The sequence below is a fragment of the Carcharhinus amblyrhynchos genome, chromosome 8 (genome assembly GCF_965287045.1).
Source record: "Carcharhinus amblyrhynchos chromosome 8, sCarAmb.v2.hapA, whole genome shotgun sequence".
In the NCBI taxonomy this organism is placed as follows: domain Eukaryota; kingdom Metazoa; phylum Chordata; class Chondrichthyes; order Carcharhiniformes; family Carcharhinidae; genus Carcharhinus; species Carcharhinus amblyrhynchos.
The window spans coordinates 48478385-48722177 of record NC_137331.1 but is presented as its reverse complement, the minus strand read 5'-3'; the positions used below and the strand labels follow the sequence as shown (position 1 = coordinate 48722177).

The 243793-nt window shown below is 41.2% G+C and overlaps 3 protein-coding genes and 1 non-coding gene across 8 annotated transcripts in view; 1 reads left to right on the top strand and 3 right to left on the bottom strand.

Moving 5' to 3' along the window:
• Positions 1–1123: 1123 nt before the first annotated feature.
• On the bottom strand, positions 1124–166988 carry pag1 (phosphoprotein membrane anchor with glycosphingolipid microdomains 1). 5 transcript variants are annotated; one of them, XM_080194042.1, is made up of 8 exons: positions 166914–166988; positions 120917–120990; positions 101306–101428; positions 45008–45219; positions 35784–35835; positions 34098–34191; positions 33152–33678; positions 1124–7080 (listed from the first exon to the last, which is right to left on the bottom strand). In XM_080194042.1, exons 4-8 carry the CDS (start codon positions 45154–45156, stop codon positions 6712–6714), a joined length of 1191 nt encoding a protein of 396 aa, XP_080050168.1. In that variant the 5' UTR covers positions 45157–45219; positions 101306–101428; positions 120917–120990; positions 166914–166988; the 3' UTR covers positions 1124–6711. The 5 variants fall into 5 exon arrangements, with proteins under 5 accessions (XP_080050168.1, XP_080050166.1, XP_080050167.1 ...); XM_080194040.1 differs by having other exon boundaries at positions 166751–166965; XM_080194041.1 differs by lacking the exon at positions 101306–101428 and having other exon boundaries at positions 166751–166965.
• Positions 135217–135411, bottom strand: LOC145347155 (U2 spliceosomal RNA). Its single transcript, XR_013887804.1, has one exon. It is a non-coding gene; the product is annotated as a U2 spliceosomal RNA (small nuclear RNA).
• A 245-nt stretch (positions 166989–167233) lies between the features above and the next one.
• Positions 167234–196172, top strand: mrpl53 (mitochondrial ribosomal protein L53). The gene is made up of 3 exons (XM_080194037.1): positions 167234–167347; positions 186437–186549; positions 192420–196172. Exons 1-3 carry the CDS (start codon positions 167256–167258, stop codon positions 192545–192547), a joined length of 333 nt encoding a protein of 110 aa, XP_080050163.1. The 5' UTR covers positions 167234–167255; the 3' UTR covers positions 192548–196172.
• Positions 196173–243111: 46939 nt separating this feature from the next.
• The window catches only part of zbtb14 (zinc finger and BTB domain containing 14), a 4373-nt gene continuing 3691 nt past the window's right edge, over positions 243112–243793 (bottom strand). The window contains exon 2 of the mRNA XM_080194036.1: positions 243112–243793. This exon is cut by the window's right edge and continues 2127 nt beyond it. The gene's annotated coding sequence lies outside the window, so the exon portion shown is untranslated.

Sequence of the window (243793 nt, the reverse complement as noted above, 5' to 3'; positions counted from 1 at the left end):
ACACACACCTGCTACCATCTAAAAAGGATAAGGGCAGCAGATACATGGGAACATCACCACTTAGAAGTTCCCCTCCAATTCACTCACCATCCTGACTTGGAAAATATAATGCTGTTCCTTCACTGTCACTGGGTCAAATCCTGGAACTCCCTCCTTACCAGCACTGTGGCTGTATCTACACCACATGGACTGCAGAGGTTCAAGGCAGCAGCTCACCACCACCTTCTCAAGGGAAATTAGGGATGAGCAATAAATGCTGGCCTGGCCAGCGATGCCCACATCCTGTAAATAGATTTTATAGATACCGTATGCATTCAGATAGAGTGCCCTTAACTTTGTCTTTTAACATCATTCCACATTCTAAACATAGTTGGTGTTTACATTTTTTTCACCTGCCTTTTAATTTTTCTTGCTACACTTCTACTTCCTGTTATTAACTCACTTCCTTCCAAACGAAACTCTCAGGTTTCCATTCCCCCTGACAAAACCTGTTTAAACCCTCCCAACTGCATCGACAAATCTCCCTTCAAGGATATTAGTCCCGATCCTGTTACGATGCAATCCGTCCACCTTGTATAGATCTAACCTGGCCCAGAACTAGTTCCAATGCCTCAGAAATCTGATGCACTATTCTACTAATGTGTAAGTAAATGCAGGCGGTAGTGTGGGCCAGACATTGTTAAAAACTTGATCTTTCTTTGATGTGTTTTCTTTTCAAAAACAAGCTTTACCCTTGTATGTCACAGGGCCATATCAAGAAAAGATTTAAAGAAAGAGTCCACAGGATCATCTCTGCTGCAATGGTTAGAACAATTTGATCAATTGCTCAGAAGTGAGTAGAGGATCTGTCATCGGTTTGGCCACCGAGATGTACTCTGGCTCATAGGGAACTGGCATTATCATGAGTATATACTATTGCTTAGTGATTTAATGAAGGTGCATCACTTTTGTGAAACTTCATTCAAGTTGTTACGTTAGTATTATCCAGAATAGCGACAAAGGCACTAATGGAGCAGATAGGGGGTCTTCCATTACTTTCTTGGCGTCAATATGAAAAGTTTTGCAGTTAAGTGAAAATATCACATCAAATGAGGATTGAAAGGACTTCATCTATGCAACAAAATAAACCTAAACAATTCATCTTTATTTAACAACATTGTCAATTATTCACAAATTTGCACATAATCCATCAATTTCCACATATTTAAACATCAAGAAACCATGATAATAGACCAGATGCAGACAACCAGGTGGGAAATAAGAGAAAAGACCGAGTAAATGAGGAAATAGTTGCCATGTGACATCATTGATTCCTGCTTGAATGAAATAAAAACAAAATCTGATTGGTCAAATTATTTCTATACTAAAGGATCATAGCACAGTCTTATTACTACAGTTATTTGACAAACAAAATAAATCAATCGGACCTCTGACAGCATATCTAAACCAATACATATCAGCTGTATATTTACATCGTTGAGGAAGTGGGGTTAGTATTTGGCAGTAGTTTCCTCCCCAAATTTAGAAAATCAATATGATCAATTCTAAACCTATTGGCAACAGAGGCCAGATTTCAGAAAACTGAACTACAGGCTGGAGATTTCGGGCTCTGCCGCAGAAGAATTAGCTACGGGCCAGCCAAAAGTCACTGACTTTCGGAAGGATCAGATGATCCAGATGGCAAACGGCCCTGGAAAACCCTGCCCATAGACCTTGTGATGAAGAGCTTCAGCATCAAGAGTAATACCCACATTTAAAGCAGAATGAAAATTGTTTCCTGGTTTATATTTCCCAAAAGTCAACATGGTGTAAAACACATGAAAGTATGTCAGATCATTTGCATCACCAATTTGAAAATGATGCAGAATTGAGCCTCTTCTGCTGTAGGCTGAAAAATAACGTTGACAAACATCTTTTGGTTAAAACGATTCCATTTTACTACATAAATTTACTGAATTTGTTAAGCATTTAAAATAAAACAAAACTTTTTTTTAACAATAGGTTTAAAATTTATCCTATTGTTATTCAGCAAAATCAACTGTAAGCGAATATCATCTTGCAATTTAAAAAAGTACAAAAGAGCTTTCAAAAGTGAATACAAAAGTTGTTGAATTTCATGTAGTAAGTACCATATTTTCTTATTATTAAGACAAATTATTAAGATAAATAACAGATTGATAAATGTTGCAGTACAAACGATTAATGATTAATTGGAAATAGGCTTATGGAATATGGAAGTTTTGCATCAAGTTCTCTTAATAAAAGTATAGCATTAGATGAGTTCCAGTTCATTAGCACTTCCGCTGTTTCAACATACATTTTTTAAATGTATTTCTAACAAATCATTTACTCACTGTAAGCAACTTGCCATGGTTCTTTCACTGATATACAATTTCCTGCACTGGAAAGACATAGGCCAGATCTCCAGCCATTCACATCAGCAGGATTCTCTGGTCCTGTCAGCAACATATCCCCATCCTTGGGTTTGCCGGCAGCGAGAGGTGATTTTGTTGTGAAATCTCATTGGCAGCAGTGAGACCAGAGAATCCCGCCACCAGCAAACAGCAGGTTGCCTTCCACCACCGAGAAACAGGCGGCTGAGGCGCCAGAGAATCTTGCCCATTGTTTCAATGTCAGCAGTAGAGAAAGGACTCTGTTAAAATTATTGACACACTAACTCTCCATGTGGCACATTACTGTGCATTATATATTGTCAGCATTCATACTTGAACTACAATTACAAGACATACTTTTTCAAAAAACATGAAAAAGGCCTAATTGGCTAAACGTGTTATCAATGCTTACTGAAAACTTGTAAATAAAAAAAAATTATGATACAGATCTGAAACAACTTGCAATTCTATATATGGCACTGATATTGAGGGTCATGTTTTTCTTGAGATCTATTTGTGCATAGCAAGTACCAACTTGATTTATTGTAGGCAGTTTATTTCATTGCTTTGTTAGTTTTGCCAAGGGACAGGATGAATGTAGACTTTGTTGTCTAGACCTTACCATTTTAAGTGTATGAATAACCAAACATTGCTTCAGAACCATCAGGAAAATGCTAAAATTGATTAAGGAAGTCTCAACAAAGCACTTAGAAAACTACTGTATCAGAGTCAATGGCCAGAATTTTACTGTCCCGCCCGCCTCGGGAATTGGAGCAGGTGAGGGGTGGGCCAAGGAAACTGTTTCGGGACGAGTGAGGCCATAAAATTCCACCCAATATAGTTTTATGAAAAGGAAATAGTATTTGACAAATATATTGGAGTTTTACATCATATTGAGCAAGATGAGAGGTCACAGGACACTAGGTTACTTCAGCAGCTTTTGAAAGCTTGTGATTTCAAATAAATCTGTTGGACTACAATCTGGTGCTCTGTGACCTCTCACCTTGTCCACCCCTAACATCAGCATCTCCACATCATGATCATAATGAATGGCAAAGCTCGAGGTGGCATATTGTCCATTCCTGTTCCTCATTATGCTTATCAGATGCATTTCTGTTGCCACCACAAAAAAAAATTATTTGATGACTGACATTTGGGAATTTGAATTAGTAGCAAACTAGTAGTTAAGATGCTGCTGCTGGATTTTTAATGGTATCGGAAGAGTAACAAAAAAAATTAGCTTCCAGATTCTGAAATCCATTGTTCCTTTCCTTGGCATGATCACAAGGATGAGGATGATCATTTGGCTCATCATAATTCGTCAGTCTGGAGAAACTCTAAAGCTTATGTATTGTAGAAAGCAATTATTATTTGAATATTTCTGAGATTTTTGCCTTGAGAGTCTATTCCACATATTGAAACTGAATTTCCTGATAGCAGTCAATGATCTGCTACTTGCCCTATTACCGTGATTTAAAGTAATGTTCTGCATCTTTTGCTTCTATGCCTTAACCAGAGCACTATAATGTTTAATCATTATTTCCTTTGACTTGTATTTTACTGTTTTGCATAGTCAACATTTGCTGTTTGCTGTTCTGCATTAGTCAGGAATTCTTGGTGTCAGAGATACAAAAAGTCTTCCAAGACTTTACATCTTTATCCCTTAGTTGTTTCAACATAATTCATGGTGTATACATGCAAACTATTTCGCCTTCCAATCTGAAGCATTTGTTGACATTAAGTTTCATCAGCCATTGTCCAGTCTATTTACATATTTTACCTGCCATGGATTGTAACTTCTGCATTTCTTTTTTCAATTTCTGTAAACTTGACCACATTGTATTGAGTTTCTGAATTCAGAATTCCATCCCTTTTCAGATATAACTCCTTTTAAATGAGACTCTTTGTTTCCTACTCTTAAGCTTTCTCAAACATTCTCAGGGTTTATTCTAACTCCCCACAATTTTGTCATTAAGGAATACAAGTTTATTACAAGCCTTCTGGAAGTCAAGGCACACCAATGCCTTAGGACTAACTGCAGTCCACATGGGTTATAACTTCCTCAAAGAAGTAGAGCAGATTGGCTAGATAGGATCTTTTCTTTCTAACTTCATGTTGATTACTGTAAACACATTTACTGTGGATGATCCGGTATTTCACAAAAATTTAAGGCTATCTTGATGTTTTATAGATTCTGCAAATTCTTAAAAACTGTTTGTATTAATTTTTTTACATTATGGTAGAAGAACAGGATAAGAAAAGGACAACTAATTTTCTCCTGTATTTATACGGGCCTGAACGTTCCGGTTGTTCATACTCGCGGGATCTTCTGCCCTGCCGACGGCACACCCCTGCCACGGGGTGGACTCAATGGACAATCTCATTGACAGCAGCAAGACAGAAGATCCTGCCACTGGCCAGTGGCAGACCATCTCCTGCTGCCAAGGAACATGCCATAGGGAGGCTAGCAAGACTCCCCCATAGTCTAATATATTATGGACTAGTTAGCTTGTGAAATTTCCAGGGGTAACACACCATAGAAATTCCCTTTAAAAGGACGAGGATAATCAAGTAGAACTTCAGACTATCAACTTAACAAATGCTTTTAAAGTCCTTGTTGATCATTTCCATGATTGCAGAAATCTATTAACTGTTGATTTCTAAGCAGTCTTTTATCTCTGCCTAATCTTGGATCTCCTGAGTGAAGGTTTTGCAAAGTTCTTCTCTATTGCAAAGGTAATCAAATGAAATAGTGAAACATTCACCTACATTACTTGAACCTGGCAAGTTGCTTTCCAAAGATGATAATTCCATAGTTCCAGCAGGACATTTTGATGCTAGATTCTGGAAATGAGATTTTGATCCTTTTTGGTTCACTAATGTTAAAGGACAGGAATTAGAAAACAATGGAAGCAATTAATTGAGATCTAGTACCTACCCAACAGCTTTAAAAACTAAAAGAATGTGGTTCACGATGCAAAACACATGTTCATAATAAAAACGAGGACCTAAAAATCATTTGGAATTATTAGGCCTTAACTTGGAAGCTTAGAGGACTAACATCTTCCTATATCTAAGAAAGCAAAACCCTTATTTAACAAACAATTTACTTGAAGAATGAATCTGGAGAAATTGCACCAGATTTGACTTGAGAATAACTGACACATTTCCATGCTTATTTTTAACTGCCTGCTCTGTTTGTCAACAGATCAGCTCTAATTATCTATTTAGGCCTGAAGAATTTGTAATACTAAACATATTGCTCCAGTACTTCCTTTACATCAATATCCAAAGAGCAGCTTTCCTTCAGATAGATTTAAGAACAGTTAATCTAGTAGCTCTTCAGCGAAGTCCGGAATTAATAGGTAGACAAATTTCTGGTGCAGAATTGGAAGAAAATTACAGGATTATAAAAGAGAATTTTGTTTTCTTCCAAGTCATCACAAATGTTCTGTGTTGAATAAACATGCCCTGGAGATTTTGTGCTTTTCTATTTTTTGAGTTGCAGGTGTAGTTCTGAAGTTTCATTGCTGGTGCACATATGGGTTGGGTGAAGACATCTCTTTATACATTCTTATGACCATCCTTTGGAAAGTAGAAATAAAGTTTACACTCAACGGAAGGTAACAAATCCTTCACGATGGTTTTCCTGTTAGCGTAACATCAAGATACTGGTACCAATGAGGAAAATTAACTGAGGGCTGATTCAAACAGTCTAAAGTTTAAAACAGAAAAATCTCACAATAAGAAACATCATTGTGGTTAGGCCCTGTTGAATTAAGTACCTACTTTGAATTTATTGGAACATTGAAAACTTTAAATTATTATTTGCCTATTTACACAAGTATTCAATTACGTATGATTATTGTCCCACATAGCAATTAACTAATGCATCTCCACCAAAACAGAAATGCTTCTTTTGTTGTGCACTCAGAATTCTTTAATTTCTGAAAATAAAACCACCTTCTAGTTCCCCAAATAAAATATAAGTGCTCCATTCACTCCACTGCATTCTGTAAATAACACTGCGGCAGTAGTTGCACCTATTTATTATGCAATCTTGTCTGTTACTTTGTGCATAAAAGCAGGCTCCTGGAGAAAAAAGCCACCAATAAACTTGTTCTATTCAGACACCCAAGAATTAGTTTTCCCTCCCTAAAAGCCTGATTCTATGGAGTTAAAATATTCATAATGGATCAGAAAATATTTCCTCCTTACATTCTGTTTACAAGGTGTCTTCTATAAGAAATGCCAAGCAAATAATTTTAAAGTAAAAGCCTAGAATTTGTGTCTCAGATGTGCTAAGTGATGTCCACAGTTAAACAGGATTATTCACAGTTTGTTTCTGTTGCAATTCCCGGATGCTTTCGTAATGGTTCTCGCCTTTTACACACAGAGATTGGTTTCCATTAGATTCAGTTTCCTGCTCTGGAGATTCCTCTTTTAGAGCTCTGATGGGCTCATATCCTGGATCAATGTCCTCTCCCGCATCATTTACAGATTCATCCTTATGTGCAACTCTGGGTTCTCTTTCATATTCAGCTACAGACGCATAAAGGTGACTGGCTGTAGATGGACGTCTTTGAGGAGTCACCTCATCAATGCTGGCGTATCCACCTTCCTGTTCTGCCTCTGCTTGAGACCATTGTTTTGCTGGTTTATTCACAGTAGAGTACATGGCTGCAATCTAGAAATAAACAATTATCCAGTATTAGAGTTCCAGATCGTCAAATAAGTCACACCAAAACACTTTCTTTTACTGATTCTGGACCCACTGTATTACAAGTTCAAAATTGATGCTAACTGACCGAATATAAATATCTGTGAACTCCAAAATCATACATAGTATTCTTCCATTTGATTTGTACTATTGTACTGCAAATTTCAGGAACACTTAGCTTATCTGATAACCAAGAGGATAAATGTACCATCCATTGTACCAAGTAAAGATCTGTGCCGAGGGGTTTTGAAATGCAATGACTATATGTTCTTCCTGGCTTGGCACAGTCATGTGACCTCTGCTGTGAATGAATGTTTGGGGACAACCATGATGCATTCAATTCAATAACAACAGTACACTAGGAAGACTATAGTTTTTAAACTCATAACACGTCGAGATCAGAGCTACAAAAAAATTCATTAGCATGTTTAAAAAATTCAAGCATATCATTTGGATACATGATTGAATCAACTCTGCAATCTAAAAGAAAATCAATAAAGACATAGCTTACAAATGACTTATTTTCCATTTAAACATTTTCTGTTTATCATTAGTATTTTTTTCAAACCAAACTTTTTATTGAGATGTAGTGTTGCTCTATAGGTTTGATGTAATATAATAATGGATTTTGCACTAGTGGGTGAATTCAATGTACAAACTATGCTCGCAAAGTACAAGGGCTGAGCATGTTATTGTTAAAATAGGAATAAAGTATGTAAAAAAGGAAGTGGTAACTAGAGAAGCATTTACCTCTATGTCTACACTTCACAAGTAAAGTCCACTTTTCTCATATTAGAAATGGGTAATATTGAAAACATTAATCCAGTGGAAATAGAACTTGTAAATATAAATCAGATATAATTTGGATTTTGGAATAAAGTACATAAAATTTCTTGCACTCTTCATGACCATTGAAGATCTCAAAGCACTTTACAGCCAGTTAAGTACTTCTGAAGTGTTTTGAAGTCATTGTTGTGACGTAGCAGACAATTTGTTCACAGCAAACTCTATTAACAGTCAATTGATTGTATCAGATAACCTGTTTTTACAATGTTGATTGAGATAAATATTGGCCAGGGCATGTCGGGTAACTCTCCTGCACTATAGTACCGTAAGATCTTTTATATCCACCTAAGCAGGCAGTTGGGTCCTTAGTTTCATCAGAAAGATGGCACCTCCAATAGTCCACTGGAGCATCTATCTTGACTTTTATGCTCAAGAGTGGGATGTGATCACAGGGTTGAACACAGCCACAAACCTCCTGTTGTACTATGGATCCAAGCATCATCCATATGGCAATGACCTCTCCACACTTTGCAAAGTGGCTGACATTACACATTGAAAAATCTCAGAACCCAAGGAAGTGCCAATGGCAAGCGGTTTAAATCGAGTCTGCTAAAAGGGGGTGAGAAGTTTATACAGCAATCTGGATTTCTTGTCCAGTCTGAGTTGCCAGAACTGTTAGCATTAAGCTTGGAAAACACTGTTTTTGGAGAGTTTGGTCAGGCTGTTGTCCACTGAGGTTACTGGGTGGAATTCTCTTGGCACAGGTCAACATAGACCTGGTTGGGTTCAGAACTGAGACTGAGACTATCCCAGAACACCATTCTGTTGGCTAATGACCCCCATGGTCCTGACCACCCCCGACAGTCCCAAAGTACACACAATTGAACTGCAAGGCAGAAAGGTGCATCCACGCCATTAAAAGAATGAATGAATGAATGGCCTACTCCTGCTCCTATTTCTTATGTTCTTATGTGACTTCCTTTTGGTGCTTTTAACTTATAGATTCATTCTGTTGCAATGTGGATTAGCACCAGAGCTCCGGACCCATTTCCCAATGCTACCAAAAAAACTAATCCCAGGGCTGGCCGTCAAGGATTACCAAAACATTCAGGACAAGGAACAATCCTACAGGCAGCAGAGGCTTCTATCAACAATAGAAGGTTCCACATTAGAAACCCACCACACTTACACAAGAGAAATAGGACATGGATCAGTGATCTTGAAAGAGAGGCTGTCATTGTCTGGAGGGATGATGATCAGCCAAGGTCGTCCATTTCTGGAATATACAATTAAGTGAAACGCAAGGAGCCTCCTCTTCAACCCTCAAGGCAAATGTCTGACTATACACTTGAGAAAATTAGAAAATAACCAAGTTCCAGAAACACAGACTTCAATTCAAACCAGAATGAACAAATCACCAGAGCCTACTGACGGCGACTAGAACAAGATCTGTAAGAATTAGCAAGCCTCCAGACCATCTGAATTCAAAGTCAGAGACATGAGTGGGGGAGAAGAGGGGTATGTTTGCAATGTAAATGCATTGGGTAAATACTTGGTGGGGGTGGTGGAGGAAAGAGGTAAGGTGTAATACAAGGGTGTTTGGCATAGCAAGAGTCGATGTGGGACTTTGAAACTGTACTGTCCATAGTATGATGTAAAGAGACACATAACCATGAAACTAAAGTTAGTCATGGATGGGACAGAGACCTACGTTGAAGCAACCATGGAGTTAGCACATAACTTGGGCTATACCATGTATACATGTAAAAATTTATGTGCTATTAGCGAACACAATGTTTAACCATGCAAGAGTCAGAAACTCTACTGAATATACAATAACTGCAAGCTCCAAAATATCAGTGTCACAATTCAGTGCTCTGTTGGGGCATCCCTATAGAAAATAATGTCATGTCTTTCACAAATCCTTTTGCAGCAATTTACACATTGGCACTCTTGTGCTTTTTCATACTGAAGCTTAAGTAATGAAATTTTGGACATGTTCACTGATTAAATTATAATAAGCATGTGACCCATTTGTCCCTTGCATTTCAATCTAACCCTTTGTTTCCACAGTCAATAAAGGCTGTAGTCAGTGTTGTTAAACAGCAGTTAGGTTAGGGCTGTGCCAACTTTTTGCTAGATTTAAAAAAGTTAGATTTGTACCATTGCATTTGTCACATGGGCCGTTTCAGACAATGGTCGATAGCCTCATCACAGTAGATTCATCTCAAAGCCATGTGATGATATTCCCTTTCATATGCCATGTGACGGATCATGGGAGTTGGGGCATCAAGAGAAATGCACAGCCACTAATGACATGGTATAGATATTTCAGTATACACTGATGCCTCTATAAAATGCCCTTTGCCAAGGGATTAGGATTATATGATGCACAGTTGAAGACTGGTATATATAAAATCACAACTGGTTAAAATATACTTTTAGATTCTACTTTCGTAAGATGTTCCTGAAAAATTATGCTTCAGAAAAATGAATGCATGGGGAGGCTATGGCCTAGTGGTATTATTGCTAGGCTATTAATCCAGAAACTCAGCTAATGCTCTGGGGATCTGGGTTTGAAACTTGCCACAGCAGATGTTGGAATTAGAATTCAATAAAAAAATCTGGAATTAAGAATTTACTGAAACCATTGTCGATTGTCAGAAAAACCCATCTGGTTCACTAATGTCCTTTGGGGAACGAAATCTGCCGTCATTACCTGGTCCGGCCAACATGCGACTCCAGAACCACAGCACAATTTTACTGTCTTTAATTGAAAAATATAATTGCATTAAAAGCAGTATAGAGAAGGTTCACTTGACTCATTTCTGGGATAAAGGGTTTAACCTATGAAGGCAGGTAGAGGTTGAGCATGTACCCATTGGAGTTTAGAAGATCAAGAGGTGATCTTATTGAAACATCTAAGATTCTGAGGGGATTTGAAGGGTTGATACTGGAGGACGTTTCCTCGGGGGTAACCAAAACTAGAGGATGGAGTTTAAGAATAAGAGATCTGCCTTTTAAGACTGAGATGAAAAGAAATTTCTTCTCTCAGAGTGTTGTAACCTGTGGAATTCTTTTCTTCAGAGAGCATGGAGGCTGGGTCACTGAATTTATTCAAGACTGAGTTAGAGTGATGCTTGACAGACAAGGGTTATGATGACAGACAAGGGTTATGATGACAGACAAGGGTTATGATGACAGACAAGGGTTATGATGACAGACAGGAAAGAGGAGTTGAGACCACAACCAGATCAACCATGATCATAGTCAGTGGCAGAGCAAGCTTGCAGGGCTGAATACAGGGCCAAATGGTCCACTCCTGCTCCCATGTCCTATATTCCTATGCAGCTGCCCTTTGCTGTTTATTGTACTGCTGGCTCAGAGCTCACATGCTGACTGCCTAATGAATGACCTGAAATATTTGCTCCTGAAAGTGATGTCATATGACCGCCAGTTATGGTTATTAATATTAGAAGAGGCAGTGTTCTAGATACCATGTAAATGGACATTCTAGCAAATCAATGACAAAAGGGGAAAAAATATAAATGTATCAACTTGTAGAAATATCTCACTCCATATGCTGTATTTGATTTAAACACCTTTTTTTTTTACAATGAACATGACTTTACATTGGAGATTGCTGCCTGGCTATATAAAACTATGCAGGACTATCTCAGTTCCAAATGTCAACCAATAATAGCAGTAAACCATGAGGAAGGTAGTTTGGTGAAAGTAAAGAATTACAGAATTATAGTTTGAAGAGAAATTCAAAAGCTCCTTTAATCAGCACCAGGGAATGTGCTAAAAACAACCACTGCAGCTCAGAGTACAGAAAGAACTCATAGAACAACTGGCTTGTGGCAGCCTATTACAACAGTAGCAATTAATTTGACTGTTGAAATCAAAGTGAATTAACAGAAGATAAACAACAAACAGGTTAATTAATATTGGGCTGAATTTTATGCTCCTCAACCAGTGGATTTCAAGCCGGGGGGCATGTGAAGTCCAGAGTGGCCTTCCTACCTATTGCCCCCGAACATTTATGCAGGGCAGGGGAGGCACAGGCAGCCCACCCACACTTGGGCCAAATAAGGCCCTTAAGTGAGCAATTAATGGCCAGTTAAGGACTTCACCCTATCCCCAAGAATGGGGGTGGGGGCACACCATGCAGGAAGCCCAACAACTTCAGCTGCACAGACTGCTGTGGGACAAGGGACCTCTTTGGTGCCTTGGGCCCATCAGAGTCACTCTCCCAAAAATCATTCCTTCCTTTAATCCTTCACCCTGTCCTCCCATCCCACTTATTAAGATTCTCAGCTCCAGACTTACCTGGGCTCCCAGTTTGTTTTGACTGCCTGTCATCCCAGCAGTGGCCACTGCTCCTGGCTGATACTGCTGAGACTACACTGCTGACAGCCATCTATTAATAATATAAGCTAACCTGATGCTTGTTTTGAATTGCTTAGGCTTACTAAATATCCACAAACTAGTTGCCATTGATTTGAGGGTTTAAGTAATCGTCAGCTCAGTAGAAAAGGATCTTTTCATCATGCACATAACCAAACAATTTACAGCTGTTTGTTTTTGAATCCTCCTTGAAGCTATTTGTGGAAGATCAAATGAAACTGTCCTCGAAACAGCTACCGGAATTTAGTCTTTTTTTTAAAGAACGGCTTGTTTAATGTGACAGAACTGAAGGAATCTCCTCAAAATTAAAATTACATTTATTTCATTTTTGCCACAGGAATCTTGTGGAAAGCTTTGCAAAATTGTAAGCATGTTATGTGTTTTTGCTCTTATCCAAGCCTTTGTTACTTTATCTGAAATGTCAATTGAATTTATCTGACATGGTTTTGTAAGTATCAACTGATACCTTCTAACTAATTCACATTGTTAAGTGTTTTCCATTTTGTCCTTGACAATTGAATCCAGAATTGTATGAGCTGGGTTTCTCTCAATTTTTATTTTAAATGAAGTCACTGTACCAGAATTTCTTGAACAAATAACGGCATGAATGGCACAGACTGATATTAATTAACAACTCAGCAGCTTGTAGCAAGGAAGTGATACCATGAATTGCAAATTGGCCAAAAGTTGCTGGCTGATTTGTGATATTCCACCATTAGTTTTGTGAAAATGGAATATCACGCTTAACCCTTCCGGTGAGTTTCAGAAATTGCAGCACGCATACATCAATTGTCCATTAAACATGCGCCAGAAAGTCAAGTCTTGAAATTAACAGTGCAAATATCCTTTTACCAATGTGATAAATGTTAATAACTGCCAATCAACTTCACTTGCCCAAGAAGAAAATAGTTAAGTTTGGAGTCTCCTTCCTTCAAGTTGTGATTTGAAGAAATTTTAAAAACATGATACTCTTGTTCTCACTTGATCTGTCTTTTTTCCTCTTCCTTAAATCTCTCTTAGTGACTGCCCTTGACATTGTGGCAGTAATTGACTGGGTGTGGCATCAAGGGCCTCTAGCAAAACTGGGGTCAATGGATAATGGAGAGTTTTCTCAGTCCCAGGTCATCACTGCAGAGGTTTCTTGGGGTTGTGTCCTAGGACCAACCATCTTTAGATGCTTCATCAATGACCTTCCTTCCAACACAGGGTCAGAAGTAACCCCCTCCATGACGTCTCAGATACTGAAAAAGTCCATGTCCAAATGCAGCAAACACAGTAAAAAGTCTGACAACACCAGGTTTTAGTCCAACCTATTTATTTGATAATATACTCACAAGCTTTCGAGTATATTATCAAATAAATAGGTTGGACTAAAACCTGGTGTTGTCAGGCTTTTTACTGTGTTTACGCCAGTCCAACGCCGGCATACCCACATCATGACTACTAAATGCAGCAAGACATGGACAATATCTATGGTTGGGCTGACAAGTGACAAATAACATCTGCACCACACAAATGGCAAGTATTAACCATCTCCAACAAGAGAGAATCTAAACATCACCCTTTAATATTCAATAATATTATAGGCATATGCGATACTTGCCTTTATTAGTTGAGACTTAAAATATAAGAGCAGGAAGATTATGATGGAGCTGTATAAAATGCTCCTTTAGCCATAGCTAGAGTGGTGCAGTTCTGGTCACCACACTATAGGAAGGATGTGACCGTACTAGAAAAGGTGCAGAGGAGATTCATCGAGATTTTGCTGCATTGGAATGTTTCTACTATGAAAAGAAACTGTATATCATAGGTACACTACAGTGCAGAAAGAGGCCATTCAGTCCATCATCTGCACCAACAACAATCCCATTAGCTGGGTAAATAGATGGGTTTACAGGGATGGTGCCATCCCTGTAAACCCATCTATTTACCCAGCTAATCCCCCGACGTTAAGGGGCAATTTAGCATGGTCAATCAACCTAACCTGCACATCTTTGGACTGTAGGAGCACCTAGAAGAAACCCACATAGACCTGGGGAGAACATGCAGACTCCGCAAAGTCAGCCGAGACTGGAATTGAACCCGGATCTCTGGCTCTATGAGGCAACAGTACTAACCATTGTGGCAACGTGCTGCTGGGATTGCTTTCCTGAGAGCAGAGAAGGTTGATTAAGGAGCTAATTGAGGTGTACAAAATTATGAAGGATCTAGCTGGGTAGATAGGAAGAAACCTTTCCCCTCAATAGAGAGGTCAATAACTAGGGGGCATAGATTTATGGTGAGGAGCAGGAGATTTAGAGGGGACTTAAGGAGAGATTTTTTCACCCAGAGAGTGGTAGGAATCTGGAATACTCTGCCTGAAAGAGTGGTAGAGGTGAGAAGCCTCCCAACATTTAAGCAGCATTTAGATGACCACTTGAATTGTCATGGCATATATGGCTTCGGACTAAGTCCTGGAAAATGGGATTAGAATAGATAGGTTTTGATGGCTGGCACAGACACAATGGACTGTAGAATCTCTTTCTGTGCTGTAAAACTCTAAATACTGTGGCTGCAAGAGCAGGTCAGAGGCTAGGAATCCTATGGCAAGCAACTCACCTTCTGACTCCCCAAAGTCTGTTCACCATCTACAAGGCATAAGTCAGGAGTGTGATGGAATAATCTCTTCTTGCCTGGCTGAATGCAATTCCAACTTGAGCTTAACACTATCCAGAACATGCTGGTTGCTGGATTGGCATCCCCTCCACACCAACACAGAAAGGCAGCAGTGTGTACCATCTACAAGATTCATTGCAAGAACCCACCAAGGCTCCTTAATAGCACTTTCCAAACCCACCTACTCCTGCTCCTAATTTTTCACCTGGCACTGAGAGGCAGCAGTGCTAACCACTGTGCCACCAAGCATACATTAGATGGATTAGCCATGAGAAATGTGAGGAGGTTACAGGGATAGGGTGGGGGAGGGGGCCTGGGTAAGATACTCTGTCAGAGGGTGGTGCAGACTTGATGGCCAAATGGCATCTTCTGCACTGTAGGGATTCCAAGATCCCATAATCTGAAAAGATTTAATTCCAGTGCAACTCCTTTCTTTACTTACATGACAAATCCTAAACAATTAATTATTTTAGAGATGTTAACATTAAGCTAACCAATAGTGGGAAAATATGGAGATGCAAAAATGTATTTATGAAACAGCAGTGGTTGCAGAGAAAAAAGGGGATCATCTATCTTTAGTGAGAACGCTGCTTTTCAGAAGCAATATTGTTGATGCATATTTTTAAAACAATGTTTTTTCTCTGAATTGAGGATGCTTAGCTGTTGACTTAGAAATATGAAATTTTCAGAGCCTTGCAAAGCATTTATTTGATCAGAAATGTTGGCTGAAAATAATACCCTATTTACTTAATGTGTTTAACCTTTCAAATAAAAATGTGCATAAAAGCAAATCCAACCGTGCAATATGTGATGGAAAAGGGAGAAGTAATTAACTAGAGATTTGGGTGGGATTTTCTGGCCACACTTGCCCTGAAACTGTAAAATCCCGCCCTACAGTCTACCCCTCAGACGCTATGATTCCTGTGGTGGGCAAAACGGGAAAATTTGTCCCATATATTTTGAAAGTGGCATACCTTCTTGTTCCTGAGAACAGATTTACCATTTGTAGACTTAACTATAAGAACCAGTGACATTCTGCAGTACAACTGAAGCAAACATTTGACTTATAATGGAATTGATAGAAATAAATCTCACAACTGTCAGTGATATGAGACATTTAATCTTCTACTCAGAGCTCTATGTCGCACTTTCCTGTGTTGCGTAGAAACAATACTGGGGGTGATTCTCTGCTGCGCTGGGTTCTTAGCACAATGGGCTGGGAGATTTAGGCAGCACTGGATTAACACAATCGGCGCTGGGCGTCTGGTCCCAAGCACATCGCCCAGCGCTGAATTTCCGGCACCATCAGCTCCATGGTGGAAAAAGAAGTGAAGATGCATTATATATGCAGACCTTCATTTGCTTCTGTTTTAAGTGGCATTAGTGGGCCCAGGACTGAAGTCTCCAGGCTTGCTAGGCTCTCCCTCCTGCCAGGAGCATTTCACTCCAGTGGAGTTTACTATAGCTCCCCACTTGCAGGGACCTAGCAGGCTGACCTTGCTGAAGTGAACAGGGGAACAATCCAAGCCCTCCGAGAGGGCTGGGTACTGGGGGAGTGCTGTTTGAGCATTGACACATTGGCAACGCCAGCCTGGGCCCCTGGCACTGCCCAAGCGGCAAAGTGCCAATGCTCAGGGGCACTTTAGCATTGCCCATCAGGTATGGGGCAGTGCAGAGAGGGTGGAGCCTCTAGGGGCAAACTTGAGGGTGAGGGGGTCCCACTGCCACTCTGCAGTCCGGATCGATGGGGGAAGGGAAAGACCAGTGATCGTGTTTGGCTATTTGGGTGGGGAGGGAGCAGCCTGCTTGCAGGGGGGGGGGGGGGGGGGGTGTGGTGGTGAAAAGAGTGGTCAGGGATCAAGGTTGGGCCAGGCATGCCTGGGGGGGGCCAGCATCTCGGCCAGCAATCGGGAGGCTGGCAGACAGGGGCCACTGCACATGCATCGATCTTGGTGCTGACAGATCAGCAATTGCTCAATGGCCCGCTCAGTGCTCTGCTGCTGGCCTCCTGGGTGGGAATAGGCCCCGCTCACAGATACTTTACACGTTAGAGCACTCAGCAACGCGTAGCGTGTAGGAGATTCTTCTCTAAATACCCACTGTAAAAAAATACATGAATTCGACACTTAAAATTTTATTGGGAGAATCATCCCCGTTATCTTCCATGCAGTAATTGCTGAACTGGATAAGATGGAGGTAAGTTATAAAAACTGCAAATAATTTTGGCTTGTAATCATAACAATTCAATTATTTCAAACTTTTTGACAAAGTGTTTCCAATTAATTAAAGAAAGCATCTATACAATGCAAATATAATTTCTATACAAGATTCCACAAACAGTGACGAGACAGTTCAATGAATAATGTTTTTTGGTGACGTCAGTTAAAGGATAAATGTTGGCCAGGACACTAGGAGAGTTTGCCTGTCCTTCCAGTATGCCACGAAATCTTTAATGTGCACCTGAGTGAGCAGATGAGGTTAGGGTTGAATACTTCATCTGAAAAGCAGCATCTCTGACAATGCAGAATTTTCTCAGCTCTGCACTTAAACATCAGCCTGGATTACACAGTCAAGTTTTGCTGTAGTATTTGGCTAATAAAATTTATAGCCTTCTGACTCAAGGCCAGAATCTCAGCACTGAGTCACATTGGCATTATTAATAAACATACTTAATATATTCATTAACTTAATAGAACCAGAGAGGTGGTGGTATAGTGGCATTCTCACTGGAATGCTAATCCAGAGACAAGGGGGCCACGCTCTGGGGACCTTGGTTCAAATCCCATCATGGCATGTGGTGGGATTCAAATCCAATAAAAATCTGAATTGAAAAAAATTAAACCATTGTCAATTGTTGTAAAAATCCATTTGGTTCACTATTGTCCTTTAGGGAAGGAAATCTGAATCCTTCCCTAGTCTGGCTTACATGTGGCTCCAGATCCACAGCAATGTTTGACTCTTAACATGTCTCAGAAGTTACCTAGCAAGGCACTCAGTTCAGAGGCAATAAGGTAAGGGCAGTAAAAGCTGATCCAGCCAGACATGCCCACATCTCATGAATGAATTTTTAAAAAATAAGTCACCAAAACCACCATTTTTTAAACCAATTTTTGCCTGACTTAATCAAGAATGTGCAGACAAGATTAACCATTATCTTATTATTAAGGTCATTGAAAATTAAGTCTGGCATTTTTAAAACGTAATTTCACAGCAGGCTAGTGTTATTCTGTATCTAATGCAAACATAGATGCACCTTCAAAGTGTCTCAATTTAGTGTTCACAAGTCAGATCAGAACCTGACCCCCAAGCCACACCACCACTTTATTGTATATATATATTAGTTTGAATTTGTTTCACACTGACATGTCAGTGGAAGCATTTTCTATATCCTGAGAGACAATGATGATTAGTTTTCAGAGCATCGTATTTCTTTTTAAGGTTTTCCTGGAGAATTGCAGAAAATGTTTCAGTAAAGCTGGCAAGTAATATGCATGTGAATAGTCAAGAGAAATAAAGCACATTATTTTAATATAAATTAGCGAGCCTCTGGTTTTTGTTAAAATACTTTAAATATAGAACAGCACAGTGAAGTACCAGAGCTGATTGAGTTAATTCAAGACAACACTTGAAAGTCAAATCATCAGGGAGATAATACTTTATCCCCTCAATACCCATTGAAAGTATTCAGAAAATCAAATTAACTTCCAATTTTTGCAGCCTAACATACAGAACATATGAAGCAAATGATGAATACCTATTCTGAATGAGATGAGCGAAGTTGGTAGCATTAGTTGTTCAGACCGATTATAGCACTGGCCTTGGAATTAAACGTCTCTTCAGTGGTATTAAAGATAGCAGCCTATTCAAACATGTCACACCACTTAATTATTTATTAAGAGACCAAGTTTGTCATTTATCAGTGTCAGCTCTTACATTATTTCACAGACAGCTGCCACATATATAGAACAGAATTTGAGGTAGAAACGCACCAAAAATTTGATTTTATCTAAAACTAAATGAAAATTTACATGAGGCTAAAGCTAACAGATGGATAATCATAAAAGGGTTGGTGGAAATAATACTGAATCTCCATATGTCTTTCTAGCCAGCACAATTTTGTGCCAGGAATGTTGAAAAAGAAAACATACCATGTGCAAGAACTGGAAAAAGGAACAGAACTTGCAGTTTTCTTGCACAATGATAAATTTTCATGTATGGGGACTACCTTTAAGGCTCACAGAAACAAAGCAACAACAAATCCTAATGCAACATTGACTCCCTGTTACAATGTTAGTTTACAAACAATGTGCTCGCACCAGGTAATGCATTGTGCAAATAACGAGAACCTTTTTTTAAAAGATCACCTCATCTGTGAAACCAAAGGAAAGGCAACTCAGCTCTTCGCTGCAAACATTTAAATGACCAAACCTATAATACTTTAGTTTGGTTTTATTTATTTAAAATCTTTACTCATGACTGCTCCACTTAACTAAAATTGACTAGTTTATCATGAGGTTTGCAGGTTAGACCAAGAAGGCTAATATTAACTGACCAGAATCAGAGCTTGACCAGCCATATAAATACTGTGTCTGCAAGTGCAGGTCAGTGGCTGGGAATTCTGCAACAAGTAACTCACCTCCTGACTCCCCAAAGACTACCTTCCATCTATAAGTTAAGAGTGTTTCAGAATACTCTCTACTTACCTGGATGAGTGCAGATCTATTTACACTCAAGCAGCTTGTCACCACTGGGGACACACTATCCCACTTGGTTGGCACCCCATTTACCACCTTCAACATTCACTCCGTCCACTACCATCGTACAGTGGCAGCAGTGTGTACCAGCTTCAAGATGCACTGCACAGCTCACCAATGCCTCCTCCAATAGCACCTTCCACTTTAATGGCCCCACTGTTTCCCCAGTTATAATGTGCATTCTGGCTACCCCGAAGGACAAGGGCAGCTGATGATGGGAACACCAAATTCCCTTCCAAGCCCAACAACATCCTGACTTAGAACTATATCAGTGATTCAAGAAGGTGACTCACCACCACCTTCAAGGACATTTCAAGATGGTAATAAAATGCAGGCCAAGCCAGCAGTGCCCACATACTGTGGAAGGATAAAATTAAGGTATGCAAGAAAATACAAAAGATATGCGTAAGAAAACAAATGCCATATAAAATATAATAGGTCTAATAAAACAATTAAAAATGCTAAGAATGGATAGTCATGTAGATTGGCCTGTCACTAACAGTTATGATCGTATGACCACTCACCAGCTACAGTTGAAAAGAAATGCTGTCTACTGTCACTTTAGTGCAGCCAATAGTGACAGGAGACCTAGTGGGGCATTAATAAAACTGGCAAAGTGCTTGAGTGGGCATACCAAGAGGATGGATGAAAGAGAAAGTAAACACATTTAGAAAAGCAACTCAGCCTACTCATAGTAGTCAACTCACGACAATACTTCACTTGGGAGCCAGCCAGAATGCACATTATAATGAAATACACATCATCACAGGGGAAACAGCGGGGCCCATTAAAGTGGCCGGGAAGAAGTGGTCTAATAATGATGTTTGAAAACACTTCAAGTCTGTTAACGGAAGCCAAGGACTCATTTCTGCAGTAAATTGATGGTATTCCTCAGTCTCTTGTGAATTTTTATGTCTTTTGCTTTTCAGTTTGGTTTATGGAGTTGTAAAAAAGAACTAGTGCTAGTGTGCACATGCAATATTGAATATTATTTTCAGCAGCAAGTACAGTAAACCCTGCAATGGAAGAAGCATGGTGAATGGATGAAAGGCAACATTTTCAGTAATTCTGGAGTGTTTTTGAATATGTACATGGTTTTGGAAAGATAATTTATTGAATTGACAAAAATGGCAACCACTTTTCAGAAATGATTTTGGTGCACCTTTGGAATCAGATTGGGACCCCCGCAAGATGTGACCGCAGTGCATGTGAAACAAGTTTAAAGTACGTTCAAAGAGGTTGTCTAAATGTTAAGACTGAAGATACACACAACCATGCTTCCAGTACATTTAGTTATCTTGGTAGTCTGACCACATGATGCCCATTCATGTGACATCCGATCATGTGATGTCTGGCACTTTTGCTTGGCACATTGCACCAGCACTTGTTGTTTCAAGTACCAGGTCACACAAGGGCAGAAAGGAAGGAAACTGGTGGCAAGGATATGACGGGGAAACCAGAGGTTGGAGAAACTTTGATTATATCAGTAACAATAACTCATCAAAATTGCACTTGCGATTAATAACAAAGCAATAACAAACACTTCTTACTACCAACAGTAGTACAATAATTCACCATATTTAACTGGTTATTGGTGAAATGCCCCAAAATCCTACCTGTATCCCTCACTTTGAAACCATAGCCTGAACCCTCTCTGCCCCCCATCCCTTCATTATATGAGTTTCCCAAGTGGACGCCACAATTCCTGAGTCTCTGTCGACCAAGCTCTATGTGGTTGTGCTTTTCTACTTCTACAGTCAGGTGACCTCACTGAGCTTGAGGTTTTATCATAAAGTAGTGATGCCATGGTGTTTAAAGGGTTTGAGGAGAGGAGACAGATGCATTGTGGCAGGTTGTTGGGAGGCAGAATTCAGGGGAGCTACCCCATGAGGGTTGATGGTGTTCTGCATGTAATTGAGAGAGGGATTAAAGACCAGCCTGAGATCATATCAGTTCCATCTAACATCATCTCAGTTTCTCCAAAGTTGAAGTTGTCCAAGGATCTCATTGTAGGCAAATGAAGGTCTACCTTAAATTGAAAATTTGCAGCTTAAGGAGGCCATATTGCCATCATGTGATTTTTATGAAGGTTCAGGTTTGCCCAGCGTCGAGATGCAGAGTGACCAGAGGAGCACAGGATATGTAATACTTATAGGACTGGAAGAAATTCTCAGGCCTTTCTTGTCCTGGTCCGCTTTTTTCCTCTTCACACAGCATGTATTTGGAAAACTCCCCTGGAACACATCCTTCCAGCACTTACTCCAACCCTCACTGGTCCCTGCAACAACTGACTCTCATTAATTCATGCTCCATATCGATGGCCCAGACATTATTTCAGCTGTCTTTGAACGGGCCAATTTCAGATAGCTGATGTGTATCCTTCAGTTCAAATCAACTGGATCTCGCATTTTTCAAAATTGCTGAATGGGCCTCCTCCACACCGAGCCTACTCCACTAAAATAAAAGGCATCTCTCCAAATAACCCGTCAGACTCAAATATAATATTTTTATGGCTATAACTCAGCACATTTTACTTAAAACAGCTACAATTCAGATTTAATGTCTACGTAAGCTAAATTGTTTTAGAATCCATGAATTATTTTGCTCTTCCCAAACAATTAAAATTTTATGGGTCTGATATACTTAAAACATGCCACATATTCTTCACTAATCTCTGATATTTCAGTATTCACTGTCAATCAGTTAAAATATCAACAAAGTGTGAGACATCTTCAAATCAAAAGTGCAGCAAACACAATAGTGGTAATGTTATAGAAAAAGTGGTACTTTCCACAAAGGTACCATAAAGTTGTGTTTTTTTCCAAGTCTATCCAATGCAAAACAAAATAATGGAAAAACAGGATTAAAACCAGGGACAATTTAATTCTTCAACTGGATTTCACTCTGCAGTGTTCTAATGTAAAAACAGATGTTTTATCACTTGCCACCAAGAAAGCTCCATAAAATCAGGATGAAATCAATAGGATTGCTAGTGAGTTCACAGAGCTTGCTGCTTTTAGTTTTAACAGCAATAATATTTAACAGAGCTCAGTTTAACACCTTTGGAATCATTGACAGGTTTTGCCTTTTGAGAAGTTGTGGCAAAATCTTTAATCTAGCTATGTGCAGTAGAGCAGTTGTTAACATACATTTATTGCACAACTCAATAAAATGTTAAAAGAATCATCAAAATAAACAGGGGCTGAAGCATTTATTTATTCATTGATTTTCCTTGTGTCTAATACTGCCAGGATTTCCCATGTAACATTGGAAATTAAGTCTCAGTTGGTTTTACAGACAGAGGGAACCAGCACAAATTTGCTGAACCAGAGCCAGTTAATTGAGAATTCTGCCCATGAGGAAAGAATGTATCTCCTAAAATCTGAACTTATTCACAATCTCAATTTAAAATATCAGAAAACAAAAAAGAATGGACTTAGTTTAAGAGATTTTGCATTTCTCAAAGTAAGAGCTATTTTTGGTCATGGGGCAGACAAGCAGGACTAGCATCAGGCACTCCGAGGTTAGGTATTGTCTGCCTAAAGACAGAATAGTAATTTAATCTCTGAAAAGCACCCCACACTGCTCCAGTATGACATTTTCTAGTTCACATTCGAGATTTCCTTTGACATTTCTGAACAAGATTACCACTTCAATGCAAATTAAGGGCAAATTTTTTTTGTGCGGGAATTAAAAAGAGTCAGTCTAAAATCCATTTCACATTTCCTTTTCTTTTCTCTTTCTTACACCAGCTGCCAAAAGCAATGTTCATTCTGGTTTGGATTCAGGCACAGTACCAACAGCAAGAGGTCTGTGGTCCAACTCACTTTCTATTCCCAATCCACACTTTTAATAATCACATTACCTCCAATTAGCTATGGTTGCCTTTACAGTATATTGTAAATCAGAGTAAATCAAAATAAAATTAATCAACTACTCAGAGCATATTTACATGATCTATTTATACAAAGCCTTTATAGTCCAAATTTACAGGAAATGCCATAACCAGAAACCCCTCACATATGTTAAACATAATTCTCATAACTTTCCAGATGCACTAGATCACAAGGTGTTTTGTTAAGCTTTGGCATTGTAAAGTTAGGTTTCATACAGTAAATCTGTATGTCGTGTATGAAAATACAGCAAGTATTTTAATTAAGATATCAATCACAAATGAAATTTTGCATCTGGTTATTTGAAAAAAATGGTACTTTTAAGAACATAGATTACAGACACTATGATAGAAGTATTTAATATCATAAAAGAATGGGTCAGAGTAGAAAGCAAACTGGTTCCAGCAGTTCAGGAATCTAAAAACAGGTCATAGACATGAATTCAAATGCAAGATTTAGAACAGCCAGCAGAAGAAACTTCTCAAGAGTTGAGGAAGTTGTTGAATTCACTTCCAGGATTTGTGACTGAAGCAGAAACAATGTCAACGTTGAAGATTAGATAAAAAGGTGAAGGCACACTGAAACTGAGTGGCAAATGTGATTAGGCCAATTGGTAAATGCCATTGTGGATTCCCTGAGATGAATGGCCTGTTTCTGTGTTGTAGCTTCTAAATACAGAAATCACACCCTGTAGAATCAGTAGAAAAGATTTAGAAAGAACTATTTATGGAGGAGGAATACTCAGGCATTCTTGGGAGCAGGGTTAAGGAAGAAGTTGGAGTAAATGAAAGAAATAGATTTGAAAGCAGTTTGAAGTATTCAACAGTAAAAACAATCAGCAAAGTAGCTGCAATGTGCAATGCTGTTGTATTAAAATGTAGGTATTAAAGGCAGTAGGCAGAAGATAAAATATAAAATACAAAAATATAGACATTTTGTTTTTCTGTCACCTTATTCTAATGAGCAAACATGGCCCATTAGCTTTAAGTAGCAAATATATGTTTAAAGAAAACTGCACAAGTAATTTATTAAGGATTAATCACTCTTCATTTCTGATAACTTACGTAGGGATTCCTGTTTTGTTCTTCTACCAGGAGAACACTCATTCAACACTTGGACCAAATTGTTGTCAAGTATTACTGGGTATCCCTTCAGACATCACTTATTCTTTTGTAGCTGGTTAGTGTTAGAAATCCTGCACAGCTCATTTCTGTTACACCATTGAATAGCTTGATGTTGTAGTCCCCCTAGTAACAGGCTGCAGAGTCCAATCTACAGGCCTGAATTTTCTGCATGGCTGCACCCAAGAAGTTAGACCTGAAAATACTATTTTCTCAATCAAAACACACTGGAATTCAGCCATTCTAATCATGCTAAGCCCAGGCAAAAATAAAGGCAGAAATTTGCATAGCTCCAATGTGATTACAATATAATTAAATCAGAACCAAATGGTGAAGAGAAAACATTTGCCTTCTGTGTGAGGCAGAGGAACAGCACACAGCTCTTCAACTTCTAAGCAATTAATTTAAATAGCTCATACAAGTTTCAATTGCTTTGAATTTCCCTTCTTGTGAGTGATTTATACCCAGAATAAATGCAGCAAGGCAAGAGAATTTAATTTCTTAAGTCAGAAAATGTTAACTTTATTTGAAGGAATGAGAAATTAGCTCAACACATCTCAAATATCTCTGCGGTCGTATGCAATGAAGAAGAGGGCATGTGCTGAGATATAGAGTGTGACATACATCCATTGTAAACAGGATCGCACAGGAGTGAAGGAAAAGTTCAATGACCTGACCAGAACAGGGAAGGTAGGGCACTGGCCATGCCTTATTTTTCTTCCTTGCCCACTGTGTGCATCACTATTAAGAGAAGAGGAGCTTCTGGCTGGTACTTGAAGTTGGGAAAGGTAGGGGCAAGAGAAGATTCCAAGTTCAGGTCCAGGTAAATACCAATCCACCTATTAACTCTCAATGTTTCACAAGTGGCCCATTTCACTCCCCACCATTATCTCCATGGGGCACCTCAGTGTTGGCAAAGATAGCAATTCTAACCCTTTTTTTGCTGGGGGGGTGCGGGGGAGCGGAGAGGTGTGGGGAGAGAACAGAGGGGTGGAGAATTAGGTAGGAAGCCCAAAATCCCACCCATGCCGGTGGGATTTCCCAACTTGATTGCCCCTGCTCCCCCCCCTACTGATGATGTAATGGAAGTCACGACTTTAGAAGTTGGAATTCCCATTTACATCCACTTGCATATGCTGTCCCCCCCATGTTAGATCATCCATTCACATTGGTGAATATAGTACCTGGAGAAGGTGTAGGGAAAGAGGGTCATGCGCAGCCAGTATGCTGTGAGGGATGTTCCGTGAGGGAAGTGCTGGGAATTCTGTGGTTGGGGGTTGGGGGGTGGTGGTGGTGGTCAGGAATATTCTTTGGGATGATCCATCTTTTATTTTTATTTTATTCCAATTGGAGGGGGCATGCTCATGATGTCATGGGCAAATCACATACCCACATCTCAACAGACCTGCATTCTTGTTTGGATAGAGGATTGGCTAATGGACAGGAAAGAGAAAGTAGGTATAATTGCAGCATTTTCAAATTGACAGGCTAACTAGTGGAGTGCTGCAAGATTCAGTTCTGGACCTCAGCTATTTACAATCTAAGTTAGATAAAGAGACAGTGAATAATGTGTCTAAGCTAGGTGAAAAGATAAGCTGTGGGGAGGATAGAGAGAGGCTGAAAAGAGACATAGACAAATAAAAAGTGAGAGTGCAACAAATTGGCATGTGAAGTAGAATGTAGTAATATGCGAAATTATTGATTTTGGTTGGAAGAACAGAAAAATGACACTTGGTCAAACACGAGTGAAGAAACCACAACCCCCAACCTCTCCACCCCCTCAGCTAATGAATCAATACTGCTTCATGTTTAGCAACACTTAGAGGAAATGCTGAGGGTGGCAAGTGCATAGAATGTAGTCTGGTGTGGGACTTAAATGCCCATTATCAAGAGTATCTTGGTAGAACCACTACCAACTCAGGTGGCCAAGTCCTAATGAGCATAGCTGCTAGACTGGGTCTGTGACATTTGGTAAGGGAACCAAGCAGGAGAGCATGCTTGATGTAGAATCATAGAAACCCTACAGTGCCAAAACAGGCCATTTGCCCATCGATTCTGCACTGATTCTCTCTAATACAGCATTTTACCCAGACCCTACCTTCATAACCTCATGTATTTATGCCACTAATTTCCCTAATCTACAGATCTTTGGACACTAGGTGGCAATTTAGCATGGAAAATGAAGCTACCCTGCACATCTTTGGACAGAGAGAGGAAAGTGGAGCACCTGGACAAAACCGATGCAAACATGGGGAGAAATTGTAAAACTCCACACAGGTAAATAGCTGAGGCCCCAGCACCGACCCCTGGGGCACTCCACTAGTCACCATCCGCCAATCCGAATAGCACCCATTGACCCCCACTCTCTGCCTCCTATTTGACAACCAGTCCTCTATCCACGCTAACACCCTACCCCCAACTCCATGCCCCCTTACCTTCTGCAATAACCTCTTGTGAGGTACCTTGTCAAACGCCTTCTGAAAATCAAGAAAGACCACATCCACCGGCTCTCCTCTATCCACCGCCCTAGACACATCCTCATAGAACTGGGTTATGGGGAGAGGGCGGGAATGTGGAACTGAGCCAAGACAGAGCAGCCATGATCTTATTGAATGGCGGGGCAGGCTCGAAGGGCTAGTTGGCCTACTCCTGCTCCTATTTCTTATGTTCTTATGTTCTTATGTCACCCAAGGCCAGAATTGAACCTGGGTTCCTGGCACTGTGAGGCAGCCATGCTGACCATTGTGCCACTATGCCCTCCCCAACATTGAGGGTGTATCTATACCACATGGTTCAAGAAGGCAGCTTATCTCTACCTTCACAGGGTGATTAGGGATGGGCAATAAATGCTGACCTAGCTAGAAATGCCTAGAAATCATGAATGATTTTTTTAAAAATTAAGAATATACTTGCACTGGAGGCAGTACAGCAAAGCTGTTCATAGAATTTAATATTAGCTTTTTGAGCTGTATAAAGACAAGCTGCAAACATCCATTTTACTGCAGAACCATCCGAACAACATGAGAAAGACACCCTGAAACAGGAACTGCTTTCTCAACAGGGAGACGCTGAGGAAGGTTTCCAGAAACAGCTATACTAAATCACACTACCTGTAGTATAAAAGCAAGTTACTGTGGATGCTGGAATCTGAAACCAAAAGAGAAAATGCTGGAAAATCTCAGCAGGTCTGGCAGCATCCGTAAGGAGAGAAAAGAGCTGATATTGAGTCCAGATGACTAGCTTTGACAAAGGGTCATCAGAACTCAAAACATCAACACTACCTATAGTCACTACCTGCAGTACCTTAAAGGCGAAAACAGGAATTTTTACTCACGCCAAGGATCTGTTCTGCCTGTTGAGTCCACTTGAAAAAGTAACCACCGAGACCCCAACTACAGAAGCCATCGCAACTGCTTCAATTTATTTTTCTGCACTTGAGTCACACCTGCTTGAGGTGGCTTTGCATACCTTTGTACCTACATTTTTTTTTTATATACTGAGGGGGATCCTGCAGGCTATTTGCATCTGGGATGGAGCTCATTTTGTAGGTAGAGATGTATTAGAGAAGGGCTCTGTTGACACATTTAAAATATTACAATTTTTAGTCTGAAGATAGGATTATTAAAAAAATTTAAACATTCAACACAAATCAAATCCTTTCTCTAATGAATAGGATGAGCTGAAAATCTGCTCCCAAATCTTTGTCATAGCAATTCTACATCTGTCTGCTACAGGAGCTGAGTGGCTGATCCTCTCATTTTACTACTTCTGCTTTGGAAGAAGGACATGATCATTCATTCCATGAAGTCAGCACTCAAAATGTAGGAAACTGGTTCAAACTCATTCTCCATTCCATAGTTCCAAGATGTTTCAAATCAAAAACCTGGCTCCAATCTGCCTAGAAAACAGCAACTTCCGGTTTGAATAATGTAGCCAGGGGCCTGGTGATCTGTCCTTGAGAGGCTAAGTAATTTTAATATGATAACGGGGTTGCAATCCTCAGATTTTAGAAGTCACATTCTGCGCTCTCTCGTTTCTTTCTCTATGAACGGTATGTTTTGTTGTATAGTGCACAAGAAACAATATTTTTCACAGTATATTAATACACGTGACAAAATAATAAATCAAATCAATTTAAAATCAAATCACATCAAACTTAATGGTCACCAGCCTGGTTTCTCAGCGCTGGGAAAATCAGACAGTTAAAGGGAGTTAAGAAATGCTGGATCCGGCAGGTAAGTGATTCCTCAGCTTACAGAACAGGAGGAGTAGGATTTCTTTCTTAACAGATGAGAGAACACAGAATTATAGAAATATAAAATGGTTACAGTACAGAAGAAGGCTATTTCGCTCATTGTGTACCCATCAGCTCTTTGCACAAGAAATTTAGCTAGTCCCACTCCCTTTCCCCATAACACTACAACTTTTTTCTTTCCCCTTCAAATGTTTATCCAAAATCCTTTCAAAAGCCATGACTGTCTTGACCTCCAACACCCTTCTAGATTGTAACCACCTGATAGGTAAAGACATTTTCTTCATGTTGCATTCGGTGCTTTTGTCATTTACTTTGTATTAATGAACTTTGGTTTTTGACCCTTTTAGCAATGGGAACAGTTGATCAATATCTATTATGTCTAGACCCTTCATGACTTTGAATAGCTCTTTCAAATCTCCTCTCAATGTTCTCTGCTCTAAGGAAAGCAATCCCAGCTTCTCCAATCTGGACAAGTAAGTCCCTCAGCCCTGGAATCATTCTTTTAAATCTTTACTGCATCCTCTCTAGAAAGAATGTGAAGGCTTTAAAGTGCAGTGCCTACTTGAAGCTGAATCAGTGTTTTATAAAAGTTTACCCTAACTTCCTTTTGTACACATAATTAATTGAATTCAAATTCCAACAGTTACCATGGTAGGATATAAACCAATGGCCTCAAAGCATTAGGCTCAGGTACTGGATTGTTAATCCAGTGACATTGCTCCAACACCTGCTTTTGTATCCTCTAAGGTTTAGAGGGAGGGGTTGCTCAAGGGAGTGGGTTAATTGTGGGAGCTGGTGGAGAAACCGAGAGGAAAGCAGGTGGGAATCTTGTCAGAGGGAGAGCTTCTCGCAAGAGGTTCTCATGTTGGGGTGTGTGGGATTAATGTTTTTAAGAAAGGCTGATGTAGGGGTTGTGAACATTAGAGAAGGGAAAGGTACATTACTGAGGAAAGTTGAAAGAAGCTTTGGAAAGGGGTGGGGGAGGAAGGAGAATTGGAGATGAAGTTCTGGGATTTTAAGAGTGACTTTCCGCCATCTTCCCACCCCTGACAATGAGTTCTGGTGCTGTTTCAGGTAGGGTAAAACCTGCATCATATTCTGCACCCTAAATTTCTGGGACATAAACTGTCCAACCCTGTCCTTCCAAAGTGTGCTGGTTAAATTTACCTGCCTTGATGTGCTTCCCTTCCTGCAATTGGCCTACCCGCCCCTCTGTGACCTCTCAACTCCGGTCCCAGCTATGGCCTTCAACATCAGACTTTCCCCTTACAGCAGCCAACCAGCTTCTCAATGTGGCCAGCTGCAAAATAATTCAATTCTCTACTTACCTAGGGCTGTTTTGGTGCTGTGCAAAGTATGGAAGTCTACACAATGATTCAAAAAGGGACCTACAGGAGAAATGGCACAATGTTTAAAGGGGATCTAGATCTTCCCAGATTTTATATATCCAAAGTGGCATCATCTTTATGCTGACACACTTCAGACCAATTGCCATTGCTATCTCCACCTACTTTATCTTATCTTAAAACTATCCATTTAGGGTTTAGTTGTGTGTAGCCATGCTTTTTAGCCAGTTCTCCTTTAAAATGTATTTTGCATAATTGCACATATAACATATTTATCATAGAATAAGATGCTATGTACCCTTGCAACATAGATGCCAACCTTAAGGCTCAGTTATTACAATATTCCCCATGCAACTCCCCCGTTAGGATTGTGTTAGAATACTCCTGTCACCTGTATGATCGACATCACCTGATATAGAACTCAATCCAAAACCACATTCTTGGCCCTGGACTACCCATGAGCAACACCAATTGGTCATCTATACATTATAAAAGGTTTGAGAAGTCCAATATTAACTATCACGTTTTGTTACCAGTCTTAGTTTGTGTCACACTTGAATATAGGAAGAAAGACAGTGACTTTTTACTTGTTTTTCCCCACTCTTTTTGCATGCAAAGAGCCAAAGACTGACAAAAGAACAAAGAACAAAGAAAGTTACAGCACAGGAACAGGGCCTTTGGCCCTCCAAGCCTGCACCAATCATGAAAATTCAAATACAAGCTGCAATCAATTTAATGGAAATCATTCAGCAACAGGAAGCACCTTCCAAGTGAGGTGTGCCCAATACCAAATCTAATTTACCTTAGGATGCATCTACTTACAATAATGAGACCTTGTGCCTTAATGGATTCAGCTATTTTATACACAGCTGCACATTATAGGTGATCATTTTATGTATTGTTAGGGAATCTGTATCTTTAAGTATAATTTATATGCTTTGCCCCTGGTTGAATGATATATAGGACACAGATCAGTCCAAGCTGAGCAGTAGCAGTTGATGACTCCAGTGGTACAGAACAGGCAAGCTGAAGAAAGCAGAATGCAGATACAGAAGCTGAGAATAGATTGCTGCAGCTGTTTCTATGTACGGAAGGTAACATTGAATCTAAACCAAACTAATATCTTTAAGGAAACCTGCCATCCTTACCTGGTCTGGCTACACGTAACTCCAGAGACACAGCATTGTGGTTGACTCTCAACTGCCCTTCCGCAACCAGGGATAGGCAATAAATGCTGGCCAACCAGTGACACCCATGTCCCATGAATGGAAAAAAAAGCAATTTGAACAGGTTCTGCATATGTATATCTTTTGCGGTGAAGAATGTACTCATGTAACTCAGGACAATTATGCACTGCTGCCAGCTGGAGATCACATTAGCTTTTAGAGGGAGGGAAGCTAAAATTCCTCATGTGGAAGAAACAATTTGAAGGACATTATGACGAGAGTGTGGTTACCAAAATCTGAGGACTGCTAAGTCAATTTGCATGATCTGTTTTTGTTGTATCTGCCATTTAATGTGCACTTTATAGCTCATATTTGACTACAACTTGCCTCTTAATCCACGTTTAACTCTTTTGTTCTTGATGTTAGTGTACAGGATAGATTGTAATTGACATTTGATAGATTGCTTTGTTGACACTAAAGTAAAAGTTCTTTTGTTTTAAACCATGGAATCTTGTGGCTTCATTCTTTTAAAGGGTTGGGATTTTGCACTTCCTCTTTAAAAAGGTAATGATTTGTAAAAATGTTACATGATGCAATATATCTAGAGTTGTTATGGGGAGAGGGCGGGAATGTGGAACTGAGCCACGACAGATCAGCCATGATCTTATTGAATGGCGGGGCAGGCTCGAAGGGCTAGATGGCCTACTTCTGCTCCTATTTCTTATGTTCTTATGCAGGCCTGAAATATCCTTCAATTCACTGGAAAAAAATACCAGTTGAGATCTGCTAGCTACTTTATTTTAAAAAATGTCCATAACCATCTTTATAAAAGGATGATCACAACTGGGTAAAATTAATTGAAAATCTATGCTATTTAATACAGCAGATTTACAAAGTACACATTTTAAAGTTTATTTATTAGTCACAAGTAGGCTTACATTAACACTAAAATGAAGTTACTGTGAAAATCCCCTAGTCGCCACACTCCAGCACCTGTTCAGGTACACTGAGGGAGCATGGCCAATGCACCTAACCAGCACGTCTTTCGGACTGTGGGAGGAAACTGGAGCACCCAGAGGAAACCCACGCAGACATGGGAGAACATGCAGACTCTGCAAAGACAGTGATCCAAGCCAGGAATCAAACCCAGGTCCCTGGCACCGTGTGACAGCAGTGCTAACCACTGTGCTATTGTGCTGTTCTAACTGATGCAAACCTGCAGTCGAAAGAATGTTTGAATTAATAATATCAATACATAAATAACACAGTTAAGAAAATATTTTCCTAAAAAAAAGCATGTAAAAGTATTTTTGGGGTTTTAAGGGTATCTAATCGCAAGAAACCAAAAGCAGCGGTATGGAATAATCCAATTACTTCAGTGATGAAATAGACGAGCTAGATAGATTTTTGAAAGACAGGGAGTTAAGGATTCTAGGGAGCAGACAGGAAGGTGGAGTCTAGTCCACAGTCAGATCATCCATGCTCCTAACTTTAACATTCTGAAAAGGAATTCATAAATACATTTTTTTTCCCCCCAATCAACACTGTCAATAAGGTGAGGAAACCCCACGTGCCAGGCCCTTTTTGAGCAAATATGAGTCAGCACTTCAAAGAACAGATCTGAATGAGCTAGAAATAACAAAATTTCTCACCTCTGCATCTTTCCTCTCCACATGCTCATTTTCACCCAGCTCCTTTACTAGAATTGGTGGAGGATCACCTTCCACAATCATTATCTGTTCCTTTGAAGTGCTCTGCTGATTCACTTTCGCCTTGCTTACTGTTGCATATTCTGCACTTGTACCAGCAAGTTCTGGATTCTGACCTTGCACCGTGATATTCAAATCCACATTTTCTGACTGAACATAAATTTCATTGATCACACTGCCAGATTCTTCTTTTAGCTCCTTTACTGTTTCATAGAGAGAGTCTTCAATGACTATATCTTGAGAAGAACTGTCCTTTAGCACCTCATAGGGCTCATATGCTGCATGGGAGATCTTGCTTTCAGTCACTTCTGTAGATTCAGTGTTTGGTACTGAATCATTCCCAGGTATTTGTGGTAGTTCTCTACTCTGAGGGCATTTTGAAGACTTACAGGAGCTATCTTGTTGGTTTACTGCAATTGGAAGCACTGCTTCTTCAGAAGATTGAACAGTTGCACTCTCATCTGAAAGAACTTTCAAAGAGAAATTAAAAGAATCAACGTTATTATGAGACATGTAGCATTCTTTGCATTTGGGTAAACATTGCTCCAAAATCTAACAAGCAACATAAAGCAACTATTGGTGCAAGTGAACAGAAGCATTCAATTAAAAAGTGCAATGTGATGTTTTTGATACAAAGAGTATCAGAAAATAGTAATGACTGAAGAATCAACGTTTTGGCAAACGCAAGACAAAATTTTAAAACTGTATTCCCACAAATGGACATGTACTTAATTAGATGAACTAGGAAATCATCCCATTAAAAATTGTTTAAGAAATGAATACTATGTAATTAAATATTAATGTGCATAACTGTTCTAGGGTTGCATCAGGCCAAATAAGAATGTTACTTCAAATGCCACTAGATTAAAAAATGTTAATTATGGCTTACCATTTCCATTTGCAAGACTGTCAGTGTGACCATTTGCTGGCTCCACATTTCCACAATTCATGACTGTATAGCTTTTGGTCTCTTTTTCTGAAGGCTATAAAAAGACTTGCATAATTAGGGTCATGTACTGATTTTGAAAAAGTTAATTTAGATTCTATATTAAAATATTATTATTCAAAGAAGTAAACTTAGTTTTGAAAGTGTCTATGTCAACAATGGTTCGACTCTTCGAGTTGCTCTGGTATTTTTACTTGCATGATTCTTTTTTCTCCTTCATACCAGCTCCATAAAATCTGAAAGAAAATAGGGTGCCTGAAAAAAAACTGCAGAAAAATATCTTGCAACACAGGAACATAGCCGATTCACTTCCAGATTCATGTGTGTGTTCAGGGTGTTGTCAATGATGTGGTTACTTTAACAGATTTATGTGGCTCTGAAATGTTGAAATTGTTCCCAGGAAATTAAATGTTTTAAGATTATGTTCCACTAAAAGATCCGTTTAACCACTGAAGGAAAACTTTAAAAAGAAAACTATCTCCATTTTTACCATTAGAAAATACTTCTATGCAGAAAGGATAGAAGTTGTTCAAAACCCTCTTTTGCAAATGTTATATTTAAAATTAAGATCCATAAGTTTTTGTTAATCAAAAGTATTGAAGGATGTAGGGCATTTATATGAAATGATCTCAAAGGTTCAAGGAGACCTCCATATGAAAATAAAGATATGAAGTAGTATGGTGCCGCAGGATATAAATGCTTATAATTCTCGATGTGGCAAGCCTAAAATTAAATCTGTGACGAAGGAAAAAAAGATTGCCTGGACGTGTCCTCAAAGGAGGAGACAAATGATGGTGAATCATTTTGTTTCCTCTTTTGTTCCTAATAACTGATCTAAAAATGATGCTCATCAAATACTAAGCACAGGTCATTTGCTCATCCTCTAGGTTGGGAAAAAAATTATGGTAGCCAGCGCTAATTAACGGAGAAAATAGAAGCGGAGACAAATTTAAAAGAAAAGCTTTAAAAAAAATTGGCAGCATTTTAAGGTTAGAAGCAGATGAATGGCACCTATCAATCATTGCAATGGTGTGAGCTTTCACATTGTGACTTGCAGATATTGGACAGTCAGAATAGGGCAAGGTCGATAGAGGATCGGGAACTGTGTGAGCAGGGCAACCAACAGTGTGTCTCCTTAACTAATCAGACTGAAGGATTCTTACTGAGGCATGTTGAGTCCAAACATGGAGGTGTACAGAAAGCAAAATAACGAGAGAATAACGCAAAATGTGAACTCTGTTTTCTCTCCCTACTGTTACTGCCAGGCCTGCTGAGTTATTCCTAACATTCTCTGGTCTTGTGTGAGAAGGAAAGAATGATGGATAGAATTGAGAAAAACACTGATTTTGATTTTTCTTTTAGAAAACATCTAAAGAAAAGCAAGCATGTGCTTTTAGTGAAAATGGACGTCATTTGGATTACTCCCTAACACTGAAAAATATGGTCCAACAAAATCATGATAAATTCAACTTTTTCTGGGAGTATTCCTCGCTAATTAAAATATTGAGAATCCTCCAGACAAACTAAAGTTAGCACTTACATGTAAATGGTTGTCAAAGCAAGATGGTTATTTTTGATGGCTACTTTTATTATATCCTGATAGATTTTGAAAGAAATTACAATACGTACCATTCTCATTAGATTCTCACTGATCCCATTCGGCTCGGCAATGTCCAGGTGTCTGGTAATAGAAAGGCATTTGCAACATTAGGTCATCTATAGATGGCATATGATATGTTTGAACAAGACAGCAGGTTTTCTTAATAGCAGTTCCCTTCACTCCTCATTGACCCATGACATTTGAGTGATTTGCACATTAAAATGAAATATGCTCGTTTGAACGCTCTATAATGTATCACAAAGTGCAACCTGAACATATCAGCTGCACTAATGATCCCAAACCACCTTACAAAGACGCTTTATAGACCAGGAAAGATATGTCCAAAATAATAAAAAGAAGCTGTCAACATTGCTCCAGAGTTCATCTTTGGGAATTGTCTCCTGCATGCAAGGTCTTTAATCACTTTTCATGTCAGTGGTATCAGATAATTCAATCCACATTTTTTAGAAATGGTTATATTGTCAATTATCACATGACTGGTGGTGATAAGGAACTACAAAAAGCCAACACTGTCTATTGGGTTTTATCCTGAGACTGACTATTCCCTGATATTAACATAGTAGCATTTAATTGCTGCTGACCATAAACACATCTGCAGCCTGAAGCACTCCACTTTCACTTGAATAACTGCAAGATATTGCAAAGCTGAAGAGTTATTGGTATTGCATCATTAAATCTCCCACAACACAAATACAGTACAAGTTTTGGAGAGTGCGCGGAACAGATGGATCATAATGTGTAATTGTACTGATGTTTGAACATCCGATTTTACATTAGGCATAGCAAGAGGCCGTATATTGGTCTGAAAATAAAAACATCACATTTTCTCTCTCTCTTGTAGATGATCACATTGAGACAGGCTCATAACTTAAATAGATTATAAGACGCCTAAATTTTCTTTTTAAACTACTTGTCATGAGTTACATAGCTGCCCATTCTAATAAAGAAAAGAAATCCGTTGGTTTCTGACAATCCAATTTCTCAGCTAGATAACAGGCAGGGACAATACAGCTTGTCCTCAATTTTCCTGGGCTATGGCACAAGGAAGAAAAGTAAGGTCAAGGTCCCCATTTCAGATTGTTAGCTCAAAAAGCCTTCAGAAATGTCTTCAGCACATGCTGTGGCCTTGTTGTGATAGAGTGGTTAGCAAATCTGGGAGCTATACCGAAGGAGTTTGGGCTCCTAACAGGTTTACCCACGGTAGACAGGTTTCAGGCGAGGGGCCAGGCTAACACAGCATCTTGTCTTCCACCCCGTAAAACAACATCAAGTTACAGGGATGGTGACAAATTCCACGACAATATCTAGGGATGCAATGGGGAACCCCAGCTGACCTGTTAGCAATATGATAGCTTTAAATGAAAGCCCAACCAGGGAAGTCAGGAGATTGATCAGAAGTATTTTGGGGCCCAAAACAACAATATGTCTTGTAGGGTAGAATGGGGACTTTACACGGGGCGAGGCACAAGCCATAGGACAAGACAGGGCCTGATGGAGGAACATTGTTGCAGCCTTATGTCCCACCTGGGACAAGGAGGTTAAATTAACTAGCTAACTTCAGAGAAGTGAAAATATTGAATGGAATCTAAAGAATATAAAGTAAATACTGCACTGTTTCATTCAGTACTTGGTAATATATTAGTGCACCACTTTATTATTAATAGCAGATTTTTCTTTAAAAAAAGTGACTGCAATCCCCCAAATGGTGGGCTTGTGGCAGCTGGATAGTTAAATTGCAGAAAGATCACCAGTTTTAATGGCAGCAGGAGACCGTTTAATGATTAGAGTTTTTGGCAGGTGACATGTCTCCAATTTAGCAGAATTTCTATTTTTTCCCCTTAGTCAGCCAGGCTCCCTGGGAAACCATGCAGATGAAAAGTGGCAAGAAAGGCTCGATCTGTCGAAAAAATGCCTTCTCAGGCCAGGTGGAGCACTAGAGCAAACCACACTCACTTTAATCTCCCTCCAACACACCATCCCATCACTGAACCCACCCTCCCATGATCTCCAACACATATCCAATCTAGTCCCAATCTTCCCCCTCCAAACTTCCCACTCCCATGATCTCTAACCGTAACTTGCAGTAAATTTATCTTGTACAGGTAAAGACTGGAGCTTTTTCTGAAGCATTGGTGCCTTACCAGCAGTTGTCCATACTTGATTAAATGGAAAAGTCTTGGCTCACCCATTTGAAATTAATCTTAAGATTGAGCTTTAATCTTAAGTGGAATCTACTTATAGGACAGATCATGCAATGCCTGAAGTCTGGGCGATCTAAGCACTGAACAATTTCCCCCACTTCTTGGTCCATTGTGTAAAATGGGGATCATACAGCAATACACCTGAATGATCATACCCAGGTGATATTTCCACAATGTCCTGTATCAATACATTTCAAAATACTATTCTACCATATTTGAAATGAGCTTGCTATTATGGCAGAATTAATGAATGGGGTAGATAGTTGTCTAAATTTGCTATTAGGATAGCACAATTAAAAATATCTGGAACCATTATTATGTACCTCTAAATCTCACATTTTCTTTATCTCTCTACATGTTGTATAAATATTATTATTCATGTTTTAAGATAGAATTTTGCACTTTTGCCAGTATAGAAAACGTCAACATCACTTAAGAAGCAGTTAATGAATAAGTTACTCAAAGAATGCAGATGTTTTGCTGGTTCATAATTTTTGCATGGTAATTGTGTACAGATTATTCATATGACATTCTAAGAAAATATACACAACTACACAGTGGAGGCATTCTCTATGCCCCACTGAATATAGCTCCTTCAACTGGAAGAGTGGAGCTCTGAAAGAAACCAAACACTGGTGCCTGTTCATGTCTGGCCTCCAGCTGCCACCATCCCAATTCTTGCTTCTTCTTATTGTCCAGGCATTGAGTGTTCGGAGAGAATCCCAGATACTGAATAATGCAATTGGACTGTGAGAAGGTCCTTTAAATACATTCATCACCTAATAAATATAAACACAGAGTATAAAACTATTGAAATTAAACCCAAAATCAATCACTGGAATATTGAGTGCTCTCCAATGTTTATGCTCCAGTGGAGACTCCTCTCTTTTCTTACATAAATCTTTTAAGGTTAGAAAGGACTATAACGGGGCAGATTACATTGTGACTAAGCCAAACTGGCATTTGCAGTACTCTACCGTTGTTCCTTTGTTTTGTTACTTTCTAGTCCTTGGATGTGGGCATGGCTTGCAAGGCCAAAATTTGTTTATCACAAGATGACCCTCTTCTCCCACCACCCAAAATGTTGGTTGTGTCCTGCATCCTTGAATGACTGCAGTCCACACCACTGCAAGATGAATTAGAGAATTCCAGAATGCAAACCTAGTGACAAAGCAGGAATATGATCCAAGTGAGGACAATGAGGGTTGATGGGGATGTGGTGAGTATTCCATCACATGCCTCATGTGAGAAGGTTGACAGGCTTTGAGGAAGTCAGGATGTGAGTCGCTCATCATAGAATCTGCAGCCTGTTCTGCTTGTAGCTGTTTTAGTTTAATATCTACCCTAAGGTGTTGACAGTCGTGGGAATTGGGTTAACAATTACTAGGCACCAGGGAAGCTAAATAAGGACACAGGGAAGAAGGTATTAGAAGGATAAGCTGTTAGGGTGAGATTGAAGACAGGTGGGAGAAGGCTCATATGAAGCATAAAAACTGGTGCGGAGCTCTTGGGCTGAATTGCCTATTTTTGTACCCTAAATTCTATACATGTTTAAAAAACCAAAATGCCTACTCATTTAGTGCCAATTAGGAACAACCTGCATTGATTAATTCAGTTATTAGCTTTCACAAAAATAATGCACCTTCAGTAAAATGCTGCTCTTAATGAATCCTAATATCATGACATGCAGATGTTTTACATCAGGGGATGCACAGACCTTAGCAAAAAGTCAACCACAAGTTTTTAAATAATCAGGTTGCAGATGTCAAAATCCATTTAGATTCTGGGATGCACTGTAACCAGAATATCATCTATTGTAAAGTCTGCACAAGCAACCTCAAAACAAAGGGAGTTGTAGGCTTGCTACACACAGCTTTCAATTTCTGTTCAGGGCAGATTTCAAGGGCTGCTAATAAATTGCTAGACAATTACTAGAAGACAGCCCTTTCTAGGTAAGCCTTTTAATTTTGTGTTTGTAATGTGGCAAATATCTAACTATAGGACAACATGAAAATCTATTTCACAAATTCTTTTCGCAATGAGCATTCTTAGTGGATAATTAAAATGAAATTGTTTTGGTTTCTTCTTTAACATATGAACCAGATAGCTAAAATTCAGAACTGTTCTATTTCTTAAATTCCACAGCCCAATTAGTGAAGCGCATTACAAAAACATTCTCCTCATTCTAATCACAAAGTTGCACATCGGTACTCTGAGAAGTTCTTTTACACTGCAGAGGAAAGCAATCTAATAGCCAGGTCCTTCACTGGGGAAAAAGTATTGATAGATAACTTGATTAAACTTGAAACATGAGGCATGATATAATTTAATTGAATGATGATCAGGTCTCACTGATTTTTTTTGAAATATTGATTTTTCTCATACTTTTTTCCATCCCCACCTCTCAACTCAAATAGAATGTTCATTTGATACATCACAGTTCCAGAAGCACTATTGTCCTCTGGCGCCTCATCTAAACACAGTAAAAAGTCTGACAACACCAGGTTTTAGTCCAACCTATTTATTTGATAATATTCTCACTAGCTTTCGAGGGGACAGCCTCTTCGTCAGGTGAATGGAGAGTTAGGTTAAACATGATAAGATGAATTGAATGCATGGCTCAAAGCAATGTGTGGAAGAAATGGGTTTTGATTTATGGGGCACTGTCATCAGTATTGGTGAAGGTGGGAATTTTACCATTGGGACAGTTTTCAACTGAACTGTCCCGGGCCAGAACTCTCCATTCACCTGACGAAGAGGCTGTCCCCTCGAAAGCTAGTGAGAATATTATCAAATAAATAGGTTGGACTAAAACCTGGTGTTGTCAGACTTTTTACTGTGTTTACGCCAGTCCAACGCCGGCATACCCACATCATGGCCTCATCTAAATGCAGGGGAACTTGGCTTTCCACTGCAACCTGCCATTGACCCGGTCAGAGTTTTGCAACATCTGCTTGGGGGTGGCTAGGTACTTGCAGTGGGATGGGGAAAATCCAGTTGTTGTGGTCCATGTGGGTACCTAGACATAGAAAGGACTAAGAATGATTAGGAATTATAAGCAGCTGAGAGCTAAAATAAAAAGCAGCATCAAAAGATAATTTCTGGATTACCACCTGAGCTACCAGTGAATTGGTATAGGTTAAACATGATAAGATGAATTGAATGCATGGCTCAAAGCAATGTGTGGAAGAAATGGGTTTTGATTTATGGGGCACTGTCATCAGTATTGGTGAAGGTGGGAATTTTACCATTGGGACAGTTTTCAACTGAACTGTCCCGGGACCAATGTTCTAGCTAGTTGCATAACTAAGACAGTAGAAAGAATCTTAACTAAAAGTGGTAGTGGGATGAGGTGGGGGTCTAAAAAGAGGGATCCTATGAGGGAAATGTAAATTAATGAGAAAGGACAAAGCATTAGAGCAGGGTAGAGAAATGGATGACAACCAGAATGTGGCAGGAAAGGAGAAAGGGAACAAACCTAAGATTGCATCAACAAATAAGGACAAAGTTTACAAGAATGTTGAAAAGGCAGAATTAAAGGCTCTGTACTTGAATGCATACAATATTTCTAACAAAACTGATTAATGAATAGCTCAAATATGAATAAATATATTTTCATTTGATCACCATTTCAGAGAAATGGTTGTAAGGTGACCAAAGCTGGCACCTAAATATTCAATGGCATTTGATACTTAGGAACAACAACAGCTAGAAAAAGGTAGTGGGGATACTCTCTTAATCAGGCTAGTATGGGTGCAATTGTGAGACACAATCTTAGTTCTGAAGATTGAAGGAGGCTAATATAAAACTTATAATTTAAAACAAGGGGCTTTTATATTTACTATAATAAGCAGATTAGGTTAAGGTAAAGATTACAAGATGCCTTGTATATAGAATAAGGATTCACCATGTGCCCAATACAATTTGCAAGGGTATTGTCTGTATAACCACAATATAACGAAGTATTTTGAAATTAAACTGTACATATTTTGTAAACCTAGGCCAATAGGCAATTTAACTGCTCAGCATATTGGGAAATATACAGTAGCAGACAGACCAAATTCTTTTGCTGATAATAGGACTGGATACAGGCAAGGAAATTGACTCCCTTTACCAATTAAAATTTGCAGGTAATAGCAATATCCTTGAATCTAGATTCAGGTAGTTAGGTTTCTTAATAATGAGGGAAGAACTTTCAGGTGCAATGCACTAACGAGCTCCTAATCCTGCTGACGGTGTTATTGGTTAAGGTAATAATGTGTAATATTGTAATTGAACCCTCCAGTTTTGGTGACCAGCTGGGCTGGGAAATTGAGTTCAGAAGAGTATATCAATCTCATACTGTTATGTCAGAAAGGGTAGCTGGTACTTGCTGACTATCTTTTCTCCCAATTCATCCATTAGCCATAAACTTCTTTTCACTTTTGAACTACATGCTGTCTTTCAAAGTCTCTGTATTGGTTGAGTTCAGCTGACTACAAGACCCTGCAGAGGGACACTCCGGATCTCTGGAATTCTCTGCCCGTTGAAGTGGTGGAGGCTACCTCGCTAAGTATTTTTAAGACGCGGGTTGATGGGTTTTTGATAGGCAAGGGGATTAAGGGTTATGGGGAGAGGGCGAGAATGTGGAACTGAGCCACGACAGATCAGCCATGATCTTATTGAATGGCGGGGCAGGCTCGAAGGGCTAGATGGCCTACTCCTGCTCCTATTTCTTATGTTCTTATGTTCAAAGATCAAGATGTAGAGTTGGTTTGAGTAGAGATGGGAGTAGCTTATGGACTCTCTAACAGTATCTACACTGTAGGACAGTGTATAGGGTACACAGAAATAAATAATTGGAACTTGCAAGAAAGGTGTTGCAATAATCATGGAAGATTTTAATCTTCCTATAGATTAGAATCAATTTAGCAAACGTAGCCTAAAGGTTGAATTCATAAAGTATGTTCAGGACAGATTCTTGGAGCAATATATTCTAATGCTTCCAGGGAACAGGCATTTTTTGACCTTGTAATGTGCAATGAAACAGAATTAGTTAACGATGTCAAAGGAGCCGCTAGGCAACAGTGATCATAACATTATAGAATTTCACTTTCATTGTCAGGCTGAGAAGTGTGGGTCTACGATTTGCATTTTAAATCTAAAGGCAATTACAAGGGTATGAAGTCTGAGTTGGCTAAAGTGAACCTGGAAAATAGGTTAAAGAGTAGGTCAGTAGACGAGCAGTGACAAATACTTAACAGATATTTCACAATTCTCAGCAAAGATATATTCCTCTAAGAAAGAAAGGCTCTATAAGAATGATGTGTGACCCATGGCTAAGGAAATTAAAAATATTACATTGAAAGAAAAGCATACAATACCACAAAGATTAATGATAGGTCAAAGATTGGACATATTTTAGAAACCAGCAAAGAATGATTTAAAAATAAGAAGGGAGAAATTTGAGTATGAGAGAAAGCTAGCTGAAAATATTAAATAAAATAAGGATTTCTATAAGTATCTAAAAAGGAAAAGTAGTAACTCAAGTGAACAGTGGTCCCTTAGAGAGAGAAGGGACATTAATAATTGGAAGCAAGGAAATGGTGGAAGCATTGGCTAAGTAATTTTGTGTCTTCACAGTAGAAGACAAAAAAAACTCAAGAATATTTGTAAATCAAAAGATAAATGGAAGGGAGAAATTTAAAACAATCATTAGGGAAAGATACCTGGAAAACTATTAGAACTGGAAGCTGACAAGCAAGTCCCCTAGGCCTGATGGATCGGTCAAAGTTCTGTAGATACACTAGATTCCAGTGGATTGGAAAATGGCAAATGTAATCCCATTATTTAAGGTAGGAGGCAGACAAAAAGCAGCTGTCAGCAGGGAAAATGCGAGAATCCATTCTTCAGGAGGTAATGACAGGACCAAATACTGTCTATAGTTTTGGTCTCCTTATTTAAAAAAGATATAAATGCATTAGAAGCAATTTAAAGGAAGTTCACTTAACTGATTTTTGGAATGACGGGGGTTATCTTATGAGGAAAGACTGAGCAGGCTGGGGCTACATCCGTGGAGTTTAGAAGAATGAAAAGGGATCTTCCTGGAACATACAAAAGGGGACTTAATGGCGTGGATGTTGAGAGGATGTTTCCCCTTATGGAGAAGCCTATAATTTGGAGGCATGGTTTTAAAATTAGGGGTCCTCCATTTAAGACTAAGATTCGGAGAATTTCTTTCTCCCTACAGGGCTGTTAGGCGATGGAATTCTCTTCCCCCAAAGAGCAGTGGAGACCGTGTCATTGAATATATTCAAAGCTCAGTTAGATTTTTGACTGACAAGTGAGTCAAGGATTATGGGGAGCAGGCCGGTAGGTGGAATTCATGCCACAACCAGATCAGCAATGATCTTACTGAATAGCAGAGTGGGCTAAGAAGCTGAATGGCCTACCCCCACGCCTAATTATTCTGTTCTTGTTGACTAGACTAAATTCTAGGGAAGACATTGACAGTAATGTAATAGAGCACTAAACCCACAAAGACTCTAACTTCAGACTGGCAGAAACCCAGATTGACAAAGCCAACATTAGTTTTAAAATAATTTAAAAGGAACAAAAAGATAACTTCACTTTAAAGTGTCAGCATTATTAATCCTAAAATCCCATAAAGCATTATCCACAGTGTCATGCATTTGTAGCTAAAATCCTCTTCACTATGATCCATTGCCAAGTCACCAGGTTTCACAGACCATTGCATTGATATCATTACCACCTTACCACATTGTCAGTATTTCCCTCCTCTTAAGAAAATATGCCCCCACTCTAATGAAAACTCAGTATTATGTCAGGGAATGCAATCGGTGCCTAAAGAGCCACACTTGACACCAATTGAAAAATAGAAAAACCGCACTTGAACAAGAGTTGCATCCCATTCACTGGCAAACTGGTGTATGCCACAATTAGTATGGAATTGTTTAATGCCCTCTTTCATCACCTTAGTGTAACAAGGTTTGATACTGGAAATTATTTTCTCCTTTGAGGTGTGTTCTTACCTGTCACAGCTATTGCACAGAAAATTGAGAATGGCCAGGAGCAAGAAGGCACAAACAATGGCAAGCAGACTCCAGAGAATGAATTGGTGTTGTCCACTGTCAAATATCCCTGGCATAAGTCCATCATTGTCAACAGAATTTGGAGCCATTTGGAAAAAAGAGTCAGATTTCTACTGTCCAATGACATCAGTATGGAAATACTTCTGTATTACCTGTAACACAGAACACAAAATAATTCTGATTAATTGCAATACTGACAGGTTTTTAAAATGGGAGAAACTTTTGCTTGCATATGCTCCAGAAAACTGTGTTCGAGAGAGAGCGCTGAGTGCAAATCATTTGTTACACAAAACATACAGGAAGGAATTGACAGAGTGTCAGTTTCAGAGAGAAAACAGGTATGGAACTCTCCAGCTCCGCAGGCCTGTTTTCTTTCCAGATTTTGTCACTTTAAAACTGCCAAAAATAAAAATGGGCAGAGATTCTTATTAGAGCTTGGAAATGAACGGATACCTGGATCACAAAAACAAATATTAATCTCCACCACTACCCCTGCTAATCATCGCTAGAATGCCCCTTTAATCTACCCACCCCACCATGGAGATATGTGTCCTCTCCCCACCCACTCCCACGATCATTGCCAGCATGCCTCCTCACCCCCTTCCCCCGCAATCATCCCCAATATTTTCCCCCCCTCCATTACATCCGCACTCCACAATCATCTCATCAACATGTGAAAATCTCATGAGGTGGGGAATCTGATGAGGGGAGGCATTTATTAGATTTAAATTTATTAAAATGTTTTGAAATCAGGTTCACTCTCATTATGGGCATGAACCTGATTACACTGGAGATGGCAGTCTTGCCAGCAAGATTTGAGATTTCCAGGTTTCGTCAGATCGAGTCCTTGTGGCGATCTCATGAAAAGAGATCCCGCCCTTATTGTTGTGTGTTCTGGATCCCGAGTTATATGCACTTTAGGATATGTATATACTAAATTTCATCGGGCTACTTTTTCATAGATGCTGCAGGGACTAAATAGGTGCAATGCTAGAAATCTGCTCAACAACCCCTTTTTTAAAACAGAACCTTTTTTTGGTTCTGGCTCTCTGCTTCATTATTTAAGAATGTCACATCACCCTTAAAATGTCAAACTGTTGGTACTCAGTTACTAGATTTCATTTGACACAAACAAATGTAACTGAATTAATGGTGGACTGATCTGCCTGTTATGTTGATCATATTAGATTTTGCATGAAGAGTCATAAACAACAGATTCTTCCAACTATAAGCAGTGTCAGTTCAAAGTCTTATTCTAGAGGATTATTTATGGCAGATTTAGAATTAATTCCCTTCTCTTTAACTATTCAAATAAATCTGTTCAGCAAAGTGCAGCTTGTGTTTTCTTTGGTTTTGCTCAATAAATTAACATTAGAAAAACATAATCTCCTGTTAATGAAAAGAGCAAAAGCTGCAAAGGACCTGAAACTACCCACTACTTCTAACTTCCTCACAAACTTTCTGGTGACCCTTTTAATGAGATCGCAACATTACAGACTTAGTAAAACAGCGAGTTTGAACAAGTATGTTCTGACAATGCAGTATGAACAAGCAGAAGTTTAAGTGCACTGGGCTCCTTGGCACTTGATGAAAGCTTTTGTATTTGCTCCCCTCACGTTCCAAAGATGCACATTTTCATTGCAAACAGCTATTAATAAGTTGGAATCAAGTGTTTAATTTACCAAAAGAAAAATTAAAACTTAAAATTTCAAATATTTCTGCAGATGAACATACTGGAGTTGTTTCATATCTCTAAATTCTCATAACCTGTTTGAAGTATTTATTTCCCGTGAACAATAAATTCAATTATTTTGAAGTTTTATCGCCACGCTTCATTGCCCTCAACAATCTGGCAGGTGGTGGTGTGTCACTGAGTTTGTTCAATTATCTAATTGTATTCTTTAATCTTTCTTCCTGTTGCCCTCGGATTCATTTTGACTGCAGAAGTATTTTTGATTCAACTTCTCCTTTAAGTCTGTGTAGTATTTGTGTTTTCAGTTAAAAAGAGCATGGAGCCACATCAAACATTTATAAACAGCTGTATATAACTAGTTAGAGAATGAAGGGAAGAAGTCAGGATCATTTTCCCACCTCATTTTGCCTCTGAAGTAGGGGTCCCTACAGTTCACTGTCACTTTGCAATGACCAACATCACTCAGATTGTAGCTCGCTGTTCTGCTTGAATGTGTATTTTTGTCGTGCAGCACTGGGTGATTACCAAGTCATACCCCAGATAACATGCAAACATTTGACTGTAGCACACTCATTCATAAACCAATGCACTTTATATGTAAAAGTAAAATTTATAAACACATAATAAAACTTATGAAATTACAGTAACTAAACAAAAGGCAAAGTCTGAAGACCAGTATTAGAAGACAGCAATCTGTGCCACTGACCTACTTAAAACCGAACTGTTGACAGTGAGGAAGCCTGAACTCACTGATTTGTAAGACCACGTATAATTCGGGAAGTGGAGCAGGACATAGAAAGGAGTTATAAGGAGATAGTCACTCCTAGGAATAAGTCTTGGGTCACTGCCAGGAAGAGGGGCAAAAAGCAGTTGGGGGGACAATCCCCTGGGGCTGTTCCCCTCCAAAATAGGTTCTCGGTCCTGGAGGCTACAGTTGAGGAGAAATCAACTGGGGATAGCCAAAGGGAGCAGGTCTCTGGGGGTGAGCCTATTGGCAAGCCTCAGGTGGTTAGGGGTAAGAGATTGGGCCTCGTGATTGGGGACTCCACGGTTATGGGGACGGATAGGAGAGTTGGAGGTAAGGGTAGGGACTCTGGGCTGGTGTGTTGCCTACCAGGGGCTGGGGTCCAGGATGTATCGGACAGAGTATTCAGGACTCTTAGGGGAGAGGGAGATCAACCCCAAGTTATAGTTCATGTGGGGACACATGACATAGGGAGATTAAGGGAAGGGGATATTAAGCAAAGATTTATGGAGTTGGGATGGAAACTCAAGGCGAAGTCAGAAAGAGTAGTTATATCTGGACTCTTGCCTGTGCCACGGGATAGATTAGAGAGGAATAGGGAGAGGGAAAGTTTGAACTCGTGGCTGAGGGGATGGTGCAGGAGGGAGGGGTTCAGGTACTTGAGCAATTGGGGCTCATTCTGGGGAAGGTGGGACCTCTATAAGAGGGATGGTCTACACCTGAACCAGAGGGGAATCAATATCCTGGGGGGTAAATTTGCAAAAGCGATGCAGGAAGGTTTAAACTGATTCGGAGGGGGGGAGGGATAGTGAGGAAAGGGGGTGAAAGTGAGGGGGGCATAGTTGGGGAATGCAAGGCACGGCATAGTGGGGGTGGGGCGGAGCAGGGTTTGAAATGCGTGTACTTTAATGCGAGGAGTATTCGCAATAAAGTGGATGAACTTGCAGCGTGGATCAGTACCTGGGACTTTGATGTTGTGGCCATTTCTGAGACTTGGATAGAGCAGGGTCAGGAATGGATGTTGCAGGTTCCGGGGTACAAATGCTTTAGTCGGAGTAGAGAAGGTAGAAGGGGGGGTGGGGTAGCATTGCTAGTCAAGGACTGTATCACAGTGTCGGAGAGAAAGTTTGATGAGGACTTGTCAGTTGAGGTAGTATGGGCGGAGATTAGAAATAGGAGAGGAGAGGTCACCCTGTTGGGAGTCTTTTATAGACCTCCTAAAAGTTCTAGAGAGGTTGAGGAAAGGATTGCGGAGACAATCCTGGTTAGGAGTGAAAGTAATAGGGTAATTGTTATGGGGGACTTTAACTTTACGAATATTGATTGGAGTTGCTATAGTTCTAGCTCGCTAGAGGGGTCAGTGTTTGTACAAAGCGTGCAGGAAGGTTTTTTGTCTCAGTATGTAGACAGGCCAACTAGAGGTGAGGCTATATTGGATTTGGTGCTGGGAAATGAGCCAGACCAGGTGCTAGACTTGGAAGTTGGTGTGCATTTTGGTGATAGTGACCACAATTCGGTTACGTTCACCTTAGTGATGGGAAGAGATAGGCGTGAACCTCGGGTCAGCAATTTTAGCTGGGGTAAGGGCGATTATGAGGCTATCAGGAGTGAATTAGGAAGCATGGATTGGATTAGGGGATTGCAGGGACTGGGAACATCTGAAATGTGGAATTTTTTCAAGGAGCAGCTACTGCGAGTCCTTGATAGGTATGTCCCTGTCAGGCATGGTGGATTTGGTAGATCTAGGGAACCGTGGTGCACTAAAAGAGTTGAGTCGATGGTTAAAAAGAAAAAGGAGGCTTATGTTCGGATGAGGTTGGAGGGCTCAGATAGTGCACTAGAAAGCTTTAGATTGGCTAGGAGGGAGTTGAAGAGTGAGTTGAGAAGGGCTAAAAGAGGACATGAGAAGACTTTGGCTGATAGGATTAAGGAGAATCCTAAGGCGTTCTATAAGTATGTCAAGAACAGAAGGTTGGTCAGGGCAAGATTAGGGCCAGTTACAGACAGCAGGGGGAAGTTGTGTGTGGAACCGGAGGAGATTGGAGAAGTATTGAACCAATATTTCTCTTCGGTGTTCACGCAGGGGGACATGAATATAGCTGAGGAGGACATTGGGTCGCAGGGGTGTAAAATAGAAAGTATTACGGTTGATAAAGAGGATGTGCTGGAAATTCTTGAGGGGCTGAAAATAGATAAGTCCCCTGGTCCGGATGGGATCTACCCTAGGATTCTCTGGGAGGCTAGAGAGGTGATTGCAGAGCCTCTGGCTCAGATCTTCAGGTCGTCATTGGTCTCTGGTGTAGTCCCGGAGGATTGGAGGATAGCGAATGTTGTCCCATTGTTTAAGAAGGGGAACAGAGACTTTGCCGGGAATTATAGACCGGTGAGTCTTACTTCTGTTGTGGGCAAGGTTTTAGAAAAAATTATTAGGGATAGGATTTATAGTTATTTGGAGTGTAATGAATTGATTAGAAATAGTCAGCATGGTTTTGTAGCAGGTAGGTCGTGCCTTACTAACCTTATTGAGTTTTTTGAGAAGGTGACCAAAGAGGTGGATGGGGGTAAGGCAGTTGACGTGGTATACATGGATTTTAGTAAGGCGTTCGATAAGGTTCACCATGGTAGGCTTCTGCAGAAAATGCAGATGTATGGGATTGTGGGTAATCTAGGAAGTTGGATCAGGAATTGGCTATCAGATAGGAGACAGAGGGTGGTGGTGGATGGTAAATATTCATCATGGAGTGCAGTTACGAGTGGTGTGCCTCAGGGATCTGTTTTGGGGCCACTGTTGTTTGTAATTTTTATTAATGATCTGGATGAGGGTATAGTTGGGTGGATTAGTAAATTTGCTGATGACACCAAAGTTGGAGGTGTGGTAGATTGTGAGGAAGGGTGTCATAGTCTGCAGGGAGACTTAGATAGGTTGCAGAGCTGGGCCGAGAGGTGGCGGATGGAATTTAATGCGGAGAAGTGTGAGGTAATTCACTTTGGTAGGAGCAACAGATGTGTCGAGTATAGGGCTAACGGGAGGACTTTGAATAGTGTGGATGAACAGAGGGATCTAGGTGTGTGTGTACATAGATCCCTGAAAGTTGGGAATCAAGTAGATAAGGTTGTCAAGAAGGCGTACGGTGTCTTGGCGTTTATTGGTAGGGGGATTGAATTTAGGAGTCGCAGTGTAATGTTGCAACTGTACACTACTCTAGTGCGGCCGCACTTGGAGTACTGTGTGCAGTTCTGGTCCCCGCATTACAAGAAGGATGTGGAGGCGTTGGAGAGGGTGCAGAGGAGGTTTACTAGGATGTTGCCTGGTATGGTGGGGAGGTCCTATGAGGAGAGACTGAGGGATCTAGGGTTGTTTTCGTTGGGAAGAAGGCGGCTAAGAGGGGATCTTATTGAAACATATAAGATGATTAGGGGTTTAGATAGGGTGGATAGTGATAGCCTTTTTCCTCGGATGGAGAAAGCTAGCACGAGGGGGCATGACTTTAAATTAAGGGGGGGTAGCTACAGGACGGATGTCAGGGGTAGGTTCTTTACCCAGCGGGTGGTGAGGGATTGGAATGCCCTGCCTGCTGCAGTTGTAGATGCGTCTAGTTTGGGGGCGTTTAAGAGATCTCTGGATAGGTTTATGGACGAAAAGGGATTGGTATAGGCTAGTGGGTCATTGTTTTTGTAACTGGTCGGCGCAACATCGTGGGCCGAAGGGCCTGTTCTGCGCTGTAATGTTCTATGTTCTATGTTCTATGTTCTACCTCAGAATTATGGATGAGAAAGGGCTTTGGTTTATCTTAATTCATCCATCCAGAGGGATCCAAACACTGCCATATCTGATTTTACTCCAGCGTATACTTTACTGGCTAAACTCGATTAAAAGGTTTCTGTGTGATTAATAAGTTACTTTGCATAAGCTGCTCTCTCAATTGTTACTGTTTCAAATTGGCTAAGGTGATCCACAGCATGCTCAGTTTAATGCACCAATGGACTTAGGCTGCAAATGCAATATTAAATCTGTCACTTGATTACTGTGTTGACTCAATAATCACTTATCCCTGGGAAGGGTACTTCAAACGAATATTTAAACAGTCAATGTACTTGTACAATATTTTGGACCATATTTACCCCGCAGACGTCACGCATAACAATTCTTTGTGACTATGAACATCTTAAACAATTGATGTAATATTACAAAAATATCACTGCATTTTAGCAAGCTAAAACCACTCGTGATATGGGCAATGACGTCAAGTTACAAAGTGGCGCTGTAATTTATGTATACAAAATAAAGATAGCAACAGCCAGCATCTCACCCATGTCACAGAGTAAAAGCAAAATGTATCAGTTTTCTTCATACATCAGTGCACGCACCAAGTTTATTGGTGTTGATAGGATATCAGTCAGCTCCACTACATTATTCTCAATTTGGCACCAAGAAATGTGACCGCTTTCTGCCAATAATGTGCAATGCAAAGAAAGCAAAAGCAAATAAATATAGTTTTCTGACCTATGGAGGGAGACTTATAGACATACAAATGGACAAGTAATATTTGACCAAACAGATTTGTGTCCATTTTATCTGCATTATATTAAAGATTGATATGAGTACTGAGTGCAGTGCAAAATTTGCGAGGAACTGACTTAGATGTTAACCCATGATTAATAAAATTATTTTCTAGTTTTACTTTTGACTATATTTTCTTTCGGAAGGAAATATTGCAAATGAGTACTGGGTAAGGAGCTTGACGCTCAGTCATCCAAGAGCTATTCAATTATCTGCCACTTTTTCATCTGGGTTGATTGCGAAAAGGGAAAAAATCTTAAATCTTCCTTTTTTCCCCTGCAACCTAGATTATGGGATCGGGGTGGCAGGAGGGGGATTTGGGTTGAGCAGTGGTGCAAACAAAATCTTTGTTGCATGCCTCCTTCTTCTTACAATCCACAGGCTTTTAGATCTAAAACAGTTTATCCCTTAATATAAATCAGATTTGTCTTCCCTTTGAATTCAATTTGTCTTCCCAAAACTTTAGAGCACTTTGGAATATGGCTGATTTTTGTTGCATGAGAGTAACATGGGCCAGGCTGTCTTGCTGATGGAAGAAGGGTGAAAAATTAAACTAAATGGATTTGTATAGACTGCTTTTGGGAGTGGTCAGCATGGAAATAATAATAATAATAGATTCAGTAAAGAGAGGTTAGAGATGGAATACTAATTGAAAGGAATGAAAGGGTCAAGGGTGAAAATTTTGAGTAGTAGTAGATTAAAAAAATCTTGAAAGGAGGGCATTGGCTGAGCACAAAGAATCAAAGATAATTGAGTGGTTAGGATTTGGTTGGCATGGAGCTTGAGGATGTAACATGTAAGTCTTATGGAAGAAATTAGTTTGGACAGGCGATAAGATGGGAGAGGAGCTGCCAAATAATACAAGACAAGAGTAGAATAGGTTGGCGATGGTGATCAAGAATGAAAGAGCAGGTATCAACTACATAGTTGGTCTCCATCTCAGACATTATGAATGGCATGAGCTGTTCCCATTGGATATACGTGGCACTACAGAATTGAAAGTTGAGGATAGTTGATTGCTGTGATGGATGGAAGGCTGTACTGCAAGTAAGGAATTTTGGAGCCTATTGATAGTTTTTTTTTGCAAACAGCAAGAGATGGTCAGCTGCTGTGGGATGTAACACAAAACCAGCTCCAATAAACTTTGACAAAGTGTTATCGGGGCTCAAAACATCAGCTCTTTTCTCTTTTCCTCACAGATGCTGCTAGGCTTGCTGAGATTTTTTCCAGCATTCTTTTTGGCTTCAACAACATGGTGGCTCTTCTAGTTACATATAAATAGATTTGAAAAATGCAATTCTGTAGTTACAAATGGAACACATTGCAAATTTACCAGCCTGGAACTCTGAATAAATTTATGCAGGATTCTTGAATTTCAACCATACAATTTGTTTACAAATAGCTCCAATGATCATTCTTCATCTCTAGCTTGTGTTGGCTGAAAGCAGAAAGCCTGGAAACTATTTGCAAGCAAGCCATTTGGTGTCAGAATTTCAGCTCCATTATAAAACCTGTTTAGTATTACAAACACAAAACAGCTCCCAAGAAGTACAAATCCTGGGACAAGATAACTTTTCAATTAAGGATCTCATTTTCTGAAACCAAATCTACATTTCGCTGCACAGCAGATTCCCCAGTTGGACAATTTGAGTTGTGATTTATCTCTTGCTGATGCATTATTTTTTAAAAAAAAAGGACAATCAACTTTCACAGACTGCTGTTGGCTACAGACACCAGTATACCTGTAAATCAGCATAATTTGACTGGCAGCAGCTATGGCTATATTCCTTTTAAAACATACTACCTACCGTACATATGTGAATCCTCTGCCCCTTTTAAATTTTATATTTAACATATGTTACGATCCTAGGCCAGACCTCCAGGTTTTTACTGAGATCCAGTTAGGGACTAATAACATTTTGTTTAAAGTAGACGTTGTTTAAGACACTTGCTCAATAAATAAAACCACAAAATTCTACAGGTTTGGAACTCACCAACATAAACTTTATAAGGTCGGAAAGATAAAACAATTTACAGTATCTATTTTATATTCAGGGTACATATGAGGTATGAGGTACATGTGAATCAACAAGATAACTGTGATCAAACCCACTACAATATACAATAAACGGCAGATATGACCAATTCAGTCCATGGCTTTCTTAACACCGTCAGTAACCAGGTCAACCAATCTCATTGAAACTCAATCTCTCACAAAGGTTTCCAGTCTTCATCTTGAAGATTAGCTTTAGTATTCTCTCAAAGTCACAAATTTGTATAGAATCAACAATGGCCCCACCTTTCAAGGTTTCATTCTCACTTCCTGAGATTTTGTTCCCTGGATTCTTGACTATACACAAGCACCAACTCACAAGCACAATTTCAGTTCTTTGACAGTGCCAAGCAGAACGTTATTGCCCCAAAAGGGTATCCTTGCCCCAACAGCCTGCAACACGGAAGCAGAAATCTTCTTGAATCCTCTTCACTTAAAGACTGTTATCTGCAACCCTATAACTATCTGGAGCCTTTTTACTCTGCTCCTCTGTTTTCAGTCCCTTTCCCTTGTCTTTGACTCTTACTTTGGGACCTCTTCCTGTCCCCTTTCCTTGTCCCCTCTCCTTTTGCGACCTCTCCCTGTTCCCTATCTGGGACTCTTACTGGCAGTGGCATTCTGTTCCCAGTCACACAAACGCCGTTTTTGTGCCGTTTCTCTTCTGCCTCAGGTACGCTGAGCCCAAAGAACATCAAAATACCAGTATGCCCATGCGCAAATGCTGAGGTCCTTTTGGAATTTAAATTCCCAACCTCAACTTTCAACATTACGATAAGTTTAACTTTCATAACACACATCCGACACTCCAATTTAGTGCGCATTTTCAGTGGTATGCTCTTTCCAATGAGACATCATCCAGAGATCCCATTTGTCTTCTTAGGTTGACGTAAAACATTCTATGGTTCTATTTCAAAGAGCAGGGGAGTTGTTCCTCAAACAATATTAAAAACAACTTATCTGGTTGTTGCCACATTGCTGGCTGTGGGAGCTTGCTGTGCACAAATTGGCTTTCATTGCAACAGTCCAAGGCATCCTGTGGTCATGAAAGGAACTAAATAAATGCATTTTCAATTTTTTAACACTCCCATTGCTGCGGTCTTCCAACATGTTTTAATTTCAAGGTCTCCTTGTCATGCACACGAATTAGCACATATTTCAACAGTTGGTACACACTGCATGTGAAATTAACTCAAGATCAATTTATATAACTGTTTGCACAAGTTCCTCATTTTTTCATGAGCCTAATCACATCTTGTAGGGAAAATTAGAGATTAAAATCTCACCCATGAACCTTTAAAATTTTGGAGGCAATGTAGCTCTACATGATCTACAAAAGGAGTGCTTCAAATTTGTGAAAAACAGCAGCATGTAACAGACTTAAAAATAATTTGCTTAAACATGTTCTGCATCAGTCTAAGCTCTGTGTACGCAGAAGTGTTACTGCCTCCCACTGTTCGTACATGGAATCACATCACTTGTTCTTTTTCAAATAGAGGGTATGACTTCATCCTCTCATTTCTAAATCTACACATTAAAGTTGACAATTTCTATTCAATTTGAGCTTTTTTAAAAAAATTAGTGCAATAGTGAATCACAAAAACACTGTGCATATGTAGAATTTTTAGTGACTAGAGTACTTTTGGATTTTTTCAAAATGTTGTTCTCAGACTGATGCTAGCAGGGTTGCATTTGTTGCTTACCCTCAGTTGTCCTGAAAAGATGGTAATCAGCCATCTCCTTGAATCAGGGTGGGGACTGCATTTCCATGCTGGTGTTAGGTAGGAAATTCTGGGCTATGGATTTAGCGACAATGGCATAGATATAAAATAGACAGGATATGCTTGGGGTGATGGTATTCTCGTAACTGTTGCACTTGCAATTTGTTCTGGTCATAAGAAAGTGAAAGGTTTTTAACACAACCTTGGTAAGGTGCTGCAGTGTAACTTTTGTTTGCATGTACTAAAGTCACATTATGCTAATAGTGATGCATGGTATTAGGCCTGGTGACAAAACACCAATTGAGAATACTGCCCTATCTCAGATTGTGTGAAGTTGTGGGTGCAGCCATGTGGGTGAACATTAAGTATTACACACACACAGATCTTTAGTTTATAGATGGTGGTGATGATTTGGGCATCTGGAGATGTGCTATTTGTTGCCGGTTACTCTATCTCGCTTTTGTAATCAGTGTTGATATAGTTGGTCAAATTAAGCTTCTGGACATGTTGATCCCCAAGATGTTAACACTGATGTTTAAGTTGTTCAATAGGCAGCATTTATATGGCTTAAATTGTACCTGTCATTTTGGAAATAGATCAGTGTCATTGCTTGATTACACTGAACCAATTGGATCTGTGCATAACCTTTGTCAATTAATAAAATGAAAAATAGAACTATAAACATGTGGGTATATTCTGCAAGTTTCCTCACTGTCATTAACCATTGGTTCTGACGATGTGCAGTCACTACTGACTAGTAATTGGAAGACTATCACCCAAAGGTTCTCGTCATTGTCTCCCATTATCCTGACTTGAAAATGTCATAGAAACCTATAGTGCAGGAAGAGGCTATTGTGTCCACTGTGCCTGTGCTGGTTCTTTGAAAGAGCAGCCATGCTTAATCCTTGCTTTTTGTTTGTAATCTTGTATGTTTTTCATTCTCAAACCCTTTTAAAGTTATGGGCACAGATTTCAACACCTCCTCAGGAAGAACAATCCAGATCCAGACAACCGAGTGAAAAAATTATCCTCATCTCCCTTTAATTAACAATTTTAAATCTGTGACCTTTAGTTATTGATTCAATCACCAAAAGATAATGATTTTCTACTTGTACTATTAACACCTCACATCATCTTGCTAACTCCAATTAGATCATTTCTTAACTTTCTCAGTTCCAAGGAGAATAGTCCTTAAGTTTCAAACCTTTCCTCTCATAACTGAAGTCCCTATCACTGTCAACATCCTGGTAAAACTATTCTATACATTTTTTATGGTCTTTAGAACCTTCCTGAAGTGTGGTTCCCAGAATTATTCATAATACTTCAGTTGACGTCCAACCACTAAATTCTAAAGTTATAAACATGATCTTTTTGCTTTTATATTCTATCCCTCTATTTATAGAACATAGAACACTACAGCACAAACAGGCCCTTCGGCCCACAAGTTGCGCCGATCACATCTATACCTGCCAAGACATAGAACTATCTGTAACTCCCAATGCCATTAGATCCCATATACTCATCCAGAAGTCTTTTAAAAGTCCCCAGTGAGTTTGCCTCTACCACCACCGACGGCAGCCAATTCCACTCACTCACCATCCTCTGAGCGAAAAAATTTCCCCTAACATCGCCTCTGTACTTGCTTCCCAGCACCTTACACCTGTGTCCTCTCATAGCAACCATTTCAGCCCTGGGAAATAGCCTCCGAGAATCCACCCTATCTATTCCTCTCAACATTTTATAAACCTCTATCAGGTCGCCTCTCAACCTTCGTCTCTCCAGGGAGACGAGACCTAGCTCCCTCAACCTAAGGCATGCCTCCCAATCCAGGCAACATCCTTGTAAATCTCCTCTGCACCCTCTCAATAGCTTCCACATCCTTCCTGTAGTGAGACGACCAGAACTGCGCACAGTACTCCAAGTGGGGTCTGACAAGGGTGCTATAAAGTTACAGCATTACCTCCCGACTCCTAAACTCAATCCCTCGATTAATGAAGGCCAGTACACCATACGCCTTCTTGACCACACCCTCCACCTGCGAGGCCAATTTAAGAGTCCTATGGACCCGGATCCCAAGATCCTTCTGCTCTTCAACACAGCTAAGGCTCCTATCCTTGATATTGTACTCCTGCATCCCACTGGTCCTGCCAAAATGGACCACTACACATTTATCCACGTTGAAGTCCATCTGCCACTTCTCCGCCCAGTCTTGCATCCTATCAATGTCACGCTGCGACTTCTGACATCCCTCCAGACTATCCACAACACCACCAACCTTCATATCGTCGTAAATGCAAATAACCCATAATGTTTTTAAAATGTCAATTTGTTATGCCTTCTTTTGTGTGCATCTGGACACCAGATTCTCTGTTCATCTAAATATTTCAAATGGTGCCATTCATTGCAAATTGTCTTTGCATACAAGTCATTTCAACATGCATCACATCACACTTCTCTGCATTGAACTCCCACCCACCTGACAAAGGAACAGTTAGTTCCGAAAGCTAGTGGCGTTTGCTACAAATAAACCTGTTAGACTTTAACCTAGTGTTGTGAGACTTCTTATTGTGTTTACCCCATTCCAACGCCAGCATCTCCACCTCTTGAACTCCATCTGTCATGCTTTTGGCCATTTCATGAGCCTGTCACTGTCATCTTGAAGAAAATAATGGTCCTCATCACAATCTACTAAATTGCAAATTTTGTATCTACAAATTTGATAATGCCCTTCATCTGAGTCTAGTTGGTTTATAAATGTTGAAAAAAATGGTGCCAAACTGCCCACTGGGAACACAATTACATTTTCCAATCCTAAAAAAAATCCAACCCCCAACATTGGCATCCTGTCACCGAACTAACTTTGTATTAATATCACAATTTTTCTCTTAATTCCACAGATTTCCCCTCCTCAAAGAATTCAAATCAAGTCAGGCATGATTTGCCTTTAATAAATCCATGTTGTTGGTGCATGCTTTTCCAAAGAATTTATTTTGTTCTTGATTCTAGTTTCCAATTGTGTATAATTCATTAGTTTATCCCTCTTTTGCTTCTTGAATAGTGATATCGCATTAGCAACCTCCAGGGCCATATCACTCCTCCTGCACCTAATGGGTATTGAAAGATTTGTTTAAACATTAATTGAAGAGATATGAATATTGTTATAACCACAACACATGTTAATCGCTGAGCAAACAAAATCCCAGAGGGAAACTTGGCTTATGAGCCAGAATTTTTGTTTATATTCTGAAAATGATAAGAAAATGTATTGATCTCTGCAGCAATAAGTTCATGAACACTTTTGGGATTTTTAAAATGAAAAGTAAAACACTTCCCAACAAGAAGAAAAGAAAACTTAAGTGCACAAGATTGCAGTTATATTCTGAAAAGTAGTCTTACAAAATATTACCCCCAAAATACTCCCCACTTGGTAGACTCACAAGTAAACATCTTCCAGGCAACACTCCTTTATAGATATTTAACTAGCAACATTCAGGAATATTCCCAAGGCAAAGCTGCTGCAGCATTAATACAAGTTTACCACACAACTTCTCAAACTCACTTCCATTTTGCTGTGGAAACCTAAGAAACTTCAGAACAAGACAACTTTTTGCTCAAGACATTTTTGGCTTGAGTGGATGGCTGATTCAAACCTCACCCTCTATTACCTGGAGGTATTCCCCACAGAGCCAACCCCAAATCACCTCAACATCTCTTGTTAAATACCCTTCTTCCCTTTCAGTTTCAAATCCATTGTTCTCAGCACTTTTTTGAACTCAGTTTCTCCAAAATATAAAAAATGTTTTTATATTTTCCTAAGGGTGGTGGAAGGAAAATTTTCAGACTGGAGGCCAGCTACCAGTGGTCTACCACAGGGATCAGTGTTGGGTCCTCTGCTTTTTGTGATTTTTATCAATGACTTGAAAGAGGGGGCTGAAGGGTGGGTTAGTAAATTTGCTGATGACACCAAGATTGGTGGAGTAGTGGATGAGGTGGAGGGCCCTTGCAGGCTGCCAAGAGACATTGCTAGGATGCAGAGCTGGGCCGAAAAGTGGCAGATGGAGCTTAACCCTGATAAGTGCGAGGTAGTTCATTTTGGTAGAAAAAACTTGAATGCGGATTACAAGGCCAAAGGCAGGGTTCTGAGGAATGTGGAGGAACAGAGAGATCTTGGGGTTCATATCCACAGATCTCTGAAGGTTGCCACTCAAATGGATAGAGCCGTGAAGAAGGCCTATAGTGTGTTAGCGTTTGTTAACAGGGAGTTTGAGTTTAAGAGCTGTGGGATTATGCTGCAACTGTACCGGACATTGATGAGACCACATTTGGAATATAGAGTGTTCAGTTCTGGTCATCTCACTACAAGAAAGACATGGAAGCATTGGAGAGAGTGCAGAAGAGATTTACCAGAATGCTGCCTGGTTTGGAGGGTAGGTCTTATGAGGAAAGGTTGAGGGTGCTGGGGCTTTTCTCTTTAGAGCGGAGGACGATGAAAGGTGACTTAATAGAGGTTTATAAGATGAGAGGGATAGGTAGAGTGGACTTGTAGAGATTATTTCCTCAGGTGGATGTAGCTGTTACTAGGGGGCATAACTATAAGGTTCATGGTGGGAGATATAGGAAGGATGTTCGAAGTAGATTCTTCACTCAGTGATTGGGGTGTGGAATACACTGCCTGCTACGATAGTGGAGTCGGACACTTTAGGAACATCCAAGCGGTTATTGGATAGGCACATGGAGTACACCAGAATTATAGGGAGGGGATAGCTGGATCTTGGATTTGAACATAGCTCAGCACAACATCGAGGGCCGAAGGGCCTGTACCGTGCTGTACTGTTCTATGTTCTACATTCTGAGGCCTCCATTTTAGGGTCAATTAAAATTTAACAACCTTTTCCTTGTTTATTTATAAAACCTTTGAAAGTTATAAAAAGCCTTTTATACCCCTTTGAAATTTAACAGCTGGAAAAACTAACCCCTCTCTTTCTCTTAATACAAATTTCTAAACTTTATAAATCCACTTGACCCTAGCTTTGTTACTACTGCATGCATTTAACGCCTTTACACCTTTTCATCTCTCAATTCTCCCTAACAATTAAATCATTTTACAGAGTCAAACAGCCTTCTTTGCAGAATAACACCATATTCCCTAAACATATTTTTAAAAATAACACCCATCTTCACAGTATCATGCAAAAGGCAATATTTATTCCTCATTCCTGCAATGGAGTGACATTCTAGGCAACTTTAGATTCCAATTAAATGTCAAGCATATTGCTGTTGGTATGGGGTCACATGCAAGGCAGACCAGGAAAAATGTCAGATGTCCTTCACTCAGGAGATGGGTTAACCAGATGGAATTGACGGCAGTCTGGCAGTTTCAAGCTGCAGATGACCCCAATCTAACCCCAGTTGCACATCCAAAGTGATGATTACCATGCCATGTAAGGAAGCAGACTGAGAAGGAACTTCAAAGTCTATTTGATCTTAACAGTATTGAGAAAATTGGGGATCAGCCTACTCTTTGGGTCCCACTCATACAGCTTGTCAAGAAGCCCAAGAGCGAGAACAAGATTAGAATCTGTATTGATTTGCAGTTATCAAACCAAACCATGTAACAAGAAAGACACTTGACGTTGACAATCAATTACATCATAGAGAAAGTACATGGTGCTACCGTTAAGTTTAGCCTCAATGCACTTTCAACAATCCACTTTGCAAACTATCTCCTTGTGCAGAGCATCAGATACTCAAATTATAAGAGCACAACTTCCATGTTGACTATCAGCCAGGCAAGCTTAACCCAGCGAACAATCATTCATAACATTCATTGCCAAGAGCCAGTCCTATTCATCTTGAGGAAAAGGTTACTGAATAAAGTCTTAACTACATAAGTCTAAATGCACAGCCAAGTCACTAAAAGTAGCTTACATCAAAGCAGCAACAAGACAAGATGAGGTGTTGCAACTATATTTGACAGGTATGGAATTGCAAACTGGAAAGACGTGATCGAAACAGCGTCTACACACAAAATCACTCCTACACTACAAGATTTTCACAATGTCAAAATAAGCTCATTATTATAACCACAGCTGATCTTGAGTTATAGAATGACTGTACTGACATCCCACACTCATTGAAGGAATGTGCTGTCGACAAAGCATGTGAAGGTCACTACGGTACTGTTAAAACCGAATTCCTTAGGAAAGGGGTATGGTTCCCAAGAATTAGCTGCATGGTAGAAAAAAAACAGCGTCTCGCATGTCAAGCAACCACAACGTCAAATAATTTGTTTGTGATCCTTTCAAGATGTCTGAACAACCTCCAAGACTATGGATTGAGGTTAGTATTGATTTTGCTGACTTGCACACTGGTGAACACTTACTTGTTGGCACTGACGACTACTGCATATCTCCCATCATGAAAATGGTTATGTCCACTTCAAAGAAAGCAGTCATCCAAAAGCTTGACCAGATTTTTGCCTTGCTTGGAATCCCTCATGGTGAGAAGTGACAATGAGCCTCTGCCATTCAACAGTGATAAGTTCAGTAAATTTCCATACCATTAGCAAAATTCACACCCACTGGCCAAGAGCCAATGGAGAAGTTGAGAGATTTGTGAGTACCTCGAAAAAAAAGTGATACAGCTACAGCTGACAGCAAATCATAGAAAGTAGAGACAAATTGCTTTATTGGCAATTAGAGCTATTCTGCACTTGACTACTGGAAAACCTCCAGCTATACTCAACTTTGCACATCCTATGCACACACCGCTTCCTGAGCTACCCTGTGGAGCTAATGAACAACATGTATGCGAACACAATTGAGAACAGAAGGACCGAACAAAGTGAATGCACAGCGAAACATTAAATTCAACACCAAAGCCAGGAGGTAACAAGCATGTAAACAAATTTGTCAGTCTTCAAAGCACAAAAAACATAGTAATCAACACGGAATCTGATTCTGATATTGATGCCTCAGATAAAAAACTTGAGTTAAATGAGATCACACCTGATGTTAGACAATATCCAATTTGTGATTAAAAACATCCCTTATATCCAAGTGAGTTTGCGATGACATAGGCCATTTTCACTTGGTGAACAGATCTTTCATCTCATTGCAGATAACTAAGCATTTTTTTTAAAATTAACACAGAAGAAGTGAGAATACGTAATAAATTGAATGTACAAATGATGTTTAAGTTTATTGTTTACACTTTGAAGACAAATTATTGAAACATGTTATGTCTCTTATTTACTAAGGTTGGAGGAGGATGTTGTGTATTAGTATTTGAAATTGCCATGTATAAATTTTGTTCATTTGATGTACCAGCAGATGGAGTCTGCAGGCAGTCGCAACATATGAAGTTTTAAAGTTTATTTATTAGTGTCACAAGTAGGCTTACATTAACACTGCAAATAAGTTATTGTGAAAATTCCAGAAGCCATTTTAATAAAGAAGCCTTTAATTCTGGCTGTTTCTAATCCCAAGAACCTCATAACAAGTATAGTATGGATGGCTTCGAAATTGCTAAAGATAAAGCAGAAAGCTTTGCGATTGATTGTTGATTCAGCTTTTAGTATGCCAAGTCACTGAAGCAAAATTCCGAATTATATAGCTGAATTGAGTATTATTCAGAAAATGTCATGCTAAAACCGTTCAACACCCGATCAGAATATAGCTTCAATTTGGTGTCCAGAAGTGAGCATTAAGAGGCAAGGGGAACGTTCAAATATGGATAGTGCTTCATAGTATTAATGGATTAAGTTTATAGCTCTTTAACTTGAGAGTTAGATGGTACAAGGGGGTAGTGCAGTTTTATTGATGCTGGGCGAAGATACATGCATGGTCACACTTATTTGTATTAACCTTAGATAGGTAAGAAAATTAAATTTATGCACTTTTGCCACTAGATGGTGCCAATGTTTTAAAAGACAAATTTTAATATTTTAATTTCAGAGTTTTAATTTCACTTCAATGTTATATGAGATACTCAGTGGAGAGTCTTTTGAGCCATGGTTGACCTTATGATATTGCAACAACATGCATCTTACAAGACACCGAGCAACACTGACATCATAGTCCAAAAGACTGAAAAATAGCATGGCCGAGAGTTGATAACGTGCCCTCCAATTAAAGACAAAATTCTATATTCAGACTTTAATACAAGAATACTGCAAGCAGGATGCAACAGAAAACTCTTGGTCATTTATGAAAATTGGCCAACACAAAACACAAGGGAACCCTCCAACAAGAAACAAAGGTTTGGTTTTAATCCACCGTCTCTTTATGCCCTCCAATGAATACCGGAAGGATAAATCTGAGGACTGTTCCAATTGTTCAATCCCAAAGATTCAGTGCTTTGCCACCTGACTTCTCAAACCCCTATAGATCATACATGTCTTAACAATATCCCCACCTCTTCTACCATCCAGCTGGTTTTCAACTTCAAATGCCTTGGGAACTTTCTTCTAACTCATTTAACATCTCACAAATAAGAATAAAATTGCTCTTGTAGTACCCAAGGACTCTCATTATAGCACCAACAAAGACTAAAGCATAAAACTTAGCTATACCTTGGAGTATATTTGAATTCAGAACAAACATGTACGCTACTTTGATGAATCCAATATAGATCTGCTTATTAAGTTTCTTTGCAACTGAAGCATCTGGATAAGCATATCTACTTCCCAGTGAATTAAAAATTTGAAGAAAAAATCTAGTTAAATAGTGGAACTTCTATTATCCAACACAATGAACAATCTCCCTCATTTTGCCAGACAACAGAAATTGGTATATAACTGAGGGTTCTGTTAAACGCTCATCTTGCATGGACCAGCTGGCAGGGGTATTCGCAGATATCTTCAATCTCTCTTTAAACCAATCTGAGGTCCTATCTGCTTCAAGATGACGACCATCATCCTGGTACCAAAGAAAAGCCAAGCAGCATGGCCTCAATGAATATCATCCAGTGGTTCGACATCCATTCTTATGAAGTGCTCTGAAAGGTTAGTCATGGCACGAATCATTTCCAGTCTCCTGGACTGCCTGGATCCACTACATTTTGCCTACTGCTGCAAAAGGTCCACAGCAGATGCCATCTCTCTGGCCCTGCAGTCAACCCTGGAACACCTAGATAACAAAGGCTCCTATGTCAGACTCATATTTGTTGACCACAGCTCTGCCTTCAACACCATTATTCCTACAAAACATCATCAAACTCTGTGGCCTGGGGCTCAGTTCCTCCCTCTGCAACTGGATCCTGAACTTCCGAACCCACAGGCAGCAATCAGTAAGGATAGGTAACATTACCTCTTCCACAATCATCCTCAACACCAGTGCCCCACAAGGCTGTGTCCTCAGCCCCTTACACACCTATGACTGTGTGGTCAAATTCCACTCCAAAGCAATTTTCAAGTTTGCTGATGACACCACCGGTGGGTCGAATCTCAAACATGATGAGACAGAGTACAGCAATGAGATAGAGAATCTGGCGAACTGGTGCAGCGAAATAATCTCTCCCTCAATGTCAACAAAATGAAGGAGATTGTCATCAACTTCAGGAAACATAGAAGAGAACATGTCCCTGCCTACATCAACAGGGATGAAGTAGAAATGGTTCAGAGCTTCAAGTTTTTAGGTGTCCAGATCACCAACAACCTGTCCTGGTCCCTCCTTGCTGGCACTATAATTATTAAAGCCCACCACCAAAGCCTCTACTTTCTCAGAAGACTAGGGAAATTTGATATGTCCACTATGACTCTCACCAATTTTTACAGATGCACCATAGAAAGCATTCCTTCTAGTTGTATCACAGCTTGGTATGGTTCCTTCTCTGTGCAAGGCCTCAAGAAACAACAAAGTCGTGAATGAAGCCCAGTCCATCACTCAAACCAACCTCCCAACCATGACACTGTCTATACTTCCTGCTGCCTCAGATAAACAGCCAGCATGATTAAGGTCCGCACACACCCCAGACATTGAGACGTATAAGATGATGAATGGGATGGATAGGATAGAGGTGGAGAGACTCTTCCCGCTCAGAAAGGACTGTAGGACTAGGGGGCACAGCCTCAAGATAAAGGGGGGGTGCGGTTTAGAACGGAGTTGAGGAGGAACTTCTTCACTCAAAGGGTGGTGAATCTCTGGAATTCTCTGCCCGTTGAAGTGGTGGAGGCTGCCTCGCTAAATATTTTTAAGACGCGGGTTGATGGGTTTTTGATAAGCGAGGGGATTAAGGGTTATGGGGAGAGGGCGGGAATGTGGAACTGAGACACGACAGATCAGCCATGATCTTATTGAATGGCGGGGCAGGCTCAAAGGGCTGGATGGCCTACTCCTGCTCCTATTTCTTATGTTCTTTTTCTCTCTTCCACCTTCTTCTGTCAGAAACAAAATACAAAAGTCTGAGGACATGGACCAACTGACTCAAAAATAGCTTCTTGCTTGCTGCCATTAGACCTTGAATGGACCTACCCCACATTAAGTTGATCTTTCTCTACACTGTAGCTATGACTGTAATGCTATATTCTGCATTCTCTCCTTTTCTTCAGTATGTATGGTATGCTTTGTCTGTATAGCACACAAGGAACAATACTTTTCACTGTATACTAATACATGTGATGATAAATCAAATCAAACATTGATATATTAATTTCTATTTGTTCTATTTAAATTTAGGAGTTTGGTTAGATAACGTACAGATAAGATTAACAAGACATTTTTGGAAAACTTGCTGGCAGCCAAACTCTTGAAATTTAAATCTTGACGAGTTTCTTGACTCGGAGTGAAATATAAGGGATACTTGATTTTTGCTGGCACTATATATACAGTTAACATGGCAATGCGGCACAGTGGTTAGCACTGCTGCCTCACAGTGTCAGGAACCTGGGTTTGATTCCTGGCTTGGGTCATTGTCCGTGTGCAGAATCTATGTTCTTCCTATGACTGCATGGGTTCCCTGTGGGTGCTCCGGTTTTCTCCCAACACCCGAAAGACATGCTGGTTTGGTGCATTGCCCATACTAAATTCTCTGTGTACCCAAACAGGTGCTGAAGTGTGGCAATTGGGGGATTTTCACAGTAACTTCATTGCGATGTTAATATAAGCCTACTTGTAACTAATAAACTTAAATGGATCCATGGATCTTTCCTTATCAAGGAACCAAGTCTATTTATACAAAATATGGTCTAAATCATTAAATTAAATTTTAACTGATTTATGCAAAATCGAGAACTAATTCTCATGAAGTCATAATCAACTGTAAATATGTGATGAGTAGTTAAAAAACCACTTGAAAACCCAACTCTACCCAGCTTATTTGTGTATTATGGCAGGCAGTATTATTTGAATATTTGGTTTCCATCTTCCATTTTATCCAGGGCATTTTAGTTGCAGTCATCTACAAAGATTTTTTTAAACTGTTCTCCAATATAAATGAACAGTTTCGAAAACAATCTGAAGCAGCCAATATAGATATTCTCTTGTGTCCCCTCATAAGGGCGTGTTCCACACAAAGAAACCAAAAATTGCAGAAGCTTTGTGGGAGAAATTTGTTCATGTGATGTCAATGAAGAAAGCCATGTAGAACATGATGCAAGGTTCACATAGCATGCTTCCGAGTGCAACTCCCTCATTTGTAAACATCTCTGATTGTCTCTATTTTACTTTAGAGTATGAGACGCTTAATTTGCAGAGTTGGTTCCTTTGTGATTCCACCATTAGCTCGCCTTCAGATGCAGAAGATATTCCACAAGTACAGCTGATCTAGTATTTCAAGGTTGTTCCTAAATCAAAAACTAACCCAAGAACCACATAAAAACCTACAATCAAGTTTTTTGACGGAGTATGTTTCACCAGATGCTGCACTCTAGGGGTGGATTGGGTTTTGCAATCTATGCTCGTAAAAGGTGTTTAATCTGCTGCAAGCAAAAATCAAAACTGTAGGCACACTACTAGCAATTTCCTTCACCTATAGACGTTGAAAACTTTAGTTAGTCCTTACTGTCATATTACTCATTGATTAATAGGGGATCATTTTGTTAACATGGATGACAAGATTGCAATTTCATCCTCTTAACAAACATGTCTGATGATTCTGGATGTAATTACGTTGCCACTTTATGTTGATAAAATATCGATATAAGCATTCAACAACAGACTTGGAGGTAGATTTCAATCTGATTCAGGCATAGTAACATCACATTCACTGGAGCCTAGGCAGCCTCACATTATTTTTGATTCATTCTGAGTGTTATGCAATTTCTGTCTTTTAAAAATGTCTGATGTCCACTGGACTTCTTGGCAATTTCTAAACTTACTTTTTAATATTTTTTATGTTAGGATCATGCAAAATTTAAGAAAATTGTGGAGTAAGCTCCATGCATGCCAAAAACATGGCAAACTACGCAGGAAGATTCTACAATTGGCATTTCAAAGTATTAGTTGTATTGAACAAATATGGATAATTCACAGATCCCAGTCTGAGAACTTTGGGCCAATAATCTAGTAATGGCCAAAAATATTGTCAACGCAGAAAATCTGAAATGCTGCAAATACTAATGGTCAGACACCATAGAAAGAGAAACACGATTCATGTTTTGGATTGATAGCTCTTGACAGAAATTGAAATTAGAGGTTTAACAGTTGAAAAGGAAATACAGATCTTGGGGAAAAAAGAGGAAAGAATATAGGAAAAGATTTGTGATAACATTCATTAAATGACAATGATGCTGCAAAACAGATGCACTGGTAAAAGGGCAAATAAAGAAATAAAAATATTGGACCAGAGGACTGTGAATAGCAAAAGAACCACCATCACCAATTACCACACAAAGAAATGGAAACAGCGGCTCTGATCTCATGCAGCAAGACTAAGGCAACATTCAAGCTTGGACTGATAAATGACAAGCAACATCCAGGCCAGACAATGATCATCTCCAACAAGTGATAATCTAACTGCCTCACCTTGATCTGCAATGGTATTACCCATTGCTGAATACCCAGAATCAATATCTTGCGGGTCCCCAGACTGTGGTTAGAAGAACAAATCAGGGGGTGGGTAATTTGCAGTGAATAACTGACCTCCTCCTTCTCCAAGTCTCCACCATTGACAAGGGACAAATCTAGAGAGTAATTGAACACTTTCCACTTGCCTATATGAATGCAGTTCCAATAAAATTAAAAGAGCAACACCATCCAAGACAAACAAGCCTCTTTGATCAGCACCCTACTTATTACCTTAAATATTCATTCCCTCCACTCTCAACACACAGTGGCAACAAAGTGTACCATCTACAAAATGCTTGAAACAACTCGCCAAGGCTCTCAATGGCACCAAGAGGAACATGGACAGCAGACACAAGGGAACACCACTATCATCAGCATCCCTCCAAGTCACACACCATCCTGACTTATAAATATTGCTGTTCCTTCACCATCAATGGCTAAGTTCTGGAAGTCTCTACCTATGCTATACAGACTACAGTGGGTCAAGAAAGCAGTTGTAGCAATTAGGAATGGAGGATTAATACTGACCTTGTCAGCAATGCAAACAGACAATGCACAAAATCAAAAAAGTTGTTAAATTAAATGTTGAGAGAGTGAGAGAGAATGGGGAGTTAATATTTGAAAAAAAAATTGACAGATTAACAAATATTTTGTTTGTCTTCACTCTATATTCCATAAGTAAATCAAAATGGAAGGAAGAGATGAACTTGGTGAAATTGCAATCACTAGAGAGGTGCTAATGAGACAACTGACACAGCTGTGGGCTGACAAGTCTCTGGGTCCAGATGGACTTCATCTTAGGATCTTAAAAGAGGTGACTAATGAGAGAGGTGATGCATTGGTGTTAATTTTCCAAATTACGCTGGATTTTGGAAAGATTCCATCAGACTGGAAAATATCAACTATTTAATTAAGGCGGCAGAAAACAGGAAACTATAGGCCAATTAGCTTAACACCTGTCATGAGAAAGGTGTTAGAATTAATCATTAAAGAAGCTATGCCTGGGCACTTAGAAAAATTCAAAATAATTGGGGAGAGCCAGTGTGGTTTTATGAAAGAGAAATCATGTTCAACTAATTTATTGGAGTTCTTTAAAGGAGTCACATGTGTTGTGGATAATGAGGAGCCTGCAGACGTATTGCACTTAGATTTTCAGAAGGTATTTGATAAGATGTCACATCAAAGGTTATAGCGGAAAATTAAAGTTCATGATGTAGGGGATACCATATTAGATGGATAAAATGGCCAGCGGAAAACAGAATATGCATAAATGGGTTTTTGTCTGATTGGGAGGATGTGATGAGTGGAGCCCTGCAGGGATCTGTGCAGGGCTTTAACTTTTTGTTAACTTTTTACAATTTACATCAGCAGCTTAATTGAGTGGAGCGAAGGCATGGTAGCTAAGTTTGCAGATGACACAAAGGTAGATAGGAAAGTATGTTATGCAGACATAAGGAATTTACAGACAAATAAAAAGGTTCAGTGAGTAGGCAAAAACTGGCAGATGGAGTATGACGTAGGAATATGTGAAATCCTTCACCTTGTCGGGAAGAATTTAAAAAGCAGATTATTACTTAAATGGAGGATTGCTACAGAATTCTAAGGTGCAGAGAGATTTAGGTACTCTAGTGCACGAGTTATAAAAAGCTAATATGCAGGGTTGTGTTTCGACGCATACAAACCCAAGGGAGGTTGGGACATGGCAGGGGCTACGGGGAGGAACATAAGCTGTGTTAGGTGCCACATGTGGGAGTTCTTGGAGGCATCACGACTCCCAAGGGTCCACATCTGTGTTAAGTGTTTAGAGTTGCAGCGGTTAAGGACCTGGGTCAGGCAACTAGAGGGGCGTTTAGAGGATGCGTTTCTGGTCAGGGAAAATGAAGAGTTAATGGCTAGGAACCATGAGCAAGAGGAGGTCCCAGGGGCTGAGGAGCAGGATGGGTGGACAACTGTCAAGAGGAAGAAGAAGAATAGTCCTGGTCGTCAGACCTCCCCAGTGGCTCCCCAAGGTTCATTGACAGGGGCACAAAAGGATAGTCAGGTGGGCCAGAATAACTCAGAGGGACAGAAGGGGGCTGGCAACGTGATATTGGTAGGGGATGGGAAGGTCAAAGGAATCGACAGGAGGTTCTGTGGGCAGAGGCGTGACTCCAGGATGGTGGTATGCCTCCCTGGAGCAGGGGTACAGGACATAATGGAAAGGGTAGAGGGAATTTTGAAAGGGGAGGGGACCCAGGCAGAGGTAATAATACACGCAGGGGAGAGGGACGTAGGAAGGCGGAATAGGGCAGATGTACGTAGGCAATTTAGGGAGTTGGGGTCCAAACTGAAGAGCAGGACCTCCAGTGTGGCAATCTCTGGGCTGCTGCCTAGAACCGGTAGGGCTAGGAATAACGAGATCATGCAGCTGAATGCATGGCTGAGGGATTGGTGCAAGGTAGAGGGCTTCACTTTTGTAGACCACTGGGAGGTATTTGTGAGAGAAGGGCAACTGTATAGGAGGGATGGGGAAAATTTGAATGGGAGAAGGACAAATGTCTTAGCAGGGAGGTTAGCTGAAGTGTTTAGCCAGGGTTTAAACTAATAGGGAGGGGGGGTGGGGATGTGACTGATAGCTCAGTAAACACTGGGGTTGGGAGGGAGTTGGGTGATAGGGTAGGTTTGGGTGAAAGGAAAATTAGCAGGGAGAAGGAGGCTCTGAGAGGCACTGGTGGGTTGGACTGCGTCTGTTTCAATGCGAGGAGTGTGACGGGTAAGACGGATGAGCTTAGGGTCTTGATGTTTGTGAGGAAGTTAGATGTGGTGGCAGTAATGGAGACGTGGTTACGTGAAGGGCAGGATTGGCAGCTGAATATTCCTGGGTATAAGTGTTTTAGGTGTGACAGAGGAGGGTTGAAGCGAGGTGGTGGGGTGGCGTTGTTAGTAAAGGAGCACATCACAGCAGTGCAGAGGGAGGACAATATGGAAGAGTTAGGGATTGAGTCTCTGTGGGTGGAGTTGAGGAATAAAAAAAAGGGAGAGATTACGATGCTAGGGGTATACTATAGGCCACCCAACAGCCGGAGGTCAGTGGAGGAAGGTATTTGCAGAGGCATTTTAGATAGGTGCAGAAAGAATAAGGCGGTTGTAGTGGGTGACTTTAACCTTCCTGGAGTAGATTGGAAGGTGCCTAGAGCTGGGGGTACAGAGGGAGAGGAGTTTGTAAAGCGTGTGTTGGAAGGGTCCCTAGAGCAGTATGTAACTAGCCCGACTAGGGAGGAGGCTATACTGGATTTAGTGCTGGGAAATGAGCCGGGGCAGGTGGCTGAGGTTGGGGTAGGCAAACATGTGGCTAACAGTGACCACAAGTCCGTCTACTTTAGGATAAAAATGGAAAGGGATGAGTGCCGGCCGAAGGGGAGGGTTCTGAACTGGGGGAAGGCGAGCTATAGTCGGATTAGGAGGGAGCTGAAGGACATTGATTGGGAGAGGTTGTTAGCTGGCAAGTCCACGGTTGGTAAGTGGGAGGTTTTTAAGGGCAAACTGAAAATGTTGCAGGAAAGGCACGTGCCGGTAAAGAGGAAGGATGGGAAAGGCAGGATTAGAGAGCCGTGGATTACAGGGGGTATTGAAGACTTGGTCAGGAAGAAGAGGGAGGCATATGTTAGGTCGAAACAACTGGGAACGGAGAGTGCGCTGGAGGAATATAGGGAGAGTAGGAGGGAGCTAAAAAGGGGAGTTAGAAGGGCGAAAAGGGGGCATGAAATGGCCTTGGCCAAAAGGATTAAGGAAAATCCAAAAGCATTTTACTCTTATATTAGGAGCAAGAGAGTGGTTAGAGGGAAAATTGGTCCTCTTAGGGACAAGGCAGGGGAGCTATGTATCGAGACTGAGGGAATGGGGGAGATCCTGAATGAATACTTTGTGTCGGTATTCACGAAGGAGAGGGGATTGGTGTCGTGTAGTGTCTTGGAGGGAGCTGTAGATCAGTGGAAGGAAATATCCATTACAAGGGAGGAAGTGCTAAGGTTTTTAGGTAGCATAAAAGCGGATAAAGCTCCGGGGCCTGATGGTATTTATCCCAGGCTGCTTAGGGGAGGTGAAAGATGAAATTGCTGGGCCTCTGACGCAAATCTTTGTCTCTTCTTTGGACACAGGTGAGGTCCCAGAAGACTGGAGGGTAGCTAATGTGGTACCGCTGTTTAAAAAGGGTAGTAGGGATAACCCTGGTAATTATAGACCAGTGAGTTTGACATCGGTGGTAGGAAAATTATTGGAAAAAATTCTTAGGGATAGGATGTATGAGCATTTGGAGCGTTGCGATCTGATTAGGGATACGCAACATGGCTTTGTTCGAGGGAGGTCTTGCCTTACGAATCTGATGGAATTCTTAGGAGGTGACAAAAACGGTTGACGATGGGCGAGCTGTTGATGTCATCTATATGGATTTCAGTAAGGCGTTTGACAAAGTCCCTCACGGTAGGCTGGTAGAAAAGGTTAAGGCACATGGGATACAAGGACAGGTTGCTAGGTGGGTCGAAAACTGGCTGGGAAATAGGAGACAGAGAGTAGTTGTCGAGGGGACCTTTTCTGGCTGGAGGCCAGTCACCAGTGGTGTGCCGCAGGGACCTCTCCTCTTTGTAGTACATATAAATGACTTGGAAGAGGGTGTACGTGGTGTGATCAGCAAATTTGCGGATGACACCAAGGTGGTAGGATTGGCAGATACTGAGGAGGACTGTCAGGTGACACAGCAGGATATAGATAGGTTGGTTAATTGGGCAGATAGAATTTAATCCTGACAAATGCGAGGTGATGCATTTTGGAAGGAATAATGCAGGGAAGAGTCATGTGATACAAGGCAGACCGATTAAGAGTATAGAGATACAGAGGGACCTGGGAGTGCAGGTGCACAACTCTCTCAAGGTGTCGACACAGGTAGAGAAGGTTGTGAAGAAAGCTTACAGAATGCTAGCCTTTATAGGAAGGGGTATAGAGTATAAGAGCTGCCGTCTAATGCTTCAGTTGTACAGAACATTGGTTAGACCGCATTTGGAGTACTGCGTCCAGTTCGGATCACCTTACTACCAGAAGGACGTGGAGACCCTGGAGAGGGCGCAGAGGTGTTTTACCAGGATGTTGCCTGGCATGGAAGGACTGAGTTATGAGGAAAGGCTGGAGAAACTGGGGCTCTTCTCCTTAGAAAGACGGAGATTAAGGGGTGATATGATAGAGGTATATAAAATACTGAAGGGAATAGGTAGAGTCAACAGTGGTAGGCTTTTCCCTAGATTGGGGACAATTACGAGAGGTCACGATCTAAGGGTGAGGGGGGAGAAGTATAATTTGGATATGAGAGGAAGGTTTTTCACGCAGACGGTCGTGGGGGTATGGAACGCGGTACCGAGTAGGGTGGTGGAGGCAGGCACGTTGGACTTGTTTAAGGTTTACTTAGACAGACACATGAGCAAAGCAAGGATGGAGGGTTATAGTAGAGGGTATTCAATAGGGTCAGAGCCTCGGGACGACACCGGAAATGTAGTTTTATATGTTAACGTATTGTCTTTTTATTCCACAGGGTCGGTCCACCTTGTTGTCAAACGAGGGGCATGCACACAGTGGGTCGTGCGTGGGCTGCTCTTGGAGGTTCCGGGAGTGACCTAGTACTTCGTGTCGTTGTGTGTGCTTAATCCTGGACCAGCAGATGGGCACCGCAACAGCTCAGTGACTCTCACTGCTGGCTGTGCAGATACATGGATTTGGGCCTGTGTCTGTGGGAGTTTGTGTATTCTCCCTGTGGTAGCGTAGGTTTCCTCCAGGCACTCCGGTTTCCTCCCACACCCCAAAGATGTGCTCTTAGGCTGATTGGTGTACCAAATTGACACTATTCTCCCCTGAATCTGGCTACATTAGGGGTTCCACTCATACACACAGGGGTAGGTGTGGGAAGATGCGGCGGCGCGGGCTCGTTGGGCCGAAGGGCCTGTTTCCTGTGCTGGGATGTTCTTTGTTCTTTGTAGGTACAGCACGTAATCAAAAAGGCAAATGGAATGGTATCCTTTATTATGAGAGGAATTAAACATAAAAATAAGGATATTATGCTTCAGTTATACAGGGCATTGGTGAGACCACAACTTGAATTGTGTGCAATTTTGGCCTCCTTATTTAATGAAGGATGTAAATACGTTAGAAACTGTTCAGGAGACGTTTACTAGATTAATACCTAGAATGAGTGTGTGGTCTTATGAGGATAGGTTGGGCAGGTTGGGCTTGTTTTCAATTGGAATTGAGAAGAGTGAGGGTGTTTTGATGGGTGTATATAAGGTCCTGAGTGGTCTCAACATGGAAAGGATGTTTCCTCTCATGGGTGAGTCCAGAACTAGGGGGCTGTTTTAAAATTAGGAGTTACTCCTATAGGACAGACATAAGAACATAAGAAATAGGAGCAGGAGTAGGCCATCTAGCCCTTCGAGTCTGCCCTGCCATTCAATAAGATCATGGCTGATCTGAAGTGGATCAGTTCCACTTACCCGCTTTCTCCCCATAACCCTTAATTCCCTTGTCTATCAGAAATAATATGGAAATTTTGACATGAGGAAATTTTCTTTCTCTCAGATTCATGCAGCTCGTGGAACTCCTTACCTCAGAAGGTGGTGAAGGCAAGGTCATTAAATATTTTTAAGGCAGAGGTGGGTAGATAGATTCTTATTAGGAAAGGGAGTCCAAGGTTATCAGAGTGTTTGGGAATGTGGAACTCAAACACAAAAACAGATCAGCCAAGATCTTCTGATTGGTGGTGCAGGCTTACAAACATATGAAAGAGGAGCAGATGTATGTTCAGGAAGGTTATAAAACATCTAATTGAAAGAACTTCCACTGAGTTTCCTTCGGTTGTTGCATTCCCTGAACTTCCATGGAAGATTGGAAAAAGTGGACTGGATGTTGTGGAGGAAATGTTAAAAGGACAGGTAAGAAAGTGGTATGACATCATATCGAAGGTGGCAGCAAGAATACTAAATGATCTGCTGAAAGCGGGAGTTGTTGGACTATAAAGCGAGGACTGGGGGCCCTATACACAGCCCTCTTAGAGAGGGGAAGGGGTGGGGGCAACAGTGTAGAAAATGGAACAGACTCAGTCAAGATCCCTGAAGCCTCAGCTGAGGAAAAAAAGACAGAATGGAAACACTAGTACACTATTTCAGAAAAAAAAAATCAAGTTTGGAGGATGCACTTCAATCAAATCCAAAAGGTTAAATAAAATCTCATCAGCATTTACTGCTCCACGAGAAAAAAAAAGAGTGCCCTGAAGTCTCAGACGTTTAAACAAATTTTCTCTGAAAATGAGCTATTGGATTCTAGAAGGAACTACAGCCAATAATTGTCGGTGTTGGGTGAGGGACATGGTAAATTAGCAGATGGCCTAAATGTGAAGTAATGCCAAGAGACTAATGAAAAATAAATTATAATTAATAAAAAATAAAGTGAGTTCACAGCTCAGTATTTGAAAGGAATTTTTCAAATGAGAATCTTAAAAACTTTAATAAGAATTTGGTAATGTCTCAGCACAAGCTAGTTACACTGCAGTTGTCACTCAGTTTACAGCTAGAGCTTGAACAGATTTATTATGGTAACGCTTCCAATTCAGTACTTTTGAAACACATTAAAAAAACAAGTATATTGTTGTATAATTGCCCCATCAAGGCATTTAAAAAAAAAGTAGGTGGAATTGGAATTTTATTCCAATGCTTTTATTCCCTTCAGGCTATTATTGACCGATTCCAGACCTATCGCCTAATTCAATGCAATAGAATTCCAGCCTCTGAGAAACACCATTGATTGAAGTTGCATTCAGTTTCTAACATCATTATAGGTCTCTCTGAAGGACACTGCCCAATTAACACAAATTCACAGGCAGTTTTGTCATGTGAACCATTGATGATTTGGAACTGCACCAAAATTGCTCGAGATGTCACAAAGGCAGCCATTAAAATACATTTGCTAGGCAGAGTACCCGTTCAAGGTTCTACAGAGCCAACACAGAGCTATAGATGAAGTTGGGGGTGGCATAGTTTGACAGCACTCCTTGCACACAGAAAGAAAGACTTAGGAGCATTTAGTACTGCTGAATTTTCTACTGGGGGAGGAATGACAATTAGCATTGATGAATGCTTAAATCTCTTATGTTATCAACAGAGCTGAGCTATCTAAAGCCAGTACCAGAATATTGTGCAATTGTATGGTTGCAAAGTAGATTGCTGAAGTTAGAGAGAGAGAGAGAGAGAGAGAGAGAGTGAGAGAGAGAGAGAGAGAGAGAGAGATGGGCTTTGTACAGCTGAAGATGTACTGAATTGGTACAAATCAGCTTCAACATGAAGTATTTGCTGAGGAAGTGGTAGTTTTTGCTTTCATCAATATTTTCAACATAGCACTGAAGGGGAGATTTGATGTACCAAACGACCTTTTCACATTGTTGACTCCATGTTACAACATCACACATTAGTTTGCTGCCAGGTTAATAAAAGTCCTAATTTATTAACACATGAAGTGTAACATAATTCAATTAAAAAATCTGGAATTAAAAGTCTAATGACGACCACAAAACCCTTGTTAATTGTCATAAAAACCCATCTGGTTCAATAATGTCCTTCAGGGAAGGAAATCTGCCATCCTTACCTGGTCTGGCCTACATGTGACTCCAGACCCATGGCAATGTAATTGACTCTCAACTGTCATTAGGGATAGACACTAAATGCTGGCCCAGCCAGTGATACCCATATCCCATGAACAAATAAAAAAATGTTTAGAACCCAAGAGTCTACAAAGAGAGGCAATTTATCCTATCTTTCCAGGCTAGATTGAAAATGAAACGTTGGGTTCAAAGACCGGCCGTCTAACTCTACATATATCTTGGAAACGAGTATTATATACAAGTTACTTGAGATTTCCTCCCTTTGCATAAACTTGCTTTCTCCTAAAATCAGTGACTAAACTTCAACAATAAATCATGGGCTGCAAAGAACTTCAGGAGTTTTGTAGATGGGGAAAGTACTTTATAAAAAGCTAATGGAAAAGACTGGATGCAAACTTAATTGAAAGGTTCAAGATCAAGATAAACTCATGGGTTTCAAGGAACATGGAGCAAAGAGATAAGCAGAGTTGAGGTGAAAATCAACCATAATCTAATTGAATTACCAGCAGAGACATGATTTGTACAGAATGCCAGCTAAATGGAAAATTCAATCCATACAAATTTAGGCAATATTTCCATTACATCCGATGGCTTGATGAGCCAAATGGCCTCCTTTTCCCCCGTAGGGATTCTATGGTTCAATTTAGTGATGGTTAGGGCACATAAAGTAAAGCATAGGGGGCAAGTTGATGTTTTTAAGATTGTCTAGACATAGATTTTGGAATGGGAACTTATATTTATAGAATCAGAGTCCCTACCGTGCAGGAGGCTGCCATTTGGCCCATTGAGTCTGTACCGATCACAATCCCACCCAGGCCCTATTCCTGTATCCCCACATATTTACCTTCCTGATCTCCTGACATTAAATTGCAAATTAGCATTAGGCCAATCAACCTAATCCTAACCTAATTTATAAAGTTAAAAGAATTAATCATGACAGATATATAAGTTTAAAGTTTATTTATTAGTATCACAAGTAGGTTTACATTATCACTGCAATGAAGTTACTATGAAAATCCCCTAGTTGCCACACTCTGGTGCCTGTTCGGGTACACTGAGGAAGAATTTAGCAAGGCCAATACACCTAACCAGCACGTCTTTCGAACTGTGGGAGGAAACCGGAATATCCGGAAGAAACCCACGCATACACGGAGAGAACATGCAGGCTCCACACAGTCAGTAACCTGTCAGGAATCAAACCCTGGTCCCTGCGCTGTGTGGTAGCAGTGCTAACCACTGTAACACCGTATGACGCGAAAGCAGAATATGTGGTATCACATTAGAGATGTGGCAGAATGTGAAGCTGAACACAGATGCTTGTTCGTATTAGTAAGATGAGCAAATAGATAGTGCACAATTCAATGCAGAATATGAATTAGTATATTTTTGAAAAGAAAGTCCACACAACGGAATTTGCACCTTCTCCCTGTGGGTTTCCTCCCACAATCCAAAGATGTGCAGGTTAGGTGGCATGACCATGTGAAATTGACTCTTAGTATGTAGATTAGGGGATTAGTTGGGTAAAATGCGTGGGGTTATGAAGATAGGGCACAGGGTAGGCATAGTTAAGATGTCAATGCAGAATGGGCCAAATGGCCTCTTTCTGCACCGTTGGGATTCTATTAAAAAAAGTGCAGGCTAAATAGCAAGCTTTAAAATTAAAAGTAATTCAAAGAACAAAGAAAATTACCGTACAGGAACAGGCCCTTTGGCCCTCCAAGCCTGCACCGACCATGTTTCCTGACTTAACTGAAGCCCCTTAACCTTCCAGGGACTATATTCCTCTATTTTCATCCTATTCATGCATTTGTCAAGATGCCTCTCAAAAGCCACTACCGTGTCTGTTTCTGTTACCTCCCCCAGCAATGAGTTCCAGGAACCCACCACACTCTGTAAAAATCTGCCACATGCATCTCCTTTAAACCTTGCTCCTTGCACCTTAAACCTGTGCCCCCTAGTAATTGACTCTTTGATCCTGGGAAAAAGCTTCCAACTATCCACTTTTTCCATACCTCTCATGACTTCTATCAGGTCGCTCCTCAACCTCTGTCATTCCAGTGAGAACAAACCAAGTTTCTCCAACCTTTCCTCATAGCTAATGCCCTCCATACCTGGCAAATCTTTTCTGTAACCTCTCCAAAGCCTCCACATCCTTCTGGTAGTGTGGTGATCAGAATTGAACACTATATTCCAAGTGTGGCCTAACTAAGGTTCTATAAAGCTGCAACACAACTTGCCAATTTTTAAACTCAATGCCCTGGCCAATGAAGGCAAGCATGCCATATGCTTTCTTGACTACTTTCTCCACCTGCATTGCCACTTTGTGACCTGTGTACCCGTGCACCCAGACCCCTTTGCCTATCAAACCTCTTAAGGCCACAATTCAGAACCAAGGTCCTGAAGCGTTTCCATTATTGCCATCTCTCCGCCCAAGTCTCCAGCCAATTTATATCCTGCTGTATCCTCTGATGGTCCTCATCACTATCCACAAAGCCACCAACCTTTGTGTCATCTGCAAACTTACTAATCAAACTAGTTATATTTTCCTCCAAATCATTTATATATATTATATATATATCACAAACAATTTATATATATTCAGTCAATAATTTAAAGTCATAACCACATGTCCTTGTTTTGTATAGTAATTTGGTTTTAAATTTACAATTAATAGCAAACTTGAGGACAATTTGGTAAGCAAAAGGTATTGAGTGGTTGAAACTAAGTACAATGAAATTCAGAACCCTGGTCCTGGAGCGTTTCCGTTACTGGCAGGTGGATGAAGTTGCAGTACAACGGGTTTTAGTTGACAGTTTCTGTTATGAACTTGGGCAGGTATTTTTATTTGGAAAGTTGTACTGATGTTAAAGTCTTCTCATATATAGAAATAAAAGGTGTTTAATATCTAATAGAATATTTAATTACAACTGATTTTCAAGCTAGAAAAAAACGTTCCAACTCCCACGGCCAGTGACAAATCAGGTGGTGTTCACCAATGACCTTGAAGAAAGCTGCCCACAAAAATGTAATGATTTGTGTGTTTCTCAACTTTCCTAGCAGTATTTTGAATCTTGCACCAAGTCAAGGGGAAATGTTTTGGCACTCAGTTGTGATGTCAGCAAGCAGGTAAGCAACCAATTACAGTGAAGCATTCTCACAGACAAACTTCAATTCCTTCACTTCTAATTTAAATTTTCAGACAGCAAAATAAATGATAATTTTATTAAGAAGCTAAATTAAAGATAAATAGAACTTTAAATAAGATTTCTTTAAAATGTGAAATGTTGTCATAATGGAGGCATTTGATGTACCATAATTACAAAATTATTTCGGGGGATCAATGAAGAAATCAGCAGGGTGCAGAAGTTAGTATGCCTGTAAAAACAAAATCATGCCTCATTCAACTAGGGTGCAATTTTTTCCAAACGTCTTTACAACAAGGTTAACAGTGTCAGAGTGAAAGTTTTGTGAATTCAAATTGATTTCCATAATTGCCAACTGTGATGGTCTGCATATCAACATTGCACACCCTGGAGAGGCATAGAATCAGAGGATTTTCACACTATTCTCCAAAGCTGCAAATTCCAGAAGTTGCCATCAGTTGAGTTATGATAGTGAACACTGTCAGTTTAGCTGTTATTACTACTAAAAAATGCAAGCCAAAAACAATAGAAAGAGGTTTAGTAAGTATTTGAAAAGGAAGACTCTTGTGGTGAAGGATCCTCTTGGGGAGAGTGATCATTGTATGGTGGAGTTTCTGGTGCAGATGGAGGAGGAGAAAGTGGGTTCCCGGACACGCGTCCTTTGTTTGAATAGAGGGGAGTACGGTAGGATGAGAGAAGAATTGGCGAATGTGGACTGGGGGAGCACGTTGGAGGGAGGGTCTGCTGAGGAGCAGTGGAGGATCTTTAAGGAGATCTTTCTTGGTGCTCAGCAGAAATTTATTCCGATGGTCAAAAAGTATAGTAGGAGGAGAGGTAATAAGCCATGGATAACGAAGGAGGCGAAGGAAAGTGTTAAATTAAAAGCGGAGGAATTTAGAGTAGCTAAGAGTAGTGGGCGAGAAGAGGATTGGGAGAGGTTTAAATGTCAACAAAGATTGACAAAGAAGTTGATAAAGAAGGGTAGAAGAAACTATGAAGCTGGGCTAGTGCTTAATATAAAAAAGGATAGCAAGAGTTTTTATAAATATATAAAAAGGAAGAGGCTGGCTAGGGTGAATGTTGGTCCTTTAGAGGATGAGAAAGGGGACCTAGTGGTAGGGGATGAGGATATGGCTAAGGTATTGAATAACTTTTTTGTTTCTGTCTTCACGGAGGAGGACGTGAATAATTTGCCGGGTGTTAGCGATGGAAAGGTGGTAGGACTGGAGGGTCTCAATGACATTACTGTTACTAGAGAGGCAGTGCTCGACAGACTGGAGGGGCTGATTGTGGACAAGTCCCCAGGACCGGATGGAATGCATCCGAGGGTTCTGAAAGAAATGGCGGAGGTGATAGTGGATGCCTTGGTGGTTATTTTCCAGACGTTGCTGGATTCCGGGGACGTGCCGGATGATTGGAAAACGGCTAATGTTACGCTGTTGTTTAAGAAGGGTGCCAGGCAAAAGGCGGGGAATTATAGGCCGGTTAGTTTAACATCTGTGGTAGGTAAAATGTTAGAATCTGTCATTGAGGAGGAAATTGCGAGGCATCTTGAAGGGAATTGCTTAATAGAGCAGACGCAGCACGGTTTCATTAAAGGGAAGTCGTGTCAAATTTACTGGAGTTCTATGAGGATGTGTCTAGGGCGGTGGATAGAGGACAGCCGGTGGATGTGGTCTTTCTAGATTTTCAGAAGGCATTTGACAAAGTACCTCACAAGAGGTTATTGCAGAAGGTCGAGGGACATGGAGTTGGGGGTAGGGTGTTAGCGTGGATAGAGGATTGGCTGTCAAATAGGAGGCAGAGAGTGGGGGTCAACGGGTGCTATTCGGATTGGCGGATGGTGACTAGTGGAGTGCCCCGGGGGTCGGTGCTGGGGCCTCAGCTTTTTACCATTTATATAGATGATCTGGAGGAGGGAACCGAGTGTAGGGTGTCGAAATTTGCTGATGACACCAAGATTGGGGGAACGGCAAATTGTGCGGACGGTGTGGAGAGTCTGCAGAAGGATCTAGATAGGCTGGGCGAATGGGCCAGGAAATGGCAAATGGAATTTAATGTTGGCAAGTGTGAGGTAGGAAGAATGGCAGGAAGGACTATTACTTACGGGGCAAAAAACTGCAGCAGGCGACGGTGCAGAGGGACCTCGGGGTCCTTGTGCATGAGTCGCAAAAACCCAGCTTGCAGGTGGTCAGGAAGGCGAATGGGATGCTGGCCTTCATAGCGAGGGGGATTGAATATAAAAGTAGGGAGGTCTTGCTGCAGCTGTATAGGGCATTGGTGAGGCCGCAGCTGGAGTACTGTGTGCAGTTTTGGGCGCCACACCTGCGCAAAGATATTTTGGCCTTGGCGGAGTGCAGAGGAGGTTTACTAGGCTGATACCAGAGTTGAGGGGGTTGAGCTATGAGGAGAGGCTGAATAAACTGGGCTTGTACTCGTTAGAGTTTAGAAGAATGAGGGGAGATCTCATTGAGATGTATAAGATGATGAACGGGATGGATAGGATAGAGGTGGAGAGACTCTTCCCGCTCAAAAAAGACAGTAGGACTAGGGGGCACAACCTCAAGATAAAAGGGGGGTGGTTTAGAACGGAGTTGAGGAGGAACTTCTTCACTCAAAGGGTGGTGAATCTCTGGAATTCTCTGCCCGTTGAAGTGGTGGAGGCTGCCTCACTAAATATTTTTAAGATGCGGGTTGATGGGTTTTTGATAAGAGAGGGGATTAAGGGTTATGGGGAGAGGGCGGGAAAGTGGAACTGAGCAGCGACAGATCAGCCATGATCTTATTGAATGGCGGGGCAGGCTCGAAGGGCTAGATGGCCTACTCCTGCTCCTATTTCTTATGTTCTTATGTTCTTAAGAGCATAAACATATGCAAGAGCAAGCACAGAAATGAATTTACAGTGGATTGCCCACTCGATTAGTTGGCATTCTGCCTAATTGCCTCCTCCTGTATTACAATTCCAAGGATTTCATGATTTAACAGTTCATTCTAAATGAAGAAAAAAGTCAATTCAAGCGGAAGAACATGTAATAAGGCGTGAGCTACAAATTTGTGAAATAAATATTGGCTGTCATTGAAAAAAATATTCCCTAACAATTGTGAACAGCACTGGGGATGTTATTGATCTAGGCAGAGCGGGAAAGTTCAATACCCAAGTTATGAAAATTCAGTTGGATGGTGGTGAGGACACTGTACTGGCCCTACATCTTGGACTGATGGGCAAGTTGGAATCAGAGAGAAGAAAATTGCCCATGGTTATACATTTGGAACTATTAATCCCCAAGTGAACTCCTTAGGAGAAAAATGGCAGAGCAAAGATGGATTCAAGTAGCTCAGTTCAAAAATTTTTCTCTTGTGACCATAGTCAAACGGTTTCACAGCAAGAACTTTTGTGCAGAAAAGTACAGAGACTATGGCAACAAAACCATTTATATAATAACTTTAATTGCAACAAGCATCCCACGGAGGGTTTCCCAAGTATGGGTGAAATCTTACCGAGAAATGGCAGTGTGTTATTTCTGGCAAGTACGCCAGTGTGTCTCTCCCCAGAGAAACTCTCTCCAGATTCTACTGCATGTGGCCTCAATCTCGCCCACTTGATTTGTTTTGGCAGTCATAGAGGGGAATGGGGCTTAAACACACCGGCAAAACTTGGCTGCTCAGAGATTGGAGTGCCATCTTTAAAGGGTTCCCAGTCAGAACTCCAATAAACCTTCCCCCACTTCAGCACTGAGCCCTCAGCGATGCAACTCCCCACCCCCAATCAGAGCGAGCATTCACTCCAACCTCCAAAGCCCCCACCCATTGCTGGCATCCCGTATCTCCTGCTTATCGGCCCAGCGCACAAGCACACCAGCATCAATCTCACCCCGCATGAGGCTCCTGCTGGGTCCCAGCCCTTGGCACAGGTTGGCACTGCTAGGGTGACACAGTGATAACCTGTGTCAAGGGGCAGTGTCATGTCCCTCTCCCTCAGGGGCTATAATTACTTTTACAACCCCGAGGAGACTCCATGACATCTGTGTGCACCTGTTGTGAACGACACCAACATGTCAATATATGGTGGTGGTTGAGGTGGGGGCGTGTCAGTAGTATTGAAATACACGTTAATGCACGCCCACTATGGGTGTGAACGTGATAATGTCATCAGCAAGGGGGAGAAAGATCTGAAGTCATATTCTTGCCAACGAGAATTACGACTTCCGAACTTTGCATTCCTACCACCAGACGGTGAAAGCGGACTGAAGATTTTGCTCTATGGAATGAATATAATGAAAACAAATCCCATGTCAGAAAGTAAGAAATTATAAAGGGTGGCTGAAGGCTAGATTGTATTGAGAAGGCTTTTAAATGTGGAGAGAGAAGTGCAGAGTCTGAGAAGGGGTCAGTTTCCAATGTGGATTACTGAAGCATCTAAAGGTGGGTCAGAGGGAAAAGGGTGCACAGAAAGCAGCTGTCAGATGATTGGAACATTTAGAGGAATTACAGAGATAGGGTGAACACAAACTTGGACAGAATTGTAGACAGTATCAATGAATTGAACATGCCGTGGAATGGCTTGCTGGAACAAACCAATGAGAACGGGGACAATGAACTACTGGAGTTTGGTACAGAGTTGGAGTTTATAAAGAGTGAAGGATGCATGACCAACAAAAACATGCTAAGAGTAGTCAAACATGGGGACATATGTATTGCCAAGTTGATTGCTGTAAATTGGAAAAAAGCTTCCTTAATAAGGTTAATATTTGGTACCTTGCAGCAAAAGGATAAAGGTATCACAGAACCCAAAGTCTTGATGATAGATCAGATATGGGCTTTAAATTTCAGCGCAGGATTAAAGTGCCAAAATTACAATGCATCTTGCTGAGTCTGAGCATTGGCTGGGGTGGGTGATAGAGTCAGTAGCAAAGGAGAAGAGTGTGCAGATGGGGTCAAAGATATTGATTTTGGTCTTAATGTTGATCAGGAGGAAGATGTAACTGGTCTATGATAATATGAGACAAACATTATTGTCACATAGAGATTGTTCAGGAATTGCAAAGAATTGGAGAAGTAGAAATCATGAGCATGCATGAAAAATTAACATGACTGTGGATAATGTAAAAGATAACATGTGGATAAGGAAGAATGGCGTTAGAATCCTAGAGATTCTGGAGATAAGGGAAAAGAAACCATTGTTGGAGTTGGCCCCACTAATAGAACATAGAACATTACAGCACAAACAGGCCCTTCGGCCCTCAAGTTGCGCCAATCACATCCATACCTACCAAGCCATAGAACTATCTGTAACTTCCAATGCCATTAGATCCCATTTACTCATCCAGAAGTCTTTTAAAAGACCCCAGTGAGTTCGCCTCTACCACCACCAACGGCAGCTGATACCACTCACACCACCCTCAGTGAAAAACTTTCCCCTAACATCGCCTCTGTATTTGCTTCCCAGCACCTTAAACCTCTTAAGAACATAAGAACATAAGAACATAAGAAATAGGAGCAGGAGTAGGCCATCTGGCCCTTCGAGCCTGCCCCGCCATTCAATAAGATCATGGCTGATCTGTCGTGGCTCAGTTCCACTTTCCCGCCCTCTCCCCATAACCCTTAATCCCCTCTCTTATCAAAAACCCATCAACCCGCTTCTTAAAAATATTTAGCGAGGCAGCCTCCACCACTTCAACGGGCAGAGAATTCCAGAGATTCACCACCCTTTGAGTGAAGAAGTTCCTCCTCAACTCCGTTCTGAACCGCCCCCCCTCTATCTTGAGGCTGTGCCCCCTAGTCCTACTGTCTTTTTTGAGCGGGAAGAGTCTTTCCACCTCTATCCTATCCATCCCATTCATCATCTTATACGTCTCAATGAGATCTCCCCTCATTCTTCTAAACTCTAACGAGTACAAGCCTAGTTTATTCAGCCTCTCCTCATAGCTCAACCCCCTCAACTCCGGTATCAGCCTAGTAAACCTCCTCTGCACTCCCTCCAAGGCCAAAATATCCTTGCGCAGGTGCGGCGCCCAAAACTGCACACAGTACTCCAGCTGCGGCCTCACCAATGCCCTATACAGCTGCAGCAACACCTCCCTACTTTTATATTCAATCCCCCTCGCTATGAAGGCCAGCATCCCATTCGCCTTCCTGACCACCTGCTGCACCTGCAGGCTGGGTTTTTGCGACTCATGCACAAGGACCCCGAGGTCCCTCTGCACCGTCGCCTGCTGCAGTTTTTCGCCACGTAAGTAATAGTCCTTCCTACCATTCTTCCTACCAAAGTGGACCACCTCACACTTGCCAACATTAAATTCCATTTGCCATTTCCTGGCCCATTCGCCCAGCCTATCTAGATCCTTCTGCAGACTCTCCACACCCTCCGCACAATTTGCCTTTCCCCCAATCTTGGTGTCATCAGCAAATTTCGACACCCTACACTCGGTTCCCTCCTCCAGATCATCTATATAAATGGTAAATAGCTGAGGCCCCAGCACCGACCCCTGGGGCACCCCACTAGTCACCAACCGCCAATCCGAATAGCACCCATTGACCCCCACTCTCTGCCTCCTATTTGACAACCAATCCTCTATCCACGCTAACACCCTACCCCCAACTCCATGTCCTCTGACCTTCTGCAGTAACCTCTTGTGAGGTACCTTATCAAACGCCTTCTGAAAATCCAGAAAGACCACATCCACTGGCTCTCCTCTATCCACCGCCCTAGACACATCCTCATAGAACTCCAGTAAATTTGTCAGACACGACTTCCCTTTAATGAAACCGTGTTGCGTCTGCCCTATCAAGCAATTCCCTTCAAGATGCCTCGCAATTTCCTCCTTAATGACGGATTCTAATATTTTACCTACCACAGACGTTAAACTAACCGGCCTGTAATTCCCCGCCTTTTGCCTGGCACCCTTCTTAAACAACGGCGTAACATTAGCCGTTTTCCAATCCTCCGGCACTTCCCCGGAATCCAGCGACGTCTGGAAAATAACCACCAAGGCATCCACTATCACCTCCGCCATTTCTTTCAGAACCCTCGGATGCATTCCATCCGGTCCTGGGGACTTGTCCACAATCAGCCCCTCCAGTCTGTCGCGCACCACCTCTCTAGTAACAGTAATGTCATTAAGACCCTCCAGTCCTACCACCTTTCCATCGCTAACACCCGGCAAATTATTCACGTCCTCCTCCGTGAAGACAGAAACAAAAAAGTTATTCAAGACCTTAGCCATATCCCCATCCCCTACCACTAGGTCCCCTTTCTTTCCTCTCGTAGCAACCATTTCAGCCCTGGGAAATAGCCTCCGAGAATCCACCCTATCTATTCCTCTCAACATTTTATAAACCTCTATCAGGTTGCCTCTCAACCTTCGTCTCTCCAGGGAGAAGAGACCTAGCTCCCTCAACCTTTCATAAGGCATGCCTCCCAGTCCAGGCAACATCCTTGTAAATGTCCTCTGCACCCTCTCAATAGCTTCCACATCCTTCCTGTAGTGAGGCGACCAGAACTGCGCACAGTACTCCAAGTGGGGTCTGACAAGGGTGCTATAAAGTTGCAGCATTACCTCCCGACTCCTAAACTCAATCCCTCGATTAATGAAGGCCAATACACCATATGCCTTCTTGACCACATCCTCCACCTGCGAGGCCGATTTAAGAGTCCTATGGACCCAGATCCCAAGATCCTTCTCTGCTCTTCAACCCAGCTAAGACTCCTATCCTTGATATTGTACTCCTGCATCCCACTGGTCCTGCCAAAATGGACCACTACACATTTATCCGCGTTGAAGTCCATCTGCCACTTCTCCGCCCAGTCTTGCATCCTATCTATGTCACGCTGCAACTTCTGACATCCCTCCAGACTATCCACAACACCACCAACCTTCATATCATCGGCGAATTTACTAACTCATCCCTCCACTTCCTCATTCAGGTCATTTATGAAAATGACAAACAGCAAGGGTCCTAGAACAGATCCCTGGGGCACTCCACTGGTGACTGACCTCCATGCATAAAAAGACCCACCCACAACCACCCTCTGCCTTCTTCAGGCAAGCCAGTTCTGGATCCACAAGGCCAAAGCCCCTTGGATCCCATGCCCTCTCACCTTCTCAAGAAGTCTTGCATGGGGGACCTTATCAAACGCCTTGCTGAAGTCCATGTAAACCACGTCCACCGCTCTTCCTTCGTCAATGTGTTCAGTCACATTTTCAAAGAACTCAACTAGGCTCGTAAGGCACGACCTGCCCTTGACAAAGCCGTGCTGACTATTCCTGATCATTCTAAACTTCTCTAAATGCTCATAAACCTTGTCCCTCAGAACCCTCTCCATCAACTTACCAACCACTGATGTCAGGCTCACCGGTCGGTAATTTCCTGGGCTATCCCTGTTCCCTTTCTTGAAAAAGGGGAACCACATCCGCAATCCTCCAATCCTCTGGAACCTCTCCTGTCTCCATCGATGATGCAAAGATCATCGCCAGAGGCTCTGCAATCACTTCCCTCACCTCTCACAGTAACCTGGGGTACATCCCATCCGGTCCCGGCGACTTATCTACCTTGATAGAATTTAAAAGTTTCAACACATCCTCTCTCTTAATATCCACATAATCTTTTCAGTCTGCCGCAAACCCGTAGCACAACCTCCCAGATCACTTTCCACTGTGAATACCAAGGCAAAGTACTCATTAAGCACCTCTGCCATTTCTTCTGGTTCCACACAGACTTTTCCCCCTTCACCTTCTATAGGTCCTATCCCTTCTCTTCTCATCCTTTTACTCTTCACATATTTGTAGAAGGCCTTGGGATTCTCCTTAATTTTACCCGCCAAGGCCTTCTCATGTCCCCTTCTGGCTCTCCTTTTTAAGCTCCTTTCTACAAGCCTTGTACTTCTCTAGATTCTTAACATCTCTTAGCTCTCTGAACCTTTTGTATGCCTTTCTTTTCTTCCAGGTTCACCACAACCCTCGTGCACCACGGCTCCCACGACCTACCAAAACCTCCTAGTCTCATCGGAACGTTGTCGTGCAGAGCTCCAGTCAAACGTTCCTTGAAAATCCGCCACCTTCCTTCAGTACTTTTCCCCAAGAACACCTCCTTCCAGTTTACTCGTCCAATTGTCTGATGTCATCATATTTCCCCTTACTCCAGACAAACACCTTCCTAGCCTGCCTGATCCTATCTCTTTCCAATGCTATCGTGAAGGAGATAGAATTATGATCTCCATCCCTGAGATGCTCTCCCACCGAGAGATCCGTCACCTGTCCTGGTTCATTAGCCAGCACCAGGTCAAGTACAGCCTCTCCTCTCGTAGGCTTATCCATGTGCTGTGTCAGGAAGCCCTCCTGAACACACCTAACAAACTCCTCCCCATCCAAACCCCTTACCTTAGGGATATTCCAGTCGATGTTTGGGAAATTAAAGTCTCCCATCACGACAACTCTTATTACTACATCTCTCTAGGATCTGTACCCCTATCTAGCTAAGTCAAATGGAGGAGTATTCCCAGAGAGCGGAGTGATGGAAGAGAGGTATTAGAGGAAGGTGGCCTGACCAACCATACAGAACACTTATGGTAAGAGGACAAAACAGTAGGATGAACCAGAATCACAGACAATGCCACTCATGACTCTGGTCAGAGTTATTTCAGTGTTGAAGCCATGCAGGCTGGAGACATTTGAACAGGATGTTCTGGGAGATATATCATTGGAGCTAGAGATAATTTCAGGGGAAAGGGATTTTAGAAATAAATAGTTGGAGAAAGTAATTGGGGATGAGTCCTTTTTAAATGGGGAGGTGACAGTAGTTATGAAGAATAAAGGGACAACATCCGAACAAAGCCAATGCCAGTACAAATTAGCACAGATTAAGGGATAATTTGGGAAGGGAATCATGGATGTAACAGGGGGTACTCATGGATAAGGTGAACTTGAATAGGCTTGGAGTCAATGGTTTATCAGGAATCTTTAGCCAGGGAACAATCATTCTGCTAACCTCTGATTCATTGATGGGGCTAGTTTTCAGATATTAGTTCGAGGGATGAACTAAATTAGGTGGTTGCCAGGAGCAGATAGGAGAAGACATTCCTATTCTCCTTCTTTCTGGCAGTGACTCAGCAACAAGGATGACTTCTTTCCACCCTGATTCGATGGGTTTTGAGATGGCCGCCAAGTCTGATGCATGATCTGCAGTTGATGTCACCTGCAGGACAGTGGTGCTTCCATAGTGAGGTAGAATGGTTGTTTAGAGGTTTGTGCACTCCCTCTGACACCTCAATGTCAACTCTACATGTTCCCGATAGAGTTCTTGATACGTTTGGTGGCTTCTCAAATGAGCCTTCTCCAGTTTGGTCAGAGTCAAGTCAGGGAGGCCAGATCAGAAATGAGTGACCTCTTCAAGGATTCTTTGAGGAAATCCTAAAGCATTGCTGCTGTCTGCCTGGGAGTCTTCAGCTGTTAATTAGCTGGAGGTTGAGGGCACATTAAGGTGAGATGAATTTCACCATCTATGTCTCTATTGTCAAGAGAAAACTCCCAACATATGGAAAATGGTTCATATTTTCCAAAATCTTGTCACTGATCTTTTTCTTATATGCATCAGAGGAGTTGACAATGAGCTAGAGCTTGGTTTCTAACTGAGTGATATACACAAGCATCATCTGTAAACTGGAACTCTACAACTGAGGTTGGAGGTTTTGCTTTCAGATTGAAAGCATTGGAGGTTGAAGAGTTTCCTGCTTGTTCTTTTGATTAGCTACATGCCTATAAGTAATTTGTTAGAGGTGAGGTGTGGTACAGCAATGAGGAAGATGGAGAACAGAATTAGTGCAATGACACAGCCTTGTGTGGATCCCATTCTTCACTGAGATAATGTTTGTAGTGGATCAGTGGTAAGGATCACAGCTTGCAAACAATGGCGGAGTAGGCAGAAGATGGTGACATTTCTGAGGAAAGTCAAATTTGAGGAGGATACTCCATAAGCCTTCTCGGTTGACAGAGCTAAAGACTTTCATAAGGTTGAAAAAGACCACCATTGGAATTCTACTGCCCTGCCTGCCATGGAATCAGAGTGGGCAAGGGGCGGACAACGGAAATGCCCATTTACCTCAGGCAGGAATTTCCAGTCTCGCTTGAGCAAGGCCATAAAATCCAGCCCCATGTACAGTAGTTGGTGCTGCTCCTTGCACTTTGCTGCATGGTGAGGATCATGTCTTGATGGTCCCTCTTGATGGGTGAAAATCACACAGCAACTCAAGGAGGAGTTCCACTTAGAGTGGGAGGTGGCGATCAAGGAGCATCCTTGCATTGATCCTTCCTGTGGCAAACAGCAGTGAGACTCTTCTTTAGTTACTGCAATCAGATTTGTCTTCCTTCTAGAACACAGTCATGATTGCAGCATTCTCAAAATCATATGGCTCTCCTTCTCAGGTGAGGGCTTTGATAGGAAAACAAAGGGAAATAAGTATTTTTTGAGGGATTCAAGCCTGGAAAAAATAGTAATAGGTGGGAAGAGGTTTAAGGGAGGCGTGTCTTAGACAAGACAGATAAAAGATGTAGCGACTGGGTGACAGGAGGAGGAGGAGGATTGTCCTCAATCCTCCTCTTAAGTCGCATTGACAAAAAAGTTAGGAGCAGCACAATCAACATCTACATTAAAATTGACACAACATCTCATGTTTCAGCAACATTTTATCTTTATCAAATTATGAAATAACCTGGCCTTCAAAACCATAAATTTCAATTTAGCTGTGTGAAGGATTAAATAGAAAAGCTTGTGAACTGCAGGGCCTAACAAGCTATTCTTATTGAATGACTACATTCCCAAAAGCAGATGTGAAGAGAATTTTCATGTGAAAATTGCTTGCTACAAAGTTCTCAGCTTTGGATCAAAACACACTCCATGATGTCTGTTCAGAGAGGCAGAAACAGCTGTATGCTGCTGCTTTGGCAAAATACTGCATACCTTAATGAATATTTCATCTATAGGGATTCGACTTGTACTCTTGGGTCATATTTAAAAAGATGTGACACTGAACATGTTGCTTCTTGTTTGCTAGTTTGAGGAGTGAAAATGTTATGCTTGATACAATTATATATTTTTAGTGGTAATAATGGCACAAACACTTGTTCCTTTGAGCTTCATCACTGGAATGTGTGTGTGGCTTTATGCTAATTGGCAATACCGCGCTAGGCTAACCATAAAATTGCCATCTCTTGAATTGACTTCAACTAAATAATGATGCACTTTTCAATGAATATATTCTTATCCAGATTATAAAGAGGAGGCTGAAAGATTTGTTATTTGCATTAAGTTTGGGGAAGAAGCAGTGAAAATTGCAAATACAGGATTCATCGTTACTATGTGAAGACAGAAATGGTCTAGTGTGGGGAAAATTGTTTTGTTACTTTTCAAACAGGAGTTAGCTGGGGTCAACAGCAATAATATTCCTATCATTATTGGATGATAAATTAATATAGGCCGTTTGGGCCAATCACAAAACACCACAACAGCACAGTGGCACTGGTTAGTACTGCTGCCTCACAGCGCCAGTGACCCAAGTTCAATTCCTGATTTGGGTTACTGTCAATATGGAGTCTGCACATTCTCTCATTGTGTGGGTTTTCTCCATGTGCCTCAGTTTCCACCCACAGTCTGAAAGGCATGCTAGTTAGGTGCATTGGCCATGCTAAATTCTCTCTCTGTGTACCTGAACAGGTGCCTGAGTGTGGCAACTAGAGGATTATCACAATAACTTCATTGCAGTGTTAATGTAAACCTACTTGTGGCACTAATAAATAAGTAAACTAAACTAAACACAAATGCTTTAGGTCATTGCAAAGTTAATTAATTGGCATACACCTTTAAAAATAACCATCATGTAACAGAATGGCAAATCAAATTATCAGAACTATCTAAGTTTATGGGCAGAATTTTCCCAGTCTTATGAGAAGATGGTAGGGGAGCCAATAAAATTGTATGGACTCATATCAGGCAGGCTTCCAAATCTCTTCCATCAAACAATTGTTCCAAATGTGGCCATATGGAGGTCAATAGTAGACTGACTGGAAATAGGAAAGCAATTAATGTAATTAAGGAGCCAATGGAGCAGATTTTACCAAGTATTAGCAACCTTACCAGCAAACATGGGAAGCACAGACAGTCAGAATCTCAACAAGTGCAGTAAGGCAAGAAATTAGAGCCAGCGGTGACAGGTCTGTGAAGCAAGCTGCAGAGTGTTTTCTGAACCAAACCAAGCTATCAGGCTTGGTGGTTCTGCAGAAGGTGACAGCCAAGGAGAGTTGCTGCTACTGAAAAGATGTTTCCCAGATCATTAGAAGCCACTGCAGGCAGGACAAAAATCAGTCAGTAGGAACCGCAAAGCAATGGAGGCCTGGTGCAGTGATAGTGTTAGCATTTGCAGACTCTGACTCATCCTCCAGTGTGGAAGAAAGGGACTTTGGAAAGAAGGTGAGTATCACAGGCCAGAGTAAGCCATTGGAGGTGAAGCAGGAGGTCACATGGGACAATTAGGGCAACCTAGCCACAGAAGGCTCCTTTATCTATGCTACAAGCAACATCCTCAAAAGAATAAAAGCAAATTACTGCACAGACTGTAATCTGAAACCAAAATAAAGAAAATTTTGGAAAATCTCAGGCGGTCTGGTAGCATCTAAGTAGAGAAAAAAGTTGACGTTGAGTCCAGATGACCCTTTGTCAAATCCTCAAAGAACTCCAACAGGTTTGTCAAACATGATTTTCCTTTCATAAATCCATGTCAAATCTGCACAATATTATTTTCCACGTGTCTAGGTATCACATCCTTTATAATAGTCTAAAATTTTCCCTACTATTGACATCAAACTAACAGGCTTACATGTAGTTCTCCATTTCTTTCTCTCCTTCCTTTTAATAATAGAGTTACAGTCGCTATTTTCCAATCTGCAGGAACCTTTCCACAATCTATAGAATTTAGAAAGGTAACCACCAATATATCAATCTCTAAAGTAAAGATCAGTTTTGACTATACAGCAAATCTCGTCTTTAAGCCGTTTCATTCAGCATCATTTTGCTTCAGTGTTGCAAGTATAGTAGTGGCCAGTGTGTGCACTGACTGTAGGACTTCCACTTTAGATTATTTTGCAATGGGGTGGACAGACTGCACTACTCTTCAGCAGCATTTTGGCCTCTGCTGCTTCCCTAGACTCCCTTGCGCTGCTAATTTGGCCAACCCTCCAACTCACTGTTTCCCTGCCTAACTCCTCACTTGCTATTTGCCTGCGAGAGAGAGAGAGAGAGACAGAGACAGAGAGAGAGAGACAGAGACAGAGAGAGAGAGACAGAGACAGAGAGAGAGAGACAGAGACAGAGAGAGAGAGACAGAGACAGAGAGAGAGAGACAGAGACAGAGAGAGAGAGACAGAGACAGAGAGAGAGAGACAGAGAGAGACAGAGAGAGACAGAGAGAGACAGAGAGAGACAGAGAGAGACAGAGAGAGACAGAGAGAGACAGAGAGACAGAGAGACAGAGAGAGACGGAGAGACGGAGGGAGAGAGACGGAGAGACGGAGGGAGAGAGACGGAGAGACGGAGGGAGAGAGACGGAGAGACGGAGGGAGAGAGACGGAGAGACAGAGGGAGAGAGACGGAGAGACGGAGGGAGAGAGACGGAGAGACGGAGGGAGAGAGACGGAGAGACGGAGGGAGAGAGACGGAGAGACGGAGGGAGAGAGACGGAGGGAGAGAGACGGAGAGACGGAGGGAGAGAGACGGAGAGACGGAGGGAGAGAGACGGAGAGACGGAGGGAGAGAGACGGAGAGACGGAGGGAGAGAGACGGAGAGACGGAGGGAGAGAGACGGAGAGAGAGAGACGGAGAGACAGGGAGAGAGGGAGGGAGGGAGGGAGGGAGGGAGGGAGGGAGGGAGGGAGACAGAGAGACAGGGAGAGAGGGAGGGAGGGAGGGAGGGAGACAGAGAGACAGGGAGGGAGACAGGGAGGGAGACAGGGAAAGAGGGAGGCAGAAAGAGGGAGGCAGAAAGAGGGAGGCAGAAAGAGGGAGGCAGAAAGAGGGAGGAAGGGAGGGTGAGGAATAGACATGCTCCCCACGAATGGGGAGAAGTTGATGGCCTCGCTGGTGGAACCGAAGGTCACTGAGGCCCTCCAGGGAGGCCGAGGGCAAGGGGAAGGTGCCCCCTTGGCAGTGCCAGACTGGGAGTGCCACACAGACACCTGGCCAATGCCCTCTCAGCAGTGTCAGGGGATGGAGCCAATGGGGGACAGGGGGCCCACTGCCACTCTGTAGCAATCAAATCAGTGGGGGGAGGGAGGGAGAGGAAGCCAGCTGCCACTCTACAGCGATCAGTAGGAGGACGGAGCCTGCAAACAGTGGGGTAGGGGAGGGTCGGCAGGGGCTACATCTTCAGACCGCCTACAGTAGCAGGGGCCTGACAGCTCTCTGTCTACCAGCCCCTTGCTACTACTAATGCGCATGTGTGCCAAAGGACTGCAAATGTGCACACTCTCTGTCTGCAGACTTACAGGCATGTTAAGCCCCACCCACATGCTTCTGCAGCGAGCAACAGACATGCTCAAAATTTTGCAGCCAGAGTGTAAGTGGGGGGTTGGGGGGGTCCTGAAAACGTACCCAAAAAACAGATTTGGAACTTGCCCAGTACTCAAATGAAATGGTAAAATTTTGATCCATGTGTCAGAGAGTGGGGAAAAGAGAGACAGGCTGTAGATGGGTAGATATGCCAAAAGAGTTAACATATTTATTTTATATTTTGAAACTGATTATACTTTAAAAAAGTTTTCATGCAAGAATATAGGAATTTAGGAATGTAGAGTATTGAACAAAATATGTTTTAATTTTTGTCGAATGGGAAAGATCTTACTGAATACAACTAAAGCCTTTACATTGATTGTAATGGGAAATTCTGATTCACCAAATTATTTTCTTTAAGGCACCACTTTTCAAGAATGCAACTACAATTTTAAGTGACTTACTGTAATCCACCATAAAATTATAGCCATTATTTTTAACAGAGGGAATTTTGGTAATGATGAATGAAAATGAGATACAGTGCACCAGTTAAAATATACTTTAGACTACTGATTATATAGGATACCTTGTGCAATGACTGTACTCAGACACCATGCTCAGTATTATCCTCCAGGACCTAAAGAGGTTTCTTGTCCAAGTCACTTCTCTTTAATTAGTTAAACAGCGTCCACCAAGTGGGGCCCTTTTAGCTGTCAATATATTGATAAACCAGAGTTTCTTTTACAACAGAATGGTAGTGATTAATATTCTAATTCAGATGATTAATAATCCTGCGGTTCCAATTTTCAGCTGTGCATTCTTTTGGCTGCATTTTCTAATGACTGGAAGAGTTTTATTGCTTTAGCACAACGACTTTAAAATCTTTATGAGGGAAGCTGACAGTATTAACAATACTGATACACTCCCAGGGACCACATGTTAATTTCTGAAAGACCATCAGTTTCCCCAAAGGAAAACAGTGACAGTCTGAATCATCGACTTATTTTGTGAACTTGTAACACAATCTCTGTAAAACTTGATAACTTCTAAAAAGAAATGCAAGCTTTCAGTTAATAGCTGTAGCAGACTACAGCTATTTCTTTGTAGGAAAATTTTTTTATGCATTATAACACAATAACCACTCCTTATTTTTAGCTCAACCAAAAATGCACACTTCACAGATCTATTTAACATTGAATTTTCCCAGAATCAATCCAAAGTGATTCTTAGCACCTGAGTGTTTATTCCTTTTCTTTTCTGTTCTGTCTGTAACTTGCAATCTGTTTCATGGTCAGGTTCTCTTTTCCCAGAGACTCTCACTGTAGCCAAATGTGAGCAACTCTTCCAGTCTCATTTTAACTCCCCCCTCAGAATTTGATCTTTTCCACCCAAGTAGGAGCTCCCATCTGCATTCCTGTGTGGCAGCCCAAAACCAAAGAAATTGCTTTGGCTTTGGGCTGCTCTCTCCCTCTCGCTCTCTCCTGGATCCAGGCTGATGAAAAAAACACTGATATTTAGTGATATTCTAGAAAAGTTTATAACCTTATCTTTACAATGTCTTTCTCTGCATCCTTCCTCTTGGCAAAGTGAATGACAATAGCTTTGTATCCAGGTGAAAATGTTAATCATTTTTGAGAGCCCAACTCTCTCTCATCTTGAAACTTAGCAGGCAGTTTAAACTACAACTCTTTACAAGCCAATATTCAACACCTTTTGGAACTTGAGACTCTTAGCCTCCATCATTAACACACTATTTCCAAACATAAATACCTTTCAGCTTTTTCCCCAGTAAGACAATTTAAATCTTCCTTTGACAATCAAACAGATTTCAGAACACGTCACATGGCCCACTTCATTTTACATTAAATTTAAAGATACAATTCCAAAATCTTAAAATCTTATAACTGTAAGAGTTTGCAACAGAAATAATGCTCTCAAGCCAAAAACTGAAAATATCAAATTTGATGGCAGAATTCATGATCTCTCTGTGGTCCAGGTATCCTGGTTGAAAATATATGCTTTAAGTTTCAAGGTATCATTGTACTAATTCTTCTTCAGGATTTATAATGAGAAATATATATACAAAAAAGTCTCCTTCAGGATTCCAAGAGTTATCTTCTAATTCATTTCATACAAAATGTTGTTTTTGATTCTGCACAGAGCAATACACATGACAGGATATATATCTTCATCAGCAACAACCTGTGCAATGAGATTCCATTCTACGAAGACCGCAGTGACCATAATCATTGGTCAGAGATTGAACACAAAGGGTGGGGGGGTGCGGTTTCTTGTCCCATCTGTCACAGGAATCAGGACAGGCAGGGGTCAGATCATGCAAAGGTCCGTTGACCTCGGGTGGCATTTTCTGGTTTTAGGGCAAGCATGGCCAGAAAATCTCACCCTTTAAAATCTTTCACTTCTGTACGTGTTAACTGACCGCTGTCCTGAACAGATGGGCCAACATGACGCACAGTTGTGAACTGCTAATTTATTTTTCTCTCGGCATACATGAGTTTGAATATACCACAGACATATAAATCCACTCCCAGTCATTAATTAGTCTTAAACCACACAAAGGACTCTTTTTTAATTTGCAAAGATCCATTTTTGCGTCAGATGTACAGATGTGTTGCACATTAGGAACTGTAATCAGGCAAACACATCACACAATTCTTAGGCAGAACAACCACAACATGTGGTTTCACCCAACACACAAATGAATCAGTTGGTTTTATTTGGACATCAATTTCCAGATGATTATTCGGTACCATCATCTATCTGTTTGGTAAACATTGACCACAAAACACTTGTATGCAGTGTGAATGAATATAATTGCTGGAATTTTATCATCCCATCCACCACAGGAACCGGAGCAGGCAAGGGGCGGATCATGGAAAGATCCGTTGACTTCCAGCAGGATTTTACAGTTTCAGGACGAGCGAGGATATAAAGTCCCACCCAATGCCTCTGGCTCATCCAGCTGCATAATAACATTAAACAAATAGGATTATAGAATGTAATGAACTGAAACTAATGAGATTTTCTATACCATGATTGTCACTGAAGGAAGCAAGCTATTTCCCTCGAGATTCCTTGGAACAGTTCAAACAGTCAACTGAAGCACGGTATAGTGGTTTTCAACCATCACTGCAAAAGGATTCTCTCAAGTAATATGTTTGCATACTGGCTATGAACTGTATCTTCTCCACTCCATGAATTTCTAAACACAGTACTTGCTTAATCATTTTCCAAGCAACCGCAGATGCAAGAGTTGGAAAACAAAAGGTCTTTTGGATAAACAGTAATTATAATACTTATAAGCTTTTCGTAAAGATTCAAGCAGTAATTAGTGATTGCTCATTATCAGATTGAAGTGCCTTTGACATTTTCGTGAACTCTTTTCTTTCCACATAAGTAAATTTCTGAACTTTCCACAGACCATTAACAAAACATTCCCAATTAACGCAAAATGAAGACAGAGTCAGTTTTAATAAATGTAAAATACTGTGAATGCTGGAATCTGAAAAAAAAAGACCCAGAAAAAAGGCAGGAAAATCTCGGCACTTCTGCCTCTTGATTGTAACCTTCGTCGTCCAGTACTTCCCTGCAGCAGAGAAGCTACGACAACTTCTCGGGAACCTTCAACATGACATTGATGAAGACAAACATCTTGCCAAGGCCATCCCCACACCCCCACTTCTTGCCTTTAAACAACCGCACAACCTCAAACAGACCATTGTCCGCAGCAAACCACCCAGCCTTCAGGAGAACAGTGACCACAACACCACACAACTCTGCCCCAGCAACCTCTACAAGACGTGCTGGATTACTGACAAAGATGCCATCATCTCCCATGAAAATACCATCCACCAGGTACACAGTATATACTCTTGCGACTTGGCCAATGTTGTTTACCTGATATGCTGGAGGAAAGGATGTCCTGAGGCATGGTACACTGGGGAGACCATGCATAAGCTATGACAATGGATGAATGGACACTGCTCAACAATCACTAGGCAGGAGTGTTCTCTTTCTGTCAGGGAACACTCAGCAGTCATGGGCATTCAACCTCTGATCTTTGGGTAAGCGTTCTCCAAGGCCGCCTTCATGACACACAACAACACAGAATCGTTGAGCAGGAACTGATAGCCAAATTCCGTACACGAGGATGGCCTCAGCTGGGATCTTGAGTTCATGTCACACTATCTGTAACCCCCACGACTTGCAAAATCTCACTAAATGTCCTGGCTGGAGACAATACACACCTCTTTAATCTGTGCTTAACCCTGTCTCCACTCATATTGTCTGTACCTTTGAGACTTGATTACCTGTAAAGACTCACATTCCAACCATTACCTTGTAAACTGAGTTTGTGTCTACATACGCCCTGTTTGTGAACACAACTCCTCACTCACCTGAAGGAACAACACTCCGAAAGCTTGTGCTACCAAATCAACTTGTTGGACTTGAACCTGATGTTGAGATTTCTTACAGTAAGTCAAGGCTGACAAAGCACAAAAACCTCCTAGCAACTTACTGAACTGACTTTCCAAGCAACACTGCCCACATGTGGCTAGCACGAGTATGGTACAGTGTTTCAACTTGTACATTGTTTCCTCCATGTGGGAAACGCCCAAATGAATTTAACTTCAGCTTCAACATCGATTCTTGTGGGAACCCTTGATTCACTTAAAGTCATTTCAGTTAAAGTCATGGTTTTCAGGAATGCAACCAAAACTTGTAAGTGAAGACTTGCTGTGCAGCATTGGAATATAAACCGGACAAATTTAATGGCATTTACAAAATCAAGTTAAATAAAGTCCAATTTCTCCTCCAGCATTCCCTCCACCTCCCAACCTAACACAACATAGGCATCATCTGAAAATTTTATTTTAATTTTTTTATTGTAATTGAAATGTGTCAGCAGTTTTATTTTTCTTCAGAATTGATAGTTTGAAGAGGCTGTCAAGTACCAAGTCTATATAGCTTACTGGCAACTAATGAGCAAGTTTGAAATAAAATCTAAAGCAACAAAAAATGCTTTTGCTTTAAAATCTATTTCTCCACAATCCAGGAATACTACTGCATGGTCTGCATAAATTAAGGATGTATACTGTACCAGATCAGGCTTCGGTCACTGGGAATCCACAGAAATAGAATCCTGGTTGCTCTCACACTGTTGACACTGAAGTCTGATTGGGGTTGAGTGGGTACCAGAGGAAAATAAATTAACAGTCACATCCTACAAGAGTAAAAACAATGATAACAGTAAACAAAAGCATGACAAAAGAAAAGATTGATGGAGAACGAAGAAAAAATGAAAAGGGTAAGTAGACTCTTGATCTCGCCAGTCCATGATCCTAATCCATCCACAAAATGGTATTAATTCAACTGTCCACGCTGGTAATAGTTGCACACTTACTGTGCCAGTTTCTTGGGATGACGGGAATATTTTAGGAACCACCCAAAGAGGTTGCAGTGTTTTTCCCAGTCTTGTTCTTTATTTTTTCACATGGTTGGATTGTACAGACAATGGTTGACAAATTGAAGGGAAAATAATGGCAAGTTCATAACTTACTAGCAATTTGTGGTGAGGATCTGTCAGTCGCAATTGCCAGGAATTTGCGCATTCTGCTGTTAATCTCGAAAAATGGAAGCTCGCTGTGAATTTCCTCACGAAGCTCAATAAATTGCTAGATTTTGGCATAAATACATGTTAATTTTGTCAAAGCTGTTTTTCCTTCTCACAAGGGGCCAATTAATCATTTAAGGTCTTGACTTGAAATTCATCCATGGGAGCGCCAGGAGGGCACAATCGAAGCTGTGGCGTTTCATTCCTATGGGTAATAAATTGTTCCTAGAGGCTTATTTAAATAGAAATGTTATTTTTATTTATGTATTTTCTTTTTGTCCACTCTCAATCCATGTTCCTTTCTCCCTGCATTCTTCTTTCTTTATCTAACTTGACACATATTCACCCAATTATCTTCTCTACTTGCTTTTTCATTTTCTATCCTTAAATATCATTGGATAAGCCATTGGGCCAGATATACACGGTTCCACATGCACTGTTAATATCACCCCACCATAATTCACACTTCCAGCAATTCTTGGCACAAAAGTACATAGGAAGTGGGTAGGAAAAAATGTAATCACCCTACTACAGAGGTTTATTACTCCAGCAATTTCTGAGCTCTTGATCTGGTGTGAAAACAAAAATAAATACATGAACCATTGCTTATAGGAGTAGAGGGAAGAATATAATGGGGAGTTGGGTTGGAATCAAAGAGTGAAAATAAACTTGTGATGACCAAGAAAAACCAAGATCTTATTTACTCTTTCCATTTGATTCTGATGGAGGTAGAAAATAGAATGCAAAACATTAGCATACTTGAATATTGATTCTGAAGGAGATAGAAAATAGAATGTAAAACATAAGTATATTTGAATATTTATGGTAAATGAGTCAACAATCCTGTTATTGGTCTGCAAACCCCAACACTACTTTCAAAAGTGATTATTTGTACCTTTTCTAATTTGGTATACTGTAACCACTGAAGTCTCCTCAGACTAACCACAGTTCCAGTCACTACCTTGTGGAACATCTCTGTTCAGTTTTCAAGTGTGACTCAGAGCTTCAAATCATTTGTCATTCTCTGCCCCACTCCCACCTCTCTGTCCTTGGCTGCCTACACTATTCCAATAAAACTCAAGCTTGAGGAACAGCACCTAATCTTTTGATTAGACACCTTATAACCTTCTGGACTCAAAGTAAATGCAACAATTCCAGGTTTTTTTTTATTATTCATTTGAGAGACATGGGTGCTGCTGGTTGGTCACCATTTGGTGCCCATCCCTAGTTGCCCTTGAGAAGGTGGTGGCAAGCTGCTTTCTTGAATTGCTGGGTTGACCCACATTAGCAGTTACAACTCTGCTTCCACTGCTTTTTGAGGAAATGTTCCACAGACTCACTTTTTGTGGAAAAGAGTTCCGTACACCCTCTACCTTCAGAAATAATTTCTCCTTGTCTGTCTTAAATGGGCAACAACTTATTTTTAAAGTGATCCTTAGTTCATTCATTTTCCCAAAAGAAACATTCTTTCCACATCAACCCTGTCGAGACAGGATGTCATGTTTCGATCAATTCACATCTTACTCTTTTAAACTCCAGCAGAGACAAGCTTAGCCTGTCCAACCTTTTGTCATAAGATAACCCACCCATTCCAGGGTATTCCACGAAATGGGGGTGCAGTTTATAGAACACTACAGCACAGAAACAGGCCTTTTGGCTCTTCTTGCCTTTGCCAAACCATTTTTTCTGCCTAATCCCACTGATGTGCACCTGGACCATATCCCTCCACACCCCTCTCATCCATGTACCTGTCCAAGTTTTTCTTAGGTTAAAAGTGAGCCCGCTTTCACCACTTCATCTGGCAGCTCATTCCACACTCCCACTACTCTGTGTGAAGTACCGCACAGCCCCCTCCATGTTCCCTTTAAAATTATTCCCCCTTCACCCTTAACCCATGTCTTCTAGTTTTTATCTCCCCTAGTCTCAGTGGAAAAAGCCTGCTTGCATTCACTCACTCTATCTACACCCATCAGAATTTTATACACCTCTATCAAATCTCCCCTCATTCTTCTACACTCCAGGGAATAAAGTCCTAACCTATTCAAACTTTCTCTGTAACTCAGTTTCTCAAGTCCTGTAAACCTTCTCTGCACTCTTTCAACCTTATTAATATCCTTCCTGTAATTAGGTGACCAAAACTAAATATAATATTCATATAATCCCTGCAGTGCAGAAGGAGGCCATTCAGCTATCGAGTCTGCACCAACTCACCAAAGAACATTTTACACATGCCCTCCCCCCTGCCCTAACCTCTTAATTCTATGCATTTATCATGGCTAGCCCTCCCCTCTGCTCATCTCCATAGACCCATACATTTAAGGTTGCTAATCCACCTAACCTATATATCCTTGGACATTAAGGAGCAATGCTTCATTTCACTGCCTAACCCACCATCAAATTAGTTTAATCCATCATTAGCTAATCTCCTGAAAAAGCACTTGTACCATTCCTGTTGAAGCACATCCTATCTGTCCTACAAAGATCTCTAATTGCCTCAGAACTGGTTCCAATCAAGTCCCTAGGATTCTGAAATTCTCCTTCTTACACCATTTTACAATTTCATTGCATTGCTCTTATACTCACTACCATTTAACAATAGAATTAATCCAAAGATTAGTGAGATCCCCTCTTCCTCCCAGCCTTGAAACAGTATATGGAGCTTCAACTCTTTTCCTACCCATATCATTAGTTCCAATCTGGACTACTTTTGGTTATTCCTCTGGGGAAGGAAGGAAATTGGCCACTCTTACCCGGTCCAGCTGTCATTTGACTCTACACTCAGCAATATGGTTGACTTTTAATTGGCCTCTGAAATGGGCTACTCAGTTCAAGTGCAATTAAGGATGTGTGATAATGCTGGCCTAACCAGCAACACACTTCCCATAAATTAATTTTAAAAATATGCTACTCCAGGTACATCCATGCTACAGATGTAAACAGTCTTTAAAGAAATCCAGTTATTGACAGAAACCCTTAATATTAATCAATCTGCTCATCTGCAAGCTTCCTTCACCAATGGGCAATTAGACTCTGATTCACCTTGCCCTGTTCTCAACCAAAGATTAAATTTTAAACCTTTAACAGAGGTAGCTTAATTTTAGAAAGGAAGTAATGGCTTTTTGTGGTTTAATGACACTATCTTTGCGAATCAATGCAACGTGTCTTAGCTGTAAGCTAAAAACAGATCTGCCACTTAAAACTTTTCTTTTAAAAGGTAACACGAAAGATGTACATACAGATAATTGCAAAACAAAATGGTGTGACTAACCATGTAGGACAGGGATGTGGTAAAGAACAAAGTTCTTGTAGTAGGGGATCCTTCACAAATTGTCATTTTCTAGAAGAATGTACCATATGTCACAGAAGAACACCAAAGTTATCTTATCAAATTACATTGCATGCTATAGGCTCTTTATCTTGAAATGGTTTGATGTTTATTTTCTTGCTTTTCAATCCAGCAAACAGTCATATCCAGTAAATCTCAAAAGCAACACACATATTTAAGGCATTGTTTTCTGAAATTGTGATTTATTTGTGGCTTTAATTGAATGATACAGCCTTACGGTTCTGATATCCGCACTTAATCACATACTCTGCTAAGGTATGGCAAAATAAAGGAAACCGTGAAATATGGCTTCACATTTAGATTTATTTTACAGTGGATCAAAAAGAATTGAGGTAAACAGAAAAGACGCATAAGTATGAACATTTTACATAGGCAGCCATTTTGAATTCAAACTGAACTTTGAATATATACAAACAAATTGATGTCCGCATACCCAAGACTCAGAATAATTGAAAAAGAAATTATTTATTTATTTTAGTCATTTGATAGGATTTGACTCTAGAAATAACAGCAGAGCTATCTTGTTTCCTTTGACGTCAGGTAGAAATTGAGATAAATGATTTTGGGGTCATTCGTTCTCCTAAAATTTTTTGCACAGAACATGTTGCTAATATTTAGAGATGCCTGTACAACAAAAGATTAAAGTGCTAAGTTATACAAATAGTTAAATTGTGGATCAAAATATAAAAGGCGTTAAAGCTATATTTTTAAACTGAATGGAGGATATTAACTATTTGATAATTCATAAATAAATTCAATAAGTTCATTTGAATAAGTTAATTTGAATAAATTCAAATAAATTCTATTCAAATTGGAGGAAAGGAAAACTTGGCCTATGGTCACCGAGTTTAATACAATCATCAATAAGGGACAATTTTCTGAAACCTAAAATTAGTGAATTTTAAAATGAAATGGATTAATCAAACTCAATCAGCATGAATCTGATTAGGGAAAATAGTTTTTGAAGAAATGATCCATTAGATACAAGAGAAGTTTGTGTTAGTATCACAAGTAGGCTTACATTAACACTGCAATGAAGTTACTGTGAATGAAACAGATGAAGCATATATGAATTTTTGGAAAGCATATAAACCTTCCTCAAGAAGGGAGTTTGTTCCAAATTTCAGATCTATGGTATAGAAAAAGTAACTGTATAGATACAAAGGTCTAAAAACAGAAAATGCTGGAAACACTCAGCAGGTTAAGCAGCATCTGTGGAGAGACGCAGCATTAATGGATGCAATTTTACCAACTTCCAGCTAGCTAGACTGGGAGAAAGAGGACTGGTAAAATGACAATGAGCCACAGAGAGATGGCTCCTCTTACAGTCTCAGTGCCAGGAGATTTCCCAGTGCTAGGAATAGTGGCAGCTCAGTTGCCAACTAAATGGAGATGAGCAGCCAATCTGAATGATTAATGGCCCAATTAAGTGTGATTTTTGCCAGTGGCAGATTGGCCCTTTGCCACATCAGAGGAGAGGCGATGGCCTGATGGCTAATCGTCTATTAATCCAGAAACCAGATAATGTTCTGGAAACGTGAGTTTAAATCCTGCCACAGAAGATGGCGGAATTTGAATTCAATAAAAAATATCTGGAATTAAGAATCTACTGATGACCATGAAAACCGCTGTCAATTATCAGAAAAACCCATCTGGTTCACTAATGCCCTTTAGGGAAGGAAATCTGCCATCCTTATCTGTAACTCCAGAGCCACAGCAGTGTGGATGACTCTCAACTACCCTCTGAAATAGCCTAGCAAGCTACTCAGTTGTAACAATCACTACAAAGTCTCAGCCAAAAAAAATGAAACTGGACAGACCACCTGGCACTAACCTAGGCATCAGAACAGACAACGGCAAAACAAATAGCCCTGTCGACCCTGCAAAGTCCTCCTTACTAACATCTGGGGGCTAGTGCCAAAACTGGGAGAGCTGTCTCACAGACAAGTCAAGCAACAACCTAACAGTCACTCTCATGGAATCAAAGCTTCCAGATAACACCCCAGACACCATCATTACCATCCCTGGATATGTCCTGTCCCACCGGCAGGACAGACTGGGCAAAGTGGTGGCACAGTGATATAAAGTCAGGAGGGAGTTATCCTGGCAGTCCTTAACATTGACTCTGACCCCATGAAGTCTCATGGCTTCAGATGAAACAAGGTCAAGGAAACCTTTTACAGGTTACAATGTACCATCCTCCTTTGGCTGATGAATCAGTATTCCTCCATGTTGAGCGACACTTAGAGGGAGTACTGAGGGTGGCAAGAGCACAAAATGTACTGTGGACGGGGCATTTCACTGTCCACCACCAACGGGGCTCAGCAGCATTACTACTGATCGAGCTGGTTGGGTCCCAAATGATATAACTGCTAGACTGAATCTGCAGCAGGTGGTGAAGGAACCACCAAGAGGAAATAACATACGTGACCTCATCCTTATCAATCTGCCAGCTGCTGATACAGATACCGTCATGGACAGAGGCAACAGTGACCACTGTGGAAACGAAGTCCAGCCTTCAGATTGAGAATAGCCTCTATTATGCTTCCACATCCAGTTGAGAAAGGTAATGGACAATTAAGCAACTCACTGGAGGAGCAGGTTTCACAAATATCCCCATCCTCAATGAAGGAGGAGCCCAGCACATTAGTGCAAAAGATAAGGCAGAAGTATTCGCAGCAATCTTCAGCCTGAAGTGCCAATTGGATGATACATCTCAGCCTCCTCCAGTGGTCTCCAGCCAATTCGATTCACTCCATGTGATTTCAAGAAACAGTTGGAGGCACTGGGTACTGCAAAGGAAATGGGCCCTGATAATATTCCAGCAATAGTACTAAAAACTCATGCCTCAGAACTTGCTGCTGCCCTAGCCAAGCTCATCCAGCGCTGTCACAACATTGGCATCTACTCGACAATGTGGAAAATTGCCCAAGTATGTCCTATACACAAAAACAGGACAAATCCAACCCGGCTAATTACCGACCTGTCTACTCTCAGTCATCAGTAAAGTGATAGAAAGGTCATCAATAGTACGATCAAGCAACATCTGCTCAGCAATAACTTGCTCACTGACGCTCAGTTTAGTTTTTGCTAGGGCCAATTAGCTTCTGACCTCATTACAACCTTGGTTCAAACATGGACAAAAGAGCTGAATTCCAGAGGTGAGGGGAGTGTGACAGCCCTTGATCTCAAGGCCACATTCCACCAAGTGTGGCAAGAAGGAATCCTGGCAAAACTGGAATCAATGGGTATCAGAGGCAAACTCTCCGCTGGTTGGAGTCATACCTGGTACATAGGAAGATGGTTGTGGTTGTGGAGGGTGAGTCATCTCAGCTCCAAGATATCTCTGCAGGAGTCCATCAGGGTAGTATCCTAGGCCCAACAATTTTCAGCTGCTTCATCAATGACTTTCCCTCCATCATCAGGTCAGAAGTGGGGATGTTCGCCAATGATTGCACAATGTTCAGCACCATTCATGACTCCTCAGACACTGAAGCAATCCATGCTCAAATGCAACATGATCTGGACAATATCCAGGCTTGGGCTGACAAGCAGCAAGTAACATTTATGCCGCACAAATGCCAGGCAATGACCATCACCAAAAAGAGACACTCTAGCCACTGCCCCTTGACATTCAATGATGTAACCATCACTGAATCCCTCACTGTCAACATCCTTGGGCTTACCATTGACCAGAAACTCAACTGGATTCACCACATAAACACAGAGGCTACAACTTGGAGGAGGTCGATGTTCTGAGAGAAGATGTATTAGCAATTTTGAGGGTCGATAAGTCCCCTGGGCCAGATGGGATACATCCGAGTATACGTTGGGAGGCAAGGGATGAGATTGCAGAGCCTTTAGCTTTGATCTTTGGGTCCTCACTGTCCACAGGGATTGTGCCAGAGGACTAGAGAGTGGTGAATGTTGTTCTTCTCTTCAAGAAAGGAAATAGGAATGACCTTGGTAATTATAGGCCAGTTAGTCTTACTTTGGTGGTTGCTAAGTTAATGGAAAGGGACGTGAGAGATAAGATTTATGACCATTTGGAAAAATGTAATTTAATCCAGGATAATCAGCATGGTTTCGTGAGGGGTAAGTCCTGCCTCACAAATTTGATTGAATTCTTTGAGGAGGTAACTAAGTGTATAGACGAAGGTAGAGCAGTTGATGTCGTATATATGGATTTTAGTAAGGCGTTTGATAAGGTTCTCCATGGTAGGCTCATGAAGAAGATAAGGAGGTGTGGGCTAGAAGGAAATTTGGCCGATTGGATAAGTAACTGGCTGTCTCATAGAAGACAGAGAGTGGTGGTGGAAGGAAAATTTTCAGACTGGAGGCCAGTTACCAGTGGGGTACAACATTGAGGGCTGAAGGGCTTGTACTGTGCTGTACTATTCTATAACAGCAGGTCAGAGGCTAGGAATACTACAACGAATAACTCACCTCCTGGCGCCCTAAAGCCTATCCACCATCTACAAGGCACAAGTCAGGAGTGTGATGGAATACACCCCACTTGCCTGCCTGGGTGCAGCTCCAACAACATTCAAGAAACTTGACATCATCCAGGACAAAGCAGCTCACTTGATTAGCACATTTATATACATTTAATCCCTCCACCACCGACGCTCAGTAGCAGCAGTATTACTATCTATAAGATGTACTGCAACAATTCACCAAAGATCCTTAAACAGCATCTTCCAAACCCACGACTACTTCCATCTAGCAAGACAAGGGCAGCAGATACATGGGAATACCACCACCTGCAAGTTCCCCTCCAACCCACTCACCATCCTGACTTGGAAATATATCCCCATTCTTTTGCATCAAAATCCTGGAATTTCCTCCTAAATGGCATTGTGGGTCAACCCACAGAACACGGACTGCAGCAATTCAAGAAAGCAGCTCACCAGCATCTTCTCAAGGCAACTAAAAATGGGCAATAAATGCTGACCAGCCACGTGCCACGAATGAAGAAAACAAAAATCAGCAGCAGCAGCCCCTCCCCAACCAGCATCTGTTGTTGATTTGGACTTGAGAACTGAAACACAATATTGACATGTGCTGAGACGTTCAAGGTACATATCTTAAGTTCAGGTTTAACTCAGTTGTATCACTCAACTGCATCAGAAGGTTGTGGGTGAAAACTTCACTTCGAAGATTTCAGCTCATACGACACTGAAATTACAATGACTACTTGAAACAAAAACTTAATTAGTTGTAAAACACCTTGGCATCCCCTAAATTTGTGCAGGATGCTTTATAATTACAAGCCTTTCTTTTCTTTAATCTAGGCTGATTACAGTTCAGCTCATTGATGGAGTCCTATCTTTCAGTTGAGACATTAAACATTGGCTAGCTTTCTCATTTCAGAGTGACATAAAAGGATCCCATAGCAGAAGCCAAAGAAGAGCTGAAAAGTTTCCTTGGTGGCATGACCAGCAATTATTCCTGAAGCTTTATCAACAAGCTACTGACTTGTCATTTATCTTACTGCGCCTTATGGGGCTTCTCAGCTGACAAATTAGCAGCTGCATTTCCCCAACAGTATTTAAAAATAGTTCATTGGTTGTAAACCACTTTCAGATATGCTGAGAAATGATATAGATGCAAGTCATCCCGCTTATACTTGGACTTACGCCACTAGAGCATAGAAAAGCAAGGGAAGATGCAATAGAGATTTCTAAAATTTGAACATTTTTAAAGCGGTTATTTCCTCTGATTATAGTGTCAGTTACAAGTGTGAGATTTAATGTGGAGATGCTGGCGTTGGACTGGGTGGACTGAGTGCGAGATATTATGAGATGTTCTGTTTTAAAATGTCTCCTTTAATTTTAGGGTAACAGCATGTCCTGGATAGTGGGCCAATGGTGAGATCACACAAAGCAAACCATCTTCCTGGAGATATGCCTGTGTAATCTGTAACTGAAACCAATAGAAAAATTAAGTGACAGTTTTCACATCTTGACACAAAACAGAGGCAGTTCAGTTTCTGGCTGCAAAGGGAGAAGAAACAGCTGTTGCTGTGAAAAGCAGAGGAAAGTGGTGTGCATCTCTGTCTGTGTACATGTACTCCAGGTCCAAACAAGACTATGAAGCGTTACCAATGCAGCCTTCAATGTAATGTAAAGGGATGAGGAGCAGGCCTGAGTAGGACTGGGACAAGGAGTCTTCCACATAATTTACAAAAAGAGAGGCACAACTTTCGAGTAGAATCGTAGAATCCCTACAGTGCAGAAAGAGGCCATTCAGCCCATCGAGCCTGCATCGACAACAATCCCACCCAGGCCCTATCCCTGTAAACCCACATATTTACTCTGCTAATTCCCCTGGCACTAAGGGGCAATTTAGCGTGGCCAATCAACCTAACCAGCACATTTTTGGACTGTGGGAGGAAGCTGGACCACCCAGAGGAAATCCACGCAGACACAGGAAGAACATGCAAACACTGCACAGAAAGTCACCCGAGACTGGAATTGAACCCAAGCCCCTGGCACTGTGAGGCAGCAGTGCTAACCACTGTGCCACTGTTCCATTCAGTACACTGGAAGACTTATTCTGTTGTAACAGGGAGAAGGAAGGCTACTGAAAAAGCTGAGAGAATTTGGAACTTAAATCTTCAAGGCTTCATATCTACAGGCAGCATAGCATAAAGTAAACATATATCGGAAAGTATTTTACTTGCATCAGTTAATGGAGAGGTGCCTTTCCTTTAGTTTGGTATATTAGTTGCTTATTAAGTTGTGTTTAGAGTCAGAGTCATAGTCATACAATACAGGAGAGAACATAAGAACATAAGAACATAAGAAATAGGAGCAGGAGTAGGCCATCTAGCCCTTCGAGCCTGCCCCGCCATTCAATAAGATCATGGCTGATCTGTTGTGGCTCAGTTCCACTTTCCCGCCCTCTCCCCATAACCCTTAATCCCCTCTCTTATCAAGAACCCATCAACCCGCTTCTTAAAAATATTTAGCGAGGCAGCCTCCACCACTTCAACGGGCAGAGAATTCCAGAGATTCACCACCCTTTGAGTGAAGAAGTTCCTCCTCAACTCCGTTCTAAACCGCCTCCCCTTTATCTTGAGGCTGTGCCCCCTAGTCCTACTGTCTTTTTTGAGCGGGAAGAGTCTCTCCACCTCTATCCTATCCATCCCATTCATCATCTTATACGTCTCAATGAGATCTCCCCTCATTCTTCTAAACTCTAACGAGTACAAGCCTAGTTTATTCAGCCTCTCCTCATAGCTCAATCCCCTCAACTCCGGTATCAGCCTAGTAAACCTCCTCTGCACTCCCTCCAGGGCCAAAATATCCTTGTGCAGGTGCGGCGCCCAAAACTGCACACAGTACTCCAGCTGCGGCCTCACCAATGCCCTATACAGCTGCAGCAAGACCTCCCTACTTTTATATTCAATCCCCCTCGCTATGAAGGCCAGCATCCCATTTGCCTTCCTGACCACCTGCTGCACCTGCAAGCTGGGTTTTTGCGACTCATGCGGTCCTTTGGTCCATCAAATCTGCCCCAACAAAACTACATTAAATCTATACTAATGCAACTTTCCAGCACTTGGCCCATAGCCTTGAATGTTATGGCATTTCAAGTACCCATCCATGTATCTTCTGAAAGTTGTGAGGTTTCTTGCTGCTTTTACCCTCCAAGGCAGTACATTCTAGACTCCACCACCCTCCTGTCCCTTACCTTAAAGGTATGCCCCTTCATTGTTGACCCCAAAGGGAACAGTGGCTTCCTATTCATCCTGCCCATACGCCTCAATCTTACACATTTCAGTTCGGTTCCCCCTCAGTCTTTTCTGCTCTAAGAAAACATGGCTATGTTTGGTTTGCTTTTTCCTTTGGCTCATCTGAGACAATAGAAGTCTTAAATTGAGAGATATTGTCCTGTGGTTCTTTCTGTTGCTCGCTGCACAATTCATTGTAAGAAGTTATGCATCTCTACAGGGATTGTAACATAAGGATTAATTTAAAAATTGACAACAAGGGCAGAATTTTTTTCAGGTAAAGGCAGGTGGGTGTGGTGCATGCACAGTGTTACATCCTTTGAAATTTTTGATGGGTCAAGATCCTAACATCATCCTTTAGCATTTCTGTGGGGTGGGATTAAAGGTGGAGGGGGAATCCTTGAACCTGTCAGGTGAGTTAAGTTTTTACTTAAGTTGCCAATTAAGAACAGTTTTAACCCTCAATTAAGGATTTAGCAGCCAGGACACTTTCTCCTACCAGCCTGTCAGCAACGTGACAGGGCCATCGAGGAGAGTGCTCAGTGATAAGAACTCCTTCAATGAAACAGACAAGCTGGGAGGCCTTTAAGAATGCAGCCATGACAGTTGAGAGGCTGCTGTTTAAAGCCCTTCTCATCGCATTAATACAGAATAGAACAACAAATGCATGGAAACCTCAGAAGTCAAGCACAGAGGGCCATTCAGCCCTTCATGTCTACACCAGTCATACAATCATGTTTCCAAATATTGTATCGTCTGCAAATATTGAAATTGTGCCCTAAATACCAAGGTCTACATAATTAATCTATATCCAGTAAAGCAAGGGTCCCAACACTGACCCCTGAGGAACATTATAAACCTTCCTCCAGCCTGAAAAATGTCTATTAACCATTGCTCACTGTTTCCTGTCACTCATCCAATTTTGTATCCATGTTGTTGCAGCCCATCTTAATCCACAATTTCTAATTTTGCTCACAAATTTGTTGTTCAGCACTGTTTTAAATGCCTTTTAGCTGTCCATGTACACAATATCAACTCCCTCATCAATCCTCTCCATTACCTCTTCAAAAAGCTCCAGAAAATTAGTTAAACACGATATTCCCTTAAGAAAGCCACGGTGGCTTTTCTTAATTAACCTTCATTTGCCTGTGTGACAATGAATTTTGTCCTGAATTATTGTTTCTAGAAGTTTCCCAACTGACGAAATTAAACTGACAGGCCTTTCCTTATACTTTTTTTGGACATTGTTTGCAATTCTCCAGTCCTCTGGCACCATACCAGAGTATCCTTGAATGCATCTTATTCTGCCCCGATGCCTCTTCAACTTTTTAGTGACAGCCTATCCAATACTTTTCTCTTATCAATTTTAAACCCTTCTAGTGACTGAATTTCCTCCTCTTTTACCATGATCTCGGTATAATTGTCTTCCTTGGTTAAGGCAAATGAAAAGTATTTATTCAATAGTTCAGCCATGTGTCCCCTGCCTCCATATGTAAATCCTGTGTTTTGTCCCTAATCAGTTCTCCTCATTTTACCATAATGCATATGTGCATCCTTATGCAATAGCACAGGCAGCCAGTCTTCAACTGTCCAGTGATCAACGATGCTCAAATTTCAAATAATGTGCCACTGTCTCCAATTATATTAATGTAATCTGAGTTAATGAACTTAATGCTTGATAAGTTATGGGTTATCTAATGGAAAAATACCAAAAGAACCCATTAATCAAGAATGACAAAATGAATCATTTGTGTCTCTGTAGATTATCTATTAGTTCCATCACTATTGACAATGTACGCACAAGATCACAATCAATTATTGCTCATGCTTTCTACAAACTGGATGGAATTCTCTCATCAGTCTGGTTATTATTGGCATCTTGTTATGTACAGTCTGATTGATATCTGTACTGGTATAATACATCCAAACCAGCCGATATTGCAAATTATTGAACACTGATCATTCATAATACATGATGGTTTCCCTGCCACTAGCTGCTATACAGAAAATGTGCTGAGGTTTCTTGTCCTTCTACATTAAATAGCAATATTCAATTATCAATCACCTAATGACTACTGTTAATGTCAAAGCACACTTTTACAATTCAGTTGCAGACTGATCTCCAAATGCTCATTTTGTAGCTACTCTTCTAATTATTTCTTCTTCTATTATTGCGACCATTTGAAAAGTAGCCCTAGGAACAAATCAGATTTTAACTGTGCATTGATCAGCAGCTTAACTTAAAGTTCACTACCAATGAAATTAAGTTAGAACTGGGGTAAATAGGATACTGGCTGGCTGCATTTACAGTATAAAATGAAACATTTGTCTTTATATGAAACCTTTGTTAGGATTCATTTAGAACGTAATTTCAATCTACTCAAGTGAAAGATGATGAAAAGCTCTGGAAAAGGTTTAGAGTAGGGTGACAAATTGCTTTGTTTACAGCACCTTAATCCATATAGGATTAAAAGGCCGAGGTTGTTTATTTTAAAACCATACAAGCTGCCAGGTGTAGTGGAACAAGCTGCCAGGTGTAGTAGTAGAGGCACAATTTTTCCCTTTAAAAAGCATTTAGACAGTTACATGGGTAAAATGGGTACAGAGGGATATGGGCCAAACGTGGGCAATTGGGACTAGTTTAGTGGTTTAAAAAAAGAGTGGCATGGATGAGTTGGGCCAAAGGGTCTGTTTCCATGCTGTAAAGTCTATGATTATATAGACTCGGTGATTTGATTGAAATTTATGAAATAATGAAGGAGTAAGATTATATCCATTTTCACAAATTATTTCAATTAAATTAGTTGGGGAGGACCAATGCATTGTAATATGTTACGCAAGGTTAGAACGCATTAAATATTAGGCATCCTTCTCTTCTCAGAGAATTGTTGAGCTTTGGAGTCGGCCACTAAATTGTGCAGTAAGACTTTATTTGCTAGACTTATTCCTGCCTGCAGCACAGACATACAAGAGATAGGTGCCAAGTAACACAAGTTATGATCAAAGCAATCATAGAATCATAGAACCACACAGCGCAGAAGAGGCTCTTTGGCCCATTGAGTCTACACCGACATTAGAAAACCTGAACTCCCACCTAATCCCATCTGCCAGCACTTGGTCCGTAGCCCTCAATGTTATGACATGACAAGTGTTCATCCAGATACTTTTTAAGAGGATGTAAAGCAATTTCCTTACCTAGTTTCAATTACTAGGGGAACTTGAGAGGAATTTCCATTGTCAAGATAAATGAACCAACACAATTATCCCAAAGTATAATTTCAATGGTAACATCTGAAAAGAATCACAATGGACCTACAATAATGATCTTTTAACAATTCTGTAGCAGGTACTGAGTACAAAGAACAAACAAAGAACAACCCAGTACAGGAAACAGGCCCTTCGGCCCAACAAGCCCACGCCGCCCCTTCAACAAAGCATTTTCCTACACCTACCCTGCCCCGTGTGTATGTGAGTGGAACCCCTAATGTAGCCAGATTCAGGGGAGAATAGTGTAGGGTCAATTTGGTACACCAATCAGCCTAAGAGCACATCTTTGGGGTGTGGGAGGAAACCCTCGCAACCACAGGGAGAATGCGCAAACTCTCACAGACATAGGCCCAAATCCATGTATCTGCACAGCTAGCAGTGATAGTCACTGAGCTGTTGTGGTGCCTGTCTGCTGGTCCAGGATTAAGCACACACAACGACACGAAGTACTAGGCCACTCTTGGAACCTCCAAGAGCAGCCCACGCACGACCCACTGTGTGCATGCCCCTCGTTTGACAACAAGGTGGACCGACATCTGTGGATTAAAAAAGACAAAACATTAACATGTAATACTACATTTCCGGCGTCGTCCCGAGGCTCTGACCCTATTTAATACTGTCTACTATAACCCTCCACCCCTGTTTCGCTCATGTGTCTAAGTAAACCTTAAAACAAGTCCAACGTGCCTGCCTCCACCACCTTACTTGGTAGCGCGTTCCATACCCCCACGACCCTCTGCATGAAAAACCTTCCTCTTGTATCCAAATTATACTTCTCCCCCCTCACCCTCAGACCGTGACCTCTCGTAATTGTCCCCAATCTAGGGAAAAGCCTACCACTGTTGACTCTATCTATTCCCTTCATTATTTTATGCACCTCTATCATATCCCCCCTTAATCTCCATCTTTCTAAGGAGAAGAGCCCCAGTTTCTCCAACCTTTCCTCGTAACTCAGTCCTTCCATGCCAGGCAACATCCCGGTAAACCTCCTCTGCACCCTCTCCAGGGTCTCCACGTCCTTCTGGTAGGAAGGTGACCAGAACTGGATGCAGTACTCCAAACGTGGCCTAACCAATGTTCTGTACAACTGAAGCATTAGATGGCAGCTCTTATACTCTATACCCCTTCCTATAAAGGCTAGCATTCCGTAAGCTTTCTTCACAACCTTCTCTACCTGTGTTGACACCTTCAGAGACTTGTGCACCTGCACTCCCAGGTCCCTCTGTATTTCTATACTCTTAATCAGCCTACCCTTTATCACGTAACTCCTCCCTGCATTATTCCTTCCAAAATGCATCACCTCGCATTTGTCAGGATTAAATTCCATCTGCCATCTATCTGCCCAATATACCAGCCTATCTATATCCTGCTGTGTTACCTGACAGTCCTCCTCAGTATCTGCCAATCCTGCCATCTTGGTGTCATCCGCAAACTTGCTGATCACACCACGTACGCCCTCTTCCAAGTCATTTATATATACTACAAAGAGGAGAGGTCCCAGTACTGAGCCCTGCGGCACACCACTGGTGACTGGCCTCCAGCCAGAAAAGGACCCTTCCACTACTACTCTGTCTCCTTTTGCCCAGCCAGTTTTCAATCCACCTAGTTACCTGTCCTTGTATCCCATGTGCCTTAACCTTTTCTACCAGCCTACCGTGAGGGACTTTGTCAAACGCCTTACTGAAATCCATATAGATGACATCAATGGCTCGTCCATCGTCAACTGTTTTTGTCACCTCCTCAAAGAATTCTACCAGATTCGTAAGGCAAGACTTCCCCCGAACAAAGCCATGTTGCGTATCCCTAATCAGATCGCAACGCTCCAAATGCTTATAAATCCTATTCCTAAGAATTTTTTCCAATAATTTTCCTACCACCGATGACAAACTCACTGGTCTATAATTACCAGGGTTATCCCTACTACCCTTTTTAAACAGCGGTACCACATTAGCTACCCTCCAGTCCTCTGGGACCTCACCTGTGTCCAAGGAAGAGACAAAGATTTGCGTCAGAGGCCCAGCAATTTCATCTTTCACCTCCCTAAGCAGCCTGGGATAAATACCATCAGGCCCCGGAGCTTTATCCGTTTTTATGCTACCTAAAAACCTTAGCACTTCCTCCCTCGTAATGGATATTTCCTTCCACTGATCTACAGCTCCCTCCAAGACAATTCACAACACCGATCCCCTCTCCTTCGTGAATACCGACACAAAGTATTCATTCAGGATCTCCCCCATTCCCTTAGACTCGATGCATAGCTCCCCTCCTTTGTCCCTAAGAGGACTAATTTTCCCTCTAACCACTCTCTTGCTCCTAATATAAAAGAGTAAAATGCCTTTGGATTTTCCTTAATCCTATCAGCCAAAGCCATTTCATGCCCTCTTTTCGCCCTTCTAACTCCCCTTTTTAGCTCCCTCCTTGAACATATAAAATGCCCGAAAGTTGGTTAATCCAACTGTGGAGTACTCAAAGATTGTAGGTAATAAGTTATCAGAAGAAAACATATCAATTTACCAATCAGACTGCACAAATTCTAATGAACTCAGTATTGTGCAGTATATTTTTGTGCTGCAGCTGGGTGGGCGGGTTGGAGTTGCACAGTGAGTGACCCCAAACATACATAGCTAGAGGCAACTAAGAGCATGACAAAAAAAAACTCTATCCTTGACAAATATTAGACTCTAGCAAGGAAGAAATTTCACAGCTTCAGGAAGAATGCAAAAAGGTAAGGCACATATGCCGCTCTATAGTGGCAGCGCAGAACACAAACATAAGGAAGGTAAGGAAAGTTTTGTGCATAAATCAGCTATATTCAGAGAAATATTAGCAAGAGTTTAGTGAGAAATGTATTTGAAGTGAAAATGATAGGTATTACAAATTGCATTATACATGCCATGTTGAGGAGAGAATGCACAGCAGGAAGCACGTTTAATCGGCCTAATCAGCCATCACTGCTGTCATGAAAGACAAAACTTGTACATAACAGAAAAGAATAATGTGAAACAGGTGATGGATCCTGAAAATATTATAAGCCACTGGAGTCACTACAGGCAAATTATTGTCTGTTTGAGAGGAAAAACTGAAAGGCCATAGCATGCCATTCACATTCTGGCTGAATGATGTGTTACATTAACACTCCCTAACACAATCTCTTAAAAAATCCATTCTCAGGATGTGGGCTTTGCTGTCAAGGCTTGATTTGTTGCCATTCCCTGGTTGCTCAGATGTGGAGCCTTTTGAATTACTGTAGGCCATGTGGCACTTTAGATATGGAGTTCCAGAAATTTGACTCAGTGATAATAAAGGAGTAGTGATATAGGTCCAAGGATTTGTGCAACTTCGAGGAAAACTTTAAGGTAATAGTGCTGCCTTGTACCTGTTTTTCCAGATGGTGGAGGTCTCTGGTTTGAGGGCTGTTGTCAAGGAAGTTTTTTTTGACTTGTGACATTACATCCTGGAGGTAGTACACAATATGAGCAGACTACACTGGTGATGATGGTGGGCGTGACACCAATCAAGCAGGCTGCTTTGCGCTGGATGATTTTGTGCTTCTAGAGCATTGTTGAAGCTGCACCAATCAAGTTGAGAGAGTATCCCATCACATTCCTGACTTGTGTCTTACAAGTGTAGTGGATATTTGGGAGATAGGAGGTATGCAGCTTGTGACAACACACAGTCTTTAACCTGCTCTAGTAAACGCACATTAGTATGTTATCCACAAAAAGCAGACCAAATCTAAATATACCGATTATCACCCTACTCAGCAGAAAAGTGACAACAGGAAACAATAAAAACTGCACATGACTCACCTCTGACACTACTGTAATTCTGGAGTTTACCGACTCCAACTCTAAAACATAATATCTTTACTGTGCAGCTGTAGAGTGCTGCACATTATTCTCGTTAAATGACCCGAATGAGTTATTTTTAAAAAGTCCTTCCAGGCACTTTTCATAAATGTCAATTTTCAAAATGTTCAGAACAGCACTAAACAGATAAAAACCCTTTAGCATTTGCTATCTACATTTTACTTTTTAAACTCTTGCTTGTTTTTAAAAGAAGTAAATATATAAAAGTCAAAACTTTCTGCACCATAGGTCGATACAAAGGAAAATATTTAAAAAAGAAGCAATTAGAAGGTGACACTGGGCTTTGTATTTTCTTCAACAGCTTCAATGTATTTAGTGGCCATGACTTCTACATAGATAACAACAGTTCCATCTGCTCAACAGCGTTCATTATACCCACCAGTCGAAACAAAAAGAGATCAGATAAAATGTAAAATGAATCTCACAGCTTCTCACGTTTTAGCTGTCAGACATGGATCCTAATCAATTTCAATGTTTGAATATCTGCTGTTCAACTCAAGCAAAAATATCTCAAGAAAATTAACAAATGCAAAATTGAATGGACACTCAACCAAAATTTGGGTCAATAATGAATAGAAAGAGTAGTTAAAATTGCATCTAGCCCCACGATTGTGTATTTGAAGTATATTATTATTTTGATGCAAATGTGTGTACATACATTTTCAAACTATAAAGTAAAAAATGTGTAAGGAAATCCACGTCTCATTCCTCAGTAATATGACAGATGGGTAAAATAAATTAGAACACTAATTTTTGTAACAGAGTCAAAAGAGTTGTTAAAATAATTTTGTCATGCAATCTAAATTGTAATCTGGTTCTACATTACCAAATAATAGAGTACAAAATGGCAATATAATTTTATATTATATAAGACTTACCTTGTGTTTCTGTTAACAATATGGTAGCAATAATCTTTCCTCCTGATGCAAAGCCATACCTTCCTGTTCACCCTCTGTAGGTTTAAAAGATACTGCAATGATTCATCTCCTCTATCCCCAACACTATCAGTTTAAATGGTTTTACAGCTGCAGGTTTCAATCAGTAGAAGCTGAACAAACACTACCCCAACTTGAAAGGATTGGATCAATTGCACTGATTTTCTGACAGCCCAAAATTGCTTTGCCGGATGTTCATCCACAGACAGCTTTAATAATTGCAGCTCAAATACGCTGAAGTGCCAATAGAGCAGGACGGCAATGAATCAAAGACTAGCAGCTGCCCTTCTCAATTTTCATCAATGAATGAATGATTAAATTTGTATTTATAGAGGGCATAATATTTAGCAAATAAATTATGTTTCTAAGCAATAACTGAATTAATAATGCATGCATGTGTGCACTCATGCAGACATATATTCTAATAATCTATAATTTAGCTCTTTAAAACACCAAATGAACATGCAATTATCAAATGTTATAACTCAGAGACTGACTCAACCAAATCTATGTGGGTTTTTTTTCCATGAGGCATCAAGTTTAAGCTCACTTTTCTTGATCCCAGGATCCTTTAATGTACCTCTTTTAAAAAAGATCATGTAGTTGTTTAAAAATGATAGGAACTCAGCATCAAAAATGTGGGGTGGGGGGCAGGGGCAGGGGGAGGGTTCCAACTCATATACACTATTGTTCACAGCATTACCCACAGCCACATGCGGCTAATTGAAGTTTGAGCAAATAAATAATGACTAATGAACATCATTGTAGGGAATATGATCTCAAATACCCATTTTGATTTTTTTTGTGTTTGTCAGTAAAATGGCAAGATGAAAAACAGCGTGCAAGTGTTTTTTGATCATTGTGCCAGCTTTACTTTCTTGATCACACTTACATATGTAGATAAGGGCAGTGCCAGTGATGTAGTCCACATGGACTTCAGTAAAGTTTTTGATAAGACTAATCAAGAAGGTAAGAGCCCACGGGATCAGGGCAATTTGACAAATTGGATCCAAAATTATTGCTTGGATTGATGCTGGGTTCCTTGCTGTTTGCAGTTTACATTAATGATCTGGATTTGAATTGTGTGGCGGGGGGGGATGATCAATAAGGCTGCGGATGATATGAAAATTGATGGTATGGTATAGCAAGAAGGGAAGCCTTAGATTACAGGATGATATAGACAGGTTGGTCAAATGGACAGAATATGGCAAATGGAATTTAACCCTGAAAAAAGTGTGAGGTGATGTATTTTGGGAGGACTAACATGTCAATTTCAAATAAAATTGTAACAAGTGTATTTTTGGTAAGATTAATATTGTATAGCATAAGTGTACAGGAAACAGGAGCATAAATTCATGTGCACAGAATAGCAGAGCTAAGGTTAACTGAGCTTTTGATCTCAGCGATGGGGAGCCCACAAAGGAAGAAAAGAGAAAAAAATTAAAGACAGAATAATTGCTAAACATCTATCATGCACAAGGTTTAAAGTAAATTTCTCAGGAGTGGTGGTTGGAAACCTGTTCTGCTGGTGTCAGAACTGCAGGAATATCAGTCCACCAGGGCAGATAAAAGGAAGGGTGGTTTAAAAAAAAGAGCACAACATTTCAACAAATGGCAATACATTCAACATTGAACCTCTTACTGTGCTTAATCTGCTTTTACATGAACGTAGGTCAAGAGGCACACTCCATGCTCCCTCTAGTTCCACATTCAAGGGCGTATACTATAAAGTCATACATTGTTTCTGCAATCTAACAAACAGAACTGAATTTTCTGTACGCAACTGGTGCTGGACGCCTCGGTGCAAACCAATTTTGCAGAGGAGTTCCCAATCAGGAATCAGTGCTTGCATTAATAAGTACAAAGAGACTAATACCTGTTTTGTGCATAGACACACATGATTATTTTTTGGTCTTTTCCAGGAGGGTGGTGGGCAGCCTATTAGAAGTTTTTGTTTCCTACTTGTTATATTAGCAAATTATTTAGCACATCAATGTCAAGATCCAGGTTTTTACTCAAAGATTCGAATAAAACAAACAAATCAAACTGTAAATCTTTTCTCAATTTAGTACCATCATACTTATACTTCATTGTTATTTTGCTTACTGGATTCTGCAGTTACCAGTTTGGTTCAAATATTTGTTTAACAAAATTGTAGTCAAAGTAGACACAAAGGCCCATTTTAACTCCTCCTTCACCAGATGTGAACACAGCATGCACAGAATTCAAATCATGCCAGCATGGTAGAATGCATTTGAGAAAAGGTAAAAACTAGCAAGGGAAAGAAGTCACTGGAGAGAATAGTTTATACACTCACTAATAGTGGTTACACTGTGCTATGGAATCCCTAGGGTGATTTTAGCCTTCATACAGTCTGTACAAATCAAATTGGCAAAGATAGTCTTAAGGAGAAATCTATAGCAGGTATTCAGGGCTGTTTCTTAGATTAGTATGATCTGAAACCAATCAAGGAACATGCTTTCTACACATGATAATGTGTAATGAGACAGAACTAATTACCTCTTTGTAAAAGATACCCTAGGCAAAAGTGATCATATCATGATAAAATTCGACATTGTTTGAAGGTGAGAAAGTCTGTAACTAATGTCTTAAAATTAAATAAAGACAATTCCAAAGGTATAAAGACAAAATTGACTAAAGTGGACTAAGAAAATAGGTTCTAACACAAGACAACAGAGAAGCAGTAGCAGATATCTAAGAAGATATTTCCAAATTCTCAACAAAGTTGTATTCTATCAAGAAAGAAAGACTCAACGTATGGATGCACTATGATTTAAGAATGAGATTAAATTGAAAGAAAAGGTACATAATGTTGAGAAGATTAGTAGTAGGCTATAAGATTAGGTAAGTTTTAGAAATCAGAAAAGGACAACAAAATACTAAATGAAGAGGAAGAAATTAGAATATGGGAGAAGGATAGCAAGAAATATAAAAGAAGATAGTAAGACCTTTTACTAGTATATAAAAAGGAAAAGAGTAGTTAGAGCAAAAGTTGGTCCCTTGGAGGATAAGACTAGGGAATTAACATTGGTAAACAAAGAAATTACAGGCACTTTCAACAAGTATTTTATATATTTGTCATCACTGTTGAAGACACAAGAAGCATCCCACAAATAATTGAAGAAAATCAAGAGGCCAAAAGAGGAAGAGGGGAAATTTAAAACAATTACCATTCTGGGAGAAAAAAAATAACTTTAGTTTGCCTAGCATTAAGAGCTGACAAATCCCTTGGAACCGAGATCCTGTATCCTTGAGTTTTAAAATAAATGACTGCTGAGGTGCATTAATAGTAGTCTTCCAAAATTCCCTTGATTATGGCAAGGTTCAGCAGATTGGCAAACTGTAAACGTAACACTCATTGTCAAGGAAGGAGGGAGGCAGAAATCTATCGGTTAGGTAGCCAAATATCCATCATTGGGAAAATGCTGGAATCCATTAGTGAGGAAGTAGTAGCAGCATGTGCAGAAAATCATAATGCAGTCAAGCAGAATCAACACGTATGAAAGGGAAATCATGTTTGATAAGTTTATTAGATTTCTTTGAGAATAAGCTGGATGAATAAAGGGGAACCAAACAGATCAAGTTTATTTGGATTTTCAAAAGGTTACTACTGAGAAGAGATCTTACACTGTTGAGGTAATATATTCATATGGATAGGGGATTGATTAACTAACAGGAAACAGAGTCAAGATAAATAGATCATTTCAAGTTGACAAACTATAACTAGCAGGTTGTCACAGCGATCAGTGCTGGGGCCTCAACTATTTATGATTTATATTAATTACGTAGATGAAGGGATCAAGTATATTGCAGGCAAATTTGCTGATGGCACCATAAAAAATAGGAAGTGAACTACAAGGAATGTGCCAACTATATGTGAAGGAGTGGGCACAATTTTAACAGATGGGGTATAATGTGAGGTTGTTCACTTTGGTAAGAATAGAAGGGCAGAACGTTATTTAAATGGAGAGACTGCAGAATATTGTAATACAGAGGGATTCAGGTGTCCTCATATATGAATCACAAAAAGTTAGCATGTAGATACAGCAAGTAATTAGGAAGGCAGATGGAACGTTGGCCTTTATTGCAAGGGAGATGAGGTAGAAAATAGGAAAGTCTTTTGACCACTGCAGAGGGGATCATTGAGAGCACAACTAGAGTGCTATTTACAGGAGGGATATACTTGCTTTGGAGGAAGTTCAGAGAAAGTTCACTAGGCTGATTCCTGGAATTAAGGGGCTATCTTATGACGTACGGTTGAGATTTAGAAGAATAAGAGGTAATCTTATTAAAAATAAGAGTCTGAGGGAAAATGTTGAGAAAAGGTTTCCCTTCATGAAGAAAATCTAGAAAAAAAGAACGCAATTTGAAAATAAGAGTGTCCCATTTCAGGCAGAGATGAAGAAGAATTTCTTCCCTTAGAGGGTCATTAGGTCATTGAAATGCACTACCCCAGAGAGCAGATCAGACTACTCTCAAGGCTAAGTTAGGTTTTTGATTCTCAAGGAAGTCAATGATGATGAGTGTAGGTGAAGACAGGAAAGTGGAGTTATTGCGACAGTGACATCCACCACATTCCTATTTTTAATGCTCCTCTGTTCTTATGTAATTCAGACTCAAAGGATTGTAATCTCAATGCCTGCCTCCACCATGTTTTGCTGACTTCTTGTACAGAACTCCTGTTTTGAAAGGATCAACACGAGCTATTCTATGGAATTAGGACACCAGCAATGCTATGATAATTCATAGAGTTGCAATTTATCATTCTTGAACCTCAGCTGCGAGTCACAGTTGATCCCAGTTCAGTCTGACCTAATGCTACGCACGAGTTTTTCAGCAGAATGCATTAACACAGCACATGTTGCTCAGTTTTTATCATAGAACAATGATGCCAATTGTAGTGATCTTGCTGAGATGAGCTAATTCAGGCACATAAGAACATAAGAAATAGGAGCAGGAGTAGGCCATCTAGCCCTTCGAGCCTGCCCCGCCATTCAATAAGATCATGGCTGATCTGTCGTGGATACCTGTGATCTGTCTGGTTTCAGTACCACATACTGTGGTGCATTTATCCCAACATTCAATTTATTAGAATATACAAAATTAACATTTTTCTTGTTATTTCAACATAAAACAGACTTGCCAGACTTACTCAGAATGGAACTGAAGTATCTGGAATGTCCACTATTGTATGATTTGTTAACGATCCCATACCATATAAATTGCATCAGCTGAAGTGAAGGTTGCGTAGCAAAGTACAGCTGTCTGACCAAAGATAGTGCTGAGAAATCATGAATCTATGGCCATGGTCTGAGAGTAGCAGCTCTGACCGAAAAAGAATTGGCAGTAGAGGCCACAGCTTAACAAGGAAGGCTAGGAATCAAACCGATGACAGAAATAGGAGCAGAAGTCCCCATAAGGAAGTACTGATAGCTGCAAACAAAATGAAACTTGGAAACGAGAGGCCAAACAAAGGGAGCTGATCAGCTGGAAGGAGTTTAAGTGTACACCAAGGTACCAGATGAAGGGCAGCCTGCTTTGTCCCATAGGTGGGTTTGCATAGAGACAGTTTTGAAAGGTGGAACATATAAAGCTAAAGCTAAAGCTAGATTAGTAGCCTGTGGGTATGAGGAGCATTTGGATGGGAGAGACATGAGGGTTGATTCACCCACAGCAAGGAAAGTGGCACTTTTTTTTGCGGTCCTAGTATCTCATAATTGGATGTGTAAATCAACTGACATCAAAGCTCATTTCTGCAGGGCGAAACATTTCAAATGTTTTTTTGAGGCCATCCAAAGAAACATAAGAACATAAGAAATAGGAGCAGGAGTAGGCCATCTAGCCCTTCGAGCCTGCCCCGCCATTCAATAAGATCATGGCTGATCTGTCGCTGCTCAGTTCCACTTTCCCGCTTTCTCCCCATAACCCTTAATCCCCTCTCTTATCAAAAACCCATCAACCCGCGTCTTAAAAATATTTAGCGAGGCAGCCTCCACCACTTCAACGGGCAGAGAATTCCAGAGATTCACCACCCTTTGAGTGAAAAAGTTCCTCCTCAACTCCGTTCTAAACCGCCCCCCTTTTATCTTGAGGCTGTGCCCCCTAGTCCTACTGTCTTTTTTGAGCGGGAAGAGTCTCTCCACCTCTATCCTATCCATCCCATTCATCATCTTAAACGTCTCAATGAGATCTCCCCTCATTCTTCTAAACTCTAACGAGTACAAGCCCAGTTTATTCAGCCTCTCCTCATAGCTCAACCCCCTCAACTCCGGTATCAGCCTAGTAAACCTCCTCTGCACTCCCTCCAAGGCCAAAATATCTTTGCGCAGGTGCGGCGCCCAAAACTGCACACAGTACTCCAGCTGCGGCCTCACCAATGCCCTATACAGCTGCAGCAAGACCTCCCTACTTTTATATTCAATCCCCCTCGCTATGAAGGCCAGCATCCCATTCGCCTTCCTGACCACCTGCTGCAATACACAGGGATATTTGTGGAAATTGAACAAATATGTATATGGGTTAAGTGATGCATCAAGGATTTGGCATTTCTCTGTATGATCTGTACTACTGAAGACTGGCTGCATCCAGTTAAAAGCAAATCCAGCAATGTTTTATTGGAAGGCTAAAGGAAAATTAGCTGGAACTTTTGTAATGCATATTGATTTCCTATGGGGTGGCATAGAAAATTTTGAAAAGGATCATTGAGAAGCTGAAAACACAATTTAAAGTAGGGAGTCAAGCAGCTGGTGCTTTGATATCTTGGTCTTGATATCCAACAACTGGTGTAACGCTGAGCCAACAGAAATATCTAAGTAGTTTTGATCCCATTCCCATCGCCAGAGAGAGAGGTCAGCGGAAAAAGAGGAATGGGCCAACAAGAGTTATTGAGGAGTATGATAGGACAGCTAAATTGGCTATGCACACAGACAAGACCAGATGGGAGCTATAATGTCCTAGAGCTCAGTAATACTTTGAAGCAAACCACAGTCAGATGTTGCAGGCTAATAAAACATTTAAGTTAAAATTTAACGTGGAATTAAATTCCCAGCACTAGGAGAACCAGAAGATATGAATTTTTTTGTGTTTAGAGACGCTTCACATGCCAATCTACCATATGGACATTCAAGTGGTGCTGGATTCATAATATTCCTGGTAGGTATGGAAGGAAAATGTTGCACTTAGGCCTGGGAAGCACAAAAAAAAAACAAGGGCAGTCAAAAGCACATTGGCGGCTGCAACCCTGGCCTTGGATATGGGGATACATTTGTCAGACAAATTAACAGAACTTTTTATGGGCACATCAGGTAAGAAAGTACCAATTGAGTGTCACGTGGACGATGTTCACTCAACAAAAGGTATAGCGGAAAAATTAATTGAGTTTACCAGCATTAAGCGAATATTGGAAAACCAGGAAGTTTTCAAACTTAGAGGTCGGTGTTAATCTACAGCTATCTGACTGTTTTACAAAAAGGGGTGCAGGTACTGGAAAGTTAGTGAGAATACTGGAGGTTGATTGTCTTAAATTTTGAAAGAAATTAAAGGGAATTTGTTAGAACATAACCAGTGATGACCTTGGTCACATTACATCCGATGCATCTTGTTCCCATTGTAAGGGTCAGCTGATCCAGTAAAGCATGGAACCAATTGGTAATGTAATAGACAGCTGACACTCTATAAATAAGGAGCTATGTAGAATTGTGGGTAACTTAGAGTGGTCCAGGGTGAGGCCCTGATTTGAGTAATGTTTCTTTATTATGTTGGGGTAAGTTTTGTTATATTTTCATTCGCTGTATTTACAAGTTCGTCCTGAAGGAGCAATACATTCTGCCTTACAAGCACTGTCCACTTCCCCAAAAATTAGTAGTATTTGTCCTGGAACATAATGACTACTTAACAGCAGTGCATGATAATGGCAACTTGGGTGAAACTGGCAGAATTTAGAACCAGATGCCACGCCTCCTGATATGGCATGGAGGGAGCAGGAGCGAGATATCACTGACTTTCTTCATGTATAACCTTGGAATGTGTACAGGGACAGTTAGAAACACAACAGATCCAAATGTTATCTTAAGTTTTTATCCACCAGCCCAACACCATCCTCTTCTCCTTTACCAGATGGTGTAAAAAGCATGATCCTAAAGCCCTCTTCACATCCTGTCTCGACCTGCTGAAAGAAAGAATAATCGAGCAATTTGACAACTAGTCAAAGCAGGAGTTCCCAACTTTCTATGTCATAGCACACTTCTAGACTGTTAAAGTTTGAGACACACCACTTATTTTCTCTGAACCATGCTCCTAAAATTGAAAAATTAAAGAGGAGAAAGCTGAAGTGCTGACAGAAGATTCAGCATAATGTTGTGTCCAAACATAACTATAGACACAAGTTATTGGCATGGATTCAATGTTGTAGTTTTCAGAACTGCTCACTCACAGCACCAGGGACCATGGCCCAATTCTGGTTTCAGGTGACTCTGTGGAGTTTGCACATTCACCCTAGGTCTGCGTGGGTTTCCTCAGTGTTCCAGTTTCTTCTCTGTCAGATAGTCAGTGCAGACCCGATAGGCCGAATGGCCTTCTTCTGCACTGTTGGGATCTATAGGATATGCCATTTTTACCTGTCTCTCTCTCTCTCCTCCCAGGACTTTTGTGCCCTTCTGAGTTTTTGTTTGTACGGGCACAAGACCTTTTGCCTTCAGCTCCAATTCCCATTGGTCAGGCCTATATGTATAACCAATGTAAAAAATCTAAACCACACGTGTGGCTCTTTTCAGGTTGACCACTGATCTGAAGATGGTTAGTTTTAGTTAATTACATTAATTTATCATTTTGAATCTATTTTCACAGCACGCTAGTTGGGCACCATTGTATATTTGATCAATTATTTGAAAGGCTTAAATCAAGAATGCATTGTGGTAATTCTAAATTAAGCCTTGCATTGATTTGATAGATTTAACACAAGCTAATTAGATGAGCTCAGGGGCAGCACAATGGGTAGCACTGCTGCCTCAGTGCCAGGGACTCAGGTTTGATTCCTAGCTTTGGTCGCTGTTTGCATGGAGTTTGCAAATTCTGTGTCTGCGTGTGTTCCCTCCAGATGCTCAGATTTCCTTTCACAGTCCAAAGATGTGTGGGTTGGGTGGATTGGCTATGCTAAATTGCCTCTTCATGTCAGGGGGACTAGCTAGGGTAAATGTATAGCATTATCGGGATAGGGCCTGGGTAGGATTGTGGTCAGTGCAGATTTGATGGGCCAAATGGCCTCCTTCTGCACTGTAAGATTCTATGATGGATGCTCAAGATAATTTTTTTTAAATTCTAAAAGCTTATTAATAAAATTCACTTTTACTGATAGTAAAATTGAACATATCTTCTAATGTCAAAGATAAATATATAAATAAGTATAATTGATTTTGTTGACAAGTAGTACAAATTGAAGCATGAAACATTATACAATTCGCGTTCTAAGGACTCATTTCTTCAAATGATAGTCAGCCATCACACATCACAACAAACTGGAGCTGAACCAGTTGTCCAAACTAATGCATCACGTTCTTTGAGCAGCAGTTGATGTGACCAGCTCCTGCCTTGTATAACATTCCAGTAAAGTACAGCATTTGATCTGATTGGAGCTATTCATTCATGTCCAGGGTAAACAAGAACAAAAAGCTGGATCTACAGGGAGACTGCGGGACCTTTTAAAGGGACAGATGCAACCCCAATCTAGAAGTCATGCCTCCGTTTTTCACAGATCCTATTTTTGCTGTCAAGGGAAAGGTGGCAGGATGTGACTCATGAGGGAAACACAAATTCATCAGGATCATTTGAACAGATCCAAACAGAGCCTGTTGTCCCTGTAGCAAGGGCCTAATGACACAATGTGACAGTCACAAATTCATGAGAAGATGTAATTGCTCATGAAGGGTGGATAGTTGCATAGAAATGTCAAGATGTCAAAGTTAAATTTCTAACACTTCAGAAAATTGAAAAAGTCTACCTGTTTGAGTTGAAAATAATCTGATTTAGCAATTACAATTGCTGTTTGTTGACATTACTCCAAGGGCTATCATTATTGCTTTCCACTACTAATTAGCACAGCAGGGGATTTGTAAATTCATAGTTTAATTGCTAACTCAAAGGAGGTATCAAACGATTTGTTGTTTTTGTGGAGTTACAAATACAAGTTTATTTGTTTGGCTAAGAGAGTAAGTACTTGGAGCTTTTAAAATTTTGAATGGGAGCGTTTCCCACATCTTTGTTTTATTTCATCTGTATATGGTTCCTGAGGTCTGCCTAGGTGGATACTGCGGCATGGAGGGTGTAATTGTGGGTAGTATCATGAGTTAGCATTTAATTGGCATGGAGGCTACAAAGGGTTGAGAGGTGAGAGGTGAGAGGTGGGTTTGAGGTACTAGCTGATGTAGATAATGCACGGAGAATGGGGGGTTGGCACAAAGACTTAATAGCAGCAGTCTCTGGGACATTTGTCCTGGTTGTTTTGTTGAGATGGGCTCTTTGAACAGTCCATCTTGGCATGCAGCAGCCCCTCCAGCTATCTGCATTTGGGAGGTGGGCCTAAAGTCATCCAGCAACTTATTGTCCACTGCCCTCTGAGTAAAAAGTATAAATGTGTTAAACCAGGAAAGTTTTCTAATCAAGCTATTTGCCTCAAGTGAAAATGTGGACAATGGTTTAAAAACATAGAACATAGAACATAGAACACTACAGCACAAACAGGCCCTTCGGCCCACAAGTTGCGCCGACCACATCACCTACCAACCTACAGACCTATCTATAACCCTCAATCTCATTAAACCCCATATACTCATCCAGAAGTCTTTTAAAAGACCCCAGCGAGTTCGCCTCCACCACCACTGACGGCAGCCGATTCCATTCACTCACCACCCTCTGAGTGAAAAACTTACCCCTAACATCACTTCTGAACCTCCCTCCCCGCACCTTAAATCTGTGTCCTCTCGTAGCGACCATTTCAAACCGGGAAAATAGCCTCTGAGAGTCCACCCTATCTATTCCTCTCAACATTTTGTAAACTTCTATCAGGTCGCCTCTCAACCTTCGTCTCTCCAGGGAAAAGAGTCCCAGCTCCCTCAACCTAACTTCATAAGGCATGCCTCCCAGTCCAGGCAACATCCTTGTAAATCTCCTCTGCACCCTTTCAATAGCTTCTACATCTTTCCTATAGTGAGGCGACCAGAACTGCGCACAATACTCCAAATGAGGCCTGACAAGGGTCTTATAAAGTTCCAGCATTACCTCCCGACTCCTAAACTCAATCCCTCGATTAATGAAGGCCAGTACACCATACGCCTTCTTGACCACCTCCTCCACCTGCGAGGCCGATTTAAGAGTCCTATGGACCCGGACCCCAAGATCCTTCTGCTCCTCAACACTACTCAGACTTCTGCCCTTAATAGTGTACTCGTTCATCCCGTTGGTTCTGCCAAAATGGACGACAACACATTTATCCGCGTTGAAGTCCATCTGCCACTTCTCCGCCCAGTCCTGCATCCTATCTATGTCCTGCTGCAACTTTTGCCATCCTTCCAGATCATCCACAACACCACCGACCTTCGTGTCATCAGCGAACTTACTTACCCATCCCTCCACTTCCTCATCCAGGTCATTTATGAAAATGACAAACAACAAGGGTCCCAGAACAGATCCTTGAGGCACTCCGCTGGTGACTGACCTCCATTCAGAAAAAGCCCCATCCACAACCACTCTCTGCCTTCTGCAGGCATGCCAGTTCTGGATCCACAAGGCCAAAGGCCCTTGGATCCCATGCCCTCTCACCTTCTCAAGAAGTCTTGCATGGGGGACCTTATCAAACGCCTTGCTGAAGTCCATGTACACTACGTCCACGGCACTTCCTTCGTCAATGTGTTCAGTCACATTATCGAAGAACTCAACTAGGCTTGTAAGGCACGACCTGCCCTTGACAAATCCATGCTGACTATTCCTGATCATGTCAAACCTCTCCAAATGTTCGTAAATCTTGTCCCTCAGAAGCCTCTCCATCAGCTTACCAACCACTGAGGTCAGACTCACCGGTCGGTAATTTCCCGGGCTATCTCTGTTCCCTTTCTTAAAAATAGGAACTACATCCGCAATCCTCCAATCCTCTGGAACCTCTCCCGTCTCCATTGACGACGCAAAGATCATCGCCAGGGGCTCTGCAATCTCTTCCCTCGCCTCCCACAGTATCCTGGGGTACATCCCATCTGGTCCCGGCGACTTATCTACCTTGATAGAATTCAAAAGTTCCAACACATCCTCCTCCTTAATATTCACGTACTCAATCCTTTCCATCTGCTGCAAATCCATAACAAAATCTCCCAGATCGGCTTCCACCGTGAATACTGAGGCGAAGTACTCGTTAAGCACCTCCGCCATTTCTTCTGGTTCCACACAAACCTTTCCCCCCTCACCTTTTATCGGTCCTATCCCTTCTCTTCTTATCCTTTTACCTTTCACATATTTATAGAAGGCCTTGGGATTCTCCTTAATCTTACTCGCCAAGGTCTTCTCATGACCCCTTCTGGCTCTCCTAATTTCCCTTTTAAGTTCCCTCCTACAGTCCTTATACTCCTCAAGATCTTTAACATCTCCTAATTCCCTGAACCTCTTGTACACCTTCCTTTTCTTCCTGACTAGGTTCAACACATCCTTTGTGCACCACGGTTCCCTCGACCCACCAAACCCCCCTCGTCTCATCGGAACGTTGTCATTCAGAGCTCCAGACACACATTCCTTGAATATCTGCCACCTTCCTTCGGTACTTTTCCCTAAGAACGCCTCCTTCCAGTTTATTTGTCCAAGTAACTTCCTGACTTCTTCGTATCTCCCCTTACCCCAGACAAACACCTTCCTAGCCTGCCTGATCCTATCTCGTTCCAACGCAATTGTGAAGGAGATAGAATTATGGTCACCATATCCAAGATGCTCTCCTACCGAAAGATCCATCACCTGCCCTGGTTCATTCGCCAGTACCAGGTCAAGTACAGCCTCTCCCCTCGTAGGCTTGTCCACATACTGCATCAGGAAACCCTCCTGAACACACCTAACAAACTCCTCCCCATCTATACCCCTTACCCTAGGGATATTCCAGTCGATGTTTGGGAAATTGAAGTCTCCCATCACGACAACTCTGTTATTAAAACATCTCTCCAGAGATGTTTTAATAACAGATGTTTCTAAAAGATAGTCTTAGTTTTGATGTCTTTTCTACCTCTTTCATCCTTCTGAAGATCTATCATTCTTGGTTTCAGACTCAAAGATGCAATGGTCATTGGTCTCTCTGAACTGGACTGCACTAACTGAAAATTCATCAAATGTACAACAGTTGCATGTATCAAATGATAAACACACCCAAAACCAAATTGTTCATGCAATAATCAGACTCAGCTCTGATTATTTGTCTTAATTTTGTAGCATAAAACAATATTCCCAAGAATTATAATGAATAATGATGCAGTATACATAAATGAGTTAGCATGATAATAGCAGAAGCATAAGGATATTCAGTTTTAAAGGGGAGAGAGATTTAGAATACAAGAATAAAATCTGTTAAAAATACTTTTATGTATGAATGAATAAACATAAGTTGCCTTAATAGTTTCAGGTCACCCCAAGGCATGTCCAACTTTGAGATGCAAAAGTACTTTTGAAAGTAACTGAGCAGCAAATTTATACAAAATAAGATCACACAATACAGATAAATTAACATAGTTTTAGTGATGTTGGATCAAGGACAAATGGCCAATAAACTGAAGAAATTACCAGCTGTTTTTGAATGGTGCTGTGGATTCTCCTTTTCTATCCACAAGGACAAGCAGATGGGGCCTTTGTTTAATATCTCATCCAAGGGAAAAAACATTCCCTCAGAATTACACTGAGGTGGTAGCCTAAATTATGTACCACGTTTCTAGATTGTAACTTAAACCCACAATTTTGATTTAGAGGTGAGACACCTTGTACACAAGCCTTCATTTAGATAAACATGGGTAATGTTGTTATGGTTTTTGTAAATAGGTACAATAAGGATACGGTCTTCAAATTACACAAATAATGTGACCTGAGTGGACACAAACATTTGTAACAAATGTTGGCCAGTTTTTTCTTGTTTTTATTCCAATTCAGAGTCTCAAGTTGAGATATTCCCAATCCAAGCTGACAAGACAGGGCTCTCACCTCCTGTCTTGGGCTTGATCTACGTGATCCAAGCTGATTGGAATAGGCATAGCTCCTCCTCCAAGGCTTGATCTCATTTGCATCTTAGCCAAAAGCCAAGACACCACTTTTAAAAATTGCTTCAAATTAAGCTAAAATGTAACCTAATGACTTCAACCAAGCACAGCATGTCGATACTACACTTGATCTTAGCCAAAAGGCCGAGAGATGTTGGCCGGTGAACTGGAGAAATCCTCAGCTTTTTTGCACGGTGCTGTGGAATTTCATTTTCTGCCATTCAATAAGATTATGCCTGATCCTCTACTCCAATACTATGTTCTGACACTCCCTTGATGTTTTTAACATGTAGAAATCTATTTATATCACTTTTGAACACTCTAATGAAGGAGCCTCCACAGCCATCTGGGGCAGAGAATACCAACAATTCACCACCCTCGAGTGAAGAAATTCTTTAGCTCCATCCTAAATGAGTTACCTCTTATTCTAAGGCTTTGTTCCCTAGTTCTAGACTCCCCCAGCTAGGGGGAACATTCTTCCTGTATCTACCCTGCCCAGCCCTGAAAGAATTTTGTAATGTGATCACCTCTTATTTTTCTAAACTCGAGAATACTTTTTCTCATGGGGCCAATCCCTCCATCCCAGCAATTAATTTGGTAAACCTCTGTCGCACTCGTTCTACAGCAAGTATATCTTTCCCTGAGTAAAGAAACCAAACTCCATACAACATTCCAGGTGTGGTCACCAACACTTAACATAATTTCAATAAGACATTTACTCCTATACTCAAATCCTCTTATAATAAAGATTAACATACAATTTGCCGCCTTAATTGCTTGCTGTACCTGCATATTAGCTTTCAGTGACTCATGAACAAGGACACACGAGTCCCTTTGAAGTTCACTACTTTCCAGTCTCTCACCATTTAAGAAATATTCTGGTTTTCCTACTAAAGTGGATAAACCCCTCATTTCTCTTATATTCCATCTGCCAAATTTAGCATCTCTAGGACCCTTGAAGCCCCTTTGCATCCTCCTCACAACTCTCACCTAATTTTGCATCACCTGCAAATTTAGAAATGTTAATCCCCACATCCAAATCATTGATATAGATCGTGAATAACTGGGGTTCATATACTGATCCATGTGGTAGCCCACTAGTCACAGCCTGCCAACCTGAAAGTGATCCACTTATTCCTACTGTTTTGTCTGTTAACCTTGGTAATATCTATGCCAGTATATTACTCATCTTCCCGTGTGCTCTAATTTTGTTTATTAACCTCCTGAGACCTAATGAAAAGCTTTCTGAAAATCTAAGTACATCACATTGACCGGTTCTCCCTCACCTATTCTGCTAGTTACATCCTCAAAAACTGTAGGTTTGTTAAAGGTGTTTCCCCCTTCCTAAATCCATCTTGACCCTGCTTTTCCCACCATTATTTTCAAAGTGCCTGGTTATCACATCCTTTATAATAGATTCTAGTATTTTCCATATGACTAATGTTATGCCAACAGGTCCATGGTTTCTCATTTTCTCTCTCTCTCTCTCAAATAGTGGGGTTACATTTGCCACCTCAAAGATTTTGAAAGATGACTGCCAAGGAAGTGCATTTGATCATGCAAAATGATTTTGGTTTCCACTTCCCAATGTCACTGCGCACCAAGACAATTTTGAAGTCAGCAGGTGCGTGAACAAACAAGCATCTATCCAAAGCCATTAAAAAGGGCCAACTGAGTGGTTTTACACTGCCTGTGATTTTTGTCATGTCACATGGACAAAACAGGTGGCACCCATTACATTTTTTCCATTTCTTCCAAGGGCAGAAAGGCACCTGGAGCAACAGCAGTTCCTCTGTGATAGAGTTTGCAGCTGTGTGAGGATAGAGCTTAGCTTGAGTTTCCTAGTTATTGATTAGCATTTGAAACATGACTTTTGGCATTTCAGGATTTACCTGGATGGCTTTCCAGAGGATTGGAGGACAGTGTTCTATCATTTGCAAGGCATGCATCCTCTGCATTCTACTACAGTAGGAAGGACTACTCTGCTGGTGAAACCTCCCCTGAAGAGGGAAAGGGATAGCGGGGAAGAGGAGACAAGGTGAGTATGGGTAGAGTCCCAAGCAGAGACCTGTAAGAGGAAAGGCAATTGGCTCAGTTGGTACAGGCCAGTAGGGAAGGGGCCAAGGTGGGATAAGACACCACTACCTAGCAGCTACAGTATACCAGCAGTGCACCAACAACGTGCAAATGTCTGAGGTCTAGTGCCATAGAGACCACACTGCTCCAGGGACATAGTGGCATTTCTTTGTTATCTCAGGTCCTGAAATTGCCAACTGTCTGGTAGATCACCCCATGCCATGAGCACTCAAGGCCTCAACTTTTATGCTTTTAGTTCATTTCAGGATTCAGTGGGGGAATCCGTGCGGCATCTGTCAGTTGCACACAGTTGTCATGCTAGCGACAAATGCCATCTTCAGACACACAGGGCAACCAGGAGGAGACAGTACAAGAGTTTGCAGTGATTGCTGAGTTTACCTGCAACAGGGTTCTATAGACAGCATGAATGTGGCCATCTGGGCAGCAGCAGGAGAGCCAGGAGCTTCTGTCAGAGAAGCTTACCACTCAATGAATGTGCAGTTTGACTTCAAGGTGGACAATTGGAACATTCAGTGGCAGGGGTGCATTGATCCAGCCAAACTTCAGCTAGGCAAAGCATAGAGGCCAACTCAATCCAATAGCAGTGTCTCATTTGCAATAAAACTTTCCTTTGGAGCCTAACACAAATGGCCTTCAAATTTACAAGCCTGTGCATTATGAAGTCAATGTTCAAAGCACAGAGCCAACATAGTCCACTGAATTGAAGGAAATGTTTATCTAACTTCATAGTAACAAAATGCAAAACGTACCAAACAGAAACCTCAAAGTAATAAACAGTTACCTGTGACACACCCATGTTGTGTTCAAGACGCCTTCAATTTGCATCTGTGGATCTGCATCTTGGTTTCACACCCTCCACCCTTTGCTGGCAGTGGCACGGGAGGCAGCCTGCTGACTTTGCTGCTGTGGTAGCTGTGATGACCTTAGCAGTTGTCCTCTGGCCAGTGGAGCCTGAGTTGGCTCCAGCTGGGAACGAGAATCTAGGCTCATCGCTGGGCACTCCTCAGTCATCATGGCATCAACAGATGCAGCAGTCACTGACAGGGAGCACAGAAGAGCTGCTGCCCTCATCCATAGTGCCCCTAGAGCCACAGAGAAGAAAGGCAGCTCCTACTCCAGCGTGAGATGTGTTTGCACTTCCCTGCTCATCACCATCTTCTGACAGGGGGAATAAAAGGCCTCTTTAGGATTCCATCTTCCTTGAGGTCCATTCCAGATGCCCCCTCCCCTGACATTTAATGTGCCATTTCACTGTGGCATACCTGCCCTGCCAATACACTGGACTATTTATGCTGGCAGTCTTCAGTGCCAATGGGATTAAACATTCGGATCCTTGAGCACCTGGGGAACAGACACCTGGCTACATCTCTCCGCACAGATCCATGCCATCACCACACTTATCCTTGCCTAATGCAGAAAATCATTGGACTTTTTGTGGCATGAAGCCAGGTGCGGAGCACAAGGTCATGTCACTGACCAGGGTGGCTACTGCAATCCAGGCCACCTTAGTCAGGAGGGGTAGACTTCTCTTTAGTCCCTAGGCATCAAAATGCTGCTCCTGGCACTGACCTCCTGCACTAGGACAAGTAGGCACTCATTCATCGGAGAAAAGGGCTGACACCTACCCACTGACTTGTCCTCCCACCATCCAAGGTCTCCTGGCATTGATGACATTGCTCAACAGTAGTATAGTTATTGGTCTTGAGCCACATAGTGCCCTGAATGTCCCTCAATTCCTGGTAGAATTTAGGGAGCTGTCTCTCTAGTTTTAATCCCTCCACTGTGTCCTCATTCGACCCAGTGCCTGATGTGTTCCTGCTCTCATGCACGTACAGACTTAACTGGCAGATATGTTATACCCTGGGTGCACTTCAATTGGCCACCCAGTACAACATCATATTAACAATGCATTCTCAGGCAGGAGTGGGATTCACATCTGCTCCCACCCACGATGACTTCAGGCACACCAAGGATAAAAATTTAGGTCAAAATATTTGTTTAGTTTCTCTGCCATTTTCTTATTCGCCATTATAAATTTTCCTGACCCTGCTTTATGGACCCACATTTGTTTCTGCTAATCTTTTCCATTTTGCACACCAATAGAAGCTTATACATTCACTCAGTGCAAAACTTCTAAAAAAAAGGAACTAAACCAGAGCTAATAAAGAAACAGCAGGTCAGTCAGCAGATGTGGTGAGAACACAACTAACATTTTGGGTGTAACCTGTAATCATAACACAAAATGAAAACGGAATAAGCATTTAAATAGAATCACAATGCACATGAAAAGAAACATCAGTGGAATGCTAAAACCTGCTTCTAAGAAAATAATAGATAGTGCAAATGATTTTAGTAGCAGACAATGAAGAAAAAAATCCAAGAGAAATAAGGATTATGTGAAGAAAACCAAGGCAGTGGCATGTAATCAAATGAGAAGCTATGTCTGATGACCCAAGGTATAGGGTAGGCTCTGCTGCCAAAGCATTCTAACAAGTCTCTACCCCACACATCAAACTCCCTCTGCCAGACCCATCCCACATTGTTCAAAAATACAGAAAGATTAAATTGTGCCAAACCACTTCTGAAAACCTAAGTATTCTGGCCATGAATCAGCATTAGCAAATGCCAGAGGGTTGCCTTCCAGAATAACCTTCAAAATATGCCTCTGTGGTGAGCGTAGGTATAATGGAAGATCAGAAGAATAGGGAGAGTTAAGTAAATGCATTTAATCAGAAGCTGACCACTCCTTCAGTCATCTACCCACACTTCTGCTGATGCAAATTATTTTCTTGTGCTGAAACAGTTCCTCCCAATCCGTTGTCAGCATATCTCTCTTTTTAAAAAAAGATGTCAATTATTTTTAACTTTTCATATTGATAGGAACACTTGCTCTTTGAAGATGCATCTCTTAGTTTGATTCTATTACTTACTCCATTTGAAGACCAAGGGTTAAACAGATAGAACACTGAATGTGTTGTTGATTAGGTAGTTTTACATTTATCCCTCTTGGATTTATTTTCAGAACGGTTGTTCCTGGTTAGATTACTATTTGAATATAGAGTTCTGCAGTTACAATAGGCTGATATCATATTGTGAAGGACTGTAAACAGTTGAGCACATATTCCCAGTTGCACATTAACCACAGGAACTTAGTGGTCGCACACAGATGAAGGTGGAAACTTGCATATTTCTATTTATAGTGACATTTAGTCTTAAAAGGACATAAATACTGATGTTTATTTTTTCAACTCAATGAAAAAAATGAGGTAAAGTATTACAAAGTCTTCCCATTGCGAGAAAATGTGGGTTTTTCTGTTCCCTGTTTCTGGCAGTGATAGAAATTCAGCATGGTTTTTATGGTATTATATCTCGAGTACACAGTTGCTCCTTGATGCAATAGCTTTGGTACTTTAGTTTTGTCTGGCTCTTAAATACGGTCCAGCTACAGAACTTCATGGAGATAAGTTTTCCACTCAGAGGCAAGACAAGTCAGCAAATTTACCCAAAAACACAAAATATTTTCTGTGCATCACCATAGTGAATGACACAGTGACTAAAGCATTCATCGCTACTGGTAAAACTTTCCAGGTCCAATTGATCGGCAGAAGTTTCTTTGTTCTTGGTAAATATGCTGAAGTTAATGATCAGATGATTCTGGATCCTTGTTCGATCAATATGGCTAAAGCCCGTTCAACATCTTCACATTCTGCGTTGCTTCTTTTAACTGGGACACACGTTCAGCAGATTTCCACCAGTTGCTTAGCGAGTTCTTTTTTGCAAGGTATGTTGAGCAAACTTGTTTTCTAAGCTTTGCATTCTCAAATGCTCACATTTGGCCTTGGTGACCATTTAAATGAAATTGCAGTGGACGTTCGCAACATATCTTCTTTATAGGCCTAATAAACATATGACCACTCTTGTATGTCACGTGTAAAGATAGGGCCTGTCAACAAATATCATGATGTGGGTATGCCGGCGTTGGACTGGCGTAAACACAGTAAAAAGTCTGACAACACCAGGTTTTAGTCCAACCTATTTATTTGATAATATACTCACAAGCTTTCGGGGTTAGCCCCTTCGTCAGGTGAATGGAGAGTTCTGGCCTCAGACAGAGCACATAAAGCACAGACAGTTTAGAGATTACTGATTAGAGATTACTGATTACATTCTAATCAGTAATCTCTAAACTGTCTGTGCTTTATGTGCTCTGAGGCCAGAACTCTCCATTCACCTGACGAAGGGGCTAACCCCGAAAGCTTGTGAGTATATTATCAAATAAATAGGTTGGACTAAAACCTGGTGTTGTCAGACTTTTTACAACAAATATCATTACAGAAGACCTTTAACAGCATGACGGGCTTTAAAAAAAAGGTCAATATTGGTATACAAGCTACATTTTTATTATTAGAATGAGAAGGGACTAGGATTTCATTTTTTTTGTTGCGATGACGACAATGGTTCGTAACATCCAAGATCTGGGGTATTGTAACTTGCGGGTACCTCAAAAATACACTGAGGAACCTTTCCCTAGGAAAGAATTGCACAGCAATTGCCCAGGAATTGATAGAAGTCTACAAGATTATGAGAGGCATGGACAGAATGGATAGTCAGAAAGTTTTTCCCAGGGTCAAAGTCAATTACTAAGGGGCACAGGTTTAAGGTGCAAGGTTTAAAGGAGATGTACGAGGCAGTTTTTTTTTTAAAAACACAGGGTGGTGAGTGCCTAGAACTTGTTGCCAGGGAAGGTAGTGGAAGCAGATTCGGTAGTGACTTTTAAGGGGCATCTTGACAAATACATGAATAGGATGGGAATAGAGGGATATGGTCCCCAGAAGGGTAGAGGATTTTAGTTAAGTCAGGCAGCATGGTCGGTGCAGGCTTAGAGGGCCGAAGGGCCTGTTCCAATGCTGTAATTTTCTTTGTTCTAATTTCAAACTTGATTTAGGCAATTGACCTGAAATTAGAACCATGCAAAAGTAGTGTATTATTCACAAAATTCAGGTGAATCCAACTGTCTTACATGAATAGTTACCCATAGCACTGACTGCCACCACCCCTCAACCACCAATGGAACTCGTCCCATTATCTGACTGCACCCCCCCCCCCCCACCCACGGGACTCTGACTATCACCCATTCTCCCCCTATCCCTCCACATCCAAAAGGTACTCCCCTAACCCCTGATGTAATGATGCACACTACACACTGTCAGGGATACAAACGGCATTTATTAATGAGGAAAGACTACATAGAGGCCAGCAGCCACCAGTTGCTCCAGTCCCTACATGTCTACTACATGCCTTCTGGTTGCCTTCTACCTAAGGTAGGACACCACCCCCCTAGGATGGTTACCCACTCAGTCTCCATTGGCCCCTCAAGCCAAATGATATGTTTCTGCTGCGTTGTCCTTAAAGGGATAATCACCATGCCTGACCACTCCCCACGTTGGCCACCTGATCCCAAGCGCCTGACAACTTTCTCACCTCCTCCCCAATTCCTCTTCACCCCTACCTCCACCCTCCAGTTCTGATCACTTGAACTACCCCACCTCTACCCCACCCCCCAATATGCCCTTGCCTCCACCTGACACCACTGCTAATCACCTGACAATTCCCACCCATTCTATCTCCCACCTCCACTCCCAGTCCCTATCATTAGATGCACACGATCGCCCAACACTCCTGACTCCATGCCCATCACCCGTACCCCTGCCAAACACCTGACCACCCCCACCCCCTCTCCCTAATCATCTGACACCCCCTGCACCCCAAATCGCCCAACTCCCCACCCCAAAATCTTCTGATTCTCACCGCAGCCCCCCCCCACCCATCTCCTGACACACCTACCCCTCTCACAGGCCTGATTTCACAGAGGCTGGAATTGTAAACATGTCTGTTTTATGACAGCTTGTGCTATGAAAAAAAAAAGGGGCCACGGTTTCCTCTGCTTCAATTCGCACAAGGTCTCATGAACCCGTTGCATTAGACATAGAACATAACAGCGCAGAACAGGCCCTTCGGCCCACGATGTTGCGCCGACCAGTTAAAAAACAATGACCCACTAACCCACTACCTAGCTGCTCCTTGAAAAAACTCCACATTTCAGACGTTCCCAGTCCCTGTAATCCCCTAGTTCTCACTCAACCTGACTCAGAAAGGCCAAGTGAGAATCAAGGTCAGAAATTAGGAACAATTATTTCTTGGGAGTTTAGACCTAGAAATGAGATAAGTGGATATGATGGTATATGATCAAACAAATGATTGATTATAAAATGTATTAAAAAAAATCAACTTCTCAAATTTTTTTGTGCATTTTCATTTCAAACTGTGGTAGCTATAAACCCCATTCTATTTCTCCCTTGAAATGAAATACAAGTCACAGCTGAGATAAAATTATTTACTATATTTTAAATAGTTCTTGCTTGAAGTTTAAAAGAAAATGGAATGGAGATGCATGAAATCACAAATAAACTTTAAACAGAAAAGGGGAAAATTGAAGGTTAATGCAATGTGAACAATCACTGAGGGCCTTAACCTTTCCTTGTATGCCACCAGTTTGTTCTGCCAGTTTATTCCAAGCAGATCACTGGCAGTTTAAAGCTGTGTGGAGACACAAAGCAGAAAGTAATCTCATGCAAACAGTGCCCAGTACATAAAAGGAGCTAACCCAATCGAATAAAATGAACACAGTAGCTGCTTTGTGACTTCTCTAAGTGAATGGACTAGTAATAAAACATACAACACATGCAAAACAGAACTCCAAGGCTTTTACACAAACAGGTTTCAACAATAACTCTGTTAAACTAACTACAATACATAGAAGTGGAGAGAAACTACAAGATAAAATAAGATCAAAGGTTTAAAGAGGTCACAGCTGCTACAGAATATATGTTTTTAGATCAAAGATCTTCAAGTATGAGAGCTGAAGATGTATTGCTTTTATTAGAAACTTCTACACAAGCTGAATCGCTAAGGACAGATGTGTATATGTCTGGAAAGTGGTTAAAAGGCAATAATTCAATCAAGAAGATTGTGTTTACAGTTTGCATAACCCAAATTCCAAAATAAAATTATTTTCTTTATCAACTTCCTGGTGCAATTGATTCTTGTATATTTGAATTTCTATTTATCACTGGTTAAAGGGCTGTTATCTCTTCTGTGAAGTGTACTATTGATTGGGTCATGTTTACAGCCCGAGCCAAAGTTTTCAGTCTATGGTTCACAAGCCTTGTTGATCTGTACAGATGCCAATTTATAGTTCAATGTGAATGCATTGATGTCTCAGTTCCTATTAGCTGTGGGTCAAAAATGGGTGATTGGCCACTTCTAGCTATAATGACATTTTGCTTTTCCCAGTGATAAATGGAATTCCAAATACAAGAGAACCCACTGCACCAAGAAGTTGGAGAAAGAAAATAATTTTATTTTGGGATTTGGATTATGTGAACTGCAAATACTCAATCTTCTTGATTGAATTATTGTGTTTTAACTACTTTCTGGGCATACAAAAATCTGTCCATTGCAATTCAACAGCTTGTGTAGAAGTTTTTAGTGAAAGCAATACAAAGCAGCATGGTAGCACAGTGGTCAGTGCTGCTGCCTCACAGCTTCAGCGGCTTGGGTTCGATTCTGGCCTTGGGTCACTGTGTGGAGTTTGCACATTTACCCCATGTCCGCGTGGGTTTCCTCCAGGTGCTCCGGTTTCCTCTCGCAGTCCAAAGGTGTGCGGGTTAGGTGCACTGGCTATGCTAAATTGCCCTATGGTGTCAGGGGGGCCAGCTAGGGCAAATATGTGGTGTTACAGGGATAGGGCCTAGGTGGGATTGTGGTCAGTGCAGACTTGATGGGCTGAATGGCCTCCTCCTGCCCTGCAGGGATGTTATGATCTTCAGCCATCATACTTGGAAGATGTGCATTGATCTAAAAGCATGTATTCTGTATCTTTTGTGAACTCTTTCAAAGAATGATCTCATTTAGAATCACGTGTATTGAAACTGAACACCTCTAAATAATGGAACTTGAGATTCAAACCACTGTCATGCATTGAACAATGACTTGTATAATAATAGTTGGTAATGATATGCACTGATTTGAGGAGCAAATTACTTTTTGCTGAATAAGCAATGAAATGAAAGGTATGTTCTCAAATATTCACTATTGTTGGATTATTCAATTACAAGTGGCACAGTAGTTAGCGTGGCCGCCTCACAGCGGCAGGGTTCAGTTCCAGCCTTGGGTGACTTGGAGTTTGCACATTCTCCCTGTGTCTGTGTGGGTTTCCTCCAGGTGCTCCAGTTTCCTCCTACAATCCAAATATGTGCTAAAAAATGCGTAGGTTAGGTGGTTTTGTCATGGTAAATGCATGGGACGTTTGGGGTGGGAGGGGTGGAATTCTAAGTGATTTTGGAACACTTTTCATCATAAATGGCAAATATACAAATTAATTGTGCACCAAGCAGTTTATTTCAATGCCAAAGTACGTAATGTTATATTTGTTTTCTACTGCTGCTTCCAAAAGAGAAATTGTCCCACTTCCCTAATGTTTTAGAAACACTTCTGTCCAATTTTCACCCTTTTAGTTATTCACTCTCTCAGTTCAATCTGGTTTTCATTTCCACCTGCAAACTATTTAAAATAATCCTCTTATTCCAATCTCCTTTTACAAATCTATTCTCTTCCTCCCCATCACCTCCTGATATTGACAACAATATAAGACGCACAAGGTCAGTGGTAGTAACCTAACTGGAACACTTTATTCACACACCTTTACTCTAGCACAGTCAGCATTAGATTGGCCAGGCAAGCTCCACCCAAGGTGAGGCGGAGTCCTGAGTCACCCAACCCGCTCCCTTAAAGGGGCATGAACCCCACATACATTACCAGTAAAACTGTCCTTCCACCCACAGCTTCTCATACCCCTTGAAGGGCAACTTTCAGATGCTGCCTCCTTCCTCCTTCCCTTCAATACCATTCACTTCCTATTCCCTCTATTACTATCTAATTATTCCCTTCGTAGTGACAACCATTTATTCCTTCCTACCCATCCATATATTTCAATCAATTCCCCCCTTTGCCATCAATTTACCTTCTATTTGCTCTCCTTGTAAACCATTTCTGTCCCCCCCAAGTCTACCACTTACTCCGACAATCTCTTGTTCACTCCAATCGAAGTCCAATGGCTTATTCAACATAGGTTATCCATCTTTCCTTTAAGTTTTTTAAAAACAGTTGACAACAAATATTAACACTTTTAAGTTTATCCTTGTAATTCAGAAAGACTTTATTCCTCCATTTAATGCACTCCTGGTGCTCATGGCTGGGATTGTCATCTGTGAATATTCTCGGCAGGACACCTACTCAATAGTACCAGTCTCAAGGTAGACAGGCAGCAACCTTGGCTATTAGTGCAGGTGGCACGCAGAAAGAAGCAGGGTCTGACCATTATATGACTTGGATGGAATAAAGATTGGGGAGCAAAAAAAAAACAGGGTCCAGTAGCATAGAGTTGTTCCAGCAAATGCTGGCCAGGCTCCTAGGATACTGACTGTCAGGAGAAAATGAATTATTTCAAGAGATACCTGATGGGATATAATGAATCAGATCTCTCTGTGATGAGACAAGAACCTAGAGAAGGAGGACATTAAAAAAAAAATCAGCCAAACAACTTCACGTAATTCTGTACTAATTTATTAAACTTTCAAATGCTTCATGTTCAATATTAGTTTGCCCCTCACCATTGTCTTTACAGGAAATTGTCAATTTAGCTGCTTTGAGAGGATTTAGGGTAAATATGTGAATTTCTGTATTGGTGAATGCAATGCAATGTAGAAATGCAAAAATGAAAATGTATGAATAAAAGTGTGACAGTAAGCAGAGAATTCAGAAATGGAGGTCTCAGAACACTAGGTGAACAGAGGGCAAATATGAAGGTTCACTTATGCGAAATTACTTAATGAATATTGCTGCAATAACCACTTTAAGAAATTATAGAACATAATTTGAAAGGGATGCGATAGGTTTGATAAAGAACAAACAACTGACAAATGGAAGAGCTAACATCAGATACACCAGCTGAATAGTTTCCTTTAATACCATGGGGACAATTTTCCCACCCTGCCCACATGGGAATCATAGTGGGCCGAAGGCAGACCATGCAAAGGTCCTCGGGCAGGATTTTCAGGTGTTGGGCCAAAAGTCCCGCCCAAGTTTTTCCAATTGTAGGATAAGCAAAACACACACTTATTCCTCACATTCATTTCAATTAGCATCTCCATTATTACTAGTTTGTGTGTGCTAACCATGCAACATTTGTATATCAGACAGTGGCAATAATCTAGAGGTGCACATTCGTAACTGCAATCAAGTGAACATATTTGAGCAACTTGTTTACTTTACAGAATGATTTTGTCTCCAGCTACACAGCAAGAAGATCAATTTGGAGATTAAATCCCCTGATAACACACACTTTTTTAAAACTGTGGTTATTTATATCCTGACAAAACAAGTGCATCCTGCATGTACATTTTAGTCAAGAAAACAGAACATGGTTTTGAAAAGTGTTCTTAACACAGAACTTGCCATCAGTAAAGCATTTTCTGAATGATATTCTCTGAAAAGATTTCTCTTAAAACTTCCCTCTAATCCTTCCAGTTATTAATTCTACCAATTATTTTAATCTGTACCCAACCCAGATAATGACCTCTACGCCGAGGAAAATAATATGAATGATTCAAGTCCTTTATAATTTTACTTACATCAACTGAACTTTCCTACAGCCTCTTCAGGTCCAAAGAAACTAACTCCAGCCTATCCAACCTTTTCTCATAGCTAAAAGTTTCCTGTCCTGCATCATGAATCAAATGTATTTTTTTTCTGACTGCCCATAATCAGTATGTTTTGTATGGAAAGAGGTTTGTCTTTTCTTAACCTTGGAGTCTGCATTCCAATTAAAATAATTCAGCAGCAAGCTTCCACGAGTTTTTACAGATAAAGATAGTGGATTTTTACATATCACAGTTAATTCCATCTCGGATTGACAATTCCTGATCTCCCTCAAATCAAGCTTGTGGTTTCTTGAATGGATTCAAAGATTTAAAGTTGGAATGAGGGTCCTGAAAAGTGAAGGGTACACAGCAGATTGCAAGGTTTCTAGTATTCAAATACCTAAGAGGTTGGTTCTCATGTGAACTTTGAAACTAGAACAGTGTTTTGGCTGCTTGGCGACTGCTAGCTCATCTGGAGTCTGGTTCTCAGACTGGCTGATGACTGATGTTTCTTAAAAAGCAAATACGACACAGCCATACTCTGTATTGTTGTCTCGTCGGTGTTCTTTTTCCATCTAACCAGATCTCTTCAGGGTTATGGGATAAAGTTTCAGACACATGGTCAATGGCCTTTATCCATCCTGAATTGCTTAAACCTAAAAGACTACCTAAAAGAAAACCTACGACATCTTCTCCGGAGTCTTCAACATATCACTGATGAAGACGAACATCTCGCCAAGGCCATCCCCACACCCCCACTTCTTGCCTTCAGACAACCACGCAACCTCAAACAGACCATTGCTCGCAGCAAACTACCCAGCCTTCAGGAGAACAGTGACCAAAATACCACACAACCCTGCCACAGCAACCTCTGCAAGACATGCCGGATCATCGACATGGATACCATCATCACATATGAGAATACCATCCACCAGGTACACGGTAAATACTCTTGCAACTCGGCCAACATTGTCTACCTGATAGTTGCAAAAAAGGATGTCCCGAAGCATGGTACATTGGAGAGACCATGCAGACGCTACAACGGATGAATGAACATCGCTCGACAATCACCAGGCAAGACTGTTCCCTTCCTGTTGGCGAACACTTCAGTAGTCATGGGCATTCAGCCTCTGACCTTCGGGTAAGCATTCTCCAAGGTGGCCTTCACAACACACGACAGTGCAGAGTCGCTGAGCAGAGACTGATAGCCAAATTCCGCACACAAGGACGGTCTCAACAGGGATCTTGGGTTCATGTCGCACTATCTGTAACCCCCGTGACTTGCCTGGGTTTGCAAAACCTCACTTACTGTACTGTCTGGAGACAATACACATCTCTTTAACCTGTGATCAGTGCTCCTTCCACTCACATTGTCGGCCACTTTAAGACTTGAACAGCAGGTTAGGCGTAAAGATTTGCATTCTAATCAGTAATCTATAAACTGTCTGTGCTTTATATACTCTGTCTGAGGCCAGAACTCTCCATTCACCTGACGAAGGGGCTAACCTGAAAGCTTGTGAGTTTACTATCAAATAAATCGGTTGGACTGAAACCTGGTGTTGTCAGACTTTTTACTGTGTTAGACCTAAAAAACCATTGATATACATTAGGAAATAGATTGAGATCATTCACATTTTACTGATGGATAATTGGTCTCATCAGCTTTCTTTCATTAAATTGCAAACCTAGCGACAGAGTCTAGGCCTTCATTGATTGCGTGTTTTGCATAACCTTCAAAATAATGGAAGGTGTGAATTCTACAAGTAACATTCATCTTTGTCCCTTCCAGGCAGAGACCCTGACTCATGGTTATTCAATTCTGAGTCTCTCAGAAGTCTAGTCTGCTTAAATAGCAAAGGTAACTGGCTCTTTGACAACCATCTTAATAGTTCGCCAGTGTTCATTTTAATTAAAAGACAACTTTCATACAAGCACAGTCTTTTTCATATGACATGCTTTTAATGGACATGATACCTGGCATCACCCTTGTAATTCCGCTGTCACCCTCACTAGTTCAATCACACACATCCTGTATTGTGGAACAGAACTGTATTCAGTACTCTGGCCTTGCCCTAACATGTGTTTTACACAGGTTTTAGCATTAACCGCTCTGTTCTTCGTTCTTACTAACAACCTTATCTACCTGTTCCTGCATCCTCAAGAATCTGCACTCCAAGGTCCCTCAATTCTTTACACTTCTCAATATCCTACCATTTATTACATATTCTCTTGCTTTGTTTATCCTCCCCAATATAGTGTTACCTCATACTTCTCCAGGTGGAATTTCATTTGCCCCTTTTCTGATCCCCGGTCAGAAGATTAGCATCTTCCTGTAATCTAAGAACATAAGAACATAAGAAATAGGAGCAGGAGTAGGCCATCTAGCCCTTCGAGCCTGCCCCGCCATTCAATAAGATCATGGCTGATCTGTTGTGGCTCAGTTCCACTTTCCCGCCTCTCCCCATAACCCTTAATCCCCTCTCTTATCAAGAACCCATCAACCCGCTTCTTAAAAATATTTAGCGAGGCAGCCTCCACCACTTCAACGGGCAGAGAATTCCAGAGATTCACCACCCTTTGAGTGAAGAAGTTCCTCCTCAACTCCGTTCTAAACCGCCTCCCCTTTATCTTGAGGCTGTGCCCCCTAGTCCTACTGTCTTTTTTGAGCGGGAAGAGTCTCTCCACCTCTATCCTATCCATCCCATTCATCATCTTATACGTCTCAATGAGATCTCCCCTCATTCTTCTAAACTCTAACGAGTACAAGCCTAGTTTATTCAGCCTCTCCTCATAGCTCAATCCCCTCAACTCCGGTATCAGCCTAGTAAACCTCCTCTGCACTCCCTCCAGGGCCAAAATATCCTTGTGCAGGTGTGGCGCCCAAAACTGCACACAGTACTCCAGCTGCGGCCTCACCAATGCCCTTTACAGCTGCAGCAAGACCTCCCTACATTTATATTCAGTCCCCCTCGCTATGAAGGCCAGCATCCCATTCGCCTTCCTGACCACCTGCTGCACCTGCAAGCTGGGTTTTTGCGACTCAATCTAAAGCTTTCCGCCTCACGATTAAACAAAGACAATTTTTGCAACATTGGCAAACTTCTTAATCATCCCATACATGTAAGTCAAAATCGCTGATATATACTGCAAAAACAAGGGACCTAGTACTGAGCTTTGTGGAACCCCTTCAGAAACAGCCTTCCTGTCACAAAAAGCACATACTGACCATAACCCTTTCTTTCCTTCAAGAGAGCCTTCAATTTGCCTGCTCCTGAGCGTAGGCCAAGTGGTCTGTAATTACTCAGCTTATCCCTTTTAAAACAACAGTCTGAAATAGCAGCATAACCATAGCCAGAGGGGTTGGAAAATAGTCAGTGCTTTGGCTAGTCCCTCCCTTGCTTCTCTTAGCAGCCTGGAATACATTTCACATAGATTCACATACCTGTTTCAAAGATACTAAACCCCTTAATTTCTTTCTCATTATGTTTACTCAACATTTCAAATTCTTGCTCCTGAACTACGATTTCTCAATTGTCCCATCCTTTTGTGGAGACAGATGCAAAACACTCATTAAGAACCAGAACCACATCTTCCACCTCTACACAAAGGTTCTATTTTTGGTCTTCAGCTGGCGCTACTTGAGTTATCCTTTTGCTCTGTGTGTTTATAAATGATCTTTGGGTTTTGGACTTGCCAATATTTTCATACTTTCTTTCCTAATTTCCTTTAGTTTCACTTCTATACTTAAATTCCTCTAGTCTTTCTGCAGTGTTGAGTTCACAGAATTGACATAAAATTTCCTTTTTGTCCTCATCTACCCTCTACGTTCCTTGACATCTTGGGGTTTCCCAATTTGGGAATCAGCGTTGAGGAGGAACTTCTTCACTCAAAGGGTAGTGAATCTCTGGAATTCTCTGCCCGTTGAAGTGGTGGCGGCTAACTCGCTAAATATATTCAAGTCACGGGTAGATAGGTTTTTGATGGACAGGGGAATTAAGGGTTATGGGGAGAAAGCAGGAAAGCTGAACTGATCCACTTCAGATCAGCCATGATCTTATTGAATGGCAAGGCAGGCTTGAAGGGCTAGATGGCCTCCTCCTGCTCCTATTTCTTATGTTCTTATGGGAGTTTCACCCTTTTTCTTTGTGGAATATGCTTGTTTTTTTACCTCTCACTCTCATTTCCTTGAATGCCTCCCACTCCTTTGAAAATGATTTACTTTCAAGTAATTGTTTCTTGTTCACTTTTGTTAAATCCCACCTTAGCTAGTGAAACTGGTCTTTTCCCAATTGAAAACTTACCCTAGTCAATCCTTTCCCATGACTATGTCAGATCTAACTGAATTAGAATAATGTCCACTGAAGTCCTTTCCCACTGATACACCTTCCATGTTTAAAACTGCACACCCTTTCTTTTGGGCTTGTTATATACCGGTAATGGCCAGAAAATGTTCTCCTCAACATATTTAAGAATTTGCTGCACACACTATACCTTTTTAGATTAATCCTATTTCAGTTATTACAGGTTAATTGAAAACTAACCTATTGGTCCTGCACTTCCCAGAAAACTATTTACATGATTCTTCCTCTATCTCCTTTTGGCTCCTTCAGGATTTAAAATACAGTCCATTTTGTTCTTCAGTTGAACTGATAGAACCTAACTTGATGATTTTTCTCACATTCCATCCCTCCTCACAGCTTTAATTGCTTCTTTAATCCGTATTGTTATTTTTCAGCCAAGAATGTTGGGCTACATTCTTGTCCTCCTTTAAACCATGTGTGAGGGACTAAAACCTCATACTGTTTACATATTTATAGAAATATCCTCATGGCTATTTCTAAAATTTTAAAAATTGAATAGATTCTGAAAATGTCCAAATCTATGTCTGTCTGTGATTGCCAAACAAAAGGAGCTTCACAGCAGTATTGGAGAAATTTGCACATCATCCTTGGAGAGCCACTAATGACCCCCTTGGGATGCACAAATTCAAAGGCCATCTGAATTCCAGAATCCAGGCTGGTCAACAGCTGTCTACTCATCTGCTAAGACAAAAAAGGGACAGCAACCTTTGCTTCAATTCTTAATGGTCGAGACAATTTGGGGACCCAGACAAGGGATACACATCTTTGTCGGAGATGATGTGGGGAGGGGGGACTCACATAACATGGTCTCTGGTTTGTGGAATCAGTAATAAACTTAAAACTTTGACACAGGTGATAGGCACTTCATACTTTATCACAGAGCATGTCTTTATTGCAAAACTCAATGCTAACTTGCTCCTCCACCTAGATATACCTCTCCTTCCCATACTATGTCACACACACCCTCTGCCCTTTTCTAAATTTCTATTCTTCTGTTATGTAGATCTTGGGTTGAGCACAAGATCCATCAACCTGCTGTGTTCAGGCTAACTCCAGAACAGCATGGTGGCACAATGGTTAGAGCTGTTGCCTCACAGCTCCAGGGACCCAGGTTCAATTCCAGCCTTGGGTGACTGTGTGGAGATTGCATATTCTCCCCCATGTCTGCATGGTTTTCCTTGGTGCTCTGGTTTCCTACACAATCCAAAGATGTGCAGGGTAGGTGGGTTGGCTATGTTAAATTACCCTTTAGCGTCCCAAGATGTCTGGTTAGATGGATTAGTCATGCTAAACATGTGGGGTTACAGGAATAGGGATTGTGCAGAAGAGGGCCTGGGTAAGATACTATGTCAGAGTTGTTGCAGATGTGATGGGCTGAATGGCCTCTTCTGCACCATAGGCATACTTTGCAATAATCTCACTTCACAATTCTCCTCAAATTCTGTCTTCTCCTGCCTCAAAAGTTGACTATTCTTTGCACTTCTTCAAAAGATACAATAGTCTGTGCCCTGACAAGTCATTGCAGCAACATGTCCCATCTTTATTGACAAAAGGTTTTTTCTTTGCCTTCTGTTTTAAAAAGATGAATCTGCATCAATAATTTCCCCCCATCAAGTCCTTTCATAGCTTTTAAAATTTCCATTAAATGTCAGTTCAAACTTTTCTGCTCCAATCCATATTTACTTTTTCATTTGTAAGATCTTCCACTATCATCCTATAGAAGATTCTTTGATGATAAATAATGATGATCCATTTAATGCTCCATAAGGAGTGTTTTATTATTCAGATAATTTGCATTATAGATTAAAAAGTAGTTAGGTATTCAGGTGGCAAAATTCTATAAATAAAAAATGAACTTTATTTTTAAAGTGGTTCCCATGTGGTGATATAATTTCTGAATCTATGTTTTTAAATTTATGGCCAATAACTTCCTTGTACTCAGTGCCGAACACTACACGTGCAAGCATATCCTGATCCCCAGAAGGAGGATTTGCCTTTAGTCCTGTTGTTGAACAAAAGTCTTTTGTCACTACAATTTACTGGCTATAATCACATGCTCACAATGATTTGCTCAACTTTGAAAAGTGGTAGTGCAAAATCCATTGGTTTGAAGCTTAGGCTATAAAACCTAGAACAGATTTCTAAGGCAAGGAAAATAAGTAGCATTGAGGAACAGCAAGTTTATTATACAGCAGCTCATTTAAATGCTCTACAAAAACCCAGTGATTGTACAGAAAATAAGCGTTAAAACTAGACATGAAACAAGTTCCCAATAATAACTTCACAACTATTCTGAAATTCACCAAAACACTGCTGTTCATATCCTAAATGGAACAAATTCCTGCTCAACCATTACCTCTCTCCACCGGATGTAGTCCCCCAATGCCTCCAATTCAAAAGTCTCAAGCTATCATTCAAATCTTTTTATGGCCACTGACCAATATTGTCTTTCCTCCCCCACACTCTAGTAGCCCCTGATTTTTTTACTGGACATATGTTATCTAGAGTTGTAATATTCAGTTTTTCAGACATAGCAGCAAAACAGATTGCTGCTGACCTGAGTCTAACAAAATTCTTCCATTCTGGCAAATGCTAAAATCACCGGATTTGCCAGTAAACAACAATGTTTATTCACCTGGAAAACTCAGCGCACAAACTTGAAATGGGTGTTTGCATTGGCCATGCACGGTGATAATGCTGTGTAAAACACTGGAAATTGGTCTTCATGGTTTGAATCTGACCTCCACTACTGGCCTCCGATACGGCTTCAGCCACACTCAACGTAGGCATCAAAAACATTAGTGTCCAGGGGAAAGAGGAAATTTAGTCCTCTGATTTAAACAATATAACTGCAGACCTTAGCTACATCTCATCATATTTGAGTCATTCAAGTCAGACAGCTTCAGTGAGGAGTTACAATTCAGACTTTTCAGTGAGCATGAACAATATTTATGACATTTCTCTTCAGAATTATGAAGTAATGTCAAACCTTCACTATTCATCATTCTCTAAACACTTGCTTTTTCAGGCTATTCTATTTGAATCATGGATGCAATTTTCCCAGAAACCCAAGTACACTCCTTTAACAATTTACAATTAAATTCAATGAGGCAAAACTGATAAATGATTAGTACATTTCTTGCAAGTAACCCGCTAGAGAACAATTAACCTTTCTTTTGTATCTTCAATATTAAAACACTCAGCAATGTAAATGTGCACACAGGTGGTAATGCTCACCAAAATACTGATTGTAAACTGTGAAATATAGGTTGGACTATAGTGACATGTTACTCAATTAACACCACAGATGGAGATGAGATGGTAGATACTTCATATCAATATTTAAGAGGCAATAAGATCAGATTTTTGTGTTTATATGGGCGGGAATGTGGAACTGAGCCACGACAGATCAGCCATGATCTTATTGAATGGCGGGGCAGGCTCGAAGGGCTAGATGGCCTACTCCTGCTCCTATTTCTTATGTTCTTATATGCATTAAAAATTACATATGGCATACACCTCTTGTCCATAAATTTTATTTCAAAAGTCATGCCTTTATAATTTCAATATGCTACCAAAGCATTAACTGTTCATTATTGCATTCTGTCATCTCTCAAAAAATTGATCATGACCTGCATGTGCTACATAACCAATGGCAATAGATAGAACTAACCTTGAAATTGGGTTCATGCTTCATTATAACCTGGGCAAGATTTTGCCGTTTGTTACATCTCCAGAAACAGCTTGTTCATCGTAAAAGTTTAATTTTATTCTGCCTGCTTCACCAGCAGTAGCTCTAAGGAAGGAGTTTGCAAGGACAAAGGAAGAGGGTGGGTATTTATTTATGGTAGGACAATTGCATGCTGACAAACAGGGTAAGGACAGAAGTCCTGGACTTCTCTCCTGGGATCTCAGATGCATCTGCACAACAGAGCTTTTACGAGGCCAGAGGAATGGTTTACAGTTATATCTGTTTTGTGACCACTTCTAAAGATGCTGGTGATAGCTGTTTCTCAGTACAATCTATTTTCAATAGATGAAGTCAATGGAAATGACTCTTGAACATTATGTGCAGCCTAAACTGATTCAAAATGAGCTCATTACACACTCCTGTCCTCCTAATATCACCCCAGAAAGACTGCTTATTTTCATTAGCAAAGAAGAACTGAACACTGTCTCTGTTCTCAAGGTAATTATGGATGATAAAGGCCATTTAGCTCAATTGATCACATCCATCCCAGAATAACACAAACATACATACTCAGAGCAGGAGTCGCCATTCAGCACTCATCTGCCATTTGATAACATTGCCTACATTATACCAATGACTACAACTCAAAAGGACCGATTTGGTTGTAAAGCGATTTGGGACAATGCTGTATGTCAGGTTTCATCTCTTTCTTTACACCTTTACACAATGGCCAGGGTGGCAGAAGCAGTGGTGAAATTGGAGACCCAGTGTTGATTTTCTAAAAATAATTAATCATAAAACAATTAACTGATGTTAGGAAGTTAGCTACAAAGAAATCACTATATTGATAAAACAATTCAAGTCTGTTGCTAATTGCACTCCAAGGCTCCCTTCTAACCTTCCACTCCAAACTTCCCTCCTCAACTCCCACCACTCCAAACAGCCCCCTCAACTCCCAGACCCTTACCTCACAACCCCCCCAACACATAACCCCCAATGCCCATGCCCTCAAATTCCCGTCCACCCTAACCACCGCCCCCCCCTCCAAATTCCTGACCTCCTATTGCACGTTCTGTAACTAAATTTTTGTATGTCAGAAATTTGAATAAGATTCAAAAAATAAGATAATTAACAAAAAATAATTCATGTCCCAATTGCGTCTTCTAAAAATGTTTAAAATGCTTAGTTCACCGCTTCAGTCTAGCTCAAAAGCTTAGACTTTTACTCTATTTTTACCTCTCATCCACAAGACCAGGATTTCAATCACACTTCTGCATTCTGAATAATGATGATTTCAGAACTTTCTACTGTGTAATCTGTGCACCAGTATGACCTGAATGGCAGAACAGATCTTTCAGCCTGGGACAGGTTTTTCACATTCTCAAATAAGTTTAAAATTGAAACTTTGGAATAAGAGTGGGCCATTCTGCCCTTTAAACCTATTCCACCTTTCATACCTTTCAACTCTACCATGACTGATCTGCATAATAAAATTTCACTTATCCACCTCTTTCCAGATTCCCCCTCAACCCAGAAAAGGCTCACATAGATTCATCTCAGGTATGGGAGGGATTTTCTTACAAGGGCAGTTTGTGTAGGTCAGGTTTGTACTCACTGGAATTTGGAAGAATAAGAGGTGATCTTATTGAGGCATATAGGATTTTCAGGGCTTGATCGGGTAACTGCTAAGAGATTATTTCCCCTTGTGAGTAAGTCTAGGACCAGAGGACATAAATGGGTGATCCCTTATTCTGACATTAAAACAGTGATGAGGAGGAATTTCTTCTGAGGGTGTGAACATGTGGAATTCTTCAACCCAAAGGGCTGAAGAGATTGGGATTTTTAAGTATGTTCAAGAATGAGAGAGACAGATTTTTGTTCAGTAAGGGAATCAAGGGTTATGGGGATAACCCTTGACAAAGGTGGATGGGAGAGTGAGCTGTGAGGAGGTTGCAGAGATCCTGCAGTGTGATTTGGACAAATGATTGGCAGACTCAGTATAATTTGGATAAAGGTGAGGTTATCCATTTTGGTAGCAAAGGAAGGAAGGCAGATGACTATCTGAATGGCCAAAATTAGAAGAGGAGACTGTGCAACGAGATCTGGGTGTTCTTGTACACTAGTCAGTGAAGATAAGCAGCAGGCAGTAAAGAAGGCAAATGGTATGTTGGCCTTCATAGCAAGAGGATTAGACTATAATGGCAGGGGTGTCTTGATGCAGTTGTACAGGGCTTTGGTGAAGGTATTTCCAGAAATAGTGTGTGCAATTTTGGTCCCCTACTTGAAGAAGGACGTTCTTGCCCTAGAGGGAGTGCAGAGATTTACCAGACAGATCCATGGAATGGTAGGATTGACATGAGGAGAGATTGAGTCGTTTGGGATTGTATTCACTAGAGTTCAGAAGATTGAGAAGGAATCTCATACTAACCTATAAATTTCTAACAAGACTATTTAGGGTAAATACAATGATTTTCCCGATGCTGGGGATGTTGAGAACCAGGGGTCACATTTGAGGATACAGGATAGGCTATTTAGGACAGATGAGGAGAAAGACCCAGAGAGTGGTCAGCCTTTGGAATTTGCTATCACAGCTGAGGCCAAAACATTGGAGTTTTTCAAGAAGCAATTAGGGGCGGCATGGTAGCATAGTAGTTAACACTGTTGCTTCACAGCTCCAGGGACCTGGGTTCGATTCCTGGCTCAGGTCACTGTCTGTGCGGAGTTTGCACATTCTCCCTGTGTCTGCGTGGGTTTCCTCTGGGTGTTCCAGTTTCCTCCCACAGTCCAAAGATGTGCGGGTTAGGTGGATTGGCCAAGCTAAATTGCCCGAGTGTCCTGGGATGCGTAGGTTAGAAGGATTAGTGGGTAAATATGTAGGGATATGGGGATAGGGCCTGGGTGGGATTGTTCCCAGTGCAGACTCGATGGGCCTAATGGCCTCTTTCTGCACTGTAGGCATTCTATGAATTCTAGATCTAGCACTTGAGGCAAAGGGAGTCAACGGATATGGGGAGAGGGGGCAGGATCAGGCTATTGAGTTGAACGATCAGCCATGATCATAATGAATGGTGGAGTGGGCTCAAAGGATCAAATGGTTTCCTCCTGCTTCTATTTCCTATGTTTCTATAAGGCAGGAAAGTAGAGTTGAGGATTATCACATCAGACCATTAATGTTCTCTCTAAATAGTGGAGCAGACTCTGAGCAGAATGGCCAACTTTTGCTCCTATATCTTTAGGCCTTATCATTGTGTTTTTTCTCCCTTAAATGCTTGTTTCCCTCCCATGTGTTGTATCAATGCTATTCTCCTCAAATGATTCCTAGTGGTGGGGAATTCCACATTTTTACCTATCCCAGAGTAAGAAATCTTACTCTGATTATCATATTAATTGATGATTATCATATTCCACAGTCCGGCCAACTGCCATCCCACCCCACTCCTGACTGCTGCCCCATTACCCAAAACCTCCTGTATAACTGGAAACATCTTCTCTGGTACACGGTAGCACAGTGGTCAGCACTGCTGCCTCACAGCACCAGGGACCTGGATTTGCTTCCAAACTTAGGCCACTGTCTGTGTGGAGTTTGCACATTCTCCCCATGTCTGCGCGGGGTTTCCTCCCAGGAAAAACCGCGCCGACCTCCTCACAAACACAGTGACACAGTGGAGAGAATACCCTTTTTTGTCCAGTACTTCCCCTGAGCGGAAAAGCTATGACATCTTCTCCAGAGCCTTCAATATGTCATTGATGAAGACTAACATCTTGCCAAGGCCATCCCCACATCCCCACTTCTTGCCTTCAAACAACCGCACAACCTTAAACAGACCACTGTCTGCTGCAAACTATCCAGCCTTCAGGAGAAGAGTGAACACAACAGCACACAAACCTGCCACAGCAACCTCTACAAGACATGTCGGATCATCGACATGGATGCCATCATCTGGTGGACACCAGAGAACACCATCCACCATGTACACAGTACATACCTTTGTAACTCAGCCAACCTTGTCTACCTGATACGCACAATGTGGAGATGCCAGCATTGGACTGGGGTAAACACAGTAAGAAGTCTCACGACATCAGATTAAAGTCCAACAGGCTTATTTGTAGCCAACGCCACTAGCTTTTGAAACTGGCTGTTCCTTCGTCACGTCAGCTGACGAAGGAACAGCCAATTTCAAAAGCCAGTGGCATTTGCTACAAATAAGTCTGTTGGACTTTAACCTGGTATTGAGAGACTTCTTACTGTGTTTACCTGATACGCTATAGGAAAGGATGTCCCGAGGCATGGTACATTGGGGAGACCATGCAGACGCTACGACAACTGATGAATGAACACCGCTCGACAATCACCAGGCAAGAACATTCTCTTCCTGTTGGGGAACACTTCAGCGGTCACGAGCATATGGCCTCTGATCCCCAAGGCAGCCTTCATGACACATGACAAAGCAGAGTTGCTGAGCAGAGACTGATAGCCAAGTTCCGCACACGAGGACGGCCTTAACTGGGATCTCAGGTTTATTTCACACTATCGGTAATCCCCACGATGTGCTTGGGCTTGCAAAATCTCACTAACTGTCCTGTCTGGAGATAATACACATCTCCTTAACTTGTGCTTAATGCTCTCTCCATTCACATTGTCTGTACTTTTAAGACTTGATTACCTGTAAAGATTCGCATTCCAACCATTATTCTATAAATTGAGTTTGTGTCTTTATATGCCATGTTTGTGAATAGAACTCCCATTCACCTGACAAAGGGGCAGTGCTCCAAAAGCTAGTGGCTTTTGCTACCAAATCACCCTGTTGGACTTTAACCTGGTGCTGAGAGACTTCTTACTGTTTACCCCAGTCCAGCCAGTATCTCCACATCATGACTTTAGTGACTTATGCATCTGAACCTCAGAGGATTTTACTCCTTGAACTCATTTTGACCCTTATTTTCCAAGAATCTGCCTTATTCACAGTAACTTAATTGCAGTGATAATGTAAGCCTACTTGTGACACAAATAAATAAAAGCTTTATTCTTACTACCAAAATGTGACACCCTGCATATATCTATATAAAAATTATTTGTCAATTATGCCTGTTAATTATTACCCTCTTGTACTTAACCACAGTCTCTCTGTATTAACTATGCTCACAATTTGGTGTTATCCAGAAATGTTGAAATTATACTTCTGATGCGAGAGCTCAAATCATTTATGTAATTGGTGAATAGTGGTCTCAACACCAATGATGAAACAACACTTTCCACTTTTTGCTAGCTCTGAGTAGCTATTAACTCCAACTATTTTTTCTTTTCTGTCACCAACTTGCTATCCATTCTCCTACAGTTCCCCTGGCTCTGCATGATCTGACCTTCTGACCATCACTCATATTCTGTTCAGCTGAAACAGGTGCAAAGAATTCAGCTGAGCAAAATAAGTAATAGCCATTAGCTGATTCATTTCTTAGGACAATGCCTTGTCCAGAGTCAAGCTGCCTGCTTTAAAATTTTCAAAAAAAATGCTTGGCAATTAATTGCCAATCACCATTAACTGAGGTAGAAGTGTTGCTGTGGAGAATGCATATCAGAATCTTGTTTCTTTGGATTCTGCCAGTGTTTAATTCTCTGCATCTACCTCCAGAATGTACAATGGCAGAGAGTGTGGTGTAATGGTAATGTCACTGAACTTGCAATCTAGAAATTTGAATTCAAATTTATAAAAATCTAGGCTTGAAAGCTAGTCTCAATGATGACCAGGAAACTGTCATTGATTGTAATAGAAAGCCTTCTAGTGGACTAATATCCTTGCAGGTACATGGTCTGGCCTACATGTGACTCCAGAAGTACAGTAATGTGATTGATTACTAAATGGTCTCTGATATAGCCCAGCAAATCATGCAATCCGCAGACAGCTAGGGATGGGCAACAAATGTTGGCATTGCTGGTGATGCCCTCATTGCATAAAGATTTTTAAAAACTTTTCAACAAAACTCTTGTTTTTTAAACTTATTGTGAATAATTAATAGTGATCTTGACAGAGACATGGCAGAAAGGTGATGAGATCTTTTTCCTTAAGGAAACTCCCCTCCTTGCTATACGTTTCACTCAATGGCCCACTCAAAGCATCAAGGGTGGTGCTACTTTATCCCTAAATTGTTGTCTTATTCTTCTGGCAATTTCTCTTCCTTTGAGTATCTCACCTTATTCCATATCTAATTCAAAATCCCTGTTCTTTGTTCCCCAACCCAAGTACCACATCAAGTTTCACTCATATTTTCTCCACCTTCTTCCTTCAGTCTTTGAGTAATTTCCCCTTCCCAGTGATTTCATCACCATCTCAACTCTTCTTGTTCTCTCTAGCCTCTGAGATCACTGCTCACCTTTCTCCCTAAATCTCACACTACCAGTTACCCGTATTCACAATCATTGTCATGAACACTTTAATTACAGAAAATGTTTTATCCTTAAGGTCTAAAAACATTCTGAACAACTTGTGTTTTAAAAGACACTATTCCTGAAAGGGTTAACGCAAGAACCTCTGATTATTTTTCTTAAAGAGACACCCATTTACAAGAACAGGCAATTATGCAGTTTTAAAGACACTGGAAAACTCTTGACCCTGGTGGACCGAGTACAGAAGGGATCATATGATTAGTGTATGGCTCTGAAAAGAATAAAGACCAACTGCTCGTGAAAAGAAGACAGCAGCCTTCTTGCAGGTTAGAGTTGGTTCATATCCAGAAGTGAATATAAGCTACTAAGATCACGGAGAGAAAAAAAAAAATCACAAACTGGATAGAACATAGAACATAGAACATAGAACACTACAGCACAAACAGGCCCTTCGGCCCACAAGTTGCGCCGACCACATCACCTACCAACCTACAGACCTATCTATAACCCTCAATCTCATTAAACCCCATATACTCATCCAGAAGTCTTTTAAAAGACCCCAGCGAGTTCGCCTCCACCACCACTGACGGCAGCCGATTCCATTCACTCACCACCCTCTGAGTGAAAAACTTACCCCTAACATCACTTCTGAACCTCCCTCCCCGCACCTTAAATCTGTGTCCTCTCGTAGCGACCATTTCAAACCGGGGAAATAGCCTCTGAGAGTCCACCCTATCTATTCCTCTCAACATTTTGTAAAATTCTATCAGGTCGCCTCTCAACCTTCGTCTCTCCAGGGAAAAGAGTCCCAGCTCCCTCAACCTAACTTCATAAGGCATGCCTCCCAGTCCAGGCAACATCCTTGTAAATCTCCTCTGCACCCTTTCAATAGCTTCTACATCTTTCCTATAGTGAGGCGACCAGAACTGCGCACAATACTCCAAATGAGGCCTGACAAGGGTCTTATAAAGTTCCAGCATTACCTCCCGACTCCTAAACTCAATCCCTCGATTAATGAAGGCTGGTGTTTCAAGGACTACATTACCTTTCTTTTCCCTTAAACCATTGATTTGTATCCTTTGGCAGAATGTCTCTAGCTTTATTTTGTTAATTTTAGTGTGTGGGACAGAATTCATCTATCTTTCTTTATACACACGCCAAAAGAATAACAAAATACTTAAGGTATCTCAAAAGGGTAATAGCATACTTTCATATTTCACGCGGGGTGCTATAGTGGCAAACACTTCTGCTTCACAGCACCAGGGAGCTGGGCTCGACTCCTGGCTTGGGTCACTGTCTGTGTGGAGTTTACACTTTGGACTGTGGGAGGAAACACACGCAGACACGGGGACAAAAATGTGCAGGTTAGGTGGATTGGCCATGCTAAATTACACCTTAATGAAAGAGGGACTAGCTACAATAAATGCATGGGGTTATGGGGATAGGGCCTGGGTGGGATTGTGGTTGACGCAGACTCCATGGGTCGAATGGTCTCCTGCATTGTAGAACTCTATGATACTGTATTTTTAAAAACTTTGCTTTTCTATTTGACAAGACTGATTTTATAATTAATAAGTTTGCTTATTGAAAAAAAGCCTGATTAAGTCTTTTTTATTCTGGGGAGCAGTAAAGATGGTAAACAACTGGTCATTTTGGTGAGTGAATCAAACTTTTAATGTAATGATGTGGCCTGTGCAGTATGGGGCCAGTCCTGTTCCGGTTGTCATCATCTGCTCAATCTTTCCATCTCATGTGGCCTTGCTACTCCCATTGCAATCACTGACAACTTTCTTGTATCACTCTCCACCCACTTTCTTCTTTCCACTCCCAACCTACTTCTTCCAATGTCCTTCTCTGGAAGATCTGCCCTTCAAGTCACTTACTGCTACAATTACTAATTCCCAATTAGCTAGACTTTGGATCACAATTCACCATAACATTTCTGCCGCTAGACCTGGCTGGACCAAAAAGCAGCAGCATTCCTGCTCACTATTGCTGGTTAACACATCATCTAGGAATGCACAAATAATCCTGACCTCTCTTCTGCACCACACTGTCTTCTCAGGCCATCCTCAACTCAGTAAGTGTGGGGAATATATGGATTTATTTGTCACAAAGATCAAGCCCAACTGCGTGTGGTGCTTTCCTCCTTTTCCCTAAAGTAATTGACCAGATTTCCATTATTTGCTATTGTCATGGTCCTGAATGCATGCCTTTCTCTAATTACAGTCCCATCTTCTATTTCACTCTTTCCAAGCTTATCCTGTCCAGGAAATCTACCTCCTATTCCCTTGATCCTATTCCAACAAACTGCTGATCATCCAACTTTCCTTCCTGTGCCCAAGATTAGCTGATATTAATGCAAAGATACAATTCATTTTTAAATAATATTTTGAAATATCATAGTTAAACAGCAAAAAATATATTAATGTGGTAAACAGGATTGTAGATGTGATTGGAAGATAAATATTCCTCTTCAATATTAGCTAAATGAGATGAAAAAGTTATTGCACATTACTGGTGAATAGATGTTTGCAATTTTCACCCACAAGTTGCATTTACACAGTGCTTTCAACACAGAAGCATTGTAAAATATTTCGTGGAGCTATAATCAGACAGAAATGGACATCATAGCATGGATCAAATTATTAGGAAGCTTAGTCAAATGACTATATGGAGGGTCTTAGAGTAAGAGAAGGAACAAGTCAGGGAGCCAAGTTAAGAAGGCTGAAGGCATCAAGGTCAAAAGTGGGGCTACAGGAGAGGAAAAACAAAAGGAAGAGGAGAGCAATATTAATGAGCCAGTATCATTGCATTAAAGCACAAATTTAAACAAAGAAATACTCAGAATCTTCTTGGATTGATCTGAGGAATAGCTGTAATATTGGAAATATAAAGTAAAAAGGAAATGGAGAATAAATTCAACAAATTAGGAAGGTATATATTAACAATTGAACTATAATTCAATTTTAATTATCTAGAATAACACTAGAATGGAGAAAACATTTGCAGTCTCTTACCCTGACAGAGTTCAGGCAGCACCATTTATGAATCATGTTACCGTATGACAATGAGTAACATTACTCAAATGAAATTAACCTTACATGTGCGCATGTAATGCAATAGGCATTTTGTCATATCATAACTTGAGAAAGCATGCAATATTTTCCTGTTTAGAAGTACTGTAATGCATCCAGCTGGAAATGCTTAGATGGAACCTGCAAACAATTTCACCAAAAACCACTGAGAACTGCTTTGAAGGGAAAATTGCATTCAGAAGTTTTTGATGACAGTGGAAAGAATTTCCAAACGGTGCCACATACTTTCAGTAAATTAAACCCAGCTTAATGACAAGATATTTACAATCAATTGCCATTAAGTCACTGGAAGATCAGCTAAACATGTAATTCCAACCAAATGTTTGGTTTTGTCACTCAACATTCTGAAATAAAATCAGTTCAACATATAATAAGCATCTATCATATAATTATCAAGATGATCACAGTTTTTCCTATATTACGTGATTCCGTGATATTCAACAGTCACTTAAAGTGCTTCATAAATGCAAGAATGACAAGCGTTTTATATTCAGCTATACAAGTATACAAAAGGAACAGGTATCTATTCAAAGTGAGGCAAAAAAAATTGGTGAAAGATGAATTACGTGTTAAAATATTAATTAACTGATGTTCGAAAACACCTCTTCAGAACTCCCCGGGTGTATATAAACTAAATGATAGTGCACTTATGCAACATTCAACACTACACAAACTGCAGATTTGAACCCAAGTCACATAGACAACTGTGATGGTTTCTAATGAAAAACCTACAGGACTTAAAGATAATCGTGTGAACTGCGAAATGCTTTTATTCCGTTGGTAAAGACGAATTTTTTTTACTGTATTAAGTTGAAAATACACCAAAATACTCTACAGAACTATACAGAACATTTTATATTTGAAATGTCCAGTTTAGTAGCCTTGGGATGGTCCACAAATGTCAGTTTTTCATTGTACTAGCCTAGGCAACAGCACAAAGTATTATACTGCCTTTATGGACGTGAAGAGTACTATCACCAGTCAAACCGTAAGACTTTCCACATACTACTTCCTAGATGTTATGTACCGAATAAATAATTTGCATATTTCACAAATCTGGTTGCGAAATTAAACATTTACATAGGAATTTTTAAAAATCTTACCATGAAAAACGACGAAAGAAGCCGCTAATTCGCGCAGCTGCTTCACACTCAAGTTGATGGAGCTCAAGTCATGCACAAACATCAGCTAAAGCAGTAAAATTGTAACGTACTGCATTAATAGTGATCGCGCTTTCTCTGTATGCTGCAATAATTAGGACCTCACCAGCTCTGAGAAGCAACGAGACTGCTGCGTTCCTTGCCTCTTTGCCTCTGGCTCAGCTCCTCCCACAGACCACAGTAGCGAGGGACAAGCTGCTGCAAACAGCTGGGGCAGAGCCAGGGCGCGCATGCGCAGCCCTGAAAGCCGCAAGCTCCACCATCAGCAGGCGGGGAGATACGTCGTTACGTAAGATGACGCAGTAACGTCTCCAGCGCGGTGCCGTCATCAAACTGCGTGAAGAACTACAATTCCCAGCGTGCACGGCGGCACAAACCACCTGATCAGCCCGCCTCCCCCGCTCCCCTCCACCCCAACGGCAGACAGCGCCGAGGTCGGTGAAGTAAGATGGCGGCGGGGAAGGGGAGAGTGGTCTTGAAGTCAGTCAAAGAAGTCATCGTGCAGTTTTGCCCTTTCGAGTCTAATGTGCGCGGTGCCAGGTAGGCAAGGCCTTCAGAATGAAACTCCATCTCCCACTCACTTCTCTGGTGATCTTGGGCTTTAATCCGAAGTGCTTTCTGGAGGAAAAAATAACTTAAGGAGTGCTGGGAATAAAATTCTTAAGCGATATAAAGACAAGTGGCCACGATAAAGGAGTGGTGCAATAATGACATGTCATTTATATTGAATCACTGAATTGATATAGTACCAAAGGTGGCCATTTGGCCCAACGTGTTTATACTGACCCTCTGAGCAACCAAAAGAGAACTTTTTGCACCAACTCCAGCGTGTTGCCACCACCAAATAAATCTTCCCTTCGCGCTCTCTGTCAGCATTCTGCAGAGACCATTTCCTCTGGGATAATCTAGTCCACTCCTCCACTGTACCCAACACCTCTCTCATCACTCATGGCACCTTCCCATACAATTGCAGAAGGTGTAACACCTGATCCTTCACCTCTTCCATGCTTACCGTCTAAGGTCCAAAACAATCATTCCAGGTTAAGTAGCATTTTGTTTGCACTTCTTTCAAATTAGTGTATTGCATTCGCTGTTCCCAGTGTGGTCTCCTCTATATCGGAGAGACCAAGTATAAACACTTTGCTGAGCACCTTCAGTCTGTGTTCAATCAGGACCCTGACCTTCCAGTTGCTCCAGTAAGAAGTCTTACAACACCTGGTTAAAGTCCAATAGGTTTATTTGGTAGTAAACACCACTAGTTTTCAGAGCGCTTGCTGCTCCATCATCAGATGAGTGAGTTGCTTGCCATTTTAACACAATTCTGCTCCCATACCCACGTCTGTCCGTGGCTTGCTACAACGTTCCAGTGAAGCTCAACACAAGCTGGAAGAATAGCATCTCATCTTTCAGCTAGGTACTTTACAGCCTTCCGATCTCGATATCGAATTCAACAGCTTTAGATAATTTGCTGTACCCCACCTCAACCCCTTTGTTTTCATATTGTCTGTCTTCATTTTTCTCTTCTTCTCTCCCCTCCCCCCAACTCCTCTTCTCCCCTCCCCCCAACTCCTCTTCTCCCCTCCCCCCAACTCCTCTTCTCCCCTCCCCCCAACTCCTCTTCTCCCCTCCCCCCAACTCCTCTTCTCCCCTCCCCCCAGTCCCAATTTTACCTCTGTCCCATCCATCCATCCATCCGCCCACCCCAAACAACATCACAGCTCAGCCACTCATTTTAACTTCTGTCTTTTGGTCATTCATACCCTTTATTCTTTCTGTGGAAAACCATTAGCAGTCTTTTCCCCTGGTTTCTGTGGCTGTTACTCATCTTTGATTCCATCGCCCTGCAGTATAAATATCTCCCACTTTTGATGCCTTTTAGCTTTGACAAAGGGTCATCTGGACTCCTAGTGGCAGCTCTTTTGTCTCCTTACAAGTACTGCCAGACCTGCTGAGATTTTCCAGTATTTACTCTTTTGGTTTCAGATTCCAGCATCCACATTAATTTGCTCTTATCTCTGAATGAGAGATTCACCTAGTGCAGGAATTGTCCAAACCTTTTCACTTTGGTGGCCACAATACATTTTACTGAAAGAGCTAATTAGCAAAATTTGGAAAGGTACGATTTGGCACAATATTAAATGAAATTTGAATAAAGCGTTGTGCTATTAAGAAAATGAACAAATGCTGAGCGAAAATAAAGCACTCCCTCAAGAGTAAGAACCTTCTTTCTCAGAGGAGACTAAAACAGCGCACAATATTCTAGGTGTGGCCTCACTAAGACCATGTATAGTTGCAACAACATATCCCTGCTCCTGTACTCAAAATGTGTCACAATAAAGGCCAGCACACCATTTGCAGCCTTTATCGCCTGCTGCAGCCTGCACGCTTACCTTCAGCGACTGGTGCACAAAGACACCACTTAACATTCCCTCTACCAATTTACAGACATTCAGATGGTAATCTGCCACGTTGTTTTTGCTAGTAGCACTTATCCAAATTATACTGCATCTACCATTGATTTGCCCACTCACCCAACCTGCTCAGATCATGCTGAAGGAAGGAGAGACTGAGTAGACTGGGACTATTCTCATTGGCATTTAGAAGAATGAGGGGGGATCTTCTAGAAACATATAAAATTATGAAGGGAATAGATAAGATAGAAGCAGGGAGGTTGTTTCCACTGGCAGCTGAAACCAGAACAAGAGGGCATAGCTTGGAAATAAGGCAGAGCAGATTTAGGATTGAGTTGAGAAGAAACATCTTCACCCAAAGGGTTGTGAATCTGTGCAATTCCCTGCTCAGTGAAGCAGTTGAGACTGCCTCGTTGAATGTTCTTAAGGCAAAGATAGATTTTTGAACAGTAAACGAACTGAGGGTTATGGTGAGCAGGCGGATAAATGAAGCTAAGTCCACAAAAAAGATCTGCCATGATTTTATTGAATGGCAGAGCAGGCTCGAGAGGCCACATGGCCTACTCCTAGTTCTTATGTTCTTACTGCATGCTGCAGAGATTGCTTCATTATTTGAGGATTTGCGAATGGAATTGAACACTGCAACATCAGCAAATATCCCCATTTCTGACCTTATGATAAATGAATGGTTTTTGACGAAGCAGCTGCAGATGGTTGTGTCTTGACAATGCCCGATAACAATGTCCTGAGGAAGAAATGATTAGCCTCGAACAACCACAAATTATGACATTAGTCAGTGGGACGTTTTTCCTGATTCCCATTTATTTCAATTTTACTAGGGCTCCTTGATACCACTTTTAACAAGTCACTTTCGTCTCCTGAAATTCAGTTCTCTAACTCGGACCAAGGCTGAAACAAGGTCTGGAGTCAAATAATTCTGAAGGAACCCAATCTGGAAGTCAGTGAAGGGAGCAGGTTATTGCTGACTAAGTGTTCCTTGATAGCACTATCCATCAATTTGCTAATGATTGAGAGTATTCAATTGTGGCAATAATTAGCCTGCTTTTTGATGATATGAAAATTTGTCCAGCTAAATGATATTGGAGTTGCACTGAAATAGCTTGCTGAGAGGCTTGGCTAATTCTGAAACGTAGGTCTACAGAACCACAACCATGATGCATTCAGGGCCCGTAGCCATTGCTGTATGGATGAAAACTGATGACTACGAAGATGGAGACTTCAAGAGGAGGCTCCCTGGATTATTCACTCAGCACACCCACCTGAAAATGATTTTACAGACTTAAACCTTTTACTTTTCACTTTTTGTTGGACTTTGCCATTTTTGAGAATGGGAATGTTTTTGGGTTTCCCCTTTTGATTAATGAATTGCCATTCTTTGATTTGATATATTATTGTCACATGTATTAGTTTCTAGTGTTGTTTCACACATGCTATACAGACAAAGCATATCATACATAGGGAAAGGAGGGAGTGCAGAATGTAGTGTTACAGTCACAGCTAGGGTGTAGAAAAAGGTCAACATAATGCAAGTTAGGTCCACTTAAAAGTCTGGCAGCAGGGAAGAAGCTGCTCTTGAGTTGGTTGTCGTGTCCTCAGACTTTTTTTAATCTTTTTCCCTGATGGAAGGAGGTGGAAGAGTATGGGATCCTTAATTATGCTGGCTACTTTACCGAGGCAGCAGGAAGTGTAGACAGTGTCAGTGGCTGGGAAGCTGGTTTGAGTGATGGACTGGGCTTTGTTCATGACCCTTTGGAGTTTCTTGCGGTCATGGGAAGAGCAGGAACCATACCAAGCTATGATACAACCAGAAAGAATCCTTTCTATGGCGCATCTGTAAAAATTGGTGAGTCACAACGCAGCGGACATGCCAAATTTCCTTAGTCTTCTGACAAAGTAGAGGCGTTGGTGGGCTTTCTTAACTATAACATTGGCATGGAGGGACCAGGACAGGTTGTTGGTGAATTGGTACCTAAAAATTTGAAGATCTCAACCATTTCTATTTTCTTCCCATTGATGTAGACAGGGGCATGTCCTCCACTATGCTTCCTGAAATTGATGATCATCTTCATTTTGTTGATGTTAAGGGAGAGATTATTATTGTTGCACCAGTTCACCAGATTCTCTATCTCTTCCCTGTACACCAACTCATCATTGTTTGAGACCCAACCCACCTCAGTGGGTTGGATCTCAAACTTGAAAATTGAGTTGGAGGAGAGTTTGGCCACACAGTTATTGTTGTCTGAGGAGTATAGTGAGGGGCTGAAGAGACAGCTATATGCGGCACTGGTGTTGAGGATGATCATGGAGGAGGTGTTGTTGGTTATCCTTATTGATTGTGGTCAGTGGGTTAGGAAGTCCAGGATCCAGTCGCAGAGGGAAGAGCCAAGTCCCAGGCCACAGATTTGGAGATGAATATCGCAGGAATAATGGCGTTGAAGGCTGAGCTGCAGTCGATAAATAGGAATCTGACATAGGTGTCTTTGTTATCTAGATGTTCCAGGGTTGGGTGCAGGGCCAGGGAAATGGTGTCTAATGTGGACCTGTTGTCCAATTGTAGTGGATCTAGGCAATCTGGGTCCGGAATTGATTTGTGTCGTGACTAACCTTTCAAAGCACTTCATATTGATGGATGCCGGAACCAGTGGCTGATAGTCAATAAGGCACGCTGCCTGGCTTTTCTTTGGTACCAGGATGATGGATGTCTCCTTGAAGCAGATAGGGACCTCAAATTGGTGTAAAGCGAGGTTGAAGATATCTCTGAATACCCCCGCCAGTTGATCTGTGCAGGATCTGAGTGCTCATCCAGGTACCCCTTCCAGGCCAGCCGCTTTCTGCAGGATCTTCAAGAAGGCTTCCCTGACATCTGCAGTGGTGACCTCATACAGGTTTGTCCAAAACTTCGGGGTGAAGAGCTTTCTCTCGCTGACCTCTTGCTCAAAACGGGCATAGAATACATTGAGCTGATTGGGCAGGGGTGCACTGGTGCCAACAATTTTACATGCCTTCATCTTGTAGCCATTTATGTCTTGCAGACCCTGCCATAGTCGGCCAGAGTCTATGTGGCTAACCTGGGAGTCTAGCTTGGCCCAGTACTATCTTTTGGCATCTTTGTTGGATCTCCAGAGATCATATCTGACTTTCATGTATAGGTCAGGGTCACCTGACATGAACACATCAGGATTTCAGCAAGCAGTTGATATCCCTGTTCATCCATGGTTTCTGGTTGGGAAATACACAGATTTGCTTCTTTGACGTACAGAGTTCTGTTCACTAACTTATGAAGTCAGTTACTGTAGTGGTGTACACGTTTAAGCTGGTTGCAGAGTTTTTAAGTACTGACCAGTCTACTGACTCTAAGCAGTCCCGTAGGAGATCCTCCAATTCCTCAGACCAAATTGCACAACTTTGCTTAGCAGATTCTCCTGTTTCAGTTTTTGCTTGTAAGGTGGGAGCAGGAGCACAGCCTTGTAGTCTGATTTGCCAAAGTATGGGTGAGTGATAGAGCAGTAGGCATGTTTGATATTTGCGTAGAAGTGGTCTAGGATGTTTGGGCCTGTGGTGGAACAGGAGACGTGTTGGTGGTGTCTTGGTAGGACGTGCTTGAACTTGGCTTGATTGAAGCCCCCGGGCATGATATACAAGGCCTCAGGATGTTTCGTCTTGGCTGTTTGTGGTGATGTATATTTTGGCCAGTGCCGTCTTCACATCCACGTGGGATAGGATGTAAGATATCAGAGATGAACTCCCGTGGAAGGTAGTGTCAGGTATTCTTGGTCCGGGCAGCAGAAACTTGCCAGTGTTACTACATCTAGACACCACGAGGTATTGACTAGGAGGTAGACCCAACCTCCTCCACCCTAGCGTTTCCTGAGGCCGCAGTATGGTTCATTTAATGAATTGAGAAGCCCTCCAGTTGTAATAGTTCAGTGAAGCAGGACTGAGCAATGTCTCTGTGAAAGAGTATACACAGTAAGAAGTCTGACAACAGTCAGACTCTAGTCCAACGCTGGCATCTCCATATCAAACAGAGTATACAGCAGTCCTTCAGTTCTTTTTAAAACGTGAGTGTGGCTTTACGTTTGTCTAACTTGTATCCCAGAGATTGAATATTTGCTAGGAGTAAGCTGGGGAGGGGGGCATTGTTTCATTCTCACCTGCAGGCCTGCGTGTTTTCCATGCTCCCTCGAGAGGGTGCCTCTTTTCGGGCCTGGGAGATGATGAGTCGTGTGCGATGTTAAGGGCACAGGTGTGTCCAATGAGGTTCTTCACTTTTGTTGGTGTGTGGGTGGAAGATTTGTTGCCTTGTTTGTTTCTTTACTGGATACAGTAAAACTGAGCAGCCTTCATCTGATTTGTTAATAATGGTGTTTTTTCACGAAGCTTTCACTGTTTACCATGCATGTAGTTCTATGTCATAGATAGCATCCCATTTTTTGATATTCCTGACACTACTCTTGGCTTGTCCTCCTGCACTCCTCATTGAACTAGGGTTGGTCCAGTAACTTGATAAGGTAGACTGATGAATATACCATGCCATGAGAGTACTCACTGTGGTGGAATGTGAATTCTGCTGCTGAAAATGCCCACAGCACCTCATAAACACCCACTTTCAAGTTGGTATATCTGTTCTGAATTTATCCCATTTACTATAGTGGCAGTGCCTCACAACACAATACAGGGTGCCTTTGGTGTGAAAATGACACATCTTCTCCCCAAGGAATGTGCAGCATTCACTCTTGCCAATGTTGTCACAAACAGCTGCATCTACAACAGGTAGATTGGTGAGGACAAGGTCAATAAGCTTAACCTTCATAATAACCCTCTCACCACAAATAATAGACTTTGTGGCAACTATTTCGTTTAGCACTTGGTCAGTAATAGTGCTACTGAGACATTTAAAAACCCCAAATGGAGTATATTCTGTATCCTTGTTATCTTCAGTCTTTCTTCTTAGTGGCGTGCATTAAGCTTAGAGGAGTACTGATTCATCAGCTAAGGAAGAGCAGTAGTTGGTAATCAGCAGGACGTTTCCTTGCCCATGTTTGGCCTGATGCAGCAAGACCTCATAGGTCTGAGAGTCAGTGTTAAGGCCTCCGAGGTGCAGTCCCTTTTGACCCCTTATCACCGTGCTGCTGTATCTAGTGGGTCCTCCTGCCGGTAGGAGTGCACATACCTAGGGATGGTGATGAAGGAACCCGGCACATTGGATGAAAGGTATGATTTTTTTGAGTATGATTATGTCAAGGTAATTGTTTGATCAGGCTGTGGGCCAAGTCTCCCAATTTTGGCACAATTCCCCAGATGTTTGTGAGAAGAACTTTGTAGGGTCATTGAACTAGGTGTGCCTTTGTCATGTCCAGTGTTTAGGTTGATACCAAGTGGTTTTATTTTTATTAAACTTTTTTGTAGCAGTTTGGTACAACTTGTGTGACTTGCAAGACCACTTTCAGAGAACAGTGAGCCAGATTACTGGCATCACATATAGCCCAGACGAGGTGGGGACAATAAATTTCCTTCTCTAAAGAACATTAATGCAGATGGGTTTTTATAAAAAGAATCTATCGCTAAAGATCATTGTTTAAAAATAAAAGGTCATCCATTTAAAACGGACATGAAGTGAAATTCTTTTCTCTAAGGGTTGAGAGTCTTTAGAAGTCTTCCTGAAAAGGTGGGAGAAGCAGAATCTTTGAATACTTTTAAGGCAGAGGTGGATAGATTCTTGGCAAGCAAGGGGGTGATGGGTTAATGGGGGTAGACAGAATGAAGATTGAAGATTATTATCAGATGAGCCATGATCTTTTTAAATGGCAGAGCAGGCTTGAGGGGCTGAATGGTCTACTGATGGTCATCGTTCATATGTTTGCACAAAAGTTCAGTAGTTTCATGATCACCATCACTGAGACTCGTTTTACTTCAGATTTATTTAATTAACTGAATTTAATTTCCCAGCTGTCGCAGTTGGATTTCACTTGACTCTAGGGATAATTAGTCCAGGTCTCTGGATTATTAATTCAGTAACACCACCACTATGCTACCGTGCTCCTAGGCACATAGCATACTCCCTCTCCAAGGCCAACCAAGTGCAGACAAGACCACAGTGTGAGGCAGGAAGCCAGAGTCAAACATTCCCGCAAGTTGTGTCCAACCACAACCTGTAAATGGTTCTGCACTGATGCTATCTAATCTACTGAGTATTTGCAGTATGTTCTGTTTTTATTTCAAATGTTGCAGAAGTAAGACCAAATAATGGTGAAGTACAAGGAGGAGTTCCTGCTAAGTAAACATCAAGTTCTGGTAAATTATAACGCATAACCTCAAGGGTACCAATCACCCGAATATCTAGGCCTGATAACTATAGGGAAAAACCGAACAAGAAATTGAAAGTTTGGTTTCAGGAATGTCATAAGGGGGAATCAAAATCACTGTGACAGAATTCGGTTATACTGCTAGGATCAAGATCTGAGCAGAAAGGATAAGGAAGATTTTACAAAGAACATTAAAGGGGAAAGCTTGAGGTGGATATAATTGGTGAATATAATGTGAAGATAAAAGAAGGATACGAGCAAGGGTGGGTACAACTAGATAACAGCTCGCAGCTTCAGTGATGTCATTGTTGCAGGCTTGGCTACCAGATATCCTTTTATTGCTACTTTAATGGAGTTGTTTGTTTTTATTGTGGTATTTTTATAACTGTGTTTTGGAGAGGGAAAATACTGATTAGCAGGTCAGGTGACAAGGTTTTTTTTTCATTTTTTGATTTTGAGCTACGTGTGTCAGTTTTCATTCAGAAGGAGTGAACATCAAACTGAAAGCAGTCTCTCTTTCTCTTGCTGGTTTTGGGAAATTTTGCTATTTAGCTGAAAGCCTTCCTGGAGTAGAAAATCTGTTGGGGGCTGGGGCAGAGTCACCCTGGTGCTTTGGAAAGCTGTTTTGTCTTCAGACTGTTCTGAATCTCAAGTACATTGGACTGCAGAATTCAACTAATGGCCAAGATCCCAGTAACAAGTGAGCATTAATCTGTTAAACCTGTGAAAAGGGTTTTTTGTTGTCAGTGGGTTTTGTTTTGAATTGGAACACAGAGATTTTCATTGAGTTATACATTATGGTAGTTGTTTGTTTGTAATTGATGGAAGTTTTTGTTAATTTTCTTAATATACATGTTGACTATATAAATTACTTTGTTATTCTATATAAAACTTTGTTTTATAAAAGCTCACTAGTAGGTCACTTGAATCAGACTGAATTGAAACATCCCATGCCTATCCTAATTAAATTCAGGATGCAAAACTTACGATTCAGGCGAGCTTCATAAAATACTTTGCAGCTTCTGACTTTAACCATAATACTGCAAACACTTGATTAAAGTTATTACAAACACCAAAGTAGTAGACTGGAGAAAGGCCAACTATGAGGGAAAGACAATTTAATCAAGGTGGTAAACGGGGGGGGAAATGATTGACAAATTGAACAGCTGTTGATGATAATTTAGTAAAGCCCAGGGAAAAATATCCACTCAAAAACAAGACAAAATTGGCAAAGAATGCAAAACCGCAAATAAATAGAAGTTGATGATAAAATTGAATCTACAGAAAAGCATATACAAAATATATACACAATAAAGGAAATTATAGAAGTGGGAATATGATGAGCTTAGCAAAGGGTTTGAAAGGCAAAGGGGAAATATAAAATTAAAATATAAGAAGTGTTGTATTCTATAGATAATTAAGTAACAATATGAGAATTAATATAGGGTTGGGGTTACTAAGGGATAATTTTAGATAAGCTTATGAGATAATACTGAAGTAGGTGGACACTGATTTGATTGCCTCAGTTTTCAGTGAAGAGACCAACGAAGTGGAAATAAAAACAATATAAATCAAGAAGGATATTGGCCTGAGTTTTGTCATGATAGTAATAGTGAAGCTATGTCATTACAGGCTAAGTCTGATAGCAATTTCTGATGGCTGCATATGTACAGTTTAACATGGAAATCTGAAAGTTGCTGCCAGAGATACTCTGCTCCTCCATATAGTACTTTAATCATGGTAGTGATTTGTGGTTTCCTAATAGTTACACAACATGATTAAAGCGGCACCAATCTGTTTGTTCACATATTGCACTACTAATTACAAGTTAACTCACAAATTTACCATGGATTACCATTGAGAAGTTAATGCACAACTGTTATGGACTCACAAACTCATCCCTTAGTGATTAAAGCGGCAATCAATCCACAATGTAAGCACAAGAACTGATTTCTAGCAACACTACTAAGAATTAGCATTGAGGTTACAGATTAAAGCAGTAGTTTTATAGCATTACAAATTACTGTTGCGGTTAATTACATTACATAAGCAACTTCAGAGACCAGTACAACTATAGCATACAAGCAATAAGCAAGTGTAGGCCATCCATTTTGATCCATGACTGACCATCAAATTCAGTATCCTGATTGCCCTCACCCCCACTTAGCTGCACACTATAAGATGGAAGAGTTCAATTTATAATCGTGACAACTACTGTCAAACAATCTCTGTCACCCTGAAAAAATAATTTCAGAACTATGGAGTCTCATTCCCTCAAGAATATTAATGTTGCATATTTATTTTGAAGTTTGTTTTGTCAAGAAACAACCAGCCTCCTTGTTCTCAGTTGTATTATCAGCCTGACATCTATCATACACATCCTTTATCTGTTTCATCTTACCTGCAATTCTTTGGTCCCCCACGGAGTCCTGGTTTAGGTTGCTATACTCTTCCTCCCATGTAAAGATGTATACCTGAATCATCTCTCTAAAGGCAGCCCAATGTTCCCTTTATAATTTTGCTTACCAGTCTTCGATTCCAGTTTACCTGCATTGGACCGTCCTCCAATTAAATATTTTCACTTTATGTTGTTCCTCCTGTGAGAAACACAGCTCACAGTTAAACAATTTAGTCAAGTCAAGTTCTGAAGGAGCAAGATTTTATTTGTCGTTCTTGCAAGACCGGGTGTCTAGTCAAAATAGGCACTCCTTACATAGATTTGCAGCACATTTTATACTGTTTTTCAAACATTGTGATGACTTGTATTGTGTTATTCCCCCTTATTTGGCTGTTAACCTTGTTAACTTTAAACACTGTAAATGGCTTGTATTGTGTCATTCCTTCAATTAACACTCTCTCAACTCCCATTTTGCGCTTAATCTCATCACTGCGGTTATCTGTTTCGTGTAACCTAGTTAACTGTCTGTCATGTGCCTCCCCCTTTCTGTATGCTGCTGAACTCGTCCATCACTGCTGATTGTACTGTTAGCTCTTGCAGCCTTAAAAATTACACTACTTCTCACAATCCCCCCTTTTCTTTTTACTGTCTGTAATTTTTCACTAGCATCCCTTTTTCCAGGTTTAGTCCAGATATGCGCGAGTAGGTTGTTCCAGTTTGGCTAACATACTATTCACTTGCTCGTCCCAATCTTATATAATTTATCCAATCTACGTTCTTATTTATTGTTACCCACCAAAACAAGGATTCAAACCCAGCTGTAATCTGATTTCGAGCTTTAAATTCATCTGGAACTCCCCGAGGCACTCCTATGGGATCTAGATATATCTTTTCATCAAAAGAAATTCCTATCACTGATCTCTTGTTTTTCCTGATCCTTTTGATTTTTCAAATGCCAGGGTAAATGGTATAGCCAATTGGACAATTGCACATGTACCTTTCCACTGAGGGGGTAGAGTTGGCCTCAGTACCCTTCCTCCACAATACCACCATATATCTGCTCTGGGGATTTTCAATGATGAATAGTTCCCTCCCATTCCGTTCTCTGTAATGCTCCTGACCTCTGAGCATGATTCTAACTCCCCCATATTATGAGTTAACTCTGCCCTTTGTCGGTTCACACATGAAGTGTGATTCACAACGGCAGTGAGAAACTGAGGGGGAGTTTTTAAGTTCTTTGCTTCCACAGGAGGGAACATCAGGGATAGGGATGTGCAGTTCGGGTTGCCCCATGCTTCCTTTTCTTGATACAGGGCTAACATGCACTCCATACCTCTTCTGTCGCGTTTCCATCCCAGAGGGAAGGGTACTATTTGGGCCACTGGCTTCCCAGACGCACAGGCATGGCAATTGCTTTTATTTAAGCTTTTTACAGTGTATTTGACCCATTCTACCCAGGCATTAGTTTCCTCATACCCAGTCTCTATTTCAAGGATTTGTTTTAGGTTGTTTACTTCGACCACTCTTACTGCCCTTGGGTCGTTTTGGGGAACCTTATCATTCTAGTCAGGTGTTTTCAAATTTTTATCTACATAGATTCGGAAACAACATTTCAATTTGCTATCTTTTCCTCCCTCCTTTACCCTAATTCCAAATACTGCCTGGTGCAATTGTTGGTCCCTGGTCCAGTTACCTGTAAAGAAGGGCCCACCAGCTATGGAGTACCGGGAGAGGTTCTTAGGATCTAAGACTGGACTGCTTTTTTTTTTCAGTCCATTTGGTCCCTATAAGATTGTATTCCTTATCTAGGCATTCTGATCTTGGCTGCATATGTTTCTGATGAAGGGATATTATGGAAGGGAGTTTACCCCAAGGATACTTTCCGTCGGCATAAAATTGTAAGGATTCTACCGAATATTTTTGCTGGCTCACCAGATCCCCACATATTACCAAAGAACACAGGTCTGTCTCTACTACCTGTGTTGTAGTGAGATCCAGAACCGTAACTGAGCTCATAGTGTTTCCCTTGTCCTCTTCTAACTTATCTGAATTATATCCCATACTTGTAAGTACTCTCTTGGACAAGAGGAAGGAAGGCATTATCCAGGTTACCCCTTCCATTCTATCCCTTTCTCGTTACCTTTTAGGAGAGAACTTAATTCAAAACAGTTCCTTTCCCGCGCTCACGCCGCAACTAAAAATTGATTATTTAGAGTCTTTTAAATTTCAGCTTCAAAGGTTCTTCAGTCGGTTTGACCATCCACGTGTTGGAATTATCTGGAGGTTTTACCAGTCCCTTGATTATAGTATGATGTGTCCACCCCTTTTCAGCAGTCCTGATTACTGTCTCAGTTGTTAGGAGTGCTTGACATGGTTCCTCCCATTCCGGTTGCAGCTTAGTTTCTTTCCATGACTTTACCAGGACCCGATCTCCTGGTTGAATTGTATGTACCGTGAAGTCGAGGGCTGGAGTCTGCGACAATAATCCTTGTTTCCTAAGGGAAGATATCGAGGAGGACAGGCCCAGTATATATTTCTTTACAAATTGATCATTCATTTCAGGAACCGGTAACTCCCCGACTGCCCCCATATAAGGTAGTCCAAATAGCATTTCATAGGGGGATAAACCCAAATCCTTTCGAGGAGCTGTACAAATACGCAAAAGTGCTTTTGGTAAGCACTTAGTCCAAGGGAGTTTCGTTTCTATTATCAGCTTAGATCCTCTGTCCACTTTAAAACATTAGGTTCTTCTTCTAACAGTTTCAAATATAGTTGTTTAGTTTTCTGTGCGTACCCTTTGATCCACAATCTACAGTATCCTACTAATCCCAAGAACCTCCTAAGTTCCTTTTTAGTCCGTAGTATATTTAGATCTAGGATTCCTTGTATTCTTTCTGGATCTATTCTTCTCCTTCCCTCACTGATTAGGTGTCCAAGGTATTTAACTTCCTTCTCTACGTACTGCAGCTTTTTCTTTGGCACCCTGAATCCCTGTTGTCCCAGATAATTCAATAAGCTATTTGTGGCTTCTATTACCTTTTCCTTTCCTCCTCCTGTTACTAGTAGGTCATCTACATATTGTAGTAACGTGATTTCATCAGGCTTTTTAAATCTTTCTAACACCTGCTCTAAGACTTGACCGAAAAGATTTGGGGACTCTGTGAACCCCTGTGGGAGCACTGTCCACCTGAACTGCTGTTTCCGTCCTGTGATAGGATTTTCCCACTCAAAAGCAAATAAGTCTCGACTTTCTTCCACCAGTGGGCATGTCCAAAATGCATCTTTTAGGTCCACTACACTGAACCATCCGTGATCAGGAGGAATCTTGCTTAATAAAATATAAGGATTAGGGACAATGGGGTGTCGCATCGTCACTATCTGGTTCAGGGCCCTTAGGTCCTGTACCAGGCGGTACGTTCCCTCAGGCTTCTTTACAGGCAATATAGGGGTATTATAAGGGGACATGCAGGGTTCTAACAGTCCATCTCTAACCAATCCTTCAATTACTGGCTGTAATCCTTTTTTTCCTTGCAAAGGTATAGGGTATTGCTTAACACACACCGTCTCTCCTTTTTTTTTAATTTATTTGCAGAGGAGGAGCGTCTAATCCCCCTCGGTTTCCTTCCCCTGCCCAGACTATCGGGTCTATTTGCTGTTCCTGTCCGTCTGTTAATACTGCCATGGTTACTGTTAATTGGTTCTTTTCTACTCCAATTGCCAAACCCAATTTAATTATTAAGTCTCTGCCTAATAAATTACTGCCAACTTCTGGTATGTATAAGAGTTGACCCTCTATCCGCTCAGTCTGGTATTTAAGCATAATCGGTTCAAACATGGGGACTGTAAAACCTTCCCCTTTTACCCCGATACCATTAATTTCTTATCGATTAACTTTATTCCTCTCGGTATAAAATTCAGAGAGGATCTAGTGGCCCCCGTATCCACCAGAAACACCGCATCTTCTTGTTGGGGACCCACCTGCAGATTTATCAAGGATTCCCGGTGGATCCCCGGGGGTAGGAACCCCTGACCTCCCTAGTCTTCATCCATACTCATGAGAGGGACTACCCTCTCTTTTTGTAATTCAGGGCACTGTCTTCTAAAATGTCCAACCATTCCACAGTGATAACACCCCTTTTGTTGGGTTCTTTATGTTACCCCACCTTTTAGTGCCCCACCTTTTCTACTTCCTCGTTCCTTCCTTTCAACATACTGATACCCTCGTGTCTTTCCCTCAGTTATTGGTTCCACCCTCTTCCTCACAATCTCATCTACGGCCGCTACCATTATCTTTGCCTTCTGTTTCTCTGTCTCATCTCAGTCAGCTCCTCTTTTTTTTCTTTTCTATAAAGATTGGATTCAATCCACGGGGCATTAGGGAAATAAGGGCCTGCATCCTAATTGGTTGTGGGTTTAGGGTTGCTTCTTTTGCTATTTCATTGGCTAGCCTGTCCACGGGCATCTCCTTGATCCTTTGGAATATTAAATGTCCCAAATATAACACCTGTGCTTATCGTCTACTATAAAGAAAAACTTATCCTGTGAGTTCAAGTTCAAAGCTATATCTAATACTATAAATACTTCCTGGGACAATGATAATACCAAAATTTGGCCTTTGAACTCCAGGGCTGGAGTTTTCCCAGTGACACTAGGATCTGATGTCTTTCCCTGGCGTGAAGTATTTAAATTGGTCAATGGATTATTCACTGTTCCTCTCCTCGTTACCGGAGCAAGGTTAAAGACCTTCTCCTCAGTATTAAAGTCACCCCCAGGCGCTGTGAGTTTCATGGTCATACTGCCGGGGTAGGGAGGTGATGTCCCTCTGCAGTAGTCTTCTAACACTTGGTTTTGTTTCTCCAGTTCCCTTACTCTGAATTCTAATTCCTTAATCTTTTTTATCCCCACTCCACTTCTTAGTGGAAGTGACTACTTGTTCAATTAGTCCAGCTAACTGATGTATGAACAATACTGCTATTTTCTTTGTTTGGTTTCTCTTTTCTAACTCTCTAATCTGTGATTCTGACGTTTTAATTTTCTCCTTGTCGTCAGCCCAATATTTTTTACCCAAGACTGAGATGTGTTCAATTAATCTGGTTTAAACCTGTTCAATTAATTCGAACTAAGAGAATTCCAATTTTCTTAGTTCTGTACTTTTTTTTTCAATCATTTCCATTGTTGATCTAGTGGGTGAAATGGATCCCACCCCTAGGTCGCTCTTATCACAGTCCGGTGATACCTATCAGGGGTGATCAGTCCCCTCCGTACCACCGCTTACACTCGTGAGCTTACACCTTTAAGCTCACACTATTAAGCCGGCTTTCTTTCTTACTCACGTCTGAACATCACATCCCAGGCATCCTCCTCTAGCCTTTACACCCACTTCAAACTCCTGAGCTTTGCGTAGGGGGCTACCCCTCTTAACAACTGGTCTAGGGGTAGGTGTAAAGACAGATGCCTCCTTGTCTGTACGTGCTCAGCTCAGACCTCTCAGACACACTCACACTTTTTCATCACAGATGAGCACCTACTGTACTTTGATTCACTCCCTTAAATTTGGTAATCTGTTCCGGAGCTCCAGTTGTGGCCATTCAACCGGACCCGTAAACAGATCCCAGGTTTCAGCACCAATCCTTGTAGGTAAAGATACCTCTGAGACTAATTGTGAGTCAAAGTACAGCAGTTTAATTAACTAAAGCCTGATTCAGAAAATCCAAAATAAGATTTATTTTTATCACCATTAAATATCCTCACTAAATCAAGACCCTTGCACCTTCTTACAATTCTGGTACAATAAAACAAAACATCACTTGGAGCACAGATGCACGAAGAAATACTGAAAGCATTCTAATGTGCAATCTATATGTTTAATTATTTCTACAGCTCTGCCTTTGTAACCAACACAGGCAAGTACAAAATCAAATCTACTATGTGCCTAAATGGTTATCTCTCCTCACAACTTTAAAATGCAATATAATGCCACCTTTCCCACTTGGCAGAATTCAAATCTCTGTCCGGTCCCTACATAATTTAGTAAACTTAAAAACTTAAAGCAATTCACTTTGATTGGCTATATCTATTACATCACATGAGGGTCTCAATTACAGAGTTACACCCTCTCTCTCTCTCTCTCTCTCTCTGTACCATACAGAGTCAGCCTGCTTGTCTCTTTTTAACCCTTTACTGATGGGAGCTCACTGGCCTCTAGTAAATTTGACCATGTTTGATTCGGGTGCCTCATGTCGTGACAAATCCCTTTCTCTCTCAAACAGTCATATAGTCATGCACAATTCCAAATACATAACCACTATTAGCGTTCTCCCCGCACCTCAGTAAAAGCCCATGTCAGGGTTCCCAGTTCCACTGACATACTTCTCTCTACCTCTTTCTGCTCAGACCAATTGTAGGTCCATCCCATTCATGCTGATCCATCTATATACTTCGTGACCCATCCACAAACTCCAGTGCCTCTAGGGGCACCTCCCTTATTCGACTTTCCTCTGCTCCCTCATCACATAACCTCCCCCGCAGCCCCTAAATTAACATTATCCAGCAACTTGCATGATCAATTCCTTCCTGGGACGCCGGCTGCTTCTGTCTCACATATTTATTAAGAATCTGACAAACCCAATCCTCAACCGAACCGTACTTTGGCCAGAAGACGGACGGACTCCTGATTGGTTCCTTCACCCAAACAAAACACAATATTTCATCATTGTTGTCTTGTTTTTATCCCTAGTACTAGTGCCCAAACCTTCCAACATCCTTCCCAACGGACTTTCTGGAGGGATGTTCCCTGGGGCCCCACCCTTCTTCCAACATCCGTCCCAAAGGACTTTCTGGAGGGATGTTCCCTGGGGCCCCACCCTTTCTCCGCGGATTCCCAGCACCTTTCCCGGGGGACTTTGTCCTACTACCCCCACTTCCCATGGTTTACCTACCACGACCCGGTTGCCAAGGCAATACTTAAAAGTCACTTTTCTTACCTTGGTCCGCAGCGTTGCCCGACCACACGACGGTGCCTATCGTTTCCCACTTACTCGTTCAGAACAACTTTCCTAGGATTCTCAACAGTCAGTGGCAGAGAAGTCCACCGATGAACACCTGGGACCATTCAATTTGGAACGGGACGCGTCTTCCCAGTTGTCACTGGCAACCTCCCTACCAGGGATGTTAGGATCCCGGACGAGCCCCCAATTGTGAGAAACACAGCTCACAGTTAAACAATTTAGTCAAGTCAAGTTCTGAAGGAGCAAGATTTTATTTGTCGTTCTTGCAAGACCGGGTGTCTAGTCAAAATAGGCACTCCTTACATAGATTTGCAGCACATTTTATACTGTTTTTCAAACATTGTGATGACTTGTATTGTGTTATTCCCCCTTATTTGGCTGTTAACCTTGTTAACTTTAAACACTGTAAATGGCTTGTATTGTGTCATTCCTTCAATTAACACTCTCTCAACTCCCATTTTGCGCTTAATCTCATCACTGCGGTTATCTGTTTCGTGTAACCTAGTTAACTGTCTGTCATGTGCCTCCCCCTTTCTGTATGCTGCTGAACTCGTCCATCACTGCTGATTGTACTGTTAGCTCTTGCAGCCTTAAAAATTACACTACTTCTCACACTCCTTAAGAGCTAGCCTATATTTTATGATGGCATGATCACTGTTCCTTAAATGTTCCCCAGTATCACAGATGCACGTAACCCACCTCATTCCCCAGAACCAAATCCAAGAGTGCCTCTTTAGGCTAGAAATGCACTGATTAAGAAAATTCTCCTTAACACATTTCATAAACTCCTCCTCCCTGCCCTTTACTCTATTGCTATCCTAATTTGTAATAAGATAATGGAAGTCCCCCATTATCATTACACCATCTTCTTGCTTCTCTGGCTTTCTCTCTAGATAGGGGTCTATAGAATTCACCCAGTAATTTAATGGAACATCTATCGTTTTTAATGCTGACCAAATGGATTCTGTCCATAAATCCTTTAGACCATTCTTTATACCATTTTCCTTGCCAACCCCCCTTTTGTTCCTGTCCCATCTTTTTGAGCACCTTGTATCCCAAGCAGACCTTTGGATGGAGACCTTGGGAGGAGACCAAGATGGATCATCATTAGATACTTCTGGTTATAGCATACAAATCCAACCTTTTTTAAGTATGCTGTTAAAAGACACGCAGGAGGGATTTTGGCAGTTAAATTCCTGAGTTGGTAATACTAAGTTGGCTATTATTTGTAAAAGCACCTGAATTTGTTTGAGTTCAGTAATTTAAATTCAAGTAAAACTAGGTTTTGCTAGTCTCCAAATAAATAATTGAGACCATTTCTTTGAAAAAAATGAAATGTCCCACAAAGAGAGCATATGTACGTTAATGATTATAACCATTTCTCATAATGTGTGCATCGCACCTGAATGGAGAAAAGCATAAAAGATTGATTTCTCATTTACATTGGCAATTTGTCCATTTACATGTCCTTTACAACTTTTTTGTAGAGAGTTCCTTGCTGCGATAGGAACAGAAAAGGCACGCCTCACAAACTCCAACTGTCGGATTGTAGCTGATGTGAAGCATGATGAGACAGAGCCTGTTATAGCTGTCACATTCAGTAAGTTTTGCCCATCTTTTAGCCCATTAAATGTGTAAATATAAAAAAGTGGTCAGAGGAAACCCACATTTCATTCCCCAGAATCCAGAGGGGTGTTGGTGTAAACACAGTAAGTAAATAAATGATTGTAACAGTCCTAGATTCTATAGAAATCCTGTTGTTTTGGAATTTATTTGATCATGAGCAACTTGCTTGGACATGCAAGTTTTGGTATTTATGTGCAGTTTTCAAGGAGACACTGCATTTTTTTATCCAATCTTTATTTCACTATCTGGGGATTGATGTATTTTATATCATTTTCCCGTAACTGATTAGTCAGCAACTCAGACTGACAATGTCTGCTACTAAAATTGCTTTTTTTGGATATATGGTTATCCTCTAATTATCTTTGAGCCAGACCAGCACGTAGTTGGACAGTTGAGGATAAAGCCTGAAAGTTTATACATCATGTTAATACCTGACTAAACGCGTTTATGCAGAACTGAGTATTTTCTTTTCATTTTATATGAAACAATATTCTGCTCTAGTTCCCAGATGAGCATGAAGTATTCTGGAGTTGGACTTTGTCTAAAATAATTTGGAAGAGATGTTTTTTGGGCTAGTTACTGGTCAACCAATTTGAAAGTAAAATTGATGTCTGCCTTCTTTAATTTGAATATGTTGGTTCATTGTGAAAGAGGCTGACCACGAATCAACAAATCATTTCAGTTTTATGAAATATCCAATCCAGAATACTTGCCCTGTGAGCCACATATGTTTTCTACCCTTATGCTAAAATAAAGTATGTAACTTTCTAGACAGACTCCAATTACAAGCTAGCTGATGCCTAGATTTCCCTGCTTTGATCCACTTGTGTTCATATCGAAGCCTGGAATTTCTCAATCACAGAACAGAATCATAGGATGATAAAGCACAGACTGGCTCATTCATGCTAGTGCTGACTCTTTGAAATAACTGTCCAATTATTCCCACATTTTTGTCCTTTCCCCTTGGCCCCTGCAGATTTTTTTCTTTAAGTTTTTAATGCCATTTCCTTTTGAAAGTTATTATTGAATCTGCTTCCACCACTGTTTCTGGCAGTATGTTCTAGATCATAACATGCTGAGTAAAATAATTCTCCTCTAACCTCAGGTTCTCCCACTAGTAAAGTATATTACTTTGACGAGAGAACAAGGTGCTTGTACGCTCTACAAGCCTCTGAGAACTCTACATTCCCCCCAGCTCTGAATTACTAACATCCCCCACTCCTTTGCCCTACTTTTGACATCTGAGTCTTTAACCAGCTAGGACCTAAACCCTAGAATTCATTCTCTAAATTCCTATTCAGCTGCAGCTCTCTCTTATCCTTTGATCCTTAAAATCTTACTCTTTGAGTAATCTTTCAATATGAGAGCAAGGTGGAGAATTAAAGTGACAGGTCATCAGAAGTTCAGTGTTGCGATCTGAATGGAGGTGTTTGGCAAAGCAGTTACCAATCTGCATATGGACTCACCAACGTGGAGGAAACCGCATTGAGATACGGATATTGTGTACAAGTTAAAAGATGTACATATAAACCGTTGATGAAAAAACAAGGTTCATTTGGATCGCTTGAGGCAGCTAGGAATGAGTTAAAGAAAGGGCTTAGGAGAACTAGGAGGGGGCATGAGAAGTCCTTGGCGGGTCGAATAAAGGAAAACCCCGAGGTTTTTTACTCTTATGTAAGAAATAAAAGAATGATCAGGGTGAAGTTAGGGCCAGTCAAGAACTGAGTCAGAAGAGATAGGTGAGGCATTGAGTGAATACTTTTCTTCAGTGCTCACTAAGGAGAGGGGCCATGTTTTTGAGGATAAGTATGTGAAACAGGCTGACAGGATGGAGGAGGTAGATGCTCTGAGGGAAGATGTATTAGCAATTTTGAAAAACCTGAAGGTTGAAAAGTCCCCTGGGCCAGGTGGGATACATCTAGGATATTTTGGAAGGCAAGGGATGAGATTGCAGAGCCTTTAGCTTTGATCTTTGGGTCCTCACTGTCCATGGGGATTGTGCTAGAGGATTGGAGATGGCAAATGTTGTTCCTCTCCAAGAAAGGAAATAGGAGTGACCCTGGTAATTATAGGCCAGTTAGTCTTACTTCAGTGGTCAGTAAGTTAATGGAAAGGGCCCTGAAAGAAAAGATTTATGAAAAAAAAGCTGTTACTAGGAGGCATAACTATAAGGTTCATGGTGGGAGATATAGGAGGGATGTCCGAGGTAGATTCTTCACTGAGTGGTTGGAGTGTGAAATAAACTGCCTGCTGTGATAGTGGAGCCGGGCACTTTGGAAACTTTCAAGCGGTTATTGGATAGGCACGTGGAGCACACCAGAATGATAGAGAGTGGGATATCTTGATCTTGGGTTTGGACATAGCTCGGCACAACATTGAGGCCGAAGGGCCTGTACTGTGCTGTACTGTTCTATGTTTCTACATATGTTTCTATGCTTCACCAGGAAGGAGTGTTTGGGGCCTTGGACAATGAGAAGAGACAGGTGTTACACCCCCTGCATTTGCATGGAGCAGTGCTGTGGGAAGGTGCAGGGTGTTTGGAATGCGAGAGGAGCGGATCAGGGTGTTGCAGAGGGAATGGTCAATTCAGAATGTTGAAAGGGGTGGAGAAAATGTTATTAGTTATTGCATTATGCTGGAGCTGGTGGAAATGGCAGAGAATGTTCCATTGAATGTTGAGGCTGAGATGTTAAGGACAAGGAGAACTTATCCAGATAAAAGCAAATTACTGCAGTTGCTTGAATTTAAAACCCAGGAAAAATGCTGGGAAATCTCAGCAGGTCTGGCAGCATCAGTAAGAGAGAAAAGAACTGACGTTTTGCATCTAGATAGCCCTTGATCAAAGCTTATAGATGCTGCCAGACCTGCTGAAATTTTGCAGCATTTTCTTTTTTTGTTTCAGTCTGTGTGAAGGAGGAGAAGGAATGAGAACTGTAAGTGTGGGAACTGGGTTGGAGATGTTTGAGAGCCATGTGATGATGGGGAAGGCAATCCTTAGTTGAAGAAAAAGGAAGACATATCAGAAGGGCTGGTACGGAAGGTTTCATAATCAAAACAGAAACGGTGAAGATAGGATTCCATTTCATTCTCCCAATTTCTCTAACAGTGCAGTGTGAGCTCCTTGCTTCAGCTCACACTGCGCATGCTGTGCATGTTGTGACACACGAAAGATGAATTATTATTGCATTTCTATTCTTTGTGACTGGAGTTTCTTGTTTGCAAGTGAAAGTTCATTTCTCGTTTGGAAGTTTTTATACGTTATTGTATGTAACACCTCATTCATTACACATTCTAATATATGGTCTACACTCTACATCTCTTGTGACTGTTATAAATAAAATATCATTAACACAAAATGTTAAAATATTTGAAGATATATGAAAAGTTTTCAAACTCAAGGCAATTTGTTTTTATTAAGGATAAATAGACTACTAGCTCCTTCCTAGCACTTGGCCGTCCCTTCTAGGCTGCACAGTTCTTTAAGTGAGAAGAAAAGGCAGGATACTCCAACTTTTGTCATATTCACTACTGTTCTTAGTTGGCCATTATGTAAGCGTGCAGTAACGTACCAGTGAAAAGTTCCAATCCTATTTTCACTTGTTTTTTGATTGTATTTTGACTCGAACAATTATTCAACATGTTCAGTTTACCTCCTTACTGATTGGCAGTTGCAGAAAAAAACATGATACTCTGCACAATCCAATACTGTGTAGAATGTCATAGCCAGACCTGTACCAGAATTCATTCTCTTTAACACTGTTGCAATAAGCACTTAGTTCTCTACATATCTGTCAATTTAGCAGCATGACATGAGATATTGGCACTTAAATCAGTCTTCCATGTTTATGAGAAATAAGAACATAAGAAATAGCAGGAGTAGGCCATCTAGCCCTTCGAGCCTGCCCCGCCATTCAGTAAGATCATGGCTGATCTGTCATGGCTCAGTTCCACTTTCCCGCCCTGTCCCCATAACCCTTAATCCCCTTGCCTATCAAAAACCTATCTACCCGCGTCTTAAATATATTTAGCGAGGCAGCCTCCACCACTTCAACGGGCAGAGAATTCCAGAGATTCACCACGCTTTGAGTGAAGTTCCTCCTCAACTCCATTCTAAACTGCCCCCCCCCCCCCTTTCTTGAGGCTGTGTCCTCTAGTCCTACTGTCCTTTCTGAGCGGGAAGAGCCTCTTCACCTCTATCCTATCCATCCCATTCATCATCTTATATGTCTCAATGAGATCTCCCCTCATTCTTCTAAACTCTAACGAGTACAAACCTAGTTTATTCAGCCTCTCCTCATAGTTCAACCCCCTCAACTCCGGTATCAGCCTAGTAAACCACCTCTGCACTCCCTCCAAGGCCAAAATATCCTTGCGTAAGTGCGGCAACCAAAACTGCGGCCTCACCAGTGCCCTGTACAGTTGCAGCAAGACCTCCCTACTTTTATATTCAATCCCCCTCGCTATGAAGGCCAGCATTCCATTCGCCTTCCTGACCACCTGCTGCACCTGCAGGCTGGGTTTTTGCGACTCATGCACAAGGACCCAGAGGTCCCTCTGCACCGTCGCATGCTGCAGTTTTTCGCCACGTAAGTAATAGTCCTTCCTACCATTATTCCTACCAAAGTGGACAACTTCACACTTGCTAACATTAAATTCCATTTGCCAGTTCCTGGCCCATTCGCCCAGCCTATCTGGATCCTTCTGCAGACTTTCCACACCCTCCACACAATTTGCCGTTCCACCAATCTCGGTGTCATCAGCAAATTTCAACACCATACACTCGGTTCCCTCCTCCAGATCATCTGTATAAATGGTGAATAGCTGAGGCCCCAGCACTGATCCCTGGGGCACTCCACTAGTCACCAACCGCCAATCCGAATAGCACCCATTGACCCCCACTCTCTGCCTCCTATTTGACAGCCAATCCCCTATCCACGCTAACACCCTACCCCCAACTCCATGCCCTCTAACCTTCTGTAATAACCTCTTGTGCGGCACCTTATCAAACGCCTTCTGAAAATCAAGAAGCACCACATCTACCGGTTCTCCTCTATCCACCGCCCTAGACACATCCTCATAGAACTCCAATAAATTCATCAGACACGACTTCCCCTTAACGAAACTGTGCTGCGTCTGCTCTATCAAACAATTCTCCTCAAGATGCCTCGCTATTTTCTCCTTGATCACGGATTCTAGCATTTTGGCAAATCAAAAAACCTCTACAAAATATAACAAACCTTTGTTTTCTGTTACCTTTGGAATTTTTGCTAAATGGTTATGACATCCCCAACTCAATCTAGAATGCAGAAATTTAAATTTAAAGTTATTGGTCACTTGCTGAAACTTCAACCAATTGATTTTGAAGAATAAGTTTTTTGTGTGCTGTGGCTTGTGAGACCCCAGTTGAGAAACAGTGATTTTTTTTATTGTGCATCCTGCAATGCCATCTATTGCAGAAAAATAAATTACTTAAAGGAAGCAGTGTCATCTTGGTACAAAACCATGCAATTTCAGAGAAACAGAATATTGGATTTTCTTAAGACCTAACTTCTCTATCTTAAGGGTTCAATCTAAAATGAATCTGTATTCATACATTTTGTGTTTCACTTTGCAGTATATATTATTTCAAAAGTTATGTTTTGATTATGTATAAAAATATTCTCCTTTTTCCACAGATTTGAAGCATATTGTGAAAATGAAACTCCAAGATTGCATTTAACAAAGTAAATTGTGCAAATGCTATGTTTTTCTGAAAGAATGTTGGCATCAAATGATCACAGTTTGTTTTATTTTAAATTAATTACTATAAGCCTTTAGCTTAAAAACTGTTTTCTTTTTCTACAGATGATGGAGAAAGATTAGTAATGAAGGCAGCAAACTTGAGAAGCAGGGAGATGCTGTCGTTTTTTAATGAGCGATGCTTTGCAAAGGACCCCCAGGCACAAGAAAACACGTCAAAGAAAAGCCATTAAATTGACATTAAATTGAACATTCCTGTTATGTATTCATGTGTGTGCTCACAATTCAAACCCAGTCAAGTACTGAATAACACTTGGCCAGTTCAGTTTAAAAATAGTAAGTAGCATCTTGCAGAGCATGGAACTGATCGATATGTTAAAACACCTTTTCAGTTCATCATTCAGCTGGGTTCTTGGCCATCATTTTAAAAGTTGCTCCTTTCCAGAGTACGGCCAAAAAAGGATTAATTCACCAGTAATGTGGAGAATTGCAGTGTCCCAGCAATTATGCAATACTTGATTGTGAATAATAATTTATTGCACACTGTTCTTACATTAGCCAGCAATTAAAGTTTTGTCTAGGTAAGAATATTGTCTTACTTTATATTAATGAGTTTGACATCTTTTTTGTGATTTTGTAGTTAGGTGCATTTACCCGAACAGGCGCCGAATGTGGCGATTAGGGGAATTTCACAGTAGGTTCATTGCAGTGTTAATGTAAGCCTTATTTGTGATTAATAAATTTTTATATCAATGATTCTGAAATAAAACTGAGCACAACGAGAAGATATCTGCAGTGAAAAGGGGTTAAAAGCGAACTACAGCCCTGATCTCTGAGTGCTAGTCCAGTTCTAGTTTCACTATGCTAATGCTATGAAGGTTACAGCTGAAGAGCACCCAGTAGTCTGATTGCTGGAAGCAAGTCACAAGTTAGCAGGTCCATAGTCAAAAAGGAAACAGAAAAACTCTTTTCAGCTAACCTGTAGAGCAAAGCATCTCCAAACCAACTGCACAACTGCCAAAGTCAGCACTACCAGGATCACCCAACTTAGTGCCTGCAGTGTTTCACTATCTATTCCTCCCAAACAAGCCAAAGACTGATTTGTATATCTTATTTAACTTTTTTTTTGACTCACTTCTCATTTCTAACATGTGTGGGTGGGTGTTGTGTTTTTATAGCAGCAACTAAACTCAGTTTCTTTAACTCAAGGAAGCCTGGCTAAATTGGCTCCTTTTAAACATGAATACATTTGTATTGGGAATAGGTTTCCAGAAGGAAAGGGATCCTTTGTAAATTAACCTTGTTCTATCCAACAGAGAGGATTGAATAAAGAAGGGGAGCCAATTCATCGCTCCTCACCTGTGAGCGTAACAATTGGGAATATCTTGCCTGGAATCACATTAAACTAGGGGACTAGTCATAACACCAACATCACCCAACTTTTCCCAATCCCTATAAGGAGCCACTGTTAGATGCAAGGTGTCGTTACTCATCAGGATTTGTACATGTGGCTGGAATGAGATAATCAACATTTATTCTCTTGGAGGGTTCCACTGCAATTGGATTACTTCAAAGATGCTTGGTATGGCAATAATATCACATCAATCGTTGTTTTTGGTGCATCTGGGAATTTGTGTACTTTCACATGATTTCCTACCAAATCAACTGATCTCATTTTACTGTAACGTCCACAGCGGTCCATGTTAGGGAGGGGAGAATCTACCAATATTTTGGGGGATCCAATGAAAGGTCACTGATCTAAAATGTTGATCCTGTTTCTTCACAGATGCTGACAGAGTGAATGAATAATTCTAGCATTTTCTGTTCTTCAGGTCTGCAGGTTATGCAATATTTTGTTTTTGTACTAGGTGTGTGTTTGAATTTCTTCTGTACTAAATTGTCATCAAGCTTTTCTCTAGAACACACTGAAAATTTGAAATTCATTTGTTCTTGTATGGGTTTCAAACTTCTTGTCTGAAGAATGAAAAAATGTCAAACGTTTTATACTTTATTGCTGTAATTTGACAATTTTCATCAGCAATGTAACAGTTTCGTAAACTTCAATAGTTGGTTGATTGTTGTGCTGCAAAGTAGTATTTTGGAAAATGGAGTGGCACTTTTGAAGCTAATATACTACAAAGCACAATACTTATGATGCAATGAGGTTTTTCTCTTTACTTTTGGTGGTGGAAATGTTGCTATTGGGAACCATGGCTTATTAAAGGGTTAAGTAGAGGGCTTGGATATGTGATTTGAGGCTGCATCAATCTCTCCTGGCTTTTGATGCCAGTCACGGTACTAATTCCTTTTTTGTTTAAATCGGCCTTGAGTGTAATGGATTGATGATCAAAGTGTTTTGGAACACTGAAACCAGACATTCAATAAAAATGGCTACGGGTCAAATGAATGACCTTGCACGTATTGAATTGTAATTAGTCAAGTTTGGAATTCCTTATGCTTTAAATGAGGCTTGTCATCCAATTCAGGATCTTTGGAGAGGCAAAGTATTATTAGGAAACCCAAAAACTTGGCTTTAGATCGACAAACTTCACTTTCCATCACTTCTCGCACTTATAGCAGCAGCCAGATGGTTAAAGCAGTTGGCCTGAGAGGGGGGAGAGGGAGGCAAGAAAAAGAGTGAGAATGGAGAAGTGGAAAAACAAAGTGAGAAAGAAAGATATAAAAATAATGAATGAGAAGAAATAGAATGAAATAAAATAAATGGAAATGAGGTGAAGATGGAGGGGAGAGTTCATTCTCTGAAGTTGTTGAACTCAATGATCAGTCTGGAAGGCTGTAAAGCACTCAATTGGAAGACAAGGTGCTGTTCCTCCAATTTCTGTTGGGGTTCGCTGGAACATTGCAAAAGACCAAGGAAGGAAATGTGGACAGGAGAGCAGGGTGGTGTGTTGAAATGGCAAGTGACAGGAAGGTTTGTGTCTTGCTTGTGGTTGGACCCAAGGTGTTCAGCAAAGCGGTCACCCAGTCTATTTTTTGGTCTCTGATGTAGAGTAGATTGCATTGGGAGCAGTGAATGCAATAGATCAAATTTGCTCCATCTTCACCCCTTTCCGTTGATTTATTTCATTCTGTTTCTCCTTTTCATCTCATTGATCCATTTTTATCACCCTTCTTTCTGACTTCCATTTTCCCACTTCTTCATTCCTGCTCTCCTTGCCACCCACTGCATGCACCCCCCCCACAAACTTTCAGGCCAACCATACCTCTGTTCTGCCATTCACACATTCTGATCACTTAATTGACACTTCTAGCATCTCTCTGTACCTTTATCCTCGTTCATATTTATATTTGCTTTGTCTTATTACATTCCGCACCCCCCACTCCCAATCTCAGTATAAATCTTTTCTGATTTTCTTAGCTCTGACGAAGGGTCATCCAGACTCAACGTTGGATCTATTCTCTCTCCACAGATGCTGTAAACTTGTTGAGATTTTCCAGCATTTTCTGTCTTCAAATGTGGGGCTTGGAAACCCTTATGAGAAAGGCAGAATTTCAATGAGACCTGTTGGCTCATGTTGTAAGAAGCACCCTGATGGATTGTTGAGAAACTTCTTTGGTCATTTCGTCATTTAATTTGAAGTGTGGTGTGCCTGGCCATAGTTTGCTAGTTGGTTCACATGTACCATGCATTTACTCAGAATATTAGAGTACTAGATAGATGTGGTAATTTTTTTCTTTCCAAATGTGTATGTGTCTGTAAAAATGTGGCTGGAGTTAAGGGAGGTTGAATATTTGAATGATTTTCTTGTGTTTGTTTGAAGTCTTTGCAGTCTTTTTCTCGAGTGCAACATAATTCATTTTTCTCATTTAATAAATGTTTTATTCTTTGTGTTGATAGATCATGTAAATTTGTTCATTAACTTTCTCCAGTTTCAAGCAAAAAGTTAAGATCTATCAAACAAGGTTCCCCTCTGGAATCTGATTTGTTCAGTGGTATCATCAGCTGAGATTGTAACAATGGATTGTGATGTAGTTTGGAGTCTCAGAACTAGCCAAGTGACATTACACCATATAAATAAATCCAATAGCAAATGGGAAATTAGTAGTTGTAGAAAGCAATTTTGTGATTTAAGGATTTTTTTCCCGTTTTTCTGGATCATTGTTTGAATATTGAGGCAATGTTGGTAACATAAAAGGCCAGAATTGGAGGAACAGAGTTCTCAAAGGGTTATAAGTCAGGAAGAGGTTACAGAGATGGGAAGGAGAAAGACAAAGAGGGATTTGTATACAAGTTAAGACTTTTTTAGAAAACTTAGTCCATAGTTGAACTGCTGGAATATGTTTAGCAAGTTCTGTTTTTCAAACAAAGTAGGAACAGTTGGAGGACAATTTTCAAATGCAATTTTGCAGTAGTCTTTTTAAACAGAATTTCCATGTGAGGCAGAATGAAAGGACAGGAATGACAAAATTCACTCATTTACACAATTTTGCCTCAGATTCTATAAACTTAAGGAAATACTTTAAGCCCAGGGACATTGTGTCTTCTCCAAATTTGAGTTCATTTTTCAAAATGCATCAATATTTATACCTTAAAATATATCAGTGAAGAAGCCTAATCACCTTGCCCTTGTTTAGTTCACAGTTGGAAAACATCTAACTGCTGATAATAGAAAGTGTATTCTATCATTACAACTTCAGTTTCTTTAAAGTTGAATGTTCACTGCCAAACCACTTTCAAAATCTTGTGCAAAATGGATGATAGGTGAGAAGAAGGTAAATAGACTGAAGAGGCTTCTGACATCTAACAATGTGTCCTTGGGGGGGGGGGGTATGAGTGGAGAAGTAGATGGACATTGGCTTTCATTGCAAGAGGTTTTGAGTACAGGAGCAGGGATGTATTGCAATTATATAGGGCCTTGGGGAGGCCATACCTAGAATATTGTGTATAGTTTTGGTCTCCTTTTCTGAGGAAGATTGCTCTTAAGGGGGTGCAGCTATGGTTTAGCAGGCTGATTCTGGAGATGGCAGGACTGATGTGTGAGGAGAGATTGACTAGGTTAAGGTTGTTTTCACTGGAGTTCAGATGAATGAGGGGGTATCTCAGAGATTTACAAAATTCTAACAGGACTAGACTGGGTAGCTGCAGGGAGGATGTTCCTGATGGTGGGGGAATCCAGAACCAGGAGTCACAGTCTGAGGATTCAGAATGGACCGTTTAAGATGGAGATGAGACATTTCTTCACCCAAAGATTGGTGAGCCTGTGGAATTCATTACCACAGGAAGTAGTTGGTGCCAAAATTTTGATTATATGCAAGAGGTTGCTAGATATAGCACTTGAGCAAATGGGATCAAAGGTAATGGGGAGAAAGCAGGATTAGGCTATTGAGTTGGATGATTGGTCATGATTGTGATGAATGGCGGAGCATGCTTGAAGGGCCAAATGGCTGCCTCCTGCTCCTACTTTTGATATCTCTATGCTTAAGGGTGAGGCAAGTAATGGAAGTAGAGAGGAAGGAAGGATCCAGGTAATTCAAAGGAGATATTTGGAAAGGTGATAGGAAGCAAACTGCTTACGAGGCAAAAGAGTAGGGAATGTAATGAAGCAAGTGGACTGAAGAAAGTTAGGTTTTGGAGAAAGTATTAGGAAAGTATCTGTTGAAGGCTGCAGGTCATTGTTGCTTCAGAATTGCTTCAGCTGGAAACTTGCTGTAGCTTTCAGTAGCTACAGTCATAATCACCATTCATTTTGAAAAGAAAATTATCAAAATAGGACATATAAAGCAAAAGAGTTTGCACTTTAAGGTGATCTGGCAGTTGTAAGTATTTAATCTAACCATATGTGGCCATTATTTCCCTTTACTGAGTTAGAATTCTGAACTACATTCTGATAATGTTGCTCTGTAGTGGAAATCTTTGTATTTAGAACTCATGTGGAGCTGTGAGTGAGAATCTCTAAGCTCTTACACTTTGCTGCAAACTGTACAAATACATTGTGCCACTAGTCCCATTCTCTAGTTGTTGAATTACTGGAAAATAACTTCATACATATAGGAAAAAAGTAAAGATTAGCAAGTTTTAAATTTGTGATGACTTGTCTGTCAATAATTAAAACTGATAAGCCTATCCTTTCATTCAATTGGCAGTAGATCAGACTTGCTGCATTCAAAACTGTTGTTAGAAAATAAGTTCATTTTGTATGATGCACGTGATTTATGCGGATGGCACATTGCCCTGACAACCCATGCAGCCAGTTGGCATAAGTGACTATCAGGCCTCTCGAGATGAACAAGCTGAGATGGGCTAAATGGCTTTGTTTATTCAGTTCATAGCTCAGAAGGTGCATAATAGGAGAACTGGGGAGAATAGCAATGGAAGAAAACATTAAGAATGTCTGGCAGGCAAACATTGTTGCAAAGTCTTGATAGGAAATTAATTAGGTGGCCTACACATTGCAATTGAGTAAAAACCAATTAAAATAATGTATTAGTGCAAAATTCATATAACCACCTAAATAAAGTGTACTCAAACTATGGAGACCCAAGGAGATCATTTTAATCATTGTGCAGTACTTCTTGTGGCAGGAAGAAAAGAGGAATTTTATAATTTGTTCTTGGGATGCAAATGGCATTGGTGAGACTCCCCCCTGTTTATCCTGAAGGTCAACCAAGGAGGACCAGATTAGCAAATGGAATGAATGATGGCAGGTTCCCTTTCCGAAAGGACAAGGTGTCTTTGTGGACTTTTCCTGGAGGAAGCCCATAAATTCCGAGTAATAAACTGTTAAAATATGAAATCTAAGGGACAGGAACCACGTAAAATTTGCCAGCTATTGAAAGTCTGTTTTCTTGACATGTCATTGCACTGTAACTGTAACTCCAGAAGTGGAAGGGAAACTTCCTTCCTTTATTTCTTTCCAAAAAATAAAACATCTGCTCCCAGACTATATTCTGAAATGGACCACTGGAAATAAGAGTAGCTTCGTATAATGTTCCCCATCTCATTTGTTATTTCACTGGTCTCTGCTTGTTGTTGCTTCTCGGTGACACTTTATCAAGAACTCAATATGGCAAGGACTGTGGAAAATTGCATGTTGTGTCAATTAGAATGGATTATGTTCCTGTAATGTTGAATCTGGGACTTTGCATGCCCATTGTTCCTTTTCAATGTTTTTGCTTTATCTCTATAATACATCATGATATATCATAGATCATTATTCCCCAATGGGAATAAGAGTGTACATGAGATGACTATACAAAGAACAGTACAGCACAGGAAACAGGCACTTCGGCTCTCCAAGCCTGTGCCGCTCATTGGTCCAACTAGACCATTCGTTTGTATCCCTCCATTCCCAGTCTGCTCTTAAACAATGCCAGCATGCCTGCCCCCACCACCCTCTGTGTAAAAAAAAAAAGTCCCTTTGCTATCTGAGTTATACCTCGCCCCCCTCACCTTGAGTCTGTGACCCCTCGTGATCGTCACCTCCAACCTGGGAAAAAGCTTCCCATTATTCACCCTATCTATATCCTTTATAATTTTGTACACCTCTATTAGGTCTCCCCTCATTCTCTATCTTTCCAGGGAGAACAACCCCAGTCTACCCAATCTCTCCTCATTGCTAAGACCCTCCATACCAGGCAACATCCTGGTAAACCTTCTCTGCACTCTCTAAAGCCTCTACATCCTTTTGGTAGTGCGGCGACTAGAATTGGACGCAGTACTCCAGATGTGGCCTAACCAGCATTCTACACAGCTACAACATCAGACTTAAGCTTTTATACTCTATACCCCATCCTATAAAGGCAAGCATACCATATGCTGTCTTCACCACCTTCTCCACCTGTGCTGCCACCTTTAGGGATTTGTGGACTTGCACACCTAGGTCCCTCTGTGTTTCTGTACTCTTGATGGCCCTGCCATTTATTGTATAGCTCCCCCCCTACATTTGTTCTTCCAAAATGCATCACCTTGCAGTTATCTGGATTAAATTCCATCTGCCATTTCTCCGCCCAATTTTCCAGCCTGTCTAGATCCTGCTGTATTGTTCGACAATGTTCATAGCTATCCGCAAGTCCAGCCACCTTCGTGTCATCCGCAAACTTGCTGATAACACCAGTTACACCTTCTTCCAGATCATTTATATATATCACAAATAGCAGAGGTCCCAGTACAGAGCCCTGCGGAACACCACTGGTCACAGACCTCCAGCCGGAAAAAGACCCTTCAACTGCTACCCTCTGTCATCCTGTGGCCAAGCCAGTTCTCTACCCATCTAGCCATCTCCCCTTGTATCCCATGATCCTTAACCTTTTTAACCAACCTGCCATGAGGGACTTTGTCAAATGCCTTACTGAAATCCATATAGACCACATCCACGGACCTTGTTCGTCAACCATTTTTGTCACCTCCTCAAAAAAACTTCACCAAATTTGTAAGGCATGACCTCCCTCTTACAAACCATGCTGTCTGTCACTAATGAGATTGTTATGTTCTAAATGCGCATACATCCTATCTCTAAAAATCCTCTCCAACAACTTCCCTACCACAGACGTCAAGCTCACCGGCCTGTAACTACCTGGGTTATCCCTGCTACCCTTCTTAAATAACGGTCCCACATTCGCTATCCTCCAATCCTCAGGGACCTCACCTGTGTCCAGTGAAGAGACAAAGATTTCCATCAGAGGCCCAGCAATTTCATCTCTTGTCTCCCTGAGCAGTCTAGGATAGATGCCATCAGGCCCTGGGGATTTGTCAGTTTTAATGTTTCCTAAAAAACCTAACACTCCCTCCCTTGTAATGGAAATTCTCTCTAACAGGTCAACACCTCCCTCTGAGAAACTACCAGTCAACACTTCCCTCTCCTTTGTGAATACTGATGCAAAGTATTCATTTCAGATCTCCCCTATTCCCTTGGGTTCTAAGCATAATTCCCCTCCTTTGTCCCTGAGAAGTCCGATTTTTTTTTTCCCCTGACAACTCTTTTGTTCCTAACATATGAATAAAATGCCTTAGGATTCTCCTTAATCCTGTCTGCCAAGAACATTTCGTGACCTCTTTTTGCCCTTCTAACTCCCTATTTGAGTTCTTTCCTACTCTCTCTGTATTCCTCCAGAGCTCCATCTGTTTTCAGTTGCCTGGACCTAATGTACGCCTCGCTTTTCTTTTTGATCAGATCCTCAGTTTCCCTGGTTATCCACGGCTCTCAAATTCTACCTTTCCTAACCTTTTTTACCGGCACATTCCTGTCCTGCAGCCTTATCAACTGTTCTTTAAAAGACTCCCACATGCCAGACGTGAACTTACCCTCAAACAGCCTCTCCCAATCAACAGCCACCAATTCCTGCCTAATCCGGCTATAGTTGGCCTTCTCCCAATTTAGCACACTACCCATAGGACAACACTCGTCCTTGTCCATTACTATCCTAAAGTTAACAGAATTGTGGTCACTATTTGCCAAATGTTGGCCGACTGAAACTTTGACGACCTGACTGGGCTCATTCCCCAGTACTAGGTCCAGTATAGCCCCCTCTCTAGTTGGGCTATCTACATACTGTTCCAAAGAACCTTCCAGTACGCATTTTACAAATTCCTCCCTGTCCAGACCACCAGCCTTAAGCTCTTTCCAGTCTATACCAGGAAAATTAAAGTCTCCCACTACAACAACCCTATTTTTTCTGCACCTATCCAGAATCTCCTTTAATATCCGTTCCTTCACTTCCCGTGGGCTGTTGGGTGGCCTACACTATACCCCCATCATAGTGATTGCACACTTCCTCTTTCTGAGCTCCACCAATTCATTACATGACCCCTCTAAATTGTCCACCCTCTGCACCGCTGTAGTATGCTCCCTTACTAATATTGCTACTCCCCCACCTCTTTTAGCCCCTCCTCTGTCTCGCCTAAAACACTTAAACCCTGGAATATTCAGCTGCCAGTCCTGTCCTTTTTAACCAAGTCTCTGTCACCACAACCACATCCAAATTCCATGTAAGCATTAAGGCCTTAAGTTTGTCTGTCTTGCCCATTACGCTGCTCGCATATGGTGTAAAGAGCCACAGTTATGGGAAAATGCACAGTGCCTTTCTTTAGCCAGTCACTGGGCGATATGTAAGAAGAATCTGCTTTGTGAAACAGATCATTTCTACCTCTAGTGGCCCACCATGGCTTCATTCAGCATTACTCCATGTAGCAGAGATAAGGTCATGCAGTGGATGAGGCTTTGGTATACCTACCTGTAACTGGCAGCTGTTATGTTGTTTATTAATTTAAATTAATTTGTGAGTATTTGCCTACAGGTTAGTCAAAGAATTATTTATGTGACAGATTATTTACTTGGAGAATGCTGAATGTCAACATATATAATGGCAAATTTCAGTCTTGGATGGGTTTTACTGATACTTCCTATCCACCACTCCCACCTCCACTTCCCCAATCCCATTAGTTTTTAACACCACAGTGGGAACATGAATAGCTTTTCATACCCATGAACTAATAACATTGTTGAAGCTGCTGAAACCTAATGCAGATAACGTTGACCGGGATAAGGTTCTCCACAAACGCCGACGCGTTACTGCCTATCGTGGAATGTCTGTTCAAATTTACTTGATTAGTTAACTAGTTACCAATATCACGAAGTAAAACATTGTCAAGTTATAATTTCCAAGCTTAGAGACAAAAGGAAAACACCCCCCAACTACTGGAGGTAAAACAGAAAAGAATAAAAAACAAAGGTTTTTTTCCCTTCACCAAATTTCCAACTTTAGAACTCGGTTAAATGAAATATCCCAATCCCTGATAACATGGTGCTCCAAATAATGGTCAGAAGACTGCTCAAAGAATGAACTGAAATTCCAGATGGCCTCTGAATATTAGCCTTAATTGTCCTCCCAGAAGGAAGAAAACAGTTCAGACCAGTATTCTTAATTCCCTGTTTTACTGGTGATCCATGTTAAAGTATACAAGACCTGTTCAGACTAATATTCTTATTTTCCAGTTTTACTGTTATTTTCCTTATTATCTTAAGGCTTATTGGCATGTTCAATCATTCTGCCCCCCACTACAGTACCAAGGAAAAGGCTTGAAGCTGAAGAAAACTGGCACCATCCCACCTCTACTTCCACCCCGTATCAACACAGATACCTTGCCCTGGATCCCTGAATTGGAGCCTCAATAACTGAACATCACAATGTGACCTTTTGGTAACATTTGTGGAAGAGAAGATCTGGTTGATCTGTTGAAAAATAAAGACAACTTTGAATCTCTTACCAGAAATGAAACCAAAAGTGGGGAAGTACTGGGAAAGTACAACCACAACCTATTTTTGACAGAGTAAGTCAATTCACAGGGTTGAGAATGGATGCCTATTAATAATAAGTGTAAAGGTCCTTTTACTCTCCATACAGACTGGTCTCGGATGCCACTGATATCATGTGGCTGTCTCACTCCTGCCGGTGTTCAACTCACAATCCGGAAGTGTCAGGCTGAGACAGCTTTGCAGGAGAGAGGGAGAAAGACTCACTGTTTATTCCTGTCCAGTGAGCTTACCCTTATACCACATGAGTTATCGTGGTTGCCACCTATGACTTTGTGCCTCTCTTTCATTTAGATATAAAATACAATCCAGAAGTGCTACACTGGGACAGCTTCATGAGAGAAAGAGAGAGGGTCCACTGTTTATTCCTGACCAGTAGACAACCTAGAGTGAGCAGTTTCAAAGTGCCCAGCCTCTTTACGGTTCTGTATCCCGGAATTACATTCTGGCTTTTTAGTGACTCACCAAGATGGACGATGAGAGAGACAGACCAGTCAAAGTTAATTTAAAAATAGTTTATTCAGGAATAACTCCAACCAAACTCAGTAACTGAAACACAGACTCTACAATACTATGCTATTGAAAGAAAATTCTAACACCACAATGTAAATTCTTAGCATTACACGGTTTACGCAAGAACAAGAAGAATCCTAAATCCCTCCTCAACCTTTACCTAATTAGGTAATTTCTGAAGGCTGAAAGAATATCCTCATCACTTCTCAGATTGTTTTAAAAACAAAAGTCCTTGCTGCTGCTGAGAGAAAAAAAAAGTTGATGTCTTGTCTTGCTGCTGGATCTTCCTTGTTCTTTCCTCTGCCAGGAAGTAGTTTTCTGGCTGGACACCTGAAATCACTCTTCCCAACTTCATAACTCTCCTGCACTGTTGTTTACAGAGCTCCTTGCCAAGTTAACTGCTGCAAGGTCAACCACCTCTCTTCCTTTGTCTCCTCTTGGCCAGAGTTCGCTATTTTTTAAAAAGCAGTTTCCTTAATCGAATTGGCTGACTCCTGTAGCAGTCAGTTTCAAAACAATGGGGTGCAAAGTGCTTACAGGATGAAACTGATTTGATCAGTTTCAATGACAAAGAGCCCAAACTGTTTTACGAGGTATCTGATGGGCTGTTATGTGTCCCAAGGTGGTTTCTAAATACTAAATGTTTTCCCATTAGTGGAGGCGTTAATCTACATAAATGGGGTAAAACTCGTCACCATTTCCATTGTCTCTTCTGTAGTTGGTCAGTGCTATCGACACCCCAGTGCATAATCTTGTCAGATAGCTGTGCCACGATTCATGGCCCCCTTTGTTCACTCCTTGAATGTCTGGTAGTGTTGTATATTCTGATGTCTGGTTTGCAGCCATTTTGTTTGAATGTAACATTTTAAAATAATACTGTCTTTAAAATGTCCGTTGTTCCATTTGAAATTGGCCATGTTGTATCAAGTTTAATATAATGTCTGTGTATCTGAATGGAATTCATCGGAATGAGGGATTTGCCGCATCTTGCAGAAAGAAAGATTAGGAGGTGCCTGATGAAATTATCAAGATATAGACGGTATGGTGGTACTGCTGTCTTACAGCAGCAGGGACCTGGGTTTAATTCCAGCCTTGGGTGACTGTCTGTATCAGCTCTAATTGGCCATCCAGGAGGGAAAAAAACGTTCAGTCCAGTTTGCACATTCTCTCCATATCTGCATGGGTTTCCTCAGGTGCTCCAGTTTCCTCCTACAGTCCGAAGATCTGCAGGTTAGGTAGGTTAGCCATGCAAAATTGCCCCTTAGGTTTCAAAGATGTGTAACTTAAATGGATTAGCCTTGGTAAATGTGTAGGGATAGGGCCTGAGAGGGATGCTCTTATGGTGAATTAGTGCAAACTTGATGGGTCAGGTGGCCACTTTTTGCACTGTAGGGCTTCTATAGTTCTTTATATGTTTTAGAGTCATAGAGTCATTGAGGTTTACAGCATGGAAACAGGCTCTTGTCCATGCAGCCTTTTTTTTAATGACTAAACTAGTCCCAATTGCCCACACTTGCCCCATATCCCTCGATGGCCATCCTTTGAAGGCATGCCTCTAATGACAATAGGTCTTTGAAGTGGCGATGAGGTTCACAATAACGGAAATATTTGTAATGTGAATCAGGATTTTGAATTTAACGCAGTGGAACACAGGAAGCTAATGGATGTTGATAAGAACAGGAACAACTGGAGAATGAAACTTATTGTGGGATGGAATACAGGTAGGCAGGAGGGAAACGGGTGGGCCTTTGGAATCAAAGGATAACAAATTATGGCTGGGAGGTAATAATAATCTAGAATAAAGATAAGAGTTGGAGCCTGGAAGATCTGTAGGTTTGGCCTTTTATTCATCCCGTATATATATATGAAAGGAAATGTTAGCATCTGAGACCTCTTTATTGGTTAGAAGGGCACGCTGGAGAGTAGGACTGGAAGCACAATGGGGAGTTTAGCAGAAGTCAAAAGTAGGACTGGGGGAAACACATAAAGTGATCTTATGAGTTAACAGCTGTGTATTAATAGACACCAGACTGTTTCAGTTCAGCAATTTAAAGTAGGAATGTAATTTTCAAATTTCACATGCACTGCTTCCTGACTCCATCAGCAGATTGTAGCTTGTGTTTTTTATATTTAGTGTTCCTCAATCCACAGTTGTTTCTGCATCTTGAGATCCATGTGTGCTGCTATGCATTGCCATGTTCACTCTCTTGACCTCTTTCTTCAAGGGCATTGATTTACTCTATCTCAAAGCTGTCCTGGTCTGCAGTCTGATTTCACTCTTTGCCTCATGCAGCATTTTAACAACAACCATTTTCCTTCTTTTCAAGCATGTGCAAACTTCAACAACTTTTGAAAACCAATGCTTCTCTTCACTTTATTCTGACCCCACCCCTCCTTCTAAACCCATCCTTTGCACTACTTTGACTATCCCCTCTGACCTTCCCCCTCTCTGCCCCCACATTACCAGTGCTTGGCAAAGACTTCAGTTTCATTTCAGACACATCCACGTCAGTGAATTTTGATCTTGGCATGGTGCTGAGCTCTTCTAACACTATTGCCTCTGCATCCATTTCTTTGACCTGATGAACTTCTCTTTCACAATAGACCCTTGACCTGTATTCATAGTTCTTGATCCATCTAGACTTGGACCCTCTGTAGATGTTTATATTGGGAACAACATTAGTCACGTTTTTCTACTCTAATCATTCACTCTAATCCAACTCGCTCTGAAATTTAGCACTCTGTTCCCTTAGGGAATCTGAACACCAAGTAGTTGGCAGCTCTTCCTCCCTCTACTTGGCCCAAGATGCCACCATCATACATCAAATTATCGTTTCTCAGATGTTGCTGGCCTCATCTCCTCTGGAGACCTTCTTCCATTTGGACTTCAATGTCATAATCCTGCGCAGCCCACTTCTACCTCCTTTTGAAGATCCATGAAAATCCATTGTTTCAGCCTGATCTTGCCTTATAGATCTAATCTCTTTCTGTTTTGAATATCTTTTCTCTCTTTTATCCAATATTTTCACCTCCATCTGCAATTCTTCGAACACTGTCCAATGCTTCAATAATTTCTAGATTCCTGGCCCTAAATGTTTCAGTATGGACATTATATAGAGAGCCGTGGGTAACTAGGGATATTGAGGACCTGGTCAGGAGGAAGAGGGAGGCGTACATTAGATCTAGGCATTTGAGGACAGAGATAGCGCTATAAGAATACAGAGAATGTAGGAGAAAACTTAAAAGGGGCATCAGAAAGGCAAAAAGGGGCCACGAAATGGCTTTGGTGGGTAGGATTAAAGAAAATCCTAAGGCATTTTACTCCTATGTTAGAAATAAAAGGATGGTTAGAGGGAAGATTGGTCCTCTCAGGGACAGAGGAGGGGAACTATGCTTGGAGCCTGGGGGAATGGGGGAGATCTTGAATGAATACTTTGCGTCGGTATTCACGCAGGAGAGGGGCCTGATGTCTGGTGCTGTGCTTGAGGAGTTTGAGGATCCGTTGAGGGAAATAGTCATCACGAGGGAAGAGGTGTTGGGACTTTTAGACAGTATAAAGACGGATAAATCTCCAGGGCCTGATGGCATCTATCCTAGGCTGCTAAGGGAGGTGAGGGATGAAATTGCTGGGCCTCTGACGCAAATCTTTGTCTCTTCTTTGGACACAGGTGAGGTCCCAGAGGATTGGCGGATTGCAAATGTAGTACCGTTGTTTAAAAAGGGTCAGAGGGATAACCCAGGGAATTATAGGCCGGTGAGCTTGACTTCAGTTATAGGCAAGCTAATGGAGAGGATCCTCAATGATAGGATGTATGAACATCTGGAGCGCTGCAATCTGATCAGGGATACGCAGCATAGCTTCGTTACAGGGAGGTCGTGCCTTACGAATCTAGTGGAATTTTTTGAAGAGGTGACAAAAACGGTTGACGAAGGACAAGCCGTTGATGTCGTCTATATGGATTTCAGTAAGGCGTTTGACAAGGTCCCTCATGGTAGGCTGATAGAAAAGGTGAAGGCTCATGGGATACAAGGCCAGGTATGTAGATGGGTGGAGAACTGGCTTGGGAGGAGGAGACAGCGGGTAGTAGTGGAAGGCTCCTTTTCCAATTGGAGGTCTGTCACCAGTGGTGTGCCGCAGGGCTCGGTACTAGGACCTCTTCTATTTGTGGTATATATTAATGACTTGGAAGAGGGGGTAGGTGGTGTGATCAGCAAATTTGCTGATGACACTAAGATGGTTGGATTGGCGGGTACTGAGGAGCAGTGCCTGGCAATGCAACAGGACATAGACAGGCTGGTAGATTGGGCAGATAGATGGCAAATGGAATTTAATCCGGAGAAATGCGAGGTGATGCACTTTGGCCGGAATAACGTGGAGGGGAGTTATACGATAAAAGGTAGAACTATCCGGAGTATAGATACGCAGAGAGACCTGGGAGTGCAAGTGCACAAGTCCCTGAAGGTGTCGGTGCAGGTGCAGAATGTGATGAGGAAAGTGTATGGTATGTTAGCCTTCATAGGAAGGGGTATAGAATATAAGAGTAGGAGTCTGATGTTGCAGTTGTATAGAACGTTGGTTAGGCCTCACTTGGAGTACTGCGTCCAGTTCTGGTCGCCGTACTACCGGAAGGATGTAGAGATCCTGGAGAGAGTGCAGAGGAGATTTACCAGGTTGCTGCCTGGTATGGAAGGGCTGTCTTACGAGGAAAGATTGAACGAACTTGGGCTGTTTTCCCTTGAGAGACGTCGGCTGAGGGGGGATCTAATAGAGGTTTATAAGATTATGAAGGGGATAGATAGAGTAAATGGTGGTAAGCTTTTTCCGCTATTAGAAATGGATAGAACGAGGGGTCATGGGCTTAGGGTGAGGGGGGCTAGGTATAAGACAAATATTAGAGGGCAGTTTTTCACGCAAAGGGTAGTGGGGGTGTGGAATGCACTGCCGAGTAAGGTGGTGGAAGCAGGCACGCTAGGGTTGTTTAAGAGTCACTTAGACAGCCACATGAGCGGGCTACATATAGGGGGATATAGCAGGCCTTACTAAACATTGTAGGCTTGGGATTACGTTTTTGCCTCAGGGATGTTACAGTCTTTGCCTGTTTAATAATGAATTTTTTTGTCTCCACAGGCATTTAAGTCCAGCAAGGGGCATGCATGCGGCAGGTTGTAGTGGGCTGCTCTTGGACGTTGCTTCGGGAGTTGCCTATTGCTTCATGTCGTTAGTGTGCTTAAACTGGACCATCTCGAGGGCAACATGACAGCTCAGAGACTATCTCTGTTGCTGTGCGGACACATGGATTTGGGCCTGTGTCTGTGGGAGTTTGCACGTTCTCCCTGTGGTTGCGTGGGTTTCCTCCGGGTACTCCGGTTTCCTCCCACATCCCAAAGATGTGCTTTTAGGCTGATTGATTGGGTACTAAATTGTCCCTAAATTGGACCTCCCTGATCCTCGCACATTAGGCGTAGACTAAAATCATGAATAGGTCACTGAGACAGTGGGACGGCGGCGCGGGCTCGTTGGGCCGAAGGGCCTGTTTCCCGTGCTGTGTTGTTCTTTGTTCTTTGTTCTTTGTATATCCCTCTACACCTCCAAGCATTAAGTCTGAAGATGAATTCCACAGCTTCACAACACTGTGTGAGAAATCTGTTTCAAATCTTTTACATTTAACCTTCTATCTATGGCCCTTGTTCTCGACTGCTAACATAGAAACATGGAAACATAGAAGATAGGAATAGGTGGAGGCCATTTGGCCCTTTTAGCATGCGCCTTCATTCATTACAATCATGGCTGATTGTCCAACTCAATAGCCTAATCCTGCTTTCTCCCCATAACCTTTGATCCCATTCACCCCAAGTGCTATATCTAGTTGCCTCTTGAATTCATTCAGTGTTTTGGCATTAATTACCTCCTGTGGTAATGAATTCCAGGCTCATCACTCTTTGGGTGAAGAAATGTCTCCTCACGTCTGCCCTAAATGGTCTACCCTGAGTCCTCAGACTGTGACACCTGGTTCTGGGCTCCCCCCACTATCGGAACCATCCTCCCTGCATCTATCCTGTCTAGTCCTGTTAGAATTTTCTGACTCACAATGAAATCCCCCCTCATTCGTCTGAACTCTAGAGAAAGCAATCCTAACATCGTCCATCTCTCCTCATACATCAGTCTCGCCATCCCTGGAAACAGCCTGGTAAACCTAAAAGTAGATGTAAGAATAAACATAAATAAGTTAATAAGAACATTGAGTTAACAAACTTAAGGACAAAAAAGAATAAGAAAGCTAAGCCTGACTAGGCCATATGGCCCCACGGGCCTACTTTCTATGCAATAAGAACGTGGCCAATCTGACCTTGGCCTCAACTCTACTTCCCCACATATTTCTCTTACCCTTGATTTCCTTATAATTCAGGAATCTTCCAAGGCGGCCTTCAATATAATCAATGACTCAGCTTCCATGGTCATCTGGGAAGAGAAGAAATTTCTCCTTGTCTCCACCTTAAATGGGTGAATCCTTATTCTGAAACTTAAACTCAAAGGGGGAAAGTGAGGTAAAGAGGCAAAGAGATGTAGAAAGGGAATTCCTGAGCTTTTGTCTAGTCAACTGAAGGCATGAGCACCAAAGGTGGAGCAACTACAATACTTACCCACTTACGCCAAAAAAAGGAAACCTAGATTAAGTAGAATAAGCCTAGGTTGATTGGTTTGGAAATCAGTTAAATATTAATTATTTTTGTTATGGGTAAAGAATTGTCAGGTCTTTAGCCACATAAGTGTATACCATATACATGTTTGTGATATTTTTGATTTAATTTGATTTGATTATTGTCACATGTATTAACATACAATGAAAAGTATTGTTTCTTGCACGCTATAAAGACAAAGCATACTGTTCAGAGAGAAGGAAACAAGAGAGTGCAGAATGTAGTGTTACAGTCATAACTAGGGTGTAGAGAAAGATCAACTTAATGCAAGGTAAGTCCATTCAAAAGTCTGACAGCAGCAGGGAAGAAGCTGTTCTTGAGTTGGTTGGTACGTGACCTCAGACTTTTGTATCTTTTCCCCGACATAAACTTTTTCCTGATATAAACTTCTCTGAAAATCCTTTCCATCGAAACCTTTTCAGTCTACACATACGGTAATTGGTTTTCCTGCATTTATGTATTCCCGTTCTCATTTATGGCTAATCTTTTTGTCAGACCTTATTGTCCTGAGTCTGTCATTATTTTTAAAGTGCCTCAAGCTCTTACTGGCTTCCTGCAGTATTTGTTTCCTGCGTGCTTAACTTTAAATAACTGTCTGTGCTGCATGTTTTAATTTCAAATAGCTGTCTGCGCTAAAGTCAGTGCCTGCTTAATGTCTCCTTCTCAGGTAACCATTTTATGTGCCAGGCCACCATTCTGTGTGTCAGATACCCAGCTTTATGATTTTCCCCACTTCAGAAGAAACCGAAGCATCTGGAGGAAACCCATCCAGACACAGGGAGAATGTGCAAACTCCACACAGACAGGGGCCCAAGCTGGGAATCGAACCCAGGTCCCTGGCACTGTGAGGCAGCAGTGTTAACCACTGTGCCACCGCGCCATCCATATGACTGGTTATCTACTGTAAATGGCGTCCTATAGGCAGTCAGATAGGCTTTTTCTGATGGAAGTGTTAGCTGACCATTTTGAGGCCAACAGAAAATGACATCCTGTAGGCCTTAGACACCCAGTTGGTGAGTGATCTTTCACTATCACTGCACCCAACCCAATTTTTTAATTGCCAGCTGTTCCATTCATACTGGAGGACAGGGCAGCAACAGTTGAAAAGCTCCAGCATTGTATTTGCCCACGAAGAATTCAGAGAAAGGAAGAGCTTAGATTTTGTCCTGAGGTTTTTTCTTCATGTGGATGCCTCAAGATTTCATGGTTTGGTCAAAATTTTTCTGTAAGCAAACGAAACAACTAATTGTGCACAACAACGATCCCAAACAACAAATGATCGGTCAAATGACTGGTGTTAGTGCTGACAGAAGGATATGCATTAGCCAGAACATGTGCCTTTGAGAAGAGGCAATCTATCTGAACAGGGTGACATTTTAATTTCTCATCCAAAAGACAACATCATTAAGAAAGACCAGATGCAGGATGAAGTTTTGCATGGTGCTTGCAAGCCCTACAGAATTAGACTGATATCTCTCAAACATTTTTCATAAACAACATTAACAAGAAATTATATTCACATAATGCCTTTAACATAAAGAAATGTCACATGGCGCTTCGTGGGAACATTACAAAACAAAGTATGACATTGAGCCACATATATGTTATATATTAGGTCAGATAGCCAAAAACCTGGTCAATGAGTTCAGATTAAAGAAGTGTCTTTCAAAGAGGAAAGTGAGGTAAAGAGGCAGAGGGACGTAGAGAGGGTATTCCAGAGCTTAGGGTCTAGACAACTGAGGCCATGGCCACCAAAGGTGAAGTGACTACATTTGGGGATGTCAACTGGGTAATGTCAATTTATACAATGTGAAGCTTGGATCAATGCTCTGACTCAGAAATAAGAGCGATATCAGTGAGCCAAAACATTATTACATTAAACAGAATGACATATCCATCTTTAACTTTGTAATATAATAAACTAAACTGGAGGGCAAAATGAGTTGATCCATCTCCAACACCTTGATTCAATTTAGCCCAGGCCACGAGATAAATGTTGGCTGTAGAAGTTCTTTACCAGATTCTAAAGGTCTCGTTCTTGTTTTCAAATCCCTCTGTGGAATTGCCCCTCCCTAGCCCCACAACTCTCCGCGATATCTACTCATCTTTTAATTCTGACCTCTTGTGCATCCTCAAATGTAGTTACTCCATCTTTGGTGGCCATGGCTTCAGTTGTCTAGATCCTAAACTCTGGAATATCCTCTCTACATCCCCCTGCCTCTTTACCTTACTTCCCTCTTTGAAGACACTTCTTAAAACCTACCTCATTGACCAAGTTTTTGGCTATCTAACCTAATATATGATACATATATATAATATATATATGTGTGTGTGTGTGTGTGACTCAATGTCATACCTTGTTTTGTGATGCTACTGTGAAGCACCGTGTTAAAGGCATTATATTAATATAATTTGTTGTTAATGTTGTTTACAAAATATCAGCCTAGTTCTATAGGGCTTGCAAACATCTTGCACAACTTTACCCTGCACCTGGCCTTTCTTAATGATATTGGATATTTAAATGAAAAACTGTTAGTGCTAGTTCACCAGCACTAACATCCCTTAGCTTAGCACATCACCTAATTTATACATTGGAAATGTTATCCATTAGGATTGAAGTTGCCTATCTAGTTAACGTTAGTGCAACTATTGATGTGTCCACATGAATTCCTGCCTTTTCTACCTTCAACCATTAACCCATTAGAAATGTTTGAGTTAGTAACATTAACACAGACAGGAAATTGCATGAATGTGTCAATTAATGCGCTAAAAATAAAAAGCAGAAGTGTTGAACCTACTACAATTGAAATAGAACGGCAAAAGTAAAGCATAATTATAGAAGGTTCAATTTAGATCAAAAACATCAGCACCACCTGCTGGTTGAGATTGTTTTCAGTTCAGAATGTTTTATTTCAGCAGCATTGTCACAAATAAAACTGTTTAAACTGAAATAGTTTGGCAGTCAATTCAGTATTTCTCAGGTACAATATGAGGAATTGGAGAGACAAAGTATCTGACAATCTGGGAAGACTTGTTAATAGTTTTCGCATTTAGATTTTCTTTCTCTTTACACCCCACGCTATCTGTTCACAGCTGTGCTCCCTTCCTTTGCCAACCAGGAGAGTATTTAGATCACAAACTTTTCTTGGCCATCTGTATCGTGAGGGGGCACTTAGTCTGCTAAGTTACTTTCTCATTGGAGTGCTCTTTTATAATGACATTTTCTAAATGGTGGCCCACCTGAATGTTCAATGTTTAACCTAAGAACTGATAATTTTGACAAGATCAGAGAAGGGGCTTTCTACAGATATCGGGTTGCACAGACGCTCCTTTTCCTTAACATTCATATGAGATGGGACCAAGCATTGGGAGAAGTCTTTATTTCATCAAAATACCAGCAAAACTCACAGGTCTGTAAACTCTCCATCCCATTGCCAGCTTGTAACTGAAGGCCTCCGGTCATTTCCCACAGCTATTGAGGGTTGCATGTCTTACTTCCTCTTCTATCTGCTGAAGGGCCTGCTGCTGGCCAATCTAGAGCTGGTCCTTGACTCTGTGTGGGCAGATGTTTCTCCATGGGGGGAATTCAATGTTTCAATGTGTTTCCTCCCGGATGTTAGCAGATATTCCTTTGTGAACATGTTAGTGTGACATTGGAGTGTTGAGTTATGCTTTCAGCAACAACTCGACATTGGCCTTGGCTAGTCTGTTGACAGTTTTAAAATCTTCCCAGTACCAAGTTACTAATCATGGAATAGTGAAGTTAGTACTATCCCATGCTGGGTACCAGCACCATCCACACTGCTACTCATCCTTCACCAGGACCACAATTCCCTGGGTGCCAAAGAGCCTCTACCCTTTGGCCCTGTTCGCTGATGAAATGTATTTGATCAATGTTAAACTGTTGTTATAATTTTCATTCTCTCAGTTCTCTCTTTTATTTTATCTTCAATCACGGGACATGGCGTCACTGGCTACGTAAGCATTTATTGCCTATCCCTAATTGTTCTTGAGAAAGTGGAGTTGAACTGCCTTCTTGACCCTCCAACTCTTCAGTATTTGAACAGCTGTGGCCTAGCCTGGATTTCCCTCCTTCCTGGCCTTGAGGACACAGGCAGATGTGGCTTCCCATTGGAATTCTCAACGTGCTGGTCCTGAAAGGTGTAATAGCATGAGCAGGTAGAAGCCTCATCCTTTCATTCAAAAACACCATCAGAGCAATCGCTCAATTATGCTTCATTTTGGCCTAGTTGGCAAAGCACCCATCAATGATACTGCAATGGCAGAGCCAACACCCAACTGCCACCTCCAGCAGGCAAAACGCTCCGATTGTCAATGCATCAAATGCCACACAAACTCTTAAGTCTATTTCAATTCCCTTTTCAGGCTCTTGTCCAGGGAAATAATAATCCAGTTATCCAAAAGCTCAACCAGTGTGTTAATGCCATCAAAGGATCTGAAACTATAAGTCTAATGCTAACATTGAAAACTTTATTGATTGTTACTAAAAACACATCTAGTTCACTAATGCCCTAGGGAAGGAAGCCTGTTGCTCTGGCTGGCATGTGACTCCAGACCCACACAGCAATGTGATGGGCTTTTAAATAGCACAGCAAGCCACTCAGTTCTATAGAATGCATAGAATCCCTACAGTGCAGTGCAGAATCTGTACATCTTTGGACTGTGGGAAGAAACAAGAGAACCCAGAGGAAATCCACATTGACATGGAGAGAACATGCAAATTCCACATATCCCCCGAAGCTGGAATTGATGCCGGATCTCTGGCTGTGAGGCAGCAGTGCTAACCACTGTGCCAGTGTGCCCCAAAGGGCAATTAGGAATGGGCATTAATGCTGGTTCAGTCAACAAAACCCGTATCCTATGAATGAATTTTTAAAAAGCAGTATGAGGTAATTCTGCTGCAATGGGAAACTTTTAATCCTACCAGCGACGTGATTAAGCCACCTATCTGAGCTTGCCTGGTGAACTCCAATCTGCACGCATTTCCACTGCTTTCTTTTGACTTCCTGCCCAAACAGGTGGGAAGTTGGTCAAAGGAATTCAAAGTAAGTTAAAATACCTGTGGTGTCTGATTAGTTGACTTATGACTTAATAACAAAACTCACCCACCAAAGTTAGCTTGCAGTTAAAATTGGGGCCCCTAGTATCCCACAGTAAGGTATCTGTCTGGATTTATGACTCATAATGGGAGTAAGAGAAAAGACAGTAAGAAGTCTTACAACACAAGGTTAAAGTCCAACAGGTTTATTTGGTAGCAAACACCACTAGCTTTTGGAGTGCTTGCTGCTCCTTTGTCAGGTGCTTGCAATGCTCATCTGACGAAGGTGCAGCAAGTGTTCTGAAAGCTAGTGCCGTTTGCTACCAAATGAAACTGTTGGACTTTAACCTGGTGTTGTAAGACTTCTTACTGTGTTTATCCCAGTCCAATACCGGCATCTCCACAAAAACAGAAAAGCACAGAAAACCTTTGCTCAGAAAAGGAAATCTAGAGTCATAGAGGTTTACAGTGTGAAAACAGGCCCTTCGGCCCAATTTGTCCATGCCACCCTTTTTTTAAACCCCAAAACTAGTCCCAATTGCCCGCATTTGGCCCATATCCCTCTATACCCATTTTACCCATGTAACTATCTAAATGCTTTTTAAAAGACAAAATTGTACACGCCTCTACTACTACCTCTGGCAGCCTGTTCCAGAAACTCACCACCGTCTGTGTGAAAAAATTGCCCTTCTAGACCCTTTTGTATCTCTCCCCTCTCACCTTAAACCTATGCCCTCTAGTTTTAGACTCCCCTACCACTGGGAAAAGATATTGACTATCTAGCTGATCTATGCCTTCATAGAGGGTAGCTCTCTGTGGGCACCCCCATTCCCCATATTGGGTCCTTCAATCAGGTACTGAAGGCCTGATAACAAGGTATCCCCACTGTCTTGCTAGCCTGCAAGCAAGCATGACAGGATTTGCATTTGGACTTCCTTTGTGGCGACCACCTTACCTGCCACTGGCTGAAGGCCAGCACAAGGGGGCATTAATTGTCGTAGCCATTAAGGGGTGTTTCCCTGAAAGGGTCAGATGACCCATTGGTCCAACTGGGTCGCTACATCCAGGAAGGCCATTCATGAGCTTTCCCACTTAATTGGATGTAGTGTAGCGAAGTAAAGCTCAAACTCTGGTGAGTGAACAACAAAGGTTTAGTAACAGAGTAACTATACACATTACGGAGCAAAGAAAGAGGTCTTAAACTTCACAGGCCCAATACATTGATACCTGGAAGAAGCCTGGGCAAGTCTGTGTGAGGCTCCAACCTGAACTCTGATTGGACCAGTGGGTCATCCAACGGAAAAACCCCTTAAAGGGCTACAACACCACATCCCTCCCCTTTTAAGTTTTGAACTACGTGCACAACAACAGCTAGGTAACTATTTACAAAGATAGCCCAAAAGTGATAGGGCATCAAATATAGTCCATTGCAGGTCCAGTCGTCTGGTGACCTCAGAACTCACTGGGACCAACAAAACTCCTGGGCAGGCCCCTCTCTTGCTGGAGCAATCTCTTCCCCCTTCCTGCTGGATGAACTTCCCACCAGTGACAAACTGCTTGGGCCAGTGCCCTGTTCACTTGCCGCAGGTCACTTCTCATGCTGGGGAACACACTTCACCCCCACTCACATCAGATGGTACCACTGTTACTGGCTCAACAATATGTGACCGCTCCTCTGGAGCAACACTCGTATGTCTCTCACTTACATGATGCACATGTTTCCACGCTCTATCTCCTTGAATGTCAATAATGTACAACACTGGTCCAGTCTTTTCCACAGTTTTTACAAACTAGTGAATTAAGTAGTTAGGACATACAGATGGGATTAAAATACAAACTAGAATATCATAAACAAGCTTGAAAAGACAAAAATGTGTTTTTTGCCATAATGGGGATATTTAACATTCTGGGGAAGCTCAACACTGCCCTCTATGGAGTTTCACTGTCATTGTTTCCAAAAGATCTGGACCAATGGGTGGAATTTTACAGCCCCTGCCACCAGCGAGATTTTTCAATCCCGCCAATGGAATTTTGAACAGATTGCTGCATTTTATGCCCCAACCCCACCAGAATGGGGCTGTAATATTCAGACCAATGCTTCCCTTCAGTCTCTAACAATTTCTACTTTATTGTTTTTCAAAATTGTGTCGAATTACATTGAACCGACAGCACAGAGACACGTTTTTCAGCCCGACTGATCTGTTTGGTGTTTATAGTTCACATGAGTCTCCTCCATTCCTAAATATTTCTTCACACCCTGGTTCCATATCCTTTGACATCTTTCCTCCTCATGAAAGCATTAAGCTTTCCCTTTAATACATCTGCGCTAATTGCTTCGACCACCTCACAGAACATAGAACACTACAGCACAAACAGGCCTATTGGCCCACAAGTTGTGCCGATCATATCCCTACCTACCAGACCTATCTATAACCTTCAATCCCATTAAATCCCATGTACTCATCCAGAAGTCTCTTAAAAGACCCCAACGAGTTTGCCTCCACCACCACCGATGGCAGCCCATTCCACTCACCCACCACCCTCTGAGTGAAAAACTTACCCCTGACATCTCTTCTGTACCTACTCCCCAGCACCTTAAACCTGTGTCCTCTCAGAGCGACCATTTCAGCCCTGGGAAATAGTCTCCGAGAATCCAACCTACCTATACCTCTCAACATCTTATAAACCTCCAACAGGTCGCCTCTCATCCTTCGCCTCTCCAGGGAGAAAAGACCTAGCTCCCTCAACCTATCCTCATAAGGCATACCACCCAATCCAGACAACATCCTTGTAAATCTCCTCTGCACCCTTTCAATAGCTTCCACATCCTTCTTGTAGTGAGGCAACCAGAACTGCGCACAGACTCCAAGTGGGGTCTGACAAGGGTTATAAAGTTGCAGCATTATCTCCCGACTCCTAAACTCAATCCCTTGATTAATGAAGGCCAGTACACCACAAGCCTTCTTGACCACATCCTCCACCTGCGAGGCCGATTTAAGAGTCCTGTGGACCCAGACCCCAAGGTCCTTCTGATCCTTTACACTGCTAAAAATCCTACCCTTGATATTGTACTCCTTCATCCCATTGGACCTGCCAAAATGGACCACTACACATTTATCTGCATTGAAGTCCATCTGCCACTTCTCCGCCCAGTCTTGCATCCTGTCTATGTCTCGCTGCAACTTCTGACATCACTCCAGACTACCCACAACACCACCAACCTTTGTGTCGTCGGCAAACTTACCATATTGCAAGATGTTCCACCTTTTCACCAGCCCCTCCGCGAAAGAAAATCATTCTACATTCTTGATTAGATCTGCTAGTGATTTAATCTTATATTAATGTCCCCTTATTCTGGATTCTTTGACAATGAAAACAATTACTCTGCATTCAACTTCTTCAGAAGTTTTGCTTCACGAGCAACAATATCCACTTTTATGTTATTTTCATTAAACTCCTTCCTGGCCTTCATGTTTGCCAATATTGTAAACTTTTCTCTCTTTTCAGATGGTGTTCCCTCTCTCCTTTAAATCTGTCATCATTACTCCTCTTCACAAAAAAAATTAATCCTTAATCTCACCTCTTGTAAATGATCATCTCAAATTCAACCTCCCCTTTCTTTCTGGTCTGTGAGTGTGTTTGTAGCCTCCCTATTTGTTCTGATCTTTCCCAGAACTTCATGTTTAAAACCTCTAATCAGGTTTCTGCCTGTGTTGCAGCACCAGAACTGCTCTCACCAACGTCACAAATAACATCCTATGTGACTGTGACAAACATAAATTTTCCCTCCTTATCTTTCTCAACCTGTCTGCAGCCTTTGACACAGATGGCCACATCCTCCTCCAGTACTACCCAGTTGGGACTGCTCTGACCCACTTCCATTCTTATCTATCTAATCATAGCCAAAGAATCGCTTGCAATGAATTCTCTTTCTGCTCCTGTAGCACTACCTCTGGTGTCCTCCAAGGATCTAATCTTGCCTTCCCGCCTCACCACCTCGCTCAACTCCTCCACTGTTATATTATCAGATTGCTTTTCTGACATTCAATACTGAATGAGCAGAAGTTTTCCCCAATTAAACATTGGGAAGACTAAAGCTACTGTTTTGGCCCTCAATCCAAACTCTGCTCCCTAGCCACCCACTCCATCTCTCGTCCTGGCAATAATATATAACAGTTTGTTTGCAGCCCTAGCGTCATATTTGATCCTTCCAACCTTATGCCATCATTAAGACTGCTGATTTCCACTTAAGTAACATCATTGGACTTCACCCCATTGCAGCTCATCTGCTCCGGTGACCCTCATTCAAGCCTTTGTTACCTTTAGACTTGTCTATTCCAATGTATTCATGGATAGTCTCCCATTTGCTGAAATTCATTCCTAACTCTGACATCCATTTTATTATATATAAACAAAAATTTTTAATGGACTTAGCTGTCATGACGAAGTTGTAAGAAAAAATTAAAAATCAATCTTTCACTTTCTGTGCTCTAAAACTGCTTTTTGCAGTTAGACCAAAACATAAAAGTGCAAATCAATAAGGGCAAAAACACGCCTAACAACTGCACAAGCGGCAGAGGATTTAGCACAATTGTAACTCAGCACTTCAGGTGCAGCAGCTTTCAGAACCTCAACTGGAGGCTCAAAATTGGCACTCCTTTGGTGCACATGCACATACACCAGGATTTCTGTGATGTCCCACGCACATATCTGACGCTTAATCAACTTAACCCGACATTTCGGGCTGCAAGTTACAGGCTGATGTTTTTCCTCAGATGTGAAACCAGATTTAGTGGGCACAGTATAAAAGTAAAGGTTCTCTTGTTTAAGACTGAGATGAGGTTTCAAAGGCTATGTGATGCTCTATCACTAAGATCAGCTGAGACTGGGTCATTGAATATTCAAGGCTGAGTTAGATGGGTCTTTGATTGACAAGAAGTCAAGGGTTCTGGGAGACAGGCAGGAAATTGGAGTTAAGCAAAATCAGATCATCCATGAACTTTTGAATGGCGGAACAGGCTTGATAGGCCAAATGGGTTATTCCTGTTTGCAATTCTTATGATCTTATGGCCTAGCTCCCTGTACTTATGCTTGGGTGAGACACCATATGTGGACACCTCCTCGAACATTTGTGTGGTGCTGATATTTGAGCTAGTGATTGTGAGAGTCAAACAGAGTGCTGGTGCAAATGGGACTTCCACATTCACAACAGCTGAAATGAAAAAATGAGTAAGGGTTGTTTGATGGTTTGAAAGAAGAACAGGAAAAGAGAAGTGGATAGTGAGAGTATCTGTACCTTGCAATGTCATGTACGTCAGCTGAGAGCATTAACAGAAGAGTTAAAAAGAGGATTAGGTGTGAGCTATCTCCTCCAGCAGTGCCGGTCACCATAGCTTCAACTTCGCCTCTGCCCATGAGAAAAAGTATACTTTTTCAAGCATGGGAAAAGGTGTTTACGTAGCAGTCCAAAACTGTGTTCTTCCTTTTTCTGCATGAAAGAATGTAGTGTGGGAGTTCTATGAATTTTTATTTGAAGAATAGATAATAGTTACTATGTGTGGATAATTGAGGATTCTAGAGTGTGACTATGAGAGCCTGGGTTTTAGTATAGTGCAGTGATTGTAGGGAGTTGGATGCTACTGGCTTTCACATGCTTTATAATTTCTTCCCATTGCTGATAGTGCAAATATCTGAACGGCTTCCTGGCCCCTAGAGAAGAGTGGGGGTTGATTGTCCCTCTTCCTGTTCTGTCCCTGTAGCAGTTCCCCCAGAGAATATCAGAAGACGTTAACGCCTTCTCACTGGTTGCTACAGCCATTACTTTACTGAGAACAGACTGCAGTCAGAATGCATCTCACCTTTGAGAGATGCACAGTATCCAACCTGTCCTACAGGTATGTAGCCAATGAGTAGCACTGGTCTCATATCTGCAGTCCAGTGATTACAGCCAGGCAGCATGACTATTATGTGTCATCTCAGTCATTTGCAACAGGTGTATAACATATTTCCTATCCCAAGTGTTCAGATTCTAAGCCGTGGTATTTGTGGTCATCATTGTATTTATTCATGCAAACATTTTATTTTATTGGCTGAGTGGGGGGTAATCGGTGCAGCTAAAATAATCAAACTAAATCAGTAGGAAGCTTGCATCCTTTTGATGAGTTGAGTAGCTTCTTATGGCTTCCTATGGTCACACACTGCAATTAACAGATGTCTTTCTCCCACAGAAGCCAAATGCACAGCTGTTGATACATGAAAAACGTATCTATCTCCTTGCTATTGTATCAATTTTTAAAAGGTTAAGTTTTACTTCTCAATTATCTAATTTACTTATAATCGATATGCATTGATTTAAGATTATGTGGCCTCAAAGGGATTCTTAAGTTATAATATGTAAATTATATTATACTTTTAATATGAAGTCAGATTCAGGATTCTAAGGATTGATTTCCAGATGAAATTGGCAGAGCAAAATAGCTTGAGGAATTGAGGGAAAAAAAAATCAGGATTGGGATGTGAATGAAGTCCCCCAAAATGAGATGGATCAGTCATTCAACTTGCTACCACATCAATTTGGATCAAAAGGGAGATCTTTAACAAATCCAATAGTTCCTAGAATGTACACATATGGCATGTTGCAATGGCTATATTAGTGTGAGACCAGCTTGGTTGGCTGCCATAAATCTACTCTAAGGAATTAAGCAGCTCAACTGACTAATCTCACCACTGAGTGATGGGACATGGTCAGAGGTTAATCTGTTGCCTTTTTCTCCAACAAAGGAAATAGGAAAACACATTGTGCAGATAGAGTCTGAGAACTGGTAAAAAGGTCAAGCCCAGAGGGAACTGTCTTCACACGCATTGCAAAGTAGATTCAGGGAGAATGCTACACTGAAAATAATGTTTTGCTGACAATTAGGGTAATGCAGTGCGCTTTATTATTTTTTGTTGCTAGGAGCATTAGAAAATAAGTAGAAATTCAGTGTATTGTTAATTTGTCATTTCACATATTACATAAAAATGAACTAGCTTACTAATTAGATTTAGTATTCATCAGTCCAGTTTTCATCTTTTCAAAAAATGAAAGTACTTAATAATAAAAACTTTGGGCTGGATTTAATTCCACCCCCCCGCCCCCCCAGCCCCCCACAACTTTGCTGAAGTTTGAAGATGGGAATGCACAATAAAACCAGTGGCAATGAGCCTATTGCCTACCCATCTTTTACCCACAAAGGATGGGAGTTCTTTGGGTGGCTCACTTGAGCTGTTGAGGCCCTTTGAGGGTTATCTGTTCCACCCAGATTCTTTGCCTGTAAATAGTTTGTGTTGTCTTATAATCTGGTTCATGTACCATTCTACGCTCTGTCCTAAATTTTCTTGTACTTGTAATGGTACTTTTCTACACCTGCTTTGTGAAGGTGCACAGAAGGAGTAGAGAATCTGCATGTAACAAGACAAATAAAGTCTTCTTAAAATTATAAAGAGAATTTGGGTGAGTGTGTTGAGCATCCTCTTACCAACTTAATTTTTTTGAAAAACATTTCCATTCAAGTGATAATCCAAGGGACACATGTGAGAAGGATTTAATATCTTTGGGGCTAATTATTTCTAATTTGATCTAGAATGTCCCTAAGTTAATGAGACATGAATTCCTCGGCATGTCAAGTTGCACCTTCACTCCCTTCAACTTTCAATGTTTTTTAATAAGGGGCACTGACACCAAGAAACTTCCCAGAGCAAAATCCTTAATGCTCTCTCTTATCATTGAAAATGAATGTGCTATTTCCATAAAGCTTCCATGTAATCTTAATTAGCTTCAAGTTCTCAGAATTCACTTTAACTATCAATTCTTCTCTCGGATACCTTTAAGCTGAAATTTCATTGGGGACTTCCAGGATTTCCTGAAAGCACAGACAGTTTCAGATGGGCAATGGCAATGAACTATCGTCAATATCCTCAGCAAAATCCAGGCCAAATGATTTCCCCATTCCAGTCAAGACAACTGTAGTGAGGCACCAAATGAATATGGTATTACCAGTAGTGCTGTTTTACATCTGCTGGAAACTGATACAAAGCAATAGAGGTTTGAGTCAAAGAATAGGATACATATCCATTCTCTTGATATTCTCTTGACTAAAATAAACCTACTAAATGAAGGGGAACAAAGAGATCAAGGAACCTGAAATGTGAGTTTTGTCGGCAAAAAGGATCATGTTGGGAATTTGTTATACTATCATTGAAGGATCACTAGAATTTAGGTGCTCTCTCAGATTGGAGTCCAATGTTAACAAAGCCAAATGAAACTAATAAACTAACTTTAAGGGCTTTCCAGTGCAATAATCCTTTAATGCCATCCAGCATATTCAGGGTATATTTGAAGAGCTAGGATTGCAGCAACAGAAAAGAAGTGCATATACTGAGGTTTGATGAGTATTTCAATATGTATAAAGGATATGAGCCTGTAATGGTAAATTACAGCAGTTCTTTTACAAGTAGTATAACCAGTATTCATCAATAGAAATGACCTGTAAGCCAGAGACACTGCAGACATATGAGTTATGGTTATGATCCCCTCCCATATGAGTAAATGATTGCTTGGCACCTAATTCTGTTGGCAAGATATTTTGCTTACTCAATGACTGTGCCTTAAGGCTATCCTAAAATGGATTTGGAACATATAAATGTATGGATTAGAAGCTGCAATAGGCCATTCAGCCCCCTGAGGTAACTCTGCCTTGCAGTAAGATCATGGCAGATCAGGTTGTGGCCTAAACTCCTCATTTACACCTATCCCGATAACCTTTGATTCCCTTGTTAGTCAAGAATCCGTCTGCTTTACAAATATTCAATGATCCTGCTCCACTGCTCTCTGGGGAAGACAGTCCCAAAGAATCATGATCCCTCAAGTGAAAAAAATTCTCATCTCTGCCTTAAATGGAAGACTCCTTATTTTTAAACTGTTCTTGTTGGTTCTAGTCTATCCCTCAAGATGAAACATCTTTCAAGAATTCATCCTTTCAGGTCCCCTCAGGATCTCATTGTTTCAATAAGTATGACTCTTATTTTTCTAAATTGTAATGGATACAGGCGCAACCCATCCAATATTTCTGCATAAGATAATGCCTCTCCCCGCCCCCACTGCTCCCCCCATCCCACATAGGTTGAGTAAACCTTCTCTGAACGGCTTCTGATGCACTTAGATCCTTTCTTAAATAAAGAAATCGAAACTATACATAAAATTCCAGACATGGTGTCACCAACACCCTTTACAACCATAGCAAAATACCCCTATTTTTATATTCCACTCCCCTTGTAAAAAACAACATTTCATTTGCCTTTCTAATCACTTTCTGTACTTGCATACTAACTTTTCCTAATTTATCTTTTAGGACACCCAACACCCTCTGTTTCTCAGAATTCTATCATCACTTTCCATTTAAGTACTATGCTGCTTTTCTGTTCTTCCTGCCCAAAGTGGACACTATGCTCATTTTTCCATATTATGCTCCAGCTGCCAGTTTTTCCCCCATTCACTTAACCTATCTATATCGCTTTGCGGATTCTTTATGTCCTCTTCACAATTTACTTTCCTACCTCTCTTTGTTCATCAGCAAATTTAGCAATCATACATTCAATCCCTTCAATCAACCCATTAACATTAATTTGTAAGTCATTGAATGCTCTGTGGCACTTCACTTGTCAAATATTGCCAACTTTATGCTGACTCTCTGTTTTCTGTTCGCTAAGCAATCCTCCATCCATGTTAATACGTTACGAGTGGCACATATAGCATACATACACAAACCACTAAATGCTATACATAAAATTCAAGTGAAATGAGATAATGTAAGAACAAGTGTTTTTTTTCACTATTCCAGGCAACCTTCATTTTAGGATGAAATATAACAGAATTATTCTGTGATACCACAAAGGGATTCTATCTTCATGAAAAAATTCAAATCCTTTTGCTGCAGTAAAAAGCTTGAAAAGCTGTGCATCAATTTCATCAAAATAACATTGTTTACAACTGACACAAAGATACATCTTTACTGTTCCAAACAATTCCAAACTCTTCAGCATATCTAATTTTAATCACTCCACTGTTTTAGGCCATGCATTCAGTTGCCTAGGCCTAAGCTCTGGAATTCCTTCAGTAAATTTCCTGCCTCTTTTTCCTCCTTCATAGATATCATAGAACTTTACACTGCAGAAAGAGGCCCTTCGGCCCATCGAGTCTGCACCGATCCCACCCAGGCCCTACCCCCATATCCCTACACATTTACCCGCTAATCCCTCTAACCTACGCATCTCAGGACGCTAAGGGGCAATTATACAATGGCCAATCAACCTAACCCACACATCTTTGGACTGTGGGATGAAACTGGAGCACCCAGAGGAAACCCACGCAGACAGGAGGAGAATGTGCAAACTCCACACTGACCATTAACACTGCTTGTTAGCACTGCTTAAAATCTATCAATTTGACCAAGCTTTTGGTTATCTGCATTGATACCTCTTTTATGGCTTGGTGTCATAATTTGTTCTCAAATTCCTTTATGAAACTCCATGAAATAGTTTGTTATGTTAAATATGCTATATAAATGCAAGTTATTGCTTTTGATGTTCTCTCTATCAGAAAGACTGCTTATATCCATCTCTCTAGCTTTACCTGATTCTACCCCACTTCAGTTCATCTGCTGCTATAAGTCTTATTCTTGCCTTTGTTACCTTCAGAATGGAGTATTCCAACATTCTTCTGGCTGCACTTTAATTATCCATCCTCACAAACTTCAGCAACTTTAACATATTTAAAAAATATATTCTGGTTTTCCATTCCTACAACCAAAGTGAATAATTTCATTCCCACATTAAACTTCAAGAACCACTCTGTTGCTCACTCACATAACCAGTCTGATGTGGTAAGTTTCTAATGCGTTAATAGTGTTTTTAGATAATAAACCTTAAGGCACTGACAGAATTACTAGCAAAGGGTTAAATTATTCTTAAAACAAGATTGGAAGCTAACAAGAGAACAGGTTACACACATATGAATGCAGTAGGAGAATTAAACAAGTAATTATGATTTAAAACATATATGTTGATTTTTTAAAATATATTTTAAGCATTGTTTGAATCCTTGTTCACTTTAGCCGAAGGCAAGTTGCCACAAGGTGTGATGGTAAAGGCAAATATTCAGAACCAAAACCAGGGAAAGTTATAGTTAGCAAAATTCATATCAGGAAGTTTCTTATGTGGGAAGACATATTGCAACTTTATAAATAGGTGTATTCATTGTCCAGACTTAGAATGGAAGTATGCCTGGATGCAGGATCATGTGTCTATCCAGTTTGGCAATGATTCAGTGGGATTATTCATTTTGACCCCTATAGTGAGCATCTACGGTAACCTGGCAACAAGGAAGTGACTTTAGCCAAGGTGGGAGTTAGTGTCTGGATTTCATGGACAAATGAGATATCATTATGCTGGAAGATAAAATGCAATTGGCTGAGGTGTGTAACAGGGAATATTATTGATATATATATATTAAAGATGATTTATTTTAAGCTAATGTAAGGTCAGAATGATTGATAAGAAAACCTCTAATTGCTCTGTTTTGAATTGCAAAGGTCAGAGGTACGCTCCACCTGAGGAGTTTGGAAGTAACAATCTGATGTGTGAGAGTTGAAAGGCAAAAACACTGAAGCAAGGGCAGAATTGGAAATTGGAAATCTTAATGACCAAACAGATATATGTTTTAGAACTTCTGATGATCTCTTAGCAGCTATTGGTTAATAAAGTTACATCTTTGGTTCAGAAAGCTTTGTGGATTTTGTATTGTCTTTGAGTTTTCCTGACAGTATTGGTCACCTTGGGCACCCCAACAACACTGCCAATGCCTCTTTGTAGTCTGTTTGTGTTCTCCTCACAGCTTGCATTCCCATGTAGCTTTGTATTGTCAACAAAGCTCTTTGAATTACACACAGTCTCTTCATCTAGTTACATATATTGTAATTAGCTCAGGCTCAGCACTGATCCTTGTAGCATTCTCGTAGTCACATCCTGCCAATTTGAAAATGCCCTGTTTATTCCTCTCTGCTTCATGTCTGTTAACCAATATCTATGCTAATATATCACCTCCACTCCATGAGTCCTAATAATTTGTATTGTTGGGAAAACCATATCTTCAAGAAGTGTGTTTTGCTTTTAACATTTCGAAGGACATTTCATTATTTTGACACTTGAGTTTTTTTTAAGGCCTGGGACTGGGTGCAAGCAAGCAGCTTCCACTAAATCACCTGAGCAGCACTGTACTTGAGGTGGGGAGCTGTGTGCTTATTTGAACAGTATTTATTTTAATGGCAGTAAGAAAAAAACTACTTTAAAGGCCAAGGCTCTGTAAATTTACTGAAAATCGCCTGACGAAGATGAGCTGTAACTTTTAAACTTTTAAAAAATTCAGTTGGGAATGAACTGAGAAGGGAAAGAACTGCCGAGCTTATATTATCTTTGCCTTACCTGAATAAAATGTGCCTATCAGTATCCAGCTAAGAATTCTCATCTCAGTGGAACTTACTTGTACTTGGAAATCCAGAAGCTGAGTTACGAGCAATTGAACTAGCTCTATTCTCCTCCACACTGAAGTCATTGGTTAAAACATCCAGGCATTTACACTGACTAGCAACCAGTCTTCACATGAGAGACCTCCAGATTACTATCAAATAAATCGGTTGGACTAAAACCTGGTGTTGTCAGACTTTTTACTGTGTTTACCCCAGTCCAACGCTGGCATATCCACATCAGACCTCCAGATTAACAGCTTCGAAACCCTGTGAGTTTGATCATTTTCTTTCATAAAGTCTACTTTTCTCCTGCTAATTTCTGCAGAGATCCTATTATTTGTCCTTTGTATATGTGTGTGTGTGTATATTTATGCTGGGGTATTTTTAAAAGGGTAGGTAGTTACACTTCCAGATTACAAACAGGTTATTAACCAGTTTTAGCAATTTGTTTTAAAAAGTTTTGTTTTATAATGAATCAATCATTCTGAGATTATTGAAGAAACATAGTTAAAGTTTCTGCTATTCTGTGTCTGACAGCAGCAAAAATAAATAATTTGCCATCTTGGTGAGTGAATTAAACATTTACACTCATGTTTCGACCTATGGAGTAGTGGGGCTCAACTGTGTACTCCACCCATCCCAGCTGTAACAATATTAACCAATTCTGTGGCAACTTATGGGAATCCAAGTATACTACACCTACTGGTTTCTCTTTATTTACCTTGCTACTTACATTCACAAAAAGCTCTAATAAATTTGTCAAATAATATTTCCCTTTCAGAAAACCATGTTGACTTGTTCTAATCATATCACATTTTTATAAGTGCATTGTTCATTAATAATAGATAACTGATATCAGGCTAACTGGCCTGTAATTCTCTGCTTTTCCTTCTTTTTTAAAGAGCAGTGTTAGATTAGCTGACTTCCAACTTTCTGGGACCATTACAGAGTCGAAGAAATTTTGGAAAATTGAAGTCAGAACATCCAACATCTCTACAGATAGCCTATAACTCTTAAAATGTAGGCTATCAGGTGCTGGGGATTTGTTGGATATTTGTCCTTTGAGTTACTGCAGTACTTTTCTCTGCTGATATTAATGATCTTAATTTCTTCATTTTTGTTAGCCCTTAGGTTACCCTCTATTTCTTATATGTGTCTGTGTGTTCTACCATGATTTGTTCAATGTCTCTAGCATTTCCTCATTCCCCAGGATAATTTCTCCCATCTATGCTTCTAAGGTTATTTTGGCTACTCTCTTTTCATATACAAATAAAAACTCTTACAATCTTTTTATGCTCTTGTTTATCCTCATATTCTCACATTCTTTCTTTATCACTTTATCAATTTTTGGTTCCCCTTTGCTAGATTCTAAAACACTTCTCAAGACTTACTACTATTATTTGCAAGATTATAACTCTTTTTTAAGCTGATACAATCATTATCCCTGGTAGTAAGACACAAGTGGATCTTTTTCACTGAGCTTTTGATCTTCAATGGAATATACATTTGTTGAACATTTTGAATTGTTTCTTTAAATATATCTCAGTATTTACTTACTTCCGTATTTAGTCTACTTAACAAATCAACCTCCCCTCATGTCAATGTAACTGGTTTCAAGGCCCTTGTTTGTGATGATATAAATGCAGAAAAAGGTGGATTCCATGAATATTCATGGATTGGTAATGGTGGATCCAATCAATAGTAATTAGGTCAAACACTTTCCTCTGGCATCTTGAATTGTCAGTTGACGATTCTCATGAAACACCCAAGAAATGTAAAACAACTGCATTTAAAGGGCAAACTGGAATTGTAATTCAATATTCAGTACCTCTTTTGTGAGCTTCATTCAAACTTGTTTGGAGTTCTGGCTTATGTCCTCTCTGCAACAATTCCCTTCTGAAACTCTGGTGGATGATCTGCCTCCACAGGACCATCTGAAAACTTTAGCACCAGGAGATGAACAGCTACAACTTGAGTTGAATTTGTGTGACCTTTTGTGTTTCATACTTCAAAAGTTTAGTTTCTGCTTTGCAATGGGGTTTTGAATTTTGGAATAAAAATCTGGTGCCAAAGTCGAAACTTTGAAGCAAAACAAAGTAAGACTACCTCTTTCAAGAATTCTCATCCAGCTTCATTTTGGTATCACTCTCCACTGGATTTAGGGTGTGTTTAAATTGTAAATGCAACAGCAGTGAGGGGCTAAATCACCTTTCACTGAAATTACAGTTGGAGCATGAATGCTCCTTTAAAGAGAGAAATTTCAAATTGTAGCAACCCAGGACAAAATTGATATGCAGCTTACACAGCATCACATGCGCAGGAGTTGGCAGGCACATATCCATTGCCAGAATTAAGTGACTATTGTATTCTGATGCGTATTTTTTACATAAAAGTGGAAAGAATCTGGTGTAATCTACTGTGATAATAATCAGTTGTTCCAATCTGATCTTCAATAATAAGCCTCCTGAACATGGCTTGGTTATAATATTTACATGACAATTTTAGATTGAGAGTCAATAACCTCAATTTCCTGCACAACCAGACTGTGCATTACTGTGTTTTTATATCATGAACCATAAGGTGAGACTTAAAATTTTAAGGTGAATTTCAAGTAAAGCTTTTTATCCCCAGTTTTTTCATTAAAAAGTTTAATGTTGAAATGGTATTATACATTTCTAAAGCACAGATGCACCATACATCAATATGGGTTTGCCAAGATATTTTGTCGACATAATGCATTGTGGCATGTAACTACAGACGATAGAATATTTAAAAGTATTTCAATCATAATTGAGCTAGTGTAGAGTCAGGAGCAACAGTGAAGTATCAAAACTGAATAACAAATATTCATTAATTTAACTAGAGCGCTTTTCTTTCAAATGAAATGACAGATAGGTGGAAATTATATAATAGAATCAATTAATACATGTGAGACTACTGTTAAACATAAAGCACATCCCAGCTCAACGTCATGTTCAAAAGATTAAAGACGATCCAAGGATACAAAACTGGAATATAGTGTTCATTCTGTTTTAACATTTTAATGCGCAAAAAAATATATTTATGTTGCCTTTATACATCAGAATATGAAATTTACAGTCCACTTCCATTGCAACCTTTCATCTTCGATTTGTGTCTCAGCTGGTAGTAATCTCCCTTCTGAATCACAGGGTTCCAGTTTCAAGTTCAACTCCAGAAATTGAGCATAAAAATAAAAGCTGACACTCCTGTGCATTAAGTACTGTCTTTCAGTTGAGACATTGACCTATAACTTCCTGGCTCCCGAGCGTAAGATTTAGCGGGTAGCTGACCTGCATCTGGAACGTTAGGTGAGAAAAGCACTTTAGAATTTTAGCACAGATAAGAGAGTATGGGGGAACAATCCAATGTTGATTGCAACTCTGAGTAAGCTGTAGCGAATTAAATCCAATGTGGTGGTGGAGGCAAATTTGTTAGGTCTTTTAAGAGACTTCTGGACGAGTACATGGGACTTAATAGGATTGAGGGTTATAGGTAAGCCTAGTAGGTGGAGATAAGATTGGTGCGACTTGTGGGCCAAAAGGCCTGTTTGTGTTGTAGTTTTTCTATGATTCTGCATTCTGTATGCACTCTTAACTGGATGGAAAAGATCCCATGATACAATTTTGAGAAGAATGGGGGGAGTTATCCTTAATTAACATCACAGAACATCTAGCCATTGTTACATTGCTGCTTGTTTGAGCTTGCTATGTGCAAATTGACTGCTGTGTTTCCTGCATTACAACAGTGACTACACTTAAAAGGTACTTCACTAATTGCAAAGTGCTTTGAGACATCTAATGGTTGTGAAAAGCACAAAATGCAAGTCTTTCTTAATCTCCCAAAGCCAACAAGGCGAACAGATCAGAGTTGATTTACTTTTATGATCAACAGAGCTCTGACTGGTTCTGTTCTTCTGCCTTGGCTCTTGGTTCTCACCTTCCATCATATTCAGTAGGTCATTTGTTATCTCTATCAATTACAATGTGGTACTATCACCAAACTTGTTGTCCCTCCCCATCATTCCAACTTCCAGATTGACAACAGGTGCTTTCCCACGTCCACTTAAGAGATGCAACACTTGCCCATTTTGTTTGTTGGTCCACAGTTATCCAAAGCCCAAACACTCCTTCAGTAAAACAGCAACTTATGCTCAGTATTTTACTTTTGTATTAAGATTTTAAGATAATTTTGTCTTGGACTTAGCATGAATATTGCATCTGACAACAGGGAACACCATATGCATATTACTTGGAGGAAAATGTTCCAAATAAAAAGCAATGCACATATGTAGAAGAGACTACATTCTCTAATCTATGTATCAGTTTCAAAAACAACAGTACAGAACTATTTCCTTCATATGGAGTGCAATATTTCTGCATAAAGGTCAGATGTACTCACTTTTAAAATTTTTTTTGCTCTAAAGCAACTGTGCAGAAGGATCATGTTATAAATTTCTTCTCACTTTGAAAGAGGGAATAAGAACATAAGAACATAAGAAATAGGAGCAGGAGTAGGCCATCTAGCCCTTTGAGCCTGCCCCACCATTCAATAAGATCATGGCTGATCTGTCATGGCTCAGTTCCACATTCCTGCCCTCTCCCCATAACCCTTAATCCCCTCGCTTATCAAAAACCCATCAACCCGTGTCTTAAAAATATTTAGCGAGGCAGCCTCCACCACCTCAACGGGCAGAGAATTCCAGAGATTCACCACCCTTTGAGTGAAGAAGTTCCTCCTCAACTCCGTTCTAAACCACCCCGCCTTTATCTTGAGGCTGTGCCCCCTAGTCCTACTGTCCTTTCTGAGCGGGAAGAGTCTCTCCACCTCTATCCTATCCATCCCATTCATCATCTTATATGTCTCAATGAGATCTCCCCTCATTCTTCTAAACTCTAACGAGTACAAGCCTAGTTTATTCAGCCTCTCCTCATAGGTCAACCCCCTCAACTCCGGTATCAGCCTAGTAAACCTCCTCTGCGCTCCCTCCAAGGCCAAAATATCCTTGCGTAAGTGCGGCGACCAAAACTGCACACAGTACTCCAGCTGCGGCCTCACCAATGCCCTATACAGCCGCAGCAAGACCTCCCTACTTTTATATTCAATCCCCCTCGCTATGAAGGCCAGCATCCCATTTGCCTTCCTGACCACCTGCTGCACCTGCAGGCTGGGTTTTTGCGACTCATGCACAAGGACCCCGACGTCCCTCTGCACCGTCGCCTGCTGCAGTTTTTCGCCACGTAAGTAACAGTCCTTCCTACCATTCTTCCTACCAAAGTGGACCACCTCGCACTTGCCAACATTAAATTCCATTTGCCAGTTCCTGGCCCATTCGCCCAGCCTATCTAGATCCTTCTGCAGACTCTCCACACCTTCCGCGCAATTTGCCGTTCCCCCAATCTTGGTGTCATCAGCAAATTTTGACACCCGACACTCAGTTCCCTCCTCCAGATCATCTATATAAATGGTAAATAGCTGAGGCCCCAGCACCGACCCCTGGGGCACTCCACTAGTCACCAACCGCCAATCCGAATAGCACCCATTAACCCCCACTCTCTGCCTCCTATTTGACAACCAATCCTCTATCCACGCTAACACCCTACCCCCAACTCCATGCCCCCTGACCTTCTGCAATAACCTCTTGTGAGGTACCTTGTCAAACGCCTTCTGAAAATCAAGAAAGACCACATCCACTGGCTCTCCTCTATCCACTGCCCTAGACACATCCTCATAGAACTCCAATAAATTTGTCAGACACGACTTCCCCTTAACGAAACCGTGCTGCGTCTGCTCTATCAAGCAATCCCCCTCAAGATGCCTCGCTATTTCCTCCTTAATTACAGATTCTAACATTTTACCTACAACAGACGTTAAACTAACCAGCCTATAATTCCCTGCCTTTTGCCTGGCACCCTTCTTAAACAACGGCGTAACATTAGCCATTTTCCAATCTTCCGGCACTTCCCCGGAATCCAGCGACGTTTGGAAAATAACCACCAAGGCATCCACTATAACCTCCGCCATTTCTTTCAGAACCCTCGGATGCATTCCATCCGGTCCTGGGGACTTGTCCACAATCATCCCTCCAGTCTGTCGAGCACCGCCTCTCTAGTAACAATAATGTCATTGAGACCCTCCAGTCCTACCACCTTTCCATCGCTAACACCCGGCAAATTATTCACGTCCTCCTCCGTGAAGACCGAAACAAAAAAGTTATTCAAGACCTCAACCATTTCCCCATCCCCTACCACTAAGTCCCCCCTCTCATCCTCTAAGGGTCCAACGTTCACCCTAGCCAGCCTCTTCCTTTTTATATATTTATAAAAACTCTTGCTATCCTTTTTTATATTAAGCGCTAGCCCAGCTTCATAGTTTCTCCTACCCTTCTTTATCAACTTCTTTATCAATCTTTGTTGACATTTAAACCTCTCCCAATCCTCTTCTCGCCCACTACTCTTAGCTACTCTAAACGCCTCCGCTTTTAACACTTTCCTTCACCTCCTTCATTATCCACGGCTTATTACCTCTCCTCCTATGGTCCTTTTTAACCATCGGAATAAATTTCTGCTGAGCACCAAGAAAGATCTCCTTAAAGATCCTCCACTGCTCCTCAGCAGACCTACCTTCCAACGCGCTCCCCCAGTCAACATTCGCCAATTCTTCTCTCATCCTACCGTACTCCCCTCTATTCAAACAAAGGACGCGTGTCCGGGAACCCACTTTCTCCTCCTCCATCTGCACCAGAAACTCCACCATACAATGATCACTCTCCCCAAGAGGATCCTTCACCACAAGGTCCCTAATTCTACCCGTCTCATTACATAACACCAGATCCAAGATAGTTCGCTCCCTTGTCGGCTCCAACACACACTGTTCAAGGAAACTATCCCGGCAGCATTCCAAGAACTCCTCCTCGAGCCCACCGCGTCCAACATGGGTCGACCAATCAATATGTAGATTGAAATCTCCCATAACTATGGCCGTCCCATTCCTGCACGCCGCACTTATTTGCGCGTTAACAGCCCGCCCCACCTCCAGATCATTATTCGGGGGCCTATAGACGACACCCACCAGCGTCTTCCTCCCTTTGCTGTTCCTAATCTCCACCCACAACGATTCCACGTTCTGCTCTTTGGTTCCTATATCATCCCTTGCTACCACCCTGATGCTATCCTTAATCAGCAGAGCTACGCTCCCCCCTTTTTCCTCCCGCCTATCCTTCCTAAACACTTGATACCCCTGGACATTCAGCTCCCAGTCCCTGTCACCTTGCAGCCACGTCTCTGTAATGGCCACCAGATCATATCCATTTGTGCTGATCTGCGCCACCAGCTCATCCACTTTATTCCGAATGCTTCGTGCATTCAGATAAAGTGCCTTCATCCCAGCCTTCACCTGGACCCTATTTGCCCAAACGCCACCAACCATACTCACGGCCCCTACTCCCTTTATTATTGGGACATCCTCGGCCTCTTCCCTTACCTGTACCCTCTCCTTAACTTTAGACCCCGTAATGTCACCTACCCTCACACCTTTCCCCCCCCAGTTAGTTTAAAGCCCTGTCTACAGTCCTATTTACACGATATGCCAGGACTCTGGTCCCAGCACGGTTCAGACCAACCCCATCCCGCCCGAACAGGTCCCACCTACCCCAATACTGATGCCAATCAGGCAGTAGCCCAGAGATAACCACCTTGTCGGTTCTACTTTTTAATTCCATTCCCAGCTTTTCATACTCCCTCCCCAGATCCTCAGTTTGCATTTTGCCTACGTCGTTGGCACCCACATGTACCACAACGACCGGATTCTCACCTTCCCATTCCAGGTTCCTCTGCAGCCCAGATGTGACATCCCGGACCCGAGCACCAGGCAGACAACACACCCTTCTGTGCACTTTGTCATTGTGACAAAGGACAGTGTCAATACCCTTAACCCCACTATCCCCAATTACTACTACGTTCCTTTTCACCTTCTCCTTACCTATGTCCTGCTGCATCACTGTACTGTGTGCAGTTTGCTCACCAACCTCACCTCCCTTGTTCTCGTCCAGACTGGAAGCAAGAACCTCAAACCTGTTATGCAGATTGAGAGGCTGAGGCATCCGCTCCCCACCCTCCTTCCTCCGCTCCCCACCCTCCTTCCTCCGCTCCCCACCCTCCTTCCTCCGCTCCCCACCCCCTTCCTCCGCTCCCCACCCTCCCTCCGCTCCCCACCCCCCTTCCTCCGCTCCCCACCCCCCTTCCTCCGCTCCCCACCCCCTTCCTCCGCTCCCCACCCTCCTTCCTCCGCTCCCCACCCTCCTTCCTCCGCTCCCCACCCTCCTTCCTCCGCTCCCCACCCTCCTTCCTCCGCTCCCCACCCTCCTTCCTCCGCTCCCCACCCTCCTTCCTCCGCTCCCCACCCTCCTTCCTCCGCTCCCACCCCACTTCTTCCGCTCAGCAGCCCCCTCTTGTTCCTGACCCTTAGATGTAGCCAGTCTAGGGGGGGGTGGATGTCACTTGCACCCCATTGACAATGGCACCCTCTCTCCCCCTGATGAGCCTCAGTGTCTGTAGCTCAGAGGCCAGCTCATCTACTTTGAGCTGGAGCTCCTCCAGCAACCTGCACTTACTGCAGACATGGTCACTGGGAAGGACCCTGGGGTCCACCAGCTCCCACATCATACAGAAACCACACATCACATGCCCCTCCATTATTCACTGTAGTAGTATTGAAAATTTCCACACGAACTTACCTGGCCCTTTTTCTCCCCAGCCCTTTTGATCCTAAGCCCTAATAGCTCACTCTGCTTCCCACTCACTCCGCTGCCCGCTCCGATGCTGCCCGCTGTCTACACCAGGCCTCCTTTTAAACCTGGCGCTGTTTTAAAGCCTGCTCCCCCACAACTCCCTGCTATCCACTCCCTTAGAGTTCTTAAAGCGGTAAATACAAAAAGCCCGCAAAAATGCTTTTAAATGATTTAAACAGTTCTACAAGGTAAGTTCTTACTATGAAAGTGCTTTAAACTTATTTAAACAGGTTTTTAACAGGTAATTTCTTATCTGTCTCTCTGCTCCTTCACTCGTCTGCTCCAGCAAACGTGCAGGCACATGCAGAAACTGTCCCATTGGAAGCTAATTGAAATTACTTTTTTATATTTAAAAATAAATTTTTTTCAGAGGATGTGGATGCTGTTGATTTGGCCAGCTTTTATTGTCAATTTCTAATTATCCTTGAGAAGATGATGGTGAACAACTGCAATCCATGTGTCTAGGTACACCCACAGTGCTTTTAGGAAGTAGTTCAGGATTTTGACCAGTAACAGTGAAGTAACAGCAATATAGTTCCATGGCAGGATGGTGTGCAGCTTGCAGGGGGAGAGGACAACTTGCATGTGGTGGTGTTCTCATGCATCTGCTGCATGGTTTGGAAGGTGCTCCCAATGGAGGCTTGAAGGAATTGATGCAGTGAATCTGTATCTGCCACACTGCTGCCATTGTGTGGCAGTGTTGGAAGGAACGAATGTTTAAGTTAGTGGATGGGGTACCAATCAAGTGAATTGCTTTGTTCTAGATTGGTATGGAGCTTTGGCAATGTTGTTGCAGCTGCATTCATTCAGGCAAGGGGGAGTACACCAACACATTCCTGACTTGCACACTGCAGATGGTGGGCAGGTTTTGGGGAGGTGGAAGATGATTTATTTGCCACAATATTCTCAGCCTCTGGTCTGTTTTTACAGTCACAGTATTTACATGGCTATTCCAGTTCAGCATTTGGTCAATTGTAATACCAGCACTCAGCAATGGTAAAACCATTGAATGTCATGGGGAGATAGTAAAATTCCCTCTTGTTGAAGATGATCATTGGCTGATTATTGGAAGTAACATTTGCACTGCACAAGCACCAATCAATGTTATCCAGGTCTGCTGTAAATGGACATGGAATGCTTCTGCATAGCGTGCAATACACATGACAATAATAAATCAAATCAGTATCGAAGCAGTTGCAAATCATACTGAACATTGTGCAATAATCAGCAAAAATTTCCACTTCTGCTCCTTTATTATGGAAGGTCATTGATGACGGATGGGCCTAAGGCACTAGCTTGAGAAATTCCGGCAGCATTGTCCTCAGACTGAGATGGTTCACTTCCAATGAGCACTTCTTCCTTTGAGCTTAGTATGGCTCCAACCGATGGAGAGTTTTCCTTCTGATTTCTGCTAGGGCTCCTTGATGTCACTCAGTCAAATAGAGGGTGCAATCTTATGACCTCATCCAATGAAATGAGGTGGTACAATTGGGTGAGAGGTGAAAAGTCAGAAATGTGCCCGGTTTCTCACCTCCCTTGATTTTGTAGCAGCCATTTTGTCAGAGAAATCAGCATGTCTTTAGTAACTTCCATATGCCATTGTCTGGCTTCACTTAAACTTACCTACTTGCCAGTTGAGCGGCTCACTGGCGAGAATCACAGCTGGTCTCCATCAGCTAAGAGCAGACATGATGCCTTTCTGGGGGATCAGAGGTCATTAAAGCTCCCAAGCAATCAGGAGCAGGGCCCGTGGGGCAGATCCTTCCCACACCAGCTTTTCAATCCTTTGTGTTGAACATCAATTGGAAGCAACACAGAGGGTGGCAAGTGTACAGTATGTGCTCTGGAATGGAGACTTCAATGTCCACCATTAAAAAAAATGACTTGGTAGCATCACGACTGACCAAGCTGATCGGATCCTGAAGAAAATAACAATGAGATTGAGTCTACTGAAGATGGTAAGGGAATTAGAGGGAAAAATCAACTTGACCTTGTTGTCACTAACCTACCTGTTGCAAATTTATCTGTTCATTGTATTGGTATGAGTGACCATCACAGAGTGTAGCACTACCACCATGCTAAACAGCATAAATTTAGAACAGATCTAGCAATTCAAAACTGGTATTCCATGAGGTACTGTGGACTATCAGCAGCAGCAATATTGTATTCAACTAAAATCTGCAACCTTATGGCCTAGCAGATCTCTCTCTCCACCAATATTATCAAGCTGGGATCAATTGTGATTTAATGACGACTGCAGGAGAGCATGCAAGGAGGAGCACCAAGCCATAAGACATAGGAGCAGAATTAGGTCACTCGGCCCATCGAGTCTGCTCCACCATTTAATCATTCTGATATTTTTCTCATCCCCATTTTCCTGCCTTTTCCCCACAATCCCTATATTATTCAAGAACCTATCTGTCTCTGTCTTAAAGACACTCAATGACCTTGCATCCACATCCTTCTGTGGCACAGTTGCATAGATTCACCACTTCCTGGCTGAAGAAATTCCTCATCTGTTTTAAAGGATCGTCCCTTTAGCCTGAGGTTGTGCCCTGTAGTTCTAGTTTTTCCTACAAGTGGAAACATCCTCTCCACGTTCACTCTATCCAGGCCTCGCAGTATCCTGTAAGTTTCAATAAGATCCCCCCCATCCTTCTAAACTCCAACATGTACAGACCCAGGGTCTTCAACTGTTCCTCATATGACAAGCTCTTCATTCTAGGGATCATTCTTGTGAACCTCCTCTGGACCTGTTCCAAGGCCAGCACATCCTTCCTTAGATATGGGGCCCAAAACTGCACACAATACTCCAAATGAGGCCTTATACAGCCTCAGAAATACATCCCTGCTCTTGTATTCTAGCCCTCTCAATACGAATACTAACATTGCATTTGCCTTCCAAACTGCCGACTGAGCCTGCATGTTAACCTTAAGAGAATCTTGAACACGGATTACCAAGTCCCTTTACATTCCTCCTTCCAAAATGCATAACCTCACACTTCACCATTGAATTCCTTCTGCCACTTCTTTGCCCATCTCCTAACCTGTCCAAGTCCTTCTGCAGGTCACTTAGAGAGACTACCTGTCCCTCAACATATCTTTGTATCATCTGCAAACTTAACAACAGTGCTTCAGTTCCTTCTTCCAAATCGTTAATGTATATTGTGAAAAGTGGTCCCAGCACAGACCCCTGAGGGACACTACCACAGTCACTGGTTACCATCCTGGGGAGTCCTTTATCCCCACTCTCTGCCTTCTGACAGTCAGCCAATCCTCCATCCATGCCAGGATCTTACCCTTAACACCATGGACTCTTATTTAAGTTTCCTGCGCGGCACCTTGTCAAAGGTCTTTTGGAAATCTAAATAAATCACATCCACTGGTTCTCCTTTATTTAACTTCCTTGTTACCTCCTCAAAGAACTCAAACAGATTTGTCAGACAGGACCTCCCTTTGGTGAAACTGTGCTGCTGACTCAGTCCTATTTTATCACGTACTTCCAAGTATTTCCCGATCTCATCTTTAATAATGGACTCTAAAATCTTGCAAATGACCAAAGTCAGGTTAGCTGGCCTACAATTTCCCGTCTGATGCCTCCCTCCCTTCTTAAACCCAGGTGTTACATTAGCTACTTTCCAGTCCTCTGGGACCCTCCCTGCCTCCAGTGATTCCTGAAAGATCACCACCAATGCCCCCACAATTTCCTCAGCTTTCTCTTTTAGAACTCTGGGATGTAGTCCATCATGTCCAGGTGATCTATCCATCTTGAAACCTTTAAGTTTCCCCAGAACCTTCTCCTTAGTGACAGCCACTACACTCACTCGTACCCAGATTCTTCTGGAGCTCTGGCATCCCACTGGTGTCTTCCACCTTGAAGACTGATGCAAAGTAACTATTCAGTTCCTCTGCCCTTTCTTTGTTTCCTATTATTACTTCTCCAGCCTCATTTTCCAGTAGTCCAATGTCTATTTTTGCTTCTTACCTTTCATATATTGAAAAAATGTCTATCTTCTTTTATATTACTAGCTAGCTTACTCATATTTCATCTTCTCCCCCTTATTGCTTTAGTTGTCCTCTGCTCACTTTTAAAGGCTTCCCAATAATCCTTGCTACTTTTGTAGGCTTTTTCTTTTGCTTTTACACTGTCCCTGACTTCCCTCATCAGCTATGGACGTCTTGTCCTCCCCTTAGCATGTATCCTCCTCTCTTTGGGATGAATTTCTGTCGTGCCTCCTGAATATCCCCCAAAATCTCCTGCCATTGCTGTTCCATTGTCTTCCCTGCTAGGCTCCCTTTCCAATCAACTCTGGCCAGCTCCTCCCTCATGTCTTTTGTAATTACCTTTATTTAATTGTAATTCCATTACATCTGATTCCAATTTCTCCCTCTCAAATTGCAGGTTAAATTCTATCATATCACTGCTCCCTGAGGGTTCCTTCACCTTAAGTTCCCTAGTCAAGTCTGCCTCATTACACATCACCAAATCCAGAGTTGCCTGTTCCTAGTAGGCTCTGTCACAAGTGCTCCAAAAAAAAAACTTAAGACATTCCACAAATTTCTTTTCTTGGGGTCACTACCTATCTGATTTTCCCAGTCCACCTGCTATTGAAGGCATACCCAAAAAGGGGTCAACCTGATGAAGCTATAAGTCAAGACTGCTTAAACGCTAAAACAGTGCAATAGACAGAGCTAAGTAATCACACAACACATCAAAACTCTGCAGTGCTACTATCAAGCAGCACTTACACAGCAATAACCAGCTCCTGGTCTCATTCTCGCCCTGGTCCAAATATAGACAAACTAACTAAGCACAAGGGGAAAAATGCTGAAAGGAAATGTACCCTGTGCTCCACCATTCAGTAAGATCATAGTAGATCTTCTTCCTCAACTCCATATTCTCGCACCATCCAACAATTAAAAGTACAACATAAATAAATGACCGTTTGGTACTGGACTTTGTGCATAACCATAGAACTGTATCCAGCAACTGTCAACGCATTCAAGAGATAAGAAATTTGTGGCGGGGAAATAAAGTGGTAACCATTCCATTAAATTTCCAATGTCTGGACACAGCACCAACTGAACTTATTGGCTGAACCCTTGCTACATATTTCCAAGTAGATCATAAGGAAACTCAGTCCAATGCATAAGATAGGTTTTTACAAATTGGCATTCCCAATACAGTAATATTCACACTGGAAGCACAGTATCAGCAATTCAAATAGGGACATCAACAAATCTGGCAGGATTTGCACTACTTAATGGACAGAAAACTCTGATCTGTGCACCCAAATTTCTTGTTTTCTTCCTTGCGCTCATCCCTATCTACCTTTGAGAAGTTGGTGGCTTTTTCACTGTGTGGTGAACTTACTCTTATAGCATTAGGTTCAGAGTTCCAGGATTTTGATCAAGCAATGCTGTAAAAATAGCAATATATGTCCAGGTCAAGATGATATGACCTGGATGTGATGGTGTTTGCATCTATCCGCTGCTCTTGTCCTTCAAGCTGGAAGAGATTTGAGAAATGGTACACACTGCAATTACAGGATTGGAGGGAGAATAGGGTGTTGATCAAGCTGACTGCTTTGTCCTGGATAACGTTGAGCTATTTGAGTGTTGCTGGAATTTTACTCATTCACAAAGTGGAGAACATTTCATCACATTTCTCACATATTTCTTGCAGGTATAGGAGTTGGCAGGTGAGTCACTCCCCACAGAAAAGGCTGCCTCTGACATGTTCTCGTATCTAGTGTGTGATTCCTCCAGAATGTTGATGGGGATATTATGACAACAGTAATAAATTAATAAAAATGCTAAATATATGTTTTGAAAGGGGAAGAAAAAGTCAGTGACATGTTTTTCTAAAATGTTTATATTTTAATTCGCAGAAGACTTTTTTCAGACAATAGTAAATGTTCTGAGAAAGGCAAGTTAATTTTAGTCTAACACTGATCAAACCAATTATGAAACTGAAAACAAAATATGTTCAAATGACCCAATTCAAGTTTATACATGTCAATCACAAAACATTCATATCAAAACACTGATAACTAATTTGTAAGCACATTGTTTATATATCACTACTGGCTTGACACATGGATGCAGACACTGGCACAGACTAGGGTGAAAGCACTTTGATATATATGACCTACACCATTAGTTGGTATAATGTAAGACCAACATGTTACATAGGCTACTCAAAAATGCATATGTATGAAAATTTTATTATTTTCTAAACTTTGAGCTGGGCAAAAGAACTTAATCTGAAGTCAAATCTAACAGTAAATTTTACAATTATTTCATTTTTAATTTAAAATATTTACAGACAAATATCTACTTAATTTTACTATAAGAATAATCAGACGACTTCTTTAAGGAGAGATTTCTTAAGTGCAGGCAAAAAAGTAGCATTGCTCCATTGTTAAGTTGCTGGCGATCCAGATCTTGTTCCAAAACTTTTTTAGGGATGTGGCAAGTATCTTGTTTGAGTAAGAAGCTTTGCTGTTGCCAAGGTCTATTGTTATTTGTTGAAGTCCGCAACTCAAGCTTCAATTCAACAAGGGAGCTAC

Coding starts and splice junctions, on each gene's coding strand:
- pag1 (XM_080194042.1), bottom strand. CDS start 45,156: ATGGCTCCAAATTCTGTTGACAATGATGGACTTATGCCAGGGATATTT. Junction 33,679..34,097: donor CAGTCTTGCAAATGGAAATG/GTAAGCCATAAT, acceptor TCTCTTTGAAAG/TTCTTTCAGATGAGAGTGCA. Junction 7,081..33,151: donor TGGAGAGGAAAGATGCAGAG/GTGAGAAATTTT, acceptor GTTTATTTCTAG/ATTGCAGCCATGTACTCTAC.
- mrpl53 (XM_080194037.1), top strand. CDS start 167,256: ATGGCGGCGGGGAAGGGGAGAGTGGTCTTGAAGTCAGTCAAAGAAGTC. Junction 167,348..186,436: donor TCTAATGTGCGCGGTGCCAG/GTAGGCAAGGCC, acceptor ACTTTTTTGTAG/AGAGTTCCTTGCTGCGATAG. Junction 186,550..192,419: donor TGTTATAGCTGTCACATTCA/GTAAGTTTTGCC, acceptor CTTTTTCTACAG/ATGATGGAGAAAGATTAGTA.